Source organism: Rhopalosiphum padi, chromosome 2 (assembly GCF_020882245.1).
Source record: "Rhopalosiphum padi isolate XX-2018 chromosome 2, ASM2088224v1, whole genome shotgun sequence".
NCBI classification, from domain to species: Eukaryota; Metazoa; Arthropoda; class Insecta; order Hemiptera; family Aphididae; genus Rhopalosiphum; species Rhopalosiphum padi.
The window spans coordinates 16,455,764-16,723,876 of record NC_083598.1 but is presented as its reverse complement, the minus strand read 5'-3'; the positions used below and the strand labels follow the sequence as shown (position 1 = coordinate 16,723,876).

Genomic DNA, 268,113 nt, shown 5'->3' with positions numbered 1-268,113 from the left:
CAATATCTCAATAATATATTATTATTGTGCAATAAATAACCATCGAGATTTATATATATACGTATACGCTAGGAACTCACGAGTCCGAGTCGTGTATTCACTGCCTTATAAAACATCGTTCAGAGATCATCTTCGGGGAACTTTTTGTTCTTCGATTGACTATATTTTTTAATTTAAAATTTGAATAGATATGTATATTGTCTATGCGATATCGGTATATTCCCACGCCTACGGTATAATACATTATACAAAACACATTCTAAATCCAAAACACGTTTAAGGTACTCAAAAAATATATCGATCGAACACAAACTATTATTGGTACTAAGATGAAAATTATCTAGAACAACGTTCTATATTCAAATTTGAAATAAAAATACCGGTTACCAACTGAGCAATTTAAAAATTTTATGTCTTGAGATAACGCAGCTTTGTATGAATATTTTTGTAGAGTAGTATTTGCGTCTAATTAATCATCTCGCAAAACCCATATTTTCAGAATCAGACTGCGGTTATACACCGGCTCGAGTGTTGCGTGTACCTACCAATGACCAGCAGTCGCTTATACAAATAATAATATGCATACCACGATCGTATAGAGCACTTCGCCGAATAGTCCGCTGACAGATTGTTCAAGGGTGATACGAAAGTTGTCACCGAAAGTGGCATCAGAATTCTATTAGAGGAATCGGTGGTACGATTATTTTTCTCAAAAAATAATATTGAGTTAGCCCCCCTAGAAATAAGTCCACAGATGTCGCCTATAATATTGTTTTGGCACACTCAGAATTCGTCGAGTATCAATGCCAAGTCATACGGTTGTTGAAAAAAAAATAATAGTGACAATAGATAAACAATAATTAATTACAATAATAATAATAAAAGAACCATCACCTGAATGCACGTTATTGTTTTGAATTATTTTAACGGTTTTTGGTCGACGAGTGAAAGCGAACACGTTTCAAAGCTGACGCAAGACGTTCGTTAAATGTTAACGACCCGACACTCCGAAATCCCCAGTGGCGTATTTGAGAGTTTACATTGGGGAGAGGGCCTCAAATAGTGGCATGCCAAATTGCGATTACTAAATGCGTGTTTTCTTTCAAAGTTATCAATGACTAAAACAGAATATTTTATCTATATAAAATGTTTTGTAAGATAAGTAATATTATAAACTTACGTAATTACGTAAATATACGTAAAGTATAATATGATATAAAAAAAACTAATGGTATGCATGGGGGATGGGCGCGATAGGTTCCCTCAAATATCATTTGACTGCTCTACGTCGGTAGTAAACGCCTCATAAGAGATAGATAACATCTATTCGTAAATGCGTATGTAAGTATTAATTATAATATTAATAATATTATGTGTAAGTGTACTACATATTGAACGATTTTATAACTAATTAACTAATTAGAGATTAGTACATCAAAATTCTCAGAAAAATATTCTGTAAAAGGTAATTTTGGTAATTTAGAATAGGTATTATGTTTATGTATTTTGTCATTCTAAATAGAAAAATACTTAAAAATGATAAAGATGAAAGTGTAAGTAAATAGTAAAAAATATAATGTTTTCCAACGTTGTTTTGTATTTACCAGTTCAAATCATCTAAAACTAAATATTTCCAAAAACATTAAAACTTTTCAGAAAAATAAGTTTACCTTTAAAATAACCATCATGTATTTATACATTTATAATCAAAATCGACTATAATACATTTATATTATTTATATTTTTCATACCATATACATTTAATAGTTTTTAATTAAATCTAATTTACAATTAAACACAAATAATTATTATACATTACATGAACGGTCGACTAGACTTAACAAAAACATTTAAATAAATTATTTAACTGAAACTCGATCGGTAGGGCCAAGCTGTAACTCTATGCTCAGAAGTAATGGCATTAGGCTACGTGTTATAGGTAGGTTACCAAGTCTCATATTTTCGAGGATAAACGCGGCCGACACAAACGCTATTTCCGGGAAACGTGGAGTTTTGCCTCAGGATTTGACAACGATATATGTTTAAAAATTTCTTTCCGTTCGTCAGAGGCAAGAAAGGAAAACGGCGCGTACGACATCAATACACCTATTATATATACACACACACAACACATATTATATATTTAATACAAAATCGTCGTAGGTTTACTACGCGCTTACGAAAAAGGATAATTCATTCGAAAGTCACGGCGCGCGAGCATAAACTTACTTATACTCATATATAGGTACTTGACGTTTATATATACATAACAACATAAGTATACCTGTATAATATAATATAATATAATATAATATATATATATATATATGTTTATGGCAGCGTTGAACCAGTTCTATATATGCACCGCGGACAGAGCTAGGTTTATTTGCTTAATTGGGACATCCGCACATACATGTCTGTCGCGCGGGCTGACCGACCGGAGATGACTATTTCGGCGGCTCCGTCGATTGCGGATTACAACTTATAATATAATATTATTATTATTGTGGTTGTTCAAAGTGGTTAGCGGTTGCCAAGTCTTACCGGGTCGCGGGACTCACGGCGAGTAAACGCGGACGAAACTACTATACTGCAAAAATAATAACCCTGTTCTTTCCACCACTCCATGACCCAACGACCATGTATATGAAAAAAAAAATGACTTATCCGTCCCCCTTTTATTTCCGGGTGTCCGTTACTATACCGTGGTATCTCGCGGACAGTTCTGTAGAGAGAGTAGAGTTTCCTACCTTAATAATATTATACTAAGCGACGACAGCTGCCGCAGACGCGTAGAAGCAGATTTCCTCTGCATTTATATATATATAAAAGGACATGTACTTATTTCATAAATTTAATATTTTTTTATCATCGACCACTCTCGGACTGCGTCCGTCTTTTGTTTTTACGATGTCACGCCACCACCACACTGTCAGGCATAGTTTATATTATCCGCGCGCCAACACTATAACATACAGCTGTTGCAAAGATATTATAATCATCCGATGACCGATATCACATATTTTTGTGTGTACTTTATGTGACATGATATGTCTGGTAACAGAGTGCAGAGTGCATAATATGTATTTCTGTTATCAGGTCAATATCTCGAGCGATGAGTGAATGATATTCTCAACGACTTACAAAAAAAATATTATACCAGAAATTATTATAATTTATTTAAAATGTCAACGTGTAGTACAAATGTACAACAAATAGAAGAGATATACGTACATTGGGTATAACAGATTTGAATTGATAAGTGGTTATATTGTATTAGCCATTAGGTATTAAATTGTTTAATGTTGCACGGCTATTTCCACCTGTTTTTGATTTCTGACGAAAATAGATAAAAGGTTATGAATATGGGAGTCGCTATGACTTTAAATGTGACTTTTGAATTTGGACCAATACAGTTCGGCTAAATAGAAAACTAGAGCTCAAATATTGAGGGAGCTGAAATGATGTAATAATTACAGACCCGCGGGCCCACGATGAACCGGTGAAGCATGCTCGATCTTAGTAAACTCTATATCTACCGCATTGTCAAAAAACTTCGCTCGTATAACAGTAGCTTATGTACATTTCAATTGTAATTTACATATTATATTTGGATAAATTTAAAAATGAATCAATCGTTATTTTTTATTTCATAATCTGTAGAGTAAAGTTAGTATGTACTGTTTGTAGACAGTTATTAACAACAATTATAAAATATCCTATATAAATAAGTTATTATATATTAGTAAATTTATTTTTGATTTTATTTTTGGCTTAATGGTTGATGAACCCTAAATTTTATCATAATTTAACTCGTAAAATTATCCACTGAATCAGTCATCGATAAGTTTTTAAAATATTCTGTACGTTTTAAAAACTAATATCATATTATGATAATGACATGTAATTCTCGTATAAAATGATAAACGCAAATGGCAACATGGATTTAGACATGTCAGTGTTAATATCTTATGATTTGACCGATAAAATGTTTATTTAAAAATTAAAACTCATACAGATTTAATATTGTAATACTTTAATAGTAATATAATTACACATGGCCATAGCGTAAATATTGTACTTTTTGAAGTGACCTATTCTCAAAAATAGCTCATAAGCTATCTATATCCTTGTAGCCCGTAACATGTACCTCATGGCTAATTGTCCAACAATTATTTTACGAACCACGATCGTCACAACTTCTGATCAAAATAGTTTTAATTTTTTTTTGTTTTTGATAAATCTCATAATTTAAAAACATAGATTTAGTGCATTTCACTAATAATTATTATAAGTAGTCAGTAAAACCTAAAAACAAGATGCTGATTTTGAACTCCGAAGTACTAAAAAATATTATACATACATTAATTTGGGTTTAAATATATTTAAATAAAATAAATTTTTATAGAAGATTATAAATGTGAATTTTGGTTTTAACATTTTATTATAAATTATTTTTTTTTTTAACACGCGACAAAATAAATAAAGTAATTTATTTATTTTTAATTTTGTTAAGTGGGATATGAAATACACAATTGGTCAACTCAACGCCCACTTTAACGTTGATGTATGTTTAATGTGTACTAAGAGGTAGACAATAAAATTACGGAGAGCAAAAGTTGTGTGGACTGATACTATAAATATTGTAATAATTGAGGGAACCATTGACGCATCCCCCTGTAAAAATAATTCAGCATTAACGTTTCTAAGAACATCAATTTACCATTTTTACCTACCAGTAAGTCGAACTAATCATCTATAAAAATATTCCTTTAATTAAAAGGATGACGTCTAGAATCAATCATAATTTATAACTCTTTATACCTCGCGGGCAAATAATATTCTTTCATTCAATAATTGTTAGTGTATTTACATAATTATATCATCCGTTAAATGAATTTAAATTAGGTAAAGTTTTTTTATACTTTAATTTATTCACAAGAACTGTTAAACTAGTCTTAACTGTAAATATTTTGTTATCAAAAGACAAGAGTACGATGATAATTTATTAATTCATAGGAATTATTACCGTAGGACTTTTGATTTATTTATTTATATAAATAAATAAACATAATAATACTTGAATAATAAAATCATGTTTGCTTTTAGCAATAATCATGGATGTTTAAATTTAATCGTTAAAATATTCAATTTTTATCGATATAATTTAATTTGTTTTTTAATTTTGAAAAATTAAACTAAATTGTTTACAACTTTAGTCTTAACTTACCCTATAACACGCAGTGCGTTCAATTAAAACATTCAATTTTAATAAATAATAACATATTATCCGTCTAAATTTTGTTCACTATGCCCGGACAATTAAAACGTTATAAATTGATATTATTCTACATTATAGTGCCTACCTTAATCGATTAATTAACTGAAATATTTTAATTGGAATGAGTAATCGTGATCAATTATAATAATCATACGTCACATTATTTTGGACCTTTTTGTTTTCAAATATGTTGAGGAATTCATTCCATACATCATATTATGCATGGAATAATAAAATATATAGTATATAAATATTTATTTCTAAAATTGGAGAAGAATGCTTGTTAAAATTCTGTTTTTTCTTTTTCATTTGTTTCCTATTATATTGTTTTTTGTTTAATTTCTCATATTTTAGATGTCGTATTGTATTATTTTATCTTATGTTCATATAATATTGTTCTATGTTGTTTAATCTATAATATTATTATTTTAATACTTAATATTTAGTAATTCCCTATCTCCAACACAAGCTTAAAGAAGATAGGTCAATTAAAATTGTAATTTAATAATATCTAATTTGAAATAATATGTATTTGATTTTATAAATAAAAAAGATAATATATACTTATAAGTTATAACTTAGTCACGGCATCACGGGAATGAGCCTATAAAAAAAAAAAAAAATGAAATATACAATACTCATATTGTTTTGAATCTTATAAAACGCCATGTTTATATATCGGTTTGTTATACAATAGTGTAAATCATATATATATTATAGAATATAGAATATATAGGTACATAAAATATTATTTTACTTAACAACCACTCTTATTAATTATTGTATTAAAAACCGTTTTTACGAAGGTTCCTCCTCCACTGATAGTTCTCTTCATTATGTGCTCCCTGTGTGTATTAATATCATATCTTAATTGTATTGTTTTATTATTGTAATAGATTGCCTAATAAAAATATGTTTAAATAAAAAAAAAATAATAATAATAACGCTGTTATTGTTGCTTTAATGGAACAACTGATAATTTTTAATTTTTATTTAAAGCCTCATGGTTACGGTATTAAAAGTTATCTATTCTATTGAATACAGAAAACATTATACAATTATATCAGATTTATTTTTATTCACATACCTATCTAATTATATAATTCCTTATTTTTTAGGGCGTTTTAGTACGGCAATATATGTACAATTATGTATGATAAATAGAAAGTGTACCGGGCTCTCGTTTGTTATTAAATTTAATATTCTGAAAAACTATAAAACCATTCTAAACAAACACTAGTCTGTCTAGACTAGTTTTGTTTTGCAATACTAAAGCGTAAGCACGATACAAACAAAAGTGTCTTTGAAGAGGTCCATAATTATAATCGTATCATCTTCTTTTTTTCAGCAAAATTAATTTTTGTTTATTACTGTAAAATTCAATATATTTTATATCTAAATCGACTTAATCTAATGATTATTGCGTTGAATATTGAAATTTGGGTACGTTTCGTATTATCATAATATACATATTTTTGCCAACTGTTATTTTTATGTATCAAAAACCCCCTATCCTGAATAAAAGTCCCGGGGCTTAGGTATCACCGCTATATTATTGTTATTTGAGATTCGTTAACCTATTGGATGAGAATATTAATCAAATATAAACAATTATCCAACTGTAAATATTATTCGTCGTTTTGACCGGTGGCGTTTAATTTATTGACGGATCTACTCCGATCGTCGAATAAAAATACTCCACAATCCCTTGCGTGTTTTCAATGACCCGTCTCGACATTACAATATTATAATATTATCATAGTTCGTGGTACCTATCCTGCGTTCGGAAGGCCCGTGGACACCACTCGTTTATTATTGCCGATTGAAGAACACGAGTGTTTATTCAACAAAATAACAATAGAACATTATACAGCGATGTATTATAGTAGAATATCGTCGATAAACATCCTTCTCAGCTAACACATACCACCGCGTCTACAATAATATTATGCTCATTTGTACACTGCATATATCACTTTTGTGTATCCTGCATAATATAGAGCGAGTGCGTGGAAAAAACTTGCGAACACACCGCTCGTCTATCAGCAATAATAATTGTATACAATATACATTTACCTTAATACTTTACTGGACGCATTAAACACCAAAAGTGTCGAACTGTCACTCGAAAATAATTCTGTCCGCGAAATAACGGCATGTGCGATTCACCAAAACGCACGAAAACGAGAAGGCGGCGACTAAAATGATGTGCAGCGTATGAAAAAAATTCATGAAATACGAAATTAAAAACCATGTCTGGTAACCGATAATATCATGAAGTTTGGTAAATTGAATAATTATTACAACTATTATTAATTACACAGTTTTGATTTAATTCAAAACAATTCGTTGCCGCAATATAATGCGTATTATATGTATTTTTATTGAAAATGAATAATATTTTTCAATTTATCCATAGTTTATTGACAGTTGACGGTGATTTTAATTGATAACATTTCTGTAATTTAAACACACATTCCGTGTTTCATAGGCATAACCATATTCATTTGTGTCTTTTATAATAACAACCATTGTACGTCTAGTACTCCGATGAATACTTTTAGTTAATAGATTGGAACCACAGATATTTAATGTGAATAAAATAAATAGTACTGTTAATATAAGACATATACATGATATAACGCCCATATTAATTAAATATTTTGATAAAATATTATATCGTATAAAGGTCGATTTTTATTTATGTGCTCAAAGCTCGAAGGGCTTTGTCTCTCAAATTAAATTGTAAATATAACTATTTACACAATATATACATATACACAAAGATGTTCAAAAAAATAAAAAAATATAGGTATACAATACAAGTTATTATAAAAACAAAGCCAATGTATAATATATGTAGAAAAAAATAAACAGGAACTGGAAACAAAAAAAATATAAATACATTAACAATGGTGTTATAATTAATATTGTACGTTGGGGAAAGTATTAAAAGTATTAATCGATGGTTAATCACTACTTGATGTATTATCAATTGTCAACATTTAAGTTTTCACATTAAAGTAGTTTTTATTTTTATATACAATCTAAAGCATATCTATAAAGAAATGAGAACTAAAAAAAGTATACCTGTATAAAAATTAAAATTAAAAAAAGTTATCAATTATAATTTAAATTATGTAAAAAAAATAATTGTGGACAACTAGGGATCAGTTCCCCATGCAGACACGTTTCACTAAGTAAAACTCTAATTACATTAACTTAAATTATGTGTAATTGTTGTGCTTAGGCCTTCCATGGTCTTAAAATGTATCATATAATTATAATAACATTAAAATAAAACTAGATTTATTTAAAAATGTAGTACCTTGACAATTGCGTGGATAAATTTGATTAAATTATCATTTAGCACCCACATTTTCCAATTCACTGAACTTCAACTGTTGTATTTGAGAATTATTCAATGACAGGCCAAACATACGTTCGATGGTCTGTTTAATGTCAACTCCCATTAATGAATCCATTCCTAAATCAGCTAAGGTAGATGTAGGCTTAACTGAAAGTGGATCTTGAATCCCTGAATAATGAAAGAAAACATTCGAAGACTATTATTTTTATTTATAGATAAAACTATACATTAAATTTAAATTATTTTAAGATTTTTAGTATATAAATTATTAATTGGGGATATAATTTTGTAAAAAAACAAAAGCTATACAATATTACTGATGTATAAGTCTCAACATTTTATTTCAGTAACAAACTGGAATATTTTTACGAAGTTAAATAAAATTTTAATAACACGAAAATTTCAAGGGAAATAAAAATAAATTTGACTTATAATATATCGTTTTAAATAACTCATGATGATGACTATATATTAAACTAATTATACTACCAGCTAAAATAAAAAATAAATTATATTTATTAAAAATATCAAAAATCATAACGGAGGTATACTTATACAAACTAAATTTAAAATAAAAAACTATATTTGAAATGTATTTATATAGTGGTTACCGCTTATTATAGACTAACAAACACGTCATAACAATTATTTGCATCATGTAGAATATTTAAAAATTTAATCACAATTTATTACGCAGCATACACTGAACACACAAAAGTCAACGTCTATTCGTCTTCTACGCCACTACCTTTCATACTATTGTACTAATACATACGCGACTGCTTGGTTTATCGTGAAAATGTAATTTGATTTATTTTTACAATAAGAACAAAATACAGGTACCTACTAATTAATATCGTTTATATAATACATTTTTTTTAATGTATGTACCTACATATTTTATTTATTTATCTAATTTTCAAATGACCACATTAATTGGTGTGCGAGTCGAATAGAAGAATTTTTGCTGTGTATTAGTACCTACATATGTGCAAATCGAGAACAGCCGTTGTGAGTCTAATAGCCAATAGGCGAATGAGTCAATTAAGCACGAATCCACTGTATATATAAATAATATAAACGAGTAATATCGATTGGTTTTTAAATAATAAATATTGTTCTATGAAAAAGTACTCGATTCAAGTATAATTTATAATAATTAAGAGGACGCCCACGCCATACCCACACGTGTCGTCTCTGTCTTACTAAAGTACACTATCACACATTTGTATTCAGCATAACACATTTTGTGATGTTAGCTTTAATATTAGAGTAAATAATTTACCTAATATCAAATTTAAAGGTAAGAATATTATCTAAAGAATAACATATGCTTTTATTGATAACGTCTAAAAGTGTGTTCTGCTGAATGCAAATTTGTTATAATGTACGTTAGTAAACAGAGACAACACGTACGGATATGGCGTCCTTTTAAGAGTTAAAACTAAATATTCTTTTATGTCATTCATAGCAATATAATAATATCATACATTTTATTTTTAATATTCAAAACTGTTACCCATAATTCCAGAAACGATTTCCGTGAGCGATTGTGATTTAGAATTCTCCGTCAGTTTTCTTTTGGTTGGTATCACGTGCGAAGCAACGACGGCTGAACTTTGTGTTAATAGAGTATCCAACGATCCTAGGCAAGATGATATTTTTTGGGCCAGTGTTCCATTGATTTCTTTTTCTTCATTACCACGAGTTAATAGATATGCCATTCCTACGTCACCTATGCCTCCCCATTGGATAGATTGCTGTATAATGAAAAGAAGTGAAAATATATAAAAATCCATAGAGGTGCCGACGTATGTAATGTAAATTTTTTGATTCTATGATATATGGTATAAAAACAATTTATTCCTTACTGCCGGAAGTCCTCGTTTTTGTCTTTGCTCCGAAATCCTTTCCATGATAGAATTTGCATAACCGTAATTAGTTTGGCCCCTGTTGCCACGGCCACAAGAAATAGACGAAAACGTAACAAAATATTCCAAGTCCTTGCTAACGGCTTCCGATGCTTCGTCTAAATGTTTAGTAGTTAAGACTTTACTATTGTACACAGTCTGGAAGTTATCAACTGTTTGATTTTCAAAAATTCCATCTCTCAAAACCTAAATCGTCAAGAAATATTAAATTCAGTGTGTAATATTATAATACATGTATTATAATTTATATTGTATTATAAAAAATGTGTATAATATATTAAAATAATATACTATATAGAATAAATATTATAGGTATTATGTAAAATACCGATTAAAACTTAATATACAAAACAATGAAATTCGTACCCCAGCTAAGTTGAAAATTCCACCAACTGGACCTAGACTGAGAGCCAATTTGACAGTGTCTTTAGCCCCCGACGATGTAGTCAGATCAAATGTGCTGATTTCCACTTTGATGTCTTTGCTTTTCCAAACATTTACTCTATATTTTTGGTATCCTGTTTGAATTCCATTTCGAGAACAGAGAATAATATTCTTTGCTCCGCGTTCTACTAGCCACTCGGTAAGTTCCATTCCAAATCCACCGAGGCCACCTAAAAAAAACTTCAATTATATCGAGAATCAAAATGCATTAAGATAAAAATTTAGGTACCCGAAAGTATGTAACTCTTGCTTGGATCAAAATAAACCCGTCGGTATGCTGCAAAGTTCAATATTGGTGAATCCCCAGACACTTCAATAATTATTTTGTTTCCAGTCTTGTTAGTAGCGTATGATCTAATGAATACCACAAATTGAAAAATATCTTAAATAAAAACATCCAATATGATTAAAATTCACCTGAAAGCCGACTCGATATCAGAATATGGGTAAATAGTGAACGGTAGTGGTTTTACAACTCTCATTTTTATTCTTGAATCGATAAATGAATAAATAAAATCTGCAGATGGATTATTTACAATAGAAATATCTTCAAACTTTGCTGATATAACTCGAAATCCATTTGGCGAATCTAAACATATATAATCATTAGATTATAATCGTATCTGCTACTAAATAAATAATTAGCTATTCGAAAAATAAACATACTAGTATAAGTACTAATACATAGTATATTATATATATATATATATATATGTATTAATTTATTATTATATTTATAATAATAAGGGTGGGTAATGCATTTTATTATTTGTAAAATTCTTCTAATACATATAAACAATATACATAATATATACGGTGATACCATATTTTTAAATTTACTTGATAAGACTGATATGTCTGTATTTTCGGTAATGATAATTTTTGCTTCATCAGCAAGAAGATCTGGCAGGTGTTCAGAACAATACTTCGGCAAAATAACATAATCGACTCCTTGATTTAGAGTCAACGATGATACCATGTGAATGAATTTTGAATCAAACCTTGTAGTTGAAACCTGACTCACCTTAAATATATAAGATAAACATGGTATCATGTAACCAATTATCCACTATTTTCTAATATACATTTCGATAACTCACTTCTGGGTAAATTAATTTAATAGCATCCAGCTGTTCATTAGTTTCAGCTACAATAAATACTTTGCACTTGAGAGATAGTGCAATAGAAATAGCCGCGTAGTTTATACTGTTTTCGCTAGCAAATACCAACACATTTTTTGATTCCGATAAATTTCCTTTGTGTATTAATGCATAAGTGGCCTAGAATTTTGTTAGAAATTTATTTATTTGACTCAATGATTACGATTTTATGATTTACACTTTACCACAAAGTAGGAGTACGGAACAGTGGCGGCTTGTTTCAAAGTCCAACTTTCTGGTACATCCCATAAAATTGCATTACTCTCATTGACTGTTGTTGATAGAACACCAGTTTTAACCAAACCCATTACCTTTTGGCCATTTGTCTTAGTACCAGAAAATTCTACTCCAAATTCAGTTTTCTAAAAAAAAAAAAAATAAATATGCGCGTTTTATAAAAACGTATAATACTATTGTCAATTAATTTTAAATCATCAACCATTGAAGAGACTGCAGATAAATCGACATTGTTTACACCAGCATAAGCTATTGTTATGGAACCACTGGTGTCAGTGCTGTTGAAATATCTGTAATTAACATAGACATTTAAAATAAACGCATAGCGAAAATAAAATAAAATAGCTACTTTGACGACTGGACCCATTGAAGTGTTGTCAGATCACCTTTGGACTGTACGGACACTTTGGCTTCAGTTGTTTGAACGTTTGAATCAATTTTCACATCAATTGGTAAATGTCTGTAGGATCCCCAAACACCATTTCTTTCCACGTTAAAGAACAGATCGTTTTCAAGTAATGAAGCAAAATCTTTCAAAGTATATTGTTTACCAGGTTCAGTTAGTATACACCTATCAAAAAATATATTTTATCATATACTACTGTTTAAACATCAACTTCTGCAAATTAAATTATCAACTACCTAATAGGATTTTCTTCACCATTATATTCTTCTACTAAACATTTAGACAGACCGAGCACACCGTTGATATTTTTATCGCTATACAGTATCACTTTTTTATTTGAACATCCATTAATGTCAGCTAATTTTTTTTTCAATGACTCCACCCATAAAAACTGTTCATCCTCGATTTTTAAAGCTGTGTACTGGTATTTTGGAGATAGCTAAAACAAGTATATCATATAAAAATCTATTTCAAAGTTGTCTAATATTTATTTGACATACTTTTTTCAAAAGGAAATATTTCTTATCATTATTTTCAATAACTGTCACTATTTGGAGGTTCAATGATTTTAATGTAGTTGAGGCAGGTGCAGAAATATTTTCAACCAATAGAATAAATCCTCGTGGAGATAATGCTGCAGAAATTTTACCCAATAACGCAGCGTCAAAATGAATATCATCAGCAACTATCAAATGGTATCCATCAGATAATGATGAGTTTTCAATATAGAACTCAACAACGTTAATATCTAATGATAATAATTTGCTTTGTTCAACATTAACTGGGTTGTTTGATAGAACTGTATAGTCCACCTAAATCAACATTAATGTCGATGTGTATCGTTTAAAAAGAATTAAATTATTATATTTCCTTACATAAAAATTAGCTTCTGCTTCGATTATTTGAACAATTTGGGTAGCCAATAAGTTATTGTTATGGATTTCCACTGATTTCACATGGTGTACGCCTATGTTTTCCATGAATAATCCAATCAATGAGTAAAGAACTTCATACGTAGATAATTCGTTTGACTATTATGCAAAAAAATATTTAATTTTATTTAATTATGATTTTCAAATTGCGTATGTACTTACTTTATATACAAACGGAACAAAGTAGTGACGTTCTAGAGTCGCTGGTAGTTGGGCGTTTTTTTTCAATGGTGCAGGTGTCACTTTCAAGTTAAAGATAGTGACTCCACCCGATTGTGTTGTCTTAGCATAACCAAAATGGTTTACTTCTATTTCTAAGTATAATTTAATTAAAATAAGATTTAAATTAGCTATATTTATCATTGTCTACTACCTTTAGGATTTGATGATCTCTCTGTAACTTGCTTATGATACACGGGGTCAATAACAATTTCTTTAATATATGTTGGTAAACGAAGTTCTCTAGTCGTTATAGATATAAGTTCAAATTGTAAAAGAGTATCAATAAATGATACCCAATTCCCGTTCCACGCAAGTTTACCTCTAGAACCTTATAAACAGATTTAATGTTATGGGTTGTTTTAATTAGTTATTTAATAATCCTACCTTCACTGTTTGCTTCTACAAAGCCTAAAAATGCATCTTTATATTGATATCCGCGAAGTCTCAATTCCTTGTAAAAGTCATCAGAATTTAATTCCATTTTGTCTGATAAGGTAGAAAGGTGTTCTATTTGATTTTTTTCAAAACTTTGGTTTAATAATTTTACACGTCCTGAAACTGTTAATGATCCTCCTTCTAGTAACTCAAAATCACCTGACCCATGAAATATGTTAATGTCGAATTTAATTGAGCCTAAATATATGCATCAAAATAAAATTAATTCAATAAAAATATATTGATTTATTATGATTTTATGTACCCTCGGTATTAAGAACAGTGGGTCTGAGAAATTTAATATTCTGGAAAACAACTGGAACATCTTCAAACCATTTACCTTGTTGTTTTGCAAAAGCTTTCCATACCAACGTCTACAGTAAAATATGCATATATTGAGAAATAGATAAATGATGAATAATTTTAACTTATATGAAAAAGAATTTAAAGGGCTCATTTCTAAAATTTACTTTAAAAATATTATAAGAGGTCATATTGTATTTCAATAGACGTAAATTATGAAGTTAAATTAATTTAGATAATCAACATTTAAAGTAAATCGTTTTATGTCAATCAATTATTTTAATCAAGATTTTATCAAAGTGTAACCATCATTATAAGACGTGAAATTTTACTGATATCAATTTTTTTTGTATAAAGTAAAATTTTAAAAATCTATTTAAAATTATATATATGTTATTCTTACTAAATATCCAGCTGCTGGATAAAGTATACGTCCATCAATGGTATGACCGATTAAATATTTATCTTGTTGTGAATTAATATCAATTTCGACTTGATCATCCTCTGACCCAGATTTCTAAAAATATATTAGTGTGCATTTAAAATAAATCAGTTCTAAATAATATATAAAAATATTAACATATTTTAACTTTTTTAACATACTTTTTCTATAAAATTGGGAACTACATAGTCGTTTGTGTGATCCCATTTTAACATTGGAGATATCATTGGAGTACCTCTAACTACAGGGTACTCAACTTTACCATATACATTTTGTAATTGTGGCTCTGCTCCAGCAATATATAACCTTTAATAAATATAATTATATTATTAGAATGAAAATATAAACATCATATTCGGGAATACAGATAGAAATATATTTACTTTCCAATTGCTTCCAACAAGAAATTCACATGATTCGAAACAGTTTTCTTAGTCAGACCGACATTTGTGACAGTAGGGGGCAGCGATCTCTTCAATATTGCTTGTAATAAACAATGAGGTGCAATTTCAATCGTTATAGCATTTTCGGGTACATGTTTCATTGCACCGTGAAAGTAAACAGGTGAACTTATATTATTTAAATGATAATCTGCTGACGAATATTGGGCTTCCGGTGAATTCCACTTATGTTCGGGATATGTTGTACTAAGCCATCGACTAGATCTTGGTTTGGGATTGGACATTACCTATTAAAAAATTATATTATAAAAACAGTATTTGTCACATTTAAGTGTAGTCATAAGTTATTTCTAAATTAATTTAAAATTAGTAGGAAGTACCTTTTTATAATACGGTTTCAATGACGGAATAAACCCTTTTAAGTATGGCGAATGGAAAGCATAACCCATTGAGTCAACGGGCTTGGCAAATATACCTTCTTGTTTAAGAGTTTCAGTGAAATTCAATGTTATGTCTTTGAGTCCCGAAATCGTAACACTGTCAGCACTATTATGACAAGCAACAATTATACCTTCAGGAAGTCTTTTTTGTGTCTCCTCCCACGACAACCCAACTGCAACCATAGCTCCAGCGGGAACGTCAATTTGTGTCAAAATTGTAGATCTCCAGTACATTGTCATTAATGCTTGTTCCAATGTAAAGCAACCATCAGCATATGCACATGCGAGTTCGCCGACTGAATGACCAATGATGCCATCAGGATTGATACCAAGTGAATGTAAAATATTAACAAGACCAATCTAAAAATAGTTTTAATTTTAATATTTAATAATTTTAATGCTAAAAATATTATATAACTTTCTACGTACACAGTTGACAATCAACAATTACCTGTACAATTAGAACTGTGAACATGGTATTCTTTATACTCTTAAACGTATTTTCATCAGATTTGTAAAATAAATCATGAACACTATAGTTAAATGGAATTAATATTGAATGTGCATTGTCTACAGTTTGTTTGAAAACTTTAAACTTCACTAAATCAGCGACTAATTCCAACGATTGACTTCCCATGCCTGGAAAAATGAAGTAGATTGGCCTTTTATCGCCGGAACTATTATTTTGCTAGAATCATCATATTAATATTTATTATGTTCAATTAAGTAATTTTTTTATAAATATAAAACTTACAGCTATTTCAACGTTCCTAGGGGTTTGGCCCAGAATTGAATAACCAGAAAACTTATAACCAGGAATTGTTGATTTATAAATATCAATAATTAAAGTTAGCAAATCATTGTTATCTGCATAGTTTTCAACCTAAAAAAGGACATTTTTGTATATAAAATATTTAAATACCTAAATTCAAGTATAAAGGTAATATTGTTTCAATTGATGTAAATAACTAACTGTCTCAAATTGTTCAATTAATGCTTCTCTTGTTCGTCCTGATAGAAATACTAGTCTAGGAATTTCGAGTGTTGGTAATGATATAGCCTGTGCTTTTTTATCGTGAGCTCTTAGAATTACGTGGACATTTGATCCTCCAACACCGAATGAATTAATAGAAACCATATTTCCAGGTAATGGTGTTTGCTTATCAACAACCTAATAAATTTTCACCAATTAATACAAAAGTATAACTTTTATCATACAAACTGTACATTCAATTACCTTCAATTCTCCACTAACAAGTTTTGGAATGTTGTGGTTTAATGTTTCAAAATTAATATTAGCCGGGATAATTCCTGTTTCTAACGCATAAAGCATCTTTGCTATCGATACTAAACCTGATACTGGTTCTGCGTGACCCACATTTGATTTGACCGATCCAACAAGCAAAGGACTTTTACGGCCAACACAAAACACATCCGAAATGGCATTCAACTCTTGTTTGTCTCCAACCTATAGTAATATGATTATATCAAAAATATTTATAATAATTAATTTAATTAACCTACACCCGTCCCCGTTCCGTGAGCTTCGATATAATGGACATCATTGAGATTTAAATTAGCCTGTGCGTAAGTTTCTCTAATTAGCTGACTTTGCACTGATTGTGAAGGGTATGTGGCGCCTTCGATTTTGAACCCATCGGTATTTGTGGATGTTCCAACTATAGTTGCATATATTCGTTTTGCATCTGTTGATTTTCTTATGTATAGAGCAACGATAGCTTCACTTCTTACGTACCCATTAGCTAAATATAATTTATACGTTATTCTGGTTGTTGAAATTCTTAATTTATTATAGTCATTTATCAAATAAATTTCGTTAACTAAACTAACCACCAATGTCAAAAGGCCTGCTTGTTCCCGTAGGACTAAGCATATTATAACGATGGTACATAACTGAAGTAGCTGGTTTGAGAAGTAAATTAGTTCCTGCAACAATAGCTGCATCACATTGACCCGTTTTTATTGCGGTGATGGCTTGGTGTAAACAAAATAGTGCGCTCGAACATGCAGTATCAATGGCAACACTCGGGCCTGTTTAAAATTATTTAAATTTTGTGTTCAACAAATTAAGTTAAATTCGGAATTTTATATATAAATACCTTTAAAATTGAATTGAAAAGATATCCTGTTAGCTACCATTGATCTAATTACGCCTATAGTTTCATATCCAGTCAATTTTTCTGGTGTTCGTTCAAAATAATCTGAAGATTCGTTGGTCATCATACCAACATACACTCCAGTTTTCGTTCCACGTATATCTTTTGGATTGATTCCTGCGGTTTATAAAAACCATGTCATAAATTAATTTCTACCTTATTTTGTTTAATTGAATACCTGCATCGACTATAGCCTCATGTGTAACTTCTAGTAATATTCTAAGTTGTGCATCCATAGCATTAGCTAGTTTTGTATGAATTCCAAAAAACTCTGCATCAAATTTGTTTATTTCCTTTAATTTTCCTGTTCTTGACGGAACTCCGTACATGCCTACGTAATACAACATAATATTCAATTTCTATGTTATAACATTTTATTCTTAATTTTGATATTAAATAATTGTTTGTACATAAGATTACAGGAATGTACAATATATTTACATTACAAGTTTTTAAAATTGAATTTACCTGGAGACCATCTCCTATTGTCGACAGTCAATAAATCCTCATTATTGTACAATTTTTGCTTAAATTCTTCAGTAGAGTTACATTCTGGGAATCGTCCAGCAATACCCGATATTACTATATCGTTTGCTTCTGGCATTCCTGTAAATAAATTATCAAAACCTTATTATTTATATAAAATATTTATGTATTTTTTTTTTTTTTAATAAGGTTTGGAATAGAATGTATAAGTAGCTTATTTCAAGCTTCATTCAATCAAATAAATCTACTTATTTTCATATAACTTATTTATATTAAGGTTATAACTTATTGTAAATCTAAATATTTCCTTTTATGATAATTTTTTTTAACAATTATTAGAATATGTATATAATTATTATATACGTGTAAATAAAAGGTATACTAGATACATATGAGCGTTCGATTATAAAAAAAATAATAATAATAATAAAAAAACGATTTGCATTATAATTATGATACAGGTACATAATTTTATTAATTAAATGATGATTAATTTACACGATATCCTAAAATAATTTTTAATCATAGATATTTATTTTTTAACATTAATTAGGTAGTTATCATAATTACTATTAAGGTTAATTTTAATGTCAAAATAAGTTCTATTTCGTTAGATATTTCCTTTGATTAATTTTTTATTAATTTCCTTTTAGGTAACGAAATTGTATGAATGAAATATTATCTATAATGAGTGAGTAGAAAATATTATGAATAATTATTTTCTTTTTTGAATTTTTACAATATTCTTTTTTAAACCTAAAAACAATTATATTTGTTTGCGCTTATATTATATTCAATATAATAAATAAATACAATTGCTTGTCATAAAAACAGCTTAAAATAAGAAATGTATTATACGTAACACCTAAACTACAAGTTTAGGATTTTACACAAATTTCTTTCAACATTTTAAATTAACGAAATTGATCTACGATATTCGGTTATATAGATTACAAAGAATTTTAAACTATTAATGCCCGGTATTTATGTGTTGTTATCTCAGAGTAAGGTATTTTTCATAATTATATTATATACTTGATATTTTTTCAAAATTTTGTTATTACATTGAAACTAAATATCACATAAAAAAAAATCGAAATTATTGACAACTGAAATTCATTGAGTATTGTTTTTAAGTATGTCATGTGTCATATATATTGACGTCAATACATTTCCCATGTTATCATTCTCAATTGATACTATATCATCAATGTTCTAAGTTTTTTTATTACTTCTGTTTTGTATTCTCGATTACAAATTATTTATTATTATATATCTATCAGTAATTTATTTGATATATTTTAATATAATTTCAAACCTGTTATGTCATAATATTATCTAATAATATTTTACACGCTTAACCATATAGTATATAAATAATAATTATTTATTGAATCATAATATTATTATAATAACGATCAATATCAGATAACAACTCGAGGCCACTATAAAAACAATTAAAATTATATAATCATAATAATTAATTAAAATATATAGCACTTTGCCAGGCAGAAATAATTTTGTGAATGGATTTTGAAAATATAAATGTATTTGAGTATAACACTTGTTATACATTATCTATTTATTTACGTGATATAGGTAATAATTCTATATATTCTATATTCTAATTATTCATTCTATGAATAAAATATTTATTATCTATTTTTTATGTGTTTAATAATATGTGTATTTATCAATACAATGTGATTTTTTAATATTAACATTTCAATTAAATATCAAAACTAGTTAAGCACCTAAATTTTGCAAACCCTTAGATTTATTTATTGAGCATTAAAAGACAAAGTAATAAATATTAACCAGAATTGGGGCGTTGAGTTAAAACTTATCAGTTTTGTATTTTGGTTCATAATTTATAATTATTATATCATAATATTAATTAAAAATTGTGTAACTTATAATAACCCAAATAATAATGATTTTGGGGGTGATTATAAACTCTTCCGATTTTAATGACATGTGTAAATTCTCCCAAATCAACTACACTATACTTGAAGGGTACATGCAAACTCTTTTGAGTTTTTAATATAACATCGTTTGTATATTAAAATTGTATCACGAACACGCTTATTTAAAAAAACTTAAAAATTCAAGATATTTATTTTTTTTTTTGTATTTAAACTACTTATAGTTTTTTCTTTATTTTTAGTTTGAAAGTTTCTTTTCATTTATTTTATTTATTGTAACTGAATTTGTATGAAAGAATATTAACAAATTATAAATTAAAATGTGAACAAACGATTCACAAGCCTTGGTTATTTTAAATTTAACAATGATACTGAACCCACATTATTGGAGGATATGATGCATCTTCGTCAAGACGCATCTAAAGAATAAGAATATAAAATATTATTGCAATTATAATGTAAATACATTTGCATTCTCAACTGCATTTGCATGTATGAAAATTAATCCAAAAATATAACGCATCCATTTCCAACTTCGCTAGTGTCTATACTTTTAAATTAACTCGAAATGGTTAGATAGTATTTATACTTCAATTGTACATAATATTGATCCGGGAACGTTTATTATTTAAATTTTATATTATTGCAGAATTTGAACATACATTACATATAAATTATAAATTCAACACTAGAAACCCGAAACCCAAATTAATTATTCAGATTCAAATCACTTTTTACTATTATTTAGTACAATTTATGTATACATTTGACGTATGAATTTATGTATATGTAAATATATGAATATAAATATATATATATATGATTATGGTTTTTGAAAATATACACATTAAAGACTACTATAAATTAGAAATTACAAATTGTACACAAATTTAAATTATTTATCAAAATTATAACCCTTGATTGTAATTTAATGTGACCTATCGTCATTGACTAGGTCATGTAATGGATGCGTTGAATTTGAACTAATTGTGTTTAAAAAATAATAACATGAGTACAGCAAAGAATCAATTCTTTAAAAGTGGCTACAACTCATTTGCGCATAATTTGAGAATAATATAAACCTTTTTTCAAAGAAATTTACCCACGTATAGGGTGTACATAACCTGCGTACCTCCAAATTTTCGAATTGGTCATTAGCAGCTAGTGAGGCTGTGCATTTAATGGACTAAAAAAGTGTTAAATGTACGCATGCATTTTTGCATGAACATTTAAAAGTAAAAATAAAAATGTATTAATTGATAATATGTATTATTATTTATTAATATTTTTAAATAGCTGAGAGAAAAACTATTGAAGCATATTATACTAAAAATAAAATCATTATCAACATAATTTTACAAATAACTAAAAAATTCAAATTTTTATAAATTACTCAAAAAGAGACTCCGAAAAAATATTAATACAGATATTTTGTCAAAATTTAATGATTATACTAGGGCTATTAATTCCACTTGTAAATAAAAATTGTACGAACCTTTATTTGTAGTCCAAAATTATACTAAAAAAAAAAATGACACGGAAACTGAAAATCGGCTTGAGATTTACTAACTAGTAAAAAATGATTTCTAAACAACGATTGAACAATAAAATAAGAATAAACGTGTATATAAAAAATATAAACTATAAATGAATAAAATTATTTATCTGACACCTATTCCCGCTACCTAAACCTTTAATTATGATTAGATTTTTGAAATAAACGTTTACGGACTTCTTGTATTCGATAACAAAGGTCACACATTGACTATTAATTAGTTTCGGTGTAAAGCAATATATAATAATATCATCTTAATTATTACACACATATCTGATATATGATTTTATTATTTTGTTTATGTTTTTATAATTATTATACATTCATAATCAATCTATTACAATTAAATAAAGTATCAATGAATTATATATCTACACATAGGCGTGCGCACGGGGGATTTCGGGTGTACCTGGGCACCCCCCAACATGTAATTGGGGCCCTAAAATTTAAGTCCTATAGCATATAATATATGGGCCCGTATTTTAACTAATGTTACTAGAATAAAAATAGTATTTTTTCTAAAATATGTTGTAAAAAAATATTATGTTTCGGGATTAAAAAAAATAATACAACGTAAAATATTTTAAATTTGCGTGATAAAACTTATTATGATTATAACAGCTAAATTGTATTGACTACAAAAGTAAAAATAATAAATATTGCAATTATCTTGAAAATAGATTTTAAATCCAACTATCTAATGAAATATTATATTACTTGGTACTAGTAATACCATTGATTAATAATATTATGTGATATAATGTAAGTAATATTTATTCGCGCATTATAATTCATTAAAATATGTACATATCTTGTTAAGAAAGGGCCCAAATTAAGGAAAGGGCCCGAAAAAATTGTAGGCACTCCCCCCCGCTCCCCCGAAATTCAGGTCTGCGCACGCCTATGTACCTACATTACTCCATTTAAATTATTTTTCATAGTAGGAAGGTGTGAATAAGAGTGATAGACATAATTGGAGTATATTTTTGTTTTGTAGTCGAAGTGGCTGCATTAATCTCCCTTCGAGATTTCTGGAAATAATTTTAATAATGAAGCGTTTTAAATAAATCAGTACAACAACATTTTGGAATACCACGCATGGATACGTGCCACAGAGAGTTATGATCGGTACGAGATGAACTTATTAGTAAAATATAATCTTATTTGTTGGCTGGATGAAAGTTTATCTCTAAAATGAAAATAAACCTGTTCATTGACTTCTCTATTCGATAACAAAGGCCACATTTGTGTATTTGATTCCACGGTCGTTTCTTTTCGTAATTCATCATAACAACAGTTATTATCTCTGGAAAATTCTAATTTACGGAAATCTAAATGTAATATCAATCGATGCATAATAATTAATATGCCTAATATAGTTTTTTTTCTTTTATATTCTGATTGGAGAAAGTAAGTAGGTAGGTACTTATGTGTTAAAAAATAAACTTCGTTGGAATATATTATATATTTCGTTGACTATTGACGTATCATGTATACCATATTAAATATATAGAGTATAATTTTATTTTATTATAACTAGGATCGACATTTGTTACATTTGCATAATGTTATTGGTAAATAGCTAGTTTTTATCAAAATATGTTTCATGGCCTAATAATTCAGTTTAAAACATTTTATTTTGCATAATTTTTGTATTTTTACGATTTTATGCAATTTTAGAGCATTATGTACAATTTCGTAAATGTTAAAGACATTTTTAACTTGATGAATCGAGAATTTTCACGAAATAATAAATCGTTCGAGATTTTTCAAATATCAGAATGCAGTTAGGGAGCTAAATTTGTTGTTTTGTTTTCATTATTAAAAACAATCTTTGTTTGGTTTTCAGATTAACAGAAATTCAAAAATCAAAATCTATGCCATTTTTATCAATAATTTAAATCATTTTCAGTGTATAATATATTATAAGATATAAGTAATCATTTAATTGAAAACTTTAGAATTTATTATAGTTTTTTTTTTTTTTTTAGAGCATATTTTGGTAATTATGTGAGTATAAATTCATACATATTTAATTGATTATCAGGGTAGGTAACTCTATAATTATCATTTTTATCATTCTTAATTATAACATTATTGTCAACATAGTTATATTTATATGCAAATTGTATAATGCTTTATGAACAAAAAAGTCTTATTTCACCATAATAGTTAACACTGCAAATCTAACATTTTTTTTTTTTTTATCAAAAGTTAATCATATTATTAATTTTTAAATATAGAAGATCATTCGAAAACATAACGACTTTTAGTTCGATTAATGTAATATTTAATGGATAGCAATTATTTATCTAGTACCTAGATAGATATCATGTAAGGTTAGGTTATATACATACATCTGTACATAGGTGTATAGGTGAATATATATTATATATTATTTTAGAGTACTTATTTAGTTAATAACTAAATTAGCGTTGGTATAAAAATGTGTATAATATTTCTATAATAGCTATAGATATTATAGTAGGCGCCTACTGTAAAATTAACATATACTTGTGTATTATGTAATAATTCCAAAGGGTATATATTATATATGTATTTATTAGACGTCATATTTGAAGACTATATATAGCATATGCAGAAAGGATTACATAAGAATTATTGATTACCAACTTATAGGATGAAGTACAACAATAATTTTCTGTTACCTACTTAATCGTAATATAATAATACGTATATTGTATACCTACAATTATAAACACGTAAGCCATTAGTTATATAACTATGATCAATAAGATAGAGATAGACAAATGCTTAAAATAATAAAGAATTAAAAAAATATATGAACATTTATTAAGTTATGGTTTTTTATCGAAATGATAAGATCCTGATACTGAATGTTAAAACAAGTATAAATATCTACTTCCTGCATGAAAAATACGTCACAAACTCACGAAACTCCCATCCGTGTCTATACTCCGCAGTACAAATCGTATATTATAATATAAAAATCTCGTGTCACAGCGTTTGTTCGGGATGAACTCCGAAACTACTGGATCGATCTTGATGAAATTTTTTACACAGTGTGTAATTTGATCCTAATTAAAAAATAGGATAGTTTTTATATCGATTAAGACGCTCAATATTTTTGCAATATGCGGGAAACGCCGTGTTGGGACAGCTAGTAAATTATAAAATTTCACTTAACCGGTATCGTGCGATCAATTTACGGTTGTCATATGGCAATGCTGCACAAGCGTACAGCATGTCCCAATATGATTAATACTATTAAAAAATCGGGGAATTTGCTATGCTGTATAGAAGTGCACATGAATTGCCTCACATTTAACCCTCGAATTGCCTCCCGTAAATTGTTTTTTAAAAAGGTTACTATCGAATTGCCTCCCGATTTCCAAAATATCATGAGCTTGAATGGCCTCTTATTTTAGATTCTCGTGTACTGGAATCGCCTCCGATAGCTATAATTAATCGATTTAGGTATAATATTACATATTAAAAGAAATATTTATATTAATTAAATAAACTGAGAAAATTGAGTTAATATATCGATTGATTTAATGTCAATTAATATTACCTAAAGGTCAGGTTATAAATAATTATAATATTTTAGTAAATAGACCGACTCATCAGTAATAATATTAATAATAATAAAAAATCATAAATACTCAAAACATAAAATAATTTCGATGAAATATCATTCTGTTATACATTCAAAAACTTAAGTTTGTATATAATGATGGACTAATCTTTAACTGATAATAAGTGATCGACGAGATTGCCGCATTGAATAAATTAATTACCCGGAGACAATTCGAGTGAAAAATAATTACTTACATAAATTTGGGAGGCAATTCGAGTGTCACAGCCGTAAGATGTATATCACGTATATAGGTAGTCAAGTACATAGAGGTATATCAGGGGCGACCAACTTGCAGCTCGCGGGCCGTATGCACTTCTCGTCAAAGACAGATACGACTCTTATTTATAAAATCAACATTTACTTACTATTATTATAAATTTTAATTTTTTTAATAAACATCTACATTGTAATGGATGACATGTGTTAAATTTGAATTCAACTATAGATCTTTGTACCTACGTGACTATATAAGAAAAACGATTCTGAGCGAAACCTATATCTCGTACGATATTTTATTAGACGCGTACTAGACTTTATTAGTAAAAATATAGATTTCAATAATTTTGAAACAAATTTTATTATATAAGGATGTACGGCTTACGTTAGAAGTTTAAATTAACAAAATATTTATCAGAAAATCTTAGCACCGACAATGTACTCAAATTCCTAAAGAAGACTGAACTGCATACACAAATTTAGAATTTTATTATTTTATCTGTATGTGTATTGTTTATTTTCTCTACTTTGTCTCTCTTTATCTATCTAATATTGTAAGACAATTCCTAAATTGTAAATGATTAGTTAAATTAAGATTATTATATTTATAGCCAATAGTTCACCACGGCAGTTTTACTTGGAAAAATAAATTAGATAGATCAGTATTTTTAATAAACGATTAAGTTTAAAAATTAAAATTATTAAGCAACTTATAAATCAGTATGGCGCAGATTCTCACTGTTATGTTTAAAGAAATTGTTTTCAAAATTAACTATTAATTTTTATTTAAAAGCTTAAAAAAAATAATTTAATATTTAATACAACTTGTAATGTATAATATGTTATGTATACATTATTTATATTTTATTTTTCATAGTCAGTTTTATTGTATTATGCATAGTGTGTAAACCACTTAAAAAAAAATTTACTAAACAAAATTTGAATTAATTAAATTAAAAAAATATATATATATATATAGATTAACTACTGACCTGAAATAACCTTGCCCGTTTTATATAAGTACATCAGTTTTGCACAAAAATTGTGAAGATTATACCAAAATACAATTAGGTAGACGTGCTTAGAAACGAGTGCTCCCTATTTGAATTTTTTTGAATTCTGTGGGGTATATAGTTTGAGCATTGTTTTTGAACGAATGCGCATGAAATACAGTTATTTGTGCACAATCAGAATTGAAAATATCACAATAACAAATTCTTGTTGAAGAAAAGAAAATCGACCTTAGTTCTTAGGTAACTGTTTGGGCAGATTTAGTGATGATGGACGACGAGGTACCTCTAAGGGAGAGTAAAGCCGGGTCTACATAATATAGGTCAAAGTCACTGAAAATAAAATTTAATTAGGTAGGTAAGGTTAGGTTACGCTTTAGTCAACTATATAATAACAAAATATTATATTGTAATTTTTTTTTTTTTGTCAAATTAAGTATTTATCACAACTTTTAATTACCAGTGTGAATATGTAACATACCTATTTGAATAGTTCAAATATGTTATATATTACTGTATGTATAGATGCTGTTTAAATTTAATTCTTTTTTTTTAAATACAAAACATAAAACATAATATGAGGCGTTTAGTTTCAAAACCAGCCATAACAATTTTTCGAAATTGTTCAGGAACAACAAAAAACAATATCACTAGATGGGTGATTTTGATACAAATCACCATTTTCCATGGTCAGTTTAGACCTGTTATAGCCTTTTTTGATGTTCAATATTTTTACAGCGCTTGTATTACAGTGTGACAATTTAGAAAATGCGAAAAAACCAGTTTTCAAAAAATTTGCTTTTGGCTGGTTTTGAACCTACGCGCCTCATATTACACTTAGTAAAATTTAAAATATAAATATTCAAATTAAAACTTCAATAATCCTATTTATACAAATAAGGTACGTTCTAAAACATACAGAATTAAACCGAAATACAATAATAAAATATTATCTTATGTTTATACATAAAAAACATAGGTAATATTTAATCATTTAATCAAAATCTACATTATTAGACACAGTTATCCTAGAGCAATATAAGTAAAAAGGTTAGATTTTACATAAGTATAATACAATAACATCTCAATTGTTTTTAAGATTAAAACTTTAAAATTAATCTTTATTGTGTTATGTAGTTAACAATTCAAAAAGTTAGTGTTAAATGTTTTTAATAAAGCAGGGATAAATGTGAGATACGTTTTTTCAACGTGGTCGTGGACTAACATGTTTCGAAGAATAAGGAAGTAATGCTATTGAATAATAGATAAGTTTCAATATAATGTACCTAGTACCTACTATATTACAGTGTAAGTACTTGAGCAGTTAGAAAAAAAACCGTTGATCAGGAGTTTGATAGCATTATTGTTATTTCGGAGTCGATCGTTAAGTATTACTTGACTAACGCGCAACTGCCAACTGCGCGAGTACACTCTAAGTCAGATAAGCATGATCGACAGGTTTTTCTATTCTTAGCTAGTATTAGTATATAAATATGACTATATTACTATAACAAGTTGTTATGAATAATGAATAACACCAAATGAAAAATTAATTAATTTTATTTAAACTAATTAAATAAATGAAAAATAATGTTTTATTTTCAAACATTTGAATAAACAGTTTTAACGACATCATAACTGCAAAAGAATAAAAGTTTGATCTCAACTTATTTTACATTGTAGCAAGAACAACTCGATACGAATAATTAATTATCATGTACGTAAATACACAATAAACAAATATTATATTTACATTTACTATAAAGTAGGCGATGAATTGCTAGATTACATGTATATAATTAAATTTCATATAACTTTTATACGCTATAGTTAGCCTTATTATAGGTAGGTAAATAATATTAGGTCCATTTCGTCAGTTAGATTTTAATATAACCAAACCTTGATAGTATTTTGTACTTTTTTTGTAAAATTGTGTACACCCCCCCCCCCCACCCACCAAACACGAACAAACCCATTTACCCATTTTTACTATACGCGTATACTGGAGAAACATTTCCTCAGCACGCCTTTGCCAAATATTTATTTTTATTGTCATCATCATATTTTTTCTACCAAAAGTCCGAAATATCAATTTAAAATTTTTTATAAAATCATATTAAAATATTTTAGTAAGATAATATTTATAAATATTTTAAAAAAAATAATTGATATGCGATATTCTGTGGCTCAACCGTGGTTGAAGGAAGCTTCGTAGTATGGATGAAAAGGAAATATTAAATGTAAAATAAAATTATTTTATACTTCTTATACTCGTAGGTTAGGAATGTTTTGTTTATATTATTTTAAACAAAATACATAAATAAATATTTAATGATTACCTATTGAATATTTACTTTATATTACAGTATTTCAACATTAACATTTTTTTTTTGTCGCCGGTTTTACATTTTACTTTAAGTCATCGTAAAATTCCCAATGTCCGTTTGACCTATATGAAAATGCTTATTGTAATGACCATTTGTTACTCTTAATATTGTTTATGTATCTAAAACTGAAAAATAAAAAGTAATATTAAATTTATATTTAAAATACGTATAGGTATCTAATTTTTTTGTATTGTTTTTAATCTATTAAATTTGATAATGGAAAAATTATATTCCAAAAGAGAAACAGAATTAATTCGAATTATCATATATTATAAATTATAATAATTAATTATCCTGATTTTAATAAAATACATTTATTTTGAAAATATATAACTTCATAAATTTGTAAACAATTTACCATAAGTCCATATTATATTATATATATATAAATACAGTCAGGTGCAAATTGGCTACATCATCCCTTGCTCTAAAATATATTTTCCCCTAGTGGTATAAATGTGCCTTAAAATTACTCTACCTAACATTAATGTAAATTTTGAAGGTGAAGTTACAATTCCCTGATAAAGTTATTGGTAGATCAATTGGTAGATTTATAAAATAATTACAACAATCATAAATAATACATTTGAAATAGACATAAAGAAAATAGGTTAATCAGATTGAACAAATTTTTTTTTAAATTTATACTTTAAAATTTATTATAAACAATGTTTATATTATTATTAATTCTGAAACCAGTACAAACAGTGTTGTAAACTGTTTAAATATTTAATAATGTATCGAAATAAGGACGTAACCAAAATCATTTATGACATTTGTATGCAATTAAAGAATTATAAACAATTATTTTGCTACATCCTACATGCTAGAATAAAAACTAATATATTTAAATCAACTGAAACGTTGCTTAATGTTCATAACATAATAATAAGATTATTGTCCAGCACCGGAAACCCGACACGATAAGAAGAACAAGAATAACTAATAATAGTCAATAGTAAAATATATTATACATAATAATTATAAATGTGTTATGTAAAAAAACTTCCCGGATACTAATCTACAAATCGTTAAAATAATATAAATAATATAATAATCAATGTTAGGGAGATACCCAATTTTTTTAAATAATAATAGGTATATTTAATTAACGTAGATTACTAGAAATTATTTTTAATATTATTTAAACATTGATTATAAATACAATTGTATAGTCAATGATATCGGAAGCTATAGAAATATTTAAGTTTGCGGTAATTACCTATTTCTGTTTTTGTCCACGTCGTCGACGACAATAACGATTAGCAATTATTATTATATAAATATTTATTATTTTTAGTTTGTATTTCGTTAGCCCTCAGAATGAAAATTCCTATTGTCATTATTATAATAATAATTATATTATATTATATTAATTATATTGTATTACACACTATATTATATCCATAGACTATATGGATATACGATATCTATAATAATTATATCCACCGTTGTCGAACATCGCCGTGTGCCTCGTATTAGTCGTACTCTTAGAACTACGGTCTTTATTGTGAAAAAAACATAGATAAGGGAACGACTCGACGTGTGACCATGGTCCATGGCGTGGGCGTATATACAGACACTGAGACACAGCATGCTAATTTTTAGTTAAGACTTTTCTTATTTTTGTATTTTAGTGTGTTTTTATTTTTTTATTAATAATATTTTGAAATCCACATAATTTATGTAATTTAATTTTTAACATTTATGCTTATTTTATGTATTATCTATAATTGTATATGTGAAAAGCCAATTTGCATATATACCAATAAAATAAAAAAACACGCAGAATACGTATGACGCTGGTTGCAGAATATTTACTCACAGGTATTCATTTTTATATTATTTTTCTTAAAAAAACATAATTGATCAATTTTTTAGGTGTAATAATTCAATAACCATTTTATGTTAATGTTAATATAAAATTGAATTAATTCTTTTAGTTATTAGATACAACATTAACCACACAGCAAACTAATACACATACACATGCTTCTACATGTGTGTACCCTTATAAATTTGGTACTTTATTTTCAATGCATTAATTTCAAAGTCAGATTATTTCGTACAATTTATTGCTAAAATATGGGGAAGACTAAAAATAAATTGAATAGTGGTAGCTAAAATATAAAAATTAAAAAAGTTATTAAAATTAATTGCAAATGACAAAAATCAAAAGAAATTGTGTTTTAATTCATTATCATCAGTTAGTATTGCATTTTCTAATACACTAAAATACTCATCTAATTATAAAAATGTTGATCATAATAAGTTCTTAAATTATGAAAATCAATGGAAAGAAAAAGAAATAATTTATGAGACATCTGTAATAAATGTAGAATCTATTGCATTATTTCATTTAATACCAAATGTACATCTGAAGGAATGAATAAACTGAATATAGGTAGACAATGAATAAGTTACTCAAGTTGGAAAAAAAAAGTTTATGAGGAAGTTAAAAACTGTTTAAAACCTTTCGAATCTGTTGAAAATTTGAAATCTATCCCTAATTGTCAACTCAAAACACATTCACTAATCACTAATACAATATTGACGATTCTAATTCCGAATTAAAATGTGTAGAAATTGGAATAGAACATAAAAATATTAAAGTTGATTTTAAAACACATTTTGATGCTTTTATATTTGTATCTCCAAATATAAATGATCGTATAGTTGCTAAATCAAAATTTTTAGAGTATCATCCTATTCAACCGATTGTTGCCAATAATTCCAAAGTTAGGTTTGATCCTAAAAACATTTATTTTTGAAAAATAGCAAATAATGATATTGTTTAAAGAAAATGGATTTCATATTATGCTTTGCTTTTAATAACAAAATATATTGTAGTACTTGCATGGCATTTTCAGTTGATAAAAATAAACTGTAAATAAAATTATTAAAATAATTGACCAAGAGATTCAATCCTCTATTTTCAACGAAATAAAATCCATTGGTCAATTTTCTCTAGGAGCGGATTTCACTCAAGATATTCCAATAAATGATCAATTAAATATTTGTGTTTGTTATGTATAACAACGTCCAAGGATATGTTAAAGAACGACTATTAACCATGGTGTTCAAGGATCAATTTTTAAAGATTTTATTTTGTCTTGGTAAATTTATTATTTTTATCAATATTATAGTTATTGTACTTGAGGTGAACATAAAAATGTATAACTGAGGTATGAGAATTGCACTTAGGAAGCAAGGAGGCTGGTATATATTTGTAATTTTTCTTTAGTAATATTTATCAACCATATCACAATCGCCAAATTCAAATTTATGATATTTTTAAGGTAATTAAATATAATAGGTAGAACCTATTATCAATTTATCTTTACTTTTTTACTATACAACTGTATCATTTTAGGAAATCTCTTTTTTTATATAATTGTACAATTTTAATTGAATATTTACTGTAACTTGGTATACCTATTTACGTTTTTAAATTGTTTTCAATATTTTTATAACAAAATAAAATATTTTAATATTTTATAAATAATCTACTTGTTTTATATATGCCTAAAAATATTTGTTATTTGCCATTTTTGTATATCAAGTAGGTTAACATTATTTTTTCGAAAATATTGCATTTATTATATTATTAGTATTTAATTATTATAATACCTATATTTATATACCAGATTCTATTAATTTATATAAATTCGTTTTGTAAATACCTTAAAATAGTAAAATTAGGTTTCACAGTAAAAAATGGATAATAATAAATCTTAAAATAAATAAAAAATTTCATTGCGCTTAATAAAATTAATAATAATATAATTTGAGTAAAAGTTTTAGGTTTCTACAAAACATAATTTTAAAGTTTTTAAAAAAAATTAACATTGATATTTTATCGTTTAAATAAATAATTTTCTTTAAATTTAAATTTTAAACTTCTTCGAAATTCAAATGCCTATAAAAATAATTGTTTTTATATCTTTTTTAACTCCAGAATGAATAAAAACCTACGATGAATATTATATTATATTTTCAAACTTAAACTATAAAAACTAAAGATTTTATAAATTTTTTACAACAAAATACTTTCAGTTTGTAATTTTTTTTTGGGTGCGCCATTGGGTGATTTCCCCCTCCCGTCAACCAAATCTCATAAAATTTACTTATTGTATAACATGTAAATACAGATTGGTAATATTATATTCAATTTTGCTTCAATAAAAAAAAAGGTTAATCATTTTTGTTTGTTTTTCCCAATTAAAACAATTTGTTTTACTTGTACAAAATTATAAAAAGAGTACAAAGTACTGTCTAGGTTTAATATTAAAATTAGAAAATAGTAGTACTGGCGAGACTGACTTTTATTATTATGCGTTAAGATAACGCAACACCTGTATAATATTATACTATTATAGTTGTATCCATCTTACAAAATGCGTAACATAGCAAATCTATGCTCAGGAGATCATGTTTAGCTCCGTTACATAAGGGTAGGGTGGTCAATTTTTTTTTGTAGGGGGGGTGTTGTAGCCCTCCTAGGGGAAGACATGTGACGACTTGTGGGGGGCTTTGCCCCCACACCAACAAACCAGTATAAATCTGCAAATATACACCATAAAATACAAATAATTTGTGGACATTTTATTATTTTTTATTTTTAGTTCTCCAAACTAAATATTAAATAACACTCATACTTTAAATAATAGCAATATTATAGTTTATCTAAATTCTAGGTATTTAATTATAAATAGGCATTGAGTTAAAAAATACTTTATTCATCAAAGGGTCGTTCTTACAATATCCCCTAATGTGCTGGTTAATTGGATAACAATATTTTAGAAGGCAAGACAATGAGTTTTTTCCATTATTCCTAATATAATGTTCGTTATATCGTTTAGAAATAGCGAACATTTCAAAATTTTTTAATAAACTTTAACTTTTTAAATTTTAATTTCCTTAAAAAAAACTCATCGTTTTGTTCTCCAAAATATTGTCATCTTTTAATTTTATAATAGGTATATTAATTACTTTAGAACCAAAATCGAGCGAGTTCTACTGATACTGCGTAAACTCGTTTTGTTTTTGTCTATGTTGTACGTGTGTAAGACGGTGACTACATATGCGGATGCGACGTCCTCTTAAATTTAAATAAATATTTCAAATAAGCACAATTTAATCTAAACGACATAATATTGATAGACAGAAATTACGCACTGTTGTATAATATTATAAGAAATGTAATGGATAAAGTGACATAAAACATAAACAATTATTTTTATTGATATAATTTTTTTGATCAACGACAATAATTAGTAATTTGAAATATCGTAAAAGTTATTAGATTGAATATTTTTAAAATTTAGATGGTTCAACATTTTTGAGAGGCTATTTTTCGAACTGGGTTGCTAAGCCCCCCTCCAAGCGGTCCAAGCCCTCCTAAATACGCCTATCCGTTAGTATAAAAATTAGAGTAAATCAAACTATTATGAAACTTAATATTAAGAACATTATCTATGTTAGTATGTTGGTTTTTTACGATAGTTCAATTTTTAGCAAGTTATGCATGTATAATATAGAGCATAAATTAAAAATGCTCATAACCAACATAAAAACTAAATAATTTTAAAAATTCAACATACTAACACAGATGATGTTCTTATCATCAAGTTTTATAATAATATGTCGATTCACTTTAATTTTTAAACTAACAAAGCCAAACACGATCTACTGAGCGTACATTTGGCATGTTATGTAGTTGTAAGACGGAGACAACATATGCAGATGTTGAGTCTTCTTAGGATCAACTATTTTATTATTTTTAAATCTGCCCAAATCTATGTTTAGTTAGATATGGTTTTAAAATGTAACCATGTAAATAATATGCTAACATAAATAATTATAAAACGCAATTCATATTTTTTTAATTTAAAAATAAACAGACAAAAGAATAGCAATTAAAAAAAATAAAATTTCGAACAAACCAAAAAATTATCCATATTCAATCTAAAATTATAATTTAAATTAAACATTAACACTATAACATAAAATTCGTATTTTGTTATTTTAGCTAATATAAATTAAAGTAATCCGTATTAACATCAAAATTACACTCATAATGTTAGGTAAACTTTCATTTAGCACCAACATTTTCCAATTCACTGAACTTCAATAGTTGTATTTCAGAATTATTCAAGGACAGACCAAAACTACGTTCAATGGTCTGTTTGATGTCAGCTCCCATTAATGAATCCATTCCTAAATCAGCTAAGGTAGATGTAGGCTTAACTGAAAGTGGATCTTGAATCCCTACATAATGAAAGAAAACATTCGAAAAATATTGTCTTATTTTATAAAAAAACTATAAACTAAATTAAGATTATTTTTAGCTTTATAGAATATAAAGTATGAACCAGACTTAACATGTTCTAAAAAAATAAATACTACTTATATACCAGTGATTCTAAATTCCCATGTACACGATTTTACATATATCTAGCTTTTCATTCACACGATTCCGCACAATATAAATTTCCAACGTTCCGATTGTATTTTAAAAATAATTTCAGACATCAAAAGTTTTTCTCCAAAGTATTTCTGAATAGTCAACAGTATTTTTATCAGAAGTAAATCCCTAGATATCGCGGAAGAAATTGTAATAGACTTTAATTAAATTATTTATTCTAATCAATTTTTAGTATTTATACTATTTTTTTATATTTATTTTCTATTATTTAGGCATCTAAAAACAAATAATCATTAATGACCTTTATCATAAATTAAAAAATGTTAATTTACTAAACTTTTTATTACATTTTGTATGTGCATTACTTTTAGTTATTTGGTTATTTGTTTTATCAGGTATATTAACTAATTCGTTTATAGTAATTACAATAAAATTGATAAAAATAAATATTATAATTATATAAATTTGTTTTTACCATACATAGTAACATTGTAGCAATGGAATCGTGTTACATTTCAGATAAAAAAAATTTGTTTTTATTTATCACTAAAAATTATTAAAAACATACCCATAATTCCGGAGACAAATTCTGTGAGCGATTGTGATTTAGAATTCTCCGTCAGTTTTCTTTTGGTTGGTATCACGTGCGAAGCAACGACGGCTGAACTTTGTGTTAATAGAGTATCCAACGCTCCTAGGCAAGATGATATTTTTTGGGCCAGTGTTCCATTGATTTCTTTTTCTTCATTACCACGAGTTAACAGATATGCCATTCCTACGTCACCTATGCTTCCCCATTGGATAGATTGCTGTATAATGAAAAGAGGTGAAAATATATAAAAATCTATAGAGATGCCGACGTATGTAATGTACAATTTTTGATTCTATGATATATGGTATAAAAACAATTTATTCCTTACTGCCGGAAGTCCTCGTTTTTGTCTTTGCTCCGAAATCCTTTCCATGATAGAATTTGCATAACCGTAATTGGTCTGGCCCCTGTTGCCACGGCCACAAGAAATAGACGAAAACGTGACAAAATAATCCAAGTCCTTGCTAACGGCTTCCGATGCTTCGTCTAAAAATTTAGTAGTTAAGACTTTACTGTTGTACACAGTCTGGAAGTTATCAACTGTTTGATTTTCGAAAATTCGATCTCTCAAAACCTAAATAGTTAAAAAATATTATATACAGTGTATATAATATTTAACTATACAAGTATAATGTAAAATACCGATTAAAACTTAATATACAAAACAATGAAATTCGTACCCCAGCTAAGTTGAAAATTCCACCAACTGGACCTAGACTGAGAGCCAATTTAACAGTGTCTTTAGCCCCCGACGATGTAGTCAGATCAAATGTGCTGATTTCCACTTTGATGTCTTTGCTTTTCCAAACATTTACTCTATATTTTTGGTATCCTGTTTGAATTCCACTTCGAGAACAGAGAATAATATTCTTTGCTCCGCGTTCTACTAGCCACTCGGTAAGTTCCATTCCAAATCCACCGAGGCCACCTAAAAAAAACTTCAATTATATCGAGAATCAAAATGCATTAAGATAAAAATTTAGGTACCCGAAAGTATGTAACTCTTGCTTGGATCAAAATAAACCCGTCGGTATGCTGCAAAGTTCAATATTGGTGAATCCCCAGACACTTCAATAATTATTTTGTTTCCAGTCTTGTTAGTAGCGTATGATCTAATGAATACCACAAATTGAAAAATATCTTAAATAAAAACATCCAATATGATTAAAATTCACCTGAAAGCCGACTCGATATCAGAATATGGGTAAATAGTGAACGGTAGTGGTTTTACAACTCTCATTTTTATTCTTGAATCGATAAATGAATAAATAAAATCTGCAGATGGATTATTTACAATAGAAATATCTTCAAACTTTGCTGATATAACTCCAAATCCATTTGGCGAATCTAAACATAATAAAATCATTAGATTATAATCGTATCTGCTACTAAATAAATAATTAGCTATTCGAAAAATAAACATACTAGTATAAGTACTAATACATAGTATATTATATATATATATATATGTATTAATTTATTATTATATTTATAATAATAAGGGTGGGTAATTCATTTTATTATTTGTAAAATTCTTCTAATACATATAAACAATATACATAATATATACGGTGATACCATATTTTTAAATTTACTTGATAAGACTGATATGTCTGTATTTTCGGTAATGATAATTTTTGCTTCATCAGCAAGAAGATCTGGCAGGTGTTCAGAACAATACTTCGGCAAAATAACATAATCGACTCCTTGATTTAGAGTCAACGATAATACCATGTGAATGAATTTTGAATCAAACCTTGTAGTTGAAACCTGACTGACCTTAAATATATAAGATAAACATGGTATCATGAAACCAATTATCCACTATTTTCTAATGTACATTTCGATAACTCACTTCTGGGTAAATTAATTTAATAGCATCCAGCTGTTCATTAGTTTCAGCTACAATAAATACTTTGCACTTGAGAGATAGTGCAATAGAAATAGCCGCGTAGTTTATACTGTTTTCGCTAGCAAATACCAACACATTTTTTGATTCCGATAAATTTCCTTTGTGTATTAATGCATAAGTGGCCTAGATTTTTGTTAGAAATTTATTTATTTGACTCAATGATTATGATTTTATGATTTACACTTTACCACAAAGTAGGAGTACGAAACAGTGGCGGCTTGTCTCAAAGTCCAACTTTCTGGTACATCCCATAAAATTGCATTACTCTCATTGACTGTTGTTGAAAGAGCACCAGTTTTAACCAACCCCATTACTTTTTGGCCATTTGTTTTAGTACCAGAAAATTCTACTCCAAATTTGGTTTTCTAAAAAAAAAAAAATAAATATGCGTGTTTTATAAAAACGTATAATACTATTGTCAATTAATTTTAAATCATCAACCATTGAAGAGACTGCAGATAAATCGACATTGTTTACACCAGCATAAGCTATTTTTATGGAACCACTGGTGTCAGTGCTGTTGGAATATCTGTAATTAACATAGACATTTAAAATAAACGCATAGCGAAAATAAAATAAAATAGCTACTTTGACGACTGGACCCATTGAAGTGTTGTCAGATCACCTTTGGACTGTACGGACACTTTGGCTTCAGTTGTTTGAACGTTTGAAGCAATTTTCACATCAATTGGAAAATGTCTGTAGGATCCCCAAACACCATTTCTTTCCACATTAAAGAACAGATCGTTTTCAAGTAATGAAGCAAAATCTTTCAAAGTATATTGTTTACCAGCTTCAGTTAGTATACACCTAACAAAAAATATATTTTATCATATACTACAGTTTAAACATCAACTTGTGCAAATTAAATTATCAACTACCTAATAGGATTTTCTTCACCATTATATTCTTCTACTAAACATTTAGACAGACCGAGCACACCGTTGATATTTTTATCGCTATACAGTATCACTTTTTTGTTTGAACATCCATTAATGTCAGCTAATTCTTTTTTCAATGACTCCACCCATAAAAACTGTTCATCCTCGATTTTTAAAGCTGTGTACTGGTATTTTGGAGATAGCTAAAACAAGTATATCATATAAAAATCTATTTCAAAGTTGTCTAATATTTATTTGACATACTTTTTTCAAAAGGAAGTATTTCTTATCATTATTTTCAATAACTGTCACTATTTGGAGGTTCAATGATTTTAATGTAGTTGAATCAAGTGCAGAAATATTTTCAACCAAAAGAATAAATCCTCGTGGAGATAATGCTGCAGAAATTTTACCCAATAACGCAGCGTCAAAATGAATATCATCAGCAACTATTAAATGGTAACCATCAGATAATGATGCATTTTCAATATTGAACTCAACAACGTCAATATCTAATGATGATAATTTGCTTTGTTCGACATTAACTGGGTTGTTTGATAGAACTGTATAGTCCACCTAAATCAACATTAATGTCGATGTATATCGATTAAAAAGAATTAAATTATTATATTTGCTCACATAAAAATTAGCTTCTGCTTCGATAATTTGAACAATTTGGGTTGCCAATAAATTATTGTTATGGATTTCCACTGCTTTCACATGGTGTACGCCTATGTTTTCCATGAATAATCCAATCAATGAGTAAAGAACTTCATACTTAGATAATTCGTTTGACTTTTATGCAAAAAAATATTTAATTTTATTTAATTATGATTTTCAAATTGCCTATGTACTTACTTTATATATAAACGGAACAAATGAGTGACGTTCTAGAGTCGCTGGTAGTTGGGCGTTTTTTTTCAATGGTGCAGGTGTCACTTTCAAGTTAATGATAGTGACTCCACCCGATTGTGTTGTCTTAGCATAACCAAAATGGTTTACTTCTATTTCTAAGTATAATTTAATTAAAATAAGATTTAAATTAGCTATAGATATCATTGTCCACTACCTTTAGGATTTGATGATCTCTCTGTAACTTGCTTATGATACACGGGGTCAATAATTATTTCTTTAATAAACGTTGATAAACCTAGTTCTCTAGTCATTATAGATATAAGTTTAAATTGTAAAAGAGTGTCAATAAATGATACCCAATTTCCGGTCCACGCAACTTTACCTCTAGATCCTGAAGAATAGGTCTCATTTAATCGTGTTTTATATAAATCAGCTATTTTATAATCTTACGTTCACTGTTTGATTCTACAAAACCTAAAAATGCATCTTTATATTGATATCCACGAAGTTTCAATTCCTTGTAAAAGTCATCAGAATTTAATTCCATTTCTTCTGAAATGGTTGCAAGTTGTTCTAATTGTTTTTCTTCAAAACTTTGGGTAAATAATTTTATACGTCCTGAAACTGTTAAAGCTCCTTCTTCTAATAATTCAAATTCGCCTGTTGCATGGAAGATGTTAATGATGAATTTAACTGTGCCTAAATATATTCATAAAACACGTATTTATTAAATAAATATAAAATGAATAATTATTACTTTTTGTACCCTCTATATTAAGAACGGTTGGCCTGAGAAATTTTAAATTTTGTAAAACGACTGGAACATCTTCAAACCATTTACCTTGTTGTTTTGCAAAAGCTTTCCATACCAACGTCTACAGTAAAATATGTATATACTTATAAATAGATAAATAACCAATATTTAAACTTCTAAGAAAAGATTAAAAGAGTTGATTTCTAATATGTACCTAAAACGTTTATATATATATAATTTTAAATGTAGATATTATATGAAACGATATTAAAAATACTAATATTCAAAGTTGAGTAATTTATAGTGGTTCTTATCGTTAAATATGATTATATTATTATTATTATATAATTATTTATATAACACAGTATCATTAAATAACCAACATTATGACTTGTGAAATTTCGGCAGGTAGCAAGTAAATGATGTATAATATAAAATATATATGGATTTCATACATATTGTATTTTCCAGCTTCTGGAAAAACTATACATCCGTAAATGGTATGACCGTTTAAATATTTATATTGTTTTGCTTATATATCAATTTTGACTTGATTGTCCTCTGACCTAGAACTCTAAAGAAAAACATTTGTAAACGCATGTAAAATTTAAGTTATTTAAATTATGTTCGTTAAAAAATACTATTTCACATGTGTTTTAGATCACATTATTTCTAAAAAAATCTATTCTACAATAAGTTTAATATGTGTTGCCATAAAACTGTTAGTATCATAATGTATTTTATGTATTGTTAAAACAGCACGTTTAAAAAAATATGGATCCTTACTATGTATCCTGCAGCTGGATACAGAATACGACCATCAATGGTATGACCGATTAAATATTTATCTTGATCTGTTTTTAGATCGACATCAACTTGATTATCATTCGATCCGATATTCTAAATTAAAATTATTTTTTGAATGAATTAATAAAATATATTTTAATGCAAATTATATACGATTAATCAACTATATAAATAGTTATATATATATTCTATAAATATTAACTGGTTTAACATACTTTTTCAACAAAATTGGGTACTACATAGTCGTTCGTGTGATCCCACTTTAACATTGGAGATATCATTGGCGTACCTCTAACTACAGGGTACTCAACTTTACCATACAATTTATGCAATTGCGGCTCTGCCCCAGCAATATATAACCTTTGTTAAATATAAAAATATTGTCAGAATGAAAATATAAACATCATATTCGGGAATACAGATAGAAATATATTTACTTTCCAATTGCTTCCAACAAGAAATGCACATGATTCGAAACAGTTTTCTTAGTCAGACCGACATTTGTGACAGTAGGGGGCAGCGATCTCTTCAAAATCGCTTGTAATAAACAATGAGGAGCAATTTCAATTACTATAGCATTTTCGGGTACATGTTTCATTGCACCGTGAAAGTAAACCGGCGAACTTATATTATTTAAATGGTAATCTACTGACGAATATTGGGCTTCAGACGTATTCCATTGGTGTTCAGGTAATGATGTACTCTTCCACCGATTGGATCGTGGTTTGGGATTCGCCATTATCTAATCAAAAAATAAGAGGGAGTATATTAAATTATTTATCATTTAAATGCATGTGCTTGCTTAAAGTATCATTGAGCCTTTTATAAAAACGTAAATATTAGTAATACAAGTACCTTTTCATAATATGGTTTCAGCGCCGGTATAAGTTCATCTAGGTATGGCGAATGAAAAGCATACCCCATCGAGTCAACGGGCTTCGCAAATATTCCTTCTTGTCTTAAAGTTTCAGCAAATTTCAAAGTTATATCTTTAGGTCCCGAAATCGTAACACTATCTGCACTGTTATGACAAGCAGCTAATATACCTTCAGGAAGTCTCTGTTGTGTCTCTTCCCACGATAGTCCTACTGCAACCATAGCTCCAGCGGGAACGTCAATTTGTGTCAAGATTTTAGACCTCCAGTACATTGTCAATAACGCTTCTTTCAATGTGAAGCAACCATCAGCATATGCACACGCGAGTTCACCGACTGAATGACCGATAATACCATCCGGATTGATACCAAGTGAGTGTAAAATATCAACAAGACCGATCTAAAATTCATAACAATACAAATGATATATAATTTTGTGAAGTTAACATATTAACTTTATTATAATAAGTTATATTTACCTGTACAATAATAATTGTGATGGTAACATTGATAATACTCTTGAACGTGCTTTCGTCAGATTTATAAAATAAATCATGAACACTATAGTTATATGGAATTAATATTGAATGTGCATTGTCTACAGTTTGTTTGAAAACTTTAAACTTCACTAAATCGGCGACTAATTCCAACGATTGACTTCCCATGCCTGGAAAAATGAAGTAGATTGGCCTTTTATCGCCGGAACCATTATTTTGCTAGAATCATCATATTAATATTTATTATGTTCAATTAAGTAATATTTTTATAAATATAAGACTTACAGCTATTTCAACGTTCCGGGGGGTTTGCCCCAGAATTGAATATCCAGAAAACTTATAACCAGGAATTGTTGATTTATAAATATCATTAATTAAAGTTATCAAATCGTTGTTATCTCTATAGTTTTCAATCTGAAAAAGAAAAATTATTTATATAAATAATATAATTAAATATATTTAAATTTAAATATATTATAAGATAATATTTGTATTTAATATTGTTTAAATGAATGTATGTAACTAACCGTATCAAATTGTTCAATTAACGCTTCTCTAGTTCGTCCTGACAGAAATACTAGTCTAGGAATTTCGAGTGTTGGTAATGATATAGCCTGTGCTTTTTTATCGTGAGCTCTTAGAATTACGTGGACATTTGATCCTCCAACGCCGAATGAATTAATAGAAACCATATTTCCAGGTAATGGTGTTTGCTTATCAACAACCTAATAAATTTACACCAATTAATACAAAAGTATAACTTTTATCATACAAATTGTACATTCAATTACCTTCAATTCTCCACTAACAAGTTTTGGAATGTTGTGGTTTAATGTTTCAAAATTAATATTAGCCGGGATAATTCCTGTTTCTAACGCATAAAGCACCTTTGCTATCGACACTAAACCTGATACTGGCTCTGCGTGACCCACATTTGATTTGACCGATCCAACAAGCAAAGGACTTTTACGGTCAACACAAAACACATCCGAAATGGCATTCAACTCTTGTTTGTCTCCAACCTATAGAAATATGATTGTTTCAAAAATATTCATAATTATTAATTTAATTGACCTACACCCGTCCCCGTTCCGTGAGCTTCGACATAATGGACATCTCTGGGATTTAAATTAGCACGTGTATAAGTATCTCTAATGAGTTGACTTTGCACTGATTGCGAAGGGTATGTGGCGCCTTCGATTTTGAACCCATCGGTATTTGTGGACGTTCCGACTATAGTTGCATATATTCGTTTTGCATCCGTTGATTTTCTTATGTATAGAGCAACAACAGCTTCACTTCTTACGTATCCGTTAGCTAAATGTAATATATATATTATTCTAGTTTATGAGAATTATAAACGTTTATTAGTTTCGTTAACTAAACTAACCTCCAATGTCAAAAGGTCTACTTGTTCCCGTAGGACTAAGCATATTATAACGATGAACCATGACTGAAGTTGCTGGTTTTAAGAGTAAATTAGTTCCTGCAACAATAGCTGCATCACACTGGCCGGTCTTTATTGCGGTGATGGCTTCGTGTAAACAAAATAGTGCGCTCGAACATGCAGTATCAATGGCGACACTTGGACCTGTTTAATATTATTTAATGTTTGGAACCATTAAACTATAATAAATTGGAAATTTTAAATGTAAATACCATTAAAATTGTACTGAAAAGAAAGCCTATTTGCTAGCATTGATCTAATTGCACCGATTGTTTCATATCCTGACATTTTTTCTGGCGTACGTTCAAAATAATCTGATGACTCTGTAGTCATCAAACCAACATATACTCCCGTTTTCGTTCCACGTATATCTTTTGGATTGATTCCTGCGATTTATAATCACCATGTCATAAATTAATTTCTACCTTATTTTGTTTATTTGAATACCTGCATCGACTATAGCCTCATGTGTAACCTCTAGTAAAATCCTAAGTTGTGGATCCATAGCATTAGCTAGTTTTGTATGTATTCCAAAAAACTCCGCATCAAATTTGTTTATTTCCTTTAATTTTCCTGTCCTTGATGGAACTCCATACAAGCCTATGTAATATAATATCATATTTAGATTGTATTTTGAAAATATTTTATTCTTATGAATTATACTGAATATTTATTCGTAAACTAAGTACGCAATATTATTGTACGAATTATCTAAAATTAATTTAGTTCACCTGGAGGCCATCTTCTGTTATCAACAGTCAATAAATCTGCGTAATTGTATAATTTTTGTTTAAATTCTTCAGTAGTTTCACATTCTGGGAATCGTCCAGCAATACCCGATATCGCTACATCGTTTACCTCCATCGTGCCTGTAAATAAATAAAATTAAACCTTATCAATAATATTAAATTATTAATTGTTTTTTTATGACGGTTAGGTTTCATCCGACTCATTTTAATATAACTTATTTATTTTAAGTATATATCATATATGAATTTTTTTTTGTGTTATATGTATTGGAATGTATCAATCTGTGTATCTAAAAGTTACAATAAATATAATATGAGCACTTAATTATAATAAGTATAATTTAAAAACCGTGGCTTAAAGTTGAAAAAAAATTTATCGTTTTTTTGGTTATTTTAACGTTATAACATTTTGTCATTTTTAATGTTTAACATTATTGTTATACGTTCAAAATAGAGTTTATAAGCATTTAATTATCCAGTTACATATCAAGAAGCTATGACAGGCAACAATTCAAATTATTGGAAAATAGCAATGAACGACAATATGTCGTCATTGAATTAAAATAAAACATGGTCACTTGTAGATTTGCCTCTAAATAAAAAACCTATCAATAATGGCTGGATATACAAGACCAAATACAAAGCAAACGGAGAAGTCGATCGGTGTAAGCGTAAAGCAAAGGATCGATTATTGTTTGCGCATTGTTTGTTTCACCTGCACCAAATTATTGTACATCAAATGAGTATCAATATTCTTAACAATATAGAAGGGTATAAAAATAATTTTTGGTGGAAAATTCAATGATTTTCACAATTTATATATAATAAATAGAGAACAGACATAAATGTTCTAAAAAATAAGAAAAATGCCTTAAAAAAATACTATTTAATGCATTAAAACAGACATATTTTAAAAAATGCACTAAAAAAATGGTTTTAAAATTATTTTTAACCTTCACAAAATTCTTATTTTTATGAATTATTCGTCTAATTGCATGTACATATATATGCCTAAGTTTCTACACGTGTCAACAGTAATTGATGCAACGGCATCATATTTATCTGATCGGTAAAAACATAATAAATAATACAAATAGAAATACGACAAGGCAAAATAAATAATATTTAATTATATTCTTTTAGAATAAATTTTAACTAAATTTACTTAATATACTTATGCGATAAAAATCGATTGGTCACCCACTCAACCGTCATATTATTGTTAATTAATAAAATATACAATATTACTAATATTACTATGGTACATATATAATTTAAAACAGAAATACCTATATAATATTTTAAAATTGAATTTCACGAGAGTAAATCTGGAGGTGAGCGAATTTTAAGATAAAAATTAAAAAACAATTAGCACTTTTGGGTACACTCCCTTTCTTTAGTTTTGTTGTTAAATAATATTGATACTTACGCAAAGATGTACCTTTTAAACAGCCGATGCGTAAACTTGTATACCCCGAAAAATCGAACGATGCGCAAACGACAACCAGTGAAGCTGCAAAGTTATAGTAATAAATAAGGAATGTGCACAAATTCGTGGAATAGATTATCAAGAACCTATCAATTATCGCGCGATCTATTTTCTATTATCTATTGCCACATTATCGATAGATCATTATCTATTGACACGGATCTGAGTATTTGGGGTGCAAGTGTTGGCTCACACGACCATGTGAAGTTTGCCGACCGATCGAACACTTGCTACCTAAATGTCGTCGTTTTCACTCCGTTTTAGAAGGATAAATTGTAAGACGTGACAACACAGGTTTAAAATGATTGACACTCGATTCTGGTCCGATCGCGTTTCGGCGGTTTAAAACTTTGTCGGACTTGGTGTTTGCGTGTGTAGCTGGACGTTTTGGTGCGTAAGGCACAGGGTGGGGGACGCGATCACTGTGTCGCGTCGATATGTACATATATTATATAAAATTCACGTGAGTCATTTAAAGATAAAAAAATATATAAAAACTAATATAATTCAAATAATGGTAACGAATACAATAACAAAAGGTAAAATTCACATATTGAAAATGGTAACGTCGGTCGGGCGGTTCGACCAGAAAAGTGGTGATAGCGCCGCAGTGTCACTACAAGTATACTATATGTTATACATTATATGATATACTAAATCATTCTATTAATCCTTTATTCAGTAGTGGTGATTATAAACTCTCCCGGATCAACTACACTACTACAATACTACCTGCAGGGTATATGTAAAAATTCCTGAGTTTTTAATGTATGTATATTATAATAATTGTATCAAGAACACACGAATTTAAAAAAAATTAAAATCTTTATTTTTTGGTCTTTAAATTATAGTTTTTTACAATATAATTTTTTCTTTATTTTTGGTATGAGAATTTTTTTTACTTTATTTTGAATTTTTATGCACACTTTGATTTGAAAATCTTTTAAATCATTAATAAATATAATTAAAGATAGATGAATACTAAAAAAATTATAAATTTAAATGCGAATGGAACGATTCAAGTATTGGTGGTTTTTTAAGTTAACAATAATACCGAAACCCACATTATTGAAAAATATGATGCATCATCATCTCATGAAGCATAAGATTGGACCCCGAAATTTTTTTTCAGTTACGGCCTTGGGGATAGCTTTAATTTTTATTCATAATCAAACACTTCTATTAATGTATAATGTATTAGGTTTATTTATAAAAAATATTTAAAGGTAATATAATAATTAATATTATATTTTACACTTATAAACGTATAGTAACTATATTTAATAATTGAACGCAAATTATAATTTTATTTTATTTTTCCAAATTCATTAATAACTTTTTCAGATAAATTAAGTTCTTCGATTTTTTTTCTATGTAAACTTAACAACATAATCCGCATAAACGGTTCTCACACATTGTTGAACGTAACCAGGTTTTAATACGACATAATTTGCTGATTGTCCTTTCTATACTACAAGTTGTTGGTGGAATAGTCATATAAATAATAATACTTCTCTTCAAAGTTGGATAAAATTCACTATCTTTAAAAAAAAAGAAATATTTTCCTACCGAATATATATTACCTATATCAAATATCAATACACCTTGGTACCAATGATAATTTTTGGGATTTTAGAATATTTAATTTGGATATAATTATTTTAACTAGCAGGAAAGCTAGGGGAGAGTTGTCCCCTCCCTGCCCCCCTTTTCGGGAGCCCTTGTCTGTACATTAAAAACAAATTTCGAGTATTAAATAGATAGTATTTACTTCAAGTAAACATAATGTTGATCCGGAATCGCTTATTTAAATGTTATATTATTACAGGATTTGAACACACCACACACATAAAAAGTCAACACCAGAAACCTGAAACCCAAATTAATTATTCAGATGCAAATCACTTTTTATTATTATAAAATACAATATATCTATATGTATATGATTATGTTTCTTAAAAATATACGCATTATACTCTACTTAAAAAATATTAAATCTAAATTCTAATTGAATTATAAATTATAAAATTACAAAATTACAAATTTAAATTGCAAACGCCTATAAAAAAATAATATAGACTATACTTCTATAGATATGTATTATTGATATTTTTAAATAACTGAAAGAAAAATTTTTAAAGAATATTATTGTACTGAAAATACAAATTTTATCGACATAATTATACACAAACCTAAAAAGGTCAAAAAATTAATTTTCTATAAATCGCTAAGTAAGAGAAAAAATATTTTGAACATTATGACATGTCAAGAAAATATTAATATAGGTATTTTACAAAATTTCATTATTACATCTACGGTTATAAACTCCTTTTATAATTAAAAATGATACGAACCTTTATTTATTGTTCAAAATTACAATTAAAAGTAATGTCACAGAAAGTTAAAATCAGCTTGAGACTTACTAAATAGTGTGCCAAATGAGAATAAACACGTACAATGTACATCATAGTAGAAAAACTAACGAATGAATACATTAGCGAAAAGCCGTACATATAACAAACGAGTTCATTGAGGTTCTGATAAATCCGTGTTTTCGTTTAACTACGTCCAATTTTTTTTCAAAAATATCTGAAAAAAAATCATTAACACCAGACCTTATCTATTACATCAGGCATGACATACGCGGCCCTTTGGTTAATTTTTTTGTGGCCCGCAACTATGATTTAAATAAGAGATAATAATACCTTATTCACTGGTTAGTTCTAACTCCAAGTCACTCAAACTGACACATTAAAATTAATGTTTATGGACTTAATTCGATAACAAAGGTCACCCATTGATTATTAATTAAAAATCAGTATATAACCATAACTAATAAGTATAATAATGTCATTCTAATTATTACATATTATACATATTATATGATATATGATTTTATTCATGTTTATAAAAATTATATTTTTTTAATTATTATACATTCTTAACCATAAACCAATTTATTGCAATTAAATGAACTATCAATGAATTATATAATATTAGGCACTTTGTTTAATATATAATTTTATATATTAGGAAGGTGTGACCATGGTAGATTTATAACTGGAGTACATATTTAGTTGAGATGGCTGCATCAACTTCCTTTCGAAATTTTTGAGAATTATTTTAATAATTAAGTATTTAATACACATCGATATAGCAATATTTTGGAATATCACGCTTGGATACGTACCACAGAAATTTCAGATCGGAACGAGATGAACTTACTAGTAAAATTTGATCGTGTTGTGTGAATGAAAGTTTCTCTCTAAAATAAAAATACAGATAGGTATCATAAAAGTTTAAGTTATATATAATATTATTCAAAGTGTACATAGTTAATAATTAAATTAGAGTATAAAAATGTGTATATAGTATTACTATAGAAGCTATACTACAGTTGGCACTTACTAAAAAAATTAACATATACTTGTGTATTATATATTTATATGTAATAAATAATAATTCAAATAATATAATAAATATGTATACCCGTAATTAAGTTTATTAAGCTCCGCTTATATTCACTACTGCCCTAATTGAATACTTAAAATACAAAATGTATTACTTATTTAAAATATGTTTTTTTTAAAGAGGACTATCACTATACATACAAAAAGGATTACATAAGAATTATTTATTACCAAAGAAGTATAATTAACACACCATTTATCAGAAACCCTAAGCACCGATAACCCTAATGTAAATTATTTATAATTGTTTATATTCTAAAGGAGACTGAACTACATAAACAAATTTAAAATTGTTTTTATAGGTTTATCTGTATTTTTATTGTTTATTAAGTATTTGTTGATTTTCTCTACATTTTCTCACTCTATGAATTCTAGTATTGTAAAACGTTTCCTAAATTGTAAATGATCAAGTTAAATTAAGATTCTTATAGCCAATAGCCCAACTACCCGAGGCCGTTGTTATTGATAAAAAAAAATAATTGCTTACAAATTATACACTATTATTATGATATTAATAGCTGTCATTAACAAAATATTGCTGACAATATTATATTTATATTTCGTAGAATGGTGTAAATTTATTTGTGGTAAAAATAGATTAAAATTAGTCGAAATATTTTTTATCGGGTATCGTAGAAAATATAATTTAAATTTTAAGTTTTAACGATTAATATTTATTTAATTACAACGAAATAACAAGAATCATCTGGTACGCGGATATACAATCGTATCCTGATGATAACCATATTACCATAATTTATTAATTAAATATATATAATTGAATAAAACAAATATTTCAAATTGAAATAAAATTAAAATAAAATTAATACGATGGAAGCAAACAATAAAAAAAGAAATATACTTACATGAATTCTTTACAAAAATAGTAAAGCCAAATAGTTTTGAAAAAAGTCAATTAAATGTTGAAAATAATATCAAGCAGTGGCGAATTTAGGGCGGGGTGGGAGGAGAGACCAATTCACCATTGGTCCGTGTTGTACATTTAAACACAATAATATCTATAGGTATACTTGTATTATATTATTTATATTATATAACGTATGATTGTATAATGATTTGTTATTGACAAAATAAAATAAAAATAGTAAATACGTATTTTTGCGATACCGATAAAACGCATAGTGTGATTCTTGTCTAGTTGTCTATAACGTATTCTTTATTTTTCATATTATTAATTTACAACTTAATTATCTACTTATGTATTTTAATATTTTTATAAACTGACAATAAGATTTCTACATTTTTTTTGCCGTTTTTTCTAAAATAAAATAAGTCAAAAACCACTTATATATACTTTTTAATTACTTAAAAAACAACAAAATTCGAAAACAGCCATTTCGTAGAGTTATTCATTTATAATATATAGAAAAGCAATTTTAAGATCGGTTGAATTTTGAAAGAAAAATGAAAGAAACTTCTATTTTAAAAGATACAGTATTATAAAATTGTATAGTTTTGGTAACTAAAGTCTATAATGATTAATATGGTAGGTATTCCAAACTGTAATAAAGAATAGGTGCACTACTCGTTGAAATCGTATTTTTTGCTTCTATATTATTGTTCAAAATGTTCACTATATTAAAAATAATCATACATTTAAATAAACTTTTAATAATAGATAAATCTAAGTAAAATGGCTTATAGGGTGTCCTGTCAAATTATTGCGACAATACTGTCCCGGTAATAATATCGCAGAAATAACGTCGCGGTTCATTTCATAGCACATCAATAATCTCGCGCATTATTATTATCGCAATATTTATTATTTACAAGATAACAATAATTTGTTTGCTTCATGTACAAATGCCTGTACACGAGTACACGACAGTAATTCGTTTGGTAATATAGCACAGCACACAGCCTGCATTATGGACTATACTACCAACCAAAAAGGTGGAATAATATTAAAATATAGATCTTTCTTATACCAAAAAGAAAGTGAAACAACAGATAAAATCATTTTGAGGTGTTTGGATACACCGCAAAAAAAATGTCTCGGACGTTTACATTAATTTGGTGTAGTTGTTCTTCATACAACCGATCTTAATAATCACGTTCCCGACATAGGCAAAATTGAAGCAAAAGAGGCCATCCAAAAATTAAAAGAAACTGCAAGAAATACGCAACTAACAACTCACTATGTTGTGGCCTTGTGGGGACTGAAGTAAATATCATTACACATTTTTATAACCATAATTTTATATTTTTATTTTATTAGACAATAATTTACATAATATATTATAGATTATACAAAGCGCAGCAGGACAACTACCGAGTTTAAATCAATTAAAGCGTACTGTTCAACGAATTCGAAAAATCGAAACATATGCTCCACCTATTCCAAAATCGCTAAACGATCTTAAAATACTAGACGAATACAGGAAAACAACAAGTGGTGAGAGACTTATATAGTATGATAGCTTTAATTATGACGGTTACTATGATAGGTTTTTAATTTTTATAACTGAAAAAAATTTAAAGTTAATGCAAATACGTGAACATTGGTTAGCGGATAAAATTTGAGATCCACAACTCAGTCCAAAATCTATTATGTTTGATTTCGAAGAAGGTATTTGAATGCTGCAAAATGTGTATTTTTTTCAGTCGATATAAAGGGCTGTTTTTCATTTATGTCAAAGTATTTGGCCAAATATACAGTCCAACGGATTGCAGTCCAAATATTCAAATGATTCCGATTTTTCTCTTAATTTGATAAAACCAGCTGCACTTACTTATATTCCAGAAAATGATCTAGTTTCCGCCTTTGAAACTTTACTCAAATCTCAATTTTACCAACAAGAAATTTTATCAAATTTAATTGATTATTTTGAAGATATGTGGATCGGTGGACCTAATTGTAGAACTAGAAGAGCCCCTTTGTTTTCAATTACAATTTGGAATTGTTATTCAATGTTAGGTGATGATATTCCACGAATAAACAATTCGGTTGAAGGTTGGCATAATTCTTTTAATTTTATGTTAAGTGCGCACCGTCCATCAATTTGGACATTCATTACTGCATTAAAAAAAAAGAAGAAAGATTAAACCGTTTTAAAATTGAACAATATACTGCAGGCTTTGACCCACTGAAAAAAATATAGAGATTCCACAATAAAACTAAAGAAAATATGTAATGACTATAAAAATAGATCAGTTGACGACTATACTTACGTGGTTTATCACTCCATTTTCAATACCAACAAATATAAATTAAATTAAAATTATATATATGACTTTACTTATAATAATGAAAATAAAACACTATTATTAATTATATATATGAGTATATGACTACTCATTATTTTGTAATATATTTTTTTTACTTAAATTGTCACGAAAATAAAATTCTATATTATTGCGATATTTTTACCGCGACAGTATTGCCGCGATATATTTTGACGTGTATCCGGCTAATAGTGGGTAAGGGACAGAGGCAAAGAGCCTCCGCGTATTAAATATTTTCCAATTTATGTGTAGGTATACTCAAAAGAATGTTTACGACTACACTAACGGTTATAACAACATTTGAGGAACATGTCTCAAACATTACATAATTTGTATGATAAATTATCAAAATATACTATATTACATTTTTACAGTGTGAGTATACATTTAGTTTTATAGTATAATTATTAATGTAAATAGTTAAAATATTTAGAAATTTTAATTGGATAATTTAAATTCATAAGAGGTCTTTTAAGATTCTATATACCTATTATAAATTAGTACTTATTATAGTACATTTAGTACAAAATACAACGAATTTTCATATTATATTTATTAATGAACATACATTTAAATCATATATGACTTTTAAAGCCTTATAGGTAAATATTAAATTATGTTTAGGCCAGCTATTTTATTAATCTTATTAAATCAGCCCAAATCAATGGTTAGTTAGATAAATGGTTTTAAAATGTAGGTATGTAAAAAATACATACAAACATAATAAAATAATAAAACGTTTTTAATATTTTTTTTTTATTTATACATAAAATAATCAAAATCATAACAATTTTAAACATAAAATAAGATTTCGTACAAACCAAAGTATTATAATTGAAATTAATCATTAACACTATAACATAAAATTTATATTTTGTTATTATAGCTACTACTATAATTCGTGTTATAAACATTTCATTATTTCAATAAATAATTTCGACAACATTATAACTGCAAAAGAATAAAAGTTAGATCTAAACTTATTTTTCATTGCAGCTAGAACCACTCACTATGAAAAACACACTGTCATGTACATAATATAGGTACGTAATAAATATTATAGTACACTTACTAAAAGTACGATGAATTGTTAGATAACGTGTATTTAATGACTAGGTACTACTATCTCATATAACATTTGTAGGATTATAGATAAATATTATGTGTTTAGTCAAGATATTTCATTATTCTTAAATCCATTTAAATCGATGTTCAGTTAGATATGTTTTAATATGTAGCCAAGACAGTAAAATACTGACATGACATGGCAATATTATTAAACGGTATTAATGTTTCCTTATTTATATAAACAAAACAAAAACATAGCATTTTTTTCAAAAAGTAAAATTCTTTACAAACTAAAATGTTGATTATTTTCAATCCAAAATTATAATTGAAATTAAACTTTAAAACTATACAATTTAATTCATGTTTTGTTGTTTTAGCTAGTACAGATTAAAATAATCCGTTTTTACATCAAAATTACACTAAATTATACAAAAATGTTAGGTCAGATTTCATTTGGTACCCACATTTTCCAATTCACTAAATTTCAACTGTTGTATTTGAGAATTATTCAATGACAGTCCAAACATACGTTCAATAGTTTGTTTGATGTCAACTCCCATTAATGAATCCATTCCTAAATCAGCTAAGGTAGATGTAGGTTTAACTGAAAGTGGATCTTGAATCCCTGAATAATGAAAGAAGGCAATTAAATCATATTGTATTAAATCGTAATAAAATTAAACATTAAATTAAAATTATTTTGTGATATATAATATACTAATTAATAAAAAATGTTATAATTTAAAAAAAAAAAAAAACTATACACTACTATTTATGTACAATTCTAAAAATTATACTTGAGTATTAAACTAGACAATTTTTAAAAGAAAATTACAATTTTAATAACTTGAATTTTAAGAAGATAAAACTAAATTTGAAAACTAATGGTACATCAAGTGGCAAAACAAACAACTATATTTATTTAAATTAAAGTTATAATGATTAGTAATTTTATATACATATATAAATCAAATTCAGCGATTTTTAAATAATAAATATCATGCTATGAAAAAGTACTCTATATAAATAAATGAGAGTAATAACTAAATTATAGTTAATTTATTTTTGTTTACTATCATTTATGGTTCTTCAACAATATAATAGTTTTTTATTAAGACATTAAAAATAGTTAAAAAAATTACCCATAACTCCGGAAACGATTTCCGTGAGCGATTGTGATTTAGAATTCTCCGTCAGTTTTCTTTTGGTTGGTATCACGTGCGAAGCAACGACGGCTGAACTTTGTGTTAATAGAGTATCCAACGCTCCTAGGCAAGATGATATTTTTTGAGCCAGTGTTCCATTGATTTCTTTTTCTTCATTACCACGAGTTAATAGATATGCCATTCCTACGTCACCTATGCCTCCCCATTGGATAGATTGCTGTATAATGAAAAGAGGTGAAAATATATAAAAATCTATAGAGATGCCGACGTATGTAATGTAACATTTTTGATTCTATGATATACGGTATAAAAACAATTTATTCCTTACTGCCGGAAGTCCTCGTTTTTGTCTTTGCTCCGAAATCCTTTCCATGATAGAATTTGCATAACCGTAATTGGTCTGGCCCCTGTTGCCACGGCCACAAGAAATAGACGAAAACGTAACAAAATATTCCAAGTCCTTGCTAACGGCTTCCGATGCTTCGTCTAAATGTTTAGTAGTTAATACTTTACTATTGTACACAGTCTGGAAGTTATCAATTGTTTGATTTTCGAAAATTCCATCTCTCAAAACCTAAATCGTCAAGAAATATTAAAATATTCAGTGTGTAATATTATAATACATGTATTATAATTAATATTATATTATAAAAAATGTGTATAATATATTAAAATAATATACTATATAGAATAAAAATTATAGGTATTATGCGAAATACCATTTTAAAAATCAATATACAATACAATTAAATTCGTACCCCAGCTAAGTTGAAAATTCCACCAACTGGACCTAGACTGAGAGCCAATTTGACAGTGTCTTTAGCCCCCGACGATGTAGTCAGATCAAATGTGCTGATTTCCACTTTGATGTCTTTGCTTTTCCAAACATTTACTCTATATTTTTGGTATCCTGTTTGAATTCCACTTCGAGAACAGAGAATAATATTCTTTGCTCCGCGTTCTACTAGCCACTCGGTAAGTTCCATTCCAAATCCACCGAGGCCACCTAAAAAAAATTTCAATTATATCGAGAGTCAAAATTCATTAAGATAAAAATGTAGGTACCCGAAAGTATGTAACTCTTGCTTGGATCAAAATAAACCCGTCGGTATGCTGCAAAGTTCAATATTGGTGAATCCCCAGACACTTCAATAATTATTTTATTTCCAGTCTTGTTAGTAGCGTATGATCTAATGAATAACACAAATTGAAAAATATCTTAAATAAAAACATCCAATATGATTAAAATTCACCTGAAAGCCGACTCGATATCAGAATATGGGTAAATAGTGAACGGTAGTGGTTTTACAACTCCCATTTTTATTCTTGAATCGATAAATGAATAAATAAAATCTGCAGATGGATTATTTACAATAGAAATATCTTCAAACTTTGCTGATATAACTCCATATCCATTTGGCAAATCTAAACATAATAAAATCATTAGATTATAATCGTATCTGCTACTAAATAAATAATTAGCTATTCAAAAAATAAACATACTAGTATAAGTACTAATACATAGTATATTATATATATATATATGTATTAATTTATTATTATATTTATAATAATAAGGGCGGGTTATTGCATTTTATTATTTGTAAAATTTTTCTAATACATATAAACAATATACATAATATATACGGTGATACCATATTTTTAAATTTACTTGATAAGATTGATATATCTGTATTTTCGGTAATGATAATTTTTGCTTCATCAGCAAGAAGATCTGGCAGTTGTTCAGAACAATACTTCGGCAAAATAACATAATCGACTCCTTGATTTAGAGTCAACGATAATACCATGTGAATGAATTTTGAATCAAACTTTGTAGTTGAAACCTGACTGACCTTAAATATATAAGATAAACATGGTATCATGAAACCAATTATCCACTATTTTCTAATGTACATTTCGATAACTCACTTCTGGGTAAATTAATTTAATAGCATCCAGCTGTTCATTAGTTTCAGCTACAATAAATACTTTGCACTTGAGAGATAGTGCAATAGAAATAGCCGCGTAGTTTATACTGTTTTCGCTAGCAAATATCAACACATTTTTAGATTCCGATAAATTTCCTTTGTGTATTAATGCATAAGTGGCCTAGATTTTTGTTAGAAATTTATTTATTTGACTCAATGATTATGATTTTATGATTTACACTTTACCACAAAGTAGGAGTACGGAACAGTGGCGGCTTGTCTCAAAGTCCAACTTTCTGGTACATCCCATAAAATTGCATTACTCTCATTGACTGTTGTTGAAAGAGCACCAGTTTTAACCAACCCCATTACTTTTTGACCATTTGTTTTAGTACCAGAAAATTCTACTCCAAATTCGGTTTTCTAAAAAAAAAAAAATAAATATGCGTGTTTTTTTACGTATAATACTATTGTCAATTAATTTTAAATCATCAACCATTGAAGAGACTGCAGATAAATCGACATTGTTTACACCAGCATAAGCTATTGTTATGGAACCACTGGTGTCAGTGCTGTTGGAATATCTGTAATTAACATAGACATTTAAAATAAACGCATAGCGAAAATAAAATAAAATAGCTACTTTGACGACTGGACCCATTGAAGTGTTGTCAGATCACCTTTGGACTGTACGGACACTTTGGCTTCAGTTGTTTGAACGTTTGAATCAATTTTCACATCAATTGGTAAATGTCTGTAGGATCCCCAAACACCATTTCTTTCCACGTTAAAGAACAGGTCGTTTTCAAGTAATGAAGCAAAATCTTTCAAAGTATATTGTTTACCAGGTTCAGTTAGTATACACCTATCAAAAAATATATTTTATCATATACTACTGTTTAAACATCAACTTGTGCAAATTAAATTATCAACTACCTAATAGGATTTTCTTCACCATTATATTCTTCTACTAAACATTTAGACAGACCGAGCACACCGTTGATATTTTTATCGCTATACAGTATCACTTTTTTGTTTGAACATCCATTAATGTCAGCTAATTCTTTTTTCAATGACTCCACCCATAAAAACTGTTCATCCTCGATTTTTAAAGCTGTGTACTGGTATTTTGGAGATAGCTAAAACAAGTATATCATATAAAAATCTATTTCAAAGTTGTCTAATATTTTTTTGACATACTTTTTTCAAAAGGAAGTATTTCTTATCATTATTTTCAATAACTGTCACTATTTGGAGGTTCAATGATTTTAATGTAGTTGAATCAAGTGCAGAAATATTTTCAACCAAAAGAATAAATCCTCGTGAAGATAATGCTGCAGAAATTTTACCCAATAACGCAGCGTCAAAATGAATATCATCAGCAACTATCAAATGGTATCCATCAGATAATGATGCATTTTCAATATTGAACTCAACAACGTCAATATCTAATGATGATAATTTGCTTTGTTCGACATTAACTGGGTTGTTTGATAGAACTGTATAGTCCACCTAAATCAACATTAATGTCGATGTATATCGATTAAAAAGAATTAAATTATTATATTTGCTCACATAAAAATTAGCTTCTGCTTCGATTATTTGAACAATTTGGGTTGCCAATAAATTATTGTTATGGATTTCCGCGGCTTTCACATGGTGTACGCCTATGTTTTCCATGAATAATCCAATCAAAGAGTAAAGAACTTCATGCGTAGATAATTCGTTTGACTATTATACAAAAGAATATTTAATTTTTTTTACATATGTTTTTCAAATGGCGTAGGTATGTACTTACTTTATATATAAACGGAACAAATGAGTGACGTTCTAGAGTTGCTGGTAGTTGAGCGTTTTTTTTCAACGGTGCAGGTGTCACTTTCAATTTAGAGATAGTGACTCCTCCCGACTGTGTTGTCTTAGCATGAACAAAATGATTTACTTCGATTTCTAAACATAATTCGTTTGAGATAAATTTTAAATTACCAATGTTTATAATTGTTTATTACCTTTAGGATTTGTTGAGCTGTCTGCAACTTGTTTATGATACACGGGGTCAATTACAATTTTTTTAATATATGTTGGTAAACGAAGTTCTCTACTCGTTATAGATATAAGTTCAAATTGTAAAAGAGTATCAATAAATGATACCCAATTTCCGGTCCACTTAACTTTACCTCTAGAACCTGATAAACAGATTTTATTTTATGGGTTGTTTAAATAAATCATTCTATAATCTTACCTTCACTGTTTGCTTCTACAAAACCTAAAAATGCATCTTTATATTGATATCCACGAAGTCTCAACTCCTTATAAAAATCATCAGAATTTAATTCCATTTGTTCTGAAAATGTTGCAAGATGTTCTATTTGATTTTCTTCGGTACTTTGGTTCAATAACTTTACTTGTCCTGAAACTGTTAAAGATCCCCCTTCTTTTAACTCAAATTCGCCGGATTCATCGAGTATATTAATGTTGAACTGAACACTGCCTTAATATAAAAAAAGCATATTTTTAATTGATAATTAATTGGTTTATTATGTGTCATGTACCCTCGTTATTAAGGACAGTTGGCCTTAAGAATCTTATATTCTGAAAAATTACTGGAACATCCTCAAACCATTTTGCTTGTAGTTTTGCAAACGCTTTCCATATTAATGTCTAAAATAAAAATAATACAATGTAATAATAATAAATAATCAAGCAAGTCAATTTTTTTTAAATAAACTTTTCTGGCTATAGTGTTCAAAATTGTTTATCATACCAAAAATCCAGACCTAACTGTAGAAACATATTTAAACAGAATTTGGTTTGAAAACTTAAAAATGCCTTATTAATGATCATAAAAACCAAAAAAATATTAATAAAATTAATTACGTTAATTTGATGTAATTTTAAATAAATCATGGATTATTGAATATTTAAGGTAACCGGTATTTTTCCAGAATCAAAATTCCCGAATGAACTTTTTACCGAACAATATTTTATATGAAAATCCGAAACCGTTTTCTCGAATGCCTTTTTTCCGAATAGAAATTACCGAATGAACTTTTTTCGGAATAGCATTTTTTCCTCCAACACCTTTTACCCAAATCGATATTAAAAAAGATAAATTATAATGCATATAAAAATAAAAATTAATTCATAAAATTAATAATAACTTAATAAATGCTGTAGTGTTATCATTAAATATTTTAAAATCGATAAATTATAAACCATATCTAGTCACTATAGCTCCTAGTTATAACAACATTTTTAAATTTTAAAAACATTTTATTTCGGAACATATACCGCCGGAGAAAAGTCGTTAGGGAAAAATATTTCGGTTTTTAGGGTTTTCCGATAATATTCCAATCGGGAAAAAGTTCTTTCGAGAATTTTGACTCCGGAAAAACCGCGGTTACCAATATTTATTGACTTTTTTGAGCTATTTATAGACATTCGAAATTCTCTAGTTTTTTGTTTTTCATTAAATCTTAATAGTATTAATGTTAATTAAAAATTCTTAAAAACTAAATTCATTCAAATTTTAAAATACTCCAGGTAAAAACTCCACCCACATTAATATTAATGACTAATGAGTAATTGAAGATTAGAAAAAATTAAATTTTAGAGTACATGGTCGTAATAATTAGTTTATTCTTTATATCATTTAATGACATAAGTTATAAGTAAAACCGAGAAATAAAAATTACATTAAATTATATAAAATTAGATTCATATTTAACACACAACAGACTTCTATGTTTTTTCTTTATATATTCCGTTATGCTGTCATAATGAATACTTAAAATTAAAACTACATTTTTTTAACTTAACAAATTCCATTCATGCCATTTACTGTTAGTATCATAATGTAGTTTATGTATTGTTAAAACAACACATAAACAAATATGGATCCTTACTATGTATCCTGCAGCTGGATACAGAATACGACCATCAATGGTATGACCGATTAAATATTTATCTTGATCTGTTTTTAGATCGACTTCAACTTGATTATCATTCGATCCGATATTCTAAATTAAAATTATTTTTTGAATGAATTAATAAAATATATTTTAATGCAAATTATATACGATTAATCAACTATATAAATAGTTATATATATTCTATAAATATTAACTGGTTTAACATACTTTTTCAACAAAATTGGGTACTACATAGTCGTTCGTGTGATCCCACTTTAACATTGGAGATATCATTGGCGTACCTCTAACTACAGGGTACTCAACTTTACCATACAATTTATGCAATTGCGGCTCTGCCCCAGCAATATATAACCTTTGTTAAGTATAAAAATATTGTCAGAATGAAAATATAAACATCATATTCGGGAATACAGATAGAAATATATTTACTTTCCAATTGCTTCCAACAAGAAATTCACATGATTCGAAACAGTTTTCTTAGTCAGACCGACATTTGTGACAGTAGGGGGCAGCGATCTCTTCAAAATCGCTTGTAATAAACAATGAGGAGCAATTTCAATTACTATAGCATTTTCGGGTACATGTTTCATTGCACCGTGAAAGTAAACCGGCGAACTTATATTATTTAAATGGTAATCTACTGACGAATATTGGGCTTCAGACGTATTCCATTGGTGTTCAGGTAATGATGTACTCTTCCACCGATTGGATCGTGGTTTGGGATTCGCCATTATCTAATCAAAAAATAAGAGGGAGTATATTAAATTATTTATCATTTAAATGCATGTGCTTGCTTAAAGTATCATTGAGCCTTTTATAAAAACGTAAATATTAGTAATACAAGTACCTTTTCATAATATGGTTTCAGCGCCGGTATAAGTTCATCTAGGTATGGCGAATGAAAAGCATACCCCATCGAGTCAACGGGCTTCGCAAATATTCCTTCTTGTCTTAAAGTTTCAGCAAATTTCAAAGTTATATCTTTAGGTCCCGAAATCGTAACACTATCTGCACTGTTATGACAAGCAGCTAATATACCTTCAGGAAGTCTCTTTTGTGTCTCTTCCCACGATAGTCCTACTGCAACCATAGCTCCAGCGGGAACGTCAATTTGTGTCAAGATTTTAGACCTCCAGTACATTGTCAATAACGCTTCTTTCAATGTGAAGCAACCATCAGCATATGCACACGCGAGTTCACCGACTGAATGACCGATAATACCATCCGGATTGATACCAAGTGAGTGTAAAATATCAACAAGACCGATCTAAAATTCATAACAATACAAATGATATATAATTTTGCGAAGTTAACATATTAACTTTATTATAATAAGTTATATTTACCTGTACAATAATAATTGTGATGGTAACATTGATAATACTCTTGAACGTGCTTTCGTCAGATTTATAAAATAAATCATGAACACTATAGTTATATGGAATTAATATTGAATGTGCATTGTCTACAGTCTGTTTGAAAACTTTAAACTTCACTAAATCGGCGACTAATTCCAACGATTGACTTCCCATGCCTGGAAAAATGAAGTAGATTGGCCTTTTATCGCCGGAACCATTATTTTGCTAGAATCATCATATTAATATTTATTATGTTCAATTAAGTAATATTTTTATAAATATAAGTCTTACAGCTATTTCAACGTTCCGGGGGGTTTGCCCCAGAATTGAATATCCAGAAAACTTATAACCAGGAATTGTTGATTTATAAATATCATTAATTAAAGTTATCAAATCGTTGTTATCTTTATAGTTTTCAATCTGAAAAAGAAAAATTATTTATATAAATAATATAATTAAATATATTTAAATTTAAATATAGTATAAGATAATATTTGTATTTAATATTGTTTAAATGAATGTATGTAACTAACCGTCTCAAATTGTTCAATTAACGCTTCTCTAGTTCGTCCTGACAGAAATACTAGTCTAGGAATTTCGAGTGTTGGTAATGATATAGCCTGTGCTTTTTTATCGTGAGCTCTTAGAATTACGTGGACATTTGATCCTCCAACACCGAATGAATTAATAGAAACCATATTTCCCGGTAATGGTGTTTGCTTATCAACAACCTAATAAATTTACACCAATTAATACAAAAGTATAACTTTTATCATACAAATTGTACATTCAATTACCTTCAATTCTCCACTAACAAGTTTTGGAATGTTGTGGTTTAATGTTTCAAAATTAATATTAGCCGGGATAATTCCTGTTTCTAACGCATAAAGCACCTTTGCTATCGACACTAAACCTGATACTGGCTCTGCGTGACCCACATTTGATTTGACCGATCCAACAAGCAAAGGACTTTTACGGTCAACACAAAACACATCCGAAATGGCATTCAACTCTTGTTTGTCTCCAACCTATAGAAATATGATTGTTTCAAAAATATTCATAATTATTAATTTAATTGACCTACACCCGTCCCCGTTCCGTGAGCTTCGACATAATGGACATCTCTGGGATTTAAATTAGCACGTGTATAAGTATCTCTGATGAGTTGACTTTGCACTGATTGCGAAGGGTATGTGGCGCCTTCGATTTTGAACCCATCGGTATTTGTGGACGTTCCGACTATAGTTGCATATATTCGTTTCGCATCCGTTGATTTTCTTATGTATAGAGCAACAACAGCTTCACTTCTTACGTATCCGTTAGCTAAATGTAATATATATATTATTCTAGTTTATGAGAATTATAAACGTTTATTAGTTTCGTTAACTAAACTAACCTCCAATGTCAAAAGGTCTACTTGTTCCCGTAGGACTAAGCATATTATAACGATGGTACATGACTGAAATAGCTGGTTTTAAGAGTAAATTAGTTCCTGCAACAATAGCTGCATCGCACTGGCCGGTCTTTATTGCGGTGATGGCTTCGTGTAAACAAAATAGTGCGCTCGAACATGCAGTATCAATGGCGACACTTGGACCTGTTTAAAATTATTTAATGTTCGGAACCAATAAACTGTAATAAATTCTAAATTTTAAATGTAAATACCATTAAAATTGTACTGAAAAGAAAGCCTATTTGCTAGCATTGATCTAATTGCACCGATTGTTTCATATCCTGACATTTTTTCTGGCGTACGTTCAAAATAATCTGATGACTCTGTAGTCATCATACCAACATATACTCCCGTTTTTGTTCCACGTATATCTTGTGGATTAACGCCTATGATTTTTATTTATTATATAAATACAGGAAAAAAAATGTTGTATATCTATGTTATAAAAATACCAGCATCGAGTATGGCTTCGTGAGTAACCTCAAGTAAAATTCTAAGTTGTACGTCCATAGCATTAGCCAATTTAGAATGAATTCCAAAAAACTCAGCGTCGAATTTACTTATTTCCTTTAATTTTCCTGTCCTAGGTGGAACTCCATACATGCCTATATGTAATAAAATATAATATTAATTGGTATTTTAAAAGCCATTTTAATCTTAAACTTGATAGTTGGTATTTAATCGTTTGTACACAAGAGTATTTAATATATTTACTGAAAAAGTTTTTTTTAAATTTAATTTACCTGGAGACCATCTTCTGTTATCGACAGTCAATAAATCCGCATTATTGTACAATTTTTGCTTAAATTCTTCAGTAGAGTTACATTCTGGGAATCTTCCAGCAATACCCGATATTACTACTTCTTTTGTTTCCGACATGTCTGAAATTAAATAATTTGTAAAATAATGATATCAATAATAATAATGCATATTAAATTAGTTACAACGGTGATAATTTATATCCGATAAATTCACATAAGAATAATTACCTAATCTTATTATTTTTTACATTATTAATTTGAATATAATAATCATAATAATATTAAATATTGATAAGTTCAAATGTTCAAAACTATTGAAAATTTAATTAACTAATGTATTTCAATTAAGTTTTAAATGATGATAATTTAAAATAAATCCAATTATTTTATTTTAATTATTTTTCTTTGATTAATTCATTGTCAATATCTGTTACGAATGAATAAAAAAATTAACAGACAATTTGACTGTAATTTTACAGTAATTTTCAAAAGATAAAAAAAAATTTAATTTTATTTATGTTTATGTTATACGCTTATACAAGGAGGGGGGGCTGTAAACACAAAGCGTGCCTCAGGACGTCGTGAAGGTTAATCAGCAACTGTACGTAAGTGTAGTTAAAACATTACTAATTTGTAATACAATCTACAACCCTGTTCATACAAAACATAATATAGGCGTAGTTTCTTATAATTTTAACATTGTAAACAGGTAAAAATTTATCAAAAAGTGGTTATTTTATGTTAACAATGTAGCATCTTTACGAAGGTTAGAATTTAATTTAAATTTTAGTAGTTAGTAGTTACATAAAATAATATTAAATACGATTAAAATAACTTGTTTACCAATCTTGTAAAATATTCAAATATAAGTATTTGAAAGCTTGTATTTACATACTTTTTAAAGTACTTTTATGGTATTCTAAATATAATTTTTTTAAAGTGTTTTAATTATTTTTCACAAAAATTTTTAAAATTTATAAAAACGCCACATCTTATTTTATAAGGGTTCTGTATTGGTTTTTTTTTTAGAAAAATTAAAATCTAACAATTTTATCAATACTAGTTGAAATATATTTGAATGAAATATGTGAACATGTATTTACCTTATAGTAAGACATGTTATAGTATTTGTGAAATTGTTAAAATCTATGATAAGTAGTAATATAATAGGTATCCATACTAATAATTTATTAGTAATCAACAATACGAGTATTTACAAACATTAGATACTTTAAAATTAAAAAAATACTTGTACTTGTATTCAAATATTTTGTAAGTATTCGTAATATATATACTTTTATAATAGTATTTTAAAAGTATTTTTAATAATTTTTTATTCGAATATACTAGTGTTAGTATTTTAATGGAAAAAAATATTTTTTACAAGACTTTTACTACAGCATGCTTAACACTTTTGACTGTTTTTTTCTCTGTTATAGTTTATAACTATTCATACAATTCCAGTATTTTTTCGTACCGAGTCAACATTTTGTGCAATTAGATTTGATTCTAATTGTTCTTCATCGCTGAGACATTAAAATATTTTAATCTTTAAATAAAACATCAGCAAAACAATATTGATAATGGATTTTGCTTAATTCGCACTCTGGATTTTATAAAACAATAATTTAAACATTCAATAAATTACTCATTTATTAAAGGTCAATTTATATTAAAATAGGAATTTATATTTACTATTTAAAGGTCGTCTTTCCAATGTCATTTACTGTACTGGTATTATAACAATCCATAAATAGTATTGTAAAATATACAAATATACTTACCTATATATAATACGCATGTTTAAATCTTTATAAACATTACATTGAAATTATAAATGAACAAAGATAAAGAATTACAGTTTTAAATTTTATGAAATTATAAGATGAAACAAGATTTCTGAAATCATCCCTTAAGGATCGAGGATATAATAAAAATAATTAATAATTATAAATAGGTATTTAAATGATACGTTTTAGAATATTATGTGTATTATATATTCATTCATTTTTGAAATCTATAATAACTTGTTATAATACACACGCATACAAAATTATTCCCAACCAAACAAATCTTACTATAACCTATATATATGACGTGTTTAAATGCTATTAGCCGTAAATAAACAGCCACGCGCCAGTGAAAAAATTGATGTGCCCACATAGGATAATATTTTTGGGAGTATAATTTATAATTTATTATGTACTATTCCCAAATCACAAGGTCTTTAATTAATTACTTATTAAATATAAATATCATTTTAGATGTAAATTGTAAGTGATTTTAAATGATTAATCATGAGGGATGAACAAAGTGTTGTAATAAAATAACATGGTTAAATTAATCTTCATTTTCTCTAATTAAATGTAAAGAGTGTTATAAAATTATGTAATTTTTAAACTTAAGATATGAAAATTTAAAAGGTCAAGCGTTTTTTAAAATAATTTATAAATGTATGTGATTTTGGCGAATTTTGTCAAAAATTAAACTTAAAATAAAAAAAATTGTTGTTGGTATAACGATTACTTTTAAATAAAAATTGGTTTAACTTACAAGAAACCTTGCATTTCATTTTTTGTCTTTTTGACATGACATATTCATTTTGATTAATATATTATTATATAGAAAACAATTCATAGATTTCAAACGTCTATTATAGCTTAAAATTAGTAAAAATATTTTCAAAATATCGTTACGTATGGATTATTATAGTAAAAACAATATAATATTAATGTATCAAATTTCTACAGTTAATATATTATGATTAATACGATTATATTCACAACAAAAATAATTTACGGAAAAATCCGTATATCCAATTTCGTTAAAATTTGAACTACTATATATAAGTTTACGTTTAACTTTTAGATTCTAAGTTAAGTTGAGTATTGATTTTACATTAAAAAGTATTTTTTATTCTTTCATTTTTGCGTCTGAAAACACATTTTATAGATTTAAATATAAAAATAATATTTTGATTTTCTACTTTGAGCCTTGAGGGAGATTTCGACAGCAAATTAGATCTAGTTTGTACTTTGTTTAAACGCAAATAGTACTTTTAAAAATAATCAGAAATTATATAAAAAAAAAAACAATACAGAAATTTGTTAAATTGTAATAGCATTGTTAAAATAATTGTTTAGCTATCAAAAAGTTAGACCATCATTGATCAGAATTTTACTTTATCGTATGAAATGATTTTTTGATGAATTCAAATTTAAGACATATGTAATATAGTCACTGTAATAATAAACTACTCAATGATAAGGTACTCTCGACATCTCCAGTATAACAAGGATTACCTACTTCACTATTTTTTATTCAATAAAAAAAACGTATGATAAAATATATTAAGTTAAGTTATTAATTTTATTAAATTTTATATTAAGAATTTTACACTTAATAAATTTAATATAGATTGTAATAAATTTTAACTAGAGTTTACGGATAAACGAGATATGAAATATAATTTTTATTTGTCATGATATGATTTTCTCACTTCAATTATTTTCTAAATCAATAACTTCGAAAAAAAACAGGAAACACATTGTGCTATATAGTGTAGGTTTAAAATGTACTTAACGTCATTAAGAATTTCACTATTATGTATAAAAATTCAATTAATCAATGTATACGCGACACAACCATAAGCACCCCATTTTTTATAATATGCTGGTTGTCATAGTGGGTGATTCAGCATCAATTACCTACAATTTTCTAAGGATGGCTTATATTATATTTAATATTTATATTAATAAACGTATATGTAACCTATAATGGGTTAATCTAATTTTTGAAAAATTAAACATTGCATATAATTGTGTCATACAAATCTAAACCTACCAACGTACAGTAGAATCGTATGATTATATTCGCTCTATCATATATTTACTTAAAACTGTTCTAAATATTTCGTAGTGTATTATATCGTTTAAATATAAAATTTAGTTAATATTTTAATTTCAAATGCTGACTACGTATTTTGAATATTTTTAAATTATTATAAAAATAAATTATGAAGAACATTGTTCTACATTTTTAACAAAAAATAAACACGTTATTAACATAATTTATAACAAAACTAAATTTAAAATACTTATAGTTATAGCTCAAAAAATGACCAAATATCTTAAAATGTACTACAACATTATTGAGTTATGTCTTGAAAGTGTTAATAATAATATTCGATGTAAATTGCAATTCCCTACAGTAATTACCTCTACTCTAAATTTAAAACTTTACGAACCTTTATTTTTTGCCACAAAATGTATAATGAAGCAAATTGACGCGGAAAATGAAAATCCACTTGAAATGAAGTTACTAGTGAAATGAAATCTTACTTGATGTTTAGATGATGATTGAACACTAAAATGAGAATAAGCATATAAATCAAAAATATAAAATAATAAATCTATAAATCTATTCCCGTTACCCACGCCTGTATTATGATTGGATCTTATAAAAAACTTTATGGTTTTATTTTATTCGATAACAAAGGTCACACTTTTGACTATTAATTAGGGTCGGCATAATGCGAAAAGTGTATAATAATATCATCTTAATTATTACATATTTATCGGAAAAATAATTGTATGAATTTTATTGTTTATAGAAATTAGGTTTTTATTTATTATACATTTACTACACGTCATAATGTATTGAAATTTAATGAAGTATCAGCAAATTTTATTTTAGTTTATTTACAATTATTGTACATAGTCAGAAGGTGTAAATAAGAGTATATATAATAACATATGCGTGTATTTAATATTTACTGATAGGGAAGCAGTCTCTCCCCCACCAAAAAAAAAAAATAGCTCAAAACATATTTAATAATTAAGGACATTATTTGCATTAGTATAAACAACATTTTATTTCTTTTATTATTATATTTTTTGTTAACATTTTTTATTAGAAAAATGAATCTACAGTTTGCCCAAATCTATTTAATAGACAATTATACACGGCCGTCCCTAGGGCAAGGGCAGCAGGGCCCAAGCCACAGTTGAACAGGCTCCACTTTCATATATACAATAAAAAAAAGTCAAGTTGATGAGCAAAAAATAAATTTACATATCATTTTTTTTCATGTAAAATTGTAAAAGAAAATGTCACAATATGACGATATTATTGATTCATTCGCGGATTTAAAAAGGAGAAAAGTTAGTTTTTAATACATTTTTATATTGTACTTATTACTAAATTTTATATTTATTGTCTTATTTTGTCAATATTATTATTTATTATATGAAGTTTGATTATTACTACATGTTGCGTTATTAACTTATTAATTATTCATATTGTTGTAGGTGCAAGGAACTATATTTGTTAAGACTATTTGCGCACATTTGAGTTTCAAATTTGGGGAGCTATACAGGGTAATTATTTTATTATTAAACACTCATTATTTTGTCAAGGCTTGACTTTTTCATTTTTTTTTTCAAAATATCTTGTTTCGTGCTTTTCTTAAGCTGTATACAATTTTTGTTTTTTTCACCCTTTTATTTAATAGGTAAATCACTATCAACTTTTTATTTTCAAATGGCAACCTATATTTAAAATGTACTAAATTAAAAGAGCTATTTTTTATGAATTTTAACTTTAAAATTATTATTTTTGTTTATTTTTTAGCAGGATATAGCTTTTCAAAGTTGGGTGGTTTCGGTTTTTATAATACTTCTTGTTTCATATCTCATATGTAATAAACTCATTATTGACGCTGTGATGAACTTTGTACCTGTTACCAATGCCTTACAGACGTAATAATCTGTAGGACAAACACCTAAAAAAACTCAAACCACCCAACTTTGAGTAGCTATAACTCAAGGTTAAATGAAAAATAATAATTTTAACGTTAAAGTTCATAAAAAAAAATAGCCCTATTATTTTATGACATTTTAAATATATAAGCTGCTATTTTTTGGTATAATTATACAGTTTTTGTGTATTTTAATGGAATTAAATCCGATCTTTTCTTAAAACTTATATCCCCCCCCCCATCGAACATTTCTGGGCACGCCACTGATGAATTCACTGGAATGGTTTTATGGAGTTTAAGTGACAATGTAAATATTTTGTGAAATTTTATTATTTTAAATTTGTTGGGCACATTTATATTTGTATATATACATTATACGATAATAAGTAACACAGGTACACTCCTATGTATGGAATATTCAATTAAATTCTTCATTAACTAATCATTCATTAATTAATAATGCATTTTATTGCAAGGTTTTGAGTGTTCTCTTCACCCTAAATCTGTAAATCACACTGTTTATTATAATACGGCATGACTGATATGCATAATAATTTTTATTCGTAGAGTTAGTATACATTCTATAGTTATGCTGAATAATGAAATAGACATTGACTTACCCATTATTCCAGTGTAGAGGCGTTGTTCTATGTGGGCCTCACATTAATCGTTTGTCTAAATTTATTCTCAGGTGTATTCCTTTAATATTAGTAATATTATCATATTATTCTGCTATATAATTTATATAACATTAATTAAAATATATTATATACTTATATAATCGTGTATACTGTCTTTGACTTAAAGGTTATTTCTTTTTGTATATTTTAACAATCTCACGTCTAATAAATTCTAATTTGCGGAAGTCCAATTATTATTGTCACAAAAAAGTTTTAAAATAAAATAATATGGTCACAGTTCTCATCACATTATACAGTTATTGCAGGCAACGAAAGTTTACATTGGGGTTATAAAACAAAATTAAATTAAATTTTACGCAGATTTGATTTTAATAAAATATAACTATAGAAGTTATATAGTTTACAAACACAAAAATAAAGAAGAAATACTCGTATTATAATTAGAATAAGTATATGTAGCTATTTTGCTATAACTATCGGTGTATTTTCTAATAATCGATAATTTTGTCGATTAGTCATTATTCCGATTTGTAATATTAAGTAAGTTTTTGCCTTACAAATATATGTCATAGAGTGTTGACCATTGTAGGTATGTATGGTATTCAGTTACAATGAAATATCGTGTTAGAAATTAATAATTGACTGTGAAGTAGTGCCAGTAGTGGTAAACCGTTTTTCCCATAAAATGTATACAACATATATTTTTCCTGACTTAAGTAAAGTAAAATATGGCAACCCAAACCTAGCCTAACCTAAATATTCTGCATGAATAGATTACATGGTAGACCATAGTTGGCAGTAGAATACTAATGATTAAAATTATTAAGATTAGTATTACTATATGCAAATATTTTTTTAGATATGAGTGTAAAGAGAGAGCTTGAAATTTTTATGCATTATCAAAATTAACCAGATTTCAACTTTACATTAAGTGAAACATGATTATTTAAGATTTATTTGTAATTATTTCAAAATAAAAATATGATAAAATGTGAATAAAAAAATATTTAAAAAAACCGGTATCACTAAAGACTAAAACATCGAATGAATAACTAATACAGGAATATGTTATTGTAGTGTATATTTTAAATATTTTTATTCAACGGGAGTACAAAACGTATATCTACAAGTACTTAATATTAAATATTTAACTATTATATGTATCTTAAACACTAATCCCAATAAGTAATAGATAATAGTATTTATTTGATAAATAATATTATATCCCGATAATTAATTATAAATATACCTATAAGTACAAAAGTGCGGTAATTATTTAGTACAACATGTAAAGCAGATTAAAAAAGCATAGGAAAAATCAAAACACGCTGCACGAATATGTCAATGAATTATTTTACTGAAGTCATAACAATATGATATCATTATACTTGTATTATAATAACTTAAAAGTTGTATTATAGATAAATCGTATATTATATTCGTTACTGCATGGACAATTTTAATCACAATATTTTTTACAAAAATATTATTATACATTTATGCGTATTTACTATAATGCAAAATATATGTATACAAGGTAGTTTTGACCACTAAATCGTAATTTTCTCGATAAATGTAGGTTGTGCTTTTGATAATATTGTTTTCACATGGTTTAAAAACATTAAATCACATTTTAGAAAAAAATGTTGAAATAATACATATAGTTGTGTACGGTATCTTACGAGAGAGTAATTATGGAGGCCCCATTGGGGGGGGGGGGTTGAGAGGGATAGATCCCCACTGCAGAAATACTAACGCCCACTAATATTTTTCAATATTTATTATTTAATATTAATCAAATAAGGATATTACAAATAATTATTATGTCCTTAATTGAATTTAAGGTTTTTTAAATTTTTTTATGTACATCTAAAGTTAACAGTTTTCTACTAAACAAAAGTAATCCCTCTCCCCCCAAGACAAATTCTTAATTACGCCACAGATGTCTTATCACAGTTATAGCCACAACAACTATAATTTATACGCCATGTAATAATATATAGGTATTTAAAGTTTTAGACAAGTATAGACCAATATCCCTGTTCCACATCACTCCAATCGTCTGAAATGTAAATAACGTTTACATAAAAGTTATACACATAACTCTAATATTAACTAGTGGTTTGCAGAAGTCCGATTTTCGCGAATATCAAATTCGCCAGAAAAATATTCAGCTATATAGCAGGGAATATAAAATTGAAAATACACTACAAACGAAAATAAATAAAAATTTAATTAAAAATAAAAAATTCCAAGCACGCGAATTTATACCGCGGATAAAATATGACAGTTCAATGCACACCATCACACTTTTACAAAATAATCGCCCTGTATACACCTGTGACACTCGACGCCGCCGTCATTATAATTTATGTTTACGTCAACGCCGCGATGACGGGCAAACCGACGGCGTCGCCGACACACGAACAAGTGTGTGTGTGTGTGTCAGGCACGCGCGTGTGAGCTTGTGTGACAAACCCCGAAAGCCCTTTGTAGGAAGTGCGCTCAGCACGAGTGGTCGTCGAACGACAATGTCCAACGGTCAGCTGCGTATAATTATATTATTATTATCGTCGTCGTCGTCGTCGTCGTCGTCGTCATCGTCGTCTTCGCCGATACCGCTCCAATTTTTCCCGCAGTCGCAGTTGTCGCCGTGACTTTTCGTCGAGACACAGCGGCTGCAGCTTTTATTATTGCCATCGTCCATATCACGTCGGCATCAAGGGGATAAGCCAAAGGATCCGGCGGCGGGCACGCTGCAGGAATGAAAATCAAACATGCCAACAACAACATCAGTGAGTGATCGATGCACAATATATACACCTATCGGTTATTACCTACATGTGATATTATACATTATTAACACATAATTTAAAGTGGTTATTTATGTTACTATAATATAATACGATTTGCTTGTCGGGACCAGATTCGAAAAAAAAATTGGACCATAAGCAATCCGACATGGAGCCCTAGTCGAGTAAGAAATTATAATAATATTTTAGTGTGCCTATACTTATTACCAGATCTACATCCGTTGATTTTTCCGAATCTAGACTAATGTACAGAATGTATTTTCAATTAATTCTAATAGGTGCTTCGTACGAACACGTTCAATAGTACCGCGGTATATAATAGTATAGTTTAATAAACATTTAGCACCGTTAATTTATTTGAAAACGTTAATATCGCCGAAACTATATGATTGATTTTTTTGAGTACATTTAGGCACAAAGGTTATATAAACACAGTTGATAAAATAATAATTGATCGTTTTTACCTATTGAACTCTCGAATAATTAGATTTTGAACATTAACACACAGCTGATTAGAAAAAATATTATTATATTAAAGGAAAAAACACACACTCATCATTGTGTACTAATGCATTCACTGCTTCAGAATCTAAAGTAAAAATATTTTCAAAAATCGTATTTTATACCATGTTTGTTAAATAAAGAAATATGTGAAATACAAGGCCTTATATTTTGGGACAAGTGCACGTTCACGCATTACACTTACAAAATCTGAACCTGATGCTTGTCAATCGTTATATTAGGTATATAATAATATATAGTCGTTGGCCGTTGCAGTTGCGATGTTGTCTGTAAGACCTAACCTAACCAGTGATCACTGATTTGTTTTTTTCGGTTTTCAATTACGTGCGCGATTTTATATGTATTCCACACGCACCCGTTTGCAGATTCCTAATCATTTTGTTTTCATTTTTTTTGTTTTTCGCGAAAATGCACCGTCCACGTTTACTCCGCAGCACATAATATATTATAATATTATTTTCATATCTACCGGATAAATATGTAATTGATCTGTTTCTATCATAATACTACAACAGTACACGTCCTATCCCTCATAATAATAATATCTGACCTATAGGCTATAGTAGATACTTTATTATTGGTATTATTATTATCAAATTACCTAATAGATATAAGCTATATATATTATATTCGTTTGGAACGTAAGTGAACCAACGGGGCGAAAATATAATATTGTTCGGCCGTCGTCTGTTGGATTTAACAAACTGTAATTTATGCAGTATGTAAATAACAATAATTATTATAATAATTATTGAATGTAAACTTCGGGTCTCACGTGCGACGTGCCACAGAGAGGTCGTTGTGGCAATTTTGTTATACAGTTCGTCGTATATTATTTTGATTGAATTCACTGAATCCATGTTCGACTAAACTTGCGGTTGATAAATTCGATTGATGAAACCACTTCTTTGAAAATAAGGTGAATCACATCGTTTCATACTGCGACACCGCAGTAAAGATATTGATAATTATACTGGTTTTTTATCTACCCATCATCCATAATAATAATAATAATAAAATAGAATACATGTGATAATAATTATTTTTATTATTTAATACTTCCAACAGTTATAAATATAGGTGATAATAATATTGTTTTAAAAAAAAAATATAGCTATGACGCCTATAACAATATATTAACATCAATTAATCTATATAATAATAATATTATTATTATTATTATACAAACAAAATTAAAACTAAGACTGAGGTTAAAATACAACTATATAATATATTAAAATGTTATCAATATACGAGTATCTTTATATCATTACGCTTTAATAATTCTTCAACAAACTTGTTGCCCCATTTCGCCGACACATTTTATGTGCAAGTCCCAAGGTAGGGATCGACAAAATTTAATCTACGATTAATAATTTGACGAAGTGTCATCAGTGGGTGGCTTCTTCACTCAAGATTTTCCTCCTGTAATATTATAGCCTATATTCTTATTGTGCCTTGTGTACAGATTGTATATATATTAATAAAGAAAAAAAAAAAAAAAAAAAAAAACGATTAATAATAAATTACGTAAACATCAATATTGTTGTAAATTTGCATAAACTTTCCAGTTATCAAAAAAAAAATTATAGAACCTTGTAAAATCAAACACGACTGATGCATCGCTTAGTGTTTGATTATTTGTTTTTTACTCAAATAATAAACACCGATAGTGATAGAATATTTTTGCCTAAATTAATAAAATTATTAGATTATTAACACAATATATCTATTATTATAGAGAGACGGAGGCATACAAATTGCATGTGCCCGGGTAGGATTATGGATATTTAATCATACTAAAATAATTACACAGAATTCAATACCTATTTCGAAATTAAAATACTTAGTATCTGAAATAAAAACAAATAAAATTAATTATTTTTATAGCTGACAAGGTTTTTGAAAACCATAGTTTTGTGAATACTTAATATAAATTAGTATACTGTAACCATACACTTTTTGGATTTTATAAAATATAATTTTATAATGTTATAAATCATCACTGTGTTTCAATGTTTTCCACAATTTATATAGTGTTACTACTTACTACTGAATATCAGAGAGAGTAAAACTTTAAATAATGGAAAATTGGGATGTTTATGATTGACATATTGTCATATTATTACAATATAATAGAAACACTAAAGATCCGGTTATGCCATATTTATATAATTTGATAAAAACACTATTTATAGTTTAACTTCTTGACCACATACGGACGAACACTGACAGAAAAATCAACTGGTTAACAGTATACTAAATATCTAAAACTGACAATAAGATATAGAAGGCAGTAAATGTATTTTCTAACACACACTCATTTTTCGTTAAGTCTTATTGAGATAATGAGATCACCTTTCCAACATTTTAGAATTTGTTTACAAAAATTAAAATATGACAATTTTGAATTTATAATTCATTATGATTTGAGATATATAAAATTTAAAAAAAATGGGAAAATCAAGTATTAATTCAATGTCCAATGTAAATCTTTTTATCAAAATTATATAATACGTTTAATACATGAATCAGTACATTAGAAATAGAACACATTTAAATTTCTATGTTGTTCGTATATGTAATATGTTAAACAGAATATCATCGCATTCACGCTTTAATTAAAACACCGCTACTATAATAATATGATAGTTATCACGTATCATAGATTATTCATTAATTTCAAATTATATATAAAAATAGATAACTTTGATAATCATTGCAATATCTCCTTAAATAATGGAGATTTCATAATTTTGATTTTTTAATAAGATTCAGAGGGACAAGAACTACAAATATTTCGTGTTTTAATTTAATTTTATGGTTTGATGAAAAAGTTACAAATTCTATTTTTTTATTTAATTATTTTAAAAAGAATTGAAGATGGCAATTTTCTAGAGTTCATTTTTCTGAAAATATTGACGTTTCAACATTTTAATTTCATTAATCTCCTAATTTTTAATATTTTTTCTAGTTTCGAAAAATACTGCGAATTATTTAATATGATAGTATAGTACTATTGTACCAAATATGTAGCCCACGTGCTCATAACGATTTCGTAATGAACAAATTCGATCAATAATTACTGAAATAATTAAGACTTCAGCATAATTAAAATTTAAAAGTAAAATTTTATTATATAGATATCATTTTTCTATGTCCATGTATTATATATTTATATGTTATATATCATCAATTATAAATTTTCGTGTAAGCATTTACTTAACTCTATTTATACAAATATGGTACATTATCAAACATAACATAGAATTAAACTAAAATTAATTAATTAATTATTGTATATTTATAAAAAAAATAATATAATAAAATATTATTAATTAAAATAAACATTACACTTAATTATCTTAAATGGATATACTAATATATAATTAATAATTATAGATAAATTGTACGTAATTATTATATAACAACTTCTCAATTTTATTCCTACGCTTGAAACTTTAAAGTGATTCTTAACTTCTTAAGAGTCCGTGAAGTTGGCCTTTCAATTTTATTTTAAAATTTTTAAAATTATGCACACAGTTAACAAATAGGTTGCAAGAATATACATGGCTTTTTTTAAATATGCAAAGGAAAATTATGGCAGTTATCAGAAAATAGGATATAACAGAGCCAACTTCACATAACCCTTCAATGTCGACTCAGAAAATCTAAACATGTTTTAAAATATTTTCTACAGTTAGAAAGAGTTAGAAAGTTTAATTTTAGAATTTGCAAGTAAGTTCCCCGGTCAGAACAAGCTTTCAAAGTTTTATATCAACTCAGATACTTGGCATTTTCATCAATGTTTATATTATCATTTTCTATTTACGATAACATTTTTGAAATATTTTGACTATTTTTAAGCTATTAAATAAAAAAAAATTTAATTTTTTAGTTTTTTTATAAATGTTTATAAAAATAATTTTTTACATAAAAATGTTTTAATTTAATACAATATCTTACTTAAATTAATTGATCATTTATTTATATAAAAATACTAAAAATACAAAGGCAACATTTTCTTTATACTCATTTGAAAAAAGAATTTTGACGAAATTGCACCTATTTTATATCTAGAAATTCATAATAACTTTACTTCTTATAACTAAGTTTTGAAAATTTCATACAAGATTTCTCGTAAGAAATAATTCTTACTGAAACTATAAAATCTAAAATATATTTTTAAAAACAATTATTTTAACAATTTCGGATAATTGTAGAAAATATTATTAAATAATTTTAAGCTTTCTGAGCTGATTATTAAGGACTGCGTAAAATTAGCCCTACTGTATCCTATTCTCCAATAACTTATATAATATGGATTTGAAAATTCTAAAAATAGCTTCAAAAATTCATGCAAACAAATTGCTAACTATGAACATAATTTTCAAAATGTCGTCTGAATTAAGTTAAAGAGCTAACTTGACGAACATAGTTCTTAAACATAAATAACACTCATTATTAAAATAAACATTTGTGCTTTTCATAAAATGTTATATTTTGTATGAAGTAATTATATCAATTAGTATATAATTCAAACATTTAGTTTTATATAGATAAGCATGCAGTACTTTTATCTATGTTTTAATATATATATATATATATACTTTTTTTTGAGTACGACAATATTTATGGAGATAGTGATTATTCATCGTTAAAACAATCAGCAATGCATTTTTTGTTATAAGTATTCGATTAGTACAGTAGTGAACATGTAAGCTTGATAAACTTAATTAGAGCATCCTAAAAGAATAGAAAGGAAAAGAAAGCCATCACTCATAAGGACTGTATTTTAAAATACAAACTACTTTTTTTTCTAATATGAACTGGTTATTTATTGTAAGCTGTAAAATAATGATTTTTTTTAATTTTGATGAATATAAATCGACTAATTTCTATTTGAAATCTTCTGATGAAACGTCTAATGTACAAAATTAATACAAATGTAATATAATATAATATAAATTAATTATCACTGTTATTTTCTTAATTGGTAGGTAAGTACGTATTACGCATATTATATTAAATATTAATATTTAATGCAGCATATTATCGAATTTCACACTTATGCGACTACTCGTTGTGTTTCACCATCCTCAAATCTTAATATTTACATATATATATATATTTATAAGTATATAATAACGTATCGCGCGTCTACTCTTTTTTGTACGCCTATTTCAAAATTAAACCTTTTATAGTGATATCAAAGTGAATGTGCAAAACTCAAAATCTATAATGAAATAATTGAATGCTATCTGGTTTTTCCACCTATTTGTCAATAGGCATAATATTATATTAGGTATATTATGCAGTTTACACAATGTTAAAAAAAAAACAAAAATCAAAGAATAAAAAAATCGAAAAACCTATTAACATAGAAATCTTATACGCCTAAAGAGAAGTATAGTTGGGTGCGGTTTATCAACATTTTTAAGATTGCGCCATCGTTACAAATTTACAAAACTGCCTACTGACCTCGTGTGGTCTCCTTAGCTTTATATTATCTAATAATCAAAACCGTTTGTTTTCGTGTTTCTTAAGAATCTTAGTTGACCAATCTATAGAGTTAGTATTTATGTAAATGTTTTAAAACTTGAATTAAGAATTTTCATTAAGTATTCAAATGGTTAGGCATGTAGCTATATAATTTATTATAAGCTACAGTCAGCAGATAGAGCAGTATTTTAGGTACCTATATGTTATATTTATACACAGTAAGTGATCAGACGTGTTCAGAAACAAACACCAGTACCGTATTTAATATTGTGTTGTCCTAGGATCCTAGCCCCTAGGTATAGACTATTTTATACATTTCTTTACTGCATATCCCGTAACTATAAATTCCTTTGGACGATTTGTTTATACTTTAACCTCCGCTTAAAGACTAACTCTTCTTACTCGTGTGCTACACCAGATGCAAAATTACTTGTAATGTAATCATCATTTGTTGCTTAACATATTTTTTACTTTAGAAGCTTTATGTCCAGCAGAATACTAGCTAAAATAATCATATTTATAGCTAATCGATAATTTGATAGAGTATAAAAAATTAGCGTTTACTGTAATTACGCCGAAGTAATGAGCTGTAAGACACCTCGACATCCGTACACATACTGTGTTCCGGTATTAGACTGCAATGGCGTATTTACAGAAATGACGATGATGACCAAAATTATATTTTCCACACAAACCTTTTATTATTTTTATGTTTTAATAATAAAATGTATTTAATAAATGTAAAAGAAAATTTTAGGTTTAGTTTTTTTTTTAAGGTCATCACTTATAATCACCCTCTCCCCCTCGAAAAATAAAAGAATAACCCAATAAATAAACGCCGTATGACAGATGACTATAATAATATAGTATAAATTATACACGTGACTGCAGTACAGACCTACTTAGACGTGTTATACTCCTAATGCGATTTCGTACATCACCATATGAATTATATACTTGTATACACCTGATGACCGTTACTCCAGCGACGTGACCCCGAGGTCTAAATCGGTGGGGCATTATAAAACGTACTTGCAACATATACGTCTTACAATATAGGCCTATACACAGCTGCTGCGGCAATATTATAGCGGTTTTCCTTCCTTCCGAGGCGCGCGCGGTGTCAAAATCGCAGTTTCCCCCGTGCCCCGCTGCTGCGGACCCGACGAAGAGCGACCGTCATAATAAAATAATTTAGTTTTTTTTTTTGTATACACGAACTACGCGTAGTACACACACACACACAGTAACGATAAAAATATAAAATAAAATAATGTCAGCGGCGGCGGCGGACATAATATAATAATATCGATGTGCACGCAGTGCCGTCGCGGTCGGCTGGAGCGTCGTCGCGCGAAGCGCATGCAAGCGACCGCGTCGGCGTCCGACATTCTCGTCCCGAAAACCAGTTCCCCCTGGTTACCACCACCCAGGTAACCGTCGAACCATGCACAAGTCTATAATTCACTCGTAAAAACGACCGTGTGTGTGAGTGTGTGCACAGGTACAACGCACGCTGGCACGATGTAATATTATTATTATTGTTATTGCCATCATCATCGTCATCGTCATCGTAGGTAGACTGTCGTCGTCGTTGTGTGCGGTTTTGTTCTGCGCGTGTTTCCTCCAGCAGTCTGCAGTCGCGTGTGTACAGAAATCACGACGCTCCGCGCAATTTTTTCGACCGCGTGCAGCGCGACAGCGATGCCCAAATCTTCGGGTCGCGTATAATATTATAATAGTATTGATTGATCGTAACACAGCATCAGCCTATACATTATTATATGTAGCTGCCTGTCTGCGATTATACGCGGTAAAACACACTGCAGTCTTCCGTATTTGCAATCCGTTTTGACGACCACGCCGCGCCGCACTCCAGAGGTTAGATGAACGCGATAATACATCCGTGTCTATACGTCGTTTTTGGACCGCGTTAGACGATGGCGATATTATAGTACATATTGTTTCTGACCGTGAAAAATCCGAAATTGAAAATAATAATATAATATCTATTTTGCGCTATACCCATTATTTTGCGTGTCATATTGTTTTTTTACAGACGACATGGAAAGACAACGAGCAGAGTCGACGTTCACCATCATTTCAAAGGTCAAGAATTCGCCCAACGTGAACACTTTGGTGAAATGGCTGAAGTCCAACAAGTTACTCATATTGATCTTGGTATCGGTCGTATTCGGAGTGCTCTTGGGTGAGTGCGTGTTTATATAAACGGTGGCCAGCGAGATGTAATAATATACGCGTAGTTGTTCCAATATTAGGTACTTAAATTGCTATAATTAATGTAAGATTAATCGTATTATTGCGATTTTATTTTGTGTGAAATCTTTAGCAGCCGCGGATTAGAGTTTCCACGTCAAATAGGTACAGAATCTCTACCTATATTGTTGTCTCTTTTCCGTTGCTTCAGTCCAGGCTGAGGGGAAAAATCTAAATTTAGTATAGATTATCACGCGCCAACTGCCTACTGTATAATATTATACATATTATGTGTACATCTATTATTTTCTAAAAATTACCCAAAATATTGTAATGATAATTTATGTAACACATTAAACACAATTCATGTTTTTGATTAGACATCATTTAAATATTCTCTACTAATTAGTACATTTGTATTATTTGTATTTTATTACACAAATCCTACATAAACTTCTTAAATCGAGTGCATTAAACTTACCTTTTCCTAGAGATAACAATAAATGCCTACTTTCATCAATGAAATATTTAAAATTATTAATTCTCATGACCTCACGTAAAAATGAAATCACTTTAAGCCGTGAACTAAGATAATACCTTAGATCATGCTTTAAACCTACCTAACAGACAAATATTATCCAAAAATCTTTGCATACATCTATGTTATAATAATAAGTATACCCGGGGATGGATTTTAAGGAGTAACAGTGTGGCCTATTGTGGTCTCTTCAATTTTGTATATATAATATAGAACTAAAATTACTTGTTCGTAGTTTTGTAAGTATCGAATTAAAAATATTACTAAATAATCAAAAATGTGATAACCTGTTTATAGTTTATTCGGTAACCCCGCACTATATTCCACTCAAGAGCCACGAAATAACTAAATATTAGTCACTGCAGAGTATACCTGAGAATTACTTTTTTCGGAACAATTTGTTGTTTACTAACTTATTACATAAAATATTTGTATACCTATTCGTATTTAAACGTATTATAAATAATATATGATTTATATAACAATAATCAATTAGGTGAGATAATATTATACAAAATTTACGTGGGTTGTGGGTGCAGAATCGCATACCATGCGAGTATTTATAGGTACATATTAATCACAATACCAATACTAACAATATACCTATACGTAATAGCTAAGTTAAATAAAATGCAAATGTACCAAACTCATAACCTTGAAGTCGTTCAAGGTCAATAATTGTATATTCATTAAAAGGAACAAAGAGTGTATATTTTTCATTTTAAAGAGAGTACTTACTATGTATAGATAAAACTGCCATCATATTCTTCTATAAAAAAATTTCAAATTAGTAGTTGGTATTGTTTTTAATTGTTTTTCCAAATTAATAATTGTTTTTATTTTATTATATATATTTTTAGGACTGAGCCCTTTTTTACATAAATATAAGTTACTATAATGTTAGATGTTAGATGACGTAAGTGTTATGAACACTTAATAATATTTTTAATATTTAGTTTGATTTTAAACTAAAATAGGACAAGTATATTTTTCTTCATAGTTTTAATTCAATTTTAAAATAACAATTATAAATTCAAAAAATTATGATAAAAATATATTATCAAAAACTAATTTTTGTTAAATTTTAAAAACAAATATGTAGGACTATTTTTATAATTTTAAATTATTTATTTACCGCTCAAAAATAAAAAATACATATATACCTATAGTATGGCTTATTTCTTTGTTTAGTTTATAACACTATTGTACATAACTATTCCTACTTACGTCCAAACCTAAAACCATACTTATTAATACATTACAAATAATAAAAAATAAAAATATAAAATATTATTAGATCAATTTTCATCTATAACATTCATTGTTTTTTTATTTCATCTGAAATTGCTGTATTCCAATAGTATTGTAAAATGTATAATAAAAATGTACAAATAGAAGTTGTTTTTATTTTTTAGTCATTTTAACAAAATAAAAATTTATCAGTAATATAAAAATAAATAAAAACACCTATTAACCAGTAGATATGATTTTTTTTCAAAATCAATAATTATAAATGCAACCAATTAAAATATTATATTGACCTATGTTTATGAGAATCATTTTAATCCGACAATTATTATTTTTTTACCATGATTCTATAATTAAATTTCATAATATATTATAGTTTTTATCAACAATTAAAAGGCACTTATTTATCATTTAATAATGTACTGTTTTTTATAATATTATACAACTTATACTTCATTATAACATTTATTAATACAATTTTAAAATTGCAACGATAATTTATCATAATATTTCTTACAAACATAGATACGTGTTTTATTAATTTGATTACACCTATGAAAATTTACAATATGATATATTTTAAAACAGATTATTAATTAAAATTTTACTAAAAACTTTTATATTCTATATTTTTGAATTTCGAAATAAATAAATGTATATTAGAATGCTTACAATAGTTACAATGCAGTTATTGTTTTATTAATAATACTAAATTATAGTTCATTCAATTTATTTGATTTGATTTCAGGTTTAACATTAAGACCATTGCATCTTAGCAGTGACACAATCACTCTTATTTCATATCCCGGTGATCTTTTCTTGAGGACTTTAAAGTTGATGGTGTTACCATTCATTATATCATGTTTAATTATTGGTAAGTATAGTATTATTATTTATATTAAATAGTATGTAAAACTCAATATACCAGTCAAATGCAATTATTAAAAACTGATAAGTGATGACTCAAAATCAAAATTAAAAATCAACTTAGGACGCATACATGTACATTTCGTAAACATAAATTGTTTTCAGTTGGATTAGTTGTATTACGTCCAAATCATTCTGTATATAAAAATGATATTTTTTATCAATTATTTTTTTCACTAAAATGACTCGTATAATTTATATTTATAGTTACTTGATAATTGCTAAAGTCCTTTCAAACAGCAGAACATTTTAGTGTATGTATGGAGTTTGGAATCTATTAATTAGTAAATAATAAATCAATCATATTTATGTGTTATTAAAACTATTAGATAGATTTATAATATATAATGAGAAGTACAATAATATTTATTTTTAACTTCTATTATAGCCTTGTAAGACTGTAATAACAGAAAAAATCCATTTCAGACATCTACAATTTCTATATAATTTAATGATTTACCTAAAATCTAGATAATATATTTTTTCATTAATGTTTATGTAAATGTAATATTTATAGTAGTAACTTTTTGATTCGATTCATTTGGTATTTTTAATGCTTTTTCTTTAAAATTAACTTTTTAAACGGGATTATTAAAGAATATTTGAACTTAAATTTACCTATTAAATATTTGTAAATTATAAAAATGATACAGTGTTTATTTAACGTAGGACACAAACACTTATTACTACGAAATCTAAAATATTTCTTACATAATTTAAGGTCATTAAAAAACAACATCCAGAAAAAAATTATATTTTTTAATATTTTTTCATTATTCTACTTAAATATATTTATATATTTATCCACTACTAATCCATCCACCTAGACTATAAATACTTATAGATGATTAACTACTACAACTACTACTACTACTACTACCACTACTATTACTCAATTTCGATTTGTATGCGTTGAATTACTCTGTAAAATATTAGGTATCTTTAAAAATATCCGATTGTAGAATTAAAAATGTAGATTAGGTAAGTACTTAAATTAATTAAACTCTATAAGGTTAAGAGTTTAGATTTATAAATATATAATGATAAAACATTTTCGAAATCCATTAGTACTAAACAGTAACATAAATCATTATACGACAAAGTAAAACTAAGATATATTTTCTCTGCAATTTCAAAACGTCGAGTTAAGATCTGACAATTCCACAATATGGTCGACATTTTGATAGATTTTTGTTCTACTGTTTGCTACATCAAAAGTCGAGACACTACAGAAAAAAACCAATAACTCCATTAGTTTATTTTAAACTTTGTTGATATATTCATTGAGGTTAATATTACAATATATAAACATATAATACATATTTACTATTTAAATCGTTGAAGGTATATAACTCGCGTTTTATATGGCCCATAATCAAACATTAATATCGTTTAAATTTATTGCTGTAGTGTTGTACATACCTTGTCCGCGAATACTCATCTTCATTCTTTTTTACTAAATAATATTTTTATTTTACGAATGTTTTATTAACATACAAAATGATGAGCGTGAACAAAAAATATAATCTTCCAGTTTCTGTGATTTTATTTTAATATCAATATTTCACATTAAGTACTATAAAATACAATGTATAGAATAGAGTCTATTCTAATTTTATTAGTCTATTCAAAAGATTAATAAATTATAAGCCAATATATTTGTTATATTAATTTACTTAAAACTATATAGTTTATAAGTGTAGCCGTATTTATTTTAATTATATACATCATGAACGAACTTTATTTCCAGGTGCTGCTAATTTGGACATAAGCAAAAACGGCAATGTAGCAGTCCGAACTATTGTGTATTTTGTCCTTACGTCTGTTTTTAATGTCTGCTTGGGATTAACGCTCGGTCTGCTCGTTCATCCCGGCAGTCCGGATTTAAGGTTGACAAATACTACGTCGTTTTCAGGGCCTAAAAAAATGAATGTTATGGATGGATTTTTAGATATGGGAAAGTAAGTAAAATATTACTATAACCAATTGTATTTGTTTGACGTGAAAATTAACAATTCAAAAGTAGTCAATGACTAGCATTTTATATTCTAATGATTAGAATCTAATCAATCAAACTGTGTTATATATAGATATTAAAATAAACATTAAAAAATAATATTGATATTGATATATTATAAAATAATAATATACTATAGTTTATACTTTGTAAGTATAGGAATAATTTAAAAGTTGTATAAATATAATTAGTACCTACTACTGTCTTTAAATTTTTATTTACTTTAACATTTTCTGTTTTTTAGGAATTTATTGCCAGAAAATTTGTTTCAAGCTACAATTCAACAAGTAAGGAATAATTAATACCTAAATACTATTCAATATCTGTATAATATTATATAAGTATTAATATTTTCAAAAGTACTGTAACTACTCAGTGTTCTTACTTCAAACTTCAAAGTAATATTTTATGAATTGCAATCAATGAAAATAATATAAAATATTACCACTTTTTAAATCGCCTTTGAAATACATACAATTTGTTGTCTTGAGAAATAATAAAATAATCACGTATATAAAAATAATTTAAAATAAAATATAAAATTCATTCATTATTAAAAATTACTAAAAATCATCTTCACCAGTTTTTTTTTTTACTTAGTATCCAAAATAGTATATAGTTAATTTGTATATTGACAATAAATTGTGAATATTTTTCAGACATTAACCGAATATGAGACTGTCATGGGTTTTAATAACACGAAAACGTTGAAAAAAGTTGTAAAATACAAGTAATATACTACAATATTATTTGCATGTGCAGTTGGCTAATGGCTATAGATACTATTTAATGATATAATTGCCTCAACTTTTGACTTTCTTCAATACAGCTAAACTCTAAACTATACACGCTTTCATAGCTTACATATATATAAATCTTTAGCCATTACGCCAAAATCTGCTGTTTGGTAACTCGTTTTGAAGAAAATAAAAAATGTTTTTAAAACATTTGCAGGGACGGTACAAATACATTGGGCATAATATTCTTTTGCCTGATTTTCGGAACCGTACTGGGCACGATGGGTGAACGTAAACAACCCGTTTTGAACTTTTTCACGGTCACCTACGAGGTGATGCAAAAGATACTCACCGGAGTGATTTGGTAAATTTTGTACACTACTTGCAAACGTCTAACAAAATCTATATAGTATATTATAACTAAACACATATACACACACGCATATGGTTTATTCAATATCCATCGTCCGGGCGATGGAAGATATTGCTATAATCGTCATCCATTTATACCGTATTATAATATAAATAACATAATATTATATTGTTGCACGTACACCCAGTAACCTCTATTACAGAACATATCTGTAGGTTTACGCCCATTGGAGTGGCCAGCGTCATATGCGGGAAGATCATCACACTGGTCGATCTCACCAACACGCTGGTTCAGCTCAGCTTATTCATCGTAACGACGGTCGGCGGTTTCCTATTTTATCAGCTGGTAGTCATACAAATCATTTATTTTGTGATCGTGAAGAAGTCTCCGTGGCCGTACTACGTGTCACTGGGACCCGCTCTAGCGACCGCGTTTGCCACTGCTTCCAAGTAAGGCTTGTTTTCGTATAATTATAATACTATTAATCAAATATCATCCCGTAAAATGTATACAAATATAAGGATAGAACTATCGAAATTTTAAAAATAATAACTATATTTCAGTATTCGTTTTTACAAAATATGACTGTAATATATTCTGCTTCTGCACTACCTAATCGCTGAATCCGTGCCACCTACATATACACTTATTAGAGTATTATGGAAACCAAAGTTTCGTCAAACAAATAACAATACATAAATTCCTATTAAATATTATAACATTTACAACTATATAGGACTCGGATTTATAAGCTCTTAAAAACCACGTTTTATACAAAAAAAAAAGTATAATTTTAAATTCAAATTAATATAAAACAAGTTACAAAAATATTTATTTATTATTGTGTAATTATAGTTTTTGAAAACTAATCTAGAAATTCTAGCAAAATGTAGAAAAAAATATAATCAATAATAATTGGGTAAGCATACTTTAAATTTATTTTATTTTTAATTATCTCTATAAATTGTTAGTTTTTAAAAAAATTAATTTTTATTTTCTCGAAATTATTTTAAAATTGTATTCAATTTATAAAATAATGCAATTTATCATAACAAAAAGACCAAATTTAACCTTAAAACTTTTTAAATATTATGGGCTAATATTTTCTAAAACTGTTTATAATTTTAATCACATTTTCATAAACAAAATTATTTTTAAGTATATTTTGTGTTTAATTAATAGCTAACATTACAGTATGGTTGACCAGCAAAGCTAGGCAAAAGCCACTTATAACTAATAGTTACGACTTATAAGTGTATTTTATATACTAAAATAGATACTATAATATATACTATATAGTATATTATACACTATAAAGTGTATACACATTTCAGTTATATCATTATATGAATATTAATTTGAGCTATACAACATAATTCTACACATTTCATTTATATTGATGACTATAGATACTAACTACTTAACACATAAAGATATTAAAATTGTTGTTTTTAAAAAATCGATAAATAAATACTAATATTTTATAATTATAATCAAAAATAATGACTCATGAATGACCAGTGAAAACTAAATACTTCAAGTATTCATAAATCATAATGTAGGTATCTATAACATTCAAATATTTTACCTACGTGTTATTTTCTGATTAATATTATATTATGATCTCAAGCTTTAAAAATTGTATTTTAATTTATAATTTAACGTTTTATCTTAGGTCAGCGTCTCTTCCAATAACATTTAAAGTGTTGGACGAAAAATTAAAGATGAATCCGAAAATCACTAAATTTGTCCTTCCAATTGGTACAATCAATATGGACGGTTCGGCTCTATACCTAAGTGTAGCACTATTATTCTTGGCGCAAATCAATAATTTGCAACTAGGCATTGGAGAAATTTTCACTATCGGGTATGATATCAAAGGTTTCTATGATATACATAATACAACCTTATAACAATATAATAGTATAATACGTATCGAATTACACGTTATTCGATACTCACCATTTTGTTTATCGCTCTTTTTCATAAACCGTTCAATAACATTATGTATAAACAACATTGTTTAACAGTTAACTCCAATACAATATGAGAATATTTTACATTAAAAAAACAATAATGGTTCCTAAACAACAATAAACGTATATTTTAAATTTTAATATGATCTGTTCTCTGTATAGATTATAATATTATATAAGATTAATATTTATTGAAAGATAATTATCATTACTATTACTTATTAGTGAGTGTAGTAAACAATTTTATTCAGACTAAGACACAATGTCGATTGTATATCACCAGTGTAACACGCTAATTATTATGCTAACTTTTTTTTCTTATAAGTAAAAAATATAAAAACCATATTTTCAAATACTTGGATTTTTTTAATTTTTATGCCAATAAAAAGTATTCTGTACTGTACTGTAACAATAAAGTGTTTTTTGAAAAATGAGAACTAACATATTTTCATAAATTGTTAAACAAATTATTTTTTTGAAAATGTTGAAGTATTAAATTGAAATGTTATTGGGTAATTTTTAAGTTATCAATTTCCCGTATAAAGGATAATAAGTCTATGATAATTAGCTTAGTAGATATAAGACCATTCACTCCTAAAATGGTATAAAAATCGAAGTATTTAAAAATATGGTTTTTAAGTACCTTAGAAATTAAAAAAATTAGAATTCAAATAAACGCATTATTAAACGTTAAAAGGGGGTGAGCATACTTGGTGAATTAATCTGTATAATATAATGGAAGTATTTTTACATTACATATATAATTAACATACCAAATCGTATCATTGATTAATAAAAAGTGTTTATTATAGTAGTTGCTTTATCGTATTCATGATACAATTTGGGTTATTTTTATATCTATAATAGAATGCTTGACTAAAAAACCAGTTCTGATAAAAATTCGAACTCCGGACCAGTTACACTTCGATCGAAATATGGTAATAAACTAATAACCATATGTCCGTATTTAAAATAAATATAAATAGTTATATATAGTATATTACTTATCTGTAATAGCGGGGCGCAACCTAGAATATTTTTTTAATTGTTACAAATCAGTAATGACGCAATCCACCTCGTGGATATATATTTTTTAATAAAAGCCAATAGGTAAAAAACGTGTCTTCAATAAGTATAGTAACAATCGGTGTTTGAATTTATTTGATGACAAAAAAAAAAATGCACATAATGCCTGTACCTCTTCTCTTCTCACAAATCAGTAATTTATTATTTTGCTGACAATCGACTGCAGGTTGGCTTGCACGGCGGCAAGTATGTCTTCGGCGGCTATTCCGTCGGCTGCTATCGTATTGGTGGTAATGCTGTGTAGCGTCATCAACATACCCACCGAAGACGTATCTCTACTGTTTGCTGTCGATTGGCTAGTGTGAGTATCCTATACAACATTACGGCAGATCACAGATATATACCTAGTACCTCTATTATATAATATATAAATGTATAATACACAAGTTTTACAAAAAAATCATCATTTATAATATTAATATATATATTTTTTTAATATATATCGCAAAACAGGGACAGGTTCAGGACTACGAACAACCTGATCGGAGATTGTTACACGGTGGCTATTGTTCAACATTTATCCAAAGAGGAATTAGAGCAGGTAACACATAATAATATATATATTAATGTATTATAATAAGCTGGAGTATATAGCTAGACAATCACAATTTTTCTGTCGAACTTGGTTCGAACAAAGTTTGCCAATTCAACATTTATTACAGACGTTATTATTATAGTATTTGGAGCAAATTCACTTTACCGAGGACCTATATAATGACAATAGTCGATAGTCGATAATGCTACCTACTATATTTTTTCTGTTTTTATAGCAAATTTAAAGATATGCGTGCTCGCCAACACGTATGAAGTAGTGCCTACCGCCTCACGACTACGACGCTATAAGATAATCACAAATTTTACAAATTTTAAACAGTTGTAACTTAATACATACTATCATACTTGTTAGTCGTTATCGTCCATCTTATGTATATTTTTAACCATAAAAAGTATCTTCAATTAAAAAATTGAGCAATAAAGTGCATTTGTTCCGAATACAATGTTATAACAAACGTAAAAAATTCCAAATTTATAAAATATTATAAGAATACGTAGATATTAGTATTACGACACGTAAAAACCATGTAAATTAATAGGTAATAAATATTATATAATTTTCACCACATCATAATTTTTTAAATAATTATTCTAAAATTCAAATACATAAATGAATGAACAATTTTAAATTTTAGTTATAACTTATAATACCTATTTACTATAATGTCCTCTTTCATAGGAGTACGCAGACCTTTTTTCGGGGTATATGCATTAATTATTTTTCTTGCTCAAAAAAAGCTTTTTCCAGAGTCGATGTTCACCTCTCAAAGAGCTTTGGGGTATACCCCCTGCGCACGCCTATGTCCTCATTTAAAACGTTTCATTATAGACAATTTAGTAAATATAATACCTACTTAATATAAAAATAATTCAATATAAATTTATCATATGTCCATAAATAATAAATTCCATGTAGTTTATAAAATTTATAAATATGATTATACCTATGACGAATCATTGTATTATTTGTATTTCCCTTTTCCATTAGTCAGCGGCATTTTTTTAAGTAAGTTCTAAGATGTATTTATTTTTATTTACCGTGGATTATGGACATTATTGCGGGAACTAAGTCTCTTTTACCCCTCACCACCGCCCATCCCTTCAAAATATGCATATGTGTTAATTTAATAACTTTAATGATATAATACTACATATATATATTGATGAATAGAACCAGGGATATCTGTGCATAAGGTATAACATATAGTTTTGTGTATAGGTATTATACACTAATTATGTAGATTAGTAGTATCATGTACATAAATTAAAGTTAATCCGATGACTATCGCATTTCAGATATTCATTACGATTTATAAATCACCGAATAGATATTGCACATGTATTCCCATCATTTTATAGCATGACTAATATACCTAGGTATACCGATGAGTGATGACTATATTTTATTTACATCACTGACATCCTGTACCTAATACTTGGCTGTTTGCCAATCAGGAAAACGGTGAAAATTCATAACTTCAAAAACGAGGTTTTATCTAACACGATGCAGTATTATTATAGTTCGTAACCTCGTAGGTGTAACGTCATTACTCGTTATTAAAGTGTTTAAGTGTATAATTTCAGCATGGCGCATTAGTATATGTAAATATATTATGTATGCCCTGTCCCTGTGATAGTGGTGGTTACGCAATCCAACAAAACAAATAATATTAATAATAATAAATAACATCCATTTTCATGTTTATCGAAAAATATGATTACAGCAGAATAATATGAAAATAAATAATGTAACTTTGCCAATCATTCTATAGGTAGTATATACAATAAACAATCGAGAGGCTCTCAAAAAAATATTTTCTCAAACGTCCTTGGTTGGTTTGAATAATCGATTAGTAATACACTTCGATATATTTTAATCTATTCAAATAGGTACATACAATATAGTTAGGTATACCAATAGTTAATACTATTTTATGTTCTTTGTGTGTAGAAACTAGAAAGTACAATCGTCAATCGACACTCGATAGTAAGTATAGTAGTATAAACTAGTATCTACAAGTTACAACTGTCACGAGCAATGTTTAGTAATAGGTATAGGTACTTACGCTCTTCCCATCGTTGCTGTCTGCACTCTATTGAATGATCAGCCAAACCTGCTATTATTATTATTATATTATTATTATTATTATTTTTGTATACGCATCCACGCCACATCAACATTTTCAATAATAAATATATTGTTTCCACAGTTTTTTTTTATTTTAAAAAAGATACCTATAATAGTATACCTAGTATCTATACTATATTATATTCGTTACTCTTAAAGGTTTTTGTTTTATTTTATTTTTATTATTATCTAATACATATACATTTCTATATTTGTTACAATATTTCAATAATACTGCAATTTTATATTGTACAATAATTAATACGAACAGAATATGTTATCTTTATCACATAATAATAATTTTTGTCCCTTGGTGCATACACGATATAATATATTAATAGAACGTTGCAAAGTTAAAAAGCGTTCAACGACCAGAAAAAAATACGTTTCCTATATTAATGAAATTAGATGAAAAATATGTATCGCTTTATAACAAATATCATATATACACGATACTTTATTACTTGCTGCTATTGCTTAACAGATTTTTTAAATATATTTTTCCTACTCTCAACAGGACGACAGTTTAAATGAGAAAGAAGCCGAAGAAGCGCACGTCAACGGCACGTTTGTTATACAAGAACAAGAACAAAACGCACATACAAATCAGAGTTTTACCAACACGCCAGTATAAAGTATAATATATCAATCGTATTATAATATACGTATCGACTGCGACGAGTTTCCGGGATTATAATTTATATGTACGACGGAGGCTGATAAATCGCACGTGCTGCAGACGACAATTCATATATTATGACTCGAACGTATTATTATTATTATTATAAGTAGTATTAGTATTTTACCTATTTTTATTATTATTTTTCCGTATTCGTATGACCATGACCCAATTTTAAACAACGTACCTATTTTGTCATGAATGTTTTTAAGAAGCGCGATGGTAAAACCAAAATTGTCTCCGCGTCAAGTTGCACATAAATTATACAATCATTCGACGTAGCGTGTACACTGTACAATATACTTCGCGGGTATTGTGACAATTGAAAATTGAAACAGTCGAATAATTTATTTGGGTACCTAAACGATGACGTCGGATTTTTTCGAATTTTAATTAACGATTCAATTTTTAAATACGCCGCATTTCCGGCAGTGTTTCCTGTTTATACACTCTTGCTAATTTATTTAGTATATAAAAATCTGTAAATCTGTATGACGCGTGAACGCAAACTAAAAAAAAAAAAAGAATGATAATTGCATTATATTTTATATGCTATTTTTTTTAGCCTTTGTGACTAATAATTATCATACATATACTCTTGCCTAGATTGCCACATGATCAGGACCTCATTGTTTGTGTTTATTTTAATCGTTTTTTAATTAAAATATACCTCGTAACCACAGTAAGCGAGAACACTTATTATTTTGGTATTAATTTATTCGAGAAATCAATATTAATAATACGATTTGTACAACATTTATAAACAATTTAAAATTTTGTTTAAAACATTTTGTGTTACCCTCGTGCCCTCTTGAAATTATTATTACTTATTAGTAAGTTATTTCATATTTGTGTTTTTTATCGTGTCAGTATATATTATTATTAACTTTTATGATATAATACCTATTGAATATTATATATATACCTGCCATATGTTAATATAATTACTTTTATTTAAATTATATATATTTAATATAAACATTTACATTTATTGAATTATAATCGTTTTAGTATCTATATTTTATGGATTATTACTTATTAGTTATTACGTAATTATTATATAGTATTTAAATCACAAGTCACAACTGTTTATCATCCGATTTGACTACCTAAATGTTAAAATGTTGTATTATTATGATTATTTTTATCAAGTGCATAATATATTAATATAATAATATAAAACTGTCGAAAATACAAAACAAAACATTTAACCGGGCGTAAAAGATTGTCATCGATATGAATAATAATTTATTGCCACGGTGTCGTCGGAAGTTATAAGACTGCATCAGGCAACCAAGAGTACCTATATAGCTACAGGTACAGAGTGATGAGCTTCCATTTCTTACCGTTTGTGTTGATTTTGGCCCAATTTTTGGGGGAAAACAGTAAAAAACTGTGTCCTGCATTGTACATACGATTACTTATATACTTATAGCCGAAAATCCAAATTAAACGATTACATTCTATAGCTTCAGAAAAAATAATTCAATTTTTCTCTAAAATATTTACGATATAATATAAAAGAACTGAAATGTTCGACTAATAGAATTTCGATGGGAAAATGACTTCTAAATCCGAAGCAACACAGAGTAAAAGTATATATAATAATATAGGTACATTATACATAATATACAGACTCGCATCTAGCTCAAAATTATGATCTGACGTGGCCGCATGGGTAAGTAAGTAATAAGAACAAGAGTCAAGAATTATAATTTCAAACTATTTACTCAAAATATTCTAATGGAATAAACCGTATATCGTAAGGTATGCGTACGTAGCTTTATTATTGAGTATATAGATATTCTATTATATAGTACCACCTCAAACGGCTCAAACACGTATTGCTGAATACATTTCTTAACAACGAAGCTTGACTTCATACGCACATAATATTATAATGGTTTTATTATACTATAAATACATAATATATTTTATGTCAAAAAACGTTTTATGAGTTAAATTAATAAAAATCTAGGTTAAATCAACAAAATAATGATTAACAGGGAAAGATAGTTATCGTGAAAATCAATATTTTTTTGATATGACAAAATTATATCTTGTTAATTTAATTACAAATTATTACAAATGTACTACTATTGTTTAGATTTATAAAATGTTTCACGAGACTGCGTGTACATAAAATTAATAATAAATCTATACCTACAATAGATGTTTTTCTAGTTTCTTTACAGCAGAGGTCAACGAACTTTCTTAATCGTATAGGTACATACTATCAGCCCGTAGTCTCTTTTATAGGCCAACAGCCGACTTTTCCTAATCAAGCGATGGTGTGGTTTATAAATAATAAGTGTCTATATAGCAAACTAGTTACGACTCAAGACACTAACACTATTAGAATCGAAATCGAATACCTACCTAAAAGCGTCTACAGGAAGCTCCTGCCTCTTGCACTCAGCATAAACTCTTTATAGATTTAATTAAACCGTGGGATCCAAGTATACGTATGTTGCAGTGTATATCCAGTCAAATATAGTATAGTCGATCTGTTTATCGTATTATTTATCTAACCGAGTTAAATCTCGTAGATTTACATCAAATATTATATATAGTAATGGTACTGCCATAAGTCCATAATTGTCCTAAGCCCAGTATATGACCTATAATATACCAAAAATATATATTAAACGTATTAAATATACCACGATAATACGATACACAAATTTGTCCCAAAATGTTTTGTTATTTGCCCTTACCTATACCCTTTTTTACCAGCCAGCGCCTATCTATCGATATAGCAAGTAGTTACTTAGTACTTACCTAAACTATATGTTATTTTATTGTTTGAGTTGAAACGGTTTCTATACCTAATAAAAAACCTGGAGATCCATCGCTCTACGGAAAATGTTCGATCTGTTAATAACATTTTATTATAGCATAATACTAGTAAATACAGTAAATACTCATAGGTACTCATATTAAATATAATTAACGTTATCGACATATCATATTATCATTATATCAAATATATACACTTCCTACATAATTAAATAAATTTATTATAATATAAGATTTTAGAATTACCTACTGAATTTATTATTAAATTATTATAAGTTAAAAATCATTTAGGGAAGGGAAGCACAGGAGCGTATTTAGAAATTTTTTTTGGGAAGGTCTGAGGTATTTTTAATTATATTGAACTTCTAAAATTTACATATGATAGGACATAATAAGCAAACTTAATAAATATTTCCTGGATTTCGGGAGGGTCTGAAGCCCCCTCAGCCCCTCTCCATAAATTGAAGGAAAGGACAAAGGGTGACCAATTTCATACAGCTCTAATAATGACACAAATTTTGTCCATTAAAATAAAATAAGCTAAATATGCTTTAATTGTATCATCCAGTCATTTTGATAAAAAAATTGGAAATTATTTCCGATAGTCTTATTACCTACCTTACCTAATAGAAATAGTAATTCTAAATTGATAATAATTTTTGTATTAAATACGTATAGTCTAGATGTTCATGATTTTTAGTACAGCAACCACACAAAATTTTAAATGAATTTTTTAACATAACAAAATACAAAATTGTTTTTATTACAGAACCAAGCTATATTTTATGCACATATATATAAAATAAACACATTATATATATATATATATAACATATTAATATGTTTATTATACATATCTGTGATTTTTTTTATACTACCAAAGAACTGTAATACTAGTTACTTTATCAATAATTTAGTAATAATTATGTGCTTCTATCTGTTGATTATTTTTGGAAAAACAAACAAAATGAGGATTGAAATTATAACGAATATTTCCGTCATTACTTTCAATTTTGATTATTATTTTATTAAAAATAATTCACTCTTTGGATGCTTTCTAAAGAATAACGTGCTCAGAAATTATTAATTAAAACCATTTTATAAAATATCAATCAAAAATCACAATTTTAATTTTTAAATGTTTATGCAATTCTTTCTACACCACAAAATAAATTTTCTATAGTCATAACATCATAATATAGGCCACTGTTTCCATTAAAAACTTAATTTTCATTTTAAACAATGGCTTTTCCTAAAGTTTTTATTTTAAATTTTAATTCAACACTTCCATTGCAACTTCCCATAATATTTTTTACTCATTTTATATTTATATACCACACTGTAAAATCGTCAAGCAGATAATGTTGTGTAATTTATGATATTGAACAAATTAAAAATGTAAAATACATCATTTCAATTTATTTTCTATCATTAACTTTAATTATTAAATTATTAAAGTATAAATTATTCAAGTATTAAGATTTCTAACAAAAATTTAAGTATCTGCATGTAGGTAGTAGTTTCATAATTATGTAGAACAATATCTTAATCAGTCCATTGCAGGTTTTGCTAGCATACTGCATTTTCATATAGCTTCTTGAATCGATATACTTTATATAATTTATGATCAGCATTATCTTATTTAAAATTATCTATTATCTCATTAAATCATTGTATAACAATACATATATTTAGTTAGGTTAAATAACTATTTTGCCTAGGCAACAATAACGCCATTGCTGATCATCATTATAATATACTCAAAGCAAATTTAAAAACGTTAGGTAGAATAACAACACATGCACTCAAAGCACCTTACAATAAATAATGTACCCAACACACATTAGGCAATTGTCTAAAGTCTAAATTTACACCTATGATAACAACTCAACTTGAATGCAGCTTTAGAATTTGTACTATTTTAGATATAATATATACCAAACTGAACAGAAAAGCCATATCCATACAATAAAAAATACTTTGCCGAACCAGTATGATTTCTGAAGAAGCTTCTGTCAAGTCTGGATAGATGCTTTTCAATATAAATACTCAGTGACTAAAAGTTCTATTCTAGAACACATATTATACAAAACATAACATTTATAACAAACTACAATAAATTTAAAATTATATTTATTTTAGGATAATAATGACTACTTGAAAAGTGAAAACTAGTCGCCTCTGCACATGTCTTGTCATTACAGTAATCGCTAATGTCTACAATTGGTAAACAAGATGTACGTTAATATGTAGTGAACTATTGTCTATCATCAATCATCATACCATTCTTAAGATACTTCACTGCTAGTGGTTTACATTAATATTCAATAGCTAATGAATTCAATCAAAACCAATATCATAAAAATATTATTGTATCAGTACACAAACTCATGTGACATATTACGTATACACATTACACAGTGGTGGCCATCAACCACAACAAATAATGATTACCGGAAACCCATCATACATGACTCTTGCCAAGGGAGATCTGATTATTCTAGCAACTCAGTATGTATGTTTGAAAGTGGACACTTATTCTGAACAGAGTATATAGAGGTGTACACAATATCAATAAGTAACAAATTTGCTAAAATAAAAACTTTTTGTACACCTAACACCAACATAAGGAAATGATTAAAAAAAAACAAAACATAATTAAACGTATGAAATAATCAATTTTTATTCCTCTTGTACAACTGTTGTCTTTTCAGATACATATAACCCATCCAAGAACTTACGGATATCCTTGTTCTTTACGGTTGTAGACTGTTGGATTAAAGCAGCTAGAACAAATAATAAATATATTTTTATTATAACCACACACTACATACATTAAGTTATATATTAAATTAAATGCACTTAATAAAATTAAACACTATTATTACAAATTGAATCAAGCATTTGTTGTATGCTATAGTCCATAATTTATACTTTTGTTTTTATTTAACAGTTTGAGTTGAGACATTACACCTGCATGCATTGTTTATCCTACTAACGCTGAACACTACAGGGAATTTACATTTACTTATTATTAAATTTTAAAATTATCTGGTTAACACTGTCACAATAGGTTTTTTTTTATAATTTTAAAGATTTAAATTATAACCTTTTTAAAATTCTAAATTTTGTATGCATTTTAAAATGTTAAAACTAATTTGTGAATTTAAGTATAAAAAAAAACTTGCAAGATTCACTGAAAGTCTAACCAGTGGCATAACAGGATGGAAAGGCATATCAATGCTATGGGGTCCTGGACCCTCGTAAATACAATATGTATACAAAAATTTGAATTTTATTTTAAAATTTACAACATACAGTTAGAGAAAAAAAAATGAAAAATATGAGAGTATGGTCCAAGATGGGCTTAGATACAACTAATTAAAATAATTGTAGACAACAAAGAATGAATAACACAGAGATAACGTTTAAATATTATATTAGTGTATTATTGTGAAATAAATTTTAAACTTAAATTGATTGTTATTGGACATGTCTATAAAGCATATTAGCAATATTGTTGTCGACATCTTTTGTTAATCATAATACTACAGTATTCGCGATAACTCGAAGTTGAAGGGAGATAAAAATTTGCTTTGGGATATGTATTATTCGAAATATTTAACTCAAATTTATATTAATTTATATAAAATTTAAATTTCTAGAGGAATAAACAAAAACTTGAGTTATTAAGTTTTTCGAGTTATTGCAACTCAACTGTATTGAGACATAACTATGAATAAATTTAAATAAATCAACTTAGTTGAAGCAGAAAAAGGCTATTGTTTTTTTCATAAATTTAAACATTGAAAATTTTTGTTGGAATAAAGAAATGGGAGGGCTAACACATGATTTTGCCTAGGGATCCAAATTTATAGTTACTTCTTACATCTTCATTCAAAACGTACAATTGTCTACGTAATATGTTTGAAAGACAGAGAATGCATGCAGGTGGTATCCTCTACTATATAACATAACATAAGGCTAATACTATGTTATTAATACAAGAAAACTTAAAAATTATATTTATAATATTAAATTAGATATCAAAAAAGAAATTAGAAGACAAACATTTTGTTTACTTTTATAATTTGTATTTATATACCTATTAACAATTATTTTAAGTCTCTCTCTAAATTGTAAGTTGTTGGAATCAACATAAAGTATAAACTATATTTAATTTTATAATCAAATTTAAGGATTAAATTTTAACCATAAAAATTATTATTCAACATTTATTTTGATATCTGGAAATATTGTTTTATAAGGTAGATTATTAAATAAAATTGATAAAAAAAAAAACAAATTAATAATTTGTTTTTATGATAAAAGATTAAATGAAAAATTTATAATTTATCACATTATCACGTTACTTAATACATTTTTGTTAACTTTTAAACATTAAACATATTATACTGCATATTGCGCTACCTACTCTTGATTAGATTTTGTCAACAATTTTTCTAAACCAAATTTTAATTTTATTAAAATACTTAACTCAAACTTATAAACAATTTTATTAGCAACTATGAACATTTGGTAAATTATTTTTTTTCTAGGTTTTTATATTTTTTAATTTAAATCTAAATGAGAGTTCAAATATAATTATACAAAAGAAGAAATATATATTATACCTGATCTAGAAACTTTTTCAATGTCATTTCCTTCTACAATTAACTCGTCTTTTTGCTTAGAGTTAGTTATGGTGACACCTGGCGACATCTTGACACGTCTGATATATTTTTCACCCAAGAAATTTCTGATTTCGATGAGTGAATTGTTTTCAGAAGTAACACAATTGATGGGGAAATGGGCATACACGGCTCTCATTTTGTATAAGAAACCCTAATAATAAAAGTAAAAAAAAAAATGTTAGTTCAAAATAATTATTATTGTTTAATTGATTGGCACTTACTTTGGTGACACCCTTGATCATATTTTCAACATGAGTACAAATAGTTCTGACGGCAGCCAATTCTTTCTTGGTGCCAAACCATTTTTCCACAGTTAACAAACGTGGTCCTTTCAGGTATATATCAACAGCTAAATGTTTGAAATTTCTCTCTAACGAACCACGGGGGCCTTTGACAACTATAATCCTCTTATTGACCGTGACATCAATGCCTTCAGGGATTTTAACTGATTGGTTGGCGTTTATGGTCCTCATCTGAAAGTTTTAAAAAAATATTTTAAATAGGTATTCAAAACAAAACATACGAAACAACGATAAATATCCTATCTCAGTTTTGGAGATTGAGACATTAATTAATGACCAATACATGAAATGTATCAAGTGTGCAACAGGCATTAACGAGATTATGTAGTGCTCGTAAATCTTGAAAAACGATTGAATTTGAAAATTTCACAAAGAATTCGCTCATATTGCAATAATGTATATTAAAGATAGATAATGTATGAATACAGTGCCCGTGTGCATTCTATTACGTCGAGAACAACGGAACAGTCGATACATTCCGAAATTTAAAACTCACAATAGTGGACAGAAATGCTCTTAAATGATCGATTAACTGGTCAAGTCCTGTCCGAAGTCTGAGAATAAGACCGATGTAAGAATCAATGGAGACGTAACTCGAAGTAGTCACGGAGTAGCGAAAATCGGCTTGTCGGCGATAGCCGCCACTTTAAGTTATGGAACTCGAAAAAATATATTTCTAAACACGAACAGAAAATAAAATAACGATAGCGGAGAACTTACTGCTAAGATTAATTGAGTTTAAAATGTAATACAGTAAATATAAATTTGGATTACCTTGGATGAAAATCCGGACACACCGAAGACGTAAACTAGAATCGAAGAAGAGAATAATTTGTTTAGGTGCGTATTCGAGGTTATGAAAAATGTCATGAGGACGTGGTATAAGCGGTATACATTAATGTACGGTATCCCGTCGTAAACACAACCACTGTAACCAATATGATTTATTTTTTTTATTATCAGTATTCTTATCAATTGTTGTTTTCGTTCCGTTTCGGCGTCGGTTCACGGTTCGCGATCGCAGATCGCTTAAAAATGCTTACTGGCTACTGCTTACTACCTACTGCCTACTGATTAGTGATTACAGCTTACCATTCTTTCGAAAACTTGTTTTATATGTCCCGTAAGTAAATTATTTATTTATTATTTGACGTTTAAAAAAAATACACGCCAATTTCTGGAAACAAACGCCATGGCTGACATAAGCTCGTACAGAGACCAACATTTTAAAGGCTCTAGAGGTGAGCTCGACAAGTTGTTGCGTTTATCTACAACTATGTACATTGGAAACTTGGCATTTTATACGACGGAAGGACAGATATACGAACTGTTCTCTAAGTGTGGTGATATTAAACGCATCGTCATGGGCCTAGACAAATTCAAGAAAACACCTTGTGGCTTTTGCTTTATTGAGTACTATACTAGGGAAGATGCAGAGAATTGTATGCGTTATGTCAACGGCACTCGACTGGATGACCGAATCATTCGTACAGACTGGGATGCTGGATTTCTGGAAGGCAGGCAATATGGTCGTGGGAAAACAGGCGGTCAAGTGCGAGACGAATATAGGACTGATTATGATATTGGCCGAGGTGGATATGGTAAAAACGCTCAACCTAAAGCAGACATGATAATATTCGGCAGAAACAAAGACGCCCTTCCAATGGATTAATGCACAATTTTAGCCCACAAAATTATATTTTTTTCAGATATATAATTTTTTTTTTTTTCATTGTGTAAATTTCCTACCACTTGATTTTGTAAATAAATAAATATTTTATATGTTGTAGAAGTGTATTCAATTCAAACTCAAATGATCATTTTATGATCATGTTTTATTACATTGGGATGTGACATTTTTAAGTTGCTACGCACAAATGAATGATAACCAATCAGATAATTTGCATTGCTGTGAATATATTAATATGAACGAAGAAAAGTCTACTATAATATCAGACCTTTGTATTTGTCCGCCATTTGGAAACTGCTGTTCAAAGTAAATATGCTGAACACTTATCATATTATTGAATACTAGCACTGTTTTTAGTTTGCTTGTTTTATTTATTTATTAACAATTTGTAGCAATTATTTTATAATTAGTAATAATGGATAATAATCTTGTGTAAAATTATCGCTATAAATTAAATATTTAATAAATAAAACTATTAGTGAACTAATTAACAAATTGCTACTTGTCAACTATTAGTTTGAAAATGTATTTTTCCTGAAATAAGTGTCAGTTGTAAAAAAAAATTCTTAACACATACAAATTAATATTAATTTTTGAAGTTTTAATTGTTATCAGGCGTGGATCCAAAGTATATTTATGAAGGGGGGGCAAATACATATGTAAATTGTATTTTATTGGCTGTGAGGCAGAGCCTCCTCCCTTGGATCTGCGCTTGATTGTTACCTGCAGTCAATAAAATTTTTGAGTGAGTGAATAAAATAAATTGATGACAAATTTAGAATTATAGGCAAACTAAGTTAAATTATAACTTTAATAAAAATATATTAAAATTTAAAACTATTAATTGTTTTACAAAATGTTGGTAATAAATACAAAAATACTTTTTAGTATCTTAAAAGTTTCTTTTGAAAGAAAAAATTAAAAATCTATATTATGTTGCTTGCAACTGGCAACCAATGCTGATTGGAAATAAATACTACAGTGATAGCCTTTTCTGCCGATTTCATGAAATCGGCAATTTCATAAATTCGGCGTAACATATATATCACTAAGATAGATTTATATTCAAATGTATATATGTATTGGAATAAGATATTTTAAATCTGATGAGAAATGTCCTCGAATTAGATCATTCATATTAAAATAATAATAATTGTATCTTGCATATTTTGAATATTTCAATGTTTTTACCTTTTGTTTAAGGGCTGTTTTTATAATGTCTGGTTAAGTGTCCGTTAACACATAACTGGCAGTTAGCAAATTTTATTACTGGCAGAATCAGCTGTTTATTATTAACAGACACTTAACCAGACGTTATGAAAACGGCATTAAATGTACTATATTTATTTTATAATTTTACAGTGGATATTTTTGTTTCATCTTATAATTTCAAGTTCATAACTGAATAAATCGTATAAATTTATAAATTATTAAATGACTTTTGAAAATGTGAAATAATTTATAGACTGTCAGTCTATAACAGTGGCGCAACAAGAAAAAATTTTTGGGAAGGGTTGCATTATTACAATATATATATATACATAAGATAAGTACATGGGTTATTATACTAGGTCTTAGAGAAATTTTAAGAGGACTTACAACCCCTTAACCCCCTCCCTGGTTGCGCCATTGGTCTACAATATTTATAATGATAAAATTACAACCGTTTATTATTCGCAGAGATAAGATGAGATACCCATATAAATGTAGTTAATGTTGTGAAAATGTGAAATATCTTTTTTAACTACATTTAAATGTATATTTTGTAGCATATTACAGTATTTTTAGAAACATTTTTGTGCATATAAATCCATTCCTTAATAATAACTATTGGACTATAATGAGACAACTCAAGATATATGTAATACAAATAAAAATATTTTATTAACATTTAAAAAAAAATTAGTATTTAAAAATATTGCAGTTTGAAATGAACTCAGAGACAATCATAAAGAATGATAAAATACTTATTCCATTACTCATAAGTCACAAGCATAAGATCACAATATTATTATAATAAGTTTCATATTAAAAAAAAATCTCAAATGCATTAAAAAATTAAGTTTTTAAATGTAAAGGGAAAGTTAATTTATTAAAACAATTAGATGTGTCCATTATAAATGATGTAATATTTTGTACATCCTACTATAGCTAGTTAAAATAATAATTATAAAATTATATAACTTTTTTCTATTATTAAGATGCTACTATTGACAACACTGACAACGCTTAATATATTTAAATTGTTTCAGTTTGTTAAAATGTCCACCATCTAAAGACATAGAAATAAATGTTATGGTGGCAAATTTTCAAGATCGATTTAGAATTCCTTGGCAGGGTGGAGCAAGACGCATTTCTTTAGATTCTGCAGTACCATTACTTCTCTTTCCGGCTACTCTTTATTTTGCTGCTTTGGGGTTTTGGCTGACCATATTAATGTTTCCATTGGTTACATTTTTTCTTTATTATACTCATCATACTGTCCGCAAGTACAGAGTGGCTACAAAATTTTTCTATGTTTGGACATTGACATCAGCATCATTAGTGTTGATTATATTCCAGTTTCTGGTTGTGCCCATGTTAGATATAAACACTAATGAGAATATTATAATTACAGTCACTATGATAGCCACAGCAGCTTGTTTCTATTTTACCAAGAAACATGCAATCAAATCTCATCTGAAATATGATCTGGAAATGACTAATGTCAATGAAACAGATGAAAATATAGTTTTAATAAACGAAAGTGAAAATATTCAATGTAATACTTGTAAAAGGAGTGTACCATCCAGAACGTATCACTGTTTTGTGTGTAAGACCTGTGTGATTCAACAACATATACATTCTTATTGGTACGATATTGAGGTTTACCGATTTACGCGAAGCATAAATAAATACAATCATAATTATTGTTTTATTTATTCATACAGGATAGACTGTTGCATCGGAAAGCATAATAGGAAACTATATATGGCAGGTCTGGTACTCGGTTCAGTTTTGTTTACATTTTTATCAAATCTCATCCTAACTACACTATGTCATCCATTCAATGTATTTGCCACAATCATGTTACCCGATGACTGTAGTGATGTATATTATGATATTATGTAAGAAAATTTAACTTATTTTATTCTAAAAAGAATAATAATTTTAATTTATTACAATTTATACATGTTTACATTTTTATACCTAAACTCTTTTTGGATAAACATTTATGAACTTTAGACATAATTATTTATTTATATAAATGCAAATAATATATTTACCTACATTTAAAAACGTTTAATTTATTGTTTTACATTTGCATTTATTTAAAAATTTCTCATGATTTTATTAATTGAATATTTTAATTCAGTAACTTTTCTTTTTTAAATTATCAATTAATAAAATGTAATCCATATTGTGATTAATTTCTGTAAATAGACGATAGTAAATTATTATTTAAACTAATAATGTAACATACCTATAATAAAAATAGATAAATTGGTATTTAAATGAATTTATGTTAAAGACTAAACATAATATGCACAATAACCTCATGACTAAATATTTATATTGTTTTTTTTTCTAGGTATGGTATTTGTTTTGTATCTGGGCTGTATTGTTTTGCAGTCGGAATCATTTTATTTGTTATGTTTATCAAAGATATCTATATGGTTTCATTAGGAATAACTTACCATGAGTGGCAAGAACAATGTAAAGATTTTAAAGGTGATTGCCGTTGGTTCTTATCTAGGCATATTATTAGAAATGTATTATCAAATTGGAAAGCATTTTTCAATAATGTCTAAACTTTGAGTCTGAGTTTGACATGTTTTTACATTTTACATACATTTATTTTATGCATTACTTTTATTATATTTATATATAAAGTTTTTAATTTTTATTGTATAATAATTAATGTATATTATACTATAATAAATATATAGGTAATATTGTTTACTTTAATTGTTAGTTAGGTACAAGAAAAAAAATACATGTCATTAATTTATACAATATTTATATAACATTTTGATAATTGATAAATCTATATTAAATTATAATTCAAATTCTGGTGGAATAAAGTCAGGTAAAATTTCTTGAACCTTTTCATGCCACATGCGTAGTCGACAATCTTTAAGTCTTTCCTTGTATAATATTTCAGGAAACTTCCTCCAATTATCAAAACAACGTTTCATTATTATCCTATAAATTACAATCACTTTCCAATTAGTATTTATTAACAATAACTACCTATTGAGTTTTAATCTTACATTAATTATTATCTGTTTTAATTGAATATTAGTTAATATCTTATGTCATGGTAATTATCTAAAGGGTTTCTAGTGATTCTAAGACTACTTTATAATGTAGATATTATATAGAAGTCTGTGGCATTCTATTTTTTTTTATTTAGAACAATAATGCACGAAATATAGTTAGTGTTAGATTAAGAGTTTTACTGTTTGAAAGTTTAGGATTGAATCTTGATGCCTTATAGCATTTTTATTTTCTATTAATTGGAATCTGTCTAAACGACTCATACAGAGCTTGATAAACCCTACAGGTTCTACCTATTTTTTTTTATTGTATACTTATACGAAAATCTATAAATTGTATAATATAATTACTTGTTATGATAAGATTCTGCTTTCAACATTTTTGTTTGTGTTTGAAGTCTAATTTCCCTAACATAGTCACGCCATCTTTTAAACCAATATTCTTCGATCTTAAAATTGTGCCAATCCTCAGCTACTTGTTGTTTCTTTTTTCTCTCTTCTAAAATCTATAAATAAATTATTAAGAAAACGCATCATATTGGTCCAATTGTTTATAAAGGTATTGGCATAACTTCATAACTTAATAAAATTAGATAAGTACCTTCTACCTATATCTTATTGATTGTATATATTATTATAGTTAAATATAATCAATGTCTATATGTCTACATGGGTATAGGTATACTAAAGGTACACAAACATCGCATACACGCCTGAATGCAATGTAAAATAAATAGATCTTATCGAATATTATGTGACTTGCACATATAATTATACCTTATAAAATCCGAGAAATGCCGTCTTCATTAATTTCTGCTTGTAAAACTGTTCAGCCAAAAGTATTTTCTCGTTCAAACTATTGTTGACGTAAAACCGCCATTTGCTGAAACAAGTGCCGACTAATTGTCTGTCGTAGTGATCCGAAGCCTCTTCCACCCGCCACCTGGCACAGTTTAAATTCGCTCTGAACGCTTCGAATCCTCTCCTTATTAACAGTTTCCGATATAAATCTTCCGCGATCCGAGTATTCTCTCGCCACACTTCCCTTTGCGCCTTTCGTCTATCCTCTTCGATTATCCTCAGTCTCATGTTCTCCCTGGCCTCGAGCAACCGCTCGCGTTTCTGTTCCATCCGTTCCCTCGCGCACTTCTCCTCCAATTCACGTTTTTTCCGCAACTCTTCCAGCTCTGCCTTTCGGCGCCTCTCCTTAATCGCCTCCCACTTGGCCCGGCGTTCCAGGGCCCGCACCTCCATCCGGTTAAGTATGTCAGACGGACTAGCTGCAGCGGCGCTCTGCTGCACCGGCTGCGCGGTTCGGGTTTTCGCCCTCCTCTCGGATTCGCCGGAATGGTGCAGGTCCTGCAACAGCCTCTGGTTCTCAAGCAACGCCTTCTCGGATTCCAATTTCAGCTGTTGCAGTCTCAGGCGTTCGATTTCCATCCGCTGTTTCTCGAGCAATTTTTTCTGTTCGTCGATTTTTGCCTGCTGACGGTCACGGCTGCCGGTCCGCTTCGCCGTTGGTGCGGCGCGATTCCACGCACACGTCTGCTTATTGTCAGCGGTCGTTCTATTCTTCCGCCAACGATCGTCGTTATCCAATTTTTCTTGGATTTTCGATAAAAACTTGTCAACTTTATCGTTCGTCCCTACGAGGCCGCGGGACGCTTTCGATTTTACCGCGTAATTCCGCCACCTGTCCCAATAAATCCTCTGCAGCAAACGCATCGCCAACGCTTCCGGTCCGTTTTTCTCGCTTGTCGATGTGTCACGGCGGCGGCCACTGGCAGTAGTTGTTCGATCAACCTTGCAATCGTCTTCCGAGCACTCGGATATTGTCGCTTGTTCGCCGTCGCGATTATTAAAATCATTTTTATAATAATTAATATTGTTGTTGACGATGTTGACGTTCAACTGTTGTACATTTATGACGGTGAAATTATTGACGACTGTACTGATTCTCGCATCAGACGACGTGTCACGGCAGATGTTTAAAACCCCATTGATGACCGCCGCGTTTTCGCAACGAAACTCTTCATGCTGCTGCAGTGCACGCCGATCGACGATTGACGATATTCCTCGTTCGACGTGTTTCGATTTTTTTCTGCGTGCACGGCACCTGTAGTGTATAATATCATAAAAAATCCAAATTAGCCCATGTTTGTATACATTAGAAATAAAAATGTATTTTGTAACGTTTAGCATTTCTTGTTAAGTGATTTAATGTTATATAACACACCAGTGGTGGCTAACGGGCTGAAGCCCCCCCCATTGCCGTATTATTATTTTTGTTTTTAAATCTACCAACGATTTAATATAGCGACTAAAGCGTGTATTTATCTATTTATTAGAACCACGGACTAAGGTATTAATAAATATTATATAGGTATTATATTATCTTATAGTCTGTGATTACGACCATAGATAGGTATTTATAATCTTGTATAATTATAATATAAATTTATATATAATTTTTTCATTTATTTTTTGTTTATTTTATGCTTAATTTAAGTAAGAAATAAAAAAGCAATTATTTTAATTTTTTACGCCACTGTAACACACACATAATATACAGTTAGGTCTCGCTATGGTTATTGTTTAAGGGGTAACATTTAGGCAATTTATAATCTCGTCTTAGCCGCCCGGATCTATGCGTTGAGTGAAGTTCAAGCGGATACCGGCTGAAGCCGCAGACGGACACCACTTGTACACGCATGCACATATTATAAGTCAATTACAATAAAAATTCTTTTATGAATTTTACAACAACTTACTTATTGATTTGACAAAATTAAAGTTAGTTAACGTTGTCTGATCTTGATTCTGAAAAAATATTCAAATTCAGCAGAAAAAATGTCTGTAGATCGTACGAAACACATTCCGTTTTTAATTGTAATTGTGATTTGAAAAAATTCATATTTTCATGATTTTATTTACATTTCAATATAATATAAGATTAAATATTTTTACAAAGTATTTCGTACAATATATAGACAATTTTCTGTCAAATTCAAATTTTTTTTCTGAATCAAAATCAGACATCTTCAACTACCTTTAATTTTGTCAAAACTTAAGGTCTTATGAGCTAAAACTGACGACAATAGCGAAGCCCTTAAGTAGTTAAATTATTAAAAAAATTCATGTTTTATTTATATACCTAATCTTAAGTTGTTCGATGAAAAATAAAAACTTACTTGTTTATATCTGAAATTACTCTTTTACAGTCTCTTTTAATTAACCAACGATGTTCGTCTTCTGTCTAAAATGTAATCGAAATAAATTAAATAGGTAACTAAAACTATACTACCTATTACCTATATAATATTATAATAATTAAATAAATAACGTTGAATAAAATATATTGATTATTTTAGATCGTACTCAGGGGCGTGCCTAGGAATTTTTTTTACTTAAAAAAATAGAAACCACTTAATATTTAAAGAAATCTTTATAGTCATGTAAAAATAATTTGCCTTTAATTGATGAATTATAATAACTTAAACAAAAACATAATAAATGTAATTTTAAAATATAAAAGTAAAAACTCGTCGATTAATTAGTATAAACCAATAACTACACAAAAACATTTTATACATAAATTATCCGGTATAAACAAGTTACCTTGTTAGCTAGGTGTTATAATATAAACTTTGCTTTATTTTTATGATACAAATTTTACTATTTACCAAGTGCCTTTCAGAATTACTAACGATTCTATCCAATTGTTTTCTACTAACAATAGTGTAATCTTCTAGATTTTTTTCGGAAAACTGTGCAACATCCTGCACTGCTAAGTTACAGTATTGGAAGTTGACGGCCCGATGATCAATGTTGAATGTCATCTCAATATATATCGTTCTCGAACATAATATTATATGCATACAATATAATTTAATATTATGTATGTACATATAACTATAAAAGAAGTAAGAACAAACTATGTACTAGTGTACACTATACATTGACTACATAACTACCTACCTATTTTACGTTTCATAAGTTTAGTTTACACCTTTTAGGCCGATGTATCGATAACACCGACGACTACTACGTGTTACACATTAATAAAATAATAACAATAACAACAATTACATCGGACCCTATGATATACTGTGGTGCCGGTAAGAAAATGTTTACATGTTACTGCCGTGATCGCTATAGCAACTGTGATATGGCCATATAGATATATATTATATTATATTATAGTTGTTGTATATACCTTATTACCTACAACCTACATGTATATTATAATAAAATTGTATTAAATTATAATTTGTAAGGTATAAATTGGTAATTTTGAACAGCGTAGAATTATTTGTTTAATACTATTTAGGTATATTATAAGTACCTGCAGGCACGTAGCCAAAAAAAGTATGGTTGTGATTTTGTGAAAAATAAAATATAAATATATTAATATTATTATGGCAGTTATAATATTTATATTTTGAAAACGAATTGATATTAAATAATGGTTGTATAATAATACAAAATATCTTTCATTTTTTATATTATTATTTATTATTTTCTTGAAATAAATAAACATAATTAAGGATGCGGGGTGTAGGGTTACATCACTGTACCACTGTCCACTACACAATACACACTAATATAATAATAAGAAATACGTATTTGTTTATTATTTTGTTTTGTACTAAACTGTATTTAAAAATAACTACTTATAATTATTTTTATTATTTATTAGATAATATTACGACCAGAAAAGCTCAATTACAAGAAGAATAAGGTTTTTATATTAATAACTGTAACATGCAGCTTAAAAAGTATTTGAACAGTAAAATAAAATAAAGATATTACCTCACAATAAAAATCATAGAATTGACCAGAAAGCGGTTTGATAAAAAGGAAAAGAAAGGTCCTCTTTGGTAATTCTCAATAAGTGGATAAAGAGGGACTATTAAATAAACAATTGTTTCTAATGAAACATGCTGAAACTCTGAAGCTGTCTAAGTGATTTCAGCTTACAAGTAGAAAAATAACACGTCATGTAGGTACACTGTATATTTTATAAATAACAAATTCATAAATTGCATTGTTACATAGATTACTAGAATATATTAAGTAGCCTATCTACAACGCCGCACTATCACTAATTTATAATAAATTAAATGTTATCCAAGAAATAATCTATGAGTTAGTATATTTCTACTGTATTCTATTATTTCTATTCATCTTTTGTACAACTATATTATAAGCAAATAAAACGTGCTATATTCGGCAAACTACTAGTAGAAGTAGATTATTGATATTATTTCCAATTCCTACTCAGTACTCACTTACTTTGTTAAAAATCAATCTCATTTATTTTAAATCAATGATCAATTATTGATTTTTCAAATAATTGCTATCATTATTACTATAGTCTATAAGCTTATAAATTTTATATTATTTTTGATACAAAAAATAGACTGGGCCTAAAGACAATGGTATATTATTATTCGATGCCTTAAACAGACAAAAATTATGTACCTATGTCCTATAGTGTAATTTGTATATAATATACAGGACGCACTAGTCTAAAAGTAAATCGATACTTGATAGAAATATCTTTAATGCAATCGTTTCAAAAAGAATTAAACGTTAGAAGCGGGAAAAAATATAAATAGTTCCTTTTAATTTTAAAACAATAATTATAGACAGTTCAGACCTATTCTCTATAATATAGCTTATAGAAACATGATTTTTATAGAAGGTCATCAATGAACAAATAATCACACTTTTGATACACAATTTTATCTTAGTACGATGAACCTATCAACTGTACCTATCATTGTATCAACTATACCTACAACAATGCAAGGCTAGTGCACAGCTCTTAATTTTTACGTAACATTTACAAAAAATATAGTTTTATGAATTTATTTTTCAATTTCTATATAGATTATATAATTATACATACACATGCCGTGTACATACTGGATTCTGTCTATAATAATAAAGTAAAATAATATTATTGTTGTATGTAAACAAAATCGAAGACGTACCTACACGCCTATATTATGAGCCATGAGGTATTGTATACGATTTATTATATTACATATATATTATATTTATTTATTTTTTTACCTACAAACACCAACGCCTATCAATAACCAAATGCTTATAAAAAAAATAATATATATATATATGTATGTATAATTTTTATTTTCATTTCAGAGAATAAAATATTTTAGTCGGCAGGAAGACCGATAAATATTTTGTTCCCTACACACCGCACAGCAGCATACACGAACGTCAGACCGTGACCAATTATTATTATATTGAAGTGCGTGTCATAATGAAGTTCCAAGCACATTTTTTACTACGTTTAACGGTAAATCTGAAATCATATTTGTTGTTGTACATTTCAGGACAAAACAAAATTAAATTGCAAAAGCAATAATAATACTGTAATTGTATATTACCTATGCGAATATCATCAATGGTCATATGTCGATAGTCTGATATTCTGATATGCATCAATATATATTATATAATATAACTCCAGGCATTTTTACATTTTCAAGCGAAAATTAACGCAGTCATATATATATTTTAATATATAGGTCCTTTTTAACATATTTATGTCTTGTACATTTATTAACTGCGGTATTCACATCAATACACTCAGATAAACAAAAAGAAAAATTATAGGTATTTTTAAACATAATATATCGTTCTCCGTCACATCCTCATCATATGCAGTGAATCACTCGCTTGTGGTATGTATATAGATATAATACATATTAACAATAGTCACGGAATACTGAACACTGAGGATAACGCGAACATCGACCCTTTTGCTTAAATATTATGAGTGTATAATACATTTATATACAGGGTGATTCTTTTCATAGAAAACACTTTTTTCAAAAGGTTATTAATATGTTTTTGAAAACATCATTTTACAAAATTTGAAGTAATTACAAAACATCATTTTTGTCAATTATTTTTATATGATGCTTAGATTTATAACAAAACACAAATCATAATAAAACTTGTACATGAAATTCGATTGCTATAAATTGAAACACTAAGAAAAATATTTTACTTAGAAGTATGAAATTAAAAATGTATATTTTATTTGAATGTATCATTCAAAATAATAATAAAACCTTATTAAATGATAAGTTTAACAAATTGCAAAAAATATACTTAATGCTTTTTCAAAAGTTATGTTTTGTAATGACCTAAAATTATTATGTAAAAAAATATTTCCGAAACATTCATACTTTTCTAGATAACAAATGTTTATACTTTTAAAACAATCACCTTGTATAAAATAATAATATAAACGAGACGGCCTACGAATAACGATGGGAACTGTGCAACAGAGACTAAAAACAATCGAAATAGGTACGATTTCATTTGTGGGCAGTGTTATAATGAAAGAATGCCTCTTATATCTGTATATTTCAATTTATTATTATTACGACGAGACTTACGCAATTTTCGGAAAATGAAATTAATGATATGTATAGTATATTAATATAGCGTACCTAAGTATATTATTTACTATTCCCCTTATTCGGTATATTACAATACATGTGTCTAAAAAATAAAATGTAAAAACAAACGTAAGCATATAATAATATAATTTATCTATTATTAATATTATTATTATAAATATGGGAAATTATATTCATTCCGCATTATTATTTAATTTTTTCATTATAAACAATAAACGAGTATAATATAATGCAGTAGTAGTGTAGAGTATTGTATTATATTTATATAAACAATGCCTATAATATATTAATAAACATGATTTTAATTATTATACAACAAATACATATGTTATGAATTTTATGATATTATATGTTTGTATGTATTGATATTATAAAGAATATGATTAAAAAATAATTTTTGTCAAAAATTCAAATAATAATATAATATATATATATATCAAAATATTATATTGTATTATATTTATTGCAAAATAATAAATAAATAAATAATAATTATCGAAGTAATTAGGTATGACATACCTAATTATACTGTGTTCAATGTATAATTTTAACAACATAGAAACGTGTTAGCTTAGCCTTAAAAGTTAAGTATTTTTAAAATGACGTATTTAGATATTTTAAAGACTATACGGAATTTAATTTTCATAAATATACTATATGAATATAATTATTAATTAACAAACAAATATCTCATTTAAAATATACATATATAGCACAATATATTATGTTTTATGCATGTTAATATTAATATATTGGCATATTGGTATTATTACAGACACACTGTATGCGTAAACCTACTTACGTGTCCAGCGTAACGGCTCAGCATATATATTTATGAAATTAAATGTATTGTGCGGTGCACCTCATCTAAATATAGGTAGATAAAAAAATTAAACTTTTTTTCGTTTTTTTTTTTTTTGTATATATTTGTTGGAAACATGTTCCGATATTTCAATTTTGTGTAAGAATATAGTTATACACCTACTTTGAACTTACAAATAAAAAATAACGTTATCATATAACCTAACTTGCTTTTATTAACATCTTAGTGTGAATTTTAATCACTTAGATTCATAACCTAAAATATTGTGCAATTTTCGGACTAGTCGGACAATTAATAATGTATAAATCTACAATGTACTTTAACAAAGATTTAAACATAATAATATAATTGTGGGAATTTATAAATTAATTTACTAGGTATACGTATACGTTAATATCTTAAATTTTAACCGAAGCTCTTCCATAATATTATAGGTAGGTAACATAATATAATTTATATAATATACTTTTATATACTTACCAACCTATTATTATGTTCTAATATTCTATATGTATACTTGCATAAATGATTTTCATTATAAATAAACATATATATATAATCTATACAGCCCAATTAAACATACTACCAAGGTAATAATTGTATTATTAAAAATCGGTCAGAAATTAGGATACAGAGACTGAACAATGAGCACTAGTCTCGTTTCGTCCTGTTTAGCCATTTATTAAATACAATTGTATTTAATCAATGGTTTAGCGCAATTCATATATTATTGAATTATCTTATAAAGTAACAATAAACATAAACCATCCATTGCTTCAGAAAATAATCGTTTTTTTTTTATCCGAGTTAATAAATATTACGCGTATTTACGTTTAACTATAGGTACCAGTTTAAACATAAAACGTCTACAAAGAATAGGTCGAGTCGGAGCCAGAATTGCTCACTATATAGGAATATTAGTATTAAATAGACAAATAGTTAATTAATAATTATATATTTATATTACATTATTATTTATTACTTATTAGTTATAAGTGAAAATAAGATGACCCCTTAATGTTTTTGCTTGTAAATAGTACTATAGTAGTACTTATATTATAATGTCGTCCATACTGTGTTGCTGTATTGTATTTATTGGTATCAACTATCAAGATGCAGGTAATACATTAGCGATTGGCAAGTATAATATTATGTTGTTGTCATTTGTATTATATTTAGGTATCTGGTATACTTATTATCAATTTAATGTTTTTCACTTATTTCGAAAATAAAAATATTGCGCATTTATATTGGTTTATTTTGGTACTAATTTTTTTTATATTTATATAGGTGTGTTTAATCAGTTGATATTATATAATATCTAAGCAATAATCTACTATGGTTGTATAATAACGTCCTAATAGGACGTACATCATCATATCTCATTATAAATTATCTGTGGACGACAAACGAAATAATATTTTAATATTGACAATATATGATGACGATGGAAACAATTAAAGTTGTCATATTATATTGGATACTTTGACGTTGTTAAATTACATTTTTTATTTGGTAAATAAGTTTAATCCTCGTATTTTGTACACATTTTGAAAATAAGCGGCAAAAAATAATATTTATAAATTAATGTTGGTTACATCAAAAACTAACGTATGATTCGAGTATTATATTATTTCTAATTAATATTATAATATCGTATATAATATCTAAATATAATATACTATGATCCATTGAATATTGCTAAGATAATCAAAACCTTCTATAGTAGGTGTTTCGCTTCGTTTTGTTTATTTTATTTTTGTTCAGTGATCCTTGAATTAATTATTGAATAACATATTGACGGTCATAAACTTGTATTAGGTACTCAATCGTAAAATTACCAACAAGGTGATCGGGAAGATTTCACGATTTTTAATTTATAAAAACTAAATAGTATAGGTTATTGTAATAGTGTTTTTATTCACCTAATGCAAATATTGATAAATATACCTACTATAATAATATAATTTGGCGTTGCATTTAGTATTTTTTTTTAGTTTTTTTGATTTTTAATAATTCGTTTTATGCGGATACTATTTTGTAATATGTTATCATGTTTGTTTTAATATTATGAATATTGTTGTTTTAATTTAATATACTATATAGCTATATAAATTGTAGGTAGGTATATCGAAAAAAAATATAATAGTATAAAATGTTACAAGTATCTTAAATCTTTGATAGCTTTGGTAGATTACTTGTGTGACCTTTCATCTTTGCACATATAGCATATGTACCTATGTAGTATAGGTATATGTAGTATGTAGTATATACACATATACATTATAAAATATAAGCTTTCTCAATATTTCAGATAAAAATATATTACATGAATGCATGTGTGATATATTATGGACTAATCATTATTGTTTCAGTAAGCACTTATTATTACAAAAAATAGTACTGTTTAAAAATGTAATATACATTATTTTATAAATTTCTCATATTGTATAGGTATGCATTTTATTATCTTTATCATAGTTGTATTTGTGAATAAAACCATTAAAACCAATCACTATGTACAAATATTTGATTTTAACTTATATTTTTATGTAAAAAAAAAATATAAAAATAATTAAATAAGAGTTATAACGAGTATTCACTATATACCTAGCAATATAGTTGTTAAAAGAATTATAATATGTTGTGGTTTATGCAGATTGCGAACAAATGCAGTGCTTGTATGACGTATGTTTTAATTTTTAAAAACTTATCAATAATATGGACTATAAAACTTACTAAACAGATTTTATTTTTATTAATTTACATTACGTTATCAATAATGTTTCAATTTTGAGTACCTACTACCTACCGATATTATTATTCTAAAATACATAATAAAAGTACGATGTACATATTTCGAAGATATATATCATACATTTAACAATATAAACAGGTAAAGTATACAATAAAAAAAATGTACAGCATGATGACAAATATAATATAAAATAGTAGGATTTGTACCAATGTATATTGCATTACTATACCTATAATGGAAAATGAATAAAACTTCGATATGAAACAATGCTATGCAATTAAAACTATAGATAAGGACATTATGAGGATGATCGTAGAAAAAAAAAGTGGTTAGGGATCTTAAAGCGTTAGTATACCGTAGCGCTCGTATCAATGTATCATGATGAATTGAAAAAGATTTTTTTCAGATACTGAAAGATCAGTTATTGGTTAATTATACGGTTATATTATGTATTATACACTACAACTACGTTCTATGATTGTATGATATGCTAAATTACTCGTATTGTGACTATAACATATAAGTGTCGTTGTTCTTTTATATATTTACTATATATTGTAATAATATTACATAGAATATAGGTAGGTAATAAAGGTATATATAAATTATTGGTGTTGTCACGTCTGTTATTCGATAATAATAAGGATGAACATATATATATGTATATATATAATATAACTATATAAGTATCCAATAATAATAATACATATTATGTTATTATATTATGAATTATGATTACCTATTGATTACATATATATATTGGGCACCTCTGACTCATCGTTCAACACTTTGTCACTGTCGCAACTTTTTAGTTTTTTTCTCATTATTTAAGAAATAAATATAAACTGATATAACCATATATTGAAATTATTGAATAATTATTATAATTATACTGTAGAGTGTAGATAATATACTCGATTATCGGTAATAAAATATTATTATAAATTACCATATTTTTCGTATAGCATATTTTTTTTTTAAAATTCTAACTTTTACAGTTCTTTTTGAGCATTCGAGCGTTTACAAAAATCTGAGATATACATATTATATTATTAAGACGTATATAATAATTATATATTTTTACTTTTTTGATTTTTATTTTTTTAATCAATTAAGTATGGTAATTGAAATGAAAAAAGTCTGAATTTTGAAAACTTCAAAAATTTGTGTTAAATAGGAAAATGATAAAAATGTATCTCAGTTGTAATGAGTAGGTGGATTATTAAGCTAACTTTAACATCAAATATTAATGAGAGAGATCCGATATCACACCCAAGCAGCCAAGCGGTATAACTACGATTTGAATCCACAAAAACGTCAGCGTGAACAGTCCCAAAATTTCTATTTTTCAACTTTCTCCAAAACTATTATAGCTAAAAAGTTGGTTGATAACTCATTAAAAAGGGATTATCAAGTAGATACAAAATGTGGGATTAAAAGTGTTTACAGTTAAAAAAAATAGTTATTTTTTTGCTAGGTTTTCATTTAGCGTGGTAGATTACCGAAACTGGAGAACGAATTTTGTTATTTGGGGTCTTGATAGATTCAGATTGGCTAGGAAAAGTGCAGTGAAGATTTTTAGAACTTTATCTTCTATTGTTAACTCACTACAAAGCGATAAAGCTGAAAAACATAAAAAAAAGCGTTCAATAAAATGTGTTTTAATTTTTTTTTTTTTTGAAGCTCTGTAGTGAATTAACTATAAAAGATAAAGTTCTGAAAATCTTCACTGCCCTTCTCCTAGCCAATGTGAATCTAACAAGACCCCAAACAACAAAATCCGCTCACCGGTTTCGGAGATCTATCTCACTAAATGAAAATGAAAATAAAATACATAGGTGCCTACATATTGCATACAATTAATAAATTTCTAAAATGTTAAAATCAAGAAAGTTTACATGCCGATCACCGACTTGGCAAGCGTTTATTTAATGGTGCTACGAGGGGGTATATTTCGTCCTTTTAGACAGTGTTTTTTCTTGTAGCCCATCGTAATTTTAATCGGTCACCGAGACACACGCAGTTGTCACGTATACTTATAAATTTACTTAATACCTATATCATTTGTTGTCACACATTATGATATGTAAAAGTATTTACATATTAAAAGTTGTATTATATAGATATTTACTAATTATTATTCCATCAAGTATACGGGACATGAGTAATCAAATATACTACATATAGTACCTATATACTATATAGCACACGAGTCTTGTGTTTGAAGTTGGACATCAGAGACACTCTGTATGCACAAGTACCTATAGGTATTTGCAATCTGTACATAAATTATATGGCACGGTTTCGCTGTCCGAGTCCAAGTGAGCCTGAAAAGAGCATAACAATTCGCGTAACACTCATAATTACAGAGAGATGTCATTATATACATATATGCGTGTGTGTGTCCAGTTATTGTATACATAAACTTATACATAGGTATATTATTATATGTGTCTTATGTATAATCGTACATAATACATATGTATAACCATGGGATAATTCGACGGCGTACCTGACACATTTCAAAACTAGCATATTATACTTTATTTCCGAGTCTATTATTATGTTGTAACCGATTAGGTATACTTGGCGAAGAACTTGATGATAAGGCATATTGTATAAAATATGCAGAATCCATACGACTACACTATTACCTTAGCAATATACACATATTATATCTATATTTGACTGTATATTCGCACAAAAACTGCTGTGAAACCAGTTCGCTAATTACAAATGAATACGAATTGTAGAAAATATAATCGATAGTTGCAACACGAATGTCGATACCTGTCTATGTGTAGAAATTTAAAGCTAAATTGTGAAAGGCTATTATCTCTGTAGGTACTCCCTAGCACTATCTTAAACTATTAATTATTAAAAGATTTCTTAAAAAAAAAAAATATAAATATTTGAAAATTGAAACCAATAATGGTTATAAAATATAATAATATCTATCAAGGGTGGTCGAATGAAGGTTAATGAGAGAGTTAAGGGGATGAGAGTATCTGAGTATATATTTTCTTTCCCATGATTTTTTTTTAATATCTATAATAATATATATGCTATTATATATTTATATTAATGATGATATTTTTATAAAGAAAATAATGTGAATAGTAATAAATTTTCTTATAATAAACTGGTAGACTTAGTAGAGCCACAGAATTAAATAGGTAGGTACTATACTTATTAAATGTGCTTTAGGTTTAAAAACAAGTAATCTTATAAATCATTTTAAAGAAAGACATCTTGGGAAAAATGTGTCAGTTGACCTGGCATTTAATAAGGAAAGGTGGATATAATTGCTTGTGGTAGCTTATAGGCCCTGTTACAACTTACAGGGACCATTAAACTGATAGAAGAAGAAGAATAATTGTATAAATAAAATAAGTATTAAAATAACGGTTTGAACATAAACCCTACATTATAAATTATTAACTATAACTCTTTAGTTACACAAACCTTTATTTTTTGTCTATCTCCCACATAATATAGGAACAAAAATGTTCCACGATTACGACTCTCTGATTCAGTTTAGAGCAAAGGCACTTATTATATATTTTATGAAGAAGATTATTTCCTGTGCATTGGCCGGATAGAATTTTAATATTTAAATTTTTTATAAATATAAGCATGTTTTAATTTTAAATAATTTCGATTATTTTTAACCATAAATAACTTATTCAATTATAATATTTCCGCTTGAAACCGACGACGCCAAGGGAATGTTTTCGGAGTACGCCATAATGTAATATTATTAATATTAGTTTAGTATAAATATCATTGTAAATTGTTACCTAATATTAATAAAAGTATGTACATAAATATTACTACATTAATGTTTATAATCTGTAATAGTATAGTATTATTTAGTAGGAAGTGTAATATCTATGTACTGTTAAATTAACTTTAATCCAATTATAATTATTACGTATATATATATTATAATTATATTATAATTATTGCAATCTTCAAATAAAACTACTCTAAATAATTTCGTTGATATATTTTATAATAACTACTAGTCTACAAATAATAATGAGTCACCTAATATTCTAATAAGTATTAACTAATAACTATCAATAACTGATGTGTAACCACCAATATAACAATTATATAGGTATTAAAAATATACTATAATATACTATATAACATTAGAATAATAAAATTGTAGGTAGGTAGGTATGTATAAGTATAATATTATACTTATTGAATTATTTTGTACTTAATAAACCTTACCCGTAAATGTCACTGCTGTAAAATAAATGTCGAGTGTACTCAAGTGTATTCATGATGATGGTACCGGAAATCAATATGCCCCAGGAAAAATTCTGAAATTATTCAATTTACATCAATGTTTATAACATAAATGTTTCATAACATTAAACATATGGTTGTGTGGGTTATGGTAAATAAATAACACTAGGAAATTTGAACGTTATAGGTACTCGTATGCAATTTATCAATTATTCGAACAAAAAAAAGATCAAACAACTAGTGACTATAAGCAGATATGTATATTTAGGAGGAGACGGCAATCATTCTTGGTGGATAATATGTACAGATTTGCATTTATAAATAAAATAAATTATTAAATGTATTATACATATTGTAATATAATATAGTAGGATAATATAATGTAATACAATACTATTATACTAATTACTAACAACTAATAACATATTAATAATAAATAAATCTACCTAATTATTAAAATTATTTAACCCTCATTGTTAAATAAATTTTTCATTTATATTTTTTGTTAAATTGTTTAGCCAACACGTATAAAATTGTTATCGACAAAAATGTGTATTCATATTTTAAAAATGACGAGAAAGGGAAAAAATTAATCCTGAGGAGTGAAAACTGAATAGATATAGGTATAGGCACCACGATGTAAAAGATATCTTTTCTACGTCGTGGTAGGCACCTACGTCTCTGCAAGTTTGAATATATAAGTAACCAAGTAAGTACAATGTACAAAATGCATAATAGTACTCAACAGTCAACTGTTTCAACTTATATAGGCAGTTCCTACATCGGCTACATAACAAGTTATAACTTATTTAAATTGATCGAAATTATTATGGTACCTAGTCTTATAGTCTAAAATTCCTCCAGTCCTCGGTTAATTTTGCGTAAATAAATCAATTTTTTTGTCATCAACTCAACCGTATTTATTTTAAAAATGATTATTTTTTTGCGTTGCCATACCATCGTTATTTTGCAAAGTAATATTATGTTATTGCGACAAGGTGCACTAGGTGCAGTACCCAGATTATGCCTCATTGCCCCTGTATAGTGTATTGTGTATTGTGTATACCCATCATCATGGCATCATTCGTGGGCGATAAGCTAATAGCTGCAATATGTTATTACATACTTCCACAAGTCACAAAGATCATAATACGATTATTATATTTTATTACCCGGCACTCGGCAGTCGACACCCATTATTATCGATCAAACAATTTTTTTTATAGTCCGAGTAGATTAATATTGTACGATCGCGAATTACCGTACGCGTTCCTGGACCACGTAGCGTGCGATAATTTCGGTCGTGGCGTTAGGACACGCTGCCGCCGCCGAGTCCGTTACCCCCACCCGTCGGTTCACGGACCCACCGACGCGACGCTTTCACATCGCGGACGCAACGTTTCGCTGCGCGCGTCACTACCACAAGATAGTAATAATAAGTAATAACACAAACCACCTAAATAATAATAATAATTGTTTCCCGTGATAAATCGTTTGTCGTTATCAGGGTCAAGCCGCAGTGTCTGTAGTTCGCGTGAGCTGCGTGTCGTCCGTGTTATTGTTTCCGAGTAAATTATCATCGTCGTCGTTTTTAATTTTTGTTATAATATATAAATTAATAATAATTATTATTATATTGCATAATTATTTGGATCGCAATAACAGTGTCCGCTCAGTCGCGTGCCACATAATATATCCGTCCTTTACGATCCGGTGATTGTACACTTTAAATATTGAGTATTAATAATATTATATTATAATCGAGTCCGCAAAGTATCTTTTACCTACACGTACATACACGATGGCACCGAACCAGATCCGTAAGTTCCGAACAATTTTAATATTATTTTTATTCGTTCTCTCGCCATCGAGTGATTAATGCCCGCCATACTCTGTAGTAGGTGGTATCGCGGCCCCCGCGACTATGACTATTAATTGGCGCTTGACATATGTTTCACCGGATTCGTTTCCTTCTTGTCGCTGAGTGTTCTAACGACATGTTTATATTAAACGTTATTGTAATACTCAATGTGTATAATATGTACCTACCGTATTTGTCAAACGTCATTAGTCGTCTGCAGTCAATGATTCACATAAACGGTGAAAGTAGTGCGGACTGCGGACGCATGACACTTAGATACCTATAGCTTTCTACGCGGTAAACATTTTAAATATTATTATTATTCTACGTTGCTCGGACCAAAGTCCGGGAGACTTGACGAAAAATAAATAGTCCAAAAAAACGTCCTTTGGCTTTCCCGAGATCTTAGTTTTGCTTTTCGTGATCTATTTTAACCGCGACAATTTATTATTACACGCTTTATAGCCCAAATTATATTTTTAGAATTTCGACTTTTTATGATTGCTCACGGCCAATTCTGACCAGATGTCCGATATAATATAAACAGATCTAAATACTTTGTTTTTTTTTTTTGCGTACAAAGAAGAAATCTTGTTTTTATTTGTTTCCTGTTTACATTATAGGTATGTACTTATGTTTATTGTGTTTTTGAATTGATAGCAAAACGGATATTTGTTCTTTAAATTCATTATAAGTATGTTTATTGTTTTTGTTAACAATGTTATCTCATTTTTGTGGCTTTGATGTTTGAATTCATTCTGGTTTTTTATTCTCTAAAATATTGAAACTTTTAAATCTATTTAGCTTTGTTTAATGTAATACAATCAATAATACTATGTACTAAAAGTGTATTAAATAAATAATGAAGCATTACCTAAAAAAATGTTTATTTTAATCTTTAATATTTATTTGTACCTATTTATAATTATATAATCAATTGTACCTACCTATACATATTTTTATATATAAATATAAATATAATATATACATTTTTTTTGGAAGTAACGATAAACTGTCAAATTCTTTTGCTTAAGGTAATATATGGTAATATATTGCTTTTTTGTAGCCTTTATCAGTTTTTTTTTACACAAAATTTGGAAAATATAAAAAATAGGCAACCCTTTAACCAACTAATTAGATGAGGTTTGATGTGGAAATTTTTAGAATATATTTTTAAGGTCATCTAATTTCACTTCTACTAGTTCTACTTATAGCAATTGCCTAGATTAACTTTTTGTGCATGACTCATACCATATTTTTCAATTTTAATATTATGAAACACTTCAACTAATATTTTTTATCTTGATAATATTATTAGTTAAGTAAAAAATTATATATATATAATTTATGTACATTTTAAATAAATTATAATGATAAAATTTGAATTTGTTGGATTTAGGTTTATACAGAATAATCAATTAACGTTTTGTAATGAACACATTATCGGAGTCTGATGTCATTGACGAATCTCTCAATGTTCCTGAAATTACCCAAATGGCTAATGATAATGAGTTGATATTATCGCCAAAAAAACATCTGGTCTGCTTTGCTACTGTCAAAGGAGACTGTTTAGTAACAAAAAACGGTGCATCATATGCTGGTATTAAGGAGTGCCTGCTCAGTGAACGAATGGTCGATAAAGACGAACCAATTGAAACTCAAATCATAGATTCTGCAGTTCCTGACCCTGATATTGATAGTGGAATGGAATCTTCAGCATCTAGCTGGGATAGATCAGTTAATGAAGTAAAAGAACATGCATTTGCTAGGCTCGAGGAAGAATTAAAAAAAGCCAATGAAACATTAAAACTTAGGGATGAAGAAGTATCGCGTTTAAGTAGAATACGTGCTGATGTTGAATCAGAATTAGAAGAATTGACTGCTAGTCTATTTCAAGTTAGTAACTTATTAGAGTATTAATCTGATAACTATTTTGACATATTTTTTATTGTAGGAAGCTCATAATATGGTAAAAGAAGCAAATTTACGTCAGGCAGCTGCAACAAGAGCATTAAAAGAATCTTCAATGAAAGTGGATGTTTTATCTGCAGAAGTGACAGCATTAAAAACTCTTGTATTAACTTCTACACCAAGTCATCCTAATTTATCAAGAGAAGACAGTATCTCAATGCCAGGTAAAAATTTATTATAGATAATATTTTTATAGTCACTATAGTAATAAATTAATAAATGTGATATGATGTATAATTTACAATTATTTGCATAATTGTTAATTTACAAATTAATTTATTATTTATATAAATAGATATTATATAGATACAGTCGTGGATTAAGTGCAATAATTAATTTACTTATCATATTTTTACATAGATTACCAAGACATTAATTAAACTTTATTTTTGTAATTCTTTTTCTTAAAAATAAACACATTTACAGTATCATTTGGTGGTTCGGGTATGTTCTTTATCCAAGGGTGCCCATTATGGTCTGTGTATTCACTAAAATGTTTTTTTACCACACACTCCATTCCTAGATTCTGAGCTATTTTTGCACTAAAGTAATTGGTACAGTCCATGCAAATAACTGAGATATTATCATTGAGCAAAGCTGCTTCAAACGATTTTTTTGCCAAAGTTGTTGACAATCCAAGATTTCGGTATTGTTGTGCTGTTGCTAAGGTTTTAATCTCCCACATTGTGTCTACATTTAACATTTCGAATAGACATGGCTCACTCTGAATTGATGACCAAAATCTTAAAGCACTATATAAATCTATATTGCTTTTATTGTATTGATCTAAAAAAAATTAAATATTTGTTATAAGAATATCATATTAATTAAATCAAAATTCACTAACCAGCATTAATTTTTTGTTTCAATGCATTATCAGGTTTTGTTATACTATTTATAGCTAAAGATGCCACAGCTTTATTATTTTTATCAATGGCTACTATTGTGAAGTCTTCTTCTTTATATCCATAAAAGCGGTTATCTAATTTTTCAACATCTATTTTTTGAGCTTTGAAAACCGGTTCATCCAAATAAAAATCCTTCATTGTTGATTTTATATTTGGTTTATGTTCCTCTCTCGCACAAATGATTTCTATGTTCTCTGGATATTTATTCATTTTCTACAGAAATATGTAAAACAGACATTATAATTTAAGAAATATTGTGTATCTAATATTTATTAAGCTTTTACGTTGTAACAAGTTGGTAGTAAACAAATATTTCGTAAATACATCGGTGAAAGTTGAAGTATTTGTTTTTGAATAAACATAATATCTAATGAGTATTATTTTATTAGGTATGTATTTCCTTTTTTAGAAGTAGGTTAATACAAATTTATTTTTTCAAATATAAAATATTAATTATGTTTAACTGTTTATTTTATTATTATTATGTCATATCCATTAATGATTATAGTAACATTATTTTAAGCCAATTTATAAAAATTAATATATGTTTATTATTTTAAAGGAGGACTAAGTGGAGTTGGATTATTTTATCGTAAACATAAGAGATCTCCTTCGCACAATAACTTAAAGTATGGCCGAGAAAATTCGCCACCTGATTCTCCGCTAAAGCAAAAGTCTAACCAAGCAGTAACAGACATAGAAACTTTAGACATATCTAATAGTGCTGAGGTAAATACAAACGTTATATTTTTTTTTATCTTTAATATTGCATTATAATTTTAACTACGATATTAAACTTATGATATTTCAAGATTGATCCAAATGTGCATCGTGAATTTGTTCTCTGGATGAAATCACCTACTTTAGACAAATCAGATGCCTTCATAAGTAGAATATACAGAGAAGATATCGATCAATGTCTGGAATTTAATAATTCAACTTTGGCAATGGATGTTAGAAATGCAATAGAATCTGGGAATCTTTTTATTGAATCTATGGACAAGTCAAAATCTCATTTTCCAAAGTAAGAAAAAAAAATTTACTTTAATTTTCTTTATTTAATATAGTTGGGGAAATAGTCTTATAAACAATTAATTTATATTAAACTTTAAGGAATATATATTAAAATTATCACAATGGTCAATTATTGAATGATGGTACACAGGTGTATTGATTTTATTAAATCTATAAAGTTGGCATTATCTATTTAGGATTGGGTCTTACAAAAGTGATTATAATAAATGGTTGTATAAGTAATTAATGATAAAAATTAATAAATTGTTACCACTATACCCACTATAAAACTACATATAATTAAAATGATATTGTTTATTAAGAGTAATTAATATTCATATTTTTTTTTAATTTTAGAAAATGTGCTCTAATGGAATTGCCATTGTTATGTCTCTATAGAATGAATTTAGGTGGAGCAGATAGCGAATGCTATTGCATATCACAAATTTGTCGAAATAGAGTAAGTTTTGTTTTTATGCCATTTTAATTTCACATTAATTTCTTTACATTTGATATCACCTAATTGTTTTGATTTGTGTTAAATAACAAGTAACTGAAATTATGTTTTTAGATTACAGCTGTATGTGATTTCCTCAACTATCTCAGATACATTCAAAGAGGCTTGGTCAAAAGTCTAGGTTTGTAACAGTAATATATACCTTAACTTTTTACAGCATAGGATGAAAAAAAAATACTTCTACTGTTGACAATTATCATAAACAATTAGTTGAGTAATAGTTGTAAATAGTACTTTTGTATTTTTATTTATAATATAAACAAGAAAAACTATAATTTCAGTTAGAATTTTTATCAATTTAAGGTAACTGATTTCTCTCTAACATATTTAAATTATTGTAATTCTGTATTCTAAATATATATTGATAATTTCTAGAATTTTTGGATTTAAATTGAATTTTAAATTTTTATAATGAAGTTTTACCTTAGTACAAATCACAGTAATTAGTAATTATGTTTAATGAAATATAATTGTCTTCTGTGTATTCTAAATAAAAATAATTAATAAAATACTTTAATGTAGTTAAATAATAATTTTCATTAAGTAAATTTTGTGCATTGAAAATAAAAATGAATATAATAATATTACATTAGTATCAAGATTAGATAATCAGATTTAATGGAATCTATGTGAACATAATTTAATAAAATAGTAAAGATCTTCAAATAAAATAATTTATAGGTTTACACCTCGAACACTAGTTACAATGGAACGTAATAAGATTCAAACAAGCATACGCATATAACTAAAATATAAGTAATATTTAATATTAATTCTACATACCTACGGATTAAAAATTATTTATTATATTTTCACTTAGAATTACAGTAGACAAACCAAAAAATGTAGATTTAATAATAAATTTTTCAATTATATATAGTAATTTTAATTCACCAAATTGTTATTACATGTGTTCATTGAAATTTATTATTGACACTTGATATTTTTAGTTTATAGCAGAATACACGTAAAACACAAATGTATGTGATACATTGCTATGAATTGCTTAAACATATTATAGATTAGAAGTTATATTGTTTTAAAATAAATTATACATTTTTTCACTGCAGTAAAATTAATGTATAATTCAATTTAACTATATGAACGATAAGAAATTAAACAATCCGCAATTTGTATCTTTTATAAGTTAAAAAACTTCACAGATAAAATATTTGTTAGTATAGTACAACTTGTAGTTATTCCCTCACTTAGCTCCAAAACAGAAATTAAAAAACAAATTTTGTTAAAATGTTATTACTCAAAAAAATACAAAGTTAGCATATTATTTTGTTATGAATCCATGTATTACATCACGCACACATGATAGCGAACAAGCTTTTCATATTTCTCATTTTGTAACCAAACTTAAACTACCTAAAATAGTAAAATTCCCAAGAAAATTTTTTTTGTATTAAATGTATTAACGTCTTTGATTTTATTGTAATGAAAATTATTATTAGTATAAATGCATTGTTCTAACTTCAATAGGTTATACAGTTATAATAATTTTTAAATTAAATCAATTTCGTCATTTTTATGTTCATCTAATTTGAATAGTTAAGTTATAAAATTAGAAATGAAGAAAGCAGCTTCAATAAAAGCTTGTTTGTTTTAGTCAGATATAACACGATATGTTATGCTTACATCTACTTATGTAATTAAATAATTTTTAATATATATTTACATTAGACCACATAATTTAATTTTCATGAAATGAGCACCAATAACTTGATTAAATTAAACTTCAAAGCATTGTAAAAGCATATAAGTAATTACTATGACAATAAAATATACATTTTTAACCTTTTCTTAATATTTCATATATTTTTTTTTAGAAAACGATATGTACTGGGAAATCGTAAGACTGCGAAAACAAATGATGTTGGCTAAGTTGGGTCTAGCTTTGACATCGTAGTATTGGTAATGTAAGCAATAAAAAAAAAAAATGTGCTGGTTATAAAAAAAAGAAAACCAAAGTATGTAATATTATTATAGTAACATTATTGAATCACGGTCAAACGTACTAATAATACAAATGTAACGTGTAATTTTTGTGATCATATCTTGTGATTTTTTTTAGATTTTATTTGATAGTAAATATATACACATTATGTATAATTTAAATCTGTTGATATTGTGGATTGAAAGTGCAAGACCCCTTGTAGTACATCTATAAGTCTTATAATGAAATATCTAAAACAACAGTTAAATGTTAAGATATTTTAAAGCCTCTCTGGCCACCACCCACCTATCTACTTAGTTTTTATATTTTTACGTATCTCTGTGCAACTATAAATTTTTATTATTAAGTGATAAAAAATTATACTTTTACCATAATTGTATTTAGGTAGGTACACGCAATTGTCTTGCCAATTGATGTGAATGTGATTTAATATTATAATGTATAAGGCAGTTAATATATTTTGTATTACTTACTGAACAAATAGTTTATAATTGTTTACGAAAGATCTGAAATGGTGAGATATATTTTATATTTTTTGTTTTTTTATAAATATATATATATATATTTTTATGTATTAATTTGTATACTTTAATAGTATATTGATATAATTTGTGTGTAAAACATTATAATTATACAATATATTTCAAATAATAAATAATAATAAAAAAAAACATTTTAATGCAATAAATCGAATTATTAAAATATTAAATATACTTGTTGTAATTTATATATTTGAACATAATATGAACTGTCCAAATATTGGTATAATGTGATTTATTGTCTACTGACAAAATGACACATTTTATTATCCTAATACCGTATTTTTCGATTTTTCATGAAATCGATAACAAACATACATTTGATGAGAATATAGATGACATAGCACTACTGCAAATTCCAAATAACAAGTAACCAATAACTAAGGGGGTTTGAACTCTGAATAGTGAGTATATTCTCTTTATTGTATGAAAACGTTTCTCAATGTATATTATCTGTGGAACTTTTATTATGTTCACTGTTATCATTGACCCTCTCTTTGTTTCAATAGTTTTAATGCAAAATTTATTTGCAACAAAAATGATAAATTATTTTGTATAATAATAATATTTATTTAATTTAAAAAATATTTTCAGAATTAACCGAAACTTCTTAACATAACAGAGGTTAACAGACACCACTGGACTTTTAAATTTTAATTTTAATGAGACAATTAATGGTACACTTAATATTAGGCTTTATTGATGAAAGTTGAAATCTCATGTTAGATTTGATATCAAGTCTGTTGCAGTGTTTTATTTATGTTGATACATAAGCTGAGAACCCCGTTTAGAATATTTAAGTGATTTAAAAAGGTAAGTGCCAACACGGTATTTATTGTACACTTATTACTTACCTTTTTTTTCACTATCCACCACTTATCTTTAGCTATTTTTTTTAAAGTAAATTTCTTCAACGTTTTGTTTAAAAAACACGTAAGTTTTGCACAATCACTGATTTTATAATAGTCTATTATACTCTAAAAACCAGACTCTTAAGTAATCTCTATGGAACTCCAGGGTTCCGTGGAACCAGTGGCGATGGCGTGCCCAGGGGGCGAACGTTAGAGGTTATATGTGGGTATCGATTTTTTTTTGCTGACTCAGAAAACAACTTATTAGACATGAGAGTTGTTATAAAGTTACTACTTTTGATTATTAGTAATAACTTATTGCTTATAAATAATTGACCCAAAAGTCAAAAAACCCCATTGTTTTGGGGACCACCACAATTCATTAAATTCCCGGGTATTCTACTGCCAGGAATACAGTTTAAGAAACACTAAAAAAATATAATATCATGTACCTAATACCGATTTACCATTGAGTAAAATTATCTTCGCCGTGTTAAGTGATAATTTGTATTACCTGATCTTTAAATTTTTAATTCATAAATTTTGAATCATTTTGAATAGATCCAAAGGTAAGGAGTAACGTATAGGCAATAATTATGAATATTAAGAAATAGCTTGTATTGCGTGTATGGTATAATTATAATTATAATTTATTTTATCTATGACGCCTTCTATATTACTCAATATTCACCCGTTCATTTATACACGATACAATTAAATTATTAAATTGTTATTAATTACTATAAATGTATATAATCTGACAATAATAAGTGGTTATCTATAGAAAAAAAATGATAAGCGACCTATAGCCTATGTAATTGGTATATACTTATATTCAAATTTCAAATACACATTGGTATACATTTATACCAAATACCAATGTGTATTTATTTATATATATATATGTATTTATAAGCTTGTTTTCTACTTTATTAGGAAGATAAAAATTCGTTCCTATGAATTTCTACATTTAATATTTATATAATTATAATAGATATTAATATGTTACTTATATTATTACATTTATGTATGTTGGTTTTACAATAATAATAATGTGTTTTCTTTTCATGTCTGCTTTATGTTTTTGATAATAATTCATAATTAATCGAGCAAGTATAAAGAGAGGGAAGGTCATAGGAAATATCTTAGTATTTACATATTCTTGGGTTTTATGTAGGAAAAACTAACAAAGAGTGATGAAAGCAGGAATATATACGTGATAACAATTTTTGACGAAATTGAAACCGATTTTGATTGATTTTTTTGGAATTCAAAAAGAATTAACCATAGGCTTGAATTTTTGGTCATCAAATGTTTACATTATCATTTTCTAAAATACATAGGCACATAACAGTCAACAACTTAATATAAATAACGTAATAATCATTTATCAAAATACTTGGACTACTTATATACTTACTCATATTGTTCCATAAATAAATTTTCAATAATTTATGGTACATCAGTATCTGATAGTTAACTTAGAATATTTAATCGTGGTTAATACCTACATGCGATATCATTGGAAAAAATTTATTAACCTACTGAATAATGAAGAATTGAAAAATATAATATAAATTTCAATTTTATTGTAGTAGGTATAACCATAGGTGCAAATAGTGTTTGAAATTTGGTGGGGGAGGGGGGCTGTAGTTCAGATCTATATTGGATAATGCTTTTAAATTATCACGAAACATTAGTTTTTTTTTTTTTTTGGGGGGGGGGGCTAAGTCACCCAGCACCCTCGATTTGGGCCTGTGGGTATAACTAGTACCCATAAAAATGGATGCCGATTAACCTGCAGTCTCTTCTTTACAGAATCCTTTTTTCGTACACAATGACTTAATACCGAGACGGAGAGACACATAATTCATATTTAACACATCTATTATAGTAATCTATCAACCTATTCAAAATAACATGCACTCGTCTCGTAATTTAGAGATATAACATAGAATATATTGTGGTACCTACGCAGTACGTAATAATATATAACAGAAGCGAATTCTCTTGTTTATTATTTTATTGAAAAAAATACTTATCAAATGAACAAATAAAAATTAATACACGTACCCGGTGTAAATTATTCTAGCATAAAAGTATAAAATTACTGATTATGTACTATGATCTACGTACTTTGTTTTTATCCGATTGCAATACGACTCGTTGATATTTTTTGCGGCAATAATATAATCACAAGTATACTTGTGCTTTTATACTTAAATGTATATTAGTATATTACATAAAACATAAATTAATATTAAATTGAATTGAACGACAGTGATACTATCAGAATCAGAACTCAATAGCTCATCGACTCAGTTCAGTTTCAGATGTTTCAGTAATCTGCAGTAGTTCAGTACACACTACACGAAAAACTGGTTTTGTCCGCTTAGTTCAAAAGTCATTCGTTAGGATCGTGGCGTATGCGTTACCAGTTTTTTCTGCCGAGTGGATCATCTATTTTATGTTATCTATATGCATTTCATTCACTTCATAGATAATACATTATATGTATTATCTATGGTTCACTTGTATACATTGCGCAATGCTTTTGATGGGAATCTCGTATACATGCCCAGTCAGAATCAGACAATTTTTTTTTTTTTAAATAAAATATCTTATATATTACTATAATAAAAAAAATAAATAAATTGTAAATTCTGCCTAAAAAAATCTTGTTAAGTAAAAAAAATACAAAAAATTTGTTATATCAGGAGTTCAAAAAATAGTTTAATAAGTAACTTCATGCATAAATTCATTATAAAAATAATCATTGCCCATCAGTAAATCGATAGAAAGTGTTTAAATAATAATAGGTATAAGTTACCTACTATAAATATACAGAAGATATGAATATTCAAAATATTCATGTCGATTTGAAAACACACCTTATATAAATAGTTGTACCACTTATAGGTAACCTAACCAGTAATCTACCTGTTAGGAAAAATAAAAATTATATCCTTTCCTAGAAATATGTAAGAATAATTTCATCACCAAGTGCGCTTGTCGGCGATATCTGACACTAATTCAAATATGCAAATTAGTAGCGCGCTTCTAGCGAAACGTTATAATACATATTTTGTGACACTTATTCGAACGTGTCGCAACTAATCATTTGACGCACTGAATGTGTTAAAAAAAAGTTTATTCCCGATATAAAAACTATAAATATCTATTGTTGCTATTTTCGACCATATAATATATTGGTATGAAAAATATTCGAGTCCATGTCACTGTTTTTAGTATTATTGTATCAAAAAGAAGTAAAAAACACATTGAATAATTTACTCGATTTTCATAACGTTAATTTATCATAATTACATTCGTAAATAAATGATGCAAAATATTACGATCGATGTCAAAATCACTGCGGCCTCGATGCAAACCTTATAAAAAGAACCACCAAATGGTCAATACTCAATATACTTACTAAAGTTTTGGAAAGACGAGAACTCTCAGGTTTAATAACTTAACCATGTAGTTCTATGCCAATGTTGCGAATAGCTCAACAAGTGCAAAAACTGAGTCCGCAGTATCCACTGTTACATTTAGACACCGTTCATTTTGGAAGCGGACGAAAAGGTTTAATTGTCGTTTATTTTGCTGCTCATAATATTGCCCATATCGTATAATATACTTATATTTCTTAATAATATATAAGTATCCGATATTTTGTTTTAATCGTATAGTAAGTAGGGTAGGTATTCATCGAAAAACGGTCGACGTTTTTCATCGAACTGGATCAAATTGGAGCGGCTCGTAAATACGACGTAGATGTAGATTATAAGTATGTACCTATATTGCAATTCGTTCAGCAAGAATTTCAATACGAGTACGAACGGATGACGTGGCGCGAAATATTTCCAAGAGGCAAAGACTAGGCTACGGAAAAAATATCGTGATTAAACTTAAACATTTATTCCAGTACACACAGTGTCGCAACTAGGTTTTGTAGGGCCCTGGTGCAAAAAATGTTATGGGGCCCCTGTACCTGTATAATATGTGCATAGATAAAATCTTTGTTTACACCATTGTAAATTGTTCTAAATACTACACGCAATGGGCAATAGCAAACCCAGGATTTTAATACTGTGACTCTGCGTCACTTACGAGAGGCCACTGTATAGAACTATAGAAGGTTTAACTAACTATGTATTTGTATTACAAAATAACGATTTACCTTATTTAATATCTATATTATACTTTAATACCAACATTTAATATAAGTAACTATAAGAGATAAAACACAGAGATAAGTATTTAAAAAAATATTTATAACTTGGGTACTTACAAAATTGGGTATTAATAATTAATTGTTGCTCTAAATTGATATTTAATTAATACATTTACCTGGGATATTTAAATAATTTTGAGTATTTCAGATTTTGAGAAGGATTTATATAATATTATTCATATTATTCTTTTATTAATTGTAAACATAATATAGTTGTAGAAGAACTAATAAAAAACATACAATTTTATACTACAGTGGCGGCTCGTAGTAGTTTAGCACAGGAGTGCGATGAAAAAATTAAAGAACTATAATACATTATACAAAAAATTAAAATAATAATTTAATAATACAAAATTAAAAACGTCGTTGTCGTCCGATTTCAGTGACAAAATTCGCCGCACATCATAATAGCTTCTATAGCAGCCGCGCCGTCGTGATGATATTATAATAACTCCGTGTCTCGTATAATATTATTAAACCTGCAGTTTATACGGGAAACCAGTATTTTTATGTGCGTCTTATTAATTGTAAACATAATATAGTTGTAGAAGAACTAATAAAAAACAAACAATTTTACACCAAAGAGAATCAAAAGTATAATAAGGAAAAATACTACGTATTAAGTGAGAATAATGTAGTAGCTAGCCAGTAATTCATCGTCATGGTAACAACGCTATATAGATTAATCAACGTCCTAATAACTGACACCAACGGGTATCAATACGGATGCGTTTCCGAATATCGTCAGTCTACTCTCAACCTTCAAACTGTCAAGAACTAAGAAAACCAGCGGAAGAATAAGAAGAAACAAGACCTAGACGATAGGCGGCGAACCCAGTAAGAGAGGAGATAACAATAACCGAAAAAAGCTCGCAGTTAACAGTGCTATCAGTGATATATCTATCACCGGACGAACACTGCCGACTACACCGGATCGTAGCAATACGATCAGACCAGAAGATACTGTGGTGGGCCACATAAGACTCACCTGGTTGTTCGCCTCGGCTGGCTCGGGGAGTGTCGACTGAGCGGCGCACTGCTTCGTCCGCTTCTACCCAGCTGCGACCACCGGCAGGCATGGTCTATATACAGACCTGCCACGAACACCAGACTCGGCGTCGCACACCACACCAATGTCCTCACGAACACCGGCTGGTGAAATCTTTTTGTGCGCCCCGTCAAAATACTAATGACAGAATTGTCGACCAAACGTCGTGAACTAGTACAACAACTAGCCGACAGCCTATACCACAGCGGACTTCAGTAACGGCGTGTTGTCGGCGGTATGTCTACACTGCACGACCGACGGCGGTCATATCGACGTGCACCGCTCAGAGCTAATCGATTATCGGGATCGTCATACCTATGACGACCGACGAACGTTCTCGAAGTGCCGTCGCGTAGGGTTAGGTATGTACGCTGCAGACGTCCGCGGCATCACGACTGAATGCGCTTCGATCAACGACAACTCTCTTCCCTGCCGGGCGGTTAATCCCGACCCCGTGCTCTTTCACGGGGAAGACATAAAATCGCCCTTTTCAGGGCCCCAAAATTCTACATTATCCCTTAGTATATATATAAATTATCTAGCTGGAGCGATCGGTCTTTGCCAATTGGTATTTTTTTTTAATTAATTAAAAATTAACAGTTTAAGAATTTACAATTTTTAAAATTAAAAACTAGTACATTTCGTGATTTTAATAAGAAAAAAAATCTGATGATGTTAGATTGGTATTTATAATAATTTATCCTTATACTATATACAATTATATATATATATATATATTATTATATTATATGCAATTTTTTTATGATAAATGTTTAGGTAGTACTTCTGTAAATATTACAAAATAAATCAATATACAATTATAATGTAATATAGTGCGTCTATAAATGTAATGCGTAAAAATAAATGTACTACCAAATTAAATAGTCGTATACAATAAATATAATATATTTTAAAATTGGGTTCAATATACTAGTTGTATTTTTTTAAATTGTTTAATTTTTTACAATCCATTTACATAGGTCATAGTCATGTATTCTCAGAATTTAAATCGATTATGAATTTTTTTATTTTTGCCTTTTTGGCTGTAAGTAGCAGGTATTGGTATTTTTTTTCGTTTTAGGTCATTCATTAGAGTTTTAGGACATTTTTCACTATTTTTTTTACCAATTGAGTGATGAGAATTTAAATGAAAACAAATCACGAGTACATTATATTGTTATATTTCCCAATTACCTTGGCGATTTTTACCAAACTTTAAGGGTAGATTTAAAATGTCAACTCCCTTCCTCCAAGTGTATACCTTATAAATTAAACATCGGCTCCACTTACTTAAAAACTGATATAGAATTATTTTATCAATAAGATAGTGTAAAAATACAAAAAAAAAAAATAACTTAAAAATGTTTTTGTCCTATAAGTCATTGGTAATAAATAATAATATAACTTGTTAAAAAAATTTCGATTGTTTTTTCTTCCAAATCGTTTATGTAATCGCTTATGTGTGTATCTTTTAAAATAAAGTATTTTTAATTTACTAAAAATTAATTATACTATATGCAATAATACACGGTGAAATCGTGTATCACAAATTTGAATACACGTATAATACAAGATCTAAAATGACTAAAATAATAAAATATAAACAAAAAAGTTGTATTTCTTCATCACTTTTTTAATCACACATTTATAATAATGTAATATTGTTATTTGAATATTAGTATAATAAATTAATAACATAATATAATATATAATAATATACATAACAATAAATAGCTAATGCATGTAAATGGTCTTGTTTTTATGTGCATTTACCTATTTGGCGGGAATTAAAAATGAAATTCTAATATTCTAATATAAAAAATACCACCAAATATAAAACGTTCACATTAAAATAATGTACGCGCACTATAAGTCAAGTTCCTTAAATTTAAAATACATAATATAAACCTAAACACTATATATAACGCGCGTTCGGTTAAGCTGCAGGGTTCACACAGCTACGCCGTCTGTTGTGCCATGCGGCTTTTATCGTATATGCCGATTGCTTAGTCGTGTTGAGCTAGACTTTTGGACGCGGCACGACAGACGACATACGCGTTACTGTAAGCTCGACCTTTTTTTTTTTTATGCGGATTAACTATAACGACGACTGCATAACACATAAACATTATAAACGCGATAATCGGTTTATTCAGTGCCTAGAGATTGTTTACGAAACTCGCCATAATAATAAATGAAAAAATGTCACCGCAGTGGCTTTTAAATCGAAAGCCCGTCAAACGTATGGACTATCGAGTATACCCGATCTACGCATATATAAATTACCACAGAATAGTTTAAATCTATTTATATTATAATATATACGCGCTATAATAACTATACATATCATCGGTGTTCTTTGGTGGCGCATTGCAGGTACTGGCCACAGTGATGAGCGGCATCGTTGTCGGCCCGATAACTCGAAACCGTCTCGACGGTCTTCGTGATGATGTTGTCGCAAGCGGTGACGGTGGTGACGGTCGCTTTGCTCACGTTGTCGCGACAACGCCTAAGCGACGACCGCCTCGAACGTTTCGGGCGAATAACGATGGATCGTTGGATGCCTCGCATCACTGGCATCAGCAATCGCAGACTACGTTTGACGACCGGCGAAGAGTTCGTTGACGGTGACCTCGGCAGAACGTCACCGCCGCTTGTCGACGGATGAGTGGGCGGCGGAACTTCGTCGCCGTTTGTCGACAGAGGAGCGGGCGGCGGAACTCCGTCGCCGCTTGTCGACGGAGCCTGCGGCGCAAGCGGACTCCTTCGTCGGCCGCCGTGACGGGTTCCACTATTACCGGCATTCGGTTTGGCTGATCTGTGGCCGCCTCGCAGTCCGAGGAATCGGAACAGTCCGCGCGACAGCGTTCTGAGCACCGGCGACTGCAGGAAGCACACGCTGACCAGACACGCGGCCAACGCCGGCAGGATCCGGAGCGTGGTCAGAGCGATTATGGCGGCGCACAGGCCGTGCACCAACACTGTCCAGTCTGCCTGTCGCGCTCGCCGTGCGCAGCCGCTTCTCGACTTCGGTGTACCGTCGTCGTCGTCGCCGCCGCCGGATTTTCTGCACGCGATCATCTCGTGAGTTGCCGACCGTATATACAGTGCCGCGGGGAACGATTGACGACGAGTGTCGGCGATGACACGAAGGCCGCGGAGCTTAGTTTTCGATTAAAGTGCGCTCACGATTCCGCCCGTGCGCATGAATTAAATATTGTTATTGTATTTCAAGGCAAAACGCGGCGGCCGCTTGTTAATTATTCCATACAGTCTTAACTACTATTACAATGTGTTTGTCTACGCGTGTGTTGATGTATTCCGCAGGGTGTTCCGAATAGTTGATCACAAGGGCGACAAATGCGCCGCGATTGACACATGATGGTATTATAATAATTAGAATTAAGGAAAATATAGTAAACACGCCGCAGAAGCGTATAAATCGTTGTTAGCGAAGGATGTTATTATTGCCGTATCGCGTGTTACATGATATAATATGCATTTAATATGATATTATTTTACGTATATTTAAATAAACATTTAATTAATGGTGATACCTTCCTTTCGAAAAATCTAGTTATTATGCTTCTAGGTTACCTACTATCAATATCACTGCAATGGGACAGCGGTAGGCCAATTTCCTCTTCTCATCCTCCTTAGTTTATAGCTACAATGCCATAAAAATAGTACACATTTTATACAATTTTTCTTAACAAAAAATATTTTGGTAAATAAACTATAGGAAAATATAAGATTGGCTAAGAAAAATTTTAAAATACGTCAGAAATGATAAATTCAATTTTTATAAACGTATACATTATTATATATTATAGTTTTGTGTAATTATAAAGGAACCCTAAAACTGTGGTATATTCAATTCATATTTTTATTTATTTATTTAATTAATTGCGGTCGTGCTAAACCCATAAATCGGTTATATATATATATAAAAACAAAATAAATATAAATATAAGTTTATTTTTCAAAAACAATTAAAAATAATTAGGTATAGAATACAATAAATAGTAAAAATAGTAATAAATACACTCTTTGGGGATTTTTTAATATTTGAACAAACCACAAAAATTTATCATAAGTACATAAAAATATGATTTACTTTCGTTTAATCAATTTATTAGCCAAACTTCCTATTGGCGCTTCAATAACCATGAATAATATTATACCCATCAAATAACTTTTCAACGCATCATACAACCAGGCATCCAACTGAAAAAATGTAATTAACATTTTGGAATTAGATGTTAATTATTTTAAATCTTATTAATTTTGACAGGTGTGTTGATTATATTTACTAATATTCGAATAATGAGTCTTACCACAGTTCGTTTTGAAAGATAATTTGGTGTTCTTAGTCGACTCTGTGATATCATCATAATAGTAAGGTTGACTAAGAAAACGGAATATGAAAGTCTTCCCATTGGCACAATAAATCTATTATTTAGGAATTTTGTTAGTAGACCTGTAAGCAGTAAATAATTTATGATAAAAAAACAAAAATTTCGTGTACTTTTCATTATTTCGACTATAATGACTATCAGAGTCCTGTACTAGTGTACTCTTGTTAATATTTGGTTGCATTCTATTATATTAGGTATTTATATATTATTAATATTATATTATTGGACTTATAAAAATGACACCCAATACATTTTATGAAAAACAATTGGATATTGGATATGTATAATGGCACAGTAGTACCTAGTGAATAGGAATATTTAATATGCGTGAGAAGTAAGTACGTATAGTTATAGCAAAAAATTAGAATACAAATCACGTACATTTCACTGTACTCCTTATACTTTTAAAATATTGCAATTTTTTTATGCAAATAATTAGCATGTATTTACACAAATATTATCGCAGTTTGCACGTTTTTAATGTCAACGGTAAATTTTTGTTTTTCTGCAAAATTTAAAAATGTGAAAATTGCAAAAATAGTTGTGCAAATTCGTGCCAATTGTATGCTAATTATTTGCATAAAATATTGCATTATTTTGAAAGTATGGGAAAAGAGAGGGGTAGAAGAACGTACGTTTACAAATCACTAAATCAGGGTACAAAATTTAATTGTTGAAATTTATGAGAGTAATATTTTCAAAGAGAAAAAATAATGTTGAATAGTTTAGTCTAAACTTTAGACGATAACGTCGGGTGATATTCGAGATAATAGAAGAGAGTATCAAAAAATTAAGTGTATTTAATTATCATTCGTATTTAAACAAAATTTTAAACTCTGAAGATTCAAAACAAAATAACAAATGCAATGCGAAAAATCTGATAAAATATTATATTGTATAAGTTCAATGTTCATACATGAATTTATTAAATTATAGTTATAAGTTATATCACTCAAAATATAAAGACTATATAAGACTATCAAACATCAAACTATCTTACTAAGATTTGTGTAACTAAAGTTTAACTTACCATAACCACTCGTGAAGTGACAAGTAAATATCCATGCAAATAATATTACCCATGTACAATGATTTAAAGTTGAATATAGAGCTTGTTCTAATAGATAATAAGGTCTATCTCTCTTATAAAATATAGCCCCATAAAACTGAACCCATAAACAAATCACGGCAATAGTGAACGTCCCAACGTAGACAGTCATCTAAAATATCAAAAATTTATATTTGTAGTTTCAAGTGTTTCAACTTTCAATTCAAAAATAAATTGTTAAATAATATACGTAGATACATACTTGTGAAAATTTAACTTTGTTTTCCTTTAATTTATCAATGATTACACCAATTGCAATACCAGTAAAAAATGGAAAAGCTCGCATGTAACTTGCTCTGTATGACTCATTAAATGTTTCAGAATATCTTGTGTTTTCTAAGAATCTGAAAATAGTTTTAAATTTAAAGAGTGTTATTAGAATTTAATTATAATAAATTATTCTTTAACTATATTTCGTCCTTTAATTATTAAAATGTTTAATTTTAAATGACGCTAAAAGAGTAAACACTAAGCATTCCTTATATTTAACAAACGAAATTAATGTTATTATAATTTTTTTATTAATTTTTTGATAAGCACAATACTAAGTTTATAAGAGACTTGTAACAGTGTATTAGGTACTCAAAATGATTATAAAATTATAGATTAGTCATTACTCCATTAGTAATTTAAATACTAATTTTAGTATCATTATACATTTAACTCACGGAAGAAGTATTTTAATTATTCCCTCCTTTTTTGTAAAAATTGTGATTATAAATGGCACAGATATCGACACACCAAGCATTGCAATGATTAATCCAATCCCAAATTTGACGTTCTTTGTGTAAATGTAAACAATAATAACTCCAAGTATGCAAAATTGAACATCACACGATATGTACCAACTGACTATGAGACACTGCAATAGATAGTAATAACAATTAGAAAAATTAAACTTTTAAAAATTTTACATTAAGTACCCAAATTCTTATAATTATTATTTATATTCTTAAAAAAAAATGGTTCCTATATGTTCATTTAAGATACATTATTATATTAAAATAAAATAATAAAATGTTTTTAAATTCTTACTTCATACTTAGAATCAATTAAATTACTTATGAACAACATATTGGTCCACCAATAATTTTTACATATTTCAGCTTCGTCCCAAGTTTTATAAGGCCACAGTGGGCCGTCTCCAAGGTGGGGTACGATGTGAGCAGTGATTGCCATCATCGTACAATAAGCCGGTAATATTCTAAAACGATTTTAGAATATATATTAATGACTAGGTGTCTAGGTGTACCTATATAAAAGCAGTTGCGTTGCTGACGGAAATGCGTATTAGACTCGTTGCATCAGGACTATTAATATTTGACGTATTAATAACTCAAAAGCATTCTATTACATAGATATATGTTATGGAATATGTCCAATATTGGGATAATGTTTAATTTAACCACGGATTTTGGTTAATGGCATCATTTTGGATTTATGATACCAAAAATATTAACAATATATTGCAACTATCGTGTGGTTCATAATTAAAATAGCATCATTGTCAGTGTATAAATTTTATACACTGATAATTAAAAGTATAATGTATATTTTTTAAATGTGCACATTAACATGAATGAAAAATAAAATCATGATTATTTTTTCAATTATAAGAAATTGATTAAAAATACTTAAAAGTAAAAAAAAACATTAAATTTCAAAAAAATACCATAAAATGTATAAATTCAATAAATGCGACAAATATTTTTTTTTAATAATTATTTATATTCGTATATAACTGTAAGCAGCGTGAACTGAAACGCATTTTTAGTTAAAAATCATTTTTCTGTAAAACGAGAAAAAATACATGTCATCAACTTCTGAATTGTAATTATGATGAATATAATATATAAAATATAAATCACAACACAAGCACTATACATTATGCTTGTTATTTTAATTTTACGGACGTTGATTTGGTCTTAAGCTAACTATAGTAAGTGGTTCATTGGTTGTATAATATATATATATATAATGTTAAGTTTTTGGTAAGTATTAAGATTATTCACTTGTATTAGTGACTTAAGTCTGAAATATAATTAGTCAAAAGCCGTAGTTATCTAAGCATTGGACAATACCCATAAAACTAATATACGTTTTTTTTTATTCATAGTATATTATTATATTCTTTACTCTTAAGTACGTCAAATGTTTAATTTAAGTACAGTCTTTTATTATTAATAATTTTTTTTTTTTGTTATTGATATTGTGGATTTTACCTGATTATTCTGTAGATGATTGGTGTTGTAAGTTTTACCCAAACTGATTCCTTTTTTAACTTTTTAAATATCGGTACTATTGACGTGTATATTAAAAAACCAGTTATGAAAAAAAACGGGTCAGTTAAGTTCATACTAGTCAAATAAATATCGCGTCCATGGAGGTACATCTGAAATTATACATGACTTAGTAATTATGTACTATTTCATTTTTACAAATATTTTCAAAAAACACTTTGGAAATTTGTATTAAAATATAGATTAAAGTAAGTTTTAAACACAGGTTAGATTAATTTTCAAGCAAAATGTAAGTACTGTAAAGAAAATAATAAAAACAATCTTTTTTCAACATTTGATTGTAATTTAAGCTTCACTTAGAATTATTATTTAAAATATGAAATGTTCCATCATGATTTTAAAATTGTTATTTAACTGATCCTCCTCTAATTTTATTTTATTAAATAAAAATAATATAAATAATGTCTCAACTTACATACTCTACGAATTTAGGATTACTTATTGGATTTCCAACTAAATACATAAATCTGTGACCCATTAAAATTAGTGACATCATAATCGCTTTCCAACCATTCAGTATATTAAATTCGTTTTCTTTATCGTATTTCAATAATATTTTTCCCGATTCAATAAAAGAAAATATGTAGATACATGATTTTGGAACTTCTTCTATAAATTAAAAAAAAAAAACATGAAATACGTTAAATGCATGTTAAATATTTGTTATTTGAAAAAATCACATTTGTATGTTACTTACTTTCGCCATCACTCTTTTTTTGTTGGCGAGATAATGCTATATAATGATGAGTTGTTGCCACGCCACAAATTAAAAAAATCACTCCAAAAATAATGCTAAGAAAATAAAAAAAATTAATTTCTTATATTTTTATAACTTCTAAGCTTTTTTTTGTGAGTAATTTTTGTTTATATAAAGTTTATAAACTGGACATATAACTATATAAGCTTTTATTATTTATTAATTAAGTTTAATATTTTAATGTAATTTTTAGACATGCGAATTAAGCTAAAATACTTAATATAACAACAATAAAAAAATGTATTACTTAGTTATATAATATGCTGTATTGTAAGGATACATGTCTCCACTAACAGTGCACAATAGCGGATTCACATTAACAACTGCTTTGAATTGTTCCGATAAAAACACCTTATCTAATTCGTTTTGTAATGATTTTTGAAGATCTGATGCTGAACAAGAATTTGGAATGCAAATTCCCAAGTTTAAATTATTTCTTTGAACTTGATCAGGATAATCAACCCACTAAAACAATAAAGTTATAAACAATTTATTCTTAATGTTACTTATATTGTTTTACTACAGCAGGTATTTTCTTTTATTGAATATTTATCTAATTTTATTTATTTAGCGGAATCTAAATAATAATTAGGTGTAGATTTTACAATAACATTACAGATATGCAATAAGTTACGCGTACAGAATTACTATTTAATGTAAATTAGTGTTTGATATAACTTTAAATCAATTAAGTATAAAAAATTGTTATTTATTCTTAAAAATTATATCATTAAAATAAAATGTAATATTATATTATATAATATTAGTATTATAATAATTAATTTACATTTTGTTTAAGGCTTATTGCTTTTAATATTAATCGTAAGTATAAAATGTTTATTTTGACTGATACTCAATATTTTTTAAAAACATTTAAGTACCTATTTTAACATACCCCAAGAATTGTTTTCCATGCATGGTTGTTTCCAAAATCATCTAAATTTTCCGTTCTATTAAAACTATAATCTTTTTCCATCAGTGGAAGTAATTTTATTTCAGACAGACAATACTGGCCTCTTATTGGATGATGCACATCAACACATTCATCATAGACTCCCATTTGATATTTATTACCCGCTAATATGCCAACGGGATACCGGTTCCAAGATTCTGACACTGAAAATAAATGTTTTATTATATAAGTAAAGATTATGTAAATAATAAGCAAACACTTTATTTTTAATATTTGAAACAAACTATTCGATACATCTTTTAGGTATACAATTAATATTATATTATTGTGTTTAATGTTTATAATATGTAAAATTATAATAAAATTCAAATTATTTTCAAAGTTTTTTATTGTGGTATATCAAAGGTCAAACGGATACATAATATTTTCAGCTGGTGTAGTAATTTGACCATTGATTCTATACCTTATTAGTTATTATTTTATTTAACGTGTTTAAATTCGTATGTGCATTTAAAGATAGGTGTATAAATTATAATAAAATAATGGAGATAAATATGATTAATTTACCTAAAATTTAAAATAAATACTATATTTAAAATTGTATATATTATGCTATAATCATATTACCATTTATACCAATAAGTATAATTATTAAGTTTCAAATTGTGCCATTATAAATTTAACTTACAACTTATCTTATTATTTTTAATAGTTTTAATTTTTAATTCAGCAATTTATTATTTAATTTAGTTAACAGGATTAAAATTAAAAACAAAATTATGAATTAATTTTTCTTTTAGTATGAAAAAATGAGATTTCTTCAACTAAAATATTCGACGTTAATACAAATACAATTTTAAAATTAAAACATAATTAAGAAGAGGAAAAGTTAATTTATCAAATATAAAAATTATGATGAATAAATATATATATAAAATATTTAGGTAGGTAAAGAAATGTGTAGCAACATGCGTTGGGTGGAATAAATAAATATTGTTTCAGTTAAAGTTAGGAAAATGTTTTATGTGTTTAGAGAATTAAGCAATATTCTTAATAACAGAAAATTCCGTAAAATAAGTATGAAGTTATCACTGAACTTATTTTATTCAATCATTGACTGTCGAAACTTAGAAAAATGTTTTGAAGATACTGCAATAATTAATCAAAATTATATTAAGAATTGCCCATATGGCATATAAGGATTTATTAACGCGCAGTCAACCTATAAGAGATTTCTGCTTACAATTAAAAACGGGTTTACAATCACAATAATTTATTGATTACTTAACTACTTTACTCACAAAGTTAACATATGGCTTGTAAAAAATGTTTTATAAGAACTTTTAACAATAAAACGAATAATAGAATGCAATACGAAATTGTAGGAATAATTAAAATAGAGAACATGTTACCATGAAAAAATTTTGAATTTAATTAATTGTATTACACATTGGCTGAATACCAATTTCACAAATTTCCAGTATAGCATTATGAATTATGATAATATAATAATATGTAGTATTATAATATATTAATTATAGTAATTATTTTTTTTGTATTTGATAGTAATTCACAATATACTTTATTAGTGTTAATTTAATGAAAATGAATTTAAATTCATATATATTGTAGATTATAGATTTAACTCATAGACCCCCTCCCAAACAAGAGACTCAGTAGAGTTAATATTGTAAAATGAAGTCGGACCAATTTCTAATAAGACGCATTCAAATAAAAATAACAGAAGAATACGAAAAAGTCTAATTAACGTGCTTATTATATGCAGCACGCAATACCTACTAAATAATATTGTATATATTAAATATTAATTCGATGGCGCATTGGTACTAATTTGGTAGTAAAATTAAAAACATAGCGCTCTTAATAAACCTAATTAAGATTAAAATATTATAATTTATAATATAAATATTATACATACAATTAATACTTATACCGTTTAAATAATAATTATAATACACTATGATGTTTATGTATAATATATTAATATGACAATGTATTATACATGATCATATAATTTTAGTTCCGCATAATGTATAATACAGTCTTCATAGATTTTGGTTGATATCGTGTGTAATGCGTATTGTTACTTAATACTTCAATTGTTAGAAACGTATCTATATGTATTTAATTATTATGGTTTTGTCTCGAGCAGTATCTAGTGTCGATTATAATATAATTCGCGAGAGTGAGAGTGACGGGGCAATGTTTCACATGGCCAGACTTCTAATAACTATTAGGTATATTCATGACAGTATGACACAACGTGTAATAATCTCGTCCAATAGTATTTTAATAATATTAATAATCATTTTTTGGTATTGTATATATTAAATAAATTGTATCATTGTAAAAAATGTTGTTAATTATAAAGTTATATTGAAATATCTCGTATATTCCAGCTAGGGAACATATTATACAATTTATTATACATTTACATTTTTTTCTTCTGAAACATCTAATTTTTGAGTGACAGTTGACACAAGTTATTATTACTGTTTAGGTTCAGCGTGTTTATAGACTCTGTTATTTTAATCTCAAATTCTGTAAATTTCACAGGGGTTCATAACTTAATTATTATAGAACTAGGTATACCATAATTGTTATGAATGTTAGAATAAAAAAGTGTTATAGTTTTTTGTAATCAATAGTACATTTTATATATTATTTAATAAATAAAAATAAATTTTTTCCCAGATTTATAATATCGTAGCTCCGTAGGCTATTTCCTATAGATTTTATTTCGTGAGCGCAAAATGTTATGCTGTATAGATAAGAATAAATATTTTTGTAGTATCCATTCATTTTATAAATTATATTTTTGTAATGAAAGATTTTTTCTTTAGTAGATACTTTACTATCATAGAAAATCATCAGTTGAAAGTATTAATTTATAGGTTAGTCATAATGTGTCAAATATAATATAATATCCATTGATTTATACTTATTATCTGCGATATGCCCCCACCAATCAATAGAATCTTTGATCTTGAATGTCGATCGACGAATTTACATGATTCATGAACCAAGGAACTATTGACGGATACACGCACATACTTTATTATATATCCGCAGTGCATATTAATTAAATAATAATTCTTAGAAGTTAGATGATTAGAAATTAGTAATTACCATTTACAATATTTAGTTAATTTATTATACTCAAAAAGTCAAAACCTAAGTTCTCTTCCGGGTAATTAATATATATCATTTACATAATAATTATTTTTGGAACTTAATGGTATTATTTGTTTTGCTAACAGTAAATATTGTTTGAATATATTATATAATTAACATAATTATAATTGTTTACATCGATTAAAATAGTATTATACGAAATAATAATTATTCAATTCATTTTTATATTATTTTATATTATTAAACTTGTTTTGTTTATTATAAACTTATTCAGTAAACATGCATCAATAATAATATAGGCATATGATACCTACTACCCACTACCATAATGCATATTATTTTGTTTCATTATCTTGGAGAAATAAAATATTCTTACCAACATTTCAATGTCATATTTAAATTTTTATTTTATCACAATACGGTTACAATTTGCTACTATTAACATTTGATATACCTATTTCTATATACATATAATATATAAATATATTATAATATATCATGATTGTATCATAAACTGCATAATTTTTAATTTTATGCTATTGCATCTTGCATGACATTGTATTTCATTCACTAACGATAAAAATATTTTATTTTATTTTATATTCTTAGATTTTATTTTGAACACTTGTTATTTATAACTTGTGGAAAATTATCTGCAGTGTTTTATTTTCTTTCGGAAAAAACATTGAAAAGATAAAAAGACAACCTAATAATTTATAATTAAACTGCCCTGTTGTTCGCAATAATTATTCAATAAAAAAAATATGATGATTTATATATTTTTTAATTCTGAACGAAGCGATGAATATATTTATTTTATTTTTATAATGATGTGTGTTTTATATCTATGTACACGATTTATTGTAGCAAAAATGTTTCGATTTTCTACTAGGAGGTTATTTTAAATAGCAAATTATATCCTGTTGGTACTATCGAGAAATGAAAACTGTGAAATTATGAGTACTTTTTAAAATAATTAAAGAACCAAACAAAAAATATAATAATAATAATAATAATAATATAATAATATAATTTCATTAATTATAAATTAGTTTATTATCTCACGTACATTTTGTACAATAGGTAATTTTAATATTATCTTATAAGCTATTCTCTAATATTGCATAGACGTACTATGTTAAGAATCCGATCAATTAATGAGCACAGTTTGTCGAAGACTGATAGTATAGAAAAAACTTCGTAATATTTAAATCTCAACAATAAACTGGGAAGGTGGATGAAAGTGAACGGAAACAATAAGCCGACATTTTACCCGATTTTAAAATAGTCAACAGCCACGTTGTTTCTCTAAACTTGTCGAATCGAACAAAATAATTCGTATATTATGCAAACGCATTTTAGTTTATCGCTGTAAGAAAAATAAATAAAGCAACAAATTCAAACTCAAACAACTTTGAAGCTTGACATCATATGTATATAGTATATTCATCAATTAGCTATATAATACCATACAAAAATATGGAAATGCATACGTTTTTTATACTTTGAACAAGGTTCGACTGAAGCCAAGTTTGATAATAATAGGATGCAGTTAAATATAATCACCCCTCAGGGGCGCCGGAACAATGGGAGTAGTGGGGGCAATTTCCCCACAAAATAAATACTGTAGGGGCAGAGCCCTCACGACTTCATGGCCTGTTTATATTTACATTTAGCCCACAATTCCTAAATATTATTCTATAATTTTGTTCAGCAAGTAATATATTATATCTGTTGACTGTTAGTAATTTAAAATACTGAATATCATATTAATTGACAGAAAAATACATAATATGAACTTAAATTATTTATTATTTCTCATTCCAGAAAAATAAATTTTGTTTTGCCTACAATTTTTATACCTACATGATTTGAATTTGTTTAATAAATATTTGTAAGAAAAAAATGTAATTATACCTATGTACACATTTCCTTGGCATAGGTGCTGTAAAAATTGGGTAGGTAGTGGAGATGAAGCACCAAAAAATAAACACCCCTATTTTAACTCCTATGCCCTCTAGAATAAAGCTTGAAATATTTTTCCCCCACAGCAAAAAATCGTTCCGGCGCCCCTGTCACTCCCTCCCCACCAAAAAAAAAAATAATAATAGGAAGAATTGATAAAATACTGAACAATGTACATACTAAATTTATACATTAAAGAAAACATAAATTGTGTGACAAGGGCGGGAAGTGATCCATTTCAGTGTCGAGCAACGTGGCGGCACAGCCGGTATTTGATGTATTTCACGCAAGACTGAAATTGAGTGACATGATGATACCTACTATTTTTTATTGTGCGCTTTTTTTTGTTCGTTGGAAACTGTCTTTATAGATATAATGGTAATTAAAAATGAACTGTTTTTTCCGTTTTTGGTTCCAGATATACTAAACTGTTTCATAAACCTATAAAACAGCACGGGAGTAATAATACCCACCTACTATAGCTAACATTTGATAAAACAAATAAAATGTGGGTTTTATTTTATAAAAATGGACCTTAAAGAATTTGGGTAAGGGTATAAAAGGATTAATTTCATATACGAGAGTACGTGAAATATCAGATACAATTATAAAAACAAACACAATATAATACATGTTCCTACTAGGAATTTAAATGTAAACATTTTTTATATTGTTATTACTTATCAGCTCATGAAAGTTAAAGTAATTAACATATTTATAAAAGCTAATAGTTATTTTTGTACCACAAACATTTATATCAGTGGTTCTCAACTTTTTTCTATTTTATGCCTCCCTTGTATATTTTCAAAAATCTAAAAAAAATTATGTATACCATGGTAGTTTATTACTTTTGAGGAAACAGACTACTTATTTAAGCACATATTATCCTGTCTTATTAATATATTGTGTTCAAAATCATATGTGTAATGTATTCTTTACTGCTTAATACTCAAAACTTATTATAAAAATAGAAACCAAATATTGAAACAGACCAAAGAAAATAGTATAATGGCTAAAAAAGAATAAATCAAATTATAAATAGTTGATATATTTTATAAAAATTCACTTCTATCTATATGTATAAATAAATAAAATAAACAAGGATTTGCACTTAATAATATATAAAAAAAAAAATAAAAATTCTAACCACAACAACTACCATAATTTTTAGTCCTATATCCTAATAAAGTAATAAGTAATAAGTCTGGATAAAGTAAAAAGAACATTTTTTTGCTAGTTTTTTTATACTTTAAAATTTTATTTTTAACTGTTAGTTATAAATTTATATGTCAAATATTGTAATTGTTACGTTATATTTACACTGTTTTTCTATACCACACTGTTATATTTAAATTGTAATTGGAATTATATTCCGTAAATAAAGATTAATATTAAAGATTAAAGCCGTATAACTGGTGGAGAATCCAGGGATCCGGACCCCCCCCTACAAGAATTTTTTAAAAATAGAAACTTTTTATAGTAGTGAATAAAGTTAACTATACGTTTTGACTATACATTTTTAGTATTTATATTTAAAAAAAATGTTGGACCCCCCCCCCAAAAAAGGGCACAGTGCTTTTAATTCCTATGCGCTTATACGGCCCTGCGGTGTCCAGTATTTAAATGCGTATAAAACCTTCTGTTTAGAAGAGGAAGTGTTGAATTTCGGTGTTAATCTTTTAAAAACAAAAAAAATAAAATCTTAACTTTTATATGATAATAATTTTAACAAATCTTAAAAACAATTAATTTTACTCAGTCTTCAAATTATAGAAAATAAAATTGTTAATAACTATAAAAATCCCTCGTATTTAAGTATAAAACAAAATAATTGTAACAAAAAAAAAATAGTAGCTACAAATTTTATTTTTGTACGACCCAAAAATGTTCGTAGGCCCTAGACACAGTACCTATGCGCTAATACGGCCCTGTGTCTAGTGTCTACTATATATAAGTAAGATGTACTATGCTATGAAATAGGTACTATAATAAGCAGTAACGTATTACGCATCATGTAAAGTATATCAACATTCGTAAATGTTTAATAATCGTTATGGTCGACCACGCATAATATAACGGATAATATAATATAATATATATAATAATAGTATAATATTATGAAATACTCACTTCTAACAGCCCAGCTGGTGTAATTCCGTAAGCTATTGTCGTAAATCTCGGATTGCTTGCGACATTCAGTGCTCCCTACATGTCGCACAGTGAAATTTGCTAATGCCTGGTAAAACAGATCAGAGATCCATGATCCAGGAATACCGGCATTCGGAGTTCTAGCTACAATTTTTAATGCCACAGAGGACTCGTTATTGGATGCAACTTGGCCATTGGAGTACTCGGTTGACAGCAAAGCGAAAAGTACTAATACAACTGCCGTGAACGGGTAAAACGACATTTCAAAGCCGTTTACTTATATATCTACAAGAGATTTAAAGATCGGTAGAACAAAAATATTTGGTTCCGATGAATTTGTACACATGCGGTATAATGTCTATTATTATTCACGTGCGAGTGTCGTGGCGTTAATTCGCGTTAAAACTGTTCGCATTCATATTGTTTCAGTTCGTTTGATAAAATATAAGATTTGGGTTTTAAGGTATATCGGAGGAAACTTTGATGTGCGTCGTCGGCATCTAGCGTTCAAGTGCGAGATAGTTATAGTATCCCCCAGTATATGATGATAATGTCACGCGGTGGTACAACCTTGCCAATAACGGAAATAATAATATTTATCGTATCGTAGCAAGGAAATACATATTATGCATTTATTTGTATTATTACAGTAATGTAAAAATTAGAATATTAATTTTTATTGCCTATAATAGTAGTTGTAAAAATATTGACCATAATTTTAATACGCTTCAGGAACATTATAACTAATAATTATCAGAACTCATTATGTTTTAAATTATTTTTGTTAAATTAATTATAATAATATATTATACATTGAATTATCATAATTTACAAAAAAAAAATACAGAATATTTTACACACCTAATACTTGTAAATATTCAAAAAATTTAATTTATATTATTTTTATTATTAATTTTATTATTAGTCAATTACAGTCTCTAAAATTTTTCTATCAATATAGGGGCATGTATTAATACTGGTTAGTGATTTGGATTTCTGAGTCATTTAAAGACTTCGTAAATTTGGCATAACTATTCAAAAATGTTTGATACTACTATTATTTTACTTACAAATTTTACAAATAGAAATGAAAATTGTTTTAAACTAACAACTATTTGCTAACTCTGAGCATAATTTTAGATTTTAAACGGAGTGATGAATGTATTGATTTTACACGATGTGTGATTTTTTATTTATCTTATTTTTGTGTGTCATAGCGTTATGGAGTAGTAATAGTGCTTTGATTTTTGACTTCAGCCCCGTTTTGAAAAGGAACATGAATCTAGTTAGTACTTTATTGGAGGATCAAAAGTAAAAAACTTTCAGTAGTTTTCAAAAGCGTCAAGAAAAATCCTAAAAAAGTAACGGAATAACGGGAATTTCTACGCATAACTAATTTTTGACAAAATCGATTTTTTTTTTGAAATTTGCAAGGAATTTTGAAGTTGAAAATTCATAACATTTTTAAGATTTATACCTAAGGTTAAAAATCCCAATACAAGGTATTCCATAACTTTTTCTTCGAGGTACTGTAAAAAAAATTCTAGTGTTAATATAGAAAAAATGTTATGAGTGTATGAAATTTAATTTTTACAAAATCGCGTGAAATAACGATATATTAAAATTTAAATATAACTAATAATATAATATATACTACTAATTATCCTAGACTGACGAATCATCTCCGTTCAAAAATGTTTTTCGTATACAATGATATCTGTCATTGCATTCAAATTTAACACATCCATTATAGGGACTTATCTACTGACCTATAATTTACATCTCTACTATACAGCAGAGCGATACCCACTTGCCCACTCTTTTTTTACTTTTAACTCTCATCTTCACCAATAAAAAATTATTATTTTTAATTTAATTATAAAAATAAAACTTTTTTCACATAAAATAATACTTTTCTTCATAAATATTTTATAATTATCAAGATAAACGTTATAAAGCGTATATTAACATTATATGCTTTAAATTTACCATTTCATGTCCTTGAGTTCAATAATTATTATTTTTATAATATTATTTATGCTAAAATTAATCAAAAGAATTTTTTTTAATTATTAACTATAAGTATAGTTATTGGGCATAATTGCATACTGTTATTGATATTTGATTTTGTTAAATTTAAATTTTGTTTCTATAGATTTTGATTATCATTTATTAATTATTCATTTCCATTAAACTAACACCATAATGGCATAATGCCATTTAAATTATTTTATTTGTAGTTTTACTGTCGTGAACAAATTTCCTTCTTTATTTCTGTGAGAGAAAAAAATGTAATTTTTTCAGCTAAACGGAAAAACAATGAACCGTAAATATCTTTAAGCAAGAATTTATCTATGAAGCTATTTTTTAGAGGTTGCTATGGTAACATGATCATATTGTATATTGGTTACTATGGTCAATCCTAAGTACCGTACAAAAAACTAAGTTAGAAAAAAATAGCATTGAACCAGCATTTTAATAACATTTAAACATTATTTACGTCAAGAAGACCGTTTTAAAGATAGCTGATATATATTTATTGTATCCGATCTTTTTTAATTACTACCGTGAAATTTATGAGTCCAAAAAAAAGTTTATACATTATACTATAAATATACTACTTTCTTAAGTCAAAAAGCAGTAAGCTACAATGTAGTTATTTTGAGAAAAATTGTTATCGCAATATCAAAATAAAATAATAAATTAACAATATTCTTAAACAACTTTTCCTGCAGAATCATAGATAAACTCTGAAATACTTTTTAACATCTCAAAACGCATAAACGTACCTTAAGTGTAAGATATTAATATTATTTTTTCAGATGGAAAAGCAATATATACCTACATATTGAAATAAGTTACATGTACAAAATTGGAACATTGAAGATAATATTAATAATAATATATCATGGCCGATGAGCCAAATCACAATCACAGAATTAATAAGACACCCAATGTTAACATTATATTTATAAATTATTATAATTTATAACAATATGACATTGTGTGATGCGGCTATAAAATTATTATTAACACTAAACAAAAGTACTGTATTTGAACCAATACTAAGAAAAATTACCATATAATATTATGGTCAGTCACTGTTTTTTTGCTTAATATCATTTACATATTTGCAAATAGTAAATACGTATATGTTTATAATCACGTGTATTATGAAATTTATTGTATTTGCGGTATTTTTGCTAAGGAATCAAAAAATGTACCTTAAAATAACAAATATTTTGATTTAATAAACTCATTTTTCAAATGTTGTTACTTTTGATTTAGGAAGGCAATATAATTAATATTATATATATTTAATTACTCAGTGACCATGACTGTAAGCCGGCCGAAATTATGCGTACACTGTAACCTATACGAGCATTAGTTTCCTAATTATATCAAATATTCATTCATTCCCGCTGTACCGCGTTCATATTAAAATATACCTATCTTCTCCTTTATAGCTATTGATGTCGTCATTTCAAATACATTAAATAATATACACTTAGCCTGTATGTACTATTAATGGGTATATCGAATATACATTTCCAATACATTGTATGTTGATAAATGTCTGATTTATAATCAGTTCATGATAAGATAATTACAGCTTAAATAGTAATTACCTTCCTTTCCGGTGTCCTGCGCCGGACACGCCTCTCTCGGGTTTTGTTGTTCATTACTTATTTGTTGTTTTACATAATACCAAATCAAGACGTACACGTATTTACAACGGTTTCAATGTCACATACCTACGTCTTATAATATTATGATATTTAAACTAAACAAACCTAATTAGTAATAAATTATAATCGTCGACGTATAATAATATGTATTACATTAAGTATAATATTTTATTTACATTTAGTATATTATTTTTTTCTTCAAACATTGACGACATTCGACTTTCATAAATAAATTAATAGTTAACGCTTATACCTATTAGTTATTAATACAACACATTAGCAGGTCTTCCCGGATTTGTAGCTTTCGCCTACCTCCACACAACCGTCTGTTATTGATATGCGGTAGTCGCGAGAAGGCCCGGACTAATACAATCGTAGGCCCTAGGCAAAGCCGTAGCTGGAGGAGGGTCCAGGGGTCCGGACCCCCCAAGATTTTTTTAAAAATAGAAATATTTTATAATGAATAGAGTTAATTGACTATAAATTGTCAGTACTTATATTTAAAAAAATTGTTGAACCCTCCCCTTTGAATTTTTTTTCAGTTGCAGCCTTGCCCCTAGGCACAGTGATTTAATTCCTATGCGCTTATGCAGCACTGCGATGTCTAGTATTTAAATGGGTATAAAACCTTCTGTTTAGGAAAGGAAGTGTTGAATTTCGATGTTAATCCTTTAAAAACAAAAAAAAAATCAAATCTAAACATTTATAATATGATAATAATTTTAATAAATCTTAAAAACAATTAATTTTACTCAGTCTACAAATATACGAGTATAGAAAATTAAATATTTAATATAAAAAACTTATTTTACACCAATTTGAATATTTCTTTATCCCTCGTATTTAAGTAATAAACAAAATAATTGTAACAAAAAAAATAGTAGCCACACATTTTATTTTTGTAGGCCCTAGGCACAATGCCTATAGTGCCTATGTCCTAATACGGCCCTGGTAGCGGGGGATTCATGGCCATGGCCCGTCGCATGACACGACGGACAAACTACCGCGTCTCGACTGACGGCCGATGAACGCCGTTTCACGTGGACCCTGTAAGTACCTCACAAAAAGTTGCGAGATTCACCGTGTTTACGGTATCACAGGTTGTTTAACGAAACCACAAGGCACAAATCCGCAACAACCTCTCAAACAGAGGTTCCATAGCATATGGATGCCAAAAAACTAAATACGCTACTGAATTTATGAGATAACCGTTATCAATAGTCAATACGAAGATATATTTGAATTTTAAATTATCATTGATTAGTATGTCGTTGGAAATAATGTAAAGTAGTGGCCCTGAAAAGGGCCGTTTTAATCGTCGGAATTACAAGTAATATAATTGTAACTTATTTGGAGCTAGTGTATTTGGTAACAGCCTTTGTTCCTTCACTAACAGCGTGCTTAGCCAATTCACCAGGTAATAGTAACCGGACGGCAGTTTGGATTTCCCGACTGGTGATGGTCGAGCGCTTGTTGTAATGGGCCAGACGACTGGATTCGGCGGCGATGCGTTCGAACAGATCGTTGACGAAGCTGTTCATTATGCTCATGGCCTTAGACGATACTCCGGTGTCGGGATGTACTTGCTTCAGCACTTTGTAGATGTAGATGGCATAGGATTCTTTCCTCTTTGGCTTGCGTTTCTTGTCGGATTTGGCGATGTTTTTTTGGGCCTTGCCGGACGACTTTTTCATTGCCTTTCCTGCGGATTTACCTCCTGGAGCCATAGCTGATAAATTTTCGTAAACTGTGGTTGTTGACGAGAGTGTTAAACACGAATGATATCAAAGTTCAGAAAACGACGGTATATATTATTAACCCAAGGAGACATGTCGTACGGTCATTGGCCAAATTTTAATAGGTGTAACGACACAAAAAGAAGTTAACAGTAGTTATGTGTTTGATAAAAATAGTAGCTTCTCCATGAGTAAATATCATGATAATGACGATTGAAAACCACATCGTTTAGTAATAGTTGCAGAGTTAACGATGTCATATAACGTCATCATAACGCTTGAATTTGTCCAATCATAACATTGTTTTTCAGTTATCGACTATATAAGCTGCGTAATCATTAAAATTTCATCATTCTGTGTCTGAGTTACATCAGAGTAGTCGTCAACTAAAAACATAATCATGAGCGGAAGAGGCAAAGCAGGCAAATCAAAGGGAGGCAAATCCAAGACCAGGTCGTCCCGTGCTGGACTCCAGTTCCCAGTCGGTCGTATCCATCGACTGTTGAGAAAAGGAAATTACGCCGAGCGTGTCGGAGCCGGAGCACCTGTATATCTGGCCGCCGTCATGGAATACTTGGCAGCTGAAGTTTTGGAACTGGCCGGTAATGCTGCCCGTGACAACAAGAAATCTCGTATCATTCCCAGACATTTGCAATTGGCAATCAGGAACGACGAAGAATTGAACAAATTATTGTCCGGTGTCACAATCGCTCAAGGCGGTGTGTTGCCCAACATCCAAGCCGTTCTTTTGCCCAAAAAGACCGAGAAGAAAGTCTAATTTGTTTGCTAACTACCCAAAAACTTCCCTTATTAAAAAAAAAGCCCTTTTCAGGGCTACCAATTCAGTTATTATTGCTCGGTAGTAGCAAAGCACGTTTGGGCATATTTCATTATTTTTACCTGTAAATGTGGAACACGTTTGGGTACACAAACACATAGCACGTTTTTTGGGTACATACGCTTAAATATCATGGCCAATAGGTTATCACGAAAAAAAAGATTAACTATAAGATATGGTTAATGAGTAAATGTTTCAACGTTTCAATGTAAATGATGGTTTTATATCTCTCATGGCCAATGCACCACCCAATGTTGAATATTTTACGGATTATATTGTAGACACGTTTATTGATGAAAATAGTTTATTCCCACCTCATTTTTGGGCAGGTGAGCCATCTATGGATCCTAGGACAACAAATGGAACTGAAGCTTTTCATAGAGATTTTAACAGTCAATTTTATACTTGCCATCCTAATTGTTTTGCAATAATAAATATTTTATTAGAAATTCAAGAAAGAATCGTACTTAAAAATAGGTAGCATTAAACGAAATGTACAAAACAAAAAAAGAAAAGAAGACATGGATAATATTACATATGTATTAAACAAATTTGAGGAATACCAAGTCGATAAAGATGTTGCAAAATATTTATCCCTAATTGGTCCAATATAAAACATTATATAATTAATATATAAAGACTTAATAAATAAATAATAATGGTATAATAGTATATAATATAATAAATAATAATTTAAAAACTATGACAAGTAATTAAACATTATACTAAAATATTTTTGGGAGACTAAATAGAGCCAACCTTCTCGTGGTGTCTCCTGGATAACGCTAATAGGCTCTAAAAATTTAAAATTAATGATTAAATATTAAAGTGTTATTTTTCTAGGTGTTTCTAAATGTTATATTATTACCTATGTCCCACCCAAACGTGTTATTTTTTTAGAGATATGGTGTACCCAAACGATGTAATCATTTGTACCCAAATGTGTTGCGTTTAGGATCTACTGTACCCAAACGTGTTACGGCCGTAGCACCACACCACCTAAAATATAAGATTACCACCATCTTCATAATACCATTGATTATATATCAATGATAATACATTTAAAATAAATCATACAATCGGTTCATGACGATTCTGTTTTTTAACTGCACACGGTTGGTTTGAGTTATAACTTATAAACACATTTTCATAATTTTGTACGGAATAGTTTTATTTTTAATATATGTATTAGCGTTGTACTCGCCCGTCACTGATCGCATTACCGTTATTTTATAATTATAGTATTTTTATTTTCTGTTTATTATCTTGCTATTTTATTATATGTTATTATTTCAGAACAGTCTAGTATTAAAAAATTTGTCAGTACCACGATATTATTGTATGCTCACACGTGTATTTTAATAGGTGAGCGAAACACTAACACGACACTAACGAAATTTAGTGACATCAACGACGGGTTAAGATCGTTGAGCTATATTATATATATTTGGATATTACATTTGGATTAAATAACAATAAGTACAATATTATAATATGATTATTTGCTGGTCAGTCAAACTTCATGCGTTCAGTGTGGAGCAAATGACAAGTGAGAAGAACAAAATGCTTTTGGTAATTGAAGGTTACAAATTATGTTTTAGTCCTATTTGTAGAGATGAATATGTACTGAAACACCATGCAAATCTTTTATTAAAAATATTACTGAAAACATAAACACAAATATGTAATATTATTAAAATTATTCATATAGTTATTATTTACATTAGTTAGAAAAAAATAAATGAGAAATACAATATTCATGTAACATGAAAAAACACGTGTTAGGCCTTAACGATACTCGTTAAGGCCGTGTGATACGATTGTTACACTATTTTCTGAGTCGAAGAGAGCATTACACCAGTAGGGGCTATTAGCCTGTTTAGTTTATTTATTATAACTGATTTTCTGTTCGAGAAGTTGTAGCAAACATTACAAATCGGTTGGTAACATTTCAAAGTAATATCTAACAAAATAAATGCATATGATACATTAGCAGTTGGAAAATTGGTGGCCCTGAAAAGGGCCTTTTTATCATAGTATGTGTATGTGTATGTAATGCATGTACATTAACCTCCAAAACCATACAGGGTACGACCTTGGCGTTTGAGGGCGTAGACAACGTCCATGGCGGTTACTGTCTTCCTCTTGGCGTGCTCAGTGTATGTTACGGCATCACGGATTACGTTCTCCAGGAACACTTTCAAAACACCGCGGGTCTCTTCGTAAATCAAACCAGAAATACGTTTCACTCCACCACGACGAGCTAACCGACGAATGGCGGGCTTGGTTATTCCCTGGATGTTATCACGAAGTACTTTACGATGACGTTTGGCTCCTCCTTTTCCAAGACCTTTTCCTCCTTTACCGCGTCCGGTCATGTTGATTTTATGTAGTTTCTAGTTCGTTACTTGAAGAGCTGCTGCTTTGAACGCTGAACGTTAACTGATCCTTGGGTACTTGCTTGCTTGCTTTGCTTTGTATTCTTTTACTCTGTTTCAAGCTTTTGCTTCTGCCAGAGAGATTTACGTTGTACTTATGAAATGTTTATTGATTTTTAGTGCTTGTGTTTATATACTAAGTGGTCTTTTTTTGAATAATTCTTTGTGGCTTTTTCTATTGAATATGAATGATATATGATCGTAATTTGAATTTTGTATCTTATGAGCTGTTGCATTTTTCTCTTTGTTTACAGTGTCCTTGATTGATAGCATGTTCAGTGACGATCTTATCGTGTGATTTGACACGTACCAGTCGCTTCCCGTTATCAATCTTAAAACTTTAGATTGGAATGTTTCAAGTTTCTGCCAACTTGAATTGGATAAATTTGATGACCACACTGAAGAGGCATACATAATTATTGGTCTTATATACATATTATATATGTATAGTTTTGTTTTGAGAGGAAGCGGACTAAACTTATTAATGAGAGGAAATAGTGAGAATTTTACCCCAGATGCTTTATGTAGCGTGGTTTTAATGTGGTTGACAAAATTTAGTTTAGAGTCGATAGTTACTCCCAGATATTTAACTTTAATTGACCATTTTATCTGAGTATTTCCAAAATGTAGTGTTTTGGCTTGGTAGAATGGTTTTTTTACTGAACATGATTGCTTTTGTTTTGGATGGATTTAATGTTATTTTCCATTGTTTGAACCAAGGAATAGCAAGGTCAATTTGTCTTTGTACTCTTTTTATTGCTGCATTGATCGTTGCGCCGGTGGCGTAGAATACTGTATCATCCGCAAAGAGAGCAATGTTGGCTTCTTTATCTAGTGGCATGTCATTAATGTAGATAGAAAATAGATGCGGAGAAAGACATGATCCCTGAGGGACGCCTGCACTTATTTTTCTTGAGGCTGAAAGTGTGTCACCTATTTTTACTTTGAATGTTCTGTCTTGGAGGAACGATCTAAGGATGTTGATAAGTTGATGTGGCACGTCCATGGCTAGTAACTTGAGTAATAAGCCTTCATGCCAGACTTTATCAAAGGCTTTCTGTATGTCCAGGAAGGTAGCCACTGTTTTTTGCCTAATATTGAGTTTGTTGGTTACTATATCTAATATATTTATCAGTTGCGTGGTCGTGCTGTGTTCTGCTCTGAAGCCGTGTTGTTCTGGACGGATTTTAGGCATGATATATATTTTTAATCTTGTTAAAAGAAGTTTTTCTAGTGTTTTGCCCATTGTATTTAGAAGAGAGATCGGTCTATGATTTGACGGTTCTTTGGGGTCTTTACCCGGTTTTGGTAACATTATGATTGCTGCTTCTTTCCACGCCTTGGGAAAGTATTCGTACCTGACGCAGGCATTGAATATTTGGCAAAGATGGTATGCGAGTTTTTTCCCACCATGTTTTAATGCGCAGTTGGAAATATTGTCAAGACCCGGAGAACTTTTATTTGGAAGTCTTCGTATTGTTTCAAGTACTTCTCCAGGAGAGAAAAATATTGATTTTTTGTATATTGCCTCATCGTGCTGTTTTAAGGATTCTCGAACTACTTCGTCGACCCAGGAGTGACTATCTAGAGTTTTAAACTGTTCTTCCATTGTTATTGCAAAAAGGTTGGCTTTGGATTCAGGGTCAAATTGAAGGTTGTTATCGCCATCTTGAAGCGGATGTACTGGAGGCATTTTTCGAAGAAGTCTTCTATTCAATTTGTAAAGCTTTGACCATCCTTGAGCGTTGTTTTCTATTGATCCTAGAAATGTTGTCCATTCATTTTCCCTATGTGATTGCAGCAGATCTCTGACTAGTGTAGTTTGCTTGTTCAAGACCTTTTTTATAGTTGGGTCTCTGGACCTTTGCCAGGCCGCTCTTAATGTCCGTTTTTTCCTAATGTGATTTTGAATAAATTGTGGCAGATCATTTTTCCTATCTTGAGCTGAGAATAAAGCTGAGCATTTTTCCAGTTTATCTGAAATGCATGACGACAGTTGAGTAATCAGTCCATCAATCTGACTTGTTTTATTGATTTTTGGGAAGGTAAATGATAGATTTCCCATTTCTTCCGCGAATGTTTCCCAATTTGTTGCGTATTGAGGTTTAGGTGGATAGGTATGAGCTATGTTTAAGGAAATATCTAGAAGTAAAGGGGTATGGTCGGAAGATAGTTCGTGTGTGAGGTTTTCTAGTACATAATTTATTTTTCCCATTTTCATTATTGCTATATCGAGTACGTCAGGATAGTGTCTGATGTCCGTAGGATATCTTGTTGGCGTAGTAGGAGCGGCTACTGTTATGTCGATTCTGGAGTTGAGGTATTTGGTTAGAGATATTCCTGCGTGATTATTTATTCGGCTGTTCCATGCTCTGTGTTTTGCGTTTAGGTCCCCTGCTATTATCACATTCTGTTGGGTGTCAAGAAGATTTTCAATATCTTTAGTTTGAAGTGGAGTACCCGGACTTTTATAGACAGAAACTAGCCGAATTTCGTGTTGGCCTAGTTTTAGTTGAATTGCTGTATTAGTGATCGAATTAGTATTGATTTGAATTTGTACGTGGCTGATTTTTCGGTTTATCAAAACAGCTGTTCCGCCCGCTGGTGGGCGACCGTTGACCAGGGGTTTGTTGGTTGAGTATGTAATAAAGTTAGGAAGTTTGAATTGTTTATTGGATGATAAGTGAGTTTCATTTAATAGGATTATATCAATTTTCTTTTCTTGGACTAAATTTAGAAGTTCAAGGCGTTTCTGATTTATGCCTTGACAGTTCCAAAACATTATTCTGGTATAATTCATATTTGGTTAAGTATATTGAGTAGCAGTGGGAGCAGTGCCACTATGGTGTTTATGATTGTTTTCACATCACTGTTCTCAGAGGAGATGTTTACAACTAAGTTTTGAAGTTGTTCGGAAATTGATTTATTGACTTTAGGTTTTGTACGTTCAGCATAGCTAGTGTTTGGGGAAGAGATGGTTTGATGTGATGAATCTGTCGCGCTAGTTTGAATTTGAGGTTGGATTTTATCGTGAGTGAGTTGGTTAATTATTTTTGGCTTGAGTGAACGTCTTTTTTCTGACTCTTGTGTGATGGCTGGGCATTTCTTGTAGTTTGCTGTGTGATCTCCATTACAATTTGTGCATTTTGGTTTCACATCTAGAGGTTTGGTGCAGTCTTTTGCTTTGTGATTGCCAGCGCATTTAACGCACCTCGGAGAAGCGCCGCAGTGTAAGCTTGAATGGCCAAATTGTTGGCAGTTGTAACATTGAGCTGGTGTATTTGACTTATATCTTTCTATTTTTACTGTCATGTAGAACAGTGATCTGAGGTTGAATATTCCCTTATTTTCTGGTGTGTTTTTTAAAACAACCATATGAATGGGAAGTTTTTGGTCTTGTTTACCAAACTGTCTTACATTGGTTACTGTGTAACCTAGATTGGTTAGTTCATCTAAAACTTCAGTGTCTGAGATTTCCCTAAGGAGACCTTTGATAACTATTTTTAGAGTTCTTTCGTCAGAGATACTGTAAGTATGATATTCGGTATTCGATGTTGTTAGATATTTTTGAACTATTCGGAAAAGTTCAATGTCAAAGCACTGGAGTTTAATAGACTCAGGACCAAAGGACTTTGCTTCCAATGAATTTTCTGGAATAGTAGTCATAAGTTTGCCCGCCACTTTTCTCCATGCTGAACCTTTGAGAATTATTGGTGGGATTTTTGGGTTGCTTTTTTGTGGTTGGAAGGAAGTAGATGACTCATCCGTTTTAGGTTTTGAATGTTGTGGTTGTGATAGCTGAGATGCGATTGATTTAGCGTTAAATGAATTGTTACCTGGTGTTGGTTCTGCGGTGAAGTCATCAAATTGTGAGTCGGAACTTGGGTCTGAAGATATAAAGGATTCGCCTGATAATGATTCGTTGTCCGTATGATTGGGAGACAGTGGTTCGAAACATTGATCCATGGAATTAACTTGAGGTAGTGGTGATTTGGGATCGGGGCGAACTTTTTTAGCGCAATTCAGCGGTGGAGTCTTGTTGCGTTTCTTCTTATTTCCCATATTCGCGCGATACAGACAGATAGCGCGTAGGACTACACGTGATGAGTGGAGCACGTGGTACGCCTGACGGGCAACGACTGGTTTTGCGGTGTGTGGCAATACGAGTGTGTGCGGTGCGGCGGACGTGCGATACGAACGAACGACGAAACGGAACTTGATGATGATCCTTGGGTAACAAATGTCAATGTATTTATGCGTTTCACGGAGCACGCGCGGCCAATCGAAATGCTCAATTTGATTTCTCCCACTTACCGAATATCAACAACGCCATCGACCAATGGGGACGACAGATACGAATCCGTTTTGTGTATAAATACTAGTGTGTTTCGTTACGGAGAACTATCAGTATATTGCAGTTCGTCTAATACACAAAGAAAAATCCAAGATGGCTCGTACCAAGCAAACAGCACGTAAATCTACAGGAGGAAAGGCTCCCAGAAAGCAGCTGGCAACCAAAGCCGCCCGTAAGAGCGCACCAGCCACCGGAGGAGTGAAGAAACCCCATCGTTACCGTCCAGGAACCGTCGCTCTCCGTGAAATCCGTCGTTATCAAAAGAGCACTGAGCTGTTGATCCGCAAATTGCCATTCCAACGTCTGGTGCGTGAAATAGCACAGGACTTCAAGACCGACTTGCGTTTCCAAAGTTCCGCCGTCATGGCATTGCAGGAAGCCAGCGAAGCCTATTTGGTCGGTTTGTTCGAAGACACCAACTTGTGCGCTATTCACGCCAAGCGCGTCACGATCATGCCCAAAGACATCCAACTGGCTCGTCGTATCCGCGGTGAACGTGCTTAATCATATTTGCGTATACACAGTAACACCACTTCTTAAAACGGCCCTTTTCAGGGCCATTACTTATTATATAATATTTATAACTCGCCCATTCATCTTTTTAATATACATGTTATGCTTAACAATGAAACCCATAATATTAGTAATGATTAAATAGGTCAACATTTTTGATTTTGAGTCGATTTGTATTTTTTTTATATTCATAATAGCTTAAATTATTTAATTTAATAATATTACATCTCATAATATTTATTACACAATCCATGATGTACATAAATAAAAAAAAAAATTTTTAACATTTCATTCATAAATTATTATTTACTATTTAAAATAATCGTCAAAATTAATTTAAATAATGAATTCTGATAAAAGTAATAATTAGTTTTAAACTAAATTACATATCAACTATATATCAAAAAAAAAAAATAATTAAATGCACGGAATACCTAGGTAGGTACAATATTACACTTTCACAGAACCACATGAAAATGGGTTTGAATAAAAAAAGTTTTAAATATTTACAGTATTGTTTTTATTTAAATACAAAATATATGTTATGAGATTAGGTGGTACTTATGTTATTTTTATCGACTGTTATAAACAGGTATAACTATTTAAGGCATTTTTAAAAGTTTTACCCTATACCTATAGTGTAGAATTTGTAGAATTTATTATTTTTTTAATAATTTTTGTGTAAACCTAAACTTTCAACACATTATAATCGAATTACACAAATCATATTAATATACAATATTTTTTATATAATGTAAAAAATTATAAACTAGTTTACTCTTTTGAGTGTCAGTTTACACGTCATAAATTAAAAGCATAATTTTATGGGACACTTATAAATGTTGAAATAATAAATTTACATTAAACTAAAACATTTAATTATATTTAAATATTTTTATATCTTAACACTATTTTTCAATATTAGGGTCCAAAAATCTTTTTTAATACTTGGTATTTTTTGGTTTAATTAAATTAAATTTTTTTTTGATAGAAAAAATATGCAAATATTATGTAAAAATATATTTCGATTGGTCGATACCTACGTTAATTTAAAACTGTAAACATCAATAACATATTTTGATATCGTCGAAATATCAGGGAGACGTGATATTATAGTTCGGTGATTTTTCCCTACAGATTTTTATTCCGTTTTCATTGTTCGGTATAAGTTATATTCCGCAAAAATATCCAGTTTGAATAAAAGACTGAGCTCTGTAACATTGCAATGTATCAAAATTGATTTGGATATTTACCCATTTTATTAGGATACTATAATATCGGAAGTATTATAATACAATTGAATAATATGTTAAATTATCTTTAGAATGTACATAATGCTTACGTTTGTTATTAAACACTATCAACGTTGATTAAACAAAAATACCTAACCTGTGCCTAGGCTTCTACCAGCAAGTCATTGATACAGTAAAGAAAGCAAAGCGCAACAGACCCATAACCCTAGATGATTATATAACTAATAATTATTACTCGTGTTCAATCCCAAAACAAGGAAATATGAACATTTACAAAATGTGTTTTAAATAATTAAATTAGGCCAATCATTGTTATTTATTTATTTATATATATACCTATTAAATTAACTTCAAACGGCTTTTATAACAGAATTAAATATAGATTAAAATATTTACAAAACAAAATATTAAGGTTATTACAAATATACGTAAATATAGTAATAATAGAATTTATACGAGTGCATAATATGCATCTTATTATAATGGACATCATTCTTGTTAGAGAAGCATTTTTTGCAAAATTGCTACGGCCTAAAGGTATATAAAAAGAAATCTTTATTACGTGTATTACCAGGGAATGAATAATAATAATTAGATTGCCAACAAATAATATTTAAAAATATTCAGGACTTAAATAACAAGTAGCGACGTAAGGGCGCAGCCCAACGATTCGACTAAGTCCGGTAATCCAGAATTCCGGTCTGCTCGTACAGTATATCGAGACCTGTATACTATATAATACACTGAGTCTCGGGTGGACTTATGCACGGTAGAGATTTTAGGTAGTGAATCAAAAGAAGACGAATATGCGTCGCTGTAGGAAATATTTCAATTCTTATATTATTAATAGGTAGGTAGTACAGCTATTCAAATGTTGCGTCATTTGATATTCGACCACTTCAGATGATGGCTTAGGATTCTTGACTGTTACGGCAACGTCCTGGGCTATTATCTCTTGTCTTAGGTAATAATAAATAAAAAAAATACTGTATTTATATAAAAACAGTATGTATGGCATCATCAAAGTTCGGCTAAAACACGTTAAATGCTAATTTTAACAGAAAAATAAAATAGTGTTTAGTAAATTGGCGGCGTCGGTTTATTACACGTACAATGTATCGGCATCGAAACGATCGATGATGTGAAAATAAGTTATAGATTGTTTATTTAAAATCGGATTTCGACTTAAATCCTTTAATAATGCATTGCTATGATTACTTTTTCAAAATATTCAAGGTAAATACGATTAATTTTAGATTTACAGGTAAATTCTGCTACGTAAACATTTCAATGGTAGAAACCTAATGACACCGTGCCCTAACAGTAACCTAAAATCCTCGATTTTGAAAAGCCACCGTACATCGGCAAATCGTTCGATTGGCAATCTGCAAACGCTCATGTCTTGGTAAACTCGTATAGAATGTGTTTAAGGAGTTTTTGTAAATTTATAATTGTTTTCGGTCATACGGTAGACCATTAAACGTGGTCTACGAAAACCCGGTTGGAAGTGTGGGAATAACGAGCCGTGGTGGTTTTTTGATACCGGATAGCGTCAAAGTAGCTATATGAGATCGTTTGAAATTTAGTTGGCTTTCTGTTAAATTTAAAACCGGGCTCGTAAGACTATTAATTGTCTAGAAATCGCAGAAAATGTTTGCACAACCACAGCCGTGTCGATGACGCGAATCACGACGGTTTACTAGTCGGTACGGTATGGTGTATATATTTACCAACCGTTTTGTTGCTCAGTATTACATTCGACTGTATTATTTCGAATTAGTCTACAAGTTTCGACATCAAATCAACACTACCATGACAGAAACCGTTGTTCTCTCTGCTCCGGCACCAGTCGTCGCATCGCCTGCTGCGAAGAAGTCTCCAGCCAAGAATAAGTCCGGTGCTGCTAAGCCAAAGAAGCCAGCTGCGTCTCACCCGACCACTTCCGTGATGGTCACATCAGCCATCAAAGAACTCAAGGAGAAAAAAGGTTCGTCTTTGCCAGCTATCAAGAAATACTTAGCTGCCAACTACAAAGTCGATCCCGCCAAGATGGCGCCGTTCATCAGGAAATTTTTGAAAGCCGCCGTCGCCAACGGAACCGTCGTACAGACCAAGGGCACTGGCGCTTCTGGTCACTTCAAACTACCGGTTGCCGAGATTAAACCGAAAAAGGCAGCTGTAGTCAAGAAGAAGAAACCAGTCGTCAAAAAAGTCAAAGCCCCTGGTGCCGTAAAGAGGAAGTCGACGTCTGCCAAGAAAGTGAAACCCGCGCCCGGCGAACCAGCAGCTAAAAAAGTCAAAAAAGCTGTCGCCGCTAAACCTAAGACTGTCAAACCAAAGAAATCTCCGGCCAAAGCGAAAAAACCTGCCGTCGCTGTCAAACCCAAAGCGAAGAAGACTCCAACCAAGAAAACAGCAGCACCCAAGAAGAAGTAAATTGTGATCTGTCGATCCACTCGCTTCTCTATAACCTTTTAAAACGGTCCTTTTCAGGACCACCAATTTCTATACGCCGCCCTAAACTCTTGCTTAATTTGTACACGACATTATTGATGAACACTAATCTTTAAAGCAGATATACAATATTACTTTTACACTATGTATATAATAATATTATACCGACAAGTAGTTCCTATGATCTAACTAATTAGTATACCAATTATTCCTAATATCAATTGTCTTCTCTTTTATTGTTTTTAAATCAAATTTTTTTATCATCTATGTCAGGGTTCTCAACCTTTTTTCATTCACGCACCCCTTGACCACTCACTACTACTTTACGGACCCCCAAATGCCAATTTGTCATATATTTTTACATAAGATATTATACCTATTATAGTATTTATACTCTTATTATACACTTATACTAAATCGTATAAGTTACGAAAAACCTATTTACAACATTTACAATATTTCACTACTAGTTTCACAAGTACTTTCAATTAATTACAACAAATTTCAATTTTTCCGCCATTACGCTTTTTTTTCCGGGGACCCCCTAATACCTACTCGCGGACCCCCGGTTGAGAACCGCTGATCTATGTTAATTTAAATTAAATTTGTGTTGTTTATATCAGCAAGTAATATATAGAGTTCCTCACTGTACGTATAAAATTTAAAAGATTTATAAATACATACATCTTTTTATAAAATAGATCAAGTTAAAATTGTGATACAATTCTTCAAATTCACGATCATTTATAATTATTTTATAGTAGAAATTAAAAAAAAAAACATTCATAGCTACCTAACATTTGAAAATCTAATTCTTCAAGGATCCTTATATGTTATTATTTCTACAATAATACAATTGAGGGTAAATACATAAATATTTTTATAAGTGCCTGAAGTTTTAATTTTGAAAAATATTGTTTATTTCTCGTTAATTCAAAAATGAATTATATATTATTAATGAAATTGTGATCATTCCCAAGTAATCTTGTGTTTGTGTGTGTGTAGTCCATGGCCAAGTTTATCGCAAAAAAAACAAATAATATAATATAGTTAATAATAAAAAATATAACAATATTGTTTACGAAAGAAATACAAAAAATAAATAAATAATTATAGAATAATAAACAATATCTCATAACACCGTTACCGAATTATAAGCATAAAGCTAGTTTTGGGGGTTATATATATTGTTTGAGTTCAGTACAAAATTAGAAGTGAGATAAAGACGTAAACAATATAATTACCAGACTAATAAACATGGATAGATAATTAATTAAAGAATATAATAATGAATTCCACGGGCAAGATACTTTAAATTATTATCAATATAAACGTATAAGAAAATAAGAAAAAGGAAAGTCAAAATCTACGATAAACGAATATAACATAATTTTAAATTCAGATATCAGTGCGCTTACCGATTACAAATTTAATACAATTCCATAACGAACAGCTACAACATCATAGTTAATGGATTAATTTTGGGTGATAAAAAAACGATACTAAATATCGCTGCCTCATTTGTATGATTTCCACATTGTGAATAATGTGTAAGTAAAATGTTATGCTGAAAATTAAAAAAATAAGTTGTGCTAAGTTGTGTGTTGGTTTACAATTGATTGTCAAATATTCAATGAGCAATGATCTTTGAAAATGTTACGTAGATTAAATGGAATATTATGAGCAAACGGTAAAATTGTTGTAAGTTTATCAAATATAATCATTATACTAAAAATTAATAATTAGTTGTACATCCTTTGATTTCGGAGTTACCCATAAAAAAAAACGAATTCTAAATAGGGACTGCAATGTATGATTAAAATAATTGTACGTAGTACCACGATAGGTTATTTATAATCATAAATACTAATATTTAATGGCAGTAGTATATAAAATACAATGACGTAATGAAAATTAAAAAAAATTCTTGTGGTTTACAATTTTATATTGTATGCACTATGCAGTTTGAGATAGATAGATTGGTGGCCCTGAAAAGGGCCTTTTTATAGGGTGTACAGCAATGAATCAAATTATTTGGAACTGGTGTACTTGGTTACAAGCTTTTGTTCCTTCACTGACGGCTCTGCAATTCTCCGCCATCTATTGAACCAACCGTCAAAAAAGGACGCCAGAGTTCAGCAACTGCCTCTCCTGTTCTAGATGAAGAGTCCTTATCAGGTGAGTCATATTTTTCTGACAGATGATGATGTCGAAAAAACAGAGCAATGGTATATATTGATAACCCAAGGAGACACGTCAAATAGCCATTGGCCAAATTCCAATAAGTATAACAGAACAAAAAGGATCCACAGCGTTACGTGTTTGCTAAAAAAAAAATAGCTTCTCCATGAATAAATATCATTATAATGACGATTGAAAACAATATCGTTTATTCGTAGTTGCAAAGTTGACGATGTCATGTTATGTCATCATAATGCTTCAATTTATCCAATAATAAAATTGTTTTCCAGTTATCGACTAATAAAGTCCCTACTGACATTAGTCATCCAGTCATCCAAAATTATAAAAAAAAAAAAAAAAAAAAAAAAAAAAAAAAAAAAAAAAAAAAAAAATAAAAAATAGCAAATCCATCTCCAACTACAGCTACTAGCAAAGGCAATAGCCTGGAATAGTATATAGGCGAAAGCCGTGCTACCAAGTAAGTAAGTAAGTAAGTCATCCAGTGTTCATTCAGTGCAGACGTGATTCCAAAAGAAATCGGACTCCTCCAGTCACCGAATCAAAGAAACTCCGTGACAAGACTTTCTCGTCTCCACCTCTACGGGTTGCCGCCACACAACGGCTGCGTGATGAACAGCCATCGTCCGATCCATCAGACTCAGAATCGCTATCAGGCGTCTCTTATGTCTCAACAGACAACTCTCAACCAACGGGCCTTGACGTTTAAGGGCATAGACGACGTCCATGGCTGTAACGGTTTTCCTCTTGTCATGCTCGGTGTAGTTACGGCATCACGGATTACGTTTTCAAGACGCGGCGGGTCTCTTCGTAGATCAAACCTGAAATACGTTTCACTCCACCACGACGAGCTAACCGACGAAGGCGTGTCCGGTCATGTTGATTTTATGTAGTTTCTAGCTGAATGCTTAAAGAGCTGCTGCAATGAACGATGACTGATACCCGGTTAACAAACGTCAATGTATTTATGCGTTTCACGGAGCACGCACGGCCAATCGAAATGCTCCATTTGTTTTCTCCCACTCCCCGATTATCGAAAACGCGTCGACCAATGAGAACGGCAGATACGAATCCGTTTTGTATATAAAAACTGGTGAAATTCGATTCGACGGCTATCAGTGTTTTACACTTGTTCGTACATTAACATCACTTGTTATAACCTAAATCAACAATGGCCCGTACCAAGCAGACCGCACGTAAATCTACCGGAGGAAAGGCTCCCAGAAAGCAGCTGGCAACCAAAGCTGCCCGTAAGAGCGCACCCGCCACCGGAGGAGTGAAGAAACCCCATCGTTACCGTCCGGGAACCGTCGCTCTCCGTGAGATCCGTCGTTACCAGAAGAGTACCGAACTGTTGATCCGCAAATTGCCGTTCCAACGTCTGGTGCGTGAAATCGCCCAGGACTTCAAGACCGACTTGCGTTTCCAAAGTTCCGCCGTCATGGCATTGCAGGAAGCCAGCGAAGCCTATTTGGTCGGTTTGTTCGAAGACACCAACTTGTGCGCTATTCACGCCAAGCGCGTCACGATCATGCCCAAAGACATTCAACTGGCTCGTCGTATCCGCGGTGAACGTGCTTAATCATATTTGCGTATACACAGTAACACCACTTCTTAAAACGGCCCTTTTCAGGACCATTACTTATTATATAATATTTATAACTCGCCCATTCATCTTTTTAATATACATGTTATGCTTAACAATGAAACCCATAAATATTAGTAATGATTAAATAGGTCAACATTTTTGATTTTGAGTCGATTTGTATTTTTTTTATATTCATAATAGCTTAAATTATTTAATTTAATAATATTACATCTCATAATATTTATTGCACAATCCATGATGTACATAAATAAAAAAAAAAATTTTAAACATTTCATTCATAAATTATTATTTGCTATTTAAAATAATCGTCAAAATTAATTTAAATAATGAATTCTGATAAAAGTAATAATTAGTTTTAAACTAAATTACATACAACTATATATCAAAAAAAAAAATAATTAAATGCACGGAATACCTAGGTAGGTACAATATTACACTTTCACAGAACCACATGAAAATGGGTTTGAATAAAAAAAGTTTTAAATATTTACAGTATTGTTTTTATTTAAATACAAAATATATGTTATGAGATTAGGTGGTACTTTTGTTATTTTTATCGACTGTTATAAACAGGTATAACTATTTAAGGCATTTTTAAAAGTTTTACCCTATACCTATAGTGTAGAATTTGTAGAATTTATTATTTTTTTAATAATTTTTGTGTAAACCTAAACTTTCAACACATTATAATCGAATTACACAAATCATATTAATATACAATATTTTTTATATAATGTAAAAAATTATAAACTAGTTTACTCTTTTGAGTGTCAGTTTACACGTCATAAATTAAAAGCATAATTTTATGGGACACTTATAAATGTTGAAATAATAAATTTACATTAAACTAAAACATTTAATTATATTTAAATATTTTTATATGTTCATATTTAGAAAACCGTACTTACGCAGTCCGGTATGGTAACTCTGTCTCGTCATTCTACCCAATTGAAGCAGGAGTTCCCCAAGGTGACCTTTCTCCCGATTTATTTAATGTTTACACGGCTGATATTCCTAAAACCCCAAATACTGTTATAGCCACCTATGCTGACGACACTGCAATTCTCTCACCTGGTATTGATCCTGTAGAAACTGTACATTTTTTACAAACACATTTAGACTTAATAGACAAATGGTCATCCATCTGGAAAATCAAAATTAATCCTGACAAATCAATTTATGTTCCATTTACACTAAAAAAGTCCATACCCCTTCCCCTCTATTTTCAAGGAATACAAATCCCAATATCCTCAGAAGTAAAATACCTCGGTGTCCTAATTGACAATAGACTGACCTGGGGTCCTCATATCAAGTCAAAAAGAAAAATCCTCAATAGTCGACTCCACTTACTTCGCCCAATTCTGAAATCAAAATTACCCTTCCACACAAAAATAATCATCTACAAATCCTTATTACGGCCTATCTGGGCTTATGCTATCCAAATTTGGGGATGCGCTAAACCATCTCAAATACGTACCCTCCAAGCCTTCCAATGTATCACTCTCCGAATTATCTCTTCCGCACCTTGGTATGTATCAAATTCCACACTCCAAAATGACTTCAAAATAGAAACAGTAAATCAATTAGCCACAAAACACTATAAAAAATTTCACTCTAAATTACAATGTCACTTTAACCCTTTAATCGCTGAACTTGCTTCCAACTCACTTCCTAGTAACCCCCCACGCCGCCTAAAGAGAAATTGGTGTCGTGATCTATTGAATGATTGATGGTTCATTCCATTTAATTTAAATTTAATTTATATCAAGTCAATAATTAATAAATAATTAAGTTATTAGAATAATAGGGCCAGGGCCATTACATATTATATAATATTTATAACTCTCCCATCTTTTTAATATACAAGTTGTGTTTAACAATGAAAACCTATGTGATTCTTATGTATTTATTGTTTATATATAATAATAAAAAAAATAATCATTCTCACTGTTTGATCATGTGAAATATTTCATGGAAATTATAATATTTTTATTTTTAAAATATTAGGTACAGCTTGGCAAAATTAGTTGGAAAAAGCATTTCGGAATCAATTTGCCGCATAATGTCGAAAATGTTTGAAGTTTCTTTTCTTCCAAAATTATTCCTTTTTGGGTTTTAAAGGAAAATCAAAATTTTATGAATTGAGTTGTTACTTGTTATCAATTACTATTCGGTAATATTTCATAAATAAATAATTTAATATAATGGTTTTTAAAATTTACAAAACATTTAAAATTAAAAATAAAACCAGATGAATTTGATTATTCTAAACAGTACAACAGTCACTATAATATATTCTGATATCAAGTATCGGCTGCTATTGCCTACTGTGTCACCATAGCTTTCAGATGGCTAACCACCTTAATTTTTTATGATAAAGTTTCATCCCATATACACGTTCCAAACTGTACCCTCCCTCATAGTAAAAACCAACTAAAAAGTAAGTTCTAAACATGAAATATTAAAATATGATATGTTATGCGTTAGTATGAAAGAGTATTGTACTCTTATAGTCTTATGTATTTCTTATTCTTTTAATAATATAAGTTATATCATTTTAATTTGTATTTTTTTTTTTAGATGCTGTAAGAAAAGAAATTTAATTCAACTCCAGATCATGAAATATCAACTGTTGTAGCTAAGTTATTAGCACAAGCTACACTGCTGCAGGCACCAAATAGAATTTCAAAAAAAAAAGTAACTCATAGCTAACAATATAAATATTATATATACTTAATATTATATTCTGTTGGCCATTAAAATGATTTTATTATGGAAAGTTACCATAGTGCACAATATGTAAACAGCTGTTTAATACCTTAAATATTTAAATATAATAAATCTTAAATTAACAGAATCATAAATCTATAGTATATTTGATTATTTAATACAAATTATAAATGTGTTTTATGTATCAATTAGGACTTGAAGGATTATTCTAAAAAGCATATGTTTCACAGATATTGTTTGAAATTGAACAGTCTTCCATAGTTTCTAAGTTTTTATAAAAACAAGTAATACTATAAAGTATAAAAATAAGCATAAAGAAATATACTTGTTAAAATATTTAAAAAAGACATTGGTATAATAATGATATAAAAATGCTCTCACAATATGTAAAATTCACATTGCTACAATAGTTATAGAAATATTGTTGAAATATTCAAATCAAGTATTGGGACAACAATGTTTTGAAATGTTACTATGATATTTAAAATTAACATTGATGCAATATTTATAAGTATATTGATGAAATATTAAAAAAAAAATATTATTACCACATTTTCTTAGCTGCCATGGGTTATTGTGACAACATTCAAAACATATTTAAACAGTTTAAATAAAATCAATGAAACACATTGTAGAAATATAAATATTTCTTAGCAAATATATTGTTTAACATATTGTGAAAATATGAAATTGCTATCTGGGATGTATTTACCACTGTAGCAATTAAATGTGTTACACATATTTTTACAACATTCGCTAAAAACATAAAAATATTACTTCAATTTGTTTTTTTTATGTAATTAAGGTGTTAAAAATATTGTGACAACGATTTGTGGCAGAAAATTCTATATTGCAACAATAACTTTTTCAAATACTGCTTTATTTAGGTTTATCAATATTCTTAAAAAATTGCCTTTGAATATTTGTTAAATGTTTTTTTTTTATGTTGCATAGGTAGCTTTTTAGGTTACTCATGGGTTACTTTTTTACAAAAATGATTTTTGCTATATGATTTGTCATCTGATATATTATATTGGGTTAGAATCTAATCATCAAAATACATTTTACACACTAATAGTTATGGGTGTAATACTATACTTTACAACATATGCATACAATTATACAACTTTACTTATATTAATAGAAATATTTTATTATAGAAAGAGTTATATGTTTCAAAAACATGGACATAAAATTATATACTATTGTTAATACTGTTTACTAGTCTTTTACTAGTTAAATTTATTTATATAAATAATATATATAAATTACTTTACAATTAAAATAAAATTAAAACCTTATATAAGTTTATAATATACATAGCTTTATATTATATAATATTACTATGCATTCACTAATAATATATAAATGTATAAATTACTTTATAAATTAAACAAAAAAATATCTTTTAAAATAAAAAAACGCAGGATATATAATATTATAATATGCACACAAAAAATATCTTTATAATTAAAACAAAATAAAAACTTATTAATTTTTATAACTCTTAACTTGAGTTTAAAGCATTAAATGAAAAAAAAAATTAAAGTGCACAAGTGTTTTCTGTATTGGTACATTTCTTTTTTAAACGATTGCTTGCTTGTGCCATCGACTTGCTAATTGACAATACGATTTCTATATCTGGTACTTTTTCAAACTTTGAGCATAGATGAATTGCATCTATAGGAATTATACATAAAAATTTAAAATACATATTGTATAATTAATCGTAAGTATATGGGATTCTTACCAAAAATAATTTTACAAGAACTGAGAGATGACAATTTGTTTTTTCCTTTATGTCCAATATAAGAATAATACTTCAGCCACGTATCATCATACAATTTTTGCATCATACGGCGTACTGACTACTGAGTCTGATATAGATCTACCTACTAATCTGGATAATTCATTAACCTATTGATACAAAAGAATAATTAATATGCAATGTGAAAAATACTTCTTGGGCCAGTGTAATAGCATTTTCAAGTTCAGTTTAAACATTTTCAAGAGTTTGTACATTACTAATTGGAACATTTTCAATGTTCAATAAATTTTAATTGTTGTGGTTGTCTTGATTACTTAGTGAACCAGAGGTGTTCAAAACATTGACAGTATGTTCCATCATACTTTTTATTTCATTCACTGTATATAATAAATTTTTAATATCAAATTTGATATTTGTTAAAGATGTTTTTGTATAATCATAACATTCTGTGAAATTAATTTACAATATTAACGTCTAAAAAAAAAAATAGCATTTTATGTTATAAATTATAGCACAATAATAAAATAACAAAGTATGACTTACGTTTAAATTCATAAGTAAGATGAGACATTTTATTTAAACATAAATCAGTATCAGCAACTTGTAATGCATTTATTGAAAGTTTATCATTTACTTTAATATTTTCTTGCATAGAATCTAAAATATAAAATCACCATCGTAATAATATATCTAATAAATTGTATAATATTGTAAAATTATATAATACAAATTAAACGCATTTAAATAGGTATTACAAAAAAAATGTTATGGTGTAAACCTGAATCATACTATAATTTAAATAGATATCCATTAATATTTCTACATATTTTGATCTGGTGAAAAGTTAATTTTTCTAAAATTAATTACTATTTAAATATAAATAAAAACTACTTTACTTGTATTATTAGGAAACAAACATTTTTTGACATTATTTAATTGCCTGGACAAAGGAGATTTATTATATTCATTTTGTAATATTTTATTAATACATATAGGAGACATATTGGATTGAACTTTCCACTTTCCACTTGGACTATTTATAATATCAATGTTATCTATAATAATATTTTTCAGATTAGTGAAAAATAAAATACTAAATAATTAATTATATCCTCTTTGCTAATGGTAAATCATCTATTCCAACAACTATTTTAATGTTACCTTCAATCCTGACACGTTTTAAAGTATTTAAAGTAATTCCTTTTTTTGCTAAAGTGATAATAATTACCCGGATTAACAATCCTGATATTTTTTGTTTTTGATGAACTAGAACTTAATAATGTCCTACAATCATTTGGAATTTCTGCAAAACATTTGTGTTGTTTTAAAATTGATAAAAGATCATTCACTGTATTTTGTGAAACATTGCGTTTAATTGCCCAGTTTGCTAAATTTAATTTTAAGATTTCAGAATCATTCACAAAATTATTTGTGCTTGAGCTGGTTCCAACATTATTAATAATATCATAGGTAGATTCAACACATGAATTTACAGTGGGATTTTCAATGAAAACATTACTTTTTTGTTTGTGTTCTGGATAATTTTGAATGTCAAAAATATAGTTTTCATCTAAAACAATTGAATTTGTTAAAGTAGAAGATGGAATAGATGAACTTTTTAATACATTATTTGCATTAAGAACCGATTCTTTTAATGATTCAACCTCGGATTCAACTGAATTTAAAATAGTTGCTCGATTATTAAGAAACGCTAGTTCTTCTTGAATTTTTCGACGTTTTGAACGGTATCTTCGTATCATTTTACACTAAATAAATATTAATATTAAATATTTAATTTTTTTTCTAGTAATTTAAAGTATATTTTAAATGAAAATTAATTTCAAATTGTAAAAAAAAAAATGGTTTAATTAATATTTTTATTTTTATTTTTTTTAACAAATAAACTAGGTACATAGAATAAGACTACTCAAATGTTAATACTACTACCTATACAAATATTTTAAAAACTTAAATTTAATATCGAATTTTAGAACTTTTACTCAGTATTTACTATAGCTACATGACAGAATTTAAAATTTAAATCATCACTAACAAAAATATAAAACTATTGGTGCTTATAATATGGTATAATGCGGTAAACTAGTAGGTACATTTCATATTATAGGTATGACAATGGCACCTTGGTAATTAGTAATTACCATGGTAAATAACTACCTATATTTAAAATATGGTATAAATAATATTATAAGAAATTATATACCTAAGAAAAATTAAGTATTTAAAACATTACAATAATAAGTGATTGCATTTACCTATGTATTACAATAAAAAATTTAAATAAAATATGAAATTACTAGCAGTAAATTATTGCTCCCTTGTACAATTTACATGGCGATTTATCATTTTTAATTATCAATTATTATTTTAAAAATAACATTTGGCCAAATAGGATTTGTTATCAATCCGTATACAACTGGTTTTTTTGTCGATAAAGTCGGATTCGGCAAAATGGGACGATACCAAAACAAGAACTCAGCAAGAATAAAGCAATTATTCTATATACAACACTCCCTGTATAAGACTTCTAGTTCGCGTTGAAAGTGTTAAATTCAAATTAAATTATAAACAGGTATAAATATAATAATATAATAATATAATAATACAAACAAAATTATCACCAAGTAATAAAAATCTTTATCAATAAGGAAAAGGAATTATTTTAAATATTATCAAAATTATACAAAAACAATTATTAAATAATTTATATTCATTTATATTTTCAAATGTACAAAAATTAATGTTTGGCTTCTTATTTAAATTAGAGCCGATAAGAGATATGCATTGTAATCCAAAAATTGTTTTACTTTGCGATAAAATATTTACGTTGCAGTTATATCTAGTTATTGACAGTTTTCAAAAGATATTTATGTTAATATAATATTAAAATAAATCTTAGTATAGATTACCGGGAAAAGGCTGATTAGACACGTTTATGGCATAATTTTGAATTTTTATGAGAAGGTGTGTCAAACGAATTTCAAAATTAAGTTCAGATATTAACTGAATTTAAACATTAATCAAATTCTAAATTTTTAAATTTTAATTTTATTGTTGGCTTTACTTAAAAAAAATGTTTTTTGTATTTATGTATATAATTTATCAAACAAGAATTATAACATAGTTTAGTTTTTGGAAATTAATATAGTAAGTATAGTAAGTGCTATACCTTCGTTGTAGTTATACAGTTGTATACAGCTTTCCACATGAGGATTTTATTACATTATTATTAATTATAGGTGCACCAAAGATTTAAAAATTAATAATGAAAAATATTCATAATGATACATGAATATATAATAGTACTGTTGGCTATCGTCTTATCGAATTAACCTATTTACGTGATAAGCCATATTTTAAGAATCTACGATAATACGTATATTTGTGGGTACATAACGTTTCCGCAAACATAGCATTGATTACATCAGTATCGATTCCGTCAGTACAGGAAGTTTTAAAATTACCTTTCGATTCCGCGACATACCAATTTTTACCTGTAGTTATTTTAGTTATGTGGTTACCTTAATTTGCATTACCATATTAAAAATTAACATTTGACAAAATAATTTTTTAGATATTCTAATGGAATAATAAAATTGACTTTTTTATACATATGGCTGATAACTATAGATAAAAAAAATCAAATATATAAGTTAAAATTTGGAGAAATAATTTTTCATGTCTACGTAGTTTCGTACAAAATAAACATAATATTATAACCAAAATTTACAAATATGAACAATAATAATATATTATTTTAGTACTATATTATATTACTTTTTTAAACTTAAGAGGCCGTTCTGGTAATGAAATTCGACCGTAATAATGTTTTCTTACTACCCGTTTTCTTCAGCTCCTGTTAGTCACAGAAACATGATTTTTTCACAAAAAATAACTTGACAAGTTGTACTAGACAACTATTCGTTCTAGATTTTCGATTTTTTTCAAAACGATTATATTTATATTTAAAAATTTAAACAATTTGAAAAAAATCATAAAATAGACAAAAAAGATATACAAATAAATGAAAAATAATATTTTATAATATGTGTTATTATAGTCTAGACTCTAGACCCCATGGACCTCATGGACCCCCTCCCCGTAATCCACTACTCGTTGTTATAGTAGGTGTCAGATTCACTTTCAGTCTCAATTTATAGTTCGATTCGACTTTCTTGAAAATGTTGTTTATTATTCATGCAATATTATTATTTTTTAAACAGGTTAAATTTAATTCAGATCTTATTAATAATTCTAGAGTTAGTAAGTATGTCATCGTTTCCGTATTGTGTTATATTTTCCAGTTTGGACGGATGACCTTGAATATTTTCAATAAGGTGTTTAACTTTAAATTTCTCGAATGTTAATGGAATTTTATTATTATTATTGTATGCTAATTTTGCTGTTTCTACCTATTAGTTCATCCATATTTTTTGTAATTTTGCTTTTTTCTCTTTGTGTGCCTTAATACTATTATTTATTTGTCCATGTTCATAATCAATTGGTGTAGTATTGTTTGTTATTTTCCTGCTACTTTGTGAATTGGTTTTGTGAAGTGACGAGTTAGCTTTTCTTTTAAGCGACTCCTGGTTGTTCACGGGGATTATCATTTTATCGGATTAGTATTGTGTTTTATCCTGTACTAGCATAGCGTCTTGGCTCCGCCCAAGATTTTAATTAATAATAAGTAATAACTAATTATTTATTAACTTTATCGGATTAAATTTAAGCATAAAACCTTCTCTGTGATGTCCTCTTTAATTTAAAAAAACTGCACGACGATTGAATAAGTAGTTTCGGAGTATATCCCGAACATACAAACAAACGCTAACATTTTATATGTATATTAGTATAGATTAATTAAATAACTAATTCCATACTAACATTTTAGTATAAGCTAAACATTATATACCAAAGAACTCGTCTCTTCGAGTGGTTTTTGCTAACTAAACAGAGACGCTAGTATAATATATAACAATATTAGTATATAACAATATTAGTACCAATATATAAATTATAAACATTATATAAACCTATGTTAATAAAATTGTTGAAATAACATGGTACGGAAAGTATTTTATTTCTTGGAACAATTATTTATATCTACTCGCCAATAAAACACACAGAAAAGAAAAAGGTCAGGTTACAGGTAGCTGGAAACTCGCGGGCCGCGGCCGCCGTGCCGCACAATATGTTTAATAATATATTTAGGTATACAATTTATAGGTTTATTTTAATTAATAATAACTAAATATTTATTAACTTAATCGGACTAAATTTATGCCTAAAACGGCTAAAACCTTCTCTGTGATGTTCTCTTTAATTTAAAAATAACTGCACGACGATTAAATAAGTAGTTTCGGGGTTTATCCCGGACATACAAACAAACGCTATCATTTTAGTACAGATGTTGGAAGTTTGGAAAATTTAGAAAATTGGAATTGTGTCGTTATTATCATTTAAATTGTCTGATATGTTATTTTTCGGTAACTTCATTATTTATATATATCTTGTTTGTGTATTAGTTATTTGATTGATTCGATTAATTGTTTTTATCATTTAATTGTATTGTTCGATGAATTCATTTAGAGGCACCGTGAGGAGGTATAACCTAACCGTGAAGTATGGGTAGACTGATGACACACAAAATATATTAATTGGTCATCTGACATAAATATTCGATAATTCGTATTTTTATGAATGATTACTACGGAAATAGGTAGTTTTCAAAGTATTACAGTATTATGTTTTCTACGAAATCTGAAAATTTTATCAAATTCTACTTGATTTATTCCGGCTCATAGGTTGGTAATTAATCTAACCAATGTTATGTTTACCGAGTATAATGCTTGTAGTATTATTTCATTGGGAATCGTTAGACAGACATTAGACAGTATATTTTTACTTTTTTGACTTTAGTAATTAAAATGAAAAAAGTCTGAATACTTAAAACTTCAAGAATTTTTGTTAAATAGGAAAATTATTTAAAATATAACTTAGTTGTAATGAGGTGGATAATTAAGCCAGCTTTAACATAAAATATTAAATTATTAATGAGAAATCCGATATCACACCCAAGCGGTGTGAACAGTCCCAAAATGTCTTTTTTTTAACTTTTCTCTAAAACTATTATAACCAAAAAGTTGGTTGATAGTTCATTAAAAAGGGATTATCAAGTAGATACAAAATGTGAGATTAAAAATTTAAAAAAAAATTATTTAATTTTTCACAGTTAAAAAAATAGTTATTTTTTGCTAGATTTTCATTTAGCGTGGTAGATTACCGAAACTGGAGAACGGATTTTGTTATTTTAGGTCTTGTTAGATTCACATTGGCTAGGAGAAGTGTTGTGAAAATTTTCATAACTTTGTCTTCAATCGTTAACTTACTACAAAGCGATAAAGCTGAAAAACATTAAAAAAAACGCTCAATAAAATGTGTTTTAATTTTTTTTTTTTTGAAGCTTTGTAGTGAATTAGCTATAAAAGATAAAGTTCTGAAAATCTTCACTGTCCTTCTCCTAATCAATGTGAATCTAACAACACCCCAAAAAACAAAATCTGCTCTCTGGTTTCAGAGATCTATCTCACTAAATGAAAATAAAAATAAAATACATTAATATACATACATATTGCATAAAAAAATATATTTCTAAAAATTGAAAATCAAGAAAGTTTACATGCCGATCTCTGACTTGGCAAGCGTTTTTTTGTTTGGATTATGATGTACTCGTATTTTTATTTTTATTGAGTATCGTATAGTTTTATAATTGTTAATTAATTTATCGAACCAATTTTGATTTGCTATAAAAATACAAACTATATCTTTCGATATGCGTAATATCCAAATGTATTATATATTTTTATATCATTCAAGAACTTAATATATGTAATTTACGTACATATGTGTTACACAAAACAATACACATTACACCAATTATTAATTACCATTTACCATACGCTATTGATCATATAATAACTAACAACACTAATATTTTAATAAAATGTTAGTAAATTTAGTGATAATGCTTTAACTGGTGGTCGATACTGAATAATTATTGCAGCACTGTAGTAATCTTAGAACATTAAGTATAGGTTGAAACTTATAGAGAACTTTGTTTATTTTATACTTTTGACTCGGCCCCAAAAATACCAACTAGATACGATTGTTTACCGTAAATCATCCCAAAATTAAAAATCATAGAATTTTTGTTGTTTTAAAATATCTTTGTTTTGTTATTATTTCCAATTATCTATAAATAAAATATTTCCAAATATTGTTCGAAAAATGAATGTTTAACTTTAAAATATCCACCTGGTAAAGTTATATTTTTATCTCTGTCAACAAACATAAATCAAGACATTAATTTGATTGTAATAGTCCACAATCTATAAAAACCTGTGTATAATATTATTATATTATATCAATATGCAATATAATATATGATTCAAAACATCCATATTCCCTTGACGGCGCCTTGTATAGGCAATTCTTAGACTTGTAAGAATACTGCATAATATTATATTTTAATATTTTATAAAAATAACTTACATACTACTAGATTTCAGCAATATTATTAATGAAAAATATTAATTCAGATTCAGTGATTATGGATTTTTTTGTAAGATTACAATCGGTAGATCACAAGCATAATTTTTCATGGATCGTACACAGACTGCTAGTTTAATAACCTGATAGACTATTGACGTGAAGCAGAAACTGGAGTAAAATATCAAAGATGAATAAATAAATCGTATTATAATATTATAAAAAATATGATTTTAATTTATTCAACAGTATATAACCATAACTTAAACAAATATTTTATAGTTTATTCTTAACAATCAGACATAATATTCTCTGTACTTTATGTACTTAAAGCGTAGTATTTGTGTATTACTCTGATACATATGTTTTATACTGTTATGTACTATGGTGTATAATGATATTATAATAATAATCCTTTGAACTTTTGCATATCAGTGTATATTAGTGTGCGAAGAAGTCTCATTTCGTCGTTTACTTCGTGTATTGTTACCGGTTTTTTCGGTAAATTAAAGTATATTATATTAATAATAATATACCTAAGTATTTTATTTCAATATACGTTAAATTTTACTCGGTAAAACTAAGTGTCTTTTCTAATACTATTAACATATGAATCTTCTTATATTCTCCTGTTGGCCGTTTGGTATATTAATACATTACTGTTTCATCGTATCAGAAATAAACAACGTATATTTATATATATTATTTTTTATTGTTATTTTACGTTTGAATATCCAATTTTATTAAAAATGAAACTTCAAGTACTTTAAAAATAACTGTAGAATTATGCTCGGTTTTTTTTATAATTTATTTCAGTAATAAAAATTATTAAGGAATCTCGTATTCGATTTTTAAGCTTTTCTTAGAGAAATCTAAGATAATAATATTATATATAAACAAAATGTTGTATAGGTAGCTAGGTATTTTAAGTTTAAATTTTGATGAAATTATACCTATATATTTTTTTTTTTTTATTTATTTCATTTTTATTTACAATCTGTTACATAAAATGAACAATAAGTAAAATAGATAATTGAATAAGTGGCTTGAGGAAAGGACAGATTTAAGAAGCCTTCCAGTGAAGACACTTTGTCAGCTATTTATATACATTTCTATAAGTTAACAATAAAGTTATAAATAAAAATAAAGATTAGGTAATTAACTAAATTAATAGGTCCCGACACCACCGCCTTTTTAGTCTTTTCCTAGGATTGTCGGGTATGTTTGCCGATGCAAGTCCTTTGATTAGGGGATTATCATGGTTTTTAGCAGATAAGTTAAATCGTCTATAAAAAGTTCTAACTACATCACAGACGGGTGAGATGGCAAGATCGTTATGTAAGGTCTGGTTGGACACGTAGAAAGGTGCTTTAGTTATAGCTCGGAGCGTTTTGGATTGGGTACCTATATTTAAACAAAAAATAATGATTTTAGTTATTTTGTTAGGTTATTTACTTTACCAATTATTTTGAATCTCATATTTCTTTAAACAGCAATAATATTAATTAGGTAGGTATATAAAATAATTCTAAGTTCAAAATCTGCAGGACAACATTTTTATAATATATTATACATATGAATTAAAACGATAATCACTCAAGATGAATTTTGCACTGTTTTATATGATATAGCTATTCTGTCGATTTTATAATTTTTATCTACATTAATTTTTTATTGTTTTTAAGGTAAAATACAATACATATTATTATATATACCCAAATTAAAAAATAAATAGATATTTTTATTTTTTGTATTATTAAAAACATTTCAATGTCACACATCATTATATTGGTTTTTACTGCAGTATTATTAAAAATCATAATATTACTTATATCATTCTCAAATATAATATAATTTTATTAGCTATAGTTATTACATATTTTTTTTATTTTAAAAGACAATAAATAATTTAACTTTAACGATTTCGTTAATTCGTTTTTGTACATTACAAAATTACTTTTATGAACAAGTTTCTGTTTATTATAGATAAGTATACTCATATTTTTATATGATATAAATTAAACTAATTACATTGATTTTTATAAAAAACCATTAAAATATTCAATTCATTTCAGAAATTTATTTACAATTTTTTGGTGTGGAAGTACAATGTTTAACTATAAGAAATAATTTTATTTATCTTTTTAAAAAGTGAGTTCAGAGGCTTTACAATTAAATCTAATCTAATAGTGTTATTCCTATGTTTATACACAATTTTTAATAATATATTTGTTACTTGAATGTTATTTTTATATTGCAAATTCTAAATAATGTGAATATAAAATAATTCTACTTATACCTTATATCAACGTACAACAGTGATTAATGCTAATGACTTCAACCTGACTGGATCATGATTTACCATACTTCCAATATTTATATAACATATATATATTGAAATAAAATCAGTTAAAAATGTGTTCATTTTCCAACATTTATAATTTAACACTTTTAAAATAATGTTTTTCAATCAACAGGGCAATAGGATATGTTTTTTATCTGGTTAATTTTGATTGGCCCGAACAATTTATATTTTCAAAAATAAGTTGTAAATAAAAGGTTCGATACCACGGTTTACTTAACCAATTATTGAAACACTTATCAGGTAATTCATGTGTGACGAATCTATACACAGCATTATAATAGTATTAAAACCAAATAGGCGTGGGGCGTCTCTCATCATGACTACTTCAGCCAGCCGGTTTTAGCATTAGTCATGTAGAGTGTGGTATAGCATAAAGCTGCCTATACAGGTCCGATTATTGTGCGCTTCGCCCGAGGGCACACAATAATAAAATCTATAATATATGACTGTACCTATAGACACTCGTTATTATGTGATACACGTTTGCGGCGCTGTTGTTCAAAAAAAAAAAATAGACCTTGATCTATAGTTTTTATGATTTAAAATTATTAGTTGTGTTTAATAATTATTTATTTTCTTTGGTATTACGTTTTTTTTTTCACAGTGTGTCATCACAATCTGAGGTTAGTTTGAATTTTATGAACAAACATAACGAAAACATCAGTATAAATAACAAAATTAATAATTGTAGTTAAATTGTCATTTAACTAAAACAACTGCAGAGTTGTTTGTTAATTTCTTAAATAGTCAGTTTTTAAAACTTTATTAGACTAATACCAATAAGTTTTGTCAGTTTTTGTATTTTTTTTTCAAAATTTTAAACCCAATTATTAGTTTTAATATGTAAAAGTATTCATTATACGAGTAGGTATTCCTTTGGATTTGTTTAATATACATAATATTGATACTTTTTTCGGTATCAATTATGTAATTTACATTTATATCATATACCTACTAGTTATTATATTTTATAAGCAACTTTTGAATGAAGTATTTAGTATATTTTAAAAACGCAACACAATTGATAAAGGAAGTACAAAAACGCAAAAGGCTGTAAAATATCAAAAGAACGCATATATGCTTTATGGTGTGCAAGTATGGCAGTTAAAAACAAAAAATATTGATTGTTGGGAGAAGTAATAAAAATCCCCGTTGTTTTGAATCTGTAAAATGTTTACCATTTGATAATTACGCCAACACAAATGCTTGTATGATATCAATCATTTTTAATGATTTGTTAATCAAGTAGTATAAATAATAAAATCGTTTAAAGTATTTAAAACTACCCACCACACGTGTTTACTGGTTAATGTAACTTTAAAACACATTAAAATCGTATTTTTACCAACAAATACAACATCGTTAATATAACCATGTGACTAAAGAATAATAAAAACCTTAAAATCATATTATCGTAAAGAAATGTAAACACGAATAATAGAGAATAATAAAAATACAAATGATAAACATTAACGTTGTCTGTCAATGAATTAACAAATAAAACCCAAACTCTTGAATGAATTATATCTTATAATAATGGCTTGGGACCAAGTGACAGACTCAATAATAAATTGCTTTAAACGTGGAAGTTTTGCAGAAAGTGTATATGAGGAGGAAGAAGAATATGGAGAAATAGCCTTAAATTTTTAAATCTACGAGTAGTGTCATCAATTGGTTTATATCAGTTTTGTCGTATACCAAACATTAAGTACCTTACATTAAGCGGCGACCACTGTACTAATTATTAAAAGTACCTTATTATTACAACACTGCTGACTATTGTACGCTATTCATTATAATGGTTAGGTAACAATTAAAACCTTACAAATTTAATATTTTTTGTGCGGCAACAACGGAAATGTCTATAGTAAACGTAAAAATACTAAACGCGTGGGCGTGGACCTTGCTAACCGTAGCTGTGTAGCAGCTTTGGTTGTTACCTACACGCCACAATATAATACGCAACAGACACGTCAGAGTATCAGACATATCAACATACTATACCGTCTATATCGTGCATGACGACCATCCTCTCACGGCGCACGCAACATGCTATGAGCAATTACAATAGGTACGATATGTATGTGTATATAATATATATACATATAGTTAGCAGTATTACTTGATTGTTTTGCTTTACTATTTAATTAACTCCCAACGTTAGCGAGTATATAAGTGACTTTAACTTTGTATCTATGTGTGCCTATTCACATGTATATACCTAGTTGTATTATACTGTACAAAGATTTAAATAAAATAATAATAAAAAGAGGTAATGAGAAAAAAATTGATTAATTCATGTATAATATTATTTATATTAAAATGTATATCTAACAAGTATAATCATTTATAAAATGTCAAAACATCAATAACTTTAAGATAATTCGTTTATTTTAAAACAAAAAAACAAATATATACCTACGTAAATAATACATTTCTAAATATCATACATAGGAATAAAATAATATGATGTAAGAATAAGTCTTAAAAAAAATGTATTATACACGTTTAAAGAACTAAACTAATTTTTACAAGAAAAAAAAATATATATCTAATATAATTCTCTTATTGTAATAAAATCTAACGAACATTTAACTATATAGTATATATTAAGCTTATTTTTTTGTAAGACTTAGTCAGTTATTACTTATTATAAATGAGTTATAACTTTTTTTGGACTTTCTACAGTGGTAGTTTTTTCAATTGGTTTTTCTTTTCTTGTAGACGAATTTTTCTTTTTACTAAAAACAATTAAATAAGGTTTGTTAGAACGTTAAGTTATTAAATTCAAGATTATCATACATATAAATTGAGTGATAATTTTATAAATTAAATAACAAAAATGAAATAAAATAAAAAGTTTTACTATTGACCATACAAAGTCAATCAATTATAATTTAATTTAAATGTAATAAAAGTATATGGATAAGTAATAAAAAACCCGGTTTCATGAAGGTGGATTAAGTTTTTCTTTTGGTACTATTGTTCAACAATATAATAATTTATAAATATATAATACTAATGTACTTTAAATAATTGCAATAAAATTTCCTAGCACGTCAAAAATAAAATCCATAATAAAATAAATAAAATAAAATAAAATAAATTTCATAAACAGAATTATCTGACGTAAATAAGTAGATATTTAATCTATTAACTAAATAGATATTATAATGTTATAACAACTAATAATTATGTTGTGATAGCTCGCATTATAACTATAACACAACTATGAAGAACATTTCACATTGTTCGGTACATCTAATGAAATATATAGGGTGATTCTTTTATCAAACAACACTCATTATTTCAAAAAGTATTAATGTTTTTGAAAATATTTTTTGTACATAGTTTCAAATTGTTAAAAAAAACAACGGTTTTATTAAAAAATTATATTTTTAAATATTTTTTATCCTTATAATTTTTTAAGTTTTTTACTTTTTGAATGACAACATAGATTTTTAATTTCATATTCCAAAGCAGAATAATTTTTTGAGTATTTTGATACATAAAAATCGAATTTAGGGCGAGTAGTTTATGAGTTATACGTATTTAAAGTGTAGTTGCGCGGAGTGGAGTGGTACGGGGTTACCCCGCAAAATGTTTGTCCACTACTCCGCTTGTCAAACTTTAAATAAGTATAACTCATAAACTACTCGCCCTAAATTCGATTTTTATGTATCAAAATACTCAAAAAATTATTCTGCTTTGGAATATGAAATTAAAAATCTATGTTGTCATTCAAAAAAGTAAAAAAATTAAAAAATTATAAGAATAAAAAATATTTAAAAATATAATTTTTAATAAAAACGTAGTTTTTTTAACAATTTGAAACTATGTACAAAAAATATTTTCAAAAACATTAATACTTTTTGAAATAATGAGTGTTGTTTGATAAAAGAATTATTCTGTATATTACCAAGGGAGTTACTTGAAAAATAACATCAGTTGCCCAACTTAAAGGATAAATGTTTTATTTTTATCAAACCTAAATAGTAATTGTACACACATGAAAACAATAAATAATAACTTACTTTCCCCAAAATATTCTTTTAATCAAATTTCCAAATGGTGCTTCGACGAACAAATATAATGCTAGGCCCATCAAATATGTTTTAAATGTATCGTATATCCAAGCATCCAACTGAAAACAGACGAATGAAAAATTGAAAATTTCGCTTCTTATTTTATATGTATTTTTTTTTTGTATTCCAACATATCTTCTATCTTACCAATGATTTTATTGATAGAACAGTAGGTAATCTTTGTGAACTCTGAGACATCAACATAACGATTAGGTTCACTAAGAAAACGCAGTATGAGAGCCTTCCCAAAGGTGCCATAAATCTGTTATCAAATATTTTTGATATAAGACCTGTAAATAGTAAAAAAAATAAGTTCATGTTATGAAATTTAAATATTCTACGTTTGTGGTAACTTATAATATTAAAATCTGATTTCTAAATAATTCCACAGTATTGCTACAATAATGTAATGATTAATACCCTAAAATCACAAATCGTTAATACTATTATTGTCGAAACGTGGATACGAAATTTGATTCGGGCGTATAAATTTGTCTTTAATTCTTTATCATCGCCTATTATCTTTAAACAATTTGGTTTCATTAAATATTCAATCAAAACACCGAAAACTTTGCGATTACATTTAATTTTTTTTATCATAATAATATATAGTATTTTAATGGGTCTATAATGATAAATACATTAATCAACAATATTCCATGTGACTAAAATTAATATTACCGTATCCGCTTGTGTAATAGCAACCAGCGATCCACATACATAATACCGTCCATGTACAATGACTGAAAGTAGCATATAAGGCTTGTTCTAATGGATAATAAGGTCTTTGGCTCTTATAAAATATAGCCCCGTAAAACTGAACCCACAAACAGGCTACGGTTACGATGACCGTACCAATGTAAACAGTAATCTAAAAAAAAAATATTCTTATCCATTTAATTTAAATTCATAAATGAATAATGTGTTAGTAGATCTTTACCAGAGAAGGTTTTATTTTTTTCTCTTTCAATTTACTGATAATAAAACTCATTGCCATCCCGGTAATGTATGGCGTCGATCGCATGTAACTTGCTCTATAAGGTCCATTAAACATTATAGACTGTCTAGGATTTTCTAAAAACCTGAAATCAGTTATGTATTTTTTAAATTGAAACGGTTTTTGAGTATTAAAACTAACTGGTCTTATATTATACATAATGTATTATACCTAACACATAGGTTCTACTTATAAAATAACTTAAGAATTGTTCCGATTTTTTATAGATAGTTATTATCATCAGTGACTTTTACTTACGGAATATGGACTTTAAGTATTCCTTCACTTTTCGTCAAAATCGTGACTATAAATGGCACACATATTGAAACAATAAGAAGAATAGTAAGGAATCCAATTCCGTATTTATTGTTCTTTGTGTAAATATAAACTATAATAACTCCAATTATGAAAAACTGAACGTCACACGATATGTACCAACTCACTATAAGGCACTGTTTAATATTAATCATAGTATTAGTTATTAGATACATTTAAATACTTGATATTTTGATATAATATAACTTAAATACAATCATTTTTTTTTTTAACTAAACCAAATATAATATTTTCTATAAATATGTCTATATATATTATATATATATCATTTTAATTAATAAATCTTACTCCGTATTTTGCATCTATAAAATTACTGATAAAAAGCAAATTAGTCCACCAATATTTTTTACAAATCTCAGCCTCGTTCCATGTTTTATTAGGCCACAATGGACCATCACCTAGATGAGGTAAAATATTAGCTGTGATCGCCATCGTCGCACAATAAGCCGGTAACATTCTAAAATTATTAATTAAAATAGTGTTTATCATTAATAACAGATCTTTTCTTTATGCTATTAATTAATGATTGAGTATTTTCACATTAAATTATATTTGATTTAAAAGTATATGACAAAACTATTTTACCTTAATATTCGGTAGACTACCGGTGACACGAGCTTTATCCATACTGATCCAGATTTTTGGAATATCGGAGAGACTGTCAAGTACATGATAAAACCAGTAATGAAGAAAAATGGATCTACTAGATTCATACTAGTCAATAAAATATCCGGTCCATATTGATATATCTATGATTATAATAAGAAAAATTTAATTTACGGTATAAAATTGTTCTAATATTTATTTGTACAGAGTTTAAGAAATAGTAATATATAATATATAGCTAAAAAAATAAGCAAATAAAATAATTACTCTAGCTAGTAAAATTAACTCAATATAATAGAAATAACGGGAATCTGTTTAAAAAAATTGCTTTACATTTTCGTAATTATAATTAAAATACTAACTTTATAATATTTTTATAATCTATTGTAATATATTTATAATTTTTATTTGAAAATGTAAAAGATATTATTAAAAAAATTTATTGGTCTAAAAAATACTAGTCTATATTTTTAAGCAACACGTATCCATGAATATATATTTTCTAGAAAGCTAAAATAAATTCATCTATAGAGTACAATATAAATATACCTTAATATTTTATTATAATATAGGCATCTTTTTTTGTCCTCAATAATATTACATAGGTACATTACAGTTTTCTTTCAAAAAAAAAAAATAATAATTATTGAGGCATATGATTAAAAAAAATTATTTGAAAAAGAATAAGACAATTTAATTTAAAAATGTAAATCTTTTAAATAACATATATGCGTTAAATACGTATAGGAAAGGAACATATATTATAATAACTATAGAGAGTGCTAGAAGATGAACAGCGGTCATTTAAAATAATGAATACGTAAGAAATATTTAATGAAATTATTATACGTTTAAGAAAATATGCACTATGTAGAATGTAGATGAGTATACACATTTACGTTTCCTATAAACCCAATGTGGCTTATTTATTATTGTTTATCGAAAAATATTCGACAAAGTAGTAATTTATTGATTCTAAAAGGTGTCATTGGAATATTTATAGTTAATTAATATAGATAAGACTCATACTCGATACTTTATCGATAGAAGAAATCGACCGAAGATTTGTAATGCATGATATGAAAAGCATATTGCGGAATGAAGAAAAAGTGAAATACATTTTATAACTAAACAACTATACAAGTAAAGATTACACAATTCATATAATTTTTGAAAAATATTTTCTTAACTCACATTTTCGAGAAATTTAGAATTATTTATTGGATTTCCTGCTAAATACATAAACCTGTGACCGAATAAAATGAATATCATGGTTAACACTTTTAAACCATTTAGTATATTTAATTCGTTGGTTTTATCATATTTTAACAATTCTTTGCCAGACTTGATAAATGAAAATGTAATGTAGAATGTGTCATCTGTAAAACAAGAACATATATTATACATAATATTAAAGAATGTGATAATATTTTACACAATTTAAAAAAATTATCGATTATCAATTTGATCACTATCGTAATTTCGATCTTTTATATTAAAACGCTCTTAACTTATATTTTAGTTATTTCAGATATTTATTTCGTAGAAATATCGTAATAATGAATTTAAAATGCATTGAATATATACGTGAATAACCTTATACATAAATTTTTTCAGTAATTTAGAATTAAACAATTATTAAACTCAGTTTTTTGTAAAGAAATGAAGTATCTATTAACAACTAATAAAATACTAAATCATTGTAATACCTATAAAATAACTATAATTACTATGGATATTCTGCATAACTAATAATATAACACACGTGTAAGTATTCAAACATTTGATATAATAACAATTGTTAATGTTACTCACCGGGTAATGGTTTTTTTTGTTTTCGCGATAGTTGTATGAAATGAAATACGGTCGCACTACAGCAGATCAAACCTAGTACTACAAAAAATGTGCTAAAACAAAAAATAAACAACAACATTATTTTTAAATCATTGTGAATTGTGATAGTACACATTTTTTTTGATACGTATATTATTATACCGAATTTAATCACAATATTTTCGTTAAAACGCAATACAATTATGAAACCTTCAGACGTTCAAACCTTATCAAATTATTTATTAATAATTATATTATTATAATATTTGATTCCCAGATTGGCAGACAACAAAATTAATATCATTTAAACTAGGGAGTTACTCTACTCTCGTATAGTAGTTGTCGAGTGTGCCTCGTCATTGAATAAGTTACTGCTGTAATAAATGTATATTTAAATTTAATAATAATTAATTTTATACCATAAAAACGATTCTGAGTAAACAGAGCCATATACTCAGATGGTCTGTCAAGTTATATGTCTAAAAAATGATTGAACATTTTGACTAGTTTAATACCCTTAAAATAGTGATGTAAGATTACATTAAACTTTTTTTTTGAAATTCTTATAAGCCAAACTTATGATAAATATAGTATTATAATTTAACCTTTATCTCACAAAAAAAAATTGTATTATAAATAAGTGTCATAAGTTAAATAAAAACTAAAAAGTCAAGTAAATGTTGAAAAAATAAATAACTATATAAATAAATTAAATAACTCAAAAAGAGCCAAAATATTTTTTTAATTTTATAATGGCTAGAAAATTTTTATATAAATATTTAGTAGAATTTAGAATTTAAAAAATTTAGCATTTTTTTGATTTACAACAAAAACAGAAAAATACATTCATCACTCCGCTTAGAATCTAATACATTTTTATTTTTGATTATAAACAAATATAAACCATAAATACGGGTTTTAAAGAAATCTTATCATACATTCTAAAGGATAAAATTTCAATATACTAAACCGGTTGTAATGCGGGTAATAATATTATTATATAGTATCATTGTCAATGTTTTTGTTATGAATGTCATGGTCACCATTTGCAGTTACAAATTTTTATTTATTAGCTTGTTTACTCTTTGTTAACTATCGTTGACTTAGTTTTGAAACAACTAATGTCTAATATTTTCATTAAATAGTTTTATCAGTTATCGCAAAACGGTACTAAAATGTATTATTTATTAATTCCGATGGACGATGGTCAAATATATGCTTACCGGATACGATTGAGTAAATATTTATTTTTCACAGAACGTCATCACATGACAATATTATCTATTTTAATATATTATGATGTAGTTGTATTGAAAATTATGTTTCTTTAAAGTTAACGTGGGCTATCCTTATCCAGATTAATTGTGTTCTTTGTATTATTCTGAAGAAATAATTATTTATTTGTTATTATAATTCACAGGGGAGGCTTAAATTATATATTTATTTTATACTTAACATTTATCTATTATACGGAAATCGAAATGTTCCGTATTGGACATTGGTATTTCTATTGTTGTAACGAAAACATTGCTTTTGTAGAATTTTTAATCTGAATTACCTTGTTACATAATACGCCGTGCTGTGAGGATACATGTCTCCACTGACAGTACACATTATTGGGTCCACTTGAACGATAGCTTTGAACTTCTCTGGTAAAAACACTTTGTCCAATTCAGTTTGTAATGACGTCTGTAGATCAGACGCCGAACAAGAATCCGGTATGCATATCCCTAAATTCAAACTGTTTCGTTTGATTTGATCTGGAGTATCGACCCACTGAAAAAAATTACCAAGTCCTGTCTAAACGTTTCTTCATCAAAATAATATAATGTCCCCAATTGTTCGCCCTCGTGTTCAAGTTTTTTTTTTTTAATTTTGATTTTAGATCAAACAACGATTTAATATGATGAATACCAATCAACATTTTATATGAAACAACATTATATTAAATATTCCCACAGTATATAAACAATAAACTATCATAATTGTTCGTAATATTTATCTTTAGATATACTTATCATATAATATGTACTTCTAAAATTGCAATCAAGCATAAAACGTACCCCAAGTATTGTTTTCCATGCGTGATTGTTAAACCTATTATTAATGTTTTCTGTTCCGCTGTCGAAACTGTAATTTTTCCCCTTTGCTGGAATTAAATGTATTTCAGTCAAACAATACTGTCCTCTAACTGGATAATGCACGTTGACGCATTCGTCATAGATTCCAAAATGATATTTGTTGCCAGATAGTACACCAACTGGATACCTACTCCAAGACTCTCCCACTGAAAAGTAATATATTTTAATTCATTTAGTAGTTCGTACATTTATAAATTATAATACATCTATATTATAAACACTATTCTCAAATTATACCATGCTATTATAAGTAAATTGTCTTAAATTTATATTTGTGAATTACATAAAAACATTGAGTAATGATTACTGATTTGTGATTATACTAGATTCGAATAATTGTGATCAAGATGGTTACAATAAATGCTTTAATACATAATGTGACTAAAAATATTTCACATGACTGTATTAATTCATATACGTGTCCTCGCCCGCACCAAACATATTCATTGAAATTAAAAAAAAAAAATTGGAAAATATTTAACATATTATGTCGACAAATATCACCCCTCAATTTTTGATTTCATGCTTTAACTAAAAGTAGGCAAATTAAAAAGCTAGCTTGCAAATAGCTAATTATGTTTATTACATGTTAATCATAGGTCAAAACAATCTTTAAAAATATCTAAATATTTTTTAGGGGTTGGTTCTAAATACATGGTTGACTATATAGCGGGCAGTGTACGAATAAAACAACTTGATTAATCTATATATTTATTCAATATTCTATACTAAATTTTATGAAATTATGAAGCTTGCTAAATACTAAAAAAATTATGTAAATATGTAAATATTGTATGTATATTAATAGTGTAAATTGAAACTAGCCTATTTTAATACATCACGCATATGATTACATTAACCACGGTCCACGAGGCCAATAAGTGGTGACTTCTGTATTATATTGTATTAATTATTAAGTATATATTGTATTATTAATATAAATTTAAAACTGCAAATGACCTACCTGTACTGAGTGTGCTGTTACAAATTAAAATAGCCGATGGGAACTTAAGTTTATTACATTTACGTTTTGGGAAACTGTAGCGTAGTAATCTATATTATATTATATTATATTAAAATGTATAAGTCCAAAAGAAAATTCCTACAATTCTAATTCTTAATTATAACAAAAACTGAGAAAAAGCTCAATAGTATCACCTTAATATGCAAATAAATCTGAAAAAATCTCATTACCAAAAAATTCTTTTAATAATAGCCAAAAAAAATAGGTATTAAAAACTTAAAAGCTGTATAAGGTTCGAATTTACATCGAATGTATTAAATTTGAATTCATTAATCAATATAATAAATCAATAAATTATTTTGTATACAAAAAACGATTCTGAGAAGAAGTCGTGTATTAATATCTATTTCTTGATATTTTAAATATTTAAATATTTTTTTTATATATGTAATTAGTGGTGTTCCCATGAATTTTTTGAGAGTATACTTTATCATCAAATACGCATGTGTTATGAGTATACGCAGTTACGCAGTTACCCATAATATTGAAAAAAAATCTTGAGAGTATACGGCGTATATGTAGTATACCCTATGGGAACACCCTTGTATATATTTAATACTTCAGTAATTTTTTTTCTGTTAGTATTATCATTAAATAAATGTCACATAGCTAAAAAAGTACCGGTTATGTGCAATTTTTTCACGAAACATAAGAAACTGTTTAAAAATAGTTATGTTTGAAAATAACTAGTTATTACAACCATCATTAAATAAATAGTATCGTACTCGTAATTGATGGTATTTCAAATATTTTTACGGTTTCAACGGTATCAACGATAATACGGTATTTTCAGTAACTATATGGTAATAATTTATTGTATTATTTTAAAGTAATTTTTTTTAGGTTTTTTAATTCAATATAATCGTATCCCTAATAATAAATTACTTAAGTACGGTATACCTACCGGCTACTGGTATTCTTAAATACTAAAAATATTTGATGCAGGAATTGTATTTACCAATATACCAAAAATATCGCGATGTTTATGGATAACTGTTATGCAATTATATCTATAATACTGTATTGCAAGGTTGCGTGAACAATTGATTACTTTAATGGTACAATAAACTTATGAATGAACCAATCATGAGCCACTAAATTATATTAAAAGAACCATTAGCTCACTATTAATTCATTAAATAATATGTATTCATTGTCAACGCAACTTTAAATATGTATGTTAAATAACAACAGTACATTTTATATTTTTATGAATTTACTTTAATACTGTTAAGTTATTTTATACATTTAAATAAAAAATCCATATTCTTTTATCTGATATTGCACCGGTTAGAATGCCAATTCTCAAGTAGAAACGTTAGGAGTAACAACCATGTTGCAGACGGACTTAACTGGTTCTTGCACCAGGAAAAAAAAAACTAATGTACGTATACAAATGTACAAAGTATGTCCGAAGATATTACGTTATGGACTTATGGCGCATATATATCACTAACATCAATACACTTAATTATTTGTTTTTCATTAGGTATATTCATTTAACATATCTGGTTATTGCATAGGTTGGTAGAAAACAATTTTATTTGAAAAAATCGGTCCTAACTTATAAATTTATAAGAAGTTTTAAAATGTGAAAATGTATATTCAATAATCTGAAATTTATATTACAGGTATAATACTTAGGTAACAACTTACGAAGAAACTTGTAGCATATTTTCATGATTTCTGGTCGAAGAAAAATGTTGTCGCCCTTCTCAATTTAAAATCATGGCTAAAGTCTTACCTACAATCGGAAAATATCTATATTTTTATATGCACTCCAATATTGCATTAGTTAGTGTGAATTTTTATGAAAGAACACAGAAACAATTAAAAACACCTTGAAAAGTACTTATTTTTCGAACCATATTTAATACATAATATTATTATATTTATATTATCTTCCAAATGATGTCCATGGAATAATAAGCTTAATTATAATTTGCGCAATTATTGTTTTCATTTTAAGATAGGTACCATGTACATACTATTTGAATAATGAGTCACGATAGTTATTCACACATTATAGGTACTGCTTTTGTTTTTATAATTCATCCACCATCGGCGGAAGCTAAATAGGTAAACAAAATATATTATAATATTATAATATTTCATATTCAAGACAAAAATAAATAATTCATCTTTGTTTAATTTCACAACCATAAACATTTTATTTAATTATACCGAGTTATAAATATTTTAAAATTTATAACATTTTGCACTCATATAAATTCAATACAACTTACTTAACATCTTATTTATATTTGTTTTTCCGCAAATTGTGTAAGGTTTTTTTTTTATTAAATTATGTTTTTAACATATTATACCTTCATGTGGCGTGCATGAAAAAAAAACATATTAAGTTTAATTATGTGCCTACACGGTTTTTAGAATATTTCCAGATTATTCAACACATAATAGATACGACATAGGAACTTATTATTACCTAGTTAATTTCTATAGGTAGCATGTTATTCAAATCATAATAATAGTGAGAATATTACTAATTATGAAACATAAGAATTATTACTACAGAGTTCAAGCCAAAGCGTTTTGAAATCATTATTTTTCTTTATCTGGATCATATTATTAAGGTGGAAAGACTATATACGTTATCGGGCCGTGATCATAATATCTGATACGAGTATAACCTAATATAAACTATTACGTTTTTAACAATATTATATATTAACAGATGTTGTGTAAAAGTTTCCGTATAATTTTCGTGATACAATAATATTTTTTAAATGTAGGTAATAATAATTTATTTGTTTAGTATAAATGTTTATTATAACAAGATTAGTATTCTATTTTTATAAACTATTATGTTTTATAAAATTTCAAAAGTCTTGACTTTTAATTTATTTTAATGCGTTTAAATTAAAATTAACTACCAGTATAAGAGAACAAGGCTAGTTTACGACGATATGGCTGGTCAATCAAGTACACTTATAAAAATAATTTTACTGCTTAAAGATAATTCAAATTTAAAAAAAGAACACCTAATGTTAGTCTGACCATTGTTTACAAATGCAGTATTGTACGTAGTAGATATTATTGTGCATCGATTTTTGCGTTGTGTACATTTGCCATGCCCACTTTATGGACCGGTTTGAATCTGAATTGATTAACCGCCAACCGGTATAATAATGTACTCGTGGTTAAGTAGTAGAATTATCGGAATTTCCTGCACAAAAAAGTAGCTTTTCATAAGTATTACTCATACAACATGTATAGAACATTTTTCTTGGTTTTGAATTCCAAACAAAACAATTAATTCTGGATATGGTATGTTTTTATGCCTTTTTATACACATCTTTTTTTTTGCACTTTATTATCTGGTGGTGGTAAAAACCTCAACACCTAAACACGATTTATACACTATCCCTGCAATTCTAAAACTGGACCGAAATTTCAATACGAAATAATAGTTTCTTACGATTTTTGTTTCTGTAATAAAATTATGATGCATCAAAATTAATCAAAACATTGAAGAATGAAAAAACTGGAAAATAGTCAATTATAAATTTCAATAAATTCTGGATCAACTGTATTTTTTTAATTTTATTTATGTATTTTCATCGTTGTTTGTATAACTGTACCTGTGTTAAATAAATTTTAATAAAATTTAAAACTTATATTTAAAAATTATTTTAAATGAGCTAAGTTTGTCACCCCACTTCCCAGTGAAGAAGTTAGAAAAAACTAAGAAATTTATTGTTGGAAACTCTAACGTAATATACTACGATATCGACGATTTGTGTACAAAGTACATACATGAATTTAATACATAAAATCAACATGGGTATATAATATACATATTATGTAATATCGTACTTAAGAACATAAATATAATAACTAATAAGTAATAACTATAATAATATATCATTATCTTAATATAATCTTTTCTATGCCCCTATGCATAATGATTAATGTAAATCACAAATGTAATATAATTACAGTATAGTTTCGTACATCACAGTCTAATCGTAGTGAATATATTATAGAAATAACTAAAACTATAATTATTATTTATTACCCATCGTTTCAATTTTCTTTTTAAACGAAATAAACTGTTATGTTATAAAATTCTAGACTTTTGAGATATAGAAACACCATATATAGGTACATTATACATAGCAGTATAATGTATGATATAAAAATACAGATAATTTAAATAAAAAAGTTATTTTTGAGATCTGGAATTTTTCTGGGTTATAAGAATTTTTCTATGTTAAAGTATATTAATGAATATACATATTAAATATTTTTATTTATTTATATTTATGAGCCTGGATAGCTCGCAAAAGCTAAAAAAATAGTACATTAAACAATTTATTTTTATTTTTTAGACACTCACGTAGTTTTATGAACAAACTATTAAAAATTAAATAATTTAAAATTGCATTGATTAGTTTAAAATATTGGATACCTATATCGGTGGCGCATCCAGTGGTAGGAGTTTAACCCCACTCCAGAAACGTGAGATTTTTTTTCTACAAATTCTACATTTTTATGATATATATGTAATTGCTTAATTTGTGTAGAAATTCAGGTTAGAATAATTTTTTTAATTCTTACCTCCCTCCAAAATTGAATATTCATGCATCATTAAATTCCACAACAAAGGTTTCAAGTATTAAGTTTTATTTAATGTGGTAAAAAATATTTTAATTAATTTACAATAAACTTTAATATATATATATATACATTAGAACCTTCAGTAGAAATCAAATTTTAATTGTGAACAGAACATCTTTCCTACATTCAAAAATAATACATTTTTACACTTAAATTAATAAGCTATGATGTGATTTTTGTTCAAGATTCTGAGTGAAGGGTTGAATGTTTCAATTTTACAATGATGTGTATTTTTGTTTGTTATTAGCTTTAAGGCAAAAACAATATTTGATTTTAAACATTAAGGGTAGTTTAAATAAGTAATTAAATATAGATAATACTCTAGGGTAGTAGTTGGTAATTTTTTTGGACTTTTGGGCTACATTCATGAATTAAAAATAGTTCTCGAGCAGGACAAAAATAATAATTTTGTATTCTTAAATTATTTAGTATGAAAAAAAAATACACTTTAAAATAATAAAATATATAAAAAAATATTCCGTCCTTCTAAAATTTAAAGCGGGCCATTTACAATAGTGGTGTTGGTCGCCGGTTGCCGACTACTGGGTTCAACAAAATCCTGATACCTACTTTTAAAAAATACCGGAAAAAAATGAAAAAAAAATGGAAATATTCACGGAAAACAAGTTTTTGGCAAAAACAATTTTTTTGTTTTTGAATTACAAAAACCTTGAAAATTTAATATTCAAGGTTGTGTACTGTTCGTATATCAATTAAAAAATATTGAACATACATTTTTACTATACTTTTTCTATGAATAGATAAAGTTAGAACTTTGATAAAATTCATCAACATTACGAAAATTTTCAATTATTTAGTGGTTAAGAATTTAATTTTTTTTAATATTCATAGTGACCTAAGATTTGAAAATTTAATACTACAAGGCGCCTTATAGTTGTTATTTCTAAAATATAAAAAATTGAGGGCAAATTCACAAATATTTTTTTAGGAGTGTCTGAGGTTTATATTTTACTGTCATTTAATAATACTATAATTATTAAGGTTTATTAACTCACTTCTAACTGCCCAATCTGAGTAATTCTGTAAGTGTTTAACGTACATGTCCACTTGTTGCTGGCAAGCAGTGCTGCCCACTCGCCGCATTGTAAAATTGGCTAATCCACGATAAAACAAATCGGAGATCCACGAATCGGGGATACTGTCTTTGTCCTGCAGCGATGAATCATTTTTGTCACCAACAAACACCAAGCTGGAACCGTTGTGGGCAAAAGATTGTGTCGACTTTGGTAGTAGTGAAAGACTATCGTTGTCCTGACGAATTTGACTATTGGACTCAGCCAATACTATTGCCAATAACATGGCTATAGATATCGGCCATCGCAACAGCGATTGCATAAACATCCTGATTTTTTTTTTATCCCGTGTTTTTTACGTAAAATTGCTTAAAGAAATATCATATATACTATGTATAAAACTATACTACGTGCAATGAAAAAAAAATTAAAAACATACGCCAACCATATGCGTAGAACGCGTAAATAATATAATTGTTTTGTATCTCGCACTATTGTAAAATTTTTAATAATATCTTAATGTGATGACGAAAATATTATTTATTTCTTACGGTCATCTAATCCTTCACGCATAAAAATATCGTAATCGTCATCCGCCCTAGTGGACTTGAACGACCGTCGACGAATGGCAGGAGACTGGGAGTCGCAGTAGGATACGTTTATGTTATATATGATATAATATATTGCTGTAATATATTCTGCCTGATGACGTAGTTACTTATCTATACGTACTCGACCAACTATATATACTATATGTCTGTATAGCATGTACAATTAAATGTTATCGTATAATAATAATAATAATAGTATGCTATAGTAATTGGTATTATCATGCAGTATCACCAGTATCCGTGATGGCAATCGAGCGACATAATACGAAATCAATAATAAATAAGATATAAATATGTATCACATAACAGTGCCTCACTGTGTTAGTCTCCATAAAATATTTGTTATATATATCTGAAGTTTTAATTATAACTAAATTATAACTAAATTTCACACGTAAAATAACTGCAATTCGTTTTCAAACAAATTTTATTATAATTCAAAAAAATATTGATTGTAATAATATCTTAAATATTCCAATGTAACTTAAATTATAATTTTTTATACTCAATGAAACTTTTAGAATATTTAGACTACCTATTTTTAAGGTGTTTCTACTTTCTAGGCATTTGAAACATTTATATTATTTAATAACAAATTTTAGGCTTGGTCAAAATGCTTGAACATTTTATGTAAGATATTAAAATAAAAGTTGTTCTCGTAACAATTAAAAAATACCAAACATATATAAGAGTCTTTTTTTTTATAAATATTTGAAACTCAAATTATAACCAAAATCATTAGAACCTCATTGAAAATCAATATTTATTTTTATTTCCGAGTCTTGAAATTTTGTTGCAACTTTACAAGGTTCCTTTTCCTTTTAAGTAGTTCTTACTGAAGTTTAATTATTCAAGAATTATATACAAACTCAATTTTTATTATAAAAATTTAACATTAACCTTTTGTTGAAATTTAAACAAAAAATAAAGAATTTAGTTGATTTTTAATAATTTAAAAATATTTGTGAGGAGTTTTGAAAATAAATAAATAAATCAAGCAAATGTAACACTTTTTGCTAAAATATTTAAGTTTTAACCAACAAAATCTACCTCAAGTACCTACTTCCTATCTGACATGTACCCATTGTACCCATCTATACACGATTTATACCTATTAAAAAAAAATTATAAGTCTTTAAACTCACAGAACTACCCTCGCATCGCCCGTCACTTGGCTAATAGGCTATCTCCGCTCTAAATCATTTTTCGTACCTATGTGATTATCTATATTGAATTAAAATTTACAAATCTATTACAGAATTAGGTTTTACACAATCCAATATTCATTATTATGAGGTATACTTAACACCTACTATACAGCAGAGTAGTTAGCTACGCTCTGGGTTTTTTTCTAAAAGTTTTATCATTATATTCAATTTTATACTTTTTGGTATACATATATATTTTTTTTTACCGGCCTTTCCTAAAATAAAACAGGATACGCCCCTGCATATATATTACTTATACTTAAAAAATTATCTTTTTATCAATTATATAAATAGATACGATTTTCAACGCGTATATGTGCGTGTATAGAATTATCAGTTTTTTATCAGCTAAGCAAGGTTATTGTTAGCTAAGCTGTTGTCGTATTGTAAGTATAACATGTTTTTATGCAAAAATCAAAATAATTTTTGGTCAAAAACCTTTCAACTACTTGTATATGAAATCCGGCTTTGTTTGTAGTTTTTCCTGGTGTGTATAGGTACCTACCTACTACATATTATATATTATATTGAATCTATAATCTATATATTTAATATATATATATATATATATATATAATACATTTATCGTTTGTATGTTGCAGACTTTCCGCTTCTATAGTATTGTTGTTATACTATCACGGACTTACTTATACTCGCATATCGAGATACAGCTAAAGTAAATGTTATTAATTTAAATAATTGGCACACATAAATAATTAATAAAGCCACCTCCATATTGCGCGGGTAGATGTATGTGTACTTCTAAGTTTAAGGTCAGGCACATTACAACGAGTTTTACTCGCATTAGACTTGCTGTTTTTATGTTTTTCTAGTAGTTTTTATCCTTAACATAACCGTACCTACTACAATAATTAAATTTTAAAAAAAGTTTAGTTTATGATTTGCATATTATTATTACTAAACGACCAATAGGTGCTTTACATAAATAAATGAAATAAATATAATACTATAATATGTATACTTATAAAATGTTTTGTTTAACTTGGCGTAATTTAGCTAGTTACTGACACTATATGTTATTTTATTTACAATGGAAAGTCAATCAACACGTAATATTTTACTATAAAATATTAAAATGTATTATGACTTAATGATAGTAAAAAAAATCTATCTAAAATGCCTACCAATTATAATAAATACTTCTAAAATATTCGATAGATATTAGGTTACGTATATGCATATGTATATAGTTTTAAGTAATAATAAGAAATTTATCCCGAAGAATTCCTGAGTAGAATTTAAAAACCCTAGATTTAGGATCGCTGATGCCTGCCATCAGCAATTTTCTCAAAGATCAACAATAGAGTGACGAAAAATGATGGCACTACGCGGATCTATTATTATAACCTCGCAGCCGACCGTGAAATTACAACTACCTATGGGCCCGCCATATCACACGCTAACTTATTAAGTACTTATATAATTTATAATTTATTGCACATCATAGATATACAGACAGAAATAATACCGTATATAATTATATTAGCATAGAATGCAAATACACAACAATAATTAATTAATTAATTAAATAGTTATTAATAACCGTGAAACAATATATTATACATTCTAATAGGTAGGTATATTTTTATTTTATTCAATTATGATAACTACAGAAAACTACGTATATTATTAGAGCTAATAATGAGTTAACACTACTTAAACAACTAAAAAAAATAATCTAGTTGATGGAATCAAAAATGTGTGCGCTCTATACCGCCAAAACATAATAATACCCGCAGGTGCAAAAGTTAAACACAAAACAATCGCACATTAATGGCGAATACTTGAAATGAATTAAATCACGAACATATAAAATATCTGGTTGATCGAGTTTACGATTTTAATATCTGCGTATTTACGGTAGTTATATAGACCGTCAATGATTGAAGTGAGCCGATTTTCTTGATATGCATTATGTCCGGGTCCGTCAATGGGTAGGTACAATTTGTTTTTAATAAAACCGGTTAAGACAACCCTACCTTTGTGTTGACCAATGTATATTATAACGTATAATATCCTAGGTTTGATCAAACAATATTGTAAAATAACAAAACATGGTGTGCGAAATTCTACTAGAATGTTTGAATCGGAGTCGACCGCGACGTGGGAGAAGGAGTATTTACAATATGTTATATTTTTATGTATAAATATGTTTTCTTTCTTAAACTTGCTGTACATCGTAGTAGATACCCGTGGTGTTTATGACATAAAGTAGTTATAAATTAATAATGTACGCTTATTATTATAACAGGACTGTAAATTTAATCATTTTGAATACCGAAGAATTTTATTCAAGATTTGTCCATTTGAAATCTAAAATCATATTTTGCATTATTTTATACGTTAGTATATGATTATATAACATTATAATAATGTAACTGTTCTTAATGATTTTATTGCATAATTTTAGGGACAAATATGGATGTTACTAAAATATATACGAATACGGATTAGAATATATAATTGTATAGCAGTGGATATCTACAAAAAGTTTATTATACTTACTTCTTTTTAAAGCTGATCTATTGTTTTTCTTCATAATATTCAATATACATTATTATCAATTTGAATATTTTACACTAACTATTTATTGGTATTTATATTTATTTTGTAGTTTATTTTTCTGAAAATTTTAACATTTAAACATTTTATTTATCAAAATTAAATTAAATTAAAATACTTGTATAGTCTTTGTCTCTTTGAGTCTCTTAAAAAAACATTATTATGATATCTCCATGCATTATTTCAGGAGATATCGCAATAGTTAAATCCTTGCGTGTTGCGGGATACTGTATAAAAAAAAAAAAAATTTTTATTTTAGTTTTGATACAGAAAAAAATGGTATCATCTTAAATCGAAAATTTAACTAGGTCTGAGCATTTAATGATTTATTGTATTGATGATTTTCATTTAAAATTCAAAATAATTGATATACAAATTTGATTGAATTAGGTGTACAATGTTGTAACCCATTGATGATCACTTCTAATTTGTATACTTTTAAATTAATAAAAACGCTTATTATGTAATTTGTGTTGAGTATGATCACATTTAAAAACTAATATATCATTATTATTTATTATTATTTTATTTTTGTTATGTTTATCTTGTCAAAAAAAAAATGTATATATTTTTTTTTTTAATTTTATTATAAATCATTAAAAATTAAGCTGTTGGGCGTTATAATATTGTTATTATTTGTTACATAGTATTATGCATAACATATTCACATTAAACGATTTCTGACAATAATGGATAGTCGATTAAAATTTCCGTTAATGTACAATAATTATTTTCAAATTATTTGTTATTTAAACAGTGTATGGATGTATAAGTCAATAAACCGATACATAAACACAATGATATAACTAAAATAATATTGTTGTGAAAAATTATCTCACCAGGTGACCAACAGGTTATTACGAAATCTTACGCTACATTCTATAACTGTTAGTATCCTTGTAAAGCATATTTCTGAAAAAAAATTATGGATTTGGTTTTTTTATACAAGTAAACATGCAAAAACAGCATAATATATTTAATCTTATTTTTTTGTGAAGATTATTTATTAATTAGTTTAATACACTAATAATTTTATATAACAATGCGTATGTTTTACGTATATATTATATACTTTATAACAATAATATATATAGGAATGATTCTAGCTATTCAATTGCAATTTTGTAAGTTTATTTTTAATTATTTTGCATGTTTTGGAATATTTAGTGCAGTGCACATATTAAATAATAATCAGTCACATTTTTTTATTATTATTTTGTATAGCCATGTTTGTAACCAATGCAATTTTACTACGTACCTATCCAACATTTATTTTAATAAATAAAACTGGTTAGAGTCCTTTATATATTATATGTTATATGGTAAAAACCCAGAGACAAGATGCAAGAGCGTCTTCGGGAGAAGGCGAAGAGGGCAGTGACCTCTCCACATTCTTTGTATAGCTTTTTAAAAATGTTAGTTTTTTATATTACATTAATTCTTTATAACTAAATTATTTTAGCTTATATTAATATGAATAAAATTGTACATGAATTATGAGGTAATGCATATGCATTTTAAAAATAAGCTAAATGGCTACATTTAAATAAATTTGTATTATATTACGCGATTAAAATTTTCTTGTTATATATAATCTCTTAAGAGGAAACTACATCCATATATGTTGTCTCTGTCTTTTAAAATCTGTGTTAAGTAGAAACGATTTTGTGCAGGTATTAGCTTTAATATCATAGATTGTGAATTTACCATTATCAAACTTTAAAGGCAATCTGTGATATCACGTCAGTTTTGTACAATATTTTAATTTTTAAGCGAGTTCTGAATATGTTGAATATAAGAATACTTAAGTTTTATAATACGCTTATGCCAATGCATTCAATAAAATTAAAACTAACAATACAAAATCAGATCTACTAAACGAATATTTGCAATGTTAAACGTTTGTAACATAGAGACAACACATGTGAGTATTAAGAAGATGTCTTACCCCGATGTGTGATATAAATATATAATTAACACATAACACAACAAATTTAAAGTTCAAAATATTCCATTTTGCTCTATTATTTTAATATTTTAAAATTTTAAATTGTTTAATAATCATAATTTACTTAAAAATAAAAATACAAAAAATCCTACGAGTTCTCCACATGATATTCTTACCTTTACATTTGATTAAGGGTCAAATTACTCTATTATTAAAAATTAATAACAGAGTTCGGTTGATTGTACTGAACATAAAATTTTATTGAGAGCCAACACATAATAAGGGTACCTTCGACGTCCTCTTGAAACATACTTATAAAAATAAATATGTATCTTTTAATGGATAATTTAAAATTATACGCAAATACTGTATTTCAAAGCTATATTACAATTGGTATTTGTATACATAAACAATCATATGAAAATGCATACAAATTACGAACTAAGATATCACAAAGAGATTGAGCTCTGATTATTTAAATAAATAAACAAAAAAATAATCGTGACGTGTTTTACATAAATATATTAAAATACCTCTACTTCGATAACATTTTTAGAACTCACGCATCACTGCGTTAGTAAGTTACTTAATAAAATTTTAAGTGACCAACGGTTACAGACTATTAACCGGTATTCCATGGTCAACAACTTATAGTTATGCATTAAATTGTGTGTACCTATAGACAGGTCTAGAACTCTTAACAATTATTATGATAATAACTATGGTACTTCCTATAATTCATATTATTTGTATTAATATTATTATTCGTTTTTTCAGTACTAATTTATATAGTGATATTATAGTTGTGTAGATTCACCCCTAATTATACTCATCCCCGTTTATCCTTTAAAAATGCATTTCCTAAAATTGTTATTTTTGAAGCGATGAATATATTGATTTTATAATATAATGATGTGTTTTTTTTCTACCTATCATTACCTCTTAAGACAGTACAAGTTTTTGATTTTAAATTTTAGGGGTGCTTTCTAGTTTAGCAGGTTTATTTTAGTTGGTATTCAGTGGAGTCAAAAATAATCAAAATAACTTGAAAAACAAACAAAAAAAGTTAAGGAAAACGGGAATTCTTTATTCTTACTCAAAACCTGCATGGTAATACCAAATCATTTTTTTTCTTAATTTAAAACAAATAATAGTTAATACTTAAAATGTCAAAAAATATTAAAATTTTTATTTTCTATACTCAATAAAATTAAAATTAAATAAAAAATTATTGAGCTATTTATAGAGATTTTAGAATTATTATTCTCTATAAATGCTTATAAAAAATTTATCGCTGAATAAAAATGTTTGAAAATGTAATACAAGTTTCCTCATAAATTAATTTATCAATTAAAAAATAATCAACATTTATAGACATTATTTTTTTATAAGGGTTTTTACAAATTATTTTTCAGTTAAAAATGCATAAAAAAGATTCGTCATTAATTTTCCTACCTACAATAAAATTGAAAAATTGATCGAAAAATCACATTGGTTTTTTTATGATTGAAGTTCAAATTTTTACGGCATTGGATATTTTCCTGTATAATAACTATTCTCCACGACCTTTTTTTTTTTTTTTGTAAATCAATGACGAATAACAGTAGATATTTAAAATTGTCCAAAAATTTTTATTTTTGCTTTTCCGACATGACGACATAGGTATAATATAATTTTTAAATATTTATACTATGTATATTACACGTATATGCATTTGACATTTTCAAAATATTTAGTTATTTTCTTTAAATATTAGTTTCAATAAAAATTATTCGCTGGTTTCAAATTTTTGAATATTTAATTTAAGATCCACATACGTTGTTCTTATATCTTGATAAAAAAAATATTAAAAATAAGCGTTTGAAGCTCAAATTTTTTAAAAAAATTTAAAAATCACAAACTAAAAGTATTGTAAACAATTGTATTGTATTTGTATATTAATTTTCCTCATAAGTCGTGTATACTGGAACTAAAAATTTTAAAATATATAAATACAGTATTTTTCGTCAACATTTAAAAAGTTAAAACAGATTATTTTTATTGTGTGAAAATATTGTGCTTAAAGAAGAAGAATTTTGTTGGTCTAAAACCTGTTGTCGGACAATTACTTTTGTATTTAAGTATAAGTTGTATTTTATGCATGACACCATAGAATTATACCGTCCGACGGGCTATATTTAAAATACACGTGTAGCATTTACTTTATATGATTAAAATAATTATAGAAAATAATTATTTGACATAGAAGTTCAGTGTTACGGGTTTAGCGAACTCGGTGCCCCGCCCCGAGCTATATGGCGTAGGGAAATTGGCACTCTCATCGCCTAGTACCATTCATAAGAATCATAAGATGCTGCAATATATGTAGTTATCGGTCTGGCCTTTTTTGTTTCTGTTTTTTGTACACTCTATAAGTGTACCACTCATCTTCTTATCCCGTAACATCTACAAAAGAATACTACATTTTAAAAATGTATTGGTTAATAAGTTTTACATTCGTATAATATATAAATATAGAATATAGATATATTTATACAACTACCTATACGAAGATAAATCGACTGTTTTTATGATTCACCGCAAGTCTTTCTGCAAATTAAAAAAATAATATTAATAAAACTATTATCACATATTAAGTAGGTAGGTTTGCTGTTAATTTTAATCAAGTATTTATGATGTTTATAATTTACAAAAAAATCCCCAGTTTAATTATTTTTCAATGAGATATTTTTTTAATTTATGAATAAATTGTTTTATTTATTTTCTGTTAGATAATTATATTAATATATTATACATCTTAGTATTTTTAAAAATGTAAAATATCACACATTTTATGGACGAATATAATTGCTCCATCATTCAAGTTTATTACAAATTTAATTATTAATGTGTTATTATACTAACCTTACATTTGTCATAAGAGATCTCATAGAATTCTTAAGTCATCTTCAACAAGAAAATGTTTTTTTCACATCTATAGTACATGAAACTGGAATAATTATGATAATTTGTACGACTTTATAAATTTCAATAAAAGCCAACTTGGATTTATCTAACAGATCCAATAATTTCATTATGGTTTTAAATTTTGTTTTTTTTTTAACTCGTATCTTTTTTTAGAGTTTGATAATATTTTTAATTCTGACTTGAGTACATCAGTATTGGCCCAGAACATTCCGTTAAAGACTAAATGTATACAAACCTTAAATAATGTTCATTGCCAGAATGGTAATATAAGACAGCACTTAGAATTTCTTTATTAGTGTAGAAACAATCTTTAATTTCTACTAAAATTTATCAATAACTGTAATTTAAAGTTTGACTTTTAAAGGTTAAGTTATGTTATTTTTAACACGTATAGAAATAGTTTCAGCATAATATATGTTATTAAAAGTCGTATTTGTATCTTTAAATCTTATATCATGAAGGGTTGGTTAAATCTAAAGATGATATTAAAATCAACGCATTAGCTAATTCAGCACTCACATCTCGTAAATAATATAAGGCTAGGATTTCTATGCATTTGCATATTTCAATTGATTGGTTGTAAGATATGTCCACGATTTGGCTTATTCTCGACTAAATCGGACAATTTTTTTTTGCATCACTATATAATTCCAAAAATATAAATTTTTGAAAATCTTATTAATTTTAAATGGTATTTATTTAATGAATGTCTATAGTTATTGAGTTATTTATCGAATTGCCATAAATATATACTACTTATCTAAACTAAAATGGACTTGGTAGTTGGTACTAAAGAAGAATAAGAGATTCAAGCAACTTCTAATAATTTGTAGCATTATAAACGGTGAAAATGAAACGTAAGAAAAAAATGTTAATATTTCTTTAAATCCAGCAATCCGAGACAAATTGCATCATTTAAATATGCTCCAACAAAATTGGATGATGTGGAAAGGAGTTTCAACCAATATAAATCTATTATTTTGGTCTAATATAGCTGGTCGTTTACATTTGAAAATTTAAAAACATATAATAATAGAATGTAATAACAATAATTAACAAATTATAATATAAACTAATATTTAAAAACAAATTTTTTTAGCATACCTTTTAATATTTTTGCATATTTTGGTAAATAAAATGCATATTTTATAATTTTTTACTGCATAGAAATCCTAGCCCTACTGATGACTATCACCGGTATTTGGTATCACCCCGTATTTGGCGTTTTACAGTTTTCAATCTATTATTAGTCCTATATAATTAAGAGAGTACATCCTAATTTGTTTTCATACCTGAAAATTGAAATTCGAATTGGTTCCCGACATTCCAAGCAACAGATATATCTGAATTGCGGTGTAACACGATTGCGCACTTTTTACCTTTTTATATTTGAGAAAATACAACACGATTGCGCACCTTTTACTTTTTTTCTTTGAGCAAACACAAACATTTAAATATAAACATTTTTTCCCCAAACTGCAAAATTATGGTCTGCAGATTTCATTTAGGCCAATCTTGGTTCAGAAAAATTCAAAGTGACAATAATTTATTAAAAAACTATAATTCAAAATCTGAAGTAGGTGTTTGGTTAAAACAATTTTTTGCACTTGAATTTTTACTCTCCGAAGATGTAGAAGATGCTTTTGCGTATTTGATTGAAAATAGCCCTACTGATAATTTTGAATTCACTGATTATATACTGAACCTCATGCTGCTTTTCCTCCTATTTTATAGGGCACTGAACCTTCAACAGAGACGAAAACAACCAATGGCCCAGAATCTTTTCATAGCCACTATAATGCTCAATTTTATACAACTCATCATCCATCTATTTACCAAGTTATACATATTACTTATTTTATTGGATATTCAAAGTGAATCTTACTTAAAATTATATAGTATAAAACAACAAAATATTAACAAGTCTCGTAAAGAGCAAGAAGAAAATATTGCATGTATAATAAATATTTGGAATAAATATAAAAATAATGTACCCTTCACATAACAACCCGGGAACCAACTAGGCTGTAATCTACATTGTTACCTATACTGTTTACTCTAATACTATATAATATAAAACAAAGGGAAACCCGTATATTTTATATAATTAATTAATTAATAACAATAATAACTCATAAACTATTAGGTACCACGGTTGTCTACAGTAGAAAACCGTGCTAGGTACTTATCAATAATGATTTAGTTGGATGGTGACGAATCAAAGTATTTTTCCCTTTTCTGTGCCATAAATCATCATTTAAAATACATTTATTAACGATTATATAGGTATGGGTTTATCCCAATTGTTTGGTATCGTCATTATACATAGGTACATATAATTTTAAACATATTATTAAAATATTATTTTTTAATATAATAACCTTCCTACCTATAGAAGGCAGTATACCAATTAAAATGTATCTGTACAAAAATAACCACCAGATCGCTCACAACATGAATCATATATCTTTTTCTCGTAGACTTTATACAAGGTCTAACATCGCAATACACAATGATTCAGGCCCACCAAAATTTCCGATTAAAAGTATTACTCTTCTGGTCCTATTTTTCGTCATTTGGAAATTGAAATTATACAGTTTGTAATTGACATTTCAAACTGGATAACCTCTAAAGTAAGACACACGAGTATAACCGTATACAATAATACCTACCTATTAGTCTAATTAGTAATTATTATATTTTTAAAAATTACATTATACAATACATATTACATACACGTGCAGTGCTTTTTTTTATATTCGAACCACGATAACAGATGGTAATTACTTTTGCATAACTTCCACCACATCCTATAGCATTTATTTTATATTAATAAAATTACAGTTCTTTGGTTACAAAAAAAAACATACGCAGTAGGTACATACCAATAAGTATCTGGTAATTGAATAATTTGATCAGTCGAAGGACCAAAATAAAAAAATTATCATCACTTCAATATTTATTAACGTATGATTAAAGATAATAGTATGTTCAATGCCATGATATACAATGATTATTATTTACATAAGAGGCTCATTAGTCATTTATTATTATTTATTATATAACTTATAATTTAAACAAAGCTATACCTAACTGTCCTAACTTAACCTAAGACAATAACGTTATACCGATAATTTTTAGCAAGTAAAATTAATATATTCACGAAAAACAAAAAATAAATAAATTTTTATCAAAAAGTAAAAACAGTAGTCCATAAATTACGAGTAAAATATATTGAAAGAAATACCTCGACTCGTGAAAAAAACGAATATTAAAATTAAATTTTACGGATCTCAAGAAAAGACCTATACACCCACTATCTTTTTTTGAACCCGGTAGAGATTAGAATTGTGATATTTTTTTAATAAACACTAGTTTTTTGGACCACTGTATGCTTTTTTATGGTATGCCGACACTTGGATGCAGAAAATTGAGCGCGGGACTTTTAGGCGCAATGATAATTGGGTGCAAGACAATTGAGAGCGAATATCAATACTTTTTAAAATTTTTATTTTATTTTACATTGATATTTATTATTTGAAAAAAGTACTAACAGACAAAGGTTTGAAAAATTATGATATTTTAGTCTGGTTAGGTTCACAGTTGTTTAATGCATTAAAAATTATCATTAGACCTTTTTTTTTTTTTGCACAGCGTTCGGTTAATCAGCGTTCTATTATAAAAGTACAAACTTATCAATAATATTGCCAAAATTCCCAATTAGTAATTACAATACGTCAATACATATAACAGGGATAAGAATAATTTATAATCTAACAATACGATACGAGTTTTGATACTTATTTAGTATATCACGTTCATACGCTGGAGACACAATTAAGTGCTAAATAATTTGTGTTGTGCGAAATATTTCTTTTTAAAATGTATGAATTCGTTAAAAGTGAAAAGAATCGAGACCTGCTAATTTTTAAAGGCTATTTACACAAATTAGAACGTACAAATAATGAAAAAACAATTTGGCACTGTATTGAAAATAATAGTAAAAAAATGTCCGGATCGAGTAGGTACATGTGGAAAAGGGAGAAGTAACAAAAGAAATTAAACGTGAACATAACCATCGGCCGGATCATTCAAAAATTGAAGCAAAACAGGCTAATGAAAGAATGAAAAAAATAGAAAAAGAAACATAGCTGAGTTCACAAGTAGTTTTGAGTATTATGTCAAAAGAAGTAATTAATTTATAAATAAAAATAATATTATAATAAAATGTATTATTATAAATAGAAATTTTAAGTTATTAAATAAAAAAATGTATAAATAATCGTTTAAATTATTACATAGATAACTGAATCAGTCGCAAGTAAATTACCTGGAGTTTCTTCAATGAAAAAAATGATTCAGCGTATTCGTCAGAAAGAAATTATGGCACCAGCAAATCCTAGAACATTAGATGAGCTAGTAATTCCTGCTGAGTACAAAACAACAATTGATGGTAAGCCATTTTTGTTATATGACAGTAACGATGTAAAATCAGGAAAATCACGATTTTTAATTTTTCCGACGGAAGAAAATTTAAATTTGATGACTAATTGTAACAATTGGTATGCAGATTGTACATTCTCTAGTGCGCCATCTATTTTTTACCAACTATATACCATTCATGGTATACAATACAGTAATGTTTTGCCACTTTTATTCGCTCTCCTTCCAAATAAAATGGAAGAAACTTATGTCCGTTTACTTGAAATAATTTTAAATTTAAAACTGGAAACCAACAACTTTTATGCTTGATTTCGAACTTTCGAGCATAAATGCATTAAAAAAGGTGTTCCCAAATACGTCATTACATGGATGTTTTTTTCATTATTTACGAGCTATATGCCTATATGGAGACATATCCAAGATAATGGGTTAGCTATTAAAAATCGTGAAGAATCTAATTTCACAATAAACATTAAAAAGTTAAATGCATTATCATTTGTTCCTCTGCATTTGGTAATTAATGAAGCTATTTTGGAAACTGAGTTTTATAATGAAAATGAAACCTTATTGTCAGATTTTTTGGATTACTTTGGGAGTACGTGGATCGGGAAATTATGTCGTAATAAAAAACGCTAAAGTCCGAGATTTCCAATACAGCTATGGAATTGTTACAATCTCATTCAATATGATATTCCCAAAACGAATAACTCAGTAGAAGGATGACATAATTCATTTAATTCAACATTAAATGCACTCCATCCTTCGATATGGAAGTTTATTGAAGCGCTAAAAAAAGAAGAAAAACTTAATCGTTTAAAAATGCATCAATTTTTGGCTGAAACGGAACCAAGACCAAAACTTAAAAAATATAAATACACAGCTTATAGAATTAAAGCCATTTGTAATGATTTTGAAAACCGTAATATAAATGATTTTTTGAAAGGTATTGCTCAAAATCTAACAACAAAATAAATGTATAATTAATGTCTAAATGTTTAAGTATAATTTTGTGAATTTTTCTTATTTTTATTTTTGTAAGACAAAACTGTGCTTACAGTTTTTAGTTAATGTATCTAATATATCTATTAATAATATATCTAATCAAATACTTGCATTCATTAAAAAAAAATTATTGATTATAAATTAAATTATAAAAAAAATTGTGTAGATTTAATATTTTTAAATAGATATTGCATAATAGTATTATTATGATTTTAATTAATAAATAAATTTTTTTGCACCCAATTTTCTGAGCCCAAATGTCCGCACCCAAGTGTCGTACAACCCTTTTTTATATAGAAAGTAACGGTTTCAAGTCCGTATATGAACTGGGCGGGTTGTACATTTATACTATACGCCCCACATTGCCACACACGTTCAAACAAATAGCACGCGTGATTAAAATTCAAAATATAATATTTTATCTTGTTTATTATCATAAATATTACGGAAAACCAATTTTGAGTTGTTGTTATTTTTACAACAAAACATCAATTTACATTAATTAGTCAATATTAGAGCTTAACTTCTCTTTTTTATAGATTCTAAACGGAGAGAGATTAATGGCACAATAATACTACAATAGTACAATGTGTATTTATTTTTTTGTGCAAGTAGTCGATAAAATGCTTTTATGAGGCTTAAATGCTTAATAATTGTTACTTATGAATTACTCATTTATAAACTAAGTTGTTCAAAGACAATAACGTTAGGTATTATCATCATTATGTATTTTATTCTATTTATCATAACCTTTAGTACTAAACGAAAAGTTATTGTTTTACTTTAAAAACTTTTAAAATAATTTAAATTTTAGCTAATAAAACAAATACAAATCATCCCGTATAATATTTTATTTAGATTTTAAAAATAACGATTGATACCCTACTTAGATCGACTTGATTTGTTTTTAAAATAAATGTACATGAACGTTAATATAACATATTATATTATATAGTTATATGTATATTGTATGATACATACATATATTTTTGTAAATACGGAACTACTTCGTAAATGATTTCTATAAAAAGATAAATAGAACTACGTTAACTGTTTCACATCACTCATCACTGCAATATAATAAACGTTTAAATATTTTCAGCATTTATGAATATTTTAATATTTATTCTGTGTAAGTATAACGATTTTCTTAATACCTACCTTAATGAATAGGTATAATTTATTTTGAAAACGATAATAATTTTGGTAGTTATGTAATTAAAATATTGTGAAAATACACAGTCTTATTATTATATAATATAATTATTGACAGTTTCATACTACAAAATAGTATATTAGGTAAATTAAATTTTATCCCAAACCACTAAATTTAATAATTTAAGTGTGAATGTTCCCTCCTAAAAATAAAATACGCCCTTGTAATAAACTACTTAGAAATACTTTATAATTATAAATAAACATATTTTGTTTAATCATAATATTTATAAATGAACACGTAATTCTTGTCGTATATGTGCATGCAGAGTGCAGACCTAAATAATTTAAAAAAACGTTACAATTATATCATACCTATTATTATGTGTTATGTAACTACTCTCTAAACTGTCTGCAGTTTCAAGGTTACAATATTATTTCGCACCATCATACCCATTACCCACCGACATAACCAAAGTTATATAAAAGCGTCAAATTTTAGAGCACTTACGTTTTTTTTTTTATTTAATGAAACTCATTAGTTGTTAGAGTACTATATATTTATAGGCTTTGGAAATTATAGAGGTGACCAAGTAATAAGTATAGAGTTATTGAAAGGACATAACCGTTTTCCGCCAAAGATTAATACATTCCGATTTTCACCAAAAAAAAATTAATTTATTTCTTAAATACTCCTAAACCTAAATCTATCAAATTGTAATAATTAAGATATTATTATACTCGCTTCACCTTGCCTCTTAAAAACTGTATTTCATAAAAAGTAAAGATTTTATAGTTATTGTTAATTATAATTGTTGACTACTTTATGAAAAGAAAATTTTTTGGTACTGATCTAAATGACCCTTGCCAAGAAAGTATTCGCCCACCCCTCAGGTTAAGTTGACGCTCGCCATTTACATCTCTCGTGTTTTTAATGTTCTAATCATTTGTTAAAAAATGTATATAATGGTATAATACAGATAAAAAAAGTGCACAAATTATAAACGTTAGATACTTGTATGAAATTCACTTACATATTAAATATTTTAAGAACAATGTTTGGTAAAATTAATTATATAAGATAGGATAACAGCGGCACAGCTGACAGCGGGTACCGTATATAATATTATTATGGACTATATGGAGTACCTAGTACCTACCTCAGTTATTCAGTTGCCATCATCACTGAAATATACATATAATATACTGAAAATACCGTAGTAGTGTAGTACTAAAACAAAAAACATGAATTTCCGACACATTTTTAATAACATGCACGATGATTCATCGGCAATAATTTTTTTGCAAAACGCAAATATTATTCAAAAAACTAGGACTTGTGACAGATAGTTTTAGATGTACTTACCAAAGAGTTGGTGGCGATGTCAATTAATTATATCCATAACATTTTCCAATATGCTCAGATAATAATTTTATCTTTAAATTTTACAATTTTAGCTTTTTCACATATCAATTCATTTTCAAAAAAAAAAAAAAAATTAATAACTTTGAAGTGTTTATATTAAACTATTAATTTCAAATAATCAAGTTATCACACCAAGAATATTAATAGGTATTACCTAGTTCTACATTAACAAAAAAAATTAATGTGATAATAGTTCTAATAAGCTTCTTTGTTTAACATTGCACTATTATAATGTAATAGGTACATTTAATTATTATATAGAAATATATGTATACAATTTATATATATATATTTCTATCTCATCACAAGGTTTTATCTTAACATCTCTATTTGTAATATAACAAATTAAATTTTATATGAAATTCTTATAATATATGCCTGTTGTTCTTTCTTTCAGCCGTCCTCGCGGACCACGATACTCGTTGTCATGTTAACCGAAATAATGATAAATTGATTATTAAACATTCATTTCGTTACTATACTTATTTATTATTGATTTAACGATATTTTTGTACAAAGTTATATTTTTCACATATAATTCAATAATATTCATAAATAACTACTATGGGTATACCGTATACATTTATTGTGATCTTGTACAAATTTTTAAAAGTCATGTTTACAAATTAAAATCAGCTTATCGTATTGATAAATAAAGTGAAATTAATATTTCAATCATTATTATTATACTTACATAATATTTTATATTTTTTCTTTCGGACGTGTTATACATAGGTATAAAATATAAAGTAAATAGCGACTGCAAACGTCAACAATACCCTCGTTCATGTTTTATTAAATAATAAGCGTAAATATTTTAAAAATCGGGCGCGCCCTGGAGGGATAATGTAGAATTTTGGGGCCCTGAAAAGGGCGATTTTATGTCTTCCCCATGAAAGAGCACCGGGTCGGGATTAACCGCCCGGCAGGGAAGAGAGTTGTCGTTGATCGACGCGCGTTCAGTCGTGAGGCGTGATGCCGCGGACGTCTGCAGCGTACATACCTAACCCTACGCGACGGCACTTCGAGAACGTTCGTCGGGCGTCATAGGTATAACGATCCCGATAATCGATTAGCTCTGAGCGGTGCACGTCGATATGACCGCCGTCGGTCGTGCAGTGTAGACATACCGCCGGCAACACGAAGTCCGCTGTGGTATAGACGGTATAGTCTGTCGGCTAATTTTGTACTAGTTCACGACGTTTGGTCGACAATTCTGTCGTTAGTATTTTGACGGGGCGCACAAAAAGATTTCACCGGCCGGTGTCCGTGAGGTCATTGGCGTGGTGTGCGACGCCGAGTCGGCACTACCGCCACTATACCCGAGCCAGCTGAGGCGAACAACCAGATAGTGCGTTGCGCCAGTGCGCACTCTTATGTGGCCCAACACATTACATCCCCCCAGCCTCAACGTGCCGTAGACCGTGGTTACCGAGCCGGTAGTAGCCGGTTAGCTCGGATCGTCGTGACGTGTCTGGACGGGTGAGGAACTTCGCGTAGTTACCCGCCGATGCCATACCGTATTGCCACAAGCGGTGTGATTACCTTGAATCACTCAAAAGGGCCGAAGGGCGCAGGTACGGACAACGGCGGATCGCGTACTGGTCACCAGTTTGGCGGGGCGCACAAAAAGATTTGACAGGCCGACGTCCGCGAGGACATTCGTCTGGTGTTCGTGACTGGTCTGTATATAGACCATGTCTGCCGGTGATCGCAGCTGGGTAGAAGCGGGCGAAGCTGTGCGCCGCTCAGTCGAAGCGAACAACCAGGCGAGTCTTATGTGGTCCACCACAGTATCTTTTTGTCTGAGCGTACTACTACGATCCGGCGTAGTCGATGGTGTTCGTCCGGTGATAGGTATTTGTTAACCGCGAGCTTCTTTCGGTTTTTGTTCTCTTCTCTTCTCTTACTGGGTTCGCCGCCGATCGACTGGGTCTTGTTTCTTCTTATTCTTCCGCTGGTTTTCTTAGTTCTTGACAGTTTGAAGGTTGAGAGTAGACTGACGATATTCGGAAACGCATCCGTATCGATACCCGTTGGCGTCAGTTATTAGGACGTTGATTAATCTATGTAGCGTTGTTACCATGACGATGAATTACTGGCTAGCTACTACATTATTCTCACTTAATACGTAGTATTTTTCCTTATTATACTTTTGATTCTCTTTGGTGTAGAATTGTATGTTTTTTATTAGTTCTTTTACAACTATCTTATGTATACAATTATTATGTTGGTATTAAATATTAAATAAGGTAAATCGTTATTTTGTAATACAAATACATAGTTGGTTAAACCTTCTATACAGTGGTCTCTCGTAAGTGACGCAGAGTCACAGTATTAAAATCCTGGGTTCGCCATTGCCCATTACATGTAGATATGTAGTATTTAGAAACAATTTACAACGGTGTAGACAAAGGTTTTATCTATTCACATATTATTCAGGTACAGGGGCCACATAACATTTTTTGCACCAGAGCTCTACAAAACCTATAGTAGCGGCACTGTAAACACTAAACGGTGGACTTTTGTAAACGCGAATTTAGAATGAACACTGTATTAGGTGGAAGTAACTTTATTAGAGAAGTATGCGTGTATGGAAATTTTCTCAAGGTGATCTAAAAAATAGAAGGTGCTAGTATACCTAAGCGAAAATTAGATGAAATTACAGGAGGGCTGAGCATCAAGGCCGTACCTATGGGAGGGTCCAGGGTCCACCTCTCCTCCCCCAAAATTTTTTAAAGTAGAAACATTGTAGTGGTGAATATAGTTTATTGATTACCTATACAAATTCAGTATCTATATTTTGAAAAAATGTTGGACTCCCTCCCAGGTTAGGTTAGGTATTTCTTTTAAAATCCATCAGACAAAATTGGGAAGCAACAGGATTCGACCGCGATTAAATAATAATAATACTATAAAAAGTTTTCAAAAAGTATATTTTTAGATTTTGATTGGAATGATGAATGTATTGATTTTACAGTTTTTTTTGTATATAATATATTATATTGTATGTGATATTAAACGTTAAGGGCGGTTTTGGAAAGCAAATTGAATCTAGTTTATACTTTAGAGTTTAAAATTAAAAATTCCTGGTATTTTTCATAATAACCAAGTAAACAGAGTATCTATTTTTAGTCAAATTCAATTTTCTTATTTTGATATAGGTAGTAGTAAGAAGACTATAACAGTTAAATAACTTTTACATATTAAATTATTATATTTTATACCTACAACAATATTTTCAAATGCATTGTTCTTAAAAAAAATTAATTCAACCTACTATATTATTAATAGTATAATAAATTATCTACTTTACTTAATAAAAATATAAAAAAACATAACATGAAATATACTTGGTGATATAGGTGATAGACTGTCTCCACTCAAAATTAATTTTCACATATACATTGATTTCAAATGAATATACCTACCTATCCATCACAGTGTTTTAATTGATACCTACCGTACAGCTAAGCAGTACTCGCTTGCTCACCTTTTTTTTTTTTTTTGCGGAAATCAGAATAATAGGCCTTTTAGTAAAAAATACACATGGTAATTACAAGCAAAAGTCACTAACTGCACAAAAGCCAGACAGTTTCTCTTTTGAACGGGTATCATTTAAAAACAACATCTGTGATTTGTAAGCTTATAAGTTTTATTTTTATAAATAATAATAAAATTTGTATTTAATCATTTTTTTTTTTTTTATTAAATATTTAGAAAAAATGTTACATATCTGCAACCTCTCTCTCAGCTTTAGAAAAATATATGTATAAATACAAAAATATAAAATTAAAATACAAAAATTATTCTTTTTACATACAATTAACATTACATTTACAACTAAAATTATATTACATTAAAGACATTTTCAATTAATAACAAAATGTTATCAAATCCATACAAAATTCTATTTTTTTTTTTTATATATACATAAAATTGAATAACATTATTTACAAAAATTCTATAGTACTAGTATGCTATTATTTAAGATATTTATTTACAATTTCATTTAAAAACCATTCTTCAGAAAACTGAAGGTGATTACCAGGAACTGACAAAAAATGTAATCTTCCACTTTCTTCTAATACTTTTAAACCCAGTCGATCCTAAAATACACACAAGTGAACAAACTGTAAGTTTATGACATTTTAAAATTTGATATTAAATTTATGGGCAGACAGATATACAATATAGATTAGGCCTAAGGTTACCATTTTCATAAATTTCATCAAACATTTAAATTAGTTGTCGTTAAAAAATTAAAATCAAAATCTCCTTCAAATTATCATTTAATTTTTAGTATTTTTTCATTTAGTTATAAAAAAAAATTTTAAAAATAAAATGTCTATACTTTTAAACTTTCTATAGTTAATATGAATAATTGTTCATAATACTTAAACATTTAATGAAAATAAAAATGAACATTAATACCATTGATGTGGAACATTCTACACAAGCTGACAACATTTTCTAGGTTCACATAATATTATGATTAAAATCATTTTTATTCTTCGAAATCATTACTTACTGTAAGATAAACTACAGAATTTTCAAGTGGCATAATTTCTTTATCTTGACCTGGTGAGTAAAATGTAAACCATTCACTTTCTTTTGGAATAACCATTGTATCATTTGTAAACATCACCATGACAAAGTTTTTTAATTTAAGTAAATTTTCTCGATAATTAGTATTAATAACGCGTTCGTTGTTAATGTCAGCTAAAAAATTGCTACCCTTTATGTAATCTAATTCTTTAATTGGATCATGCCAATATTCAGCTTGAACTAATGAATCTTGAACCCATCTAAAAACAAAATATAATAATTTAATAATAAGCATTTAAATATTTAACAATACAAAAGCAGCAATTAATAATAGCAATGATAATAGTCAGGGCCGGATTTAGGAATGTGGGGGCCCTGGACCCATCCTTAGAAGTAGATATTTTTTTCGATTACATAATAATATATTTAATAACCAAAATTCCAAATAACTAGAATTTTGGTTAGGAAAAAACAATGATTTGTTGTAATGAAACAATAAAGATAATAAATAAGCAAATTGCATTTATTAGATTATAATATGTACTATCAATCATCATAATATATGTACAGAACTTAAATAATAATTGTTATAATAATATATTCATATGATCACTTTGCGAGATTTTGTTGCCGCAAATTTTTCAACTACTTGAGAAAAATCTAATGATCTAAGTATGTCACTTTCAATACTTAACAATGCAAGTTCTGATAGTCGTCTTTGTGTCATCGAAGTTCGTAGTCGGTTTTTTAATAACTTCATTTTTGAAAATGATCGTTCTCCACTACAGTTGGACACCATCAAAACCAAATATATACGCAGTACTACTTCTATATTAGGAAATGTACATTGTAAATTATTTTCCTCAATAATTCTGTATAAAAACATTTCCCATTGCTCATTATCTTTACGTGTTTCTATATATATTTTTACAAATGAACCGAACTGTATAAGTTCGTTACCGAGTGAAGATTCTAAATCATTAGAATAAATGCTAACAAGATAATTTGCAGCAGATTGTAGCTCAGAAGTTTCTAATTTTTCAATTTTATTTAAAAAACCAAAACGTTGACAAATTGTTTCATAAGCACCTATTCTTTCGGTTAATGATACTATCAATTGATCAACTACTGAAATAAAGCTTTCTATTCTAAATTTTTCTTTTGGTGATAACTTGGTTGTTGCTGTTTGATACACAAGTTGTATGTGTATATTTATAACTTGTTTTTTTTTTATCAATATTTAAAACCATACCAAATTACGAATATTATTTAATCGGGATTATCCTATGCTATACATGTCCATAATAATCGATTTTAAATTTATATTTGTAAACTCGCAACTTATTTTTATGAATTTATAATATACAAGTATATTAATAATAAGATTTATTTATATATTTATGACTTTATCAACGATTAACATTTTTATTGAAGTTGTGGTTTTATCTATTTTTAAAATATTATATTATCCCGTTTTATATTTAAAATAATTCCACTGAGAAGAGGCCCTTATTTTGTGGGGGCCCGGGGCCCGGGGCCCCCTGGGCCCTCTCCTAAATCCGGCCCTGATAATAGTTATTTATAGTAACATCTTATTTTACAAAATATTGGTTAAGTAATTTCATGAATATAATTGGGAAAATTTTGAAGTACTATTCACTTTTTAAAGTACATAAAAAGAGTTGCTGATAACTTATAAGGTAATTTAGTATGTTATAAAAATATTTAATAATAATTAGAAATCTTTTTTTTTTTAAATAACAAACATTAAAGTTAATCAAAATCATTAAAATGGTTTCATAGTATTAATTATATTTACTTTGCATAAGCTTCTTTGTTCAAAACTAATCTTATATATTCACACCATTTATGACTAGAATAAAGACATCTTGGCATACCAAAAACTCCTTGATGTTGGCCGCCAATAGATATAAGATTTAACATTGGAGGATTAGGACATCTTTGAGCAACTGCTCTCCTAAAAAACAATAATACATAAATTACAATACTCATTGCTTTTGTTCATTTAATATTTAGATTTTACAAAAATTGGGCTCCTTGTGAAAATCCAATCGCATTATAACCACTGGTCAACTTTTGATCTGTAGATATTTGCTTACAAGCATCTTTAACTTGAAGGTTAATATTCATGAAAAAACTGTTCTTTACATCCTATATTATTATAAAATGTAAGACAAAAATATGCATATAAGTACTACTGAAATATTTAAAATCATACTGTTTTCATATAACTGTGGCACCAAATTCAATTCTAATTTATATGGTAAAACTTAAGGTTATATACCGATTAAAATATTTTTAAAAAAAACTTATGAGAGAGCCTTTGATACTATTTTTACCTTTATATTTGATAATAAGTCAATTCACATTAATACTAAAAATAACAAAGTTAGATAGATTTTTCTTAATGGACATTTTGATGTGTTATACATTTGACATTAGACAGAAACAACATATATCTTAATAAAAATTTATAATACATTTTTAAAAATAAAATGTTTAGAAGTCAGTGAAAACTACCTCTTTGACTTATGAATAATGCAAAATAGTTTTAAGTAAATAGAATTAATTAAAGTAACAACAAAAATAAAACCCTTACTTAATTTTGGCAGAAAAGATATTTGGTAAAATAATTTTTTTTTTAGAATAAATAGCGCCATTCTACCCACTCTTATTTCTATTAGATTGGGCTATTATGATGTTTAAATTATTATTTATCACATAAAATAAAAATTTTTTATCTTAATTTAAAAAAATCATGTAGTGGAGTATAATGAAGACAAATTAAGTAGCCCTAGTCTTTAGAATACTCTTACATAATTCCAGCAGCATTTTTGTTCATTTTCTTAACATATACGACTAAAAAAGTATAAAATTATATTAATAATACATTTACATGAGACCTGTTCAAAAGATTTTCCAATTTGTAACGACTTCACATAAGAATCTGTTCCCAAGTTTTTCTGTAAAACCTTAACAATTCTTCCAAGACTTAATGGGTTACAGCAACTATCACCTAAAATAAAAATATACTTTAGTCATTTTAAATAAAAACTTTTAAAAAATATTAGAACTTCTAACACATTATAAAGCATACCCAACGGTGGACTGACCTGACAAAATACTAAAAGATATTTTAGTAACCTGGCCCAACTTAAAATATTTAATAAAAATGTATTTATATTTGAAAAAATTAATAAAAATGATTTATCATTTTTATAGTTATTAAATGTACTTTTTTATAATTAAGTAACAATTTAGATATAAATAATATATACAAAAATAAATTATTACATATTATATACTCAAAACTAATTTAGAGCTATAATCTTCTATTTGTAATTAATGATATATTATTCTAGTCCACCCGAACAAATACTTATTTAAATAATCTAACAATTATTAATTAAAATTCATACCAATTGACTAGAATCTATAAAATTATACTCTTAATTATAATTAAGTATCTATAAATGGGTATATATTAGTTTTCATACATTTCAAAAACAGACAAATAAGTATAAAATAAATGATACCATGTAAAAAAGTTATAAATTATTAGGTATAATATATATTAATATGACAAATTATAAAACAATTGTACTTTATTTATTTATTGAGCTTACCCATTCCATGCCATAATACGACTGGGGGCGAACCCGTATTGATTCGATTAGTACAAATCAAAATTGTTAAAAAAATAGAAATTAAAGTGTGTGAAAAAATTTCAATTCGATACATAGTAATAGTATCTAAAGAGGTATCTAATATACTGGTTTAAAGTAAACTAAAATCGATCGAAAAATTCTGGTAAAATATAAAAAAAATAATGTCTCATTCGTCAAAAGCCTAATTTGACTAACAATAATTTATTTATAAAACATACGACACAAAGAAAACCACGGTGTTCAATTACAAAATATTGATTATTAATTAGGTAATAAATAATAATACGACAAATTTTTGAAATATTTCAAACAAAAACGCCAACGTTATCAATATTCAAATAATTATTATATTGCAAGGCCATGCCCATGACGGCTACTACGTATATAATAATATTATTCTTGCAGGTACCCATATAAAATACATCATATAGATATTGATAGTAAAATATCATCTACAAACTTTCGCGACGTCGTAATAATAATATTATGGTGGGAATGTTATCATAATTTATCACTGAGAGAATGTCCCGGGATGATAATCGACGGGTTACCAGTGAAATGCGACCGTGGTGGAACATTGGAACTTCTTCATTATCAGCGAACCGTTTTTGTTTTCCGTTTTTTTTTTCGTGGATGATTCATGTTTTGATTGTAATGAGAAATTTTAATTCGTATTCATATTTTGCCTGTGCTGTTACATTTTTTTCATTTTTCATATATGATTTCGTGTAATCGTCTCATTGTACAGTGTTCGTGTCTACTGTTAAACGATATCGTTCGAGAAAATTCCACCGCACTGGTTGATTAGTAGCTCTTGTTCCGGTCCAAATTACACTGTCAATGTACAATACCAGATGATTTGATTTTTCCATAGATGTCACATTAAGACACTACTCGTGAACCGTAATTGTTTTACCCTGGACGTCTGTAAACACAATGGCTAAGGAATATGATCATCTGTTTAAGCTGTTAATCATCGGGGACAGTGGTGAGCGCTTGCAATGTTTCCAAATGCGCTGTTTCCTAAGCGATTGCATTCCATTATAACTATACATGTAACAGATAATTTTAATACTTTATTTTTGTTGTCTAAAGGTGTTGGCAAAAGTTCATTGCTTGTTCGTTTTGCCGATAATACATTCTCTGGTAGTTATATAACAACCATAGGCGTCGACTTCAAAATCAGAACAGTCATAGTTGACGGAGAAAAAGTGAAATTACAGATATGGGACACAGCAGGCCAAGAAAGATTTAGAACAATTACGTCAACGTAAGGGATTGCATATTTTATATTTTTATTTATTTATATATATAGCTAATGTTACATTTTTACAAATATTCTACTTTCAGGTATTACAGAGGTACACATGGTGTAATAGTTGTATACGATGTTAGCAATGGGGATTCATTTGCAAATGTCAAACGGTGGTTGCACGAGATTGACCAAAATTGTGAAGTTGTCAATAGGATATTAGGTAAATATTATGCCTTGTTTACATTAATTATTAATTTGATTACTGTTATTGATGTTTATTTTTATCGCTATATACAGAAATATTTCTTTTTCTTCCTATAAAATAGTGATATTTATTATTCTACTACCTTATTCTATGTTCAAATAATAGTTATTACTGATACAAAAGAATTAAAATTCAAAATTCAAAATGTAATGAAGAATTTTTAAGTAAAGATAAATATTATCAAATGATTTAAAAGTAATGTACTAAATATTTATATCTTACCAATTCCATTATTTAAACTACAACAAAAAAATAATCATAATATTATATCTGGTGCTCAAAGTGGATACTCTTACAAATCAAAATGCTATTTGCGGATATTTCTATTACATTGAACATTTTTTTTTTATATATTTTTAACTTTTATAATCCAATCATAGACATATGTAGATAGTCTATAAACAGAGTTCTCGGAATATGTTATAGATAGTGATACGATCATAGGTACTTAAATTTTTGGAAATGTTATTTTCTATATTAACTATTAATTTGAATCCCCTTGGTTATGATACTGTTTGATCTTACCAAATAGCAATTTTCTTTGTTTTGCAATATTTTTTTGATTCCAAATTCTTAAATTCTAATTTAACTAACTAAACCTGGTGCAAAAGTTAATATTACAATCCAGAACACTGTTCTAGTAAATTCTGGTTCATTTCAAGCATTGACTATATCTTATTATTACTATTACAAACTTCAAATATGATTAATACTATATTGTACGAAAAATATAGGTAATTTTTTTTCATTTTCTGTTAATATTTTTAAAACAATTTAAATATTTAATTAATTTAAATTGCCTTTTAATTTAGTCCCATGGTTAATTTTTCTTTTTCTTTCAGTTGGAAACAAAAATGATGCTCCAGATCGAAAGGTAGTGCTAACAGAAGATGCTCAAAGATTTGCTGATCAAATGGGCATCCAATTATATGAAACTAGTGCCAAAGACAACATAAATGTTGAACAGGTAAAATAAATAGTTAAATTATTTAATATATTTTGTTAATTAAAAAATAATTAAATAAACTGAATCTGATATAATGTGAACATCTATATTTTAACATGAGATAATATTTATTATTTATCTATAGACATAAATATATTTTATATTTTTGTTTAAGGTTACCATTATGTAAATAGTAAAATCTTAGTTTTTAATTTTTAATTATTATTAAAATGTATAGCATAATTATTATTTCTTAAAATATTAAACTAATTTTGTAACATATTTATTTACTATTATGATTAGACCATTTTTAATAAAAACTTAAATTATTTCACCATCATACAAAAAGTGGTTTATTAAACATATTATTTATAATTCTATTTTAAATTTTAAATGTATTTAATTAATTTTTTTTCACTGTCACTTTTTACATAACATTAAGTAAGTTGCTATGCTATCATACAAAAGTAACAAAGTTAAAAAAAAAATTTTTATTTTTATATGTACCTATATTATACATATAGAACATTTCAGTTAGTCACTTTTTCCATGGTAGCGAAAACTAGATACTTAAACTTAAAGGCAAATGATAAATCTGGTTTCTTATAATCTTTATATTTCTTATTAACTTTCTCTTGTCTCCCCTTAAAAGTCAAGTATCACTTTTCATTTATTCCTGTATTATCTACTTTCCATTTTCTGTTCTCCTTTCTAAAATTTAATTTTAAACTTCAATGAAGTTGATATCAACATTTATTAATATTTAAATATTATAAATAATATAATAATTAATTCTTAAAAATTAAATTGTTATTAATGGTATTATTTTAATTTTTTAATTTTTGATATTAATGTATTGAAAATTAAATTAAATGTTAGGTATATACAAAATGTAAATTATATACATTCAACAAATAGTAATACTATTATTAAAATAATAATAATATTGTCACGTTAGTAATAATCTATCAGAATGTATTCCAAATAAGTTTATACATTATGAGGACACCACGCCTCAACTGATATTTTTAAAATTGAAGTTTACATTTTGTTTTAAATAATTAATATGGATAGTTTATTAATGGAATATTATACTATTCTAAAATTAAGATTTAATAATTTATCCATAAATGAATCAATTATATTTTAACTTTTCTAAATATATTATAGATGTTCATGTCGATTACTAAACAAGTATTGCGGAACAAAAAGGAAACCAAGGAACGACAGGCGCATCAGAACAATGATGTAGTGACTTTAAGAAAAGGTCACTCAAAAGGAGCGAAAAGAAAATGTTGTTAATTCCAATTGTTGCTGTAAGTGTTTTCAATTTTAAGCTATAATTATTATTTTTTTCTTTTCAAATTTTGTTACCACACACATTATTTTATTATGTGAATACACAAAGCTCAAAGTTTTTATTTCACATTTATAAACATTAATAACAAAATAAAACCATATTTTAGTTTCTAATTTTGGCTCTACCTTTTTAATAAATTTTGGTACATTAAAACACTGAATACTACTTGATCATAATCATATTGTTTATGTTCATTATATGTATTTCATTAAAATTATTATTATTATTATTATTATTATTATTATTATTTATAATGTCAGCATAAGTAAAGTATGAATAAAATATATTTATATCTTGCCTTTAGAATATTTATGGCTTTTAAGAACTATATCATTATAAAGTATAAATGTGATATACTAAATTAATTTAAATATATTTTACATTCTGATCAAAATATTCAAAAATATTCTAAATAATTAGCATATTATGTAAATTATTAACTGAATCAAACACCATAATTCAAATATTGAATATAGTTATCAAGAATTGTAATATTTTATTATTTATTACAATATTATTTTAAATAATATACTTAGGGAAAAAATGTACTGTATACAATAGAATTTTGCTTATACCTGTGAAAAGTGATAATTTCATAATTAAACAAATTAATTTGAATTGTGCATTATGATTATTTATAAAAACTAATCATAATATTTAAATTAGTAAAAAACATAAGCTTTTATATATACATTAAAATGATACTGTTTTTATATTTTAAATTAAAATTAAAAAAATATCAATATTTACTATTATAAATTAAAATAAAATTTATATATTTATAATTACAATATTATTTTTAATCGAAACATTCAAATTATTGTATTTATATTATTTATCGATTATCAACGTCCTGTAAGAACTTACTAATTTAGAGTAGTAAGTTTATGCATATTCCAACATTTTTTAATTTAGTAAATCTGTTAATAGAACTATACCCTATATTATAATATAATCAAAAAATGTTATAATTTAATTATACTAATATAATTACAGAAATCTCAGATTATTAAAAGGTATTAATATTGAGTCTCGCACTTATTGTATAATTTATAGGTGTTTTTTCTAATTAAAAAAAGAAAAAAATAATAATTAAATAGTCTGAACAGAGCCTTACATGCAATAATGAGATATTAATTTTTTCTATTTATCTACAAGCATCTTGGTATATTATAGTTCAAAGCATTATTATATAAGTTACAACTAATGTTTACAAATTACAATAAATTATGTGTTAAAATATCTGAGAAATTAGTTATTGTCATAGGAAAAAATAAATGTTTACCTTGGAACTCATTTAAGTTTTATTCGGTACATGTAAAAATATAACATAGGCATATGTTCAATATTTATTTTAGCATTTATAAGTTATACCATGTATTTTATATTCATTTATATTGTAAGAAAAACAGCAATGTAGGAATAATGTCTAAAATATATTATCATATAACTTAATACTATTTATTCATTTTAAAGTTAAATTTATGTCGACCAATTATTTATCTTTTAAAAAATGATGGACCCTTTTTTAATTGTATTATATACCTACTGTCTTCCATTATTTTTTATGTGTAAATATCCAGTTAAAATATTTAATTTATAATTATACCTATAATTTAATAGATATCCTATGATGTTTCATTTCATTGAACAAACATGCCTTGCTTATTTAACCATCTTATTTAGATGGTAAACACATTTAAATAATGTGTTCACTTAGTAGTATTTATGAGTTATATATACCTAATATAATCAATAAATGGTAAATTATAACAATATATATTTATGCACTTATATAATCACTAATCTATATATTCAATTGAAAAAATAATGGTGTTACAAGTAAAAATAATTATAAATAATATATAGTATAGCTAACTCAGTTATTAAACTATACAATATACAAATATTCAAATAATAAAATAATTATACCACAGCTGATGGTTGTCATATTTATATCATTAATATTCATAAGTTTAAGTTGTTAATCACTCATTATTTATTATGTTAAGTGTTCATCTCATTCAGTTGAAAATATCATATTCTCATAATTAAATCAAAGTTCAGGATTTTTCATAAAGGTTAGTGATTTCTATTTGTATAAATACGTATAACAGTTCATTATTTATTCTAAGTATTTTTTCTAATATACTTAGAACACAAATTATAATAATTGGATGGCCTTACTTAGTATAACATGTCTGTTATTCTGTTAATTATTTTAAATATGAAGTAGAAATATTTCAAAATTCTTTTTTTTCTATATTCATAATTAACTAATCATTTTATATTATTGTGAAATATCAATTAAACTGATTTGTAAATTTTTAATATTAACTTGCATTTAATAAATAAATTGTTATTGTGATGTACTGAAAGCTTTTAGTATATTAATAATAGCATATTAGTTTATTTCCATTATTTGTGAAAAATAAATTTTTGTCTAAAAAAACTGAGGAATTAGATTTAATAAGTAAATTAATTTGATACATAATAAAGTATAGACTTCTTTTTATTATTATACATTAACTTAATGTGTATCTCATAAATTAAAAAGCAATACAATTTTTTATTCATTGATTTTGTATTTCATAATAAGTGATAAAAGAAATTAAATTCCACTGTAGACCTTCATTTTAAAAACAAATCACAAGTATATAATGTTAATTAATTAATATGACAGTATTGATGTTAAAATAATTAAACAACTTCGCTCAATGAGAATAATGAAACTTATTTTGATATAAATTACCTTAGGTATTTTTATTTTATTTAATGAAAATGCTTTTTAAAAGAGACACCACACCTGCATTTTTTGTTTCCGTCACACTATAGTATTACATGGCAAATGTATGTTATGTAATTCAGGTTTAGATTTGTTGTAATAGTTAATATAATAATTAATAATGTTGAAGTATTCGTTTAAAACTAAAGTAATAAGAAAATGATTAAATTTAAAAATTGAGAACATTATTTATATTTGAACATTGATTTTACAATATTTTAATTTATATATTATAATAGTTTACAAACTAATAACTCACTTCAAAATTGACATATTGTTGTTTCTTTTATTTAGTAATAGTCAATAGGTCATTTCACTCTAATATTTAATATAACCAAGTTTAACTTGAACTGTCTTACGTGAATTTTCTATAAAAACTTGTAAAAGAGAGACAAAATACGGGTGTGGCTTCCTCTTAATATTAGATTAGTTACTATATTAATACTCAATTTATTTCAATATTTTAATAATTATATAATAAAAATAGCTATAATCTAATAAAACAATTAATAAACAACTGTTGAGTTTAAAAAAAAATGGATTTTGGTATATGTTTTTACTTGAATAACTACTATGGTAAATTATATATGGTATTATTTAAGTAAACTATCGTATTACATAAATATTGTATACAATGTATTGTATTTGAAAAATATATACATATTATTTATTTATTATATTATCAAATCATGAACTGTAAATTGTTTTCTTTATAATATGTTTGTTTTTGTTATGGAGATCTCATGTATAAATTAAATTGATTGTAATGAATTAAAATCAATTTTTATAATAAAGTAAATCATATTCCTATATCCAAGTTTATTGAACAGATTGTTTTCCTTGGTAAAAAAATGTGTACACAATTTTTTAATAAAAGAAAACCCGGGTTAGATTAATATACAAGGATAAATGCCTACGGTTTTTGAGTTAAAAATTGTTACAGTATAATAATAAATACTAAATTTTAAAAGTTTTACCCCAGTGCTGCCCTTGTCTGCAGCATACAATCAACATTACTCAATCGTTTTTATCAATAAAAGGAAGAAAAATAGGTTCAAATTCATTGATCAGTCGTTCACTAATGCAATGCACACAATTATAAATACCTATTAAAATATATGGATTTTTTTTTATACTTTACTGTCTTGGGAATTTATATTATTAAATCATTAAAAATAGAAGTGATATACATTTATAGATAATAAATAATAATATAGTAACTACTATAGTCCAAGGAGTAGCCACACACGTTTATTCTACTGTCGTCTGTCACCAAGACGTCAAGGACCTCAAGGTCTTATTTGATCTGCACAATAACAAGACAAGTAATGTATATTATATATTTATTTATTCCCATCTCCGAGTATCATCATTATCGTCACCGTTGACGTTTGTTAGTCTTATTAATTTATTTCACACTCGCTTTTTACAATTTCTGACAGCATATATTATATTTACATAAAAAACGCATACACGCGGCACGACGTATACACCGCGTATACTCAGTATTATATTATTAATATTATGTAGGTACTCTAGAGCCGCACACAATAATAATGTTATGTTATAATAGGTGTTAGGAACCCTTGCACACACACTTTAGATTAGTAAGCATATTATACAATAATATAGTAGTGTAAGCAATATGTGTAATTTTTTGCAAGCGACTGCGTCGCCAAGACAAGAACGTAGAATAAGCAAGAGTTAGTCGTGAATAAGTAGCCGATTCGTATAATACTGTGTTGTTAAAATATTCTTATAATAAAATATTTTCTTAAAGTTAAACAGATTTTGTGTAGTGTTTTGAATACAACCCGTAAGTGAACGAACTTTTTTACAACATATATATACCTTTTGGCCTTAACCGAAAGAGTATATAACAACTGGTGGCAGCGGTACCTTTTCGGAGTATTCTAACACAACGAAGTCTGTCTTTTACTCAGGTGACACAGTCGTCAATTTATATAAATTTTAATATTATATACGTAACAAATACGTATCTATACAATATACGTATTATTATATACGTCTATTGTCTATACATCATTCATGCTATGGTGTCTTTATACGTAGCATAATACACCGTGTATAGTGTATTACGCAACGTCAACAACATTCCTGAGTGCGAAATTACAATCATCAACATCGATATTAAAATCGTTTCGATTGTGACGTTTACTCATCATCCGTCACGAGTCGCTGTCGTCGTCAACGCCGCCGTCGTTATCCTTGACCGTGACAGAAAATCTAAGTGGGTCAAACCAACGGAGTGGGAGCGCTGAGCGTCCAGGAACGTCACGAGAGCAGCTACGGTGTTTACATTGTGACAAGCTATCACTGATAATCAGCCGTATCAACCAATAACAACAACAAACAGCATGTATACGTTAAGCATAAGAACTATACTAGTATTACTGTAAGTTATTAATTTATTATAAAACCTTAACGTAATATTAACAAATTACTATTATAATCACGTTTTATATACATATATATACATAAGAATATTAATGCATGTCAACTCATACGAGTGATAGTGAGGGTAGCAATTCTGATTCAACTGAATTAGATCCTGATTTCGTCCCCCACCGAACGGTTGTACCTGATAATCCGTCTAATAAACCATTAACTAGGTTACAAAATAAAACAAATATAAATACAAATCTAAATCTTCTTGATAAAATATCATTAATAGACTTAAACGATAAAAACACTATTTTAAAACCAACGAACAAAATGGCGAATAATAAACAAACATTACTTTCTTTAGAAACAGCTATAAGACTCGTACCACAGTTTAATGGAGAAAATCCACAGGATGTATATCCATTCTTTAGTGCATGTGACTTTGTGATTAAGACTGTAGATGAAGAATGTCGCCCTATTCTTTTGCAGGCAATTTTAACAAAATTAGCAGGTAAAGCTTTTGCGATAACACAACATCGAGAGGTCAAATCATGGGACTCACTTAGGGAGTTATTATCAGTTACATTTTGCGCTAAACGAACTCCAGGTTACCTTCAACTAGAATTGTCCACAACCCGATTTAAATCAGGAGAAACTATTCAAGAATATTCTTCAAGAGTCGAGAAATTATTACACGAGCTGTGTAATGTCAGTACAAGCAAAAGAACAATAGCAGAAGCTAAAGCAGTGCACGACTATATCAAAGAAACTACTTTAACTACTTACATTGAAGGATTACCAGATAGCATCCGAAATATCATAAAATCTAGAAACCCATCCACTTTGGAAGACGCTATGAAAGTAAGCTTAGAAGAAGAAAAAATATTTTTATCAAATAAAGAAACACGACGTTTGTTCCAAAATAAATCTAACGCTAATAGCACAAATAAATATTGCAAAAACTGCCAAAAAAGTAATCATAATACGAATGAGTGTAGATATATAAATCGTAGCATAGACACAGGGCAAAACAGCAAACAAAAAAACTCAAATACAAAGCAAGAGACATGCGCATATTGTAAAAAAGCTGGTCATTCCATAGAAAAATGCTATAAAAAAAAAGGAGCGGATGAAAGAAAAAATAATCAACAAGAAGGTGATAAAGGAAATCAACAAAATTATTCGGGAAACGGATCGGGACCGAATGCCTCGGGCAGTCGTTCGGTCAAAGATTTAAAAATAATAGCCCAAACACAATAAGAACCTTACCATTTACAATAAAATTACATAACGACCATGCAATATTCCAAGCCTCACAATGTACGTCAGGAAGTGCAAAACTCCTAATAGATACCGGCGCAAAACTAAACCTTATCCGACTTGACGTATTGCATGACGAAGTTCTAGTTTCGGATACTAATATTTATCAGTTACAAGGAATAAACGACCGCTTAGTCAACACTATGGGTGGTGTTGTACTCATGATTTCAGATAAGAACCAAACTTTTGAAACCGAATTTCATGTGGTACCATCGTCATTTCCAATTGACGGGGATGGAATTTTGGGTAAACCTTTTCTAAAGGAAAACAAAATCATCATCAACGTAGATCAGGAGGAAATAACTTATCCTGACAATGCCACAACAACCATACCAGCCAGAAGCGAAGCGATAATTCCTATACGAATATTAAACGAACCTATAACTGATTCACAAAGTATTCTTATTCATGCCCAAAACATTAATGAACATATAATCTGTGGAAATGTCTTAAACGAAATAAAACAAAATCAAATACTCATTGCTGTAATAAATCCAACAGAAAACCCACAAACTGTGAAAATTCCAAATCTAAACGAATTATCTCATGAAACTTTTGAAATAGTACCTATAAAATGTACACAAAGTAAAGAAATTCCAAAAAATGCAAATAATCGTATTCAACTATTAAAAGAAAATCTTAGATGCGATCACATGAACAATGAAGAAAAAGAATCCATTGAAAGATTATGCAGTGAATATTCAGACATTTTTTTTCTTGAAGGGGATACATTATCCTGCACAGAAACAATACAACATGAAATCAAAACGTCAGAAACAAACCAACCCATATTTCAGAGACCATATCGTCTCCCTTATTCTCAAAAAAAAGAAATAGATAAACAAATTGAACAACTCGAACAAGATGGAATAATTAGCCCCAGTGACAGTCCATGGAACGCACCATTATTAGTAGTACCAAAGAAAACAGACGCATCAGGTATCCAAAAATATAGAGTAGTAATCGATTTTCGTAAACTTAACGAAATCACTGTGGGAGATGCATTTCCAATGCCAGACATATCAACGATCTTAGATCAGTTAGGAAAAGCCAAATATTTCTCATGCCTAGACATGGCAAGTGGGTATCATCAAATAGCTCTAAAGCCAGAAGATAAGCACAAAACCGCTTTCAGCACGGAAAAAGGGCATTTCGAATTCAATAGGATGTGTTTTGGTCTAAAAGGCGCACCAGCAACTTTTCAAAGGTTGATGAACCGAATCCTAATTGGTTTAAATGGTGTGAAATCATTCGTATATTTAGACGACGTGATTGTGATAGGAGCAACAATCAAAGAGCATGAACAAAATTTACGTCAAATATTTGAAAGATTCAAAAAACATGGACTACAATTACAACCGACAAAATGTGAATTCCTTCGACGAGAAGTAATCTACCTCGGACATGTAATCACAGAGCAAGGCGTAAAACCAGACCCGAAGAAAATACAATGTATGGTAAACTACCCCACACCAACGAATGCAAAAGACGTAAAATCTTTCCTAGGTCTAGTCGGATATTATCGAAGATTTATCAAAGATTTCAGTAAGAAAGCTAAGCCACTTACTAATTTACTAAAACAAAATCAACAGTTTATCTGGTCAGATCTTTGTCAAGAATCGTTTAATTACTTTAAAAACATTTTAATAAATGAACCAATCTTACAATACCCAGATTTCAATCAACCATTTAATATCACCACAGATGCAAGTAATATTGCAATCGGAGCTATTTTATCGCAAGGGAAAATTGGCTCGGATCTGCCAATTGCATACGCGTCACGTACACTCAATAAGGCGGAAACCAATTATAATACGACAGAAAAAGAATTACTGGCAATACTTTGGGCAGTTAAACAATTTAGACACTACGTGTACGGGTGCAAATTCAACATTGTGACAGATCACAAACCATTATCGTGGTTATTTGGAGTGAAAGATCCTGGAGCTCGTTTGACCAGGTGGCGACTACAATTAGAAGAGTATGACTATAATATCATATATAAGCCAGGAACGCAAAACACAAACGCAGATGCTCTAAGTCGAATAGCAAAAATCGACAAATTATCAAATGTAGATGACTACAGAACAAAAACATACGAAAAATTCGAAGAAGATATACAGAAAACATTAATAACAAATTCAAATGTAATCGAAATCCAGGGTGATATATTCGAGGCACCTGAAGACATAACTCTTGTAGTTTGTGTATCAAAAAATTTTGAGATGTCACAAGGATTAGCCTTAGAATTCAGAAGAAGACTCGGTCAAATTGAAACATTAAAAGGACAAAACAAAGAAATCACAGAAGTCGCACATATTCAACATAATGAGAAATCTCTAGCATTTATAATCACCAAAGAATTATGCCAACAAACAACTACTTTTGAAACATTTTATAAATGCATCATTAATCTACGAACTTTTTGCGAAGAAAACAATATTACAAAAATCGGATTATCTAGAGTCGACAATGAACTTGATAAACTAAACTGGGAAAAAGTTCGAGCCATTATTAGGTACATTTTCAAAAATTCAAAAATAAAAATCATTATTTATGTCGATATTGAATATTCTGAAGAAGAAAAGCTCAAGATAATCGAAGAATTTCATAATGCTCCACTTGGCGGTCATCAAGGCGTGTCAAGGACAATCAAGCGAATCAAATTACATCACCAATGGAAAGGACTTAAAAGTGATGTTAAAAAATTCATAGCTTCTTGTCAATCATGTCAACAAAACAAAAGCATGAACAGGACTATAAAACAACCAATGGTAATTACAACAACGGCCAAAAAACCGTTCGAAAAAATATTTCTTGACATTGTGGGACCGTTAACAACAACAAATGAAGGTCATTCATATATACTTACCATTCAAGATGATCTAACCAAATTTTCAGCGGCGTTTCCATTAGTAACTCATGATGCTAACTCGGTAGCAAAAACATTTGTTGAAAAATTTATATGTCAACATGGCATACCTGAATCGATTGTAACTGATTGCGGCACTGAATTTATGAGTAAAATATTCAAAGAATGCTGCAAGCTACTTAAAATAGAAAAAATGAATACTACACCATACCACCCACAATCCAATGGCGGTTTAGAAAGATCTCACCGAACTTTGGCAGAATATCTTAGACACTATGTCAATAAAAACCAAACAGATTGGGATGATTATGTAGCTTTTGCTATATTTGTATACAATACAACAGTTCACACAACAACTAACCATCAACCGTATGAACTTGTTTACGGTTTTCCTGCTACAGTCCCTCACACATTAAGTCGAACACCGCAAGCAAGATATAACTACGATGATTATACATATGAATTAAAACAAAAACTTCAGGAAACATGTAAATCAGCCAGAAATAATATAATAAAAAACAAAGAGAAAACAAAGAAAAAGTACGATCAAAAAGAACTACAAGTAAATGTAAAAGTCGGAGACCAAGTATGGGTAAAAAACCACCAACAGAAGGGAAAGTTAGGACCAAAATGGGTGGGCCCTTACAATGTATTACAACTAAATAACAACGAAAATATAACAATTCAACGAGGCAGAAAGGAAATAAAATTACACAAAAATGAAATAAAACTTGCAAATTAAAATTCAATAATTCATAACACATAATGCAAATATAATAATTACTCATAAATTTGTTTATTAAAATATTCAAAGCCGTATTATATCATTTTGTTTTTCCAATCTTCTTACATTTTTTTTTTCTTCTCATTTTCAGAATTGTTTTTGGAAAAACGATGGCAAATTCATTCAATCTAACTCCAATATACAACCCATCAGGAATCTATTTTCACACAATAAACAATCTACGCATATTCAACTCTCACTGGCGCTTCTTAACCTATATTAATATTACAAACTATAATGAAAAATACAATAAAATCGGTAACATGATAAAAGATTTTGAAGAGTCCTGTGAAATGAGTAAATCCCTTGAGATAGATTCTTTACAACAACTTTGTTCCCAATATAATTATCAAGCATATAACTTTTTATCAGAAATTAGTAGTAATAAAGAACATGTAATGAAAATTATAGATCAACCAAAAAACAATTACCGTACCAAGAGAGGTCTAATCAATTTAGTTGGGAGAGTATCTAACGTCCTATTCGGTGTATGTGATGACACCGACGCAGAATATTTTTACAGTAAAATAAGAGATCTTGAAATTTCAAATTCACGCGTTTCTAAATTATCTGATGCACAAATACAAATTATGCAATCAATTATATCAAACGTAAACTCATCGCTATTAGAAACAAATAAAAATGAAATTAATTTAGCCGAAAAATACAGTTATCTACTTCATGAAATGCAAGCAGAGAAAGCTGCAATAGGTATCTTAAATTTTAAAACAGCACTAGAAGAAAGAATATCATTATTAAATATCATTTTAACACAATACGCATTTGAAACAGAAAATTTACTAAATATAATAAATATGGCCCTACAAGGTTTTGTTCACTCCAGTATATTAGATATAAATACCCTTAAAAACCAATTAAAAGATATTAAAACACAATTACCCATAGGAGAAGGCATACCAATAGATTTAGATAATTCAGGAATATCAGAATTGTTACGACTAATTACAACTAACATAGTATATATAGAAAATGTATTAATTTTTGTCATAGAAATACCTATAGTTAACAATTATGAATTTATATTATATAAAAACATACCTTTACCAGTTAACATATACGATAACGACTATGTAATGATAGCTCCAAAATCTGATTATATAGCTATAGATAAATCTAGATTATATTACTTAGAATTAAGCGAAATACAAATATCAAAATGTAAACAAATGATGAATACGTTATTATGTACTTATGATCAACAGTTACATCATTTGGATGAATCCTGTGAGCTAACAATATTTAGAAAGCCAGGTATATTACCTAATTTGTGTAACTTAAAAAATGTTAATTTTAATTTTAGTATATGGCATAGATTAGATAATACAAATTCTTGGATATATGTTACGATTAGGGATAATATTATCATTAAATGTAAAAATAATTCAGAAACAATAGTAGTAAGTATAAACGGCACAGGCATTTTAGATTTAGACAATCAATGTGAAGCCAATACTGATGACGGGACATTATTAATAGCAAAAAGAAAAATAACTACAAAAATGTATAAAGACTTTATTCCACAACTAGACGTTTCAATTAACTGGAAAACTAAATTAAACATTACAAATACAATTTTAAAAAATTCAAATATTCCAGATAAAGGTAATTCTATAGTAAAAAAAAATTTATTCAAACTAATAGAATACTCCAAATCACTAGAAGAATTAAAATACATAAAAACAAGTAGTAATGTTATGGGCACAATAGGTGATGAATTATACATAATTATAACAATAAGTATCATCAGTATAGGTTTAGTAATAATAATAATTTTATATTTAATAATCAAAAACAAACATTGTAAAACATCTAATTCTGTAAAAAACCCAATAGAAGGTAAGATAATATATGAAACCGTAGACAATCCAAATCATGAAAATCCATTGCCTAGAATAATATAATTTGCAATAGGCAATGAACTTTCATTTAACCCCGGGGGTGTTAGGAACCCTTGCACACACACTTTAGATTAGTAAGCATATTATACAATAATATAGTAGTGTAAGCAATATGTGTAATTTTTTGCAAGCGACTGCGTCGCCAAGACAAGAACGTAGAATAAGCAAGAGTTAGTCGTGAATAAGTAGCCGATTCGTATAATACTGTGTTGTTAAAATATTCTTATAATAAAATATTTTCTTAAAGTTAAACAGATTTTGTGTAGTGTTTTGAATACAACCCGTAAGTGAACGAACTTTTTTACAACATATATATACCTTTTGGCCTTAACCGAAAGAGTATATAACATAGGTAACGCGTAAATAATGAATCTGAGCACGTGTGTGTATTATAGTGGTGGATCGTAAACGTAATAATTGGTAATTGAACGTGATTAACGTTATTTGTATCTCGGGGCTAGAAAGTATAAATACACAACAAGAGAATCTGCGGAACATCGGTTTTGAAAAGCGAATCGGCGGTGCTCTTAACAATAATAATAATTAGCGGCCGGACGCCGAGTGCATAATATATTAATTATAAATATTACGAATACCTATAGTACGCCGCAGGATCGATCGACCTACTTGTCATTGCCAGATGTAGGTCAGACAATAAAATATTAAAATGTGTACCTAATACGACCGTGTAAGATTTTACTAAAGTTTTCTTAATATTGTTCTAAATCGTTTAAATAGGTTCAAACGTGTGTTACGCACTTATGATTTATGACGGTATTAACTATTCAATATTGGCGTAGGTATACATTGTAATGTAATCGTGACATTATCATAATATATGATATTGTGTCTTGGGCATCTAAAAAAAATATTTAAGCCTCTATACGTTTTTATCGTTCGTCGATTAGTTTCATATCGGAAATAAAAACATTGTAGATGTGATATTCAATAAAAAAATAAAAAATAAAACCATGTTTATAAACCAATGTGGCAATTTTTAAAATTGAAATAATACAATTATTTAAAACAGTGATATTATTCGAATTTAAATGTCTCCCCCTCCCTAAAAATTTGACTAAATATTCGTCTATAAATCTAAGTTTCGAATCGATTGGGTACCTATGTGACGGAATGATGAATGTTCAATTCAGACATTTCTATACCGTAAATTTCAAGTTTTTATAAATCGTACATGACATCGTCGGTGGTTATGTACACATTATATTAATATGACATCTAGAAGTCGGATGTGATGTATATTCCGTATAATTGCTGCAATAAATATAAACAATTCTATAATAGACTCAATATATTATATTTATTTTCGGTAGGTACTTCACTACTTATAGTTTACCAATAGGCAATATTATAATTTATAGATGTTGATAAATAGTTGTATTACTACCTGTTTCTTTAATAGTTGTTTAGGACGTGTTGTACCTAAATACAGCTGTAGTATCAGTATGTATTATTATAATGGCTGGTACAAGTGGTACAGCGGTACGATAAGTACCAACTTCTAAGAAGAACCGTGAACGATGTTCCATTTCGAATTTAAAAAATACAAGAAATAATTAATGAACGAATAATTAGACATTTTAACATTTATTATATTTATCGTTTATACTCGTATTAGGATTATTATGCATCATAAATTAATAAGATATTAATAATAAATACAATCTTATAAAAATATACATATTATTATATCTTATAACTTTATTCGTACGATTCTTATTTTTTTTTAAATTTTTTTTTATAGGTAAGTAATTGTTAAAATTATTTGTCGTGTGTATTACAAATACCAATGAAACACTTAAAAAAAAATTATGATATGGTAAACAACATAAAATATGTGCCTTAATACCTTCCCCGCAAAAAAAAAAAAAACTATTTGCGCACTTGTTCAACAAATTGCACTCATCTTATTATAATCTACAAGTTAATACTGTTGAGAGTATTACAAGCTTATGACGTTTACCGGTTCGCGGTACATTTCGGTGCGTAAAGCTCAGTAGTCAGTGATTGAAAATATATTTTATTTCAGCGGCCGTTGTCGGATATGGAATTTGGAACGGATAATCCGCAGCGCAATATACGATCTAACTGTAACTGTTGTATAGTTGGATAACTGCACGCTGGTTATATACCTATAACAGCCATGAAATCCCAATGATAATATCGCAACGTGAACCGTGGAGTGTGCGTAATAGCGTAATTCAATTTTGAAAAAAAAAAGATTATTACCTATTATTATTTATTATGATTATTATTACTATTTCGAACCAGTCTCGCGATATCAGGTTGTACGCAGCGCTCTGCATATTTTTGTGATATCTACCGTGCGTTTAATTTTAATTAAAAGTTAAAACTCATCATAAAGGCGGTCCCGTCCGTCAGTGCTTAAACACATGTATGCATATCTTTCTAAAAAAAAACATAATAACGATGGAAAAGTATATATGGTACCTATACCTTTCTCTTAAGATGTTAGTTTCATTTATAAAATTTATATTATAATAATGTGAGTATATATTATATATGTAGAAGTTATGCGTAATTTAATTTTACTCGATGGTATTTAAAATATTCTACAAAGTCATAGCAGTCGTATTAGAAGACCTGTGTAAGGACTATGTTTATGCGGAGAAAGGATTCGATAGACTATTTGATATGATGTCAAGGGTTATAATATAAAGAATCTTATATATAGGTATAAAGTGGTTTTACAAAAATGTCGAAAACCGTTTAAAAAAAAATTACAGTACCTATATTATATATATACATATACACGCGTGGATTACTTTTCTGCGATAATTTGTTGTTAATGGCTGCTTCGTGATGTACATAAAATGCACGTTACGACAAAACGAACTTGGGAATGTTAAAACTTGTTATAATAATGCTCATAGGTTATTCGCGTTCCATAAACTCATGTTTTGTACTATTCATCATTACGAGTATATTATTAGGTATGTATTTTCATGTTTCTATAGTTTTTAACCATTTTTACTGTGCAAGCAAAAACCTGAATAATTAAAAATGCATTTATATACAATGATAATATGATATTATTAATCATGAATTCAGATTTATAGATCTATCAGGTTATGACGACTGAACTGTTCACCGAAACCGGACAAGTTTTTTTTTAACATTGTGTATATAATAATTATATTTTATTATATTATATTATGTTCATTTATTAAAATACTTAACTATAAATAAAGTGTACATTTTCTTATAACAATTTCGATTGTTGGTGTTTTGTAAATAAATTAGAACCTACTATTATTATATGTATATATATATATTATTATTATTTTATCAAAACCTTTAAAAATTATGTGAAAATTGTAAATATATATAAATAATTTGATATAATAATAAATAAGTTATAATGTGTATATACTATATTATACCATTTTAACATATTATATTTCCTAAGTTGTTCATGCCCATATATTTGCTGTTAGATCGAAATTATCGAGTTATTGATTTTGTTTTATTAACATAAGTGGTAAGTACTAAGTGGCTAGTGCTTTATACATGTTATAAGAAATTAAGATAACTTCGTATCTGGACCATGACATCTCAAAATGTTTGATTTAACTTAGATTCTAAGACTAATAATTAATGACTAATTAACTAAGTATACCTATTATGAATTTTATTATAATAAAGGTATTAGGTACTCGATGTTTGCGACAGCATATTTGTACAGTTATGGAAGTTTATTTTACGTATATTAATGCGTTCAAATTGGAACAAAGGAATGGCTACGCATTATTATTATGAAGATATGGATATGGTGCTGCTTATGTTTTAAAAACTAAAAACATAATGGTACACACTACACAACTGATATTAAAAAATGATTGTAATGATAAATATAAACAATTATGACCGATGTGGGGAAAATCCAATTGTCAACAAAATATTCATAAAACACTTCATAATTTGTATTTAAATTATTGTCATCAACTCGAAATATTTTATTATAATATTTATAACTTATTCATATGACCATATTGTCGGTTATCGTTTGCACATCATTAACATATCGTAAACAGAAGAATATGTAAAATATTTTAAAAACTATGTGAGTTGAACGATTTGATGTTTACATCACGTAGTATTAAATGAATTCTTATTATAAAATTTTGATCGAACTTAAAAATTCAACAATATTTTAATTCAAGTTACATAATAAGCATATATTATATTGTATTAAAAATAAATTAGCTTATTCAATTAAATTTAAAATAACAACCATAATTATAATACATAAACATATTGCGATAAAAATCTATGGTTTAGTCGTAGTTATAATTCACCAGTACACTCCAATTACTTAATCGTATCGTAATATACTACGCTTATAGTTTTTAATATCCCAAATACCTACCTAGAAAATATTTAAAAATTGAATACTATATATAAGCGTCAAGCTAATTTTTTTAAAACTATTATTAAAGATAAGATTGAAAATCTGTATACATAAATACATAAACAAATAAACAATACAATTACAATGATAATATTTTAACTAGATATGATAACATAAGTAAAAAAGACTTAATTTTGTTAACATAATAAATTTTACATTTAATATTTTAGTATATGATTAAAGTTATTGTGATTTGAGTTCATCTTCTTAGATAAAATGGAAGCTTGAATTTGAAGTCAACGCAAACCCTGTAATTAGCTGGATAGTCTCTACTATAAAGCGCGTATTTGACAAGTGAATCAGTGAGTTTTTGACTGCTAGCTGAGACTGAGATGTGGGAACTTCATAGCGAACACTTTTCGGCAGATGCGTATACAGTAAGATTATATATGACCGAAACCTTGACAATGAAGACATTGAATTAGCAGTGATTCGCTCAAGGAATCTTAAATGTTTATTTTTGTATATATAGTAGGTATACAGTATAGGTAAATCTGATATATTTTAAAGACGGCTATATTATATTGATAGCAGACATTCAGTCAAAGAAAAATAATGGGAGTAGTTTTTACTTTTTAGTATTATCACGCTGTTGAAAATTTGTTACATTCAGTGGCGCAACTAGAAAAAAATTTCGGGAGGGGTTACATTATTACAATATATAAGATATATACATAGGTTATTATACTAGGCCTCGAAGAAATTTCGAGAGGGGTTACAAACCCTTAACCCCCCCTGGTTGCGCCATTGATTACATTATACGTAACATAATATGATGCCTAAGGGCATAAAGTTTTTTAATAATATCCATAGTTTATATGGAAAGCAGCTTTGTAAGATTGAAGAAATTATTAACAACAGAACGGTATTATTCTGCAAATCTCTGAACTACATATAGTAGATATAGTTTTATATAATTTATGGAACTTTTCCATAAGAATGATTTTCAGTTGAAAGTTAGTAAACAATTTACGCTTTTAGTGGCTATAATCTCTTCCTGTTCTATTGCTGATGTGCAAATTATACTCATCATTTTGACGTCTGGTAAACGGGTGATGTGGTACGATTTTAGTTATTAATGTACCTGCAGAATAATGTAGTGTTTGAGTGTTTGGCGCTATCGGTAAAAGGTGTTAAGATTTTTCAATATTACGGCACTGAAAATTTCAGTCCTTATAGTTAAAACATATATTTATTATTTTATTAATCTGGCAGTATAATTTATAAAGAACTAACGACTGCAGTGTATAAAAGAAAACAAAAAAAATATTAACATATGTTTAACCACTTTAACCACCTACCTGCTTTTATATATATTTTTTATAGTAAGTCTGTATATGTATAGATAGGTATACCTATAACTATATATATTTTGACTGAGGTTAAATTTTCATAACGCTTTAACTTTGATTTTAAAAGAATGTGGAGTACTAATAATAGCGTTCAACGTCTTAATAATACTTGTCCGCTAGAGATTTGATATTCTTAATTCGGGTAATTGATAGTTTCATAATAAAAAATATTTTTCATTTAAATATTTATTCCGGTATTTACGCACATTTGAATGTTGACTTGTGTATAGCTCCGTTTTAATTCATAAATTAATACTTGAAAATAATACCTCCGTACTGTACATATATAGGTAGGTACCATTAGGACCTTAGGGAATTAAAGTAAAACCTGGTTCGCCAATAAACCCGGGATCTCTTTAAATTCTTGAAAATTGTAAACACCGATTGCTGCAATGTGTTCGGTATGAATATTAAACAAAAACCCGTTCTGATCATCCGAAATAATAATAATATAGTTACTCGTGTTTATATTTAATTCTTCGGTGATGCTACACTTACGTCCTAGAGAATATTTTACAATGGAAAATATTGATCATCTTCTTGGTATTTATTTTTAATAGAAAAACATATAAAACCGGTAAAACATATTATCAATAGTTATACAAGACGAAAACACTACTACTACAGGTAAGTACTTACATTATTTTTCAAATTGCTAAAGTTATACGGTTGTGTGGTATAATATGCAATACACGATAATAACGATATGTATATTGTACAGGGGTAATTGAGACAATAAATCCCTCTCCTAATTGTCATCAATATATCCTTGTATAATGAGTCTGGAGTAATTAAAATATATAAAAAATTTGTTCTTAGGATATAATTGACGATGTTTCCTTCATAAGACCTTGCTAGAAATTTGGATCTATAGTTTTATAAGCTTTAATACTACTAAATACCTACTGTACTAATTAACATAATTTAAGTATTTAACAATCTAACTTGTATTTAATGTTATAATCAGCTACCTACACTAAAAGTAATTGTGATACTTGGAGAGTTTTAGGGTTTTTTTAAGGAGATATTATGAGGTTTACAGATTTTTACTAAATATTTCCCACCTAAAGTTCAAAAGTAACCCCATCTGAACTTCAATAAATATTATCATATTGTATTATTATGTCTATTGTTTCATAGTACCCGTATAATATACAGGTATGTTAAATGTGCTAGTTAATCTTAATATCATAGACAGAAGTGTAGAAAACCGAAGACATGCTCTTCGACGACATTGTGTAATTTAATGTTTACGCCCATTCGTTCAAATGCCGTTAACTATATGAGATTTCCAAAGACTAGAGAGAGAGAGAAAAAACACCAAACAGGTTATTAAATAAAAATAATAACCTCTATAGCACATGCTTTCTGAATTGCACTGCGCGCGTCATATACATCTAGAGATAGATATTTATAATAGCTATTATACCTATATAGCTTTGAATGTAATGAAATGAGGTATCGTCGGGAATTAATCGATTTAAACAGTTTTTACGATCCATCACCTGATTTATACCGCCGAAATACAACCGATTAAAACAAAGACGTGCAGTAATTTTAAAGATATCGAATACATGTATATTATTATTTGTAGATATATTAGGTATAATATTTAAATCGTCTCCATCTATCCAATTTAATATCTGGTATATACCTATAATATGTATAATATGTCGTCGATAAAGCGTACAAATTACATTTTTTTTCTCTGTTCCGAGTGTTCCGCCACGAAACAACACGCGAATTACAATAAAATATAATATATTATAAATACCTACACCTATAATAAAGTTAATCATGAATATTTATAATATACGTCACAGTGGTGTATTGGGTGTAATATCTTATCTATTTAACACTAATTTATATATTTATTGAAAAAATATGGAATAATAGACACGTGAAATGCTAAATAGTTTTTTTTTAATGTTTTTATTTTAATTTATTGCATCAATAATCAGGATAGCCCGGCTGTATAGACAACAGATAAATCGCAACTCATTAGCCATGGTCATTAACCATAAACGTCGTCGAATGGAATAACGCTCATCAAAATATCAAATGAGAAAAAAGTAATAACCTTGAAGGTTGCACACCACCCGTTATGATAGGTATAATCATAATCAGAACTATTTCCGATTTAGTCTTTTTGCTGCCTTAGTATCGAGTCAATAACCACGCGTTGTAAATACGATCAGCGCCAAACCTAAATTAGCGTTTCACTCATAATATATAAGTATTTAAGAAATTTATATTTTTAATAGGAAAGAAAAACATATTGATAATAATTAGGTATATTCATATCTACACGACTACACACAACACACTGTTTAATTATAATATTATGTATTATATATACAGAACGTACACACATATAAATATATAATATACTTCAATGTATGCAAATTTTCATCGAAGTTTACATTTTTTGTATTTTTAACTATTTGAATACCGTAATGTATATTATAATGTATTTGAATGAAATCGTTGAAATATTTGAAATTGTTACAATTATTCAAATAATTTACAAGTGTAATTAGGTACTTATTATTAATTAAATATTCGTATATAATAACACATTTTAAAACAATAAAATAACTGAATATTATTCGAATGATAGTCTAATATCACATATTTATACAAAATAGATATAGGTACGTACCTAATTTAATATGTTTAATGTTTAAATGATTTGTTACGCAGCCTGCAGAAGACGATGAGTCTCCTATACCGCTATCGGTGATAAATGATTATTGGCAGAATACAGATCAAGCTTTGGCGCATCACGCATGTAATCATATCACAAAATATATCAGGTTATACCACACTATTGGACTATAAAATAACGATATGTGAGCAAAACACGTTGGTTTGAACCTTGAACTGTTTGGTACATATTTACAAATGCCTATATATAAAATATATTTTACAATAATTGACGGCTGCGTATGATATATATGAATAACTAACGTCCCATTATGGTAATAATTCCTTCCAAATCCCGGTTATTTTTTTGGTGGGGTCATACCAATTGCGTCCCGTAAATTTTTAATACTTAAAAATATTGTTTTTATTTTTATATTATTATTGAATTATTGAATATATTTTTCAATTCAAAATTTCAAAAAAATAAAAAATATTTTGGTATCGGTAAAAATTTAAAAGATAATTGTTTTATGAATTCGAATATGCTAATTTGTCGTGATTGTTATTGAAAATCTGTCATTGCGACATTGCTTATCTTAAAAATTGTTCTTTAATAATTTGAATAGGTATAGTTATACGGTTGTTTAAGTGAATTCTATTCGTTGTTTTATATAAATATTAGTTTGTAACCTCTCCAGAGAATCAATGAATTGAATAATGTTTGGATGGGCATTATAAAACATCGCGATGAGCTCACAGTGAAAAATTTCACAATTAGGTATTATTAATTTATTAGTAGTTCGCATTCGCATAGTAGTAGCTGAGTATTTTGCCCATAATGAAGGCGGAAAATTATATTCAAGTAGTATATATATGTTTCTAATATATAATCACTGAAATACTGAATATATTATCTATTTTTTCATCTAACGGTTTAATAGATCGTCTGTGAAACAATTGATCACTTCGTCAAGATGGAGAAATGGTAAGTAGGTAATAAAAAAATATTTTGTTTAGTATAGTTAGCTTAGTATAACTTAGCATATGTTTCATTTTACTCGCCATCATAATCTAAATTAATAACTTGGTTTGAAAATATTGAACGAGTAGTGAACTGTACTGCGACAATAATATCATGTTTGTCTACACAACGTAACACACAAGAAAATTATCAAAGTTCTTCTTTTTCAAAGGTTTGGATCACACTATACGTTTAGTCAGTTGCTAACTATCAGGAATCGATCAGTAATTTAACTGAATACTGAAACACCCAAAATAAAATAGGTTTAAATATAAAACGTGTTATTGAGGCCAAACTAGACCGATTTGCAGAATCGATTATGAACCGTTGGGAAGCAACCGCACCATATATGTTGCAGTCGAACCGTCTTAACTCTTGATGCGTTTCTGAATGTAAAGCACAACACTGAACACATACGATTCAATTTGTCCGATCGCACATTTGAGCGAATTATCCGTGACCCAAATTGAAAATGTCGTAAATAATTATTAATCATTTTTAAATTAAAATAATTAAAAACTTTTTCACAGTGTATTTGTAATATTATATATTTATAAATTATTATATTTTATTTATATTATAAACGCGTATATTATGTATTAGTATAATTATTTGATACACTTTTTAAAAACAAGTTATTCGAATTTACACGACGTTTTTGTTATTTTTAAATTATCAATAAATTATATTTGATACTGATAAATTAATTTTGGAGGTTCGAAACTTTCCAAACCTCTGGGACATGAGTAATTGGGATTTAAAAAAATCATGTTAATGCAAAGTGGTATAGAGTGTTTAAACTTTAAATGTTTGATTCTCGACGACAACGAAAAAGAAAAAAAATTAAATACTAAATTATATATGAGTACACTACGATTTATAATAGTTATAAAATAAATCAAATTAAATTTAATGTAATAAAAATATTTCATTAAAATTCGTTGTACAGAAATGGTACCACCCCTTCGGTAACAAAATAATTAGCATAGTTATCTCTTGTTTATATGCCTCCAAAAGTCCAAAAGTGGCATTTCTTCCATGACTCCGAAATTATATAATTGAACATTAAACATTGAAATTGTCTTCAGTCTCTTGGTAATTAAAATTAAATCCATCTCTTTTTCTTACGAAATTATTAGCAAGTCTTCACGATATTGTCAAAAAATTCTGGTCCAACTAAAATGGCAGTAAGTAATACACTCGCCATTTATTTGCAAGAACGCCGATTCAACGGTTCTAAACAGTTCTCTAGACAGTCGGTAATTAAATATACGCTTATAATGTCATTGAGATCACGCTGATCATAGTCCACGACCTGAAAAAGGTTGCATTACGTTTTTATGAGGCCAAAAGCTTCATCAGCCACAAATATACAAAGGGTTATATATTATTTTCCGAAAATGGCAATCTAAAATAAATAGGTACTAAATCGATAATACTAAATTAATTGACGATAACCAATAGTTTTGCCTTTAAATATTTTAGATATCATAGGTAATGAAAATGTAATTTAAACGTGCTGGAGGAAAACTCGGGAAGCAATTATATAATATAAATATAATATTATACCTTTTTATACAGAACGCAAAATTAATAAGCAGCGCTACAATCGTCTGTATCATATGTATAACTGTGTAAACTGTAAGTAAACAAGTATTGGATACGTGATACCTATCATCGTTTTATTATTAATGGCCAAACCTGCCTGTCTGGATAGTTATTATAATTATTTTTTTCTACAAAAATATATACACTCGCAATCATATAAAAGACGTATACTTGGTTATTGTACGACAAACCAAAAAGAGCTATTATGTATATTTTTTATACAGTATACAATATACATATTCACTGAGTAATTCTTTTATCGAACAACACTCATTATTTTAATATCTATTAACATTTTGAAAATATATTTTTTACATAATTCCAGATGAATTATGTCATTATGAGACACTGTTGATAGATATTGTTTTAAAAACTATACTTTTTAGTTTTTAATAATATTTTGAGTTTTTACTTTTTTAAATGACAACTCATTTTTAATTTCATATTCTAAACTCTAAAGCAAAATATTTTTCGGAGGATTTCAAATTCCGATTTATAAAAATCGAGTTTTGGACGATAAGTTTATGAGTTATAAGTTATAATTGTTAAAAATATTTTAAGCTTAGGTAAGCGAAGTATTAAATCAACATTTTGCAAAGTATCCCCCCGTACCACTCCACTCTACTCACGAATACTTTAAATACTTATAACAATGTTATAACTCATAAAATGATTTTTGATTTTTATGTGTCGAAATACTACAAAAAGTATTCTGCTTCAGAATATGAAATTAAAAATGTGTTGTCATTCAAAAAAGTAAAAACTTAAAAAATATATAACAAAAAATAACGTTGTTCTATTTTGACTGAAAATTATGTAAAAAAAATATTTTCAATAACGTTAATAATTGAAATAATGTTTGTTCGATAAAAGAATCACTCTGTATATAGGTCATATTATTATATGGTTGGTGATTTTTTTTTCTAATTCACTTGATACGCAGCAGGGTCATCCGACATAATAGATAATTAATTGGAAAAATAGACGAGGTTACGAGAAACGATAAATTCCTTCAAAATATAGATTTTCTCATTGCGATAGGTTTGTTGTATTTTAAATATTGACTTCAGGCGTCTTATAACCATATATTCATCATATAACAAAACAAAATAAAAAATGATAAACGATATTAAAATATTAGAACAACATTTTCGCATGAATTATTGTAGTTTTTTATAGGATAATATATAGCCAATACTTATACCTATTAATGATAATCATATAATATACTTATATATATATACATGATATTATATATACCAGATATTATACTTAAACGAATTACATAACTCGTATAAAGTATAACAAAATTAGTAGGTAAGGTATTTTAGATGATATTGTATGAGTATCAACTAGCTATATAATAAAAGTAATAAAACAACCATCAAGCTTATTCCTAGATAACGCATTTGAAGTACATCAAAAAGGAAGATAACCTACAGATTTTAAACACACTTATATTATTAACATAGTCTATAGCGTAATACTCAGGGACGACAGAAACAAAATTATAAAACTGTTTTCAACACAAATATTACAGCTAGGTAGAACAATGACGTTTTCTATTTTTACCCATATATTATATATATATATAACTATAATTGTTAATTCTTCTTTTATTCAAATTAATTAATACGACCGCATGAATATAATAATTTTAAATATTGCTATAATTTTCTAACATTCTTCACATTTCTGTAATTCTGTATGATGAAAACTTATACAGAAAATTATAAAATATAAACGATAAATAACCATTTTATATACATGGGGAATATGCGTAGGTATTAAGGTACCCTGCAGACTGCAGCAGTCTATATAAGTATTTATTTTAACACTTTATCATAAAACGTGTTGACAATATATTATTTATAGAATAACAAATACAAATTATTTATTTAACGTCTGAATTAATAAATTACAATTTGATTTATACATGTGATTATTTTATGTGTAATTTACGTTCATATACCTTTATATATATTATATAATATATAAAAATGGTTAATGGGATAATAACACGCACGGAAGCAAATTCATCTAATTGACAAGTTTTTTACGTATTATTTATTATAACCGAAAATTGAACAACTATGCACGATTTTAATAATTTATTATTATTTCGTTACAAATTTTTATCACACCCGGATGTATTTATTCAATCAAATGTGGTTTATATATAAATATATAATTACTATAATATGCATATATACATATTACATACTATTCATACGAACATACTTAATTTTACCAACAATGTATATGCCTTTAGCTTTACATGCAATAATAAGGTTTTAGTTTTGTCTAAGAATTTGTCGCAATTGTACGCGCGTTTATAATAAATAATAACATTATAAATTATACGTTTTTTACCATAATAATTGTTCATGATAACTTAAAAAAAAAAATTATATATTCTGATATTCATAACAATTAATTATAAGTTATTCTATAGTAATAATATACTCGTAAATCAAAATCATATACCTATAATAAAATCATTAATCGTTTCATAGAAACAATTATTAAACGAGTTACAATGTGCTTTTTCTCATCAGATAAGTAATACAGAGATGGTTCAAATTCTTTCAATCCCACCACTAAAGTTTATATATATATATCAATTTTAGTTTGTAATTTCTATGAAATATGAATTATAAACAACACCCCCACGGGATGAATTTATCATCAAATGCTTTTAAAAAAAAAAATCATACCTATCTGTGAAATTTAAAATGTAACCGCTGGATTACTTCTTTTTTCGTGTAATTCATTAATTCATTATTCATATCACGTTTATTTTACCACGTATTCTTACTATACATAAAGTTTTACAGATTATATATATTAAAAAATAAAAATATATTTTTAAATAACTTTATAATAACAACTTATGAGAAACTTATAAATATTTATTAGACTTTCAAGATTTGAATTTTCAATTCGATGATTTGGTTGTCAACTGCTGTCGCATAAAAGTTCTCGTTTTGTTTTAAGTATAGAATATCAAAGCATTTTTTTCTATTATAAATCGTGTATATATATTATATATACATATATACAAAAAAATAATGTACCTATCATTAAAAATCAATACTTGTATCGCATCGCTCAGAATCTTTTATCAAAAATACATTTTTAACCTGACATAGTCAACATTTATTTTTATAAGTTTTTAAAGTAAAATGTTTTAAAAATAAAGTTGGCCAAATGATTTTAGTTATCTTTTTAAAATTCAAAAAATATTCATCTTTACTTGAAACTTTTCACAATTACCTATTATATCGCTCATTTCTATACACAAATAAATATAAAAAATATTTTAACTAATATATTAGTATTTATAAATTTATACAACTAACCTTTGGGAGTTTAAATTTTATTTGTAGTACATACCATACCAATTCATTATATAATACTGCCTAAGTTGCAACGTCGCTATATTTTATTTATATAGGTGAAATTTAATTTTAATGACTCCCACGTACTATGTTGAGTATATTTAAGTTTTTTAATGTACTTATTAATTTGTTTTGATTATATAATTATAAATTTATAAATAATATACAATTTTCATGTGTATAGTGTTAAATGTTAATATATAAAGTATTAAAGTGCATCATAAATAAAAATTCTTACTGAATATAAATAGCGATAGGTATACCATATATTATAAATATATTATGTGCAATTAGGTATGTATAGTTGTATGTATAAATACATTTATATAGAACATAAGTATATTGTTTTAGTTGTAAACCTGCAATATATTAAACAATATACATTATACTGTAATTTAGTATAGTATAAATATCATAAGCTATGGCTTATTTATGTAAAAAATAATATGTACACGGTACTAACAATGAAGAAATGTATCGATGCAATATACCAATAAACTAAACTAAACTAATTAAATTGCAATGGTATAGTTATAAAAATAATATTAACACACAGACTTGCAAAATATAGTATCTATATAAAATGATTTCACTAAAATAAGTCTTTGACAGCTATATTTAGTTTTCAAACGGCAAACTTATTTTATATGTTTATATCTTATTGGCTTATTACATAACAGTATCGGCAGTGGCGTAACAAGATGGGAAAGGGCCTCGACGCCCCGGGGCAGTAACTAAATTAGGTCCCTTAATTTTATCTCTAGGAAAAACCACATTATACAATATTCATATTAAATTTCAAATATTTATTTTCAATTATCATTTAAACAAAAATCCAATCTTATTTTATTTCAATTATTTTACGGATGTATTTTTAAGGTTTACCAAGAGCTCTGAGGGCCCCTGAGCTCTAGGGACCCCAGGTCACTACCCTGCTTTGCCTGATGATAGCTACGCACCTACGCTACTGAGTATCGGAATAATTATTATTGCCGCACTATTTTATTACAGAAGCAACAATTTACGATTCTTGTATTGTAAACACTTGTTTACTAACTGATATAACTCGTAGATTGGCAACACGTAACCGTGGTTTAATAAAACATGACAGATCTGAAATCAGAATTTTTAAATCATTATATTAAGAATAATTCGTATTATAATATGTATATATAGCCTATCATAATATACCTACTTAAGTACTGTAAGTTGAAGAATGCTATATAAGGATCATCTCATATTCTCGTGTAACATTATATACAAAATATACTTAAAATTAAACTCATATACACGTCAATGTTCGTGCAACGTAAAACTTACCGTGGGAATATGTCATGATGTACCTAAAACGTTTAGGTATTTCTTTACATGCAAATAAGGTAATCGTATTTTTTCATATACCACGTCAATGAAACTTGTATTTTAGTTATATTATTTACAAATGTATATAGGTATATTATGAATGCATATTGCATATAATAGGTATACCTATTCAATCATCCGTTTTCTTCTTATATCTACATAATAAGTATGTACTATGTACTTAATACTTATTATTAGGTATTAGTTACTTTTTACAGACGTATAACCAACCGTATTTTCGTGATAGGGAAGTTCTTTTTTTATCCATATATTCAACTTATTCAGTACTATATATATACATATATAATGCATAATAACGTTTCATTATGTATTTTATTCATTGTTGATGAATATTTAAGTAGAAGTACGAGCAGTATGGTTAAGACTTAATTTAACTGTCAAAGTAATATGATATATACACATATACGTTATACCTATCTAACTTTAATAATGATAACATCTGTCATCTAGCTGTAAATTGCATATGTATATACAGCGTGAGTTTTCTTATGTTACCCTATTTAGTATTTATATAGGTAATACTGTAAAAGTATATGTGTATTTTGCAGACAAATATGCAATAAGTCATAAGAACATGTAAATTCAAATTTGTATTATGATTGTGCTGGATTTTAATACTTATTTCTTTATTTGGTATAAAAAAAGGTGTTTGAAAAAAATAAAATTATAGTAGATATTGTATTTATTATAACATAATGCATTATGACGAGACAGTAACAAAGACATGGACAAAAATAATATCTACTGTGCCCATAGTCATTAATAACAAAATAACAAATTGTAATCAAACATACAATATATAACATTTAATAAAATTTAATATTTTTAATATATATAAATAAACCATTTAAAAATTATTATTCTCATATTTTATTTTTAAGAAAGTATGGTATATTATACTTATATACCTTTATAGTAATATAGGTATTAGATTATAACGATCATATTAATTTTGAATAAATCATTATCAATTCTAATTAAGTATTTTTTTTTTGTGAATTTATTATTATATTTGTATGAATATAGAATAATTTTCCATTCATTGAGTTCAGATATGCATATTTGTTTATATATGTATATATATTATAATTATATATTTTTTTTGATTCAAACCAGATATTTTTTGTGTATGGTATTAATCACATTTTCTATAAAAAATGATATTTATTTGACTATTTTATAGTATTTTTATATGTGCTATTAAATAGTAAATGACTATAGTGCATGAGGAATATCTTCTAACTGCTATCTATATGTATATTAAAAAACAACATAAAATCAAAAACTTTTAATAAAGAGATGTATTTATGAGTGATTTTTTTAAAAATATAAATCAAACGCCTAACAAAATGGTAATACATATACATTAGTATGCAAATAAAAAGTAATACATTCTCTATTCTATCTCAGTTCTTAGGATAACTAACATCGTAACATTAATGTCAATTATACGTATGTATTGGTATATTTTATATTTTCGAGCATACTGCTATTTCGAACCTATTAGACTACGGTTATTCATATTAATCATATATTATATCTAGCTGTTTATAATTTATATATATATATGTATGTATATAATGTAAATAATAGAAATTATAATGATATTTTATAAACGAAAGAAATGTTTTTCGTTTAAATTATATTACTGCAGGTATTATAAATAGTGAATATACCTATTACCTATTTATTCGGTTTGTATTCGTATTATAAATAATATAACATTATTATACATATAGGTACGTATAAGTAGGTATGTACCAACTACCAATATTATTTATGCGCTTGTATTAAATAAATAACAATAATTTTACAACACTTATTGAATTTAATTTTAGTTTAGATTTAAAAACTATAATATAAGGTAATAAATAACTTTAGAATTTAAATAAATAATTTTCGTACTTCAAGTGTGAAGAACTAAATAGATGTAACATTGTAACATTTGTTACTATATAAATAATATAGCCTATGCCCTATAGGTACTTACTTCTATTAAGTCTGCTACAACTTAAAATAAACAAAGTATATGCATAAATTATTATAATACTAGATATAAAAAAAGTGTTTCTATAAATCCCGTTAAAAAAAAATTAAACAAATGACAAATTAGTTTTTAAAATTTATCGAAATGGTAACGACTAACGATAATTACATAAATTTTGGTCATGTTATCAACGATAATCTATAGATTGTTATGAAAATATGAAATTCGTAATATACGATTATATATATATTATAAATAGATACTATAATACATCATCATCATATATGTAGCCATGTAAGTATATTATACATACATACATATATATATATATAGGTATTGGTATACATATATATAAAGGTGTTATATAGCTGTTGTAGCGATCTTTAAAGAATATCTTAAGGTAATTAAAGCCACACGAATATTACATATTTTGTGTGAGGGAAATTAATTAACAAAAAAAAATACATAGTTCGTTTTTTAATTATATTTTAAACGTCTTGTGTGCATACACGGTCAGATAGGTTTATATTTTATATACGAGGCGTCTAGATAAAAAACATAATTTTTATAAGGTGTTTTTAACAGTCTAATAAATGGTGTTCTAAAGCCGTCCTAGGACTGGCGTTGTTTCTTATGTATACCATATTATACGCGTACACCTCTATAGTCTATAATAAAGTGTATATAGGTACCTATTATAAACAGTATATACGTATTACACATTTACACCATTTCCAGATACCCGAGAAAAGCTGTCGAGTGTCGATATATCTGATAGTGATATATAAGTACATATATAAATATATATAGTTTAATTTAAATCACCGTGGTATAAATTATTATAAGTAGATACAGAATTTGTCGAACCGCAGACCACTGCAGCCTTGGTGGAACCTAATACTACATATATGATGACGAATATTTACCACAATGCGTAATGTGACGCCGACACACTGTGATCCATTGATGCTTGGTGGTATAGGTACTTGTATGCGTATTTCGTGTATATTGTTTTATGGCCGGGCGATTGGATCTTTGTGTATTAAAAATAACAATATTATAAGTACCGA

The 268,113-nt window shown here is 27.7% G+C and overlaps 21 protein-coding genes and 3 pseudogenes across 37 annotated transcripts; 11 read left to right on the top strand and 13 right to left on the bottom strand.

The window, feature by feature from the left end:
* Positions 1–7,955: 7,955 nt before the first annotated feature.
* Positions 7,956–22,246, bottom strand: LOC132919327 (fatty acid synthase-like). Of its 2 annotated transcripts, none has more exons than XM_060980846.1 (33): positions 22,088–22,246; positions 18,650–18,787; positions 18,360–18,512; positions 18,125–18,298; positions 17,856–18,056; positions 17,529–17,767; positions 17,242–17,472; positions 16,978–17,175; positions 16,759–16,887; positions 16,456–16,692; positions 15,945–16,364; positions 15,547–15,851; positions 15,325–15,469; positions 15,125–15,238; positions 14,684–14,792; positions 14,368–14,616; positions 14,135–14,311; positions 13,924–14,075; positions 13,705–13,860; positions 13,330–13,641; positions 13,066–13,268; positions 12,773–12,994; positions 12,626–12,713; positions 12,372–12,548; positions 12,127–12,306; positions 11,867–12,050; positions 11,444–11,615; positions 11,256–11,380; positions 10,949–11,196; positions 10,523–10,768; positions 10,171–10,411; positions 8,610–8,819; positions 7,956–8,161 (listed from the first exon to the last, which is right to left on the bottom strand). In XM_060980846.1, the coding sequence occupies exons 2-32, from the start codon at positions 18,783–18,785 to the stop codon at positions 8,644–8,646; spliced, it is 6,099 nt and encodes a 2,032-aa protein (XP_060836829.1). In that variant the 5' UTR covers positions 18,786–18,787; positions 22,088–22,246; the 3' UTR covers positions 7,956–8,161; positions 8,610–8,643. The 2 variants fall into 2 exon arrangements, with proteins under 2 accessions (XP_060836829.1, XP_060836830.1); XM_060980847.1 differs by having other exon boundaries at positions 13,924–14,069.
* A 12,995-nt stretch (positions 22,247–35,241) lies between these two features.
* LOC132919328 (fatty acid synthase-like) lies at positions 35,242–49,171 on the bottom strand. Of its 7 annotated transcripts, none has more exons than XM_060980854.1 (33): positions 49,091–49,097; positions 46,608–46,691; positions 45,161–45,298; positions 44,877–45,029; positions 44,642–44,815; positions 44,373–44,573; positions 44,061–44,299; positions 43,774–44,004; positions 43,510–43,707; positions 43,268–43,396; positions 42,965–43,201; positions 42,466–42,885; positions 42,048–42,352; positions 41,826–41,970; positions 41,590–41,703; positions 40,816–40,924; positions 40,500–40,748; positions 40,264–40,440; positions 40,053–40,204; positions 39,834–39,989; positions 39,459–39,770; positions 39,195–39,397; positions 38,902–39,123; positions 38,755–38,842; positions 38,502–38,678; positions 38,257–38,436; positions 37,997–38,180; positions 37,577–37,748; positions 37,389–37,513; positions 37,082–37,329; positions 36,730–36,975; positions 36,378–36,618; positions 35,242–35,652 (listed from the first exon to the last, which is right to left on the bottom strand). In XM_060980854.1, the coding sequence occupies exons 3-33, from the start codon at positions 45,291–45,293 to the stop codon at positions 35,477–35,479; spliced, it is 6,096 nt and encodes a 2,031-aa protein (XP_060836837.1). In that variant the 5' UTR covers positions 45,294–45,298; positions 46,608–46,691; positions 49,091–49,097; the 3' UTR covers positions 35,242–35,476. The 7 variants fall into 7 exon arrangements, with proteins under 7 accessions (XP_060836837.1, XP_060836831.1, XP_060836832.1 ...); XM_060980848.1 differs by lacking the exon at positions 49,091–49,097 and adding an exon at positions 46,754–47,536; XM_060980849.1 differs by lacking the exon at positions 49,091–49,097 and adding an exon at positions 46,754–47,536 and having other exon boundaries at positions 46,620–46,691.
* A 2,855-nt stretch (positions 49,172–52,026) lies between these two features.
* Positions 52,027–53,377, top strand: LOC132923249 (uncharacterized; annotated as a pseudogene).
* Positions 53,378–54,594: 1,217 nt separating this feature from the next.
* Positions 54,595–69,446, bottom strand: LOC132920268 (fatty acid synthase-like). The gene is made up of 32 exons (XM_060982516.1): positions 69,299–69,446; positions 65,035–65,172; positions 64,744–64,896; positions 64,504–64,677; positions 64,235–64,435; positions 63,923–64,161; positions 63,636–63,866; positions 63,372–63,569; positions 63,130–63,258; positions 62,827–63,063; positions 62,328–62,747; positions 61,910–62,214; positions 61,688–61,832; positions 61,454–61,567; positions 60,101–60,209; positions 59,791–60,039; positions 59,558–59,734; positions 59,347–59,498; positions 59,124–59,279; positions 58,749–59,060; positions 58,485–58,687; positions 58,192–58,413; positions 58,045–58,132; positions 57,795–57,971; positions 57,550–57,729; positions 57,290–57,473; positions 56,871–57,042; positions 56,683–56,807; positions 56,376–56,623; positions 55,946–56,191; positions 55,594–55,834; positions 54,595–55,076 (listed from the first exon to the last, which is right to left on the bottom strand). Exons 2-32 carry the CDS (start codon positions 65,168–65,170, stop codon positions 54,901–54,903), a joined length of 6,099 nt encoding a protein of 2,032 aa, XP_060838499.1. The 5' UTR covers positions 65,171–65,172; positions 69,299–69,446; the 3' UTR covers positions 54,595–54,900.
* Positions 69,447–73,972: 4,526 nt separating this feature from the next.
* On the top strand, positions 73,973–95,788 carry LOC132920225 (excitatory amino acid transporter). 3 transcript variants are annotated; one of them, XM_060982450.1, is made up of 12 exons: positions 73,973–74,246; positions 82,348–82,497; positions 85,040–85,165; positions 86,969–87,179; positions 87,480–87,522; positions 87,895–87,965; positions 88,190–88,336; positions 88,561–88,794; positions 90,021–90,212; positions 91,574–91,708; positions 91,861–91,948; positions 94,608–95,788. In XM_060982450.1, the coding sequence occupies exons 1-12, from the start codon at positions 74,216–74,218 to the stop codon at positions 94,722–94,724; spliced, it is 1,545 nt and encodes a 514-aa protein (XP_060838433.1). In that variant the 5' UTR covers positions 73,973–74,215; the 3' UTR covers positions 94,725–95,788. The 3 variants fall into 3 exon arrangements, with proteins under 3 accessions (XP_060838433.1, XP_060838435.1, XP_060838434.1); XM_060982452.1 differs by lacking the exon at positions 73,973–74,246 and adding an exon at positions 81,776–82,242; XM_060982451.1 differs by lacking the exon at positions 73,973–74,246 and adding an exon at positions 81,777–82,169.
* A 4,438-nt stretch (positions 95,789–100,226) lies between these two features.
* LOC132920024 (large ribosomal subunit protein uL6) lies at positions 100,227–103,498 on the bottom strand. 3 transcript variants are annotated; one of them, XM_060982032.1, is made up of 4 exons: positions 103,339–103,498; positions 102,484–102,735; positions 102,203–102,413; positions 100,227–100,354 (listed from the first exon to the last, which is right to left on the bottom strand). In XM_060982032.1, exons 1-4 carry the CDS (start codon positions 103,432–103,434, stop codon positions 100,251–100,253), a joined length of 663 nt encoding a protein of 220 aa, XP_060838015.1. In that variant the 5' UTR covers positions 103,435–103,498; the 3' UTR covers positions 100,227–100,250. The 3 variants fall into 3 exon arrangements, with proteins under 3 accessions (XP_060838015.1, XP_060838017.1, XP_060838016.1); XM_060982034.1 differs by lacking the exon at positions 103,339–103,498 and adding an exon at positions 103,285–103,303; XM_060982033.1 differs by lacking the exon at positions 103,339–103,498 and adding an exon at positions 103,061–103,215.
* Positions 103,499–103,539: 41 nt separating this feature from the next.
* On the top strand, positions 103,540–108,187 carry LOC132920023 (palmitoyltransferase ZDHHC23-B). The gene is made up of 5 exons (XM_060982031.1): positions 103,540–103,687; positions 104,355–104,560; positions 106,507–107,106; positions 107,185–107,361; positions 107,826–108,187. The coding sequence occupies exons 2-5, from the start codon at positions 104,442–104,444 to the stop codon at positions 108,043–108,045; spliced, it is 1,116 nt and encodes a 371-aa protein (XP_060838014.1). The 5' UTR covers positions 103,540–103,687; positions 104,355–104,441; the 3' UTR covers positions 108,046–108,187.
* LOC132920025 (nuclear cap-binding protein subunit 2-like) lies at positions 103,681–104,346 on the top strand. The gene has a single exon (XM_060982035.1). It carries the CDS (start codon positions 103,757–103,759, stop codon positions 104,234–104,236), a length of 480 nt encoding a protein of 159 aa, XP_060838018.1. The 5' UTR covers positions 103,681–103,756; the 3' UTR covers positions 104,237–104,346.
* A 93-nt stretch (positions 108,188–108,280) lies between the features above and the next one.
* LOC132920022 (coiled-coil domain-containing protein 191) lies at positions 108,281–112,598 on the bottom strand. Of its 2 annotated transcripts, XM_060982030.1 has the most exons (6): positions 112,492–112,598; positions 112,197–112,425; positions 111,705–111,769; positions 109,291–110,629; positions 108,865–109,019; positions 108,281–108,439 (listed from the first exon to the last, which is right to left on the bottom strand). In XM_060982030.1, the coding sequence occupies exons 2-6, from the start codon at positions 112,419–112,421 to the stop codon at positions 108,292–108,294; spliced, it is 1,932 nt and encodes a 643-aa protein (XP_060838013.1). In that variant the 5' UTR covers positions 112,422–112,425; positions 112,492–112,598; the 3' UTR covers positions 108,281–108,291. The 2 variants fall into 2 exon arrangements, with proteins under 2 accessions (XP_060838013.1, XP_060838012.1); XM_060982029.1 differs by having other exon boundaries at positions 112,197–112,598.
* Positions 112,599–125,242: 12,644 nt separating this feature from the next.
* Positions 125,243–132,760, top strand: LOC132920043 (guanine nucleotide exchange factor for Rab-3A-like). Of its 3 annotated transcripts, none has more exons than XM_060982081.1 (8): positions 125,243–125,637; positions 127,078–127,574; positions 127,633–127,813; positions 129,120–129,286; positions 129,370–129,581; positions 129,929–130,031; positions 130,143–130,209; positions 130,770–130,979. In XM_060982081.1, exons 2-8 carry the CDS (start codon positions 127,110–127,112, stop codon positions 130,787–130,789), a joined length of 1,215 nt encoding a protein of 404 aa, XP_060838064.1. In that variant the 5' UTR covers positions 125,243–125,637; positions 127,078–127,109; the 3' UTR covers positions 130,790–130,979. The 3 variants fall into 3 exon arrangements, with proteins under 3 accessions (XP_060838064.1, XP_060838062.1, XP_060838063.1); XM_060982079.1 differs by lacking the exon at positions 130,770–130,979 and adding an exon at positions 131,924–132,760 and having other exon boundaries at positions 125,245–125,637; XM_060982080.1 differs by lacking the exons at positions 125,243–125,637; positions 130,770–130,979 and adding exons at positions 125,716–126,301; positions 131,924–132,760.
* Positions 127,804–139,162, bottom strand: LOC132920046 (uncharacterized). Of its 2 annotated transcripts, none has more exons than XM_060982084.1 (3): positions 138,670–139,162; positions 128,497–128,770; positions 127,804–128,435 (listed from the first exon to the last, which is right to left on the bottom strand). In XM_060982084.1, the coding sequence occupies exons 2-3, from the start codon at positions 128,765–128,767 to the stop codon at positions 128,026–128,028; spliced, it is 681 nt and encodes a 226-aa protein (XP_060838067.1). In that variant the 5' UTR covers positions 128,768–128,770; positions 138,670–139,162; the 3' UTR covers positions 127,804–128,025. The 2 variants fall into 2 exon arrangements, with proteins under 2 accessions (XP_060838067.1, XP_060838066.1); XM_060982083.1 differs by lacking the exon at positions 138,670–139,162 and adding an exon at positions 135,578–135,814.
* A 1,165-nt stretch (positions 139,163–140,327) lies between these two features.
* LOC132920045 (uncharacterized) lies at positions 140,328–141,889 on the bottom strand. Its single transcript, XM_060982082.1, has one exon. The coding sequence runs from the start codon at positions 141,808–141,810 to the stop codon at positions 141,076–141,078; it is 735 nt and encodes a 244-aa protein (XP_060838065.1). The 5' UTR covers positions 141,811–141,889; the 3' UTR covers positions 140,328–141,075.
* A 798-nt stretch (positions 141,890–142,687) lies between these two features.
* Positions 142,688–156,000, bottom strand: LOC132922700 (nose resistant to fluoxetine protein 6-like). Its single transcript, XM_060986349.1, has 12 exons — positions 155,477–156,000; positions 148,208–148,428; positions 147,560–147,777; positions 147,253–147,347; positions 146,971–147,164; positions 146,478–146,647; positions 145,291–145,459; positions 144,924–145,117; positions 144,458–144,599; positions 144,178–144,367; positions 143,067–143,209; positions 142,688–142,956 (listed from the first exon to the last, which is right to left on the bottom strand). Exons 1-12 carry the CDS (start codon positions 155,754–155,756, stop codon positions 142,843–142,845), a joined length of 2,130 nt encoding a protein of 709 aa, XP_060842332.1. The 5' UTR covers positions 155,757–156,000; the 3' UTR covers positions 142,688–142,842.
* A 4,478-nt stretch (positions 156,001–160,478) lies between these two features.
* LOC132923083 (histone H2B-like) lies at positions 160,479–160,950 on the bottom strand. The gene has a single exon (XM_060986892.1). It carries the CDS (start codon positions 160,908–160,910, stop codon positions 160,530–160,532), a length of 381 nt encoding a protein of 126 aa, XP_060842875.1. The 5' UTR covers positions 160,911–160,950; the 3' UTR covers positions 160,479–160,529.
* A 326-nt stretch (positions 160,951–161,276) lies between these two features.
* Positions 161,277–161,755, top strand: LOC132923089 (histone H2A). The gene has a single exon (XM_060986895.1). It carries the CDS (start codon positions 161,320–161,322, stop codon positions 161,695–161,697), a length of 378 nt encoding a protein of 125 aa, XP_060842878.1. The 5' UTR covers positions 161,277–161,319; the 3' UTR covers positions 161,698–161,755.
* Positions 161,756–163,769: 2,014 nt separating this feature from the next.
* Positions 163,770–164,218, bottom strand: LOC132922843 (histone H4). The gene has a single exon (XM_060986564.1). It carries the CDS (start codon positions 164,133–164,135, stop codon positions 163,824–163,826), a length of 312 nt encoding a protein of 103 aa, XP_060842547.1. The 5' UTR covers positions 164,136–164,218; the 3' UTR covers positions 163,770–163,823.
* Positions 164,219–168,599: 4,381 nt separating this feature from the next.
* LOC132923245 (nucleolar protein dao-5-like) lies at positions 168,600–176,603 on the top strand. Its single transcript, XM_060987102.1, is given in 4 exon segments — positions 168,600–169,072; positions 172,096–172,747; positions 175,470–175,671; positions 176,128–176,603. Coding segments are annotated over 4 exon segments (1,707 nt in total). The 5' UTR covers positions 168,600–168,642; the 3' UTR covers positions 176,551–176,603.
* Positions 172,084–172,757, top strand: LOC132921569 (histone H1A, sperm-like). The gene has a single exon (XM_060984651.1). The coding sequence runs from the start codon at positions 172,128–172,130 to the stop codon at positions 172,749–172,751; it is 624 nt and encodes a 207-aa protein (XP_060840634.1). The 5' UTR covers positions 172,084–172,127; the 3' UTR covers positions 172,752–172,757.
* Positions 176,604–180,605: 4,002 nt separating the features above from the next.
* LOC132921479 (uncharacterized) lies at positions 180,606–184,385 on the bottom strand (annotated as a pseudogene).
* Positions 184,386–193,375: 8,990 nt separating this feature from the next.
* LOC132920492 (O-acyltransferase like protein-like) lies at positions 193,376–208,360 on the bottom strand. 2 transcript variants are annotated; one of them, XM_060982922.1, is made up of 13 exons: positions 207,686–208,360; positions 200,927–201,150; positions 200,422–200,639; positions 198,846–198,937; positions 198,225–198,409; positions 197,010–197,173; positions 196,713–196,881; positions 196,347–196,540; positions 196,032–196,173; positions 195,773–195,962; positions 195,239–195,381; positions 195,041–195,150; positions 193,376–193,747 (listed from the first exon to the last, which is right to left on the bottom strand). In XM_060982922.1, exons 1-13 carry the CDS (start codon positions 208,029–208,031, stop codon positions 193,657–193,659), a joined length of 2,268 nt encoding a protein of 755 aa, XP_060838905.1. In that variant the 5' UTR covers positions 208,032–208,360; the 3' UTR covers positions 193,376–193,656. The 2 variants fall into 2 exon arrangements, with proteins under 2 accessions (XP_060838905.1, XP_060838906.1); XM_060982923.1 differs by lacking the exon at positions 207,686–208,360 and adding an exon at positions 203,685–203,724.
* A 12,490-nt stretch (positions 208,361–220,850) lies between these two features.
* LOC132923235 (uncharacterized) lies at positions 220,851–222,152 on the top strand (annotated as a pseudogene).
* Positions 222,153–228,783: 6,631 nt separating this feature from the next.
* On the bottom strand, positions 228,784–233,716 carry LOC132919579 (palmitoyl-protein thioesterase 1). Its single transcript, XM_060981285.1, has 6 exons — positions 233,242–233,716; positions 232,519–232,631; positions 231,639–231,766; positions 231,414–231,572; positions 229,578–229,854; positions 228,784–229,155 (listed from the first exon to the last, which is right to left on the bottom strand). The coding sequence occupies exons 1-6, from the start codon at positions 233,354–233,356 to the stop codon at positions 229,030–229,032; spliced, it is 918 nt and encodes a 305-aa protein (XP_060837268.1). The 5' UTR covers positions 233,357–233,716; the 3' UTR covers positions 228,784–229,029.
* Positions 233,717–233,869: 153 nt separating this feature from the next.
* Positions 233,870–237,222, top strand: LOC132919580 (ras-related protein Rab-35). The gene is made up of 5 exons (XM_060981286.1): positions 233,870–234,271; positions 234,379–234,553; positions 234,634–234,758; positions 235,646–235,770; positions 236,920–237,222. Exons 1-5 carry the CDS (start codon positions 234,220–234,222, stop codon positions 237,049–237,051), a joined length of 609 nt encoding a protein of 202 aa, XP_060837269.1. The 5' UTR covers positions 233,870–234,219; the 3' UTR covers positions 237,052–237,222.
* A 4,269-nt stretch (positions 237,223–241,491) lies between these two features.
* On the top strand, positions 241,492–249,420 carry LOC132919577 (DNA-directed RNA polymerase subunit beta''-like). The gene is made up of 2 exons (XM_060981283.1): positions 241,492–242,310; positions 247,368–249,420. Exons 1-2 carry the CDS (start codon positions 242,273–242,275, stop codon positions 249,196–249,198), a joined length of 1,869 nt encoding a protein of 622 aa, XP_060837266.1. The 5' UTR covers positions 241,492–242,272; the 3' UTR covers positions 249,199–249,420.
* Positions 249,421–268,113: the final 18,693 nt, after the last annotated feature.

Excerpts from the sequence above, each read along its gene's own strand:
- LOC132919580 (XM_060981286.1), top strand. The coding sequence starts at position 234,220 with ATGGCTAAGGAATATGATCATCTGTTTAAGCTGTTAATCATCGGGGAC. Across the intron at positions 234,272-234,378 it reads GTTAATCATCGGGGACAGTG|GTGTTGGCAAAAGTTCATTG; the intron begins GTGAGCGCTTGC and ends TGTTGTCTAAAG. Across the intron at positions 234,759-235,645 it reads AGTTGTCAATAGGATATTAG|TTGGAAACAAAAATGATGCT; the intron begins GTAAATATTATG and ends TTTTTCTTTCAG.
- LOC132920046 (XM_060982084.1), bottom strand. The coding sequence starts at position 128,767 with ATGAATAAATATCCAGAGAACATAGAAATCATTTGTGCGAGAGAGGAA. Across the intron at positions 128,436-128,496 it reads GAAACAAAAAATTAATGCTG|ATCAATACAATAAAAGCAAT; the intron begins GTTAGTGAATTT and ends AATTTTTTTTAG.
- LOC132920043 (XM_060982079.1), top strand. The coding sequence starts at position 127,110 with ATGAACACATTATCGGAGTCTGATGTCATTGACGAATCTCTCAATGTT. Across the intron at positions 129,287-129,369 it reads ACATATCTAATAGTGCTGAG|ATTGATCCAAATGTGCATCG; the intron begins GTAAATACAAAC and ends TGATATTTCAAG. Across the intron at positions 129,582-129,928 it reads TCAAAATCTCATTTTCCAAA|AAAATGTGCTCTAATGGAAT; the intron begins GTAAGAAAAAAA and ends TTTTAATTTTAG.
- LOC132919328 (XM_060980851.1), bottom strand. The coding sequence starts at position 45,293 with ATGGAGGTAAACGATGTAGCGATATCGGGTATTGCTGGACGATTCCCA. Across the intron at positions 40,205-40,263 it reads GAGATCATCAAATCCTAAAG|AAATAGAAGTAAACCATTTT; the intron begins GTAGTGGACAAT and ends AATTATACTTAG. Across the intron at positions 39,771-39,833 it reads AAGCAGAAGCTAATTTTTAT|GTGGACTATACAGTTCTATC; the intron begins GTGAGCAAATAT and ends ATGTTGATTTAG.
- LOC132920268 (XM_060982516.1), bottom strand. The coding sequence starts at position 65,170 with ATGTCGGAAACAAAAGAAGTAGTAATATCGGGTATTGCTGGAAGATTC. Across the intron at positions 59,735-59,790 it reads TGTAGAAGCAAACAGTGAAG|GTTCTAGAGGTAAAGTTAAG; the intron begins GTAAGATTATAG and ends TCTGTTTATCAG. Across the intron at positions 55,077-55,593 it reads AATCGTTTCCGGAGTTATGG|GGATTCAAGATCCACTTTCA; the intron begins GTAATTTTTTTA and ends TTCATTATTCAG.
- LOC132919327 (XM_060980846.1), bottom strand. The coding sequence starts at position 18,785 with ATGCCAGAAGCAAACGATATAGTAATATCGGGTATTGCTGGACGATTC. Across the intron at positions 14,793-15,124 it reads ATCCAGCAGCTGGATATTTA|ACGTTGGTATGGAAAGCTTT; the intron begins GTAAGAATAACA and ends ATTTTACTGTAG. Across the intron at positions 13,642-13,704 it reads AAGCAGAAGCTAATTTTTAT|GTGGACTATACAGTTCTATC; the intron begins GTAAGGAAATAT and ends ATGTTGATTTAG.
- LOC132920225 (XM_060982450.1), top strand. The coding sequence starts at position 74,216 with ATGAAAATCAAACATGCCAACAACAACATCA. Across the intron at positions 74,247-82,347 it reads ACATGCCAACAACAACATCA|ACGACATGGAAAGACAACGA; the intron begins GTGAGTGATCGA and ends GTTTTTTTACAG. Across the intron at positions 87,966-88,189 it reads AAAAAAGTTGTAAAATACAA|GGACGGTACAAATACATTGG; the intron begins GTAATATACTAC and ends AAACATTTGCAG.
- LOC132920492 (XM_060982922.1), bottom strand. The coding sequence starts at position 208,031 with ATGTTTATGCAATCGCTGTTGCGATGGCCGATATCTATAGCCATGTTA. Across the intron at positions 200,640-200,926 it reads CATGGAAAACAATACTTGGG|TGGGTCGATACTCCAGATCA; the intron begins GTACGTTTTATG and ends AATTTTTTTCAG. Across the intron at positions 195,382-195,772 it reads CTATTACACAAGCGGATACG|GTCTTATATCAAAAATATTT; the intron begins GTAATATTAATT and ends TACTATTTACAG.
- LOC132920045 (XM_060982082.1), bottom strand. The coding sequence starts at position 141,810 with ATGATCGCGTGCAGAAAATCCGGCGGCGGCGACGACGACGACGGTACA.
- LOC132921569 (XM_060984651.1), top strand. The coding sequence starts at position 172,128 with ATGACAGAAACCGTTGTTCTCTCTGCTCCGGCACCAGTCGTCGCATCG.
- LOC132920022 (XM_060982029.1), bottom strand. The coding sequence starts at position 112,421 with ATGTACATACATAATATTAAATTATATTGTATGCATATAATATTATGT. Across the intron at positions 110,630-111,704 it reads GTAATTTCAGATATAAACAA|GTGCCGTGCACGCAGAAAAA; the intron begins GTAAGTTTTTAT and ends TATACACTACAG. Across the intron at positions 108,440-108,864 it reads GCAGAATCTTATCATAACAA|GATAATAATGAAACGTTGTT; the intron begins GTAATTATATTA and ends TGTAATTTATAG.
- LOC132919579 (XM_060981285.1), bottom strand. The coding sequence starts at position 233,356 with ATGTATCGAATTGAAATTTTTTCACACACTTTAATTTCTATTTTTTTA. Across the intron at positions 229,855-231,413 it reads AACAAAGAAGCTTATGCAAA|ATGGGTTCAAGATTCATTAG; the intron begins GTAAATATAATT and ends TTTTGTTTTTAG. Across the intron at positions 229,156-229,577 it reads ATTCTGTAGTTTATCTTACA|GATCGACTGGGTTTAAAAGT; the intron begins GTAAGTAATGAT and ends TGTGTATTTTAG.
- LOC132922843 (XM_060986564.1), bottom strand. The coding sequence starts at position 164,135 with ATGACCGGACGCGGTAAAGGAGGAAAAGGTCTTGGAAAAGGAGGAGCC.
- LOC132922700 (XM_060986349.1), bottom strand. The coding sequence starts at position 155,756 with ATGTCGTTTTACCCGTTCACGGCAGTTGTATTAGTACTTTTCGCTTTG. Across the intron at positions 147,778-148,207 it reads CATGGAAAACAATTCTTGGG|TGGGTTGATTATCCTGATCA; the intron begins GTATGTTAAAAT and ends TTATTGTTTTAG. Across the intron at positions 144,600-144,923 it reads ATAATTAAAATACTTCTTCC|ATTCTTAGAAAACACAAGAT; the intron begins GTGAGTTAAATG and ends AACTATTTTCAG.
- LOC132920024 (XM_060982032.1), bottom strand. The coding sequence starts at position 103,434 with ATGACATTTTTCATAACCTCGAATACGCACCTAAACAAATTATTCTCT. Across the intron at positions 102,736-103,338 it reads TGTCCGGATTTTCATCCAAG|ATGAGGACCATAAACGCCAA; the intron begins GTAATCCAAATT and ends TAAAACTTTCAG. Across the intron at positions 102,414-102,483 it reads TGATCAAGGGTGTCACCAAA|GGTTTCTTATACAAAATGAG; the intron begins GTAAGTGCCAAT and ends TTTTATTATTAG.
- LOC132919577 (XM_060981283.1), top strand. The coding sequence starts at position 242,273 with ATGTATACGTTAAGCATAAGAACTATACTAGTATTACT. Across the intron at positions 242,311-247,367 it reads AGAACTATACTAGTATTACT|AATTGTTTTTGGAAAAACGA; the intron begins GTAAGTTATTAA and ends TCTCATTTTCAG.
- LOC132923083 (XM_060986892.1), bottom strand. The coding sequence starts at position 160,910 with ATGGCTCCAGGAGGTAAATCCGCAGGAAAGGCAATGAAAAAGTCGTCC.
- LOC132920025 (XM_060982035.1), top strand. The coding sequence starts at position 103,757 with ATGGCTGACATAAGCTCGTACAGAGACCAACATTTTAAAGGCTCTAGA.
- LOC132920023 (XM_060982031.1), top strand. The coding sequence starts at position 104,442 with ATGAATGATAACCAATCAGATAATTTGCATTGCTGTGAATATATTAAT. Across the intron at positions 104,561-106,506 it reads TTTGGAAACTGCTGTTCAAA|TTTGTTAAAATGTCCACCAT; the intron begins GTAAATATGCTG and ends AAATTGTTTCAG. Across the intron at positions 107,362-107,825 it reads GATGTATATTATGATATTAT|GTATGGTATTTGTTTTGTAT; the intron begins GTAAGAAAATTT and ends TTTTTTTTCTAG.
- LOC132923089 (XM_060986895.1), top strand. The coding sequence starts at position 161,320 with ATGAGCGGAAGAGGCAAAGCAGGCAAATCAAAGGGAGGCAAATCCAAG.